This window comes from Lynx canadensis, chromosome D4, assembly GCF_007474595.2.
Source record: "Lynx canadensis isolate LIC74 chromosome D4, mLynCan4.pri.v2, whole genome shotgun sequence".
Lineage (NCBI taxonomy): Eukaryota > Metazoa > Chordata > Mammalia > Carnivora > Felidae > Lynx > Lynx canadensis.
In genome coordinates, this window is record NC_044315.2 from 14100362 (window position 1) to 14377892 (window position 277531).

The 277531-nt window shown below is 39.4% G+C and overlaps 2 protein-coding genes and 1 pseudogene across 4 annotated transcripts; 2 read left to right on the plus strand and 1 right to left on the minus strand.

The window, feature by feature from the left end:
• Positions 1 to 7295: 7295 nt before the first annotated feature.
• Positions 7296 to 60258, minus strand: ABHD17B (abhydrolase domain containing 17B, depalmitoylase). Of its 2 annotated transcripts, XM_030293217.1 has the most exons (5): positions 59662 to 60258; positions 58541 to 58615; positions 15508 to 15977; positions 11484 to 11663; positions 7296 to 8845 (listed from the first exon to the last, which is right to left on the minus strand). In XM_030293217.1, exons 3-5 carry the CDS (start codon positions 15972 to 15974, stop codon positions 8626 to 8628), a joined length of 867 nt encoding a protein of 288 aa, XP_030149077.1. In that variant the 5' UTR covers positions 15975 to 15977; positions 58541 to 58615; positions 59662 to 60258; the 3' UTR covers positions 7296 to 8625. The 2 variants fall into 2 exon arrangements, with proteins under 2 accessions (XP_030149077.1, XP_030149078.1); XM_030293218.1 differs by lacking the exon at positions 58541 to 58615.
• On the plus strand, positions 38123 to 42344 carry LOC116738441 (annotated as a pseudogene).
• A 189-nt stretch (positions 60259 to 60447) lies between the features above and the next one.
• On the plus strand, positions 60448 to 186518 carry CD4H9orf85 (chromosome D4 C9orf85 homolog). Of its 2 annotated transcripts, none has more exons than XR_003964239.1 (4): positions 60448 to 60847; positions 97431 to 97537; positions 167332 to 167427; positions 186374 to 186518. XR_003964239.1 is itself a non-coding variant. In XM_030293830.2 (4 exons), the coding sequence occupies exons 1-4, from the start codon at positions 60746 to 60748 to the stop codon at positions 125523 to 125525; spliced, it is 471 nt and encodes a 156-aa protein (XP_030149690.1). In that variant the 5' UTR covers positions 60465 to 60745; the 3' UTR covers positions 125526 to 126992. The 2 variants fall into 2 exon arrangements, 1 of the variants encoding a protein (XP_030149690.1); XM_030293830.2 differs by lacking the exons at positions 167332 to 167427; positions 186374 to 186518 and adding exons at positions 124746 to 124859; positions 125378 to 126992 and having other exon boundaries at positions 60465 to 60847.
• The last annotated feature ends 91013 nt before the right edge of the window (positions 186519 to 277531 follow it).

The window sequence follows — 277531 nt, forward strand, 5'->3', positions numbered from 1 at the left end:
TTGATTAGTAGGTCTAAGATTTCAAAAGCTGCCCATCCTTCAACCCCACTTATACTGTTAATTTGCTGGTTTTTCCTCTAATAATTAAAAAAAATTTTTTTTCAACGTTTATTTATTTTTTTTGGGACAGAGAGAGACAGAGCATGAACGGGGGAGGGGCAGAGAGAGAGGGAGACACGAATCGGAAACAGGCTCCAGGCTCTGAGCCATCAGCCCAGAGCCTGACGTGGGGCTCGAACTCACGGACCGCGAGATCGTGACCTGGCTGAAGTCGGACGCTTAACCGACTGCGCCACCCAGGCGCCCCTTCCTCTAATAATTTAAAGATACAAAAGGAAAATATAAAGTCACAGTTCTGACTTATGAGGGAAAGTCCTACCTCATAATGAAAGAAAGAAAATACAACATTTTCTGATATTAATTCAAGTGTCAGGAAGGTTTCAGTTACCAAGAAAGATAAGGGTAAAGATGTATAAATAGGGAAAGACACATTCTCTGCTCTTCAGAGTTTCTCAATCTAAGATAAAATAGCATATAATGTCTTGAAGGGCAAATCTGTAAAGTGAAAGGCTTCTGTCTCTGAGGTTCTTCTTTCTTTATAATGCTCTGTAGGACACTCTTTATAGAACTACCTAGAACTGGCAGCATTAAGAACATACATAGTCCAATATCTCGTGTTTCATTCCACCTTGGAATGGGGCTTCATGTAGATATTTTCTGTGAAGCAATGGGAAGGACCTGAAATACTGGTGGTGCCACTGGCTACTGTTAGGCTTTATTACGACATGTCTTTTTGTATTATTTAATCATTATTTGTTGCTTATTTCTCTTCAGTTTTGAAGCACAAAAATGCAGAGACCAAATGCAATGTAAATAAAAGCTTAGTAAGTGCTGAAGAGTCAAGACTGACCCCTGGTCAGACTGCCACCATTATAGCCTGTTTCTACCATTTAAAAGACATTTCCATACTATTTACTCATATTCAAATTAATTATTAACCCAGGCTTTTTTTTTTTCTTTCTTTTTAACATTGTGTTCTAGGTATCTCATGAATTGTAAAATATTTCTGAATTGACAGGATGTTTGGGCTGTATTTGCATCTATCTATCTGCCTTTCTCCTGATTGTAGGTATTTGGAAGGATTCGTTGGTCTTAAAGCACACTGCATTATCTCCTCCTATTCTGCTTCTAGTATGGATTAGCCTTTTCCTTCATTTTCAGGGTCACTCTAAATTCTATTTCCTATTCCGATATTGCCAATTGCATACCTTTCTATGTTCACGATTCTCAAGAGGAGTACTTTCAAATCCATCATCTTGGTCAATGATGGTTATTAATGCTAAGCTGAAGGCTGATTATGCATAGTACCACTTCATATGTCCCCTCTTAAGTAACTCAGATTGGTGCTGTCATTTAGAAGCCACGGTTTCAATGGCAACATTGGAAATGGTATGTTGTTTTTGTTTCTTGGAACTTCATGACTTTTTGAAATAAGAATCATAGAAGACAATGGCTGTAGATCTGGTAGGTGAAGCAGGCTCCTGGCAGCTTTCTAGGGAAATGCAGATCTTCTGGACAGAACCCGATCTCGTGAGCAGGTAGCAACTAATTCTTACCTCAGGGTGGGGGTAGCCTTGGTTCTTGGTTCAGGCAGTAGCTCATAGCATGGTCTTCCAGGGCTTCAAAAACACAGTCACGTTGCTCTTAACTGAGACACACTTTAAGTAGTTCAGTTATCTGGTTTCCTAGATAATCTGAGTAGAAACACAGGAATAATCAAGTTAGAGCAGAGGAAATAAGCTCACAGAAGCAAGTGGTGGCAGTTCACAGTGTGAAAGGACAACAGAGGAAACTGGAAAGCAAACATTGGAACCCAAAAAGTAGAGCAGGCTGCGGCCTACTAACGTAAGAGCAGATGACTAATTTCGTAATCCTTGCTGCCCTTGAACTGAGGATACCAGGAGAAAAAGATGAAAATGTTTGAAATATGGCAAGAAACTTCCCAAATTTATTGAAAAACAATAACCTACACACCCACGAAGCCCAAGGAAGAGACCCACAGATAGACCTTTCAGAATAAAAAGGCTGATAGTCCAAGACGAGGAAAATATCTCGGAAAAAGCTGGAGAAAAACAAAGCATCACTTACAAGGGAATCCAGTTTTCGGCTGACCTGTCAGCAGGCACAGTGGAAGCCAGAAGGCAGTGGGAAAACATTCAAAGTGCTCAAAGAAAATACTGTTAACCAAGAATCCAATATCCAACAAACCTATCTTAAAATGAATGTTAAATACGGACTTTCCCAGATAACCAGAAATTGAAAGAATTCATCGCTAGCCCACTCATCTTACAAGAAATATTGTAGGAAATTCCTCAGACTATAAGAAAGTAATCTCAGACAGTAACACAAATTCACAAGACCAGAGAACACTGGTTAACTATAAATGCATATTCTTCTCATTTATTTTCTTAAATAAGTTAAACAGCAATTTCATAAAATATGTATATATAGCTGACCCATATACCACACCAGGCACTATCTCCCTACACAGTAAAAAATCCACGTAGAACTTTTGATTCTCTAAAAACTGAACTGACAGCCTGAGAAGACTTACAAATAAAATAGGTGATTAACATATATTTTGTATATGTACTGTATATTTGCAATAAAGTAAGCTGGAAATGAAAAGGTTAAGAAAATCATAAGGAAAATAGGGGCTCCTGTGTGGCTCAGTTGGTTAAGCACCTGACTTTGGCTCAGGTCATATCTCGTGGTTCATGAGTTCTAGCCCTATGTGGGTGGGGCTCCTCTGCTGTCACCATAGTGCCCACTTTGGATCCTCTGTCCCTTTCTCTCTGCCCCTCACCTGCCTGTGCTTTCTCTTAAAAATAAACTAAACACTAAAAAAAAAAAAAATTATTTTTTTTTTTTAATTTTTTTTTTCAACGTTTATTTTATTTTTGGGACAGAGAGAGACAGAGCATGAATGGGGGAGGGGCAGAGAGAGAGGGAGACACAGAATCGGAAACAGGCTCCAGGCTCTGAGCCATCAGCCCAGAGCCCGACGCGGGGCTGGAACTCACAGACCGCGAGATCGTGACCTGGCTGAAGTCGGACGCTTAACCGACTGAGCCACCCAGGCGCCCCCCAAAAAATTATTTTTTAAATCATAAGGAAAATAAGGTACTATTCATTGAAACAAATCTACAAAAAATGGACTTGTGCAGTTCATGGTTGTCTTGTTCAAGGGTCAACTGTAACCTATTACTGGGCCTATAACATTTGGAAGTGTAATATATGTTTAAGTGCCAACAACAGCACAAATGAGGTGAATGCCAGCAAAGCTGTAATGAGCTGAGGAAATGACCACAGATGGTAAAGTAACAATTGTTAACAATGCATTGTGTAACATTAACTGATGTAAAATGAAGACATTGCTTAGAAAATACTTGTTACTAGACTTGGTACTCATGGAGATGTTTCAGATACTATTCAGTTTGTTATATTCCCTGCAAACCACCATCTCCCACCCCCCAGAAAACATCATCCAAATGCAAGGAATCCTTTTATTTGCTGCTCTGACAGCCAGCCCAAAACCTTATTTGGAGTTACTTCTCTTTGGTTTATCATGGGATCCTGATTTCAGAAGCCCAGACTTAAAAACAAAACAAAACAAAATCTTTAACTTCGGTGAAGCAATCTATATGACCTCTGACTTTGCAGTTTTAAATTTGAATGTATTTACAAACCCACATTTCATCTAAGATTTATAATGTAAAATGGTAATTGAATGTCTTGGTTTATAGTCCATGAATCCACCATACTTTGGATAATTTGGAATAGAGCAGGTACATTTAAAAATTTAAAATTCAGATACTCCTATATCCATAAACCTACCGGCTACCCTTACCTCCTCATTTCAATATACTGCTGTAGGTAGCAATTTTGAGGGGGGGGGGGATAAAATCCCCAAACCCTCAATCCTGAATTAATCTAGGACAATGAGACATTTGCATTTTATCAGTAAATACAAACACCATCAATAATTTAAAAACAGCATTTCCCCATGATTTTATTTTTTCTAATATAAGGGTTTCATTTAAGGCACACACACTATTGAAACATTTTTCTAGAAGCGCTATAATTGTGTTATGCAAATTTAGTACATGGCCTACAAGATAAAGAGGAGTAAAATTATTTCAAGTCCATCTGGTTTCTAATGAAAGAACCAGTTTAACAGCTTTTAGTTCACGGACATTTATAAAGACTCTAGGCTTTACTTCCTGTTTTTTTTTTTTTTTTTTAAACTCAGGTCTAGTGGGTCATTCCCAGGCTTCCTTCCTTAGCATTACTCAACTATTGAGTCAGATGCACAATCTATTAGCAATGTAGTAGACAAATGTCTTCTCTCTCCTTTCTGCATATTGTAACTCACAACACCATTTCAAGTATCAAATGCATAGTTTTTTGGTTACTGGGCATTTGGCATGTTTACCATCATTAGAATGCAGCATGCTACCACAGTATTTGAACATGCCTGTTTTTTTTTTTTTAATTTTTTTTTTTCAACGTTTATTTTTGGGACAGAGAGAGACAGAGCATGAATGGGGGAGGGGCAGAGAGAGAAGGAGACACAGAATCGGAAACAGGCTCCAGGCTCTGAGCCATCAGCCCAGAGCCTGACGCGGGGCTCGAACTCACAGACCGCGAGATCGTGACCTGGCTGAAGTCGGACGCTTAACCGACTGCACCACCCAGGTGCCCCTGAACATGCCTGTTTTAAAATTAAAGCAAAAAATAAAAGCCCACCCACCACCGATCTGTAATAACTGCTTTGATGCTTTTTTCAATGTAACTGCTTCTCCTCAATGCTATACTTTGTAGTAAATGTGCTGCTTAAATACCTGTTTATTCCTGTGACCAAAGTTACCATCTTCATTAGGTTGTAACACAACCAAATAGCTGTTACTGAGCCTAGTGAAATGAATTAGTGTTAAAATACTTAAGATATACAAATCATTAATTTGACAAATGTGAAAGGCACAAGCTACCAACTTAAATATATAATTCAAAAGGTTCACTGGTACATTAGTGCAGATAAATTTGATGAAGAGAAGATAAGAGTACAACTAATGACAATTACATTGTAGATTTTGGCAAAGTTACTTCTGTTCTTTGGGTTTGCTTCTTTGTCTGTTAAATGAAGGGATTAAGCTACTTCACATCTAGTTTTTAGGAGTTCATCTGGCTTTCCATAATTTGTTCTTGAAAAGTTGTTTTTGTCATATAGAGTATCTAAATGCACCAAGAACATTGTTTATAGGACAATAGATGTCAGTTTACAATTTAAAACATTTTCTTTGTTCAAGCGTTTGTAAAGTGAGCAATACCTATATATTTATAGATATCACCAAGAAAAACTGCAATATATTCTCAGGTAGGATATAGAACTGGTAAATTTAAGTTAGAAGTCTGGAAAAGTGTATAGATGATAAACCAACTTATTAAAGTTCTTGATCTGCTTTATGTACTCAAGTACATATTACCTGGCAGGATTTAGGTACACTGCTGACCATTTCCCAGGATTAGTGTTATCATCCAGATTGTACCACATTGGTATGCACCAAGCCAAACATCAAACTGAATTATCTGAGGCTACAGGTTAAAATTTTTTAGAGGGGTCATTACAGATGAACGGGGTTGAAGTTTTCATTGTATCAGAAATCTTAAGGGATTACATCAATCAATCAGTTCCATCTCTTCATTTCTAGTGAGGAAACTTCTAGTGGTTCAAAGAAGTAACTTGGCAAGGGCACAGATCCAATTGGTATCAGTTGAGAAGAGAACCCAGATCTGATTGTCAATTCTTCCACAGGATACTGTCTTCTGGATATCACAGAGTGGGCAATACTGAGAAGGCAGGAGAAACAGAAATGGAATATAAACTCTTTAATTAAAGGGGACATTCCACGGTCCATCTAGTTCAGCTTCACATGTAAATCTGGAATTTCTTCTGCAGCACTCTGACAGACGTCATTCGGCTTCTGCTCTGTTCCTTTGGGAAGATCCTCATTGACCTTAGGAGGCAATCCCTTTCCCTCATGGACAAATAACGATACAGTTCTTTCTTATATTGGCTCTAACCTGCCATTTTGCAATTTTTACCTAGTTCTACTCTTGAGTCAAAAAGAATCAATTATACATGTCTCTCAAATACTTGAACATAGCTATCATTCCTTAGTTACATGGTTTGTGCTTTAGTTTGTGGGACTCTTTCCAACTTGGTAAAACATTCCAGAATTTGCACTAGTTTGTGAATATCCTTTCACTGGATCCTGAAATGAAATTAATATTTACAGATGTGGCCTGACTGGCATTTTGTATGAGATTATCTTCCCATGATGGATTTTTCAGCATCCTGAGATTATAGCCAATTATAACCGGCTCACATGCTATTTCTGGCAAACTAAAAATATCCAGGTTTTTTTTTTTTTCATCTATAAACTCCTGACAAATCCAATTTCATAATCCTATCAATGGCTTTCTATTGTGTCTAGGGTAATGATCAGGGCCCATGATACCATGTATGATTGTGCCTCTAACTAATTTGCCAGCCTCATCTTTATGCCATCCATTCCCCTTGACCTCTGGGCAGTCTTTTTACATTTTAAATGCACTATCTTTTCTTTAGGCTTCCATATACTGTTCCCTTCAGGCAGCAAGGATTTCCCTTGGCCACCAAGTTTAGTCATTTCTTAGTCATCCTTAAAGCTCAGATCAAAGATCACTTCTTTGTCAAATTCTTCCTTGCCCTTCCCACCATGTTCCCCTCCCAAGAGTACCTTTTACCTATTATATATAAGCTACAAATATCCTTCAGCCCTTATCCAAATAGCAATACTTGTGCAATAAGGTGTCTGTGTCCTTGGTTACATACACCATGAAGTCTATGAGGACATGGTTGACTTCCATCTTTATCTGGCACAGGGTTCTACATGACTGAATAAACAGTTGTTGAATGAATGAATGAATACTGAATTGATATGATCAATATTTTAAATTTAACAGGTAATCAAAGAAAACACTTAGCTACACTCTGGTGTCTATGTTGTACAAAAATAGGAATTGTACAGGCTCCATAACAATCTTGAGAAGCAAAAAATTCTCTCCAAAAAAAGAAGTGATGATAAAATTTAGAAAACTACAGAACTATGTTCTATTAAGATGAATGGTAATTTTTTCCCGACTTGATGGTAAGGGGATGGGAAACATGGAAGAAGGCAAACAGGCACAGCTGGGTGGTATTATATTTGTTGTTTTACTGTTAATTTGACACATCTGAACCAAAGCATTCACAATACTTGATATACTTTGAAGAGAATCATATACTATAGTCTTAGACATAACCACAGAACAAGCAGAACAATTAAAACTACATAAGGCCTTAAAATATATCCACAGTGTGTATTATTTCAATATTCATTCATTTACAAATTAGACTACATACCATTAATTTTATTTTTATTTTTCTTTCATTGTTTTATTCAGGCAGGATTCATTCAAGGAAAGGCAACTTAGTTTTTGTGTGTGAGCTTTGTTTTTTACTACATTGGTTAATATAAAAGTTATGAATTAAATGTTCTCTTATCTCCTGTATCAGGAGTGAATCCATGAAATTCTCAGATAGTAATCTAAAACAACAGGTCCTATTAAAAATAGCCAAAGTGAAAAATGACCAAATAGCCAGCCTGTTTGTGGTCTTGAAGAACATCTAACGAACGGGACTCTCAGGTTTTCTTATAATGGAGAGTACAGCAATTCTATGAGATTAGTCAAAATTTAAAACAACATTGCATACAAAATCATTCTTGAAGCTCTAAATGCCTTTTAAAAAACAAAAATGAGAATTTTAAGTAGTTGCCTCATAGTACCAAACCTATAAATCAGAACTAGTTAAAATTCAGTGCTATCATGACTTCTCATTTACAAGGTAACTAGTTGGTAAATTAAGATGGCATAAAAATTAAGACTTACATCATTTGTTTTTTAAGGAGAAAATGTATGATAACCAGAGAATACAGAAAATTCAATGTATTTTACAATAAAATAAGTGTTTAAACCTTTATCCCTGTACAACAGGGCTTAGGTCATCTCTAGTGAACTTGCACATTTTCATACAGTTTATTCTATTATGAGTACTTGAATTGTTTTAGATATACAGCTTTTTATTGAAAGAATATTACATTTGTATACCTGGATAAGATTTAGTACATTGAGATGTTTTAAAAATATTTATAAATCTGTTTCTGATATGCAAAAGCATTTGGCAATACTTTTACAGCATTTGATTTATAGAATTAAAATTTCATACAGTATCATTTTGATGTTTAAAAAAAATTCACAGAAAAAATATAAATTACACAGCTTGACTGCATGATACTGTTATTTCCAGTTTCTAGTTCTGGTAATTAAAACCTTCATTAAGTCTGTTAACAAATCATTACCTGTACAATTATGAAGGCAACTGACATGATTTGCAAACAAAACCTTCAGGTTTTATGTTATTTACCAAAGAGTGCAGTTCAGCAAGGAAAGAAAACCCAGTATGCAAATTTACAGAATATTTTACAAATTTACCAGTTCCTGTGACACAAACTGTTTCAACCTTTCGAGGTACTGTCCATAAAGTTCCACATCATTGTGACCTGCCCCTTCAACCCACAGAGGCTCCACAGGTCTTTGGCAACGCTCGAACAATGCGAGGCCATGTGAAAAGTCAATGACTTCATCTTCAGTCCCATGAATTATTAATACTGGGGAGGTTATCTTAGAGATTTTGTCAATGCTGTAAGAGAAGAGAAGGCAGAAGGAAGTCAACGAATTATCTATGAAAAGAAACATAAAACAAATTCTCTTGTGCCATACCGAATACCAGAATAGCCTTTGAATCAAACCAGAAGAAACAGATGCCTCTTGGATTTCAAATAAGATTTAAAAGTCACTTTACATACTCCTTTTCTTAAGATTATCTGAGGAAGCTAACTTTAGGCACTTCTGTTTCAGGGGAATCATTCAATAGTTACTGTTAGCCTCCTGTACCTTTCTACAATATTAAGCACAAAGAAAACTTAGTTTGGAAGAAGAGGAAACTAAGGACCATTCAAACATATGCTAACTTTATACTTCTCTGCACTCGTATTTTTTTCTGCCTCTTAATCTACTAAAATGACAACAAAATGTTTTTTTGTCTTGTGGCATCAACTCCCTGAAATAGGGAGAATATAAAAAAATACATAATTTTGGAGCTGGGTAACAAATTAAAAGTATAAGAGAAAACCAATTTTAACAGGATAGAAGATAAAGTGAAGACACAACCCAATTTATACCACCGCATACACCCGAAGGTCAGGAATTGATATGGGGATGAAAGCAGGTGATGGGAGTCTACAGAATCTGTTCAAAGTTTGTTTAGCTCAGAGGCTGACTCGGGGCTCGATCCTTTGAACTGAGAGATCCTGACCTCAGCCGAAATTAAGAGTCGGACGCTTCACCGACTTGAGCCACTGAGGTGTACCCAGAGGGGACTTTTAGAATCTTTGTTGAAGACGACATCCACTTTAAGAGGAAAGATACAGAAAATAGTGACATGGGGTGGGATCCCCAACTAACTGATATGAACAGATCCCTGTATAGTTAAGCTCAGTCAACAAGCCTTTGTCACCTGCTTCAGGTCCGCTCTTTAGTTCCTCTCTTACACATGAACAGACAACTAAGAATTATCAGATATCAGAGAACATTTTAAATATCAGAGATCAAAGCAATTTTAAAAAGGCAACATTGAGACATAAGCTACACAAAGAACTCTTACAAACAAATTTTAAAACTTAACAAAATTATGACGTTTTTCAGACAGTTTGCAGTTAAGTGCTGCTTTCTTTGTTGGTGTAGCAGAAATTCAAGAGGGAGCTGGACAGAGAATATAAGTTGGCAACAGCATTACCCCAAATACTCCCTACCATTCCTACTGTTCAGTTAGACAGAAGCAATATAATGCACATACCTTCCAATATACTATTCTCTAAAACAAAAACCCTGAATTAATGTAAAAACAAAACCCTCTCACAGCTTGCTCTGGTGATAAGATCTTATGCTCCCATCATTAGCTTCCCTACAAAAATGACCCCTTACTGGCTAATGATGAAAAAATTTGCTTTTGAAATGACCTTCGTTGTTTTTATGAAGAAGCAAGTGAGGACGCTGGCCTTGGGCCCATCTAACATTCACAAAAAAATTCTTTGTATAGCTGCCAGTTGGGGAAAAGAAGCGAGACTGAAATTTGCCAGCTTCTCACTTCTTGCCTTTGCCCTCTGAGAAAAAAGGGCCATCCATTTTTTCCCAATTATGAAAGGAGCTGGAGGAATTTCCATTTCTTTGCTTGCGTGAGAAGCAGAAGTAGTTCTTCTTTAGTTGTATAATACTGTGTGTTTGCAGACTATGCAGTGGCAACACGTTTTTAAAAAAATTGTTTTAGTGTTTATTTTTGAGAAAGACAGAACGTGAGCAGGGGAGGGGCAGAGTGAGAGGCTGACACAGAATCCGAAGCAGGCTCCAGGCTCCGAGCTGGCAGCACAGAGCCCGACGCGGGGCTCGACTCACAAACTGTGAGATCATGACCTGAGTTGTAGTCAGATGCTTAACTGACTGAGCCACCCAGGTGCCCCAATACTTTTTTTTTCTCATGTTTTTATTTTATTTTTGAGAGAGTGAGAGAAAGACAAACAGCAAGCTGGGGAGGGGCAGAGAGAGAGGGAGACAAGAGGATCTGAAGCAGGATCCGTGCTGTCAATGCAGAGCCCAATGTGGGACTCGAACTCACGGTGAGATCATGACCTGAGCCAACTGGACGCTTAACTGACAGAGCCACCCAGGTGCCTCTAGGATGGCAATACTTTATTCTTGATAATAAAGACTCAACTTGTTTGCAATTCACTTCTTTTGTAAATCAGCTATCCTTAATTAGACATCATTCACTAATTTTTATGCACACGTGTCTCATTTCTCCTCTACACTTCCACTCTTCCAGTATTCATGTCTCACTGAATTGTATCATTATCCACTAGCAGCTCAAGTCAGAACCTTAGGAATCAAATTCAAGTTCTCTTGTTTTGCATCCTACATTCACTGTGACATGCAGTTCTGTCAATTTTATTTCTCAAATTCATCCCTTATCTCTAATACTATTGGTGCCACTCTCTGGGGTGTAAGGCCCTTAGCACTTTTCACCCGGATTACAACTGCTCAAACATTACACCCTCCTGACTGGTCTCCTGCCACCATCCTCTTCAAAAACTAGTTTTTCACAATTTCTATAATATGTGTAAAATAGAAGCTCATGGCTGAATGAATCATATTATGGATTCCTTAAGTGATGAAAAAAATTCCCGCAAGATTTCTTTGAATTAATTTGGAATATCGATACTTACTTTGGGAATGCATCAAAACAGTAGGTCTTCTTGGTATCAGGAAAAGCAACTCGCATTCCCGAGGTCAAAGGAGAATGAAGAATAACAGCAGCACTCTCATACCGAGCAGCAAGATCCACAGATGGTACTGTCCCTATACTTTGGCCATATATAATCACATTTTCAGGGCGAATGCCATATCTACAAAGTTCAGGAGTTAAAAAAAAAAATAAAGTGGAGAGTTGGACTGGTATGAAATATTCAATCATTTTCTAGGGACTTAATCTTATAATAGAATGACTCAGAATGAGACCATGTCAACAAATTTATATTTAAAATATACATTTTCTTAGCCATCATTATATTTAATGCTATAATAATATCTGTATTCTTAGCATTTTTCATCGTTTCATCTTTTAGAAAAATAATGGCTGAGGTCTTTTTAAAATTTTAAACTTAAAGGAATTCATTATATCATTTATGCAATTCAACGTGGGATATTTTTACTAAATGCTGAACATATTGTATCATTGATATTTAATGGGTTGACACTTCATAGACATTTACCATCTATCTTCCATTCAAGTAACAAAAAGTTCTTTCTTTGTCTAGATATTAAAAGTGGCTCATTTTATTTTCTGAAGCCAGTCACAGTGATGAAAATCTTAACATAAAGTTACTGTGTGTTATGAATAAAAATATGTATCATTTTAGCCAAAAGCAAATTACTATTTTTCCTGAAATTTGCTTTTATTTGCTCATAGAAATGGACTAATGATTGGAAAGATTAAACAGATGAATGAGAATTCCAATGCCTTATGATTCAGTTAATTATGAATAGACTTCATGCTAAAACCTAAAGAGAACTGCCTTACCCCCTTTAAAAATGCTGCAGACTTAAATGTATCAACTCACTGATCAATATCAGGTATATACTATGTTTCAAGCACTGTTTACTACCTATAGTATAATTGTCCCAACTGTAAAGTACTCCAAGCAGAAAGGAGGTGCTACAGGAGCTAATAAATACAGAATTATGGGTTAGAGGGAGATCAAACATGCCCTTCCACTCTAGAAATCTGAAAGAAGTCACTTCTGGATGGGAAGGGCCACTTGCACAACAGCCTCTGGTCTTCTGAAAAGGTAATGGAGCTTTTCAAGTATCTGAACACAAAAAAAAATAGCAAGACAAACCCTACGTGCTTCCTCTGGCCCTTTCCAGGGGCGCAAGACTCTGAACCATCCAGGTAATAATGACCATCCATAATTTCTTCCAATCAGTCCTATGTAAGCATTTGGATATGTCCCAGAGGTTGGACGTATCTACTCCAGACTGACTCCAAATGTAAATAAACTCAGAAAACCCTTTTCTTTAAAAAGACCTAGCTGCACATATTTCAAAGAGTAAAGAAATTTTATGAAAATGAACATTTGCAGCACAGCATTAACTCTTGAGGCTGTAAGGCTGCTGTTAGCTGAATTGCAGCACTGTTGGTGGCAACTATGGGTTTTAGGCTAATGCTAGCAATGGCAAGGCTCCAGAGTAGAAGCAGCTGCCAGTTTAGCAGAGAATTCAAAGCAATAACAGAATTTCAGAACAGTACAAGTTAGAAAGGACTTCAGAGACCATTTAATCTAGTTCAGCTGCTTCCTGAGCAGATGTTCAAAGTCAGAGTAAGTCAGAGGCAGGTCTATAATTAGAACCCAGGTACCCTGACTCCCAGTCCAGCGCCTTTTCCATTATAGCACGCAGATAATGAATTCAAAGACTATTGGACTATTTAGAAATGTATCTATTCTGCTCTTGTTCCTCATTCATCAAGTATGCATGATCATTAAGTATGTTTAAAATTGTTTTTTAACATTTACTCATTTCTGAGATGGAGAGTGAGCGGGGGAGGGGCAGAGAGGAAGATACACAATCTGAAGCAGGCTCTAGGCTTGGCCGTTAGTACAGAGCCCGACGCGGGGGCTCGAACCCACAAGCTGTGAGACCATGACCTGAGCTGAAGCCGGATGCTCTGCCAACTGAACCACCCAGGCGCTTCAATCATTAAGTATGTTTAAAAAGACTAATTAATCAAGACTAGAAATAATTTCATAAATATTTCTTCAAATTGATATCAGACAAGATGAAAAATAAAAGTTAACCACTCACAAGAGTGGATTTTTTTTTTAACATAGGCAGAGAACACTCTATTGGATTCTAGTGTGTTTTGGTTGAATAAGTTATCTTTTCATGTTTTTGAGAAGCACTAACAATAAAGGCTATCTGCTTTAACTTAGCATCCTTAAAAATTGTACTAATCCACTGAAGTTGTACTTTAAAAGAGTTATATCTCAATAAATCTGTTATTAAAAATATCTACTATCATACTTTCCTGACAGGTATTATACTCCATTCAATTGGCTGGGTGTGGAAAGTGCGCACTCATTTATTTTGGTTTGTAGGACTGAGACGATTTTGACTTTGGTCATTTAAGGCAGTTTTTAAGTTTATAAATTTTTATCATTCCCTGCCCCCTCCCCAACTATTTATTTCTTATACTACTTATCAACTTTTTCCTACTTATCAGGTATGTTTTCATATAATTGGAAATGATTTAAGAATCCCCTTTATACGGACCTCAGAGACTATAGTTTTATTATATCTTAGAGTAAATGTTTCTTTTTTTTAAAAAAATGAAATATTTTGCAAGAGCGAGCGAGCATGAGCGAGTAATGGAGGGGCAGAGAAAGAGGGAGAGAGAGAATCCTCAAACAAACTCTGTGCTATCAGGACAGAGCCTGATATGGGGCTCGAACTCACAAACCATGAGATCTTGACCTGAGCCAAAACCAAGAGTTGGATGCTTAACCCACTGAGACCCCCAGGTGTCCCAAGGAATAAATGTTTCTAAAGGTATTTTCTAACAAAGGTTATGCCTGCTAACAAAATTGAGGTTCTAATCGAAACCATTAATATTTAAACATTAAATTAGAAATGGTAAATTTTCTTTAAGTCCTTTAGCTTTAGTCTAAAATACTTTGGAAGTCAGGCAGCTTTTCAGGAGATAATATGAAGAATAACTTGAGCTAAGGTATCTTTATTTATTGTACGGGAACCATTTGATTAAAAAAAACACCTGAAGTCTACAAAACTGCAATGTATTTCATGAAAAATTTCTAAGTATCTTGGTGATTAGGAAAGATTAAAGCAATTTCTAGTTCCCAAAAATGTATTGTTATAACCAAGGAATAACTGACATGATGAGAGAATCTGCTTAAATGATTTATCATAACATTACCTTTTTTTTTTTTTTTAGCTTAAGATCATCTCTCCAAATTTTATTAGTCCAGAATGCAAAGTAAAAAATCTCACTTTTACAGAATGAATACTTTAAAAATAGTTCCAATAAGATATCTTTAAGTCAAATTGTCTAAGAGATTGTTATAGAAAATAACGCAAACTCAGGACTCAGGCTTACAATTCACCAAAACAATCCAGTCTCTTATACTCTTAAGTAAATGATTAGCTAATCACTGTTAATTCAAATCAACATTTTTAATTTATTTTAGAGAGAGAAAGTGCAAGCAGGGAAGAAGGGCAGAGGGAGAGAGAGAATCTTAAGTAGGCTCTACATTCAGCACATAGCCTGATGTGAGGCTTGACCCACAACCCTGGGATTGTGACTTCAGTTGAAATCCAGAGTCAGATGCTCAACTGACTGAGCCACCCAGGTTACTCTGAATAAAGATTTTTATATCACACTCTAGTAAGTTTATAAAACCAAAACTTGTCATTGGCTTAAATTTTAAAGAAAATCACCCAAGTGCACTAACAGACACAAATTAGATCTGTGTAAAAACTTTACGCGGTTTGTAAAAATTTTTAATTACATTCTAAGAGCTTAACTCTCCACAGGTATATTTTGGTACATATAATCTCTATTTACTACTTCAAAACATGTTATGTTATAAAAACTACTTTTATTCTTTTTTTATATAAAGCAATTTCAATTAAACATCATAATAACTGTGGAAAATACTCCCAATCACCATTTACCTTGTCCTAAGAGCAAGCCAAGCAGCTTCTATATCTGCATAGAGGTTCTTCTCCGTTGGTTTCCCAGAACTTGCGCCATATCCAGAATAATCATATGAGAATATATTACAATTAATCCGTGATCCCAGTCCTATGTAAAAGCTGCTCATCTGACCAAGATCAACAGCATTTCCATGTGAGAAGAGTAAAGTGTACTTGGCATTGGGTGAACAGCGCACAAACATGCAGGCAATTCTGTTGCCTTTACTGGTTCTAGTCATGAAACACTCAATCGCATCTTTTTCCCTAGAAGAGTACTGCCAGTCTGCTCGTTCTGATAGGTGTAAAGTCCAGCGGCTTCCACTTTCATCACACATCAGTGTATATGTTGGATCAGGTGGCAAAAATGCTAATTTTGAAGCAATTTTCCCAGGGCAAGGTGGACAGCAGAAGAGGCAACATAACTCACTGAATGAAAGATTATTCATCTTCTGAAAAAGAAAAGGAGACCGTAAATGTTTTAATTACTAAATATGGATTCTGCATTTTCATACAATAGAAGGTTAAAACAGAGACACCAGTAAATTCTACTGGTGGTGTTCAGTGTCTACTATTATTTCAAGAATCCTCTGCCCAAACACATTTTTTGGCATCTTTCTAGAAATAATTTAAATCCTGTGGTGAGGCAAATTTTCCTGACCAGGAGACACTCAAACAGTATAGGATGTTTCAAATAGTAGTTATTATATATTATAATATTTAACCAAAACATGAAAATATGAAGAATTTGTTACTTCTCCACCGATAACAATATAGGAGGTGTGATATATCATTAGAGTAGCGCACAATTTCTGGGTTAACTTAGTGAAAATTCTCAGAATCTCAGGGAGAAGCTAGATATTTAACATGATAGAGTGAAGATATAACAATATTGCATATATTATTCCTTTTTAGTGCTTACAATTTGTCAGGCATGGTGCTAAATATTCTATGTGTTTTAATTCTATGTGTTTTAATTCTCAAAACAACTCTGTATGTTGATCTAAGAAACCTATACAAGATTCATGCAGCCCGGATTTGACACCAGACTCAACCACTGTCTTTCATCCCTGGGCTACACTGCCTCAGAGGCTCAGAAAACTATTTGTCTCAGAAGCCTATCGTTTTAGTCATGGTGCCAGTGGCGCAAATCATGTATAAGACTTTGAAATATGTCTATATGTAATTACTGCCCAAATTTAAAAGGCTACAATATAAAGTCCATTATGGAAAAAAGGTAAAAAATCCGCTAAAATTTTCTCCTCTTCTATGGTTAGATTGGAAGGAGTATAAGATTTGAAGTCAGAGAGAGCTGGGGTGGAATCCCAACTCTACCACTTACTAGCTGTTTGCCCTTGGGTAAATTATTTATTTTACAAGCTTCACTGTCTTCATAAGTAGACGAAGCTAATACCTTCACTGAACAGAGTGATTGTGAAGAACAAATACAATGCTTATAGTTTTTTTAGTACGGATATAGGTGGCACACTTAAGGATGGTCCACTTTCTCCTGTCTTTTTAAAATATTAATATTTTTGAACTTTCTAGTTGATATTAAGCCAGGAACAAAACTAGAGTAATTAATACTTGTTTCCCTGCCAGCATTTCTATCTTGTCCTTTCTCAAATTCCTATCCTTTTTAGCAACAGGTGACCATTGTTTAGTTCCAGGAAGAAGGCATTCAAAACACCTTCCAGAGATTTGGTGACACGTAATTTTTTACAAAAAAAATCTAATATAAGGACAGAAAAAAATGTCTACCATACCATTATGCCAAATGTAATTACATAAGAGAAGAAATTACATCAAGAGACTGACTGAAGTAGTGAGACTATTCAGAAAGAAAGAAATGACCTTTATATCCACTACTCAATCAAAATTCAAAATCTAGTTTATATGCTCAATACGAATATACTGATTTCCCAAAATCTAATCCATATGCTCAACATACATGTGTTAATTTCCCAGTGTAAACTAATTAGGTAGAGAGAATAAGAAACAGCACAGATAGAGAAACAAGGATAGGAGATAAAAAAAGCTCTCTAAAAGAGGAGTAAGAGAAGGGCAGAAGAGTGTCCGTTGGATATTAGAAAACTTTTACTTGCTATTCTACCTTTATTTCCTTTTCAACCTTCAAAACAAATAAAGCCTGAAGGGAAAATAGTCTGATAGAACAGAAATGACAGTGAGGTATCATCTTTAGTGGTAGCTCTAATTGGCTCCCTGAAATATTGTACTCAGAAGCATTTTGAGGGCATGCCCAAGGCTTGGTAGGCAAAGAACGTGTAATAAACTAGTTATGTCTACTATAGAATTTGGCTATGAATTAACATGGTCATGAGGATACAGGACCTGGTGAAGAGAATGGCAAGAAAGAAAGCTCAAAGGGTCAGTTCGAGAGGAGACAACCTAGGGAAAAAAACAAATAGATGAGGTTGGGGGCACCTTGGAGTCGGTGAGGTGTCCAACCTCAGCTCAGGTCATGATCTCACAGTTCAAGCCTGCTTCAGATTCTGTGTCTCCCTCTCTGTCTTCCCCTCCCCTCCTCATGCTCTGTCTCTCTCTGTCTCAAAAATAAATAAAAACATTAAAAAAAAGTTTTTTAATTTCTATCAAGAATAAAATGTTTTTCCTCAGTAATTTGTTTAGTTCTGATTATATTAAGGTTATTGGTTTTATTTATACATTTTTTAAAGGAAGTCTATGTTGCTCTCTCAGTCCTGTTATTAGAAAAGTGGTAATTTGCAAGTTATTTGGTGGATACCAGTTATCTGGTTTAGGGCAGTGGAGGAAGGAATAGTTTCTGCCACCACCATTAAGGTCAGGTTGTCCTTTCATTAGACTAGACCCTGGCACTGCACCTTTTCTCCTGCTTCTCTCCTTTGGTGTTCATCCCCAGATTTATTTCAAAATTACTTTTTCTTAACTTATTTTCAAGAGAGAGAATGAGAGCACAAGCGTGGAGGGGCAGAGGGAGGAGAGAGAGAATCCCAAGTAGGCTCTGGTCTGCCAGCACAGAGCCCCACACGGTGCTCAAACTCACAAACTGTGATCATGACCTGAGCCAAAATCAAGAGTCACGGACGCTTAACCAACTGAGCCACCCAGATGCCCCTCTTGATAGGAATTTTAAAAATCATTGAAATATCTTGCTAAATTTAGATAATTTTAAGTCCAGTGTGTTTTATGTAAAAATCACCTGAGTAAAAAATGTATCATTTGCCAGTTATTTCTTGGCAACAAAATCTTGAGGAGACAAAGCAGTGAATAATGATAAACATCTGAGAGTACACAACAGCCATAAAAGACAAACAACAAATTAAGTAATTTAGAGCAGAACTTTTAGACCAGACACAACAAAGATTTAAAATAGGGTACCTGGCTGGCTCAGTCAATGGAGCATGCAACTCTTGATCTTACAGTTTTAAGTTCAAGTCCCACGTTGGGTACAGAGACTACTTAAAAATATTTTTAAAATTTAAAATAAATTAAAATAAACCTGTTAAAAAAAAAAAAAAAGAATACTTGGGGCACCTGGGCAGCTCAGTCGGTTATGTGTCTGTGTCTCTTGATTTCAGCTCAGGTCATGATCTCACAGTCCTGAGACTGAGCCCTGCATTGGGCTCCAAGTTGGGTGGGTAGCCTGCTTAAGATTCTCTCTCTCCCTCTTCCTCTGCCTCTGCCCCTCCTCCTGGCATGTGCTCTTTCTCTCTCTCAAAAAGAGAGAGAGAGAGAGAGAGAAAGAGAGACAGTACTTAAAGATGAAATGCAAAAGTGTCCTAAAGAAAAATCCAACTGGAATCCCGGATATAAAGAAATCAGTATCTAAAATAAAGAACCTGATGGATTGGATACAAGAATCAATAACTTACGAACATGTTAGTGAGATGGACAATCCAATTGAGGAATTCCCAAATGGAATTTTTTAAGATGAAAGGGATGAAGAGACAGAAAATATGAAAGAAACTTTAAGAAGGACAAAAGTAGAAATACCAGTATCAATACTTTGGGGGTACCAGAGGGAAGAAAAAGAGGAGAAAACAAAGATAAGAATCTAAGAATTTCTCAGAATTAAAGAAAAAATCCAGACTGAAATAGCTCAGAGTGCCAAACAGGTATTTAAGGAAATTTTCATAGACAAATTATAGTAAATATTAAGACTGCCAGAAACAAAAATATGAAAGCTTCCAGAAAAGAACAGATTGCCTACAAAGGAACAAGAATCAGATGAACATCTGACTTTGCAAAACTGACACTAGAAACCAGAAGACACTGGAGAGATAGTTTTAAAGAAAGAAAGAATAAAAACGCACAAAACTTTGAACCTAGAATTTTACATAGAGATAAAATACCATTTTAATAAAACAATAAAATAAATTTAGCTATAAGCATACTAAAACTCAGAAGGCTTACCAAACTGAGACCCTCTTTGAGACACTCCAGCAAGAACAAAATAAATCCAAGGGAATTCTATGAAGTATCTCAGATATGATAAAGAACAGTTAATATAATGTGTGTGTGTGTCTGTGTTTAAAGCAAGCAATGGAGGAAAAAAGCAGCAAAGTATACCCCTAAACAATCCAGAGTCATAACTTTGGGGAATACCAATATAGAGAGAATTGGAAAGAGTTAGGGATTTAAAAGTGAAAAATGTGCTGAGGTACTTGTCACTTGACTTGTTCAGAATGGTATAAATGTTAATAAACTTCAGACATGGAAGAACATACCTATGACTATTAAGAAGTCAGATATACCACCATAAAATTACAGGTTGTAGGATACATCTGAAGTAGTTATAGTTATTCATTACAAATGTCCAGCTTTGAATATTTGTCCGTGTGTTAAACTCAAGGAGTGTAAACACAAAGAAATAAGAATTAAAGGACAGATATCAACAAAATAGAGAATAAAAAACAATAGATATTAACAGAACCAAAAGCTGACTCTTAAAAAAACCTTCCACTATCAATAGCAACTCGCATTAACTGAGCAGTTATATCATGCACTATTCTAAACAGTTTTCATTTATTAACTCATTTAACCCTTTCACGACCTTCTGACGTAGAGACTATCAATTCACCCATTTTCCATTTCAGGAAACCAAGGCACAGAGTAGTTAGCTAACCTACCAAAGGTCACAGCTAGAAAGTGACAGAATTGATATGTGGCAGAATGATTCTGGAGCCTGAACTCATAACCACTGCTTTGTAAAAAGAGTACCCACACAAGACTGATGAAGAGAAAGAGATAAGCAAAAAACCCACATACTAAATGAAAAGACATACATAATTTCTAAATTAAAAAATACTGTGTCAATAAACACAGTAAGTTTGATGAAATGCATTAAATTCTTGAGTAACATAAAAGAAAAAAAAAAAACCCAATTAAAAAATGAACAAAAGATCTGACTAGACATTTCTCCAAAGAGATACAAATGGCTAACATGAAAAGATGCTCAACATCATTAGTCATTAGGGAAATGCAAATGAAAGCCATGATACCACGTCATATCCACTAGGATGGCTATAATACAGACAAGACCAAAGTTGACAAGGATATGGAGAAATTAGACCTTTATACACTGTTAGTGGGAAGCAATTAATTTGGAAAACAGTTTGGCAATTCCTTAAAAAGTTTAAACACAGAGTTAACGTTTGACCAAGCAATTCCAATCCTAGGTCAATAACCAAATACCCAAGAGAAGTAAAAAACCTATGCTGACACAAAAACTTATACATGAATGTTCACAGTGGTGTAGTTTGTAACAGTCGGAGGTAGAAACCACCCCAAACATCCATCAACTGACGAAAGGCTAAACAAAATGTGGTATACCCACATAATGGGATATTATTCAGTCATAAAAAGGAACAAAGTATTGACGCATGCTATACAGTGGATACATCTTGAAAAAATTATACCAAGTGAAAGCCAGTCACAAAAGATCATTTATTATATGAGTCCATTTATATGAAGTATCTAGAACAGGCAATCAAAAGAGACAGAAAGAGATCAGTGGCTGTCTAGGGCTAGGGAGGATGGGAGGGTTGGGAAGCAACGGCCAAAGAGTATAAAGTTTCTTTGGAGGTAATAAAAATGCTCTAAAATTTATTTGGGTAATACTTGCAGAAACTTATTAATATATTAAAAACCACTGATGTGCATATTTTAAATGAGTAGATTGTATAGTATGTGAATTATATCTTAATAAAGCTATTTACTGGAGTACCTGGCTGCTTTAGCTGGGAGAGCATGTGACTCTTGAGTTTGGGGTTGTTAAGTCTGAGCCCCATTATGGGTGTAAAGATTACTTAAAAATAAAATCTTCAGGAGTGGCTGGGTGGCTCAGTTGGTTAAGTGTCCAATTTCAGCTCAGGTCATGATCTCATAGCTTGTATGTTTGAGCCCTGAGCCCCATGTTGGGCTCTGTGGTGATAGCTCAGAGCCTGGGGTCTGCTTCAGATTCTGTGTCTCCCTCTCTCTCTGCTCCCTCCCCCTCTCTCTCCCTCCCTCTCTCTCTCTCACTCACAAAAATAAATTAAAAACTTAAAAAAAATATGTTAAAAAAAAAAAAAAAGAAAAGAAAGCTGTTTGCCATCCCATCTAAGTCAATGGGAAGCTAAGGTAATTTTGCCAAGAGCTCAAGTATGTATGTATTTGTGGGGATAGGTGGGAATTTTCCCTCCCAGGTATTGAGACAGTCAACACAAAGCCAGGCAAAGTCATAAAGACAAACTAGTGCTGACACAAACAAACAGACCTAGTAGTAATAGAATACAGAGCTTATAAAGAGACCAAAATCCACAAGAGATAAAATATTGGTCGATTTATCTTCATTCAAACAGAGATTTTTATTCAGTGAAAAATGCTTCGGGAATAATGATTTCTTCATCCAAAACTGACAGAATTGATATCTTAAGTACAAGGAACTTCTACAAAAACAAACAAAAACTCAGGAGAAAAAATGAGCAGAAGATACTAACAGGCAACTTACAGAGGGTTAAAAGGCTATCAAATATATGAAGGACTCTCACCAACCATCAGAGAAATGCAAGAAATATCATTTCAAAAGTGTAAGAAAAATAAAAAGTAGAAAATTGAGTAATATGAAGTACTGGTGTGAATAGGGGAAAGTAGGAACCTTTTTGTGAACTTTTTGATAAGCCATTCTGTTAACCAATGACCCAGAATTCTACTCTTAGGTAAGTACTCCAAAGAAACACTTGCAGAGGTCCTTGAGGTAATATGTACGGGGTGCTTGCTCACTGCAGCATTATTTGTATCAGGGTACAGGAAGGAACATAGATCCCATCATCAGGAAAATGAATACATAAATGTGTCGGATGCAGACAATGGAATATTATGCAGTTTGAAGTAGTGACTTTGATGGTTACAGCTTAAAAATATAGTACTGGGTGAAGAAGTAAGGAATAAACTGAGATCTATAGTACCATTAATGTAAATTAAACACATGCATTAAATGTTATATATCTAAGGACATGTGTATTTGAGTGGATGCTTGTGGAGGGGGAATGGGTAAAGAGGTTGAAGGCAAAGAAGAAAAAAAGTTAATAAAACAAGAGTAGGTTTTATGTTCACAGATCAATGATGATAACATGCCATGAACTAGACTACAAGTTCCAGAGGCAAGAATCCCATCTGGTTGCTTATCACTGGACCTTTAGAGCCAAGGCAGGACACCTGACACATAATAGGGTTTCTAATATTTTTTGGATGAATGAGTTAGTAAATTAATAAGATTAACTCAATTCTCTGCACCTAAGAAACTCCCACAAAAGGAAAAAAGGTTTACTAAATCATATGTTAAAAAAGAAAGCAAATGTTTTGTGATAATTAGGTTTTTTTGTATAGGTGCAAAATAGAACCAGTGTAATAAGAACCTAGGAACCTGAGCTAGGGTGGGGAGTGCAGGAGGGAACAGCACAGCTAGTTAACCAAATCAGTCACCGCACTATGAAGCATAGATTAGGGCACTCTGCTGGGGAGGAGGCAGTCTGGCCCCTCTCAAAATAAAAGGTCAACCGAATGTTAAACAGATGGTCCATTGTGAAAATTAAGGTTTTCCTTTTGGCAGGAGACTTAAAGTTATTTCACTTATAGCCGGAGGGATTTCCTAAAATTGTATGAATTAATAATTTCAGAACCTGCTTCTCCTGATAAGTTTTTCCTGCTCGATGACAAAGGATAAAAGATGAACATCTGAGTCCCTTCTCAGCAAAACAGGAAGACTAATGTTAAAAAATGTCTTTAAATAGAATGACCTACTATATCTCCTTCCTCTCTTTTCACAGAAGAAATTATTGAAGTGACTCCTGTCAATTCCTGATGTAATAAGTTGACTGAAAAAAAATTCACTTTGATTGAGCTCCTTTTTTAAAACATTTTTTTAACATTTATCCATTTTTGAGAGTGAGAGAGACAGAGCATGAGTGGGGGAGGGGCAGAGAGCGAGGGAGACATAGATTCCAGCAGGAGCAGGTTCCAGGCTCCAGCTGCCAACACAGGGCCCGATGAGGGCTCGAACTCAGGGATTGTGAGATCATGACCTGAGCTGAAGTTGGACGCTTAACCGACTGAGCCACTCAGGCACCCCTGATCTCCTTTGTAACAGTTTCTTGGTAACACACATCAATTCACATTACTACTATCTACAAACTACAAATGATTCTTTTTTTTGACAGAGAGAGAGAGAGAGAGAGAGACAGACAGACAGACAGACAGACAGAATCGGAAGAAGGCCCCAGGCCCCCAAGCTGTCAACACAGAGCCCCACTCAGGGCTGGAACTCACAGACTGCGAGATGACGACCTGAGCCAAAGTCGGATGCTCAACTGACTGAGCCACCCAGGCACCCCCAACTGATTCTTTTTGGGTTTGAGATGTTGTGATGAACTGAACTAGTACTTAAGTGTTTTTAGAGAAAACATTTTTTATTTATTTATTTTTTTTTTTTTAAGGTTTATTTTTGAGAGAGCGCAAGCAAGGGAGGGGTAGAAGCGGGCTTCTGTGCTGACCACACAGAGCCAGCCCCATGTGGGGCTCGAACTCAGGACCTGTGAAATCATGACCTGAGCTGAAGTTGGAAGCTTAACCCAGGCGCCCCGGAAGACACTTTTAATTTTTTTTTTTTTTTTTGGAGAGAGAGAGCGAGCATGAGCAGGGGAGGGGCAGAGAGAGGAGACCCAGAATCTGAAGCAGGCTCCAGGCTCTGAGCTGTCAGCACAGAACGCAACGTTGGGCTCCAAACCCATGAACAAACCATGAGATCATGACCTGAGCTGAAGTCAGACAGTGAACTGAATGAGCCACCCAGGCACACACACGAAAACTTTTAAAACATTTTAAAACCTTTAAAAACATTTAAAAATGCTTATCTCTTCTTCATTTTGAGAGATATTTTGACAACTATGCTCTAAATAGGATATATGCTGATTTAAAGTCTCATCCAATTTAGAGTGTAGGTAGGTATATAATAAGCCACTTAAACAGCAGCACTTCTTAGAGCTTATAATTTTTTAAATAAATCCGTGAGCATTCAAAAGTAAAAAATATTTGAAAATGAGAAGTCTGCACAAAATGTAAAGACTGGTCCATTTGCCACCATAAAAACAAAAAACAAAAAACAACCACCAATCCATTTTTGATGCTTATCCTTGGGTATAGAAATTAAAGCCTGATGTTTTCTTAGATACACTGAAAGAAAAAAACAAAATAATGAGATTTATAGCAGACCCTGACTAACATGAGAAATTGACACATGAAGTGGATGCTTAATTATTAACAGCAAGAGGCAGCAAAGATCAGAATGGATTAAAGTCAGAAGTGATGAAAGAAAAGATATTTAACTATGAAAAAGCTGAGGGAAAAATCAGATTTTAGGTCAATTCTGTTCAATGGGGCCATGAGTCCAATATATCCCAACAGACTGATCCAAAGGAAATCACAACGATACCAAGCAAAGGTGGTTAATTATGTAACAGTCAGTAGCCTTATGGGTGTTATCACTAACAAAGTAAGGAAAATCAAACTGAACTTCAACTTCAAGGATACCAAGTGAGTAATCTGTAGCAGCATTTACAAAAAGTACAGCAAGTGAAACTACGAATGTTATAATGTATACATTACAGACTTTAGTGCATACAAAGATGTGGAATATTCATTCACCTTTATTTTTTTGAAGTTTAAAAAAACTTATTTATATTTGGGGGGGCGGGGAGAGGATGTGAAGCAGGCTCTGCTCGGACAGAAGACAGCCCAACACGGGGCTTGAACTCACAAACCATGAGATCATGACTTGAGCCAAAGGCAGACGCTTAACCAAGTGAGCCATGCAGGTGCCCCATATTCGTTCACCTTTAAATGAGTCTGGCAAGGGGCGCCTGGGTGGCTCAGTAGGTTAAGCGTCCGACTTCAGCTCAGGTCATGATCTCGCGGTCCATGAGTTTGAGCCCCACGTCAGGCTCTGGGCTGATGGCTCAGAGCCTGGAGCATGCTTCTGATTCTGTGTCTCCCTCTCTCTCTGCCCCTCCCCCGTTCATGCTCTGTCTCAAAAATAAATGTTTAAAAAAATAAATAAATGACTCTGGCAACATGCTCCTTTTTCAGTCAAGATAGCATCCAAAATACTTATGATGATCAAAATAAGTGTAATTTAGAAACTAGGTGTTTAGGATATTTCTTTAAACACATTTTCTATCTTATTTGTATAAGTCTTATGTGGAAATACAGCTTGTAAAACATTTTTGGGGGTGTAGGTTGCATTTCCTTCTTTTTTTGGACCATTTTATATAGCATTCAGCAGCAAAGGCACTCCCCTGTCTGAGATCACAGGACTCGATGAGGTGACTTTGGTAGGAAAACTCAACTCTGACTAAAGACACCTTACAAGGGCTGTACTAACATGGGAATAGAAACTTGAAACCTTAAGGAAAAAAATTTTTTGAAGTACTATATTTACTTAAAATCGAAAGGAGAAATTTTAGTAAAACGATTTTCTTTTAAAAGGAATCATGTCAGTTACTTTTTAAGGTAGAATTATACTTTTTATTTATTTTATTTTTTTTTAATTTACATCCAAATTAGCATACAGTACAACAATGATTTCAGGAGAGTTATCCTTTTTAAATACTAGTAAGATTCTAGAAATACTTGGAGAACAACTGGGTCAATGAGTCACTTGAAAACACCCTAGGAAATGTAATTTTAGTGGTAAATGGAATAGATGCCTAATTAACTGTGAGTTTAGAAAAGTTTATAGGAAAAACTTACCAGGTCGTGACAAAATAAGATTCCTTTCCCACTGGTGAGAAGAGTTGGGGTTAGACACACAAAAAAAGTTGAGGTGAAGGTGACAACAATCTACCAGAGTTACCAAAAGTCTCAATCCTAGCATTTCATTATGAACCTATTTTTTTTTTTTTTAGTTAAAAAACAAAACAAAACAGGCAGTAAGGATTGGAAGATCAGAAGTGAGGAAGTAGGAGAGCCTATAAACTATTCCAAACAAACTTATCTGGACCAGAAGTCCTAACGTACGTCAATGTGACCACTTCTATACTTATGTTCTCCCTCAGTTTCTTAATATTTACTGTAATATAGGAGCCATTAACTATATATAGCTATTTAAATTAAATAGCTGAATTAAATTAAATTCAGTCCCTCAGTCATACTAGCCACATATGACTAGTGCCTACCAAAATGCATAGTGAAGAATGAACATTTCCAACACTGCAAGAAAGCCCTACTGGGCACTGCTGAACTAGAATCTTTCAAACTCAGGCAATCAAGAATGAGAGTTTACATGCTTCCTATCCATACTAGCTTGAAATGCTGGAGCGCTTTCCTTCCTGGCCTGTCCATCAAAGTATATATGGGCAATTTTTGTAGATCCTACTGAATACTGCAAATGTCACACAACAAAATGAGATTACCTACAAAATACTGTTTTAGAAGAATGTATTTTGGGAAAAATATTACAACATCCAACCCAATTCTTTTTTAAGTTTTTATTTTATTTTTTTCAACGTTTTTTATTTATATTTGGGACAGAGAGAGACAGAGCATGAACGGGGGAGGGGCAGAGAGAGAGGGAGACACAGAATCGGAAACAGGCTCCAGGCTCTGAGCCATCAGCCGAGAGCCCGACGCGGGGCTCGAACTCACAGACCGCGAGATTGTGACCTGGCTGAAGTCGGACGCTTAACCGACTGCGCCACCCAGGCGCCCCTCTTTTTTAAGTTTTTAAATTCCAGTTAACATACAGTGTAATAGGGGTTTTCAAGTGTGCAATATAGTGAATCAACATCTCCATACAACATCCAGTGCTAATCACAGCAAATGCACTCCTTAATCCCCATCACCTATTTCACCCCTCCCCCCACCCACCTGCCCTCTGGTAACCATCAGTTTGTTCTCTGGTAGTCTTTTCTTGGTTTGCCCCTCCTTTTTTTTCCCCCTTTGCTCATTTGTTTTGCTTCTTAACTTCTACATATGAGTGAAATTATGTATTGGGTCTTTCTCTAACTTATTTTGCTTAGTATTATACTCTCTAGCTCCATCCATGTAAATGACAAGATTTCATTATTTTTCATGGCTGAGTAATTGTGTCTGTGTATGTGTACACGAACACATACATACACACCTTTATCCATTCATCAGTAGATGGACACTTGGGCTATTTCCATAATTTGGCTACTGTAGATAATGCTGCTATACACGTCAGGGTACATGGATCCCTTTGAATTAGTATTTTTGTATTCTCTGCATCAAACCCAATTTTAACGTAAAGGCCATTTTATTAAAAATGAGCAATGAGGGGCGCCTGGGTGGATTCAGTTGGTTAAGTGTCCGATTCTTGATTTCAGTCCTAGTCATGATCTCATGGTTTGTGGGATCAAGCCCCACCCACATCATGGTCCACGTTGACAGAGTCTTGCTTGGGATTCTCTCTCTTCTCTCTACCCCTACCCCTGCTTGCACGCACTCTCTCAAAATAAACGTTTGGGAAAAAAATGTGTTAGAAAAAAAAGATCAATACAAATCAATTAAGACATTTATACATTTCAATGCATCTTTTTGATGTATCAAAGGGATTCACATTCTTGAAAGGTTCTCCATGGGCTGGAACTGCCTGCAAACCATAAGAAACTATAAAAACATTTGTGATTAGGGGCGCCTGGGTGGCTCAGTCGGTTAAGCGGCCGACTTCAGCTCAGGTCATGATCTCGTGGTCCGTGAGTTTGAGCCCCGTGTCAGGCTCTGTGCTGACAGCTCAGAGCCTGGAGCCTGTTTCAGATTCTGTGTCTCCCTCTCTCTGACCCTCCCCCATTCATGCTGTGTCTCTGTCTCAAAAATAAATAAACATTAAAAAAAAAATTAAAAAAAAAAACATTTGTGATTATATGCCAAGTAAATTTTTTTTAATGTTTATTTCTGAATGTAGTCCATCCAATATTCTAAACACTTACAATCCTGATGATGCACTTAAGTAAAGCCCTAACAAGCAAATCAAGCCTTCCTAATAATTAAGTAGAAAGATAGTTTGTTGACTTTTATATATGTTATTATCACAGATTCCTATAAAGCTTTTGGTGACTGGAAAATGAATTATAGCTTAGCTTTCAAAGTCACACCTGTACATGTTGCTGAGCATAAACTAAAACATGAACAGGCACATGTTTTCCCCCCTTAATCATCAGTTTTTGGCACCACTCCTGAAAGACTTTCCAAAACATGATTATCCTCAAAGTTCATAGAAAAGCTTCATAATACATTGGTACTATATACCAATACATATTCCACAAATACATATTATTCTCTTCATTTTTTAAAGAGTTTATTTATTTATTCTGAGAGTGAGAGAGTGAGAGAGAGCACGTATACACGAGTAGAACAAGGGCTGAGAGAATCCCAAGCAGCCTCCACAATGTCAGCACGGAGACTGATGCAGGGCTAGACCTCACCAACTGTGAGATAATGACCTGAGCTGAAATCAAGAGTCAGATGCTTAACTGACTAAGCCACAGGCGCCCCTCTCTCCTCCATTTATAAGCAGTAAGATCTTTTTCTGGGAAACTTCTCAGGTGAACACTTACTCAATGTGTTCCACAGTATATAATACCCATCTATAGTAGGATAAAATCTAAATGACTACTTCATTTAGTAATCAAAATTAATGACTACTTCATCGCTGACTATAAATGATAAACACAATCTTTTCACAAAGAAGATTCATATTACTGGTATCTCAACTGAATTCCTAAGAGTTAAAAAAAAAAAAATCAAACCACACAGGAGGTTAAAAAATAAAAAAAATAAGGCTCACTGCCAGGCTAAAATAGGGACTGGTTAAAAGTCAATTGAAAAATTCAGTTTCCTAGATATCCTCCCCAACTAAGAAGACCAGAAGTTACACTGGAGGAACTATTAGGCTAATCTGAAGGAAAGATCCAGAAATATGGGAGGTTCCATGGATCATTGGGAGAATGGGAAGCATGAGTGTTGTCATGGTGACGGAGAGCTAGATCCTCTTCTGTAAGCGGATGTCAATATGTGAGAAATAGTGATATAATACCGTTATCTAAAGATACAGAGGTAAACATACAAAGAATCCTTCAAAAATAAGTACATGCCCTGGGAAAGGATATATCAAAGAGATAGAACGGGGGCCTGGGCTTGCCAAGTTTCATAACAAACAAATCATTCGGCTTCTTAACCATGTGCTTATATGAATTCAATAAAAAAAATAACTTAAGACGAGAAATCTCCTAATTCCAGTTCAAACCCAAACTGGGTTCAAATCAAATCCAGAAATTTGTTTTTAGTTTTGGTGTTTCCTACTGTACTCATTTAACCTTTATTATGATGTATCCTCATTCTAAAAGATTCAGAAAATTTACCCTATTTTCTTTCATCTCTGCTTATTCTGTATATTTATAGTTTTCATTGGTTATTTTAATAACTTTAATTATTATAAATAATTATATTTATATAATTGAACCTTTACTTCTTGTTCCATCAAATTTAGGAAGTTTCCACTGGCTCCTCATGTACTCACATACCTAAGTTTTATCTCATTTGCAGCTTGTTTTACAACTATTATGTTTTCCTATGTTTTTTCTTTAGGTTGATTTTTAAAAATTGAGTAACAACAAAAACTATTTATAATATTATTCACTGCCATCAAAGCAGTGCGATAAAACCCAGAGAATGAATAGTTATTTTAGATCACTTAATTCCAAGTGTTGAGGTGTTTACACTCAGGTAATTGCTCAAAAATAAGGCACATGTCAATTTGCTTCATATTTGGACTTTCTGAAGAGACTAATTTTACCCCAGAAGCTTTTTAGCATATTTAACACATTCTAACTTCTTACTCTTGGAATCTGTGCCAACAGAATCCATGTTGTTTTTGAAGACATTCTCAGACCCCAGTGAGTTCTGTTTTAACCTGAAACAATTATGATCTGGGCCAGTACATAGCACAGTTGTTGGTCTACCCAGAATTTCATTTTTCATTACGTATTTGTGTTGTTTCTTAATCTCACATTTTAACCTTTTGGTGAGATTCTTTGGTTTTGTTGTAATATATTTCCAAGCCTTTTGCCCTGCCTTCTTCCCAAGGACCTGGGGAAGAAAACCAGATTTTTACACACATACTTTCAAAAAGCTCTTATTTTGGTTTCATACCTAGGAGAAACTAAGTAGGCATGCTTCACAATTATAGATTGTTTTTAAAACTTTCCCTCAAAATTTAAATTATTGGCTCACATCTTCTAGCATCCTATGGTGATGTGTAACACCAATCTAATTTTTGTTTTTTGAAGTGATGCCCATCTCTATCTCACAAAAAATTGACAAGATTCTCCTTTATCTTTCTTTAGCTCTGAAATCAACGTGTGTGTTATTTTTCATCCATTCTATTTGCATTTAGCAGGTCCTTTTGATCAAAAACCCCAGGACTTGATTTAGCAAAGACTTTTCCTTCTATTATTTTCAAAAAATTATTTCCTCTACTGTCTCTGTTCCATTAGGAATTCCAATTTAAAACTCCTAGGATCATCTATTATACCTACTTTTCTTTCCTTTTCCCATCTCTTTCAGCTCTGTGCTCTAGGGAATTTCTTGTAAGTTCATCTTACAGATCATTACTTTAATATTCTAGAGTGTAGAATCAATTCTAACATTAGGATTCTGTTTTAGTTTTATGGGTGCAATATCATCCTCTCAAATCTGTCTTAGAATATTAATGTAGACAGATTTTTGTTGTTCTGTCCATCTGTGTTTTTTGGATAATGTTTGTTGCCCTGTTCATCTTGGATTTTCATGCTGTGGGATTGGTTCTTCACTGTTCATTCTAATAAAATAAGGAAGATTACTGGGGATACACTACCTTATGTGAGAATAGGACTCAAGTCTCAAATCTCTCTCTCACATACACCTTGTACACACACACACACACCCACCATCCATCTCTCTCTGCCTATGGCACAAACAAGTGTCTTCTGTTTATCATGCTTAATGGGAATAGAAGATACTTTACAAATACTCAAGGACACAAAATAGTTTAGCTCAAACTATTTGATCTAGTAATGCAATTAGGGCTTCTAACAGGTACAGGGTGGGCCAGAAACCACTAAGCTAACAATTAAGAGACCTGGCTTTGGCTTTCAGTTCTAATTTTACTACTAAAAAGTTGGGAGTTTAGGAAAGTCAAGCTCTTTACATACAATTTTCTTTTTCTATAAAATGAGAAGTTTGGACTAGATATTAAGGATTCTTCCTTATGCAACTTTATGACTAAGATGCTTTTAAATTCTCACTTCTGATTCAATATTCTGTAGCATGTAAAAGAATAAAGAAATTTATAATTTGACAAACTTCAGATATGCTCAAAGCTTCCCCCCAACAACTAAAAACAAAGCACCTCAAGGACATTAATTTGTATTAGGCAAGTTATAGTTAATGACTTATAATTTGGGAGAGGGGGAGGTAATAAAGGTAGAGGAGGAATGTGCAGGTGTTTGTGAGGGGGTGAGAGAGATTTCTGAATCTTATAACTATTTTCCAAAATTAGTGATTTCTTTATCTCCTGGCCACTGTGGGGAAACAATGCTTAGTTTTAAAAATTGTGGTAAAATATACATAACATTTATCATTTTAAGCATTTTTAAGTGTACAATTCTGTGGCATTAGTACATTTACATTATGTTGCACTCATCACCATCAGCTGGATCATATGATATTTGTCATATAAAATATCCTCTTTGTCCTTTTGAGACTGGCTTATTCCACTTAGCATAGTATCTTTACGTTTATCACATTGTAGCATGTGTTAGAATCTCTTTCCCTTTAAAAGCTGAATAATATCCCACTTTATGTATATACCACATTTTCCTTATTTATTAATCTGTCGGACACTTGTTGGCTGAGAGCAATGCTATTATGAACATGGGTGAATAAACATCTGTTACAGTCTCTGATTTCATTTCTTTTGGTAGGGAATAATGTTTCGAAAAGCATAAAAATATTTTTAGTTTTACTCTAATGTAGATTTATTGTTTGAATTCTTACTTTCCATCAATCAAAAAAAAAGAGATGTCATATCCAGCAACTTGTACAGTTAAATAAAACTGGCTAATATTTCAAAGTAAATTTTAAAGTTGGAGGTAAATATACTTAAAAATTTAACATATGATACATGAAAATTATGTGAGCTCTCAAGTATTCAAAAAAAGAAAAAAAAGTTCCTGGGGCTCCTGGCTGGCTCAGTCGGGAGTGAATGCAACTCTTGATCTTGGGATTTTGAGTTCAAGCTGCATGTTGGGGGTGGAGTTTACTTAACAACAACAACAACAACAACAACAACAACAACAACAACACTTAAGGTCCTAAAATAAAACTTTATGTATTTCAATTTAAAAAATTTTTCTTTAATATTTATTTTTATCTTTGGGAGACAGAGTGCAAATGGGAGGGGCAGAGAGAGAGGGAGACACAGAATCTGAAGTAGGCTCCAGGCTCTGAGGTGTCAGCACAGAGGCGGACATGGAGTTTAAACCAATGAAGCACGGGATCATGACCTGGACCTAAGTTGGACACCTAACCAACTGACCCACCCAGTTTAAATTTATATTTAAACATTTACCCTGCAAATTCTCTAAGTTTAAAAAGTTTTTAACATTTTATATCTACAGTACACTGAATTATCACTAAAAAATTAAATTCCACTCCATACATCTTTTTATTTAAAAAAAAATTTTTTTTAATGTTTATTTATTTTTGAGAGAGAGAGAGACAGAATGCGAGTGGGTTGGGGCAAAGAGAGAGGGAGGCACAGAATCTGAAGGCGGCTCCAGGCTCCGAGCTGTCAGCACAGAGTCCCAACGCAGGGCTCGAACTCAGGAGCCGGGACATCATGCATGACATGAGCTGAAGTCGGACGCTCAACCGACTGAGCCACCTTTCAGAAAAGTATCTTCTAAAAGTATGGAAACGTATGGCGCACCTGGGTGGCCAGTCGGTTGAGCGTCCGACTTCGACTCAGGTCATGATCTCGCGGCTCGTGAGTTTGAGCCTTCCGTTCGGCTCTGTGCTGACAGCTCACAAAGCCTGAAGCCGGCTACTGATTCTGTGTCTCCCTCTCTCTCTCTGCCCCTCCCCCGCTTCCACTCTGTCTCTGTCTCTCAAAAATGAATAAATGCTAAAAAAATTTTTTTAAAGTATGGAAATGTATATGAAGGGCCCAGGAAGTCCGGTTTCAAGGAGCTAGACTTCCTAGGCTTAAAAATGTTTCTTTTTTGTATAATTAGCCAACTGACTACTTTGTAAATTACCAACGTTTTGAACCTTATTACATACATATTTCATTTCATATACTTAACATTCAAGTATATCTACTTCTCGCAATGGCTGTCACACAGAAGTCACTCAAAAGCCCATGTTAGCTGAGCTTAAGGTCATAAAACAAGACAAATCAAATAGTATTATCACTAACTTTCACACTGAAGAATCTAAATTTGCAGGTTTGAAATTGTGGTAGGTTATGAAAGCCAAGCTACTGTTCATTTATAAAAATACAATTATATGTAGCTAGATCCTATAAAACCTTCCTAAGTATTAACCTTATTTAATCCTCAGAACAACCCTATAAGACAGATGCCATTATCTTCCCCCTGGCCCAATTTAGAGAAGAAGAAACAGAGAAGTTTAAATCTTCTAAGATCACATTGCTAGTAAATAGTAAAACCAGTTTTCATATTCAGCAGTTTGGGTCCAGGGGACATGCTCTTTAATCACAGAGTTAAATTAGTGTGTAAGAATGAAATGTTTTGCTATGGTGTGAACATGGAGAAAGAATAATAAATCCAGCAGCAGAAGAAAAATAAGGATGAAAGACCTTCCCATTTCATATCCAAAAACCTCAACAAATATTAAGTTAAAAAAAAATCCAGGGGCACCTGGGTGGCTCAGTTGGTTAAGTGCCCGATTTGGGCTCAGGTCTTGATCTCAGGGTTCATTAAGTCTGAGCCCCGCGCGTTGGGCTCTGTGCTGACACCTCAGAGCCTGGAATGTGCTTCAGATTTTGTCTCAAAAATAAACATTTAAAAAAAACTAAGACTGGATGAAGAAAATAAGTGGTTCAGAATGTGAGAGAATGTATCTGGGGAAAGAGGAAGTGGTTTTGGTTACCAGACGGCAAAAAATAAGTAAAATCTGAACTGGTATCTATATATTCACAGCTTTGCTTGCTCTTTCCTGAAGATTGAGGTCGCTCTTTTAAAAAGGCAAATTTTGGAGCGTTTTGGGGCTGGCTTAATCAGAAGAGCATGTGGCTCTTAAACCAAGGATTGTGAGTTCCAATTCTACGTTGGGTATAGAGATTACTTAAATAAAACTAAAAACTAACTAAATAAAATAAAAAGGGCAAATTTTACTTATTATGTGAAAATAATATTATTTCAGTGAGCTTCAAATGTGTAAGGATTTCACAAGTCTTTGGATCTACCCTTCAATATTATTAAATGGACCACCAAACTGTTCTCAAAGGTGGCATCAGTTTGTAGTAACATCTGTACTACCAACCCATGGGGATTTGTCATTTGGATTAACTCTGATACGTTAATGAATGTAAGTGATACTCTGTTAAAATGTCAACGAATGGTACTGCATCTAGAAATTAATTTGGGAAGAACTGAAATCTTTCAGTGTACAATTTATATTCTTGAACAAGATATCCCTATTTACATCTTTTTAAAAATTCTATTTGCAACTACGTGGATGGAACTAGAGGGTATTATGCTAAGCGAAATTAGTCAGTTGGAAAAAGACAAATATCATATGACTTCACTCATATGATTCTAAGACACAGAAAAGATGAACACAAAGGAAGGGAAGCAAAAATAGTATAAAAACAGGGAGGGGGACAAAACATAAGAGACTCTTAAATATGGAGAACAGAGGGTTACTGGAGGGGTTGTGTGTGTTGGGGGGGGGGGCCTAATGGGTAAGGGGCATTGAGGAATCTACCCCTGAAATCATTGTTGCACTACATGCTAACTTGTATGTAAATTAAAAAAAAAAAATTCTACTTTCTTATCTTTGTTGATGTATAGAAATGCAATGTTTTTGTGCACTGACAGTACACATGTGAGTTTTTGTAAATTCTTATTCTCTAATTGTTTTTTCTTCTTTTACGGCACTTTACTACCAGAATTCCAGCACACTTTCTTAATGTTGAAACACTGATGGTATTCTTTTTCTAAAGATAACTTTTCCTACAGAATTTTTATGGATGTCCTTTAGAGATTAAGGAAGTTTTCCTTCTTTCCTAGTTTTTCAGAGCTTTAACAGGATAAATTCCAAAAAGCCAACTTGACATTCGTGGAATAATCCTAATTTGGTGATAATGTAAATCTTTTTAATGTATTACCAGACTCACTTTGCTAATAGAATTTTTTCATTTATATTTAATGATTGAGAATGGCCTTTCATGGTCTATTTTCATACACTCGTCAGGTTTTTGTAGATTATATGTTAACCTCATATAATTTAGTTGGGGAGTGTTCTCTCTGTGCTAAAGAAAAATTAGTTGTATTTTCTTATAGCCAATAATTAGATTTACTAACATGTTTTCTGTTTTAAAGTTTTTTGATCTGTTGTCTCTTACTATCTTTTCCCTCTATTTTTAACTCTTTTTAAAAATACTTATGGTCAACTATACTTCAACTGAAAAAAAATCAAATTGTGTACTTTTAATATGTGCAGCTTATGGTTAATTACACCTTAATAAAGTATTTAAAAAACAAACACTTCTGTAGTAGCTGTCTACCCCAATGAAGTCAGAGAAATGGATGATACCTCACAAAACAATGCTGCCTACCGCACAGAAACTGCTAATATAATGAGTCTATTGAACAATGTCTGATAGTTAGACTTTTAGAATTAATAGATTCACCATTCAGTGTCAATTACTTGAGGACAGATGAAGAGGTCTGTCCTTGCAATGATGTATAATGGGAATACTACCTATCTCACAGGGTTGCTTTGAGAATTAAGTAAAATAAGCAAGACCTAACACAAATCTGAAATTCAAACTGAGAGGTTTTCTGTTCCAAGAAACACTAAGAGCTGAGATCCAATCAGTCACTGGTACCAGAATTCTATCTCCAAGCCTTAAATGTGCTGTTGAATGATTTGTTTCTATGAAAGCTTGGCAACTCCCTGGGCTATGCGTTAGCATGGAAACAGAGACGGAATTGGTATTGGTGATACATAAACCAACTTGGAATGTGAGCCACTTTGGAGCCCTTGAATAATTCCTTTCCCACTAAGGTACTTGTGGCCATTGTTGTTGTATTACATTTTGTAATACATTTTGTATTACATGTTTGTAATACACGTTGTATTACATTTTACTTTTTTTTCTTTAATGTTTATTTTTGAAAGAGAGAGACACACACACAGTGTGAATGGGGGAGGCAGAGAGAGGGAGACACAGAATCCGAAGCAGGTTCCAGGCTCTGAGCTGTCAGCACAGACAGCTATCAGCACAGCCCCCCTGATGCGGGGCTCAAACCCACAAACCATGAGATCATGACCTGAGGGAAGTCGGATGCTTAACCGACTGAGCCACCCAGGCGCCCCTATATTTTACTTTCTTTTTGAGCCCTCTTTCTCTAGTCTGATATTTCTGAGTTTTATTCTGTTACCTTCTATCTGAAGTTTGAGTTTCTGTCCAGTTTCCTTATGCCTGAATTCTCCCTTCAATTTTTAAGACTTGGTTATGTGCTTTATTTCACTTTCAAATCACTCTTAGCTCCGTGCTTACAAGCACATAAATCATCCACCCAACCCCTATACTAAATCCAAGCTTCTACTTGGGTAGAGGGGGCTAAAGATAATGTGCAGAAGGCACTCACTGTAAAGGGAGGCAAACTGGCTGCCCAGTGTACCTCGTGAGAGGGCAGACTAATCCCCAGTCTGAGAGCCACTGGGTCCACTGGGGACCCTGGGTGGCTTGCAACTGAAAAAGATCTGAAGGCAACGTATATGATAACTGAGTTTACTGGCAGGAAGCCTGATGACAATTCTGCTTGTGCTTCAGGGTGAGAGACCATTTTTTTTTTTTTTAATTTTTTTTTTCAACGTTTATTTATTTTTGGGACAGAGAGAGACAGAGCATGAACGGGGGAGGGGCAGAGAGAGAGGGAGACACAGAATCGGAAACAGGCTCCAGGCTCTGAGCCATCAGCCCAGAGCCTGACGCGGGGCTCGAACTCCCGGACCGCGAGATCGTGACCTGGCTGAAGTCGGACGCCCAACCGACTGCGCCACCCAGGCGCCCCGAGAGACCATTTTAACAAAGGTAGGCCACCTAAAATGTCTCAGTTCTAAACAGGAAAAAAACCTAGGGTGGCTGGATCCAAATCCATCCCTCTTTTTTTATGTTTCATTTCAGAATTTTCATCTCCCTGAGAAGAACGTCTCTTGGAATTATTAGGAGGCATGGATATGGTAGACTCCTGAGCAATGGAAAGCTTGGTAGACCTTGTACTAACCCAATGGACACATTCACAGTGAGACCAAAAGTCATCCCTATCCAATGAAGTACCATTATCAAGGGAAAGTAGGTGGATAAATGCACAAGGATGTTACACAGGAACTTTGACCTAGACGTCTGACAGGGGCTTTGAAGAGCACCATGTGTTTTTTTTTTTTTTTTAATTTTTTTTTCAACGTTTATTTATTTTTGGGACAGAGAGAGACAGAGCATGAACGGGCGAGGGGCAGAGAGAGAGGGAGACACAGAATCGGAAACAGGCTCCAGGCTCTGAGCCATCAGCCCAGAGCCCGACGCGGGGCTCGAACTCACAGACCGCGAGATCGTGACCTGGCTGAAGTCGGACGCTTAACCGACTGCGCCACCCAGGCGCCCCGAGGAGCAGCATGTGTTTATGTTGCTCCTTTACTCTCTGTCAGTTGTGGGGCCAAGTACAAATCACCAACCCCATGATTACACATTGCTTAGAAGTCCTATCCTCTGTCTCCCCCACCATGTCAACAACAATTTGAGTTTCAGTGGTTGCCATCAGGAAGGTGTTCTTAGATATGGAAGCCAAGATACTATAACCCTTCAAGGACTGACTAGACCTAATTACATGCCTAAGGCCTATGTCCTGGTCAAATGGGCATATTGTCTCTCAGGGCTGAATTAACTATTTTTTGCATCTTACTCAAGATTTTCCTGCTTTTTGCAGAAGAGCAGTGTGGAAAATTTCAGCTCTGCCAACTTTAAGTGACATTTCAGGAACCGTTCTCACTGCTGCTTGTTCTGCCCTCTTAGACCAGCTTTGACTGAACTAGGGGTGCATTAAGAAGGCTATAAGCCAGGGGCACCTGGGTGGCACAGTTGGTTAAGTGACCAGCTCTTGGTTTTGGCTCAGGTCATGATCTCATGGTTCATGACTTCGAGCCCCGTGTTGGGCTCTGCACTGACAAGGCAGAGCTTGCTCGGGATTCTCTGTCTCTCTCTCAAAGTAAATAAATACACTTAAAAACAAAAAAGAAGGCTATAAGCCAATGTTGATCTGTCAAGTAGGAAAGTGCTACATTATCTTTCTTTGAAAAGTCTGGGTAATCTGAAGAATGTATCAAGCCTTTATCCTCTACCATGCCATCTAGTCAATACTCTAATGCTTAATAAATTGTTTCTTATTAACATCCTCTACCCTAAATGGCAATACAGTGATATACTGCTCTCAGACTTGACGTTGGACAAACCCTTATGTGGATGGTTCTGAGCTAGGTACTCTTTATAATCAATCCCATGCAAAATTGAAATCAGTAGGTTATCAGCTTGGGGTCAAACCTGAAAAATCACCCGAGCTAGCATCACTATTAAGAATATCCGGGGATGCCTCAGTTGCTCAGTCAGCTAAGCATCCAACTATTGATTTTGGCTCAGGTCATGAGTTCAAGCCCCACTTCAGGCTCTGTGATGACAGAGCAGAGCCTGCTTGGGATTCTCTATCTCTCCCACTCTCTGTCCCTCCCCCACTAGCTCTCTCTCTCAAAATAAATAAACATTAAAAAAAAAAAAAAGAGGGCCTCCTGTGTGGCTCTGTTGATTAACCATCTGACTTTGGCTTAGGTCATCATCTCACAGTTTTTGAGTTTGAGCCCCACGTCAGGCTCTGTGCTGACAGCTCAGAGCCTGGAGTCTGCTTCAGATTCTGTGTCTCCCTCTCTCTGCCCCTCCCCTGCTCATGCTCTGTCTGTCTCTCAAAAATAAACATTAAAAAAAGAAAAAGAACATCTGTGGTTCTAGAACTGCCAAAACTGTATGCAAAGTTTGTAGAAGAAGCATCCAAAACATTTAATAACAGAGTGCCCTGAAAACAATCTTCTCAAAAGTCTGGAAGTTCTTCAGTTAAGATTTCTGTTACATATTCATTTTATCCTCAAGTCTTACCATGCACCCAATCTAGAATGACTATGGCATCTTACTTTTTATAGAGGTATCTGAAAAGCTATAAAAACTCATCCCTTTTGCATGTATGTGACGGAGATCTCCAAAGTTGCACGGAGGCTTTTCCGTCACAAAAGAAACCAACCTGGATGTTAACCTACCTATACCTTGATTCTGTAAATACTCATTCTGTCCCAAACTTTACTTCTCATATGATTAATAGTCTCAGTTCTAGGCAGGAATTTCTACTTTGTACTCCTGACTTCAATTTCTTTTTTCTCTTTTGGCACTGCACACAAACTAAATTACAATTCTGGTAGCAGACTTCTTATTCTTGGTCTGGGGATATGCCTTCACCTGGCCATTAAGGAATACCCCTAGTTCTTTCACCTTCCCAGTGGAGGTTCCAGAGGACTTGGTCAAGATATTATACTTCTAAAAAAATACCTTGAGCCCTTATTGGAGGTAGATTTACAGATAACTGGGGAGGGGAGAGGATTAGAATTCTGGTCTGTGAATATAACGAGATGCCAGAGTTTTAGAGTAAGGCTGCCAGCTTTTCACAGAAGATCTGTAAAAAGGTACTAAAATTATCACGCTAATATCAACTGAAGAAACAGGGATATACACATTTCTCTTCTCCTAAAAGACATACACAAACTCCTTCCTGAGGACAAAGGACTATCACTTTCTCCCCACCTTTTATTTAAATGTTTGTGTGTTTGTTTCTTTGTTTATTTATTGAGAGAGTGTGAGCCGGGGAGGGGCAGAGAGAGAGGGAGACAGAATCTGAAGCAGGCTCCAGGCTCTGAGCTGTCAGCAGAGCCCAACATAAGGCTTGGGCTCTAACTCGTGAACACTGAGTATGACCTCAGCAGAAGTCAGAGGCTTTAATGGACTGAGCCACCCAGACACCCCCTATCCCCACCTTTTAAAAGGCAAATGTGCTTCCCTGAGAAAAGAGAAAACACCAAATGGTGGAAGACACCAGTGCTGTGGAAGGGTCCTGTGATGGGAGGCCAGAGCGGTAGCTTCTGGTGGCTTTTACAGCAGCATCCAGGGGTCAGGGTCGTGGTGGGAGTCAAAGCCGCCAAGACCACAGAGCTCACAGAGTCAAGGCCGAGGAAAAGGAGTGGATCCCCATGACCAAGCTGTGCCGCCTGGTCAAAGACATGAAGATCACTTCCTGGAGGAGATCTATCTCTTCTCCCTGCCCACCAAGGAATATGAGATTACTGACTTTTTCCTGGGGGCATCCCTCAAGGATAAGGTTTTGAAGACTATGTTGGCACAAAAGCAGGTTGTGGACCAGGTTCTAGGTATTTGTTGTCATCGGAGAGGACAATGGACATGTCCATTGTGGACTTAACTGGGTGTTAAGTGCTCCAGGGAGGTAGCCACTGCTATCCGTGAGGCCATAATCTCCGCCAAGCTTTCCAGTGACCTGTGTGGCGAGGTGACTCGGGGAACAAGATCATCAGGCCCCACACTGTCCCATGCAGGGTGAGCAGCCGCTGTCGCTCTGTGCTGGTCGGTCTCATCCTCAGCCCCAGGGGCACTGGCACTGTCTCCGTCCCTGAGCCCAAGAAGATACGGACGATGACAGTACTGACACGCCTGCTACACGCCAGCCAGGGTCTGCCCTGCCCCCCCGGGGGAACTTCACCAAGGCCACTTTTGATTCCCAAGACCTACACCTGTCTCCCCTCCCTGACCTCTGGAAAGAGAATGTTCATCAAGTCTCCCTATCAGGAATTCACTGACCATCTTGTAAAGACACACACCAGAGTCTCTGTGCAGAGGGCACAGGCTCCAGTTGTGTTTACCACATAGTCTTAAACAAGAAAGAAGATAATTAAAGCCTGTTAAAGAAAAAAAAGGCAAATGTCATGATTAAAAAGAAAACTAGAAAAGAGAAAATTCATCAAGTCTATGTATACATTTTCATGTTGATACATAAAGGGTTCTTTTTGGGTTAGGAATATTGTGTGTGTGTGTGTGTATATATACACACACACACATATACACACACACTTCCAGAAGCTTTGGGGCTGTTATATGGAAAACTTCTTAGAATAAAATAAGGCTTGGGATATCTACTTGTAGACTCCACAAAGTAGGGAATAAGAAAATTTTTACGGAAGACACATAAATTTATAACTAGAAATAATTTTAAATGCCAATTAATGCTAATAGATTGATTTACCCTTCTTACCTAAAGATTAATCCAAGAAAAGTTACAGCTCTCTTTCTCCCTATAAAGAGGAGCTCCAATAAGTTATAAAATTAATAACAGTTGGCTTAGAGGGCTTTAACAGATCCATATTATTAACTTCTTGTAACCTTGTTATATAGGATATGAAATCATCTAGCAAAGAAACTACTTCCTAAGACATAAAACTTCTAACAATGTCAAGGGCTGGAAAAAATCATGAGCTTCTCCTTACGGTGAGGAAGAAATGTCAACTATCATTTATTTTAAAAATCAGAAGAACATATAAAAGTATACACAGTGACTACTGTCAATTTAACTACGTATCAGGTTTCATCCTCCCGCCTTTAAATTTTTATTTTTTCCATAACTGGTCTGTGGTATAGTATAAAGAACCCTGGCCTATGAATGAGAAAGGCTGGATTCTATTCCCTACTCTCACACTAACTAGCTCTGAGACATTAAGGAAGTCACTTTTCCCTGGATCTCAGCCTCCTTATCTCTAACATCAAAGGCTTGAATTCAATGGCACTTAAATTACATTCTAGGATCCAGGCCTCTTAATCTTGAATGTAAGTACAAAGTAGCTAAGAACGACTAATGGAGTAAGTGTCTGAATATAATGGGAACAAAGTAATAATTTATTCATTCCAAAAGGTTTTTTGGACTCTTGGACTTTCCTCTTATTAAATGTACCTAGGGTCTTATCTTTTTTTCTCTGACAGTTACCTTTTCCCTTAGTTTCTTTAGCTTTTATCTTCTACTTTAACATTTTGTCCCAAAACTCCTTTTTTTAAGAAAAAACATTTTTTAATGTTTTTATTCAGTTTTTGGGAGAGACGGGGGTGGGGGGGAGACATGGAGGGAGAGAGAGACAGAGTGTGAGCAGGGAAGGGGCAAAGAGAGACACAGATTCTGAGGCAGACCCCAGGTTCTGAGTTGCCAGAACAGGCTGGAACTGTCCACGGGACTGGAACTCACGAACCACAAGATCATGACCTGAGCCCAAGTCGGATGCTCCACCACTCACTCAACCAACTGAGCCACCCAGGCGGCCCCCCAAAGACTCCTTTTTGAAAGGAAAGGAATTTCTAATGCCTTGTTTTGATGACATTCTTCTCTATTATTGACAGACTGAAAATGGAAGTGGTCCAAATCAGCATTTATGCATTAAACATTAATTCTCAAAAGAATAGGCTCTTTCACTAGGCCAGTTCTGAGATAACCTCTTAAAAATGTTTATTTGGTGAAGGAGTGAAACTTCAGTTATTTAAATTAAGTCAGTGTTACCCTACCACTTATTTAATAAAGCAGCAGAGCAGATATAAATCTGTTTCAGCAAATAAGAAGCAAAACCAAACCAAATGACATGGTGGTTTTGATCCACAGAGTGGATGAGAGTAGAATTTCAACTGTCCCTCCAAATACTCATTTTGAAAAAGGTATTTTTATCAACCATGTGGAGAAAAGAACAACAGAACTGCATGATAAGCAGCATATAAGTATATTCCTCCTATTAGTCAATCAGTCCTTCTCCATCTATATAATTTCTATGTTTAGTGGGGATACAGGGAGGGATTATGGCACTTATGAGGTCAAGAGTAGTATTCCTGAACAACATCATTGCCTCTCTTTACACAGACTGTAACAAGTCGGTCAGTCCTCACTAATATGGCCTTCAGTCGGTCTACCAACAGTCTGGCCATCTATACACGCTGCCATCTCCACCACTTCCTTTTCCTCTTCCTGCCAGCTGCGTTTCCTTAGCTATACTCATCAGTAAGTACAGATTTGAAGAAACACCACTACTCCTAGAAAATGTGTAATCACCACTTGTCACCCTCACTTGTGCTTAATACCTTTCCTATCTCAACAAATCAACATTTTGTCAATGTTTCTTCAAACATGAAAATTTTACCTTTTGTGTATGTTTTCTTAAGGAGTACATAACAAGAACTAGAATAATTACTTCAAAAAAAAAAAGTTTACATGCCTAATTAAAGAAAACAACAGCACACCTGATCAATTGAGAGTCAATTTAAATTCTTTCAGACTTTTGGTAAATCATTTAATGGCTCTGAGGTTTTTTCTTCAGTTGAAAACATATGGCAACTAGTTTCATGTTCATTCAAGTCTCTTTTTATCCTAAATTCATGTGTTCTTTTGTAAATTGGTAGTCAATATATTAAATGTATTATAATGAATAATACGTATAATTTATTATTAATAAATCAACGCTCTTTTCATCTTATAAAAAATTAAGTACTTATAGAACATGGGGTAGATTTTAAGCTTCAGAAATCAAACGTAGATATCAATAATTAGGAGAAACTTTGTGAAGTTAGAACTGAGACTAGGATGTGATTTCCAAAAGCAGAGAAAAAACTCTCCAGGGTGAGAGAATAATACAGGTAAGAGTATGATCATAAGAAAGAACTAAAGCAAAGGGTGCATAGTAGAAAGGAGGGGGAAAAAACTGGAAAAGGGAAGAATTAGATAAATGAAAACATTTTAAAAACTTAAAATTTAGAAACAAATCTCTGTTCAACAATGTATAGAAACGACTGTAGTTCTTTACACATGCATTAGACAGAATGATACAGTCATTTAGGCAACTGCATAAAAGCCTACATACCAATGACTTAAGCGGAGCACAGTGACTTGGTAACTATGGTACTGCTGAAGAATTACTTTTTTTTATAATGTTTATTTTTGAACTAGAGAGAGTGTGAGCGGGGAAGGGACAGAGAGGAGAGAGACAGAAGATCCAAAGTTCTGTACTGACAGCAGAGAGCCCGATGTGGGGCTCAAAAATCACGAACCGTGAGGTCATGACCTGAGCCAAAGTCAGATGCTTAACTGACTGAGCCACCCAGGCACCCCAAGAATTTATTTAAATTTTAAGATTTCAAATTTAAGATTTTCAAAAAGAAGCCTCAAAAAGGCACATATTTCAACCTACTACATGGAGGCATGTGAAACATACTATTAGGAAGGTAGAAAATCAACAAATGGTTATCATATTGCAAAATGTATAAACCACATCCTTCAGTTAAATATCAACACTTGAGTACATTTAAAAATTTTTTTAATGTTTATTTGAGACACACACACACACACACACACAGAATGTGAAGCAGGCTCCAGGTTCTGAGCTGTCAGCACAAAGCTCAAAGCAGAGCTCGAACCCACAAACTGTGAGATCATGCCCTGAGCTGAAGTCGGACACTCATCCGACTGAGCCACCCAGGTGCCCCAACACTTGACTACATTTAAAAGTAATGTTTCTTCACATTAGTAGTACATATATCTACTCTGCAAAATAAAGATAATCTTGATTTACTGGATGTTTCTGTTAATAAAAATTTCATCTTGTGTTTTTTTTTAAAGAGGCAAGTAGCAAAGAAACAAGTGAATATTCCAGACTTGTTTCCTTTTAGAGACAATTTCTACACGACATCTACAAAGTCTTAGTCAAAGCTGACAGAGAACAACATTTCTGATGCTTAATGCCAAGTAATGCAACTACAGAAGAGGAACAGAGGCTTGCAAAAAAACCGCTGGAGCAAATCTTTGATATCTGATTTGAGAAGTATCCGATAGCTAGTTTTTTGGTGATCTACATGTGTAGTGTACCTCTGACGTAAATACTTGTTAGGATGAAAGAGAAAGCAAGCATTAAAGATGGGTAGTCCATTCATCCTTCATTAATTGGGTTACATACCAATCAGGTTGTAGTTATAATTTTATTTAAAATGAATTCTTATATCCTGAAGTGTGTCAATTTTAATGAGAGAGCTGGAGCTTTCCAGCAAGAATATTTTATTTTATTAAATCTCTATTTATTTATTTACTTATTTATTTATTTAGAGAAACAGAGAGAGTGAGCGAGCATGAACAGGGAAGGGGCAGAGGGGAAGGGGGAACAGAGGATTTGAAGTCGGCTCCTCGCTGACAGCAGACAGCCTGATGAGGCGCTTGAACTCACGAACCACAAGATAGGACCCAAGTCAGATGCTTAACTGAGTGAGTCACCCAGGCGCCCCAAGAATATTTTATTATATTGAATCCCAAAGGAAAAGGAAGCTTTTCCTTTGTAATCTGCCTGGATTTTTTTGGCATCATGTCCTATGTTCACATATCTTTCTTTATACAACTAAATACAGTACTCTTCCTCTCACTGCCCCCACAGAAAGAGAAATCTGATTGTACATTCTATTAATATTACCAAGAATACAAAAATAGTCTCTAAATATGACTTTCCAAAAAAAGGAAACCTATGGAGCATTACTAAATACAAGTCAAAACAGCATCAAATAGCAAGAAGTTTACACTGGCCTCCATAGCTTAAAGTAAAAATACAAAAAAGAGAGTTCAATGGAGAAGTCATTCAATTTCTATTATCCTTAACTGTGGATAAGACACACAATTCTCTTGATTAAGTTACTTTTCTATGCTTTACTACAGTTCCCAGCTTTCGCAAATGAAAGGACTGACCAGGGTTATGTAGAATAAGACAACAGAAGGAATTCAAAATGTGTGAGTAAACAAACAAATGGAAAGTATTTGAGAGTAAGTGTGAATTTCTCCCATATGTTCTCCAAATCTACAATTTCTTTTCTATACAGCCTACAAGGTGATAACCTGCTTAGGAACTCTTCTATGGCTTCCTTCAGTACTTCCAAGAAAATCTTACTTCTCCACAGGTTCTTCTTTTTTTTTTTTTAATTTTTTAATGTCTATTTATTTTTAATCTTTATTTATTTTTGAGAGAGAGAGTGTGAGCAGGGGAGGAGCAGAGAGAGAGAGAGAGAGAGAGACAGACAGACAGACAGACAGACACAGAATCCGAAGCAGGCTCCAGGCCCCGAGCTTGAACTCACGAACCATGAGATCATGACCTGAGCCGAAAAGTCGGACGCTCAACCGACTGAGCCACCCAGACGACCCTCCACAGGTTCTTAAAGACCTTACGGGATCAGGCCTTTGTTAGCTTTTCCAAATTTATTTTGATACCGCTTTCATCACTTATGGTTGTGGATGCTCTCCTCACCTTCCATTTCTTTAAAAGCATGAAAGTTGTTTCCGCTTCAGGATTTGCACACTCTCTACCTGATTTCTCATTATTCCAATCTCAAATGCCCCCTTTTCAGAGAGATCTTGTCAACCCCAAATGTAAATTAGGTTATTCTTTTTCATAGCACCCAGTTCTTTTCCATTTCAGTTGAAAATTGTGATCCCTGTCGTGTATTCACCTGTGGGCTTACTCGATAAATGCCTATGGTCTTTACTATGAGGTCAGTGACCATGTGTTTTCTCTAGCACTACATAGGAAGTACCTGATCAATAACAATCTAAATGAAAAAGAGTAAAGAAAATAAGAACTTACAGTTATACCTAAAGACCTGATAGAATATAAACTGAGTTCATGCTAAATATAATCAAAATAGACTTTATTTTGTTGTTTTGAACCAGGATTCACAACACTAATGTAACTTATGGCTTGAATCTTTCTGGAAATCATGATGGTTAGCAAACTGTATTTCTATTTACACTGCACTCTATGCATTAAAACACCTTTTGATATATTTAAAATCCTTAAGAGAGGCAGTTAAATAAACAGACCATTAAGTTGAGGACAATTACTGCACATACAAATTACTAATTTGCCAGCTAAAGATGTTTTATCTGGCCAATTCCCATTAAATGCAACACAGCAAATCAATTTCCTGATTATAAAACTGTAATATTTTTATATATCAAGTTATATCATGAGTGTCTTTTGAAAATGTTGGGAAATACTTTATCTAAAGGATTATTTGATGGCTGGCCAAAAAGAAAAAAAGTTGAAATGCTTCCCAATTGATTAATATGGGAGGCCACTGTAAAGAGGCTAGTACTCATGAATTATTTTGAAGAGATAATTTAAGTTTCCTTTTGGCAAAAATGGAACAACATTCTGTTACGTTTGAGGGTTTCTTTTGATATAAAATGTGTGCTAACAAGAAGGATTTACATCTTGAAGCATTCATTTTTTTAAAACCATTTATTTATTGAGAGAGAGAGAGAGGCAGAGAGAGAGAGAAGACAGAGAATCCCAAGCAGGTTTTGCAGTCAGCACAGAGCCCAATGTGGGGCACGATTCCATGAAGTGAACTGTGAGATCATGATGTGAACTGTACTCAAGAGTTGGACACTGAAGTATTCATTTTTAAATTGTTCAGGCATTTAAAATAAATGATTTGTGCCTGTAGCCCCCAGGTGCAGCATATTGTCTTTAAGTGCTAAGGTACCAATCAATGCCCTAACACACCCATAAAAACAGCAAGTTTATCTTTAAAGGCGACTTGCCTTGCATCTACTTAGGGTAGTCAACTGACAGCTGCTGAAGGCCTCAGGTGGCAGAGACTACCCTCACTCAAATTTGAAAGTAGACTATCCAGTGACCAGGATACCCAGACGGTAAGAAGCCGAGTCCTTCCCTTTTCCTTTTTTAGCATCAACATCAGGGAATATCAGCAAATGTCTTGCTAACCATGTCCATACCCTTCAGGACCTAGGGGAGGAGAATGCTGGCAAGAATGGCGGCTATAAGCCTCTGAACCTTGATTTTTTTCTGTATTACTCTAATTGCTTTCCAGTATTATTAAAGGCAGAAGCAGAACTTCAGATTTAAAGAACATGGAGCCTACTTAGCTCTGTTCTTCACTTTGGTAGGAACCCCCAAAAATGTGTTCGTTAAAGATGTGCTGTTACAGCTGACTAGGCAATAGCTACATTTCTGTAAGCAAATAAGTTTATGCATACAGGAGAATATTCCCAAACCGGGACAAGGTAAGAGAGTAGTGGTGGTATGTTAGAGCAATTTGATGCCCTATTTCTAAAAACAGTTGGGGACACCTGGCTGGCCTGGTCCGTGTAACATTCAACTCTTGATCTCAGGGTTGAAAGTTCAAGCCCCATCCCATGTTGGGTGTACAGATTACATAAAAATAAAACCTTAAAAAGAATAATAAAAACATTTGGATTTACAATGACTTTTGGCAATTTTAAAAATAAGTCATAATAAACAAAACCCAGAAGTATCTAGTAAGTTAACAAAAGGAAATAGTTCATGAATTAATGCTGTGTATTTGAGTTGCTTCAGTTTAAAATTTTGTTAATTTCTTAGAAATGTGGTAATGACAAATCACTTTACTGCGAAACAAAATATGAAAGAGTTTCTAACAAGGGAAAAATACAATATTTAGTTTTTCTTTTTTAACCTAAGTGTTTGGCTATAACAATTGAAGTTTGTTATACAACAGTAACAATGTACTATATTTTTGTGTATAAAATTGTCATCTCAGAAGTCTTTCAGGAAGGGTTGTTTGAGGACTGGTACTGGTCTATGATGAAGTTATCATTCTTTGGCAAAATGAGAAAAACTAAGGACAAGAGTAGTGGGCTTAATGATTTTAAAGGTTTCCCTTCCATTTGGACATTATGTCCTTTCTATTTTTGTTAAAATACACATTGTCGTGAAAAAGAAAACTTACGTAAAAAATTGTAACAGGCACTAATGTCAAAAAATTTTTTTGAAGTAATTTCAAAACTTAAATTGGTAGCCTCTTCTTGTTCTTTCCTTTTTGGGGAAATTTGACCCTAAAAAAATAAAGTTTTAGTACTAAGCTTTAGAATTAGACATAAATGCAATCAACCCACACCTTAGTTACCTTAAGTTTAATTCACCCGAACCCATGGGTTTAACTAGTATTTTGGTCTTTTGTCTTCCAGTCTTTTTTTTTTTTAAGTTTATTTATTTTTGACAGGCAGAGGGAGAGTGAGTGTGAGCCTGGGAGGGGCAGAGAGAGAGGGAGACACAGAATCAGAAGTGGACTCCAGGCTCTGAGCTGTCAGCACAGAGCCCGACGCAAGGCTTGAACTCACAAACCACAAGATCATGACCTGAGCCGAAGTCGGACACTCAACTGAGCCACCCAGGCGCCCCTGTCTTCCAGTCTTTTTATCTCAATCATACCCGTGGCTTTAACTACTTCTTACACAGTAACAAGGCCTAAATCTAAAAACTTAAATCTTTAGCACAGACGTCTCCCCTAAGCTACAGACCCTGAATATTTCCATCTGTATAGCCCTCTCCTCCCTTTCCCTTTCTTCATTCCTCTCGTTCAATCAAGGCCCATCATCTCCTATGTATCTCTCTCCACTCCCTCAGCCACATCTTCGCTCAATCACTTTAAAAAATTTTTTTTAATGTTTATTTTTTTAATGTTTATTTACTGGGAGAGGAGAGAGAGAGAGAGAGAGAGAGAGAGAGAGAGGCGGGGAGGGACAGAGAGGGAGACACAGAATCCAAAGCAAGCTCCAGGTTCTGAGCTGTCAGCACAGAGCCTGATGTGCGTGCGGCTCGAACTCACAAAGGGTGAGATCATGACCTGAGCTGATGTCAGACGCCAACAGACTGAGCCACCTAGGTGCCCCTTTGCTCAATCACTTTTTATTTAACATTAGAAAATCACTCACTAAAATCTATCTCCTATCCCTCTAATCCACACTCTATACTGATGCCAGGTGATGTCACTTTTTTGTTTAACATCTTTCAATGGGCCCTACAAGCCCTTTTGAATAAATTCTTTAGTATATCATACAGCATTTCCTCATCCTCTGTTTCCCAGTCTCTAGCCTTATTTCTGAGCATTTCCCTATTCATCCGTTCTACTGAACATCATACTATTCCTTAATGACAGACCTGTTCTTTCTTCCCTCTATGCCTTTGTGCATACTGTTTCTTTTCTGTTGGCTGATTCCACCCCCCCACCCCACCAACTCAATCACTTCCCCTACAAATAAATGAAACAACTTTTACTGTTTTAAAGCCCCTGTTTAAGTTTCACTCCTTTCCCTAGGGGGAAAAAATCTCCCTTGAACAATGTTCATGCTGACAGATAGATTCTCTTCGGTGAAACTTTCTGAGTGTGCATATGCATGTATCAAGTCATGAAGCAAAATGTCTTTCTTATGTATTCTAACAAAAAAATTGAAAACCATTACCCTAGAGAATTATACCTGAATGTCCTTAATGTATAATTTTAAAAAGTTATTCTCACTCTTAATAACTTTACTGCCCTAAATCTTTATTAATAAAAAGCAACATTCAAGTCTGGTAAAAAGCTCTGAACAAAATGTAACTTGTAGTACATTTCATTTCTGCTATAAGCTTGCCCAACCCAGTTACCAAATAACTGATATGCAGAGAATATATACCTTTGGGGTTGGAGATGGCTAAGCTACAGAGTAAAAAATTAAACAAAGTATCTAGGTCACAGTCAGTGGACAGTATTTTTGGGAAAGGTTTATTAGAGGAATTATTTCCATTAACTTAAAAACACATTTAAGAACAATCTAAATTCAGAAGCATAACAAGTTTAGTGCAAGTGATAAAATGATAATGTCTTCTATTTTTGTTCCTAGAGGCATTCTTGTTTCACTCTGGGTTTGTTGAGATGAGAACATATACTTGCTTACTACACCAAGTTAATGAGGTTATTTTTAACCCCCTTTCTTCCTCACCCTGACCTATACCAAGCATATACTTATTACCCTAATCCTATTCTTTTTTTTATTTTTTTTTATTATAAATTTTTTTTTCAACGTTTATTTATTTTTGGGACAGAGAGAGACAGAGCATGAACGGGGGAGGGGCAGAGAGAGAGGGAGACACAGAATCGGAAACAGGCTCCAGGCTCTGAGCCATCAGCCCAGAGCCCGACGCGGGGCTCGCACCGCGAGATCGTGACCTGGCTGAAGTCGGACGCTTAACTGACTGCGCCACCCAGGCGCCCCCTAATCCTATTCTTTTAATGTGACTACCTCTTAAAAATAAATGTTTAATAATCTAAGACAACCATAATGTTTGAATTTCTTTAGCAGTATGTATTTTTAAGAGTAAAGACCTCTATTGCCAGTTCTTTTTGTTGTCGTTATTTATTTTGAGAGAGTGAAAGCACAAGCAGGGCAGAGGGACAGAGAGAGGACAGAGAATCCCCAAGTAGGCTCTGCACTGCCAGCACGGAGCCCTAAGCAGGGCTTGATCCCACAAACAGTGAGATCATGATCCGAGCTGAAATCAAGAGTTGGATGCCTAACCTACCGAGCCACCCAGGTGCCAATTCTAATAACGCATCCTTAGATACTACGAGAAGCTTCATGGAAGAAAACTGAAAATAAAGTCATAGCTAGAATATTGTTTGTGTCCTAATGATTTTCCAAAGGCCATGGTTTAACAATGTAACATAAGCTACATATTTTTGCTTTTATACAGTTTTAGCAATGTTGTAGAAAGAAAAAAAAAGGAGCACAGGGAAAATGTAACCAAATGCAATCAGATTTCATCCAAATTCTCCTTGAATTTCTGTGTCACTTTATACCATTTAGCAGCTTCAATTCTTTCCAAGTGCAAGAGGATACATACCCACTGCCTCCATCACAAAGATGGTACGTGGTGATCAATGAGCTAATGCCTGTAACACGATTTGAAGCTCTAGCACAAAGACAATATAAATACAAAACACTTTCTCAACCAAGCTGAGAGGATTTTCACATATAAAAAGGGTTACAGGTAGTTTACAAATGAATGTATGTTAATAAAATATATTATGACACCGACTTGTTCTTCCCATTTGTATTTCAGAATAGGTGGGATAAAATTTATCAGCTGGTGAGACAGATAATTACATGGTGATAAATGCTATGAAACTAGAGTACAGAGTGCCATATGAGAACCAGGTGGGGGCAAGAGGTAGGTGTTTTCACTTGTTATCTTCTCTCATCTTAATAATACTTTTCTCAGGTTATCATCCTTTGATACAGGAGGGAATCAAGGCTTCAGTTAATTTGTCCAAGTTCACACAACTTATTAAGTGGCAGAACCAGGGATACATGTTTAACCTAAAGACTATATTCTGTCCATTCTTCCAAGATTTTGCTAGTATCTGCATGGCTATTGCCCTGGCTGCACATTTCTGCTCTCGCTCCCCTTCTCAGTGAAGCTTACCCTAACCACCTTATTTAATGTGTCAAACTGCCTCCTTTTGATTTCTCCTTACCTTTCACTACTTTTTCTTTAGAAGTACTTATCACTTTCTAAATATTAGATATTTAAAAAATTTTGTATATTCTCTATGGTCCTCTGCTAGGTGGCAAGCCCTAGGAAGCTAGGGATCTTTGCTTGTTTACAGATGTACCCCCAAAATCTGTAATAGAAACCAATACACAACAGACACTGACCTAATTTCCCTTTACCACTTTTCACCTTTCACTGTATCCAAGAACTTGTGTAACCATTCTCACTTCCAATTCTAGGGAAAACAAAATAGTTAAGAGCTATATCTGAGCCAAATTAACATTAAAATAATATTTAAATTTAGTCTAAAATTGTTTAAAAATTAGAGTCATAAATAACCATTAAAAAAATTCTAGCCCAAATACAAAGTGATGAAAACACATGTAAAACAAACCGAAGTGTGTAGGGTGTAAATGATGATGAAAGATCAGTATTTAATGAGTGCCTGCTCACTTTCTATGATGCTTCAGAAGCTTAATGTAAGACATAATGGAACATGGGAATTAGAATACTCTACAGCAGTGGTTCCCAAAACTTAAGAATTTCAAAAACCAGTTAAATTTTTATTTTTTATTTAAAAAAAATTTTTAATGTTTAATTTATTCTTGAGAGAGAGAGAGAGAGAGAGAGAGAGAGACAGACAGACAGACAGACAGAGCATGAGCAGGAAAGGGGCAGAGAGAGAGGGAGACACAGAATCCGAAGCTGACTCCAGGCTGTGAACTGTCAGCACAGAGCCCAACGCAAGGCTTGAACCCACGGAACTGTGAGATCGTGACCTGAGCCAAAGTTGGATGTCAACCGACTGAGCCACCCAGGCACCCCTAAATTTTTTAAAAGTTGGAATGGTAGAGTTCCCAAATTTTAATTTTGTCACAAAGGTTATTAAAAACTAAATACAATCTACTATCACTCATTTCATCAGAACACATTAGCATAAGCAATGACATAATTTCACTATGGAGAGTAGTGATTTTATTGAGTAAATTTAGGTTCACAAACACCTCATATAAAAATAGTCCCATGTGAATTTAAGATCTAAATATGGAGATGTAAAACTTTAAAAAGGTGTATTAGAATATTTATAACCTCAGGATAGAAAATAATTCCTTTTAAGAGAAAAGGCACAATCATAAAAGAAAATATTTGGGGGCTCCTCCTGGCTGGCTCAGTTGGTAGACCATGGGGTCGCTGAGTTGAGTTCCAGCCCAACGTCAGGTGTAGAGATTACTTAAATAAATAAATCTTTTTTAAAAAATAATATATTTGACTAGAATTAAGAATGTTTAGTCACAGGGGCGCCTCGGTGACTGTCGGTTAAGCGTCCGACCCCCGGTTTCAGTTCAGGTCATGATCTCACGGCTTTCGTGGGTTCCAGTCCCGCATCAGGCTCTGTGCTGACAGTAGGAGCCTACTGGGGATTTTCTCTCTCCCTCTAAGTAAATAAATAAAACTTAAAAAACCCAAGTAAACAATTCACAGAAAAGGAACATGAATGGAAAAAAAATGGCCAAAAAATAAATGAAAGTGTTCTTAACTACAGGGCTAACTGGTGACATGCAAATGAAAACTGCAGTGGGGTACCTCTTCATATACTCCTCAGAATGGCAAACCATAAGGAGTCTAATAAAGTTATTTGGAAGGTGAGAATATAGACCCTCTCATCCATTACTGATAGAAACACTTGAAAGAAAACTGGTAGTTATCCAATAATGTTGAAGCTACTCCTACCCTTTGTTCTAGCACTCTACCATTAGATTTACATCTCAGGGCAATCTTCCTCAATGAGGGCTTTTTAGTTGTTTAACAAATGGGGGCACTACTGAACAGCTGCCAGGGACAGCAGGCACTCTTGGTGCATACAGATAATAATGCTGCCCCATGTCTTGTGACTTTTGAATATTCTGCTTGACACTCATTTAAGGGGATGAGGAGGGGGTGGGGGAAATAAGGTCAGATATTTATAAACAGGACTTAACACAAAGTATATTTGTATTGCTTTAATATAGATGAAGATTTTAAAGAATGTGACCAGTATATAAAGAGAGAAGACCGCACTTTTATTTTTGTCCAAAGTTTACCGAAAATAGTTACTTCAGAAACTCATTTATCAATGATAGTGCCACCATCGGTACTTAAACCCATTCAACACACCTATCTTAATTTGCATCAGCAGCTTACTCTATTCATGGTGATACTAACATGGATGCAAAGTATCTGGGTACTACTGTTTCTTCTAGCAGTGCTTCTTGGACTTTAATGTGCACACAAATCACCTGGGAATCTTGTTAAAATTCAGCATCAGTCAGTAGGGTAGGGCCTGAAATTCTGATTTCTAACAAGCTCCCAGAAATCTGATTTGCTAGTCTACTATCACCCTCAGTAGCAAGATTAGAGTGTGGTTTGGTCTGAGCATTTACACAGTGGAATATACTACTTTGTTATAAATTCTCATATTTTAGTAACAGCATTACTTTAAAATATAATGTAAATTTACTACAAGTTTTAATGTTACTAATAAGTTTGCAAGGTCATTTAAATTTTAAATGAGTGCATTATTTTGAATTTCATTTTAGGGCAGTATTGGGAAAGCTATAAAATTTTTTTTAATTTCTTTATTTATTATTTTTGAAAAAGAGAGCGAGCAGGTGTGCAAGTGTGGGGGAGGGGCACAGCAGAAGGGGACCGAGGATCTGAAGCAGGCTCTGCACTGACAGCAGAGAGTCTGATGCAGGGCTTGACCTCAGGAACCTTGAGATCATGACCTGAGCTGACGTCAGGTGCTTAACTGACTGAGCCACCTAGGCACCTCAAGCTATGATATACTTTTATAAAAATGGGATACAGGCTCAAGAACCACTGCCCTAGAGGAAGTCTTGCACGTGAACCCAAGTAAACATATACAAGAATATTCCCTACGTCAGTGTTTAATAAGCAGTTGGGAAAAACTAAAATGACCAAAGGAATGTGACAGCCACATAATGGAACACATACCATTACCGCAGTAAAAATAAACTAGAGTAACCTGAATAAACATAGATAAATCTTGGAAAATTGAGTTTAGAAAACAAACTACAAATACAAATATATTTAAATAGTCTTAATCAAAGAAATATTATATATGTTCATGGACATAAAGGCATGTAGTGAAGTATAAACATAGGAAGGATATATCTTAATTTCCGGTCAGTGGCTGGGAGTGGGGGAAAGAGGAAGGAGGATTTAAGAGGGGTGTACAGAGTACAAAGAAAGCTTCGTTTCATTTTGTATTTGTTTCTTCAACTGAGTAATGAGTGCATGAATATTCATGATATCATATGTTGCCAATACTTAAAACTGCTGTGCTATTTCTCATTTCATCCGAATTGGCAAAAACTGTTGGGTCCAGACAGCTGTTTGGAAAACACTACTCCAAAGCAAAGAATTCAGGGCTGGAAGTCAGAAAACCCAGGTTCAAGTCTCAGTTCTGCTTCTTAAAAATTATGTAGCTTTAGGCAATTCAAAGAATTAACTTCTCTGGGCTTTATCTGTAAAAATGTCATAAAACATCACTTGTCCTCCCCAACTCACAAGGCTGAGCTTGAGAGGTATAAACACAGAGCAATGTATACGAGAATTTTTTAACAAGGTAGGAAAAGGAGTAATTTTTGAGAATGAAGAACAAAACCTTGGATATATTAGAAATAAAATCTACCAGTAAATAAACCAACAAAGCAACAAATTTGTCACTATGTTCTTGTCATTACTGATTCTAAAGATATTAACACCAATCTTAACAAGGAAGCAATTGAGTTATCAATTCTTAGATGATGGCACAAGGGTAGACAGTCTCCCTATTACAATTCTATTTCTTTAGGCTAATTCTTCAAGGATACCGAAATAAGAGAACTGCATTAAAAAGTACTCTTCTTAAACTAAAACAATTAATGCCATATAACCAAAGTAACTTGGTTCTCGTTGCCCTTTCTACAAAGGGAGCAGGTGGCACATTGATTAGCCTTATATCACAGATGGAGAAACTGATTCAGATGTGGGATAGCTTGCTTGTCCTAAACCAATTCAGTGACAGAACTTAGAACAGACACTAATTGCCCAGTACTTGTGTTCATTAAGTTACTAAAAACATTATTTTGCCATGATGACTTATGATAATTTTGTTTGTCACAGGATACAGAAAATTCTTTGTCAGATATCACTGCATCCATATTTCAAAACAGGCAAAGATATTCAAGGAAACAAGCCACTTACCCAGTACAGTCCTGCACAGCAAGGGACAAAATTAAAACTGCCTAGCCTGCTAAAAATCTAATCCTATCCTTCCCAATTAACCTTATTAATACTAGAGTAGGAGAAAAGAGAGGTCAAAATATGGGTGAGGGTGCTATTCATTACCTCATGGACCTCCAATAATACAGCAACTATTTTACAACAGGGATTTTATTTCCTTTGTAAATAGGAACATGGCTATCTCCACTGTTCTTTAAGCCCCCACCTCTATTCTCACAATAAAAATTAACCAACAAGCAAAGACTTAGGCATAATTATGATTATTAAAATACTGATTACGATTAGATACTAGATATGTTACACAAATGAGTTTATGCTATCAACGTATAAAAGAGACAAACTATGGAGAAAAGTTCATTTTTTGTTAAGTTTTCCTGTTAACGTAAGGAGATACTATTACAACATGTACCTGATTTTTTTACTCAGACACATTAGGCAGTTCCAAATGCTGACACAAGCTCTCCAAAATTCTTTTTATTGGAGCCTTAGGAAAAAAAAAATCAATGAATCATCTTGCGCATCAAGTATTATATACACATATACTACGAAACATATTAAAACAGAAAAATACCTTTTCATAAGCAGCCAAATTTAAAGGTCACCCTCTCTGTATTCCGTTATTCCTCTTTTTTGCTTATCAAACCCACCTCACGCAGACTGAAATCAAAGCACCGTGAAAAAAAAAATCCAACCGTGTTCTGGCATTGGCAGAAATCTCCCCAAGGATCAGAGCTCTTAACTTCTTTTTTTTTTTTTTTTAACAAGAAGCGAGGGTTAAACTCACACTTCTTTAAAAAAAAAAAAAAAAAAAAAAAAAAAAAGCCTTCACAACCGTACACTGTAACTCGACAGAACTTTCGTTTCAGGGTTAAAAAAAAAAAAAAAATCCAAACAAAACCTCTCATTTTCCAACTCAAAGCAATTACTGATGAGCCTACCCTAGGGCTCGAAAACAGAATTCGAAACAGTTCAAGCTGAGCCACCTAGAGAAAAAGAACCCTGCGACAGCCCGCCGGGAACACACAAATCTTCGAGAACGGGGCCGATTCGATCTCAGATCGAGGCTGGCACACACGAGGACATTCAGGAGAAAGCTTACAGGCATCGCCAACCTCACAGGGAGACGGGGAGGAGAACGTGAACCTGACCCTATCTTGCGGTCCACAGGGAGACCAGCAAAACAAGTGAAACGAGACCCTTTTCTGCGAGGAGGACCCAAGACCTTTCCCGGTCTGTCTGTCCGTGTCTCTCCCGCCCCCAGACCCCCGCAGCCTCTCCGATCGCAGGGACTCTCCTACCGCTCTCGCTCCCGGAACCACCGGAGAAGCCTCTCAAAACCAGAGCCGATCCGAAGTGGCTTCCCCGCCTTTCGCCGGCGCCGAGAGAGATCCCGGTCGCCAACAACAAAGACGCCTCCCGCTCCCCTCCCCCCTCCCGGCCCGGGCTCGGCCCTCCCGCGCTGCGGCTCCGGGCCTAGCGCCCCCTCCCCGAGCCCGGCCGCAGCGCCCGGCCCGCCGCGGCCCCACGCACCTGCACCTGAGGGGCCGCGGCCAAGGTGTCGGGAAGAAAGGGCCGGCAGAGAGCCTGTGCGGACGCGCTGTCCTCCACAAGGTGCGACCCACGCTGCTGCCGCCGCCACCGCCGGACTCTCCCGGCCTGCGGGCGGGCGCGGCCGAGGAGGGGGGGACGAGGGCTGCAGCCCCCGGCGCCGGGACGAGGAGGGACGGCGGCGCCCGAGGGGGCCGGCTCGCGCTCTGGAGTCTCGCCTCGCGCCGGCCCAGCTCCCGCACACGGGCTCGCGTTCTGCTGACTAACGGCCCCGGCGCGAGGCTCTGGAGCGGCCGCCGCCGTCGGCTGCTCTCGGGCCTCACGTCCCGCGCGGCCGTGGTCGCAGCCGCCGCCGCCACCTCCCTTTCTGGCACTGCAGACACCACCCAGACCCAGCGAGGTCTTTCTTCTCTTTAATCCTCCTTTCTTCGCTCCTCCTCAGCCTGCCACCGCGGGGCTAGGTCTGGTGGCGGGAGGAAGGCTGGAAGGGAACCGAGGGGGGCGAGCAGAAGCCTCGCTAAGGCAGGAGTTGGTCACTGACTGGAGGGAGATGCCAAGCTGACCCGGGCTCCAGCCTCCAAGCGGGCTGGGGGAGGGACGCAGCCTAGCTTAGCCGGCCTTCCGCCAATCACAAGCCGCACAGCGGAGTCGGGCTCCGGGAGAGGCTGAGCTTAGTCGGCAGGAGGCGGGGATTGCGGAAAAGAAGAGCCAATAGAAGCAAATACTCTCCGCCTCTCCTCCCTGATGGACTGCCATGTTCGGACCAATGGGGGAATAGTCGCTTCGAAGGAAGCGGGATTCAGATGCCAGGTTTGAGAGAGAGGTTGCGCGGAGGGGGATGGGTCGAGACTGGTTAGCATGGAAGAACCTTGAGGGTTCTGAGGCACCAGAGGATGTCCTTTGACCGCCTTGATGAGTCACGTGGACTGACGGGGGCGGGGCGGAAAGGCTGGATAAGTTCCTTCCGGGTCAGTGACAGAAGCGTGGACTCCGCTGAGTAGTTGCTGGCGTCTTGGTCCGCTCCGCGTCTTCCTCGTATCAACGCGAGGTGATTGTGGTTTCCACGATGAGCTCCCAGAAAGGGAACGTGGCTCGTTCCAGGCCTCAGAGGCACCAGAATACGTTTAGCTTCAAAAATGACAAGTTTGATAAGAGTATTCAGACCAAGGTAGGAACCTGCCTGTTGCACCAAATCTGACTCTAGAAAGGAATGGTTCAGTGGAGGGGAAAGAGGAAATGCGAGGAGTTGGCGCGAGCGATTGTGGACCGCCGCCCAGAGTTAGTTTTGGCTGCAATACAACCTTTTCTAAAATGATTTTCCCACGCCCTTTCTTTGACCAGGACGTGTTATCTCCTCCTAAATATATTTGGCGGTCAACAATTAACCAGTTGCACAGTGAACCTAAAATGCAAGTGGAGAATTGAGTTGTTGAAGGGTTCCCATATCGATCACATATTTGCAGTGGGAAATGAGGATAATGTCACGAGTGTCTCTCAAAGTTTGCACCAAGTTTATACAACCGCTATTTTTTTTTTTAATGTTTATTTTTGAGAGAGAGAGAGAGAGCAAGCGAGTGGAGGAGCAGCAGAGAGGGGAGACATAATTCGAAGCAGGCTCCAGGCTCCAACCTGTCAGCACAGAACCAGATGTAGGGCTTGAACTCAAGAACTGTGAAGTCATGACCAGAGCCAAAGTCGGACTCCCAACCGACTGAGCCATCCAAACGCCCGCCACTATTTCTTTGTGTAAGCTCCAAGCCCATAGGTTTGTAGGAAGAATGTGAAGGCTTAAGTGCTCTTAGCCCCAAGGGTCCTCACCAACATAATTGGAGCATCTGTTTCTTTTGCAAGATTGTTTTGAGGATCAAAGTATTTGGCTAATGTAAAAACAATTATTTTGTTGGTTATAAGTCTTTTACTTCGTAAAAAATTTTTTTTAATACTAATTTATTTTTGAGACAGATAATGCGTGGGGGAGGGGCAGAGAAAGAGAGAGAGAGAGAGAGAGAGAGAGAGAGAGACGTAGACACAATCCCAAGCAGGCTCCAGGCTCCTAGCTGTTAGCACAGAGCCTGACAGGAGGTTGGGGGGTTGGGGGGGGGGGGACGGGGCTCGAACTCATGGACCCTGAGGTCATGACCTGAGCAGAAGTCAGAGGCTTAACTGACTGAACAACCCAGCTGCCCCAGTCTTTTACTTATTTAGGAGGATTTTTTGTGACCTGGGAGAAAATTCAGACTTTTTATAGATGCCCAGAGGCATTGGATTGTACACAACTAATTTGCTGTAGGTATCTTCCTCTTCTCCCATAGCTTTATGGAAAGGAGATAATTGAAGTCATGGGCATCTTGGGTGCGGCCATCATATTAGAGAAAACTGATTTCACATAAATGAGAGTTTGGATTTACTAAGTGTGTGGCTTGCGTCATTTAATATTTAATTCTCTGAGCTTTATTTTGTCTCAAATGGAAACTTCCTAGGCTTCTTGTGAGGCTAAACTAAATGATGTAGGTAATTGGTCTGGATCATAGTAAGTGTCTCAACCTTAATTAAGAAAGCAAAGTAAACTGTTCGTGGTCACCTGTGATCTCCTTTCCTTTTTCTCTTTCTGTCTTCACTTACTTACCTTGCAGATATTTAATGAGCACCCTCCATGTACAAAGCCGTATGTGCATATATTTGCAGTGTTATAAAGAGTTGACTCTGCCTTCAGGGATCATATAGTTTTCTGCATCATTGGACAGCAAGCAAGCACAATAATGTATATGGTATATATCATTATGATAAATTCTGATGAAATGAAAGATCAGTAAGAAGAGTAAAGAGGGGTATTTTTTTTTCATTATTATTTTTTATTAGAGAGAGAGAGAGAGTGTGTGTGTGCGGGAGTAGGGGAGAGGGGTAGAGGGAAGAGAGAGTCCCAAGCAGGCTCTACACTCAGCGGAGCCCGATGCAGGGCTCAATCCTATGACCCTCGGATCAGGACCTGTGCCGAAATCAAGAGCTGGTCACTCAACGGACTGAGCCATGCAGGCCTCCCAGGAGAGATAGTTTCAATTGGGTGCTCAATGGACATCTTTCCCTTACTTAAGTTCAAATTCAGAAAGAAAACCTGAAGCAGCATTTGAGAAGACTTTTGCAAGTTTTTGCTCATTGTTAATAGGTAAACCAGGATAAAAAGCTATGCTATTCCAAGTAGAGGTCTGCCTTGTCCTGTATTTTTGCTGTAAGGTTTTGTGCAAGCATTTAATTCTGATTATTTTTCATGAGATGATAAAAAGCAATTTTAGTAAGTATTTACCTACAGTGTAGCTTACTATACCTCTTGTAAGTGTGAGACTTCTTGGACTTGTACTTCTTGTGCTAGCCTTTCTCCCTAGACTCCTTGTACTTTTCTTTGTTCATTTTCCTGATGTTCTCTAACAACCATGTCATTAGATCTTTCCATGAGTCTCAAATTCAGTCACTAAGTTTCATTTTATAATTTTTATCATTAATTTCTTTGCCTCTTTTAAATCATGAGGAAGTCTCACTTGTCTGTTGATAGAATGAACAGGTGTTTTGTTATTGGAGAATCTGACAAAAACAGAAGAAATATTTTACTGATGAAAGGCCATTAGGTTGATTGTTCATCTAATGGAGGAGTAATAATTGGCTGTGTTCGTAGCAAATTCTCTTGATCCAGCTATGTGCATCTATCTAAAGCCAAGATTTTGTCAGAAACATCTGACCCTGTCTTCATTCCTATGCTTCATACCAAAAAGCTGCTTGATTCAGTGCCATCCAACAAAAGGGTGGTGAGAGTGCATGGTTGTCTGTAACTCTCCTTAAGGGACTGTAGTGACAATTGCTTATTTGTACCTCATTTGTAAGAGTCCTGCACGATAGCTTCCCTTTTCTGCCAACCGGTTCGTCAAGACTCGACTGGGATTAGAAGTTGAATAATGACAGATGTTTTATTGGGAAGTTTGTCTAAGCAAAGGACTCATTCTCGAAAGGACCCAGGTGATAGCTGTCTTCATGTGCTTGAGCATATTCCAGAACAAGAGAGAAGCTCATTCTGTGGTTTTCTAAATGGCCAAACTTGGACCAAAAGGTCAATGTCACAGAGAGAGATTTCAGCTTAATATAAGAGAGTTGTCTGATAGGAACATGCACTAGGATTTTGTAACCTACCCTTCCCTGGGATTATTTAAGAGAGACCTCTATGGCCATTGGTCTGCAGTGTCCTCTCATGACTTGCTGAGATGGAAATAGGTTTAAATCTCTTCTAGTCATTTCATACTAAAATGTTGATTGTATCAGGACTGCCTTGTGTCCCTGGAAAGGCAGTGATGTGTAATGAAAAGAACATTGATGAAGAAAAAGGATCTACATTTTAGCCTCTGTTGTTTATTTTGCTTTGTGATGTTAGGCAGTTTACCTAGATTTTAATTTGCAAAATGGAGTTAATACTATCTCTTGTCTTATTTGCCTCTCAAGATTGCCATAGGGATCATTACAAAAATGTCTTTACGAAATAGTATACAAATACAAACAGCATAAAGCAGATGAGAATTTATGTAGACATATTCAAAGCAAATTAATTAGAAAGAAATACACTTATTGGAGAATACTGAAAATGGAGAAATGTGGATAGTATAAAAGTAAAATTACCTTTTCCCAATCCTATTCCTCTTTAAGTGTAGTCACTGTTAATTTTTTTTTGTTAACAGTTTATATATGTTTTTAGACATCTATGCACAATATGGTATATATGTAATAAAAGAACATTTTTTCTTCCTCATTCAATTAAGGTAGGTATGTCAGAACACAAAAATTAAACTTACTCTTTTTAATGGCTGTATAATATAAATGTAGACTACCTTACTTTCCTGTTAGTAAACGCTTGACTTATTTTCAGTTTTTCCCTATGACAAAGCTGCAGTGAAATTCTTAGATTCACATATGTGTTTCACATTTATTATCTAGCACCAAACACTGTGCTAGATGCTAGAGATATAGGGTTGAACGTAATATAGTTTGGTGGGCGAGATGAAAGCAGTAATCAATCTTTCAAGTATGTTAATACAAATCACAGTAAGGATGATGAAGGAAAAGTCTCAGGGAACCTGAGTATCAAGCAGGAAGTCTTGATTAAGTTTGGAGGCTTAAAGAAGGCTTCCTTGAGATCTGACAGATGGATAGCATTTAACTAAATGAAATAGGAAGAGCGTATATCTTTTTGATAAGAATACTATTTGTTTTATATGTGTTGTTAGTGTTGTTTCTACTAGCATTTCCCAAAGTGCCCCAGGATCCTATCTTCTCGATAGGGCAGGAGTTAGTTTCGTGGTCAAATTACTTTGGAAATAAGTATATACCGGATCTCACTGTTAGGGGTCATAGTGTGCATTGGCATACAACACTAAGATGTTTCGCTCTCTAAAAGTTGTTTAGGGGGGCGCCTGGGTGGCTCAGTCGGTTAAGCGTCTGACTTCGGCTCAGGTCATGATCTCACAGTCTGTGGGTTCGAGCCCCGCGTCGGGCTTTGTGCTGACAGCTCAGAGCCTGGAGCCTGTTTCGGATTCTGTGTCTCCCTCGTTCTCTGACCCTCCCTGTTCATGCTCTCTCTCTCTCGGTCTCAAAAATAAATAAATGTTAAAAAAAAAAAATTAAAAAAAAATGAAAGTTGTTTAGGGGCACCAGGCTGGCTCAGTGGGTAGAGTGTGCATCTCTTGATCTCAGGGTTGTGAGTTTGAGCCCAACACTGGTGTAGAGATGACTTAAAAATACAATCTTAAAATAAAGTTATTTAACCAAAACTTGCTTGGTTATGGAACCCTTTGGTTTCCATAATACCTACTGACCTTGAACTTATTTCGGGAGCAAGAAACTCATTTGGGAAACTCTGGTCTTTATCTTGAAGTGGAAAAGGAAAATGAAAATTGGAGGCTATACTCTCTAAATCATTTTGGAAAAAAAGTTTTATTAGTAATAGCTAATATTTGTGTGCTTAAATGTGTTAGCCACTATGCATACTTAATATACATCATCTAATTTTGCTCTTCAAAATGACCCTAAGATAGATGCTATAATTATCCCATTCTGTGTATTGGGAAGTTAGGACTTAGTGATAGTTACATAATTAGCACATGGCTGTCCGCTGATTAGGTGATGTCTCTGTCAGGAGACCTCAAAGGACAAGTAAATCAAAGCCCCTTTTTTGTGTATGTGTGTTGCAGTTGTTGTTTTTAAGTGATCTACACCCAATGTGGGGCTCCAGCGCACTACTCTGAGATCAAGAGTCCGGTGCTCTATAGACTGAGCCAGCCAGGCACCCCGATGTTGTTTTTTAGTACTGTATTTTTGCGGGTAATAGAAACACTGTGACACCACATTAGGGTCAGAATAGAGATGCGCTTTATTGCTACTGCCCCTAACTACTACCTATTTGAAATGTTCCAGGGGAAGGTCTCTCCTCACAAGGTTTATTTAGCTGACTGTAGTGTGACCTAGCACAGGTATGGGCTGCTTGGAGTGGGTCTCATCTTTTCAGCCAGGGCTCTGGCAGAGGTAAGGGTTCTTTCCCTCACTGTAATGCCAATAGAGTCAGATCCTTCAGCTTCTGGTTGGGTGGAAGGCTATCTTAAGTTTAAGATGGTATGATTACATTTACAGCAGAACAGGATTCTGTGTTTACAAGCACCTTTATTCACAATAGGCAAAGATTGGAAAAAAAAAACAAAACACCCAAATATTTATCAGCAGGAGAGTAGATAAATGGATTGTGTCAGTCATCGATTGGGATACTACTTTGTTATTAAAAAAGCGCCATCCCTGGGTGGCTCAGTGAGGTAAGCACCTGGCTGTTGATTTCAGGTCAGGTCATGATCTCAGGGTTCGTGGGGTTCAAGACCCTCATCAGCCCCTTGCTGATGGCATGGAGCCTGCTTGGAATTTTCTCTCTCTCTCTCTCTCTCTCTCTGCCCCTCCCTTGTCCCATGCGTGCTCTCTCTCAAAATTTATAAACTTAAAAAAATTTTTTTTAAGTGGAGCACCTGGGTGGCTCACTCAGTTGAATGTCCAACTCTTGATTTCAGCTCAGGTCATGATGGCAGGGTTGGGGATTGAGCCCTGCATATGGAGCCTGCTTAAGAGTCACTGTCTCCTTAGGGGCACCTGGGTGGCTCAGTTGGTTAAGCCTTCAACTCTCAGTTTTGGCTCAGGTCATACTCTCAAGGTTCGTGAGTTCAAGCCCTATATTGAGCTCTGTGCTGACAGTGTGGAGCCTGCTTGCCATCCTCTCTCTCTCTCTCTCTCTCTCTCTCTCTCTCTCTCTGTCTCTCTGTCTCTGTCTCGCACTCTCACACTCTCTCTCTCTGCCCCTCCCACCCCCCAAATAAATAAATAAACCTAAAAAAAAAAAAGATTCTCTCTTTTTCCTCTGCCCCTCTTCCCCACTCTCTCTATCAAATAAAAAAACAATGAACTACTGATACATGCATCGTTTGCATATATTGCATGCATTGTGGACAAATCTCAGAAATGCGTGGAGGGAAATGAACCGGGTGTTTCTTCCATCTACAGAAATCAGAGCAGCAGTTGCCTTCACTGGTGGGGGGATTGACTGGAAGGGGCTCAGGAGACTGTCTGGAATGATGGAAACGTGAGGGTCACAAGAGTGAAAACGTTTATCAGAGCACATTGGATTGGGCATTAAAATCTGTGCATGACATAAACATAAATTTTACCTTAATTAAAAATAGATACTACAAGGACTCCTGGGTGGCTCAATCAGTTAAGCATCTGACTTTTTTTTTTTTTTAAGTCTTTTTTTTTTTTTTTTTAACAGTTTGGCTGCTTTTTTTTTTTTTAATTTTTTTTTTTAACGTTTATTTATTTTTGAGACAGAGAGAGACAGAGCATGAACAGGGGAGGGGCAGAGAGAGAGGGAGACACAGAATCTGAAACAGACTCCAGGCTCTGAGCGGTCAGCACAGAGCCCAACGCGGGGCTCGAACTCACGGACTGTGAGATCATGACCTGAGCCGAAGTCGGACGCTTAACTGACTGAGCCACCCAGGCGCCCCAAGCATCTGACTCTTGATCTCAGCTCAGGTCATGATCTCATGGTTTCAGGGATCAGACCCCTTGTTCGACTCTGTGCTGGCAGTGTGGAGCCTGCTTGTGATTCTCTCTCTCTCTGTCTCTGCCCCTATCCTGCATACCTGCATGTGCTTTCTCTGTCTCTCAAGATAAATAAACTTAAGAAAAAATAAAAATTAAGAAAAAATAATAAATTTTTTCTTTAAAAAATTGATATCATGAGGTTGTATTCTTGTTTACTTTTTGTTTGGGGAAGGTATAGAAACACTACTTATACCAGTCTTTTAAAAAAAAGAAAATGATTAACTTTTCCAGAAAGAAAACAAAAAAGTTGACATTCTTGTATATTGAATATCTTAGCTGACCACAGGTTAAAATAATTCTAATAATTACATTTTAATATTTTCCCTTTATGTATGAGTGCTAGTCATGACCCTTGAGTTTACTTTTTTCTGTCAGCAAAGTACAGATGATCTTTACAAAGTGGACCTTGTGTATAAGATTACTGAGCCTGGGTATCATTTTTTTGTTAGTTTTACTCTTGGATAGAATCATGATTACTTAGTGTATGAGTACATATTAATAAATCACTAAATAATGAATAAAACCTTGCTGTGGAAAAGGATGTCCTATTGTTTGTAAGTCTCATTTTGTCCAGATAGCTTACAATCAAGTAGTATGGGATCTTTGTTCTATTTCCCCTAGCCCAGAGCTATTGCACTGTAGTGCAATATTGCACAGTCCCAGATTGGTTCAGATAATCCCTGGTGTGAGTAATTTCCTTGTGAGTGATCTGGCGCCAGTCACGGGAACAGATGTTATTTCTCAGTCAATAGGTATCAACAATGAAGGGTTAAACAAGTGGTAGCCATTGAACAAATCTGCAGTTGGGCAGATAACACAATCTATGATCCACTGTAGTTTCTAGCTAACCATCTCTGGGACTCTTCGAGATCCCTTTGATCTTTTTCCAAATTAGGAAATGTTCTTTGATAGGTTTCACCAATGCTGTCTATCAGATGGATTTATGTTAAATCTGTCCTCCCCCCAATTGATTTGTTAAATTCAACATGATTTTTCAGTTGACCAGGTGACAATTGACAATCTATGGTATATTGGGCATTGCGACGTACGTGAGAATCTTATTGCTCAATAAAAGTCATAGTGCTAATGACAGTCTTTAGTTTTCCTTTGTGGTATTTTCAGTATTTAGAAGTGTTGTATTTTTGTTATTTATGTTTTATTTTCTCTTTTCCGTTTCATACGGGGATATTCCGAATGTCTGTATTCCCATGGTGCTTCCACTTGAAGCCAATAGGGTGATTCTGCATGTTTCTTAAAATGAGGGCTGTAACAATATAATTGTTTTTTTTCTACGTCAGTCATATATTTTAGACATTTCATTTATGTACGGTGACGACCAGAATTGATTTGTCTTGATTTGATCCATTGTATTAGGGGATAGTACTATGCTCACCACTGGATTATGAAGCTTTGTAATTATGTGGACAGCCCTTGCTTCTTCAGAAAGTTGAATACACACTGTTAGAAAAAGTAGTCTCAGAATTCCTCATCCGGGTAAATTAGTTCATCTGAGGGTGAGAAAGTCGTAATTTATATGAACTCTCTCCGAAGTGGGACATTCTTCTGTTTAGAGAAGGACTGTCTAGGGAGTGGCGTGCAGTTGGACAAAGAACCTCAGGGCTGACAGTTACAGGCTGTTGCGGTATTTGTTATTTTAAGCTGCCGGAGTCTTTCCACACCTGCACAAGTGTTACTGTGAGGTCACAGGCAGGTAGGTGTGCGGAGAGTCCTGCTAATCCTCGGAACAACCCTGCTCCTGGCTCATGCCATCCTCAACTGTGGTTGCTCTTTTTCTCTCCGCTGACTTTTGTGAAAGGAAGAAATGAAATGAGAAGGGGATAAAGGAAAAGCTGACATGCCTGAGATTCCTTTCTGGGATTTTCCCCTCCAGGCCAACTAGCCCTTGAACGTATTGAACAAATTAAATAAACATTTCTTTTTCTGAACTTCTCAGAGGGGTGCGAGGCCTGCTACATGTAGGTGATTATCATCAGGATTCTTCAGTTGCTAATTTAAACAGAAAGAAAATGTATTGGAAAGATACTGAGCTACTCTCATTAAACTTAGAAAAGGTGTTTATTTTGGTTGATTTTTCGGTGTCCATGATTCCCAGGTTAGCTGTTATTACTGGGAAATTTATCCTCAATCGGCTCTACACATATCCTAAGCTGACACAGTCTTCCGGTCTTTCAGTGCCCCCTCCCCTCACCCTTCCTTCCAGTTGGCCTCCTGGAATCAATAGTTTATTATCATCAAATAGAGACATAGTCTTGAATAAAACTGTTTACTTTCTTGTCCTACCTGACTATTTCCAGGAACTCTGTTTCCTTATAGTCCTTAAGTTATGATGTTTGTTCACCCCACATCTTCAGCCTCACCTCTGCCCCCCGTTTCTCCCGTTTGCTGCTTCAGTTTTTTGTTTTGTTTTGTTTTTTTGCTCGAAACCCCGCCTCTTCTGAAATACACACCGTCAGACTGTTATCCCTTCTGGGTCTGTCATTGCCTCCTAGTTACACCTCCTCATCAGTCCCTGGCTCATGGCCTTTCCACAGTTCCTGTCATCAGACTTAGTGATCACCACATCCACGTGGATCGTCCAACATCTGATCTCTCAGCTTATAGACCACCCTCCACCCACATCAGAAATCTGCTTCCATGGTCCAACCTTAAACTTTCTCAGTGCTGGGAACTGCTCCACTTATAAACTTTTTAGAAAAATGAATCACCATCTACTTACCTGGTTTCCTTATGTCTCAAATAGTTTTTTAACTCTTTTGGATGCTCCTGTTCACCAGCCTTTCTACTTTTTACTGTACCTCATTCATGTGCTTCCTTCCTTATCTAGCTAGGAGTTCATGTTCTATCAGTATACCTTTTCTTTTTCTTTTTCTTTTTTTTTTGTCCATATACCTCAGCTCCCTTATCCTTCTTCCTTCTGTGGTACTTGCCTGATGGGATCCCTGCTTAGAGCCAGTTTTCTATTATTCCACCATCACATCTACCAAACCACCTGCATCAGTACCCGTATACTCTGCCTTCCTATGACAGTGGATAAAATGCCTGCCCTTCCCAAAGACTAGGCTCTCCCCTTGTATTTCGTCCCTATTGCCTTCCTTCCTAAGGGCTTAAAGGCTTAGGGTGCCTCTGTTGTCCACTTTGTCTTGCATCATCAGTCTTTCCATCTCCAACGGGTTACTTAAATTTCTTAAGAAGAAAAAAAAAACCCTCCTTAGGTAAAACCCATATTCTTTCTTAGCTTTGCCCTCTTTCTTTCTTCCTCTTTATGGAAGAGCTCTTCAACTTCTTACATCCCATTGCTTCCTTCCCTATCCAAATAGCTTTTGTATTCCTCATTCCACTCAAACCACTCATGTCAAGTTGTTGATGTCTGTGTTGCCAAATCCTTGGTTAATAATCCTCTGTCCTCATCTTTCTCAATCACTCAGTATCACTGCCTCTTGAACACTCTTCTGAATTCTGAAATAATTTCTTCATTCAGCTCAATCCATGGCCTTAAATACCGTCTTTATGCTGATACCTTCCATATCTGGAGCTCTAGGCCAACCTCTCTGCTGAGCCGTGGAGTTGTTGCATATTTAACCGTCTACTTCTATTCTTGAATATCAACAAGGCATCTCAAGCTTAACATGGCAAACAGAACTCTTAATCTTTCTCCCTCAAACCTTTTCCTCCAGTGTTCCCCCAATCTGTAAACAGTGCCATCATTCATCCAGTTCTCACACCAAAAATATAAGAATCATCCTTGATTCTTGGCCTTTTCTCACATTCTGTGTTTCAATTTATCAACAAAACTATGAACCGTTTAATTTTAATTTTTATAATCTCATTACATTCTGGCATAATATTTTTTTACTTGTTTTTCTTGCTTATAGTCCACTCTGCAATATGATTTTCACCCGGGCAAATGTATATTTTTTATGTCCTCAATACCTAGACCAGGGGTTGGTACATAGGAATTACTCAGTAAGTAATTGGTGCTTGAATGAAGTAAAGAAATAATTTTAACAACGTATTAAATGTTGTAACAAGGGTAGTACAGGGGAGTTCTATAGTAATTCTGAAATAAAGGGACGGAAAGAGAATAATTAATACAGTGTGACCCTCAAAGAGATAGTACAGCTTGGGGATGGAGGGTGAAGGAGAAGTTGAATGGAAAGAGATAGAAGAATGGAATAAGGTGGAAAGGAAAAATGAGTACTGATGACTTTGTTGTGGGTCAAGGAATTGAGGGAGTTTAATCTGGAAACAGAACAAAGTTAAATAGGATCAGTAAAAATCGTTGTGACATTAAGAAATCTTTTAAAAATAAGGCTTCTCTTTTATTCATTTAAAAAAATTTTTTTGTAATGTTTATTTATTTCTGAGACAGAGAGAGACAGAGCATGAGTGGGGGAGGGGCAGAGAGCGAGGGAGACAAGAATCCGAAGCAGGCTCCAGGCTCCCAGCTGTCAGCACAAGCACAGAGCCTGACGTGGGGCTCGAACTCACAAACCGTGAGATCATGACCTGAGCTGAAGTCGGTCGCTCAACCGACTGAGCCACCCAGGGGCCCCTCTTTTATTCATTTTTGAGGGAAGAGTTCCTGACACATTGAAGACTCCTCAGTAATGTTGGAGTGAATATGTACAGATCATCTTAAAATGAAGAGAGAAGGGCAAGAAGAGGCTGTGAGTCTGTGAGTCTTTTTGTAAAGTAAGATAAATAGGTATTTATACTTACCATGTGGTGGCAAAAACCTAAGAATGAAAGTGACTCTTGGGTAATAAACTCTCTGGCTAGAAAACTGGTTGGCTAAAATCTTTTTACCAAAGAGAAGAGCTGAATGGATTGATCTCAGGCTGTGAATTAAAATTTCAGTGCTGTCAATTTAGACCATCATTCTTATAAGTGAATGTGGTCTGTTTTGATTTGGTGTTGGTCAGGTAACTTCGAAGAGTAAAAATATTTGGGGGGCCTGGATAGCTCAGTCAGTTAAGCATCCGACTGTTGATTTTGACTCAGGTTGTGATCTCGTGCTTTGTGAGGTCAAGCCCCATGTCTGGCTCTGTGCTGACAGTGCAGAGCCTGCTTGGGATTCTCTCCCTACCCCTCCCATGCTGTCTGTAAACAAACAAACAAACAAACAAACATGAAAACATTTTTTGAAGTGAATACATTGGGTAGGAAAAAAAAATTCCTTGTCAGTTTTTGTCAGATTTCATGTGTGACCTTTTGGATTTTTAGCCAAAGGTATCAAGCTCTTGTTCAGGACAGCGGCAGCATGGTATAGAAGAAAGACACTGATCTTGGAGTCACAAGTTTAAGTCAAATTCTCTGCCGTTTACTGACGGTGTGGCCTTGGACAAAGTTTTCAGTGTATCAGGCTGTTAGTGGGCTTAGCCGTACTGTGAGGGTTGAGTAAGGTTTGTGGGAACACTCACATGGTGCCCGGCACGCAGCGTTAAGCATTCTGTAAACGCTCGTCCAGTCCTTCATCTTACTAAGCGATGTTTATCGTGCTCACATGCTGCTCCTTCAGTTATTCCTTTCCTGGTTAGTCCCACTGGAATGTCTCCCTCCTTCCCTAGGCATTTATGGCCCTCACCACACATAGGGTGCGTGTCATACTGGTTATTAGCATACATGCTTGGCTTCTTTCCCTTTCTGTCACACGTGTGTACAAAATACTATCTCTGTCTCAGAGGACAGGGACTTCAGCATTTTGAACTACTCATGGTCCTGTAGCAGCCATTCTGTGATGTGGGTTGAGAGAATGGAAATCAAGTTATTCTTGTTGACGTTGTACAATTGATTACTGATCCGTGTTGTCACCTGTCTTTATTAAACCCCTAATATGTACCAAACACCAACAAAAAGGTGAGTGGGATATGAATCCTTCATTCAGGAATTCTACACTAGTAACTACTTTAAAAAGTGGAAAAAGGCTAATATGGAGCATTTTCACTTAATAAACTTGGTAAAGTATAACATACAAATGTACAGAAAAGGGCAAAAATTATAACAGAGAGTTCAGTGAAGTTTCACAAAGTGAACACAGTCATGTAACCAATACACAGATCAAGAGAATGCTATTCACCTCTCTTAGTCACTACCACTCTCCTCCTGAATTTTTTTTTAATGTTTATTTATTTTTGAGAGAGAGACAGAGCATGAGCAGGGGAGGGGCAGAGAGAGGGAGACACAGAATCCAAAGGAGGCTCCAGGCTCCGAGCTGTCGGCACACAGCCCGATGTGGAGCTGAAATGCATGAGCTGTGAAGTCATGAAAGTTGGATGCTTAACTGACTGAGCCACCCAGGCTCTCCTATTTCTCAAATTTAACCATTGTCTTGATGCATATGAAATATTTTAAAACAACCTTGACGTCCCAGCTTTTGGAAGCAAGAGAGAGAAAGCTGGAGGTACCTGATGACCATCCTCTCTTTTCAGAGATAGTAGTAGTGGATGTAGAAGAACATCCTGATGGAGCACCTCAGCTCTTTAAATATGCAATACAACCTCACGTAATACTTTTTTGGGCTGAAAGAAATTGGTGTGATTTGATTTTCCAACAGTGATTAATTTGGCCCCTGTTGGATATTTGACTTTTAAAAATATCAGTAGTAAATTTGAACTTTCCCGTAGCTTTGGGGCTGATTATTTCAGCCTCAGTCCTAAGTCTCTTCCAATTTATCTGTTTATTCATGAGGTTGAATGACATTTTTAGAACTTCGTGGTAGTCATTTTCTTGGGTATTTTGTCAAGTTCATTTCTAGTTGGAATAGTTGGGTTTACATTCTAAAGTTAATTATTCACATTGTCTTTTGAAACTAAATTGTACGATAGACTTTCTTTTTTGTTTTTGTTTTGTCTGAGTTGTATGTTGTTAACAAGGAAGTATTTTTTTTTTTAATTTTTAAAAATTTTTTAATGTTTATTTATATTTGAAAGGGGGGGAGGGGTAGTGAGAGAGGGAGACACAGAATCAGAAGCAGGCTCCAGAGCTGTCAGCACAGAGCCTGACGCGGGGCTCGAACTCATGAACCGCGAGTTCATGACCTGAGCCAAAGTCGGACGCTCAACCGACTGAGCCACCCAGGCACCTCTACAAGGAAGTATCGCTTATAAGTGATGGAACTATAAATGTGTAATAATTTTCAGTGATGGTGTATCAGCAGTAGAATTCTCTTGCACCTTTATATTAATCAGGTCTGGTTTTGCAGGTCATTTGGTGGTGTTCGCTATTTACAACATCATGGGTATGAAATACCAAGCTAAGCTGGTGATTATTTTAAATGCTTTGTTATTCTGTGAAGATTTATATATTATTAAATGCTCAGCCCTCTCTTACCTGGTGGCTGATTTGTTTGTTTTGAAATTACTCATGTCACTGAAGTCATCAATTTGAGTAATATATTTGACATCATGGTTTATACTTGTATATCTGAATGTTCTGTGTACCATCATTAACCTTTATCACAAGACATTATAGTAGTATGATATCATATTTCTCATAAATTTGAATGCTTATAAGGTGTAATGCTAGATCTAGTTTTTTTTTTTTTTTTTTTTTTTAGTGTGTGTTCATTTTTGAGAGATGGAGAGAGACAGAGCATGAGTCGGGAAGGGGCAGAGAGAGAGAGGGAGACACAGAATTAGAAGCAGGCTCCAGGCTCTGAGCTGTCAGCACAGAGCCTGATGTGGGGCTCGAACCCACAGACCGTGAGATCATGACCTGAACTGAAGTTGGTTGCTTAACCAACTGAGCCACCCAGGTATCCCTAGATTTAGTTTTTAATAGAGTTAGAATAGTCCTGTGGGATAAGTTGTCATCTATTTTCTATACATGTAAAAGAATATTATGGTCACTTTTACCATATGTGATGCTGTTGCTTTCATTTAAACTCTATCTTTGAACCATGGGCTGTCCTTTGACCCTCCCTCATATGATATTTCTAAAGTCAGCTGCTTCCTAGTGTACTTAAATAAAAAACTCTCTGGTTTATTGTGGTGGTTTATTCTAATCTTAGTGATTCTCTGGGCCACCTTTATTAAGTAAGGTCTTTTTGTTACCCAGTAAGAAAAATCAGTTACATTTTACTAAGGCCCTAATTCAGAATGACTCAAACATGCATTTATCTTCCCAATTTGCTAAATTTCAGTGGAATGACAGAAGACAATAAAACTACAATATTAGAAAACGGAAAAAACAGAAAAGAACGCTAAGGAAAATTAAAATGTAAAGTAGATAGGGTTAGACTGATGCAGGCACACAATTTATTAATCTGTAACACAATACAGATAGAAGTCAGCATTTTTTTCAGTAAAACTCTAGAATAATGCCATCATCAGAATTAATAAGATCTGTGCCAATCCTTTGTATCAAGTGGCTTTCTCTAACAGTTGCTCTCCAGATAAAGTCAGAAGAACAACTCTCTGAAATGAGGGGATGCCATGAAAGACCAAGCAGAGCAATATTCCTCATCATTTTTGGTCCCAGAGTGTAACAAGGAACCCCTGTACTTGGAAGCAGTAAACTTCTTGTGCTTACTAGAGCAAAAGCTATCAAGATGTTCATTTTCACTCTATTACCCAGAGCCAGGGATTATATAGTGGACATCTGAATTCACTTCCAGAGCAACAGCGATTCTGAATTCTGCTTTAGTAACCCATCCCATATTCTATATGAGCACTGTCCGAAAGAACTTTCTATGGTGGTGGGAGTGTGCTATATTAGTGCCATCCAGTATGGTAGCCACTAGCCACATGTACCTATTGACTATTTAAAATGCGGACAGTACAAATAAGGAACCAAATTTTATTTTTAATTCAACCGAAATAGCCAAGTTTGGTTAGGGGCTATCATATTATACAGTACAGATCTATGTCTGCATTTATTCATATGAGCAGACTACTACTAAGAAGCACAAAATCTGTTAGGAAAACCAAAACTATGTGATGCATAACTAGAAACCCTACTTTCTGTACCTAGTTAACAGAGGTAATATATGACACAGAAGAGAACTTTTAAAAGTGCAATTGTTCTGACTTTGGCTCAGGTCATGATCTCACGGTCTGTGAGTTCAAGACCCACATTGGGCTCTGTGCTGACAGCTCAGAGCCTGGGGCCTGCTTCTGATTCTGTGTCTCCCCTCTCTCTCTGCCCCTCCCCCACTTGCAATCTCTTTCAAAAGTAAAGATTAAAAAAAAACTAAAAAGTATATTTGTTACCCATCGTTAATCATTCAAAAAGCTTTCAAAACCCATAAAACAAAGACTGCTGTTAAAAAAAGGTAGAAGATTCTTGCCTGTAACATTTCTTAAAAACTGCAACTGTGGTTTCAGACATACAAACTTCTTAAGGGGATGGCTAAACAGCGGTGTGGCAGGAATAAAGACTAAGTTGTGATTTGGGAGATCAAACCAGTGCTTGATCAGCCTCATCTGAAAGACCAAAGTGATAAAAATTATGAAATGAAATTTAAGATATGGAGGATGGAGGTAGGAAAGCCTCTGTGTTTCCAAAGGAAATCCAGAAGACAATGAGGGTGAGGAAGCAATGATAAAAAGTAAAGGAAAACCCCCCCACAAATTTTCCAAACTTGAAGAAAATCATAAGCCTTCAGATAGAAGGGTTCTACACATATCTTGGTGAAAGTTTTGAACTCCACAACATAAAGAAATGCCTACCAGCTTCTAGAGAGGGGGAAAAAAGAGGTTACCCATAAAACAACTATAATTTTGTAGGCATCAACTTCTTATCTGCTACTTGTAAAAAAATAGGACAAGATCTACAAAGGGTTGTAAGGGAAGTATATTAAATTTAGAGTTCTTTATAGAGTTAAGCTGTGACTCAGTTGCCAGGATCAAAGAATCATCCAAACCAAAAGCTTGTCAAAAACATATGTATAGGGGCGCCTGGGTGGCTCAGTCGGTTAAGCGGCCGACTTCGGCTCAGGTCATGATCTCACGGTCCGTGAGTTCAAGCCCCGCGTCGGGCTCTGTGCTGACAGCTCAGAGCCTGGAGCCTGTTTCAGATTCTGTGTCTCCCTCTCTCTGACCCTCCCCCGTTCATGCTCTGTCTCTCTCTGTCTCAAAAATAAATAAACGTTAAAAAAAAAATTAAACAAAACAAAACAAAAAAACAAAAAAAACCACATATGTATATACCTAAGGATGTACTCCAGAATACAAGAAGATATGTAGTAGAAGAAATAGTAGTGAACTAAGAACCTAATAAAACTGAGTTAACCTTAAATAACCATTGATGGGATGGTGGTAAAAGTTAATGCTGTTGTTATATTTGTGAATCACGTAATAAGGGAGGTAATTTTTCTGGAAGACAAAATCCATACCATCGTTGCCGATTTCAACCAAACCTGGGAATTAAGAATAAAAGCAAGCTGAAGATCTTGTCTTATTTGAGGTGGTAGAAAAGCCAGAGAAGGAAAATCAGTGTCAACATCCAAGTTGTAAACTCTAAGTGCCTGTTATTTGTTCATACAATCTAGTATTAAAAATGTGGGATTTGGGGGCACCTGGCTGGTTCAGTTGGTGGAGCATGCAGCTCTTGATGTTTAGGGGTTGTGAATTTGAGCCCCACGTAGGGTGTAGAGATTACCTTAAAAATAAAATCTCAAAAAACGTGGGGTTTCTCCTCTCCATAGAAGCAGTTATTTGAACACCTTATTCTCTAGGTGATTTAATGTTCCATTATCAAGTCACATTTCAGGAAAGGCTGAAACACAGTGTGCATACCTGCACATATTCTCTCCTGCTTCTGCTAGTGACTGAAGCCCACTTCTGTTTTTGTTTTTTTTAAGTTTATTTACTTATTTTTGAGAGAGAGAGGAGGGGAGGGGCAGAGAAAGAGGGAGAGAGAAAGAATCCTAAGCAGGCTTCACACTGTCCGCTCAGAGCCTGATGTGGGGCTCAAACTCATGAACCATGAGATAATGACCTGGCCCAAAACCAAGAGTCAGATGTTTAACCGACTGAGCCACCCAGGTGTCCCCCCACTTGTGGTTTTAATACATGAGTGATGGAAGTACAAGGAAGGAAGATGAGTTGCTGTTGCTTTAAGTTAGCCTGTGTATCACTTTAGACTTTGATATAGACACATCGGTGTTGTTTTTTTTTTTTTTTTTTTTTTGATCTGATACCTCTTGAGGACTTGCTTAAGATAAACAACGGCCTTTGAAAACATAAAATGCAATACCCGTTCTGTGACACCTTTGCATATTTGTCATAAGTAGTAGAAATAGTAGAGTATTAGAAATGACTCCCCACTTTGTCTCATTGGGTTGGGGCTAAATGAAAGGATAGTGTTTTGAAATCTGCAAGTCTACCAGTGAGCACTGGATCTGTAGTGACTCCCCCTCAATCCAAGTCTTTCGAAACTCAGTTGGAAGATGCCAGCCAGTTAATCTCTTATTTTAAACACCATTTTAACTCTCACAAATACTGCTTACTCTCCATCTTTACTTCATGCCCATTATTTTCGTCTCTTCAACTACATTGTAAGCACTGTGTAGAAGGGACTGTACATCATAAATCTCCTGAATCCTTGAGATGCCTGGCATAGTGCCGAGTACATACTAGCACATACTTTTTTGGATTGTTTCTACAGACAGTGGAGAGATAATCAGAATGCATGCTGTATTTAATTCTAATCCATGACACATTTTATACTTTGACATGTTGGAAGAAGTCCTAAGCTTGGAGTCAGGACAACACGAGTATTCTTCAGACTTTACTGAGTCACTCTGTCTGTGATCATAGGTAAGTGATATCAATGCTACAAATTAGGATAACAATACCACCTTCCTGCTTACACACAGGGATGATAGGAGACTAAAATGAGAAGGATTATAGGACAGATTGAGATTTTTAAAAATCTGTAGAAATAAAATGTAGTAGTATTTTGTTATGGGTGATTTGCATCCTTCATTCAGAATATATCTTAATTTTATCCCTTAGTTTTCTATATTCTTGTCATCAAAAATATCTTTGTTTTCCTTTTAAGAATGAGAAAATGTTCCCAACTCAAGTTAGGTAAGTCACATGTGACTATTGAGCTCTAAACAGAATGAATCACGGCACAAACCTGATATTTTCCGTAAGTGACTTGGCTCCTGAATCAGTTATCAGCATATATATAGGTTATTCTTACGACATGTTAGTATGACCAGGACAAGGGGGCTATCTTTGAAGAAGTGAACTAACCCGCTTCAATATAGTAATTGTCCTTGTAGATCTGCCCCCAAGTAAGTGACTTTACAATGTTGATTTATTTTAAAAGATAAAATCGTTTGGTTTGTGGACATTACCAATTATTATGCTTCAAAGAGTTAAATCCATAAAATCTCAAAATATGCTATGAAGAGGAAATGAATACTATCCTTCTTTTTTGTTTAATACACATTAAACAATGATCAGTCATTTTTGTCTCATTTAAGATCACTAACTTGGGGCATACCATACTGGTTGGACAAGATCTTAAATTGTGACTAACTTTTAATGAGTGCTTATAAAAACGTGTGTTGCCACATGACACTGCGCAATTGCTGCTTGAATAGGCTTTTTGCATTCCAGTCGTACATAGTTAGTCCGTGTGGCTCACCACTTAGTTACCCTTATTGTTTAGGTCTCAGTGCCTCGAAAATCTCCGAGGAACAGGGTAGAAAAGTAAATCCTCCTCTTTTAGAACATTGCTTAGCAAAGATAATATTTTTTTTCCTAAACGAGTTTTTTTTTTTTTTTTTTTAACTTCGGAATTTCATTTTGTTTGTTTTAAACAAGTGATTTATAATACTGCAAGGTTACCTTACAAATAAGCTAGCAGGTTTGGCCATATTTGCAAAACAATGTACCAATGTTAGAATTTGAGTCAAAACAAGAGTACAAATTGAAATGTATACTCTGCAAATTTGTTTTTCTTTTAATATGTAGAATACTTTGAAAGTTGTAGGAGAACACTTTCTACTTGTAACTTTAGTAGAATGCTCTAAACTAAAAGGCATCTTTTTATGGGTTCTGTCTCTGCTGCTTCTGATTAATTGTGTGACCTCAAGCAAATCTTTTAATTCTCTGAGCCTCAGGTTTCTCATCTGCAAAATGAAGATAATTATGCCTGCCCTAGCCACAGGAATGTTCTAAGAATAGCAGCAGAGAGAATCTTTATAAAGGATTAGACATGCGATTTATAGATTTATGATAGCAGTCTTCTGTGTAAAACTTAGTTTGGCCTTATTTTTATAGTGAACACCAAAAATACTTGTTTTATGATAAACCACATAAACAAATAACTTCCCTAAGTATGCTTTTGTCCAGACACCTGAACAAAGTACAGACATGTCCCTTGCATGTGAAATCATTCAAAGACTTGAGTAAGTGAAAGAATAGTGACTAGGAACTGTAAACAGCTAAGCATAGAGTTAAGTGAGAAGTGTAGAAGAAGATCTCCTGAGAAGATAGAAACACACTTTACCTCCTTTAATTCTGATAGAGACATCTTGTGTTGGGAGGGAATGTATCGGGATCTTTCTTCCCTGTCCTTCCCCCCAATACTCTTAACTCTTGTTAATTAATATTTTTCCTGTATTTGATGATGCAGGTAACCGGGGGATGTGAACAGTAGAGGCAGAAAGGAAGGTTGAGAATCACTGATCCACAAATTACACGATTTCCTAGATGTCTCTAATTCTAGATTCCCTCGTTAATTGAGATTTGTTCTGCCATTTGATTCTATGACTAAGACAGGGTTAAAACAGGGGTGATTCCCCCCTCTTTCTTCTGTTTATTGTATCTAAGTGAGAAGATGGATGGTAACAGAGCCTATTGTAATTACTTCAGAATATATATATATACATATATATATGTATGTGTGTATATATATATATATATATATATATATATATATATAAAACCACCATGCCCTATGCCTTACACTCACACACTGGTGTATGTCAATTATTTCTCAATAAAACTGGAAAAAAATAGGGAAGAATAAAGAAATAATTTCCCAGTTTTCATCATGTTTAGATTTGGCTTAAATTCCTGGAATAGGAATAAAGGTCAGAAACTACTGATATAAATTCTATTTATTTGTATAGACCATGAGGAAATCAGGGTGGAAAACAGATGGTTTCTGCATAGTGCTGTATCAGTGTGACCATGTCTGAATTAAGGAACTTTACACAGATGAGTGAGAATTGAGGATAAAATATGTTTTGAAGTGATGTCTTTTGATATAAAATTTTGGAAATGCTTCTTAAATAATAGCTTTTCTGGATTCCTTTTTTTTGAAAATGTTAATTTTTTTCAGAGAGAGCAAGGAGAGAGAGCGAGAGAGGGACAGAGAGAGAGAAACCCAAGCAGGCTCCACGCTGTTAGCACAGAGCCCAAAGCAGGGCTTGATCCCACGAACCATGAGATCACGACCTGAGCCGAAATCAAGAGTGGGACAGTCAACTGACTGAGCCACCAAAGTGTCCTGGAGCTTTTCTGGATTCCTGATTTATGTCTCCAACATAGCTTTTTCTGTCAGTTTTGAGGTCATTCTGGAGACTCTTTCAGATATTTGCTGCATTATTCTGAAATACAAGTAGTCTAGTTGTAACACTGTATGTTTCAAGTATTTCTTTCATTCACTTGGTTGGAAATCAAAGTGTAAATTCTCAAAGAAGTGATGCTCTCAACAGTGAAACTAGGAGTCAAACTAAGATTTAGTTTCTAAAAGAGAGGCAATATGGAATAATAGGGCAGAACATGGTATTTGGAGTCAGAGGACTTGGTCTTGAGGCCCCATGGTATTATTTTGTAGATGTGCAATTGTAGGTAGATGATTAAACCTGCCTGGACTTGTTTCTTCGTCTGTAAAGTAGGAATAATACTATTTATCCCCCAACATAGTTGTGAGGAAATGATATACTTAGCTGTAAATACTGAGTTTTAAGCTGAAGACACTGCATAAGTGTCATTTCTCATGATCATCATCATGTCTCAACCATAACAATTACAACTTTCTAAGGAAAAGTATATCACCTCCCTTGGAGTAGCACTTTCAGTAGCAGAGGTGAGGTAGGGAATATACTTTTTTTCCCTAGAAATGTCTACTTGCTTCAGCTGCCTCCGGCAATGCTTCTTAAACTTTGGCATGCTTAAGGATCATCTGGAAAGCTTATGTAAAATGCAGAATCCCATTTGCCAGAAATTCTCAATCAGTAGTTCTTGGGTTGAGTCCAGGTTCATTCTTATTTTTTTTTTAAGTTTATTTCTTTTGAGAGAGAGAGTGAGCAAGAGTGAGCATGAGCAGGGGAAGGGGAAGGAGACAGAGAATTCCAAGCAGGCTCCATTCTGTCAGCGTGGGCCTTGAACTCATGAACCGTGGGATAATGATCTGAACCGAGTTCAAGAGTCGTATGCTTAACTGACTGAGCCACCCAGGCACCCCCATGAGTCATCATTCTTTAGGCCTCAAACCACACCTGAGACTATTCTGCTAATTACCTTCCCCCATACTTTATACTCTAGTCCGTGTGACTAGCTTTCCAAGGATCAGACTCTCTCTGTTTATACATTTAAGTCTACACTGGGAATGTGGGAGGGGTTTTATTTCAGAAGCCCACTCTGTCTGGGCTCTTTCTTATACCAGAGCATTCACCCATCCTTCCATCATGGGTTCTCAAAGCATGATCTGTGCCACAGAAGCTCCCAAGTTAAAAAAATCCGTCTCAGAGAGTGGGGCCTGGAGATCTGATTTTTATTTTATTTGTTTGTTTATATCTATTTATTTTTGTAATCTCTACACCCAGCATGGGACTCGAACTCACAACCTTGAGATCTAGAGACAAATACTCTTCCTGCTGAGCCAGCCAGGCGTCCCTAGAAGTCTGATTTTTAATATGCTTTCTAGTTGAGTCTTATGTACCCAAGAGTTTGAGAACTGATTTAAAAGTCCCTCTTCCCTGGAGTCTTGCCTTTGCTCTAACTCTGTTGTAGTCATTTGTTCTCTGCACTGAATCCAGATCATTTCTATGTCTTTATTACCTCCCACGCCTGTGCCCATCTCTCTCATCCCCGCTACCACAACCAAATTTATTGTTTTATTATATAATTCTGGATGACTGTAGCAACTTCCATACTAATCTCCCTATTTCCCTCTAGTCTTGTGTTTAAGTTATACCTTAGGATCTTATCCAATCGGGTCCCTTCCCCGCAGAAGAGTCAAAATTCTTTAGCTTGGTAAATAATTTCTCTGATAGTTTAGCTCATTCCTCTCATTCTCTTCACACCTTCCTGTTCAGCTGTTCTGACCGCTTGCCATTTTCCAGAAGGGGCATAAGCTTTCTCATGCTTTCACGAGGTCTTCCTCGTATACTGGACGTTGTTAGGCATAGGATGATCCCAGAACACTTTTGGTCTATCTGTCTATCTGTTGTCATAATTTTCACAGTGCTAAAGCTGTCTTTCCATTTGCCTGCTTACTTGCTCCAGGGCAAGGTCCTTAACTCGCTCTTTTTTAAACCTGTATCGCATTAGATACCATCTAGTATCTAATATTGCCTGGCCATTGTAGGTGTTGTGTACGTCTTCAGAATTGAATGAGGTGGGAGATACTACAGTGGATCTCGGATGACTGCTTGGAAAGCAGAACGGGAATTTGAATGAAGAATGAAACTTCAGCCCACCAGTACTGAGGAAAAGGAGGTAGAGTGCAGGCAGAGCAAAGACAGGAGGAGGCACAGTGCAGTTTCTGTCCTGCCAGATTTGTTTACTGGAGAGTGCTTAGGTAGACAGGGAGGAAAATGAGGAGGTAGGACCAGAAAGGAAAGTAGGGATCAAATTGTGGAGAGTTCCGAGTATCAGCCTTAGGAATGCCTTTAAAGAGTGTAGGTTTCTGACTAGCAGAGAGTTATGGAGGGATGTCCATTAAAATGTAACTGTTGGTGGCTTGGTCTCCCATTCTCTATCTTCTCCCTAATCCATCTTCCTTTTGGGATGCTACTTCAGATCAGAAATGAGGACCTGATATGAGGAAGTAGGGGGATGTAGAGTAGAAGACACAGTTGGGGACATGGTGGGAAAACTGATTTTGTCAGTATTGGCATTTTGGTAAAAGGAGAGGGAGAAATCAAAGGTCAAAGGTGACCTGAGATTTTTTTTTTTAATCTGAGCCTACAAGAAGACTTTCTAATGATAATGTTTGGGACAAAGGAGAAACAGATTTTATTGCTAAGATAGGGATTGCTATTTATTTAGTCCATGAATTTGAGATATTTCAAAGATTTCCACGAGGAGGAAAGTGAATATTGTGCGTGCAGTCAGAGAGAGGGAGACCTCTGGAGAGACAGTAAGGACTGGGTATTGGTTTTGCATATAATCTTCATTGAGTTCATGGTTGAGGCTGGGGTTACAGGTTCTGTTGACCAAGAGTAAATACATAATGTGAAAAGAAAGGAATGCTCAACAGGCACTTAGGTTCAAGAGACAGAGACAGAGAATGAGTAAGTGAGTGAGTGAATGGATGACTAAATAAATATTAGGGAATGGATACTTTTAAGGGGTAAGCAGAGGAACAAGCTTTAGCAAAGGATCTTGAGAAGGAGCAAATGGAGTTGGGGCTTCAATTCTACTTTGTGAGGTCTTTTTTCAGGAAATACAAAAATTATTCTTAGATAAAACCATTGACATTTTGATCATTTACGGCAAAAGTTTGAGGAAGAAAAGGCTACTTCCCACAGAACTGCTCCAATAGTAAAGCTATTTGTTTTCTATTTAGAGAAGGTGTTCTTGGGTTATTTATTTACTAAAAATGCCCCATACTTAATAATGAAAATGGCTCAAAGATAATTGGCGGCCCATTATCTTAAAATACTAAATGCCCATGTTTTAATTGTAAGGCAAAATTTCTCTTGTCGGGAGTTTATTCCTTCTAATGTTCTGCTCATCGTTTGTTTTTAGCATTGCATTGTGGGTCCTTCCATAAAAATCTTTTTTTTTTTTTAACATTCATAACATATCCTCCTAAATTGTGCCATTTAGAACAAAATGGAGAGAATTAAAAATCTTCATACCAGAGTGCTCTTTGATCCAACTGACCACACCTTTTAAAGATGTGATCAGTCTAGGGGCACCTGGGTGTCTCAGTCAGTTAAGCGTCCGACTTTGGCTCAGGTCATGATCTCACAGCTCTTGAGTTCGAGCCCTGTGTCAGGCTCTGTGCTGACAGTTCAGAACCTGGAGCCTGCTTCGGATTCTGTATCTCCCTCTCTCTCTGTCCCTCCCCTGCTCACGCTCTGTCTCTCTCTCTCTCTCTCAAAAATAAATAAACATTAAAAAAAATTTTTTAGGGGCGCCTGGGTGGCGCAGTCGGTTAAGCGTCCGACTTCAGCCAGGTCACGATCTCGCGGTCCGTGAGTTCGAGCCCCGCGTCAGGCTCTGGGCTGATGGCTCAGAGCCTGGAGCCTGTTTCCGATTCTGTGTCTCCCTCTCTCTCTCTGCCCCTCCCCCGTTCATGCTCTGTCTCTCTCTGTCCCAAAAATAAATAAACGTTGAAAAAAAAAATTAAAAAAAAAATTTTTTTTAAAGATGTGATCAGTTTATCAATGCATTGTTTTGGTTGTTAGTACCTTTTAGAAATATTTGCTTGTAAAAATGCATAGCACTACCTTATTTTAATTTTTTCTTAGAGTAAATGAATAAATATACTTTGGGAATAAATGTGTTTTTTAATAGGTTTCTCTGCTGCCACAAGATACTGCACCAGCACGTTTCTGCGTGTAGGCAGGTGTGATTCCACTTAAGTGTTAGGATTAAGTTTGTGGGTGAAAATCTGGGTAGTTTGCTTGGCTGCTGAAAGAAATCAGTAGGTAGTTTGTACATAGGCCCTCTGTATAATTGTAACCTACAATAGCTCTACCCACTTACTGAGATAATAGTCCTCTGTTTGGGATGATCAGGACTCATTTTATATTCAGTCTTTGGATGAAAATGCGATTGTTTATTTTCACAGATGTCATTTGTTAAAGATTCCAGCAGTAACAAAAAAAGTGGGAGAGGGAATCAGATATTATTTCTTCACTATAAACACTTACGTTGTAAGTATATTGAGTAAGAGGAACAGTTTGAATATTTCTTGTGTATATTTTCACTTCTTTCAGTTTGGTATTGGTGCTTTAAGGATTTAGGATTAACACAGAGTGAATGGAAGATGGAGTAGACTTTGGGGAAGAAAATTATTTTAGCTTGTAGTAGAAATAGACCTCATTTCATGCCTTAGGTATTTTTTGTTTTGTTTTGGTTTGGTTTCCTTTTTTTTAGTAATCTCTACACCCAGTGTAAGGCTCGAACTCACGACCCCAAGATCAAGAGCCAGACACTCTTCTGGCTGAGCCAGAAGTCTATGCTTTAGGCACCCTATGCTTTTGGTATCTTTTAATTAGAGTTTTATATGGTAAAAAACTAATCATTGGTAGCTCAAATATTCATGTGTTTGATATATGTGCGTATACCAAGTATTTATTTATTTATTTATTTATTTATTTATTTATTTATATTTTAGAGAGAGCGAGAGAGAGAGAGAGGAAGAGAGAGAGCACGAGCGGGGAAGAGGGGCAGAGGGAGAGAGAATCCCAAGTGGTCTCCACACTCAGCGTGGAGCCTGCCACCAGGCATGATCCCATGATCCTGGGATCACAACCTGAGCCAAAATCAAGATTCAGACAGTCAACTGACTGAGCCACGAAGGCACCCGCCTAAGTATTTTAGAACTCTAGGGTACTATTTTGCTTAAAGGAGACGTGGCCTGATTTTTTTGTGACAGATTGTTGTAAATGTTGGTAGCTAATCTGTAATGAGCTATATTGAGCCAATGATTTCCTAAAAAGAAGTAAGCCTATAGTAACTTTGGTTTTACAGTTTTCCTTAAATGACAATAAAACCAATTTCACCATCAGAACTCACTTCAAAAGTATTTCTAGGCTATTTACATGACCAGCTCATTTTGTGAAATAATACATAAAAATAGTAAGACTCAGTAACTTAATCCAAATAAGGTATTTCTGAGACTAACGGACATTCAGACTGTTCTTTATCACGTTAAAAAGAGATTTTGTAGGTTTGAAAGTGTGAAGTGAGTAGAACTCAGTATTGATATCCTGGATGATACAGTAGTGATGGTCTCAATGTGATATTAAGTTGATTGTAGCAAGAGTGTTTTTTAATTACCTTTTGAAAAAGGAAAATGGCAATGTTTGCTTTTAAAAATCTTTACCTGGATTTAAAAAAAAAGCAAATTTTTGTAGACAATTTTACAGACATTTGCTTCCTAATAGTATCCATGTAATTATATACTTGATTCAAGAAAGGGATAATTAGGGGCACTTCTCTGGCTCAGTCAGTGGATCATGTGACTCTTGATCTCGCGGTTGTGAGTTCAAGCCCCACTTGGGTGTGGAGACTACCTAAAATAAAAATTTAAAACTATATTTTAATATGTTATTACATTAATGTAATAAGCCGACTCTTATTTCGCCTCAGGTCATGATCTCACAGTCATGAGATTGAGCACCACGTTGGGCTCTACACTGGGGGTGGAGCCTGCTTAAGATTCTCTCTCACTCTCTCTCTCTCTCTCTGCCACTACCTGCTTGTATTCCCTCTCTTAAACAGTTAAATAAAAGATAAAAAATATATAAAGAAAAAAAGGGATAATTCTTCTTTACTGCAGGTTTTTTTTAAAAATTTTTTTTTAACGTTTATTTATTTTTGAGACAGAGAGAGAGCATGAACGGGGGAGGGGCAGAGAGAGAGGGAAACACAGAATCGGAAGTAGGCTCCAGGCTCTGAGCCATCAGCCCAGAGCCCGCCGCGGGGCTCGAACTCATGGACCGCGAGATCGTGACCTGAGCTGAAGTCGGACGCTTAACCTACTGAGCCACCCAGGCACCCCTGCAGGTTTTTACCTCTGAGAAAATTCCTGTTAGTTTTACCCTCTTATTAAAATGGGACTAGAACTTGTTATGTGTAAATATAATGTGATGAGAATTTGCAAGTTCATTAGAAGTTTCCTGACATTTATAATGTAATACATTAATATATATACGAATATATATACGTATATACATATACACACACACACACACACATATGTGTGTGTGTGTGTGTGTGTGTGCGTTTATTCATTCATTCAGGGATACCTGGTTGGCTCAGTCAGTAGAACATGCGACTTTTGAACTTGGGGTCATGAGTTTGAGCCCCAAGTTGGGTTTAGAGCTTACTTAAAAAATATATATATATAAGGGCACCTGGTGGCTCAGTCGGTTAAGCATCTGAGGCAGTTAACATAGCACATTGGGCTATATGCTGACAGTGTAGAGCCTGCTTGGGATTCCTTCTCTCCCTCATTCTCTGTGACTGCCCTGTTCATGCGAGTGTGCGCACGGTCTCTCTCTTGCTTTCTCTCTCTCTCAAAACAAATAAATAAAAATAAACATTAAATATATATTCAGTCAGGAATTGGAAACAACCAAATTGTCAAATAATAGGAAATAGGGTAAGTTAAGTGATACTTAACTCCAAGAGAATGTGATGCAGCCAATAAAAACAAGCTTCCAAAGTCTATATTAATATGAAAAAAAATAATGACAAGTTATAAAACAACATGGACAGAAAAAAACACAAATTTTTGTAAATATACTTGAAATGCTGGAAAGTATAGAATCTCTGAATGTTGAGACTTGTCTTTTTCTCTTTATCCGTATTATAATGTTTTCTAATATGAATGTTTAGATGTAAATGCACATTGTCTTGGGACTTGATCAGTAAAGTTATTTTTCATCTACAAAAGTAATTCTTATCATAAGAAAATGGTATAGTATAGTGTACCATTGTTAATACATAGTGCGGAAAAGTATTGAGGGGAAATAATCACTGTAGTTGCAAAACTAAGCAGTAAGGAGATGAACAAAGTTTACAGACTACTGGACAGAATACAAAGGGATTTCTATCTTAAGTTTGAGCTCTTGGGGTCCTGGGTGGCTCAGTCGGTTGGGCATACGACCTTGGCTCAGGTCATGATCTCATGGTTCGTGGGCTTGAGCCCCGTGTCGGGCTCTGTGCTGACACAGCTACAGCCTGGAGCCTGTTTTGGACTCTGTGTCTCCCTCTCTCTGCCCCTTCCCCACTCATGCTCTGTCTCTCTCTCAAATATAAATAAAACATTAAAAACCAATTAAAAAAAATAAAGTTTGAGCTCTGTCCTCTTCCCTCCCTGCCCCATTTCATATTTATCCACTTAAAAAGTTTATTCCTAAAAGTGTTCTGGTAAATATGATCAAACCAATGGCTAGTTACAACTGTAAGAAATTTGAGTTCCATTATAGTTAGGATAATTCTCTTTCCTAGGTTTGTGACAAAAACACTTTTAAATATGTAAGTGTGCTTTTAAACATTTAAAAATATGGCTTTGCACTGACTCCACAAGATTTTTAATATTCTAGTATTCTTCCAAGATATAAAATTTTTACTACCATTTTAACTTTTTATACTCTGCACATGAATTCTCAACAAAATATTAGCATATTGTATTCCCCAATAAATAAAAATACAACATGTCACAGATAAGTGGGGTTTATCTCAGGAACACAGTATTCATGGATTGGAAGATTCAATGTTGTAAAAATGTCAATTCTCCCCCAATGTATTCATAGTTTCAGTGTAATCCTAATCCTTTTTTGTTTAAATCAACAAACTGATTCCAAAATGTATATGGAAAAGCAAATGGACTAGAATAGCCAAAACAGTTTTGAAAAAGAACAAAGTTGGAGGATGCACAGTATTGATTTCAAGACCCTAAAGCAATCAAGACATGGTGGTACTGGGGAAAGAGGAGAAACATAGATTACTGTGATAGAATATTGAGTCCAGAAATGGATGCACACATACTTAATTTTTGACAAAGGTACAAATGCAAATCAGTGGTGCTGGAACTTGGACATACATGTTTAATTTAAAATGAAACTCTACCAATGCTTTGCATCACATACAAAAATTAATTCAAAATGGATCATAGACTTAATTTAAAAGCTAAAATTATTGAACTTCTGGTAGAAAATACAGGTGAAAAACTTCATGATTCTTCAATGACTTCTTAGATTTGACACAAAAAGTAAGATTTGTAAAAGAAAAAAATGAAGAATTGACCTAGGTTAGGTGAGTTAGGTTAGCTGACTTCTGCTGCTAACCTTTTGATTTTTATTTTTTAAATTATTTTTTAAAGTTTATTTATGTTTGTATTCCCTACACCCAAAGTGGAGCTCAAATTCATGACCCTGAAATCTAGAGTCACATTTTCTTCCAACTGAGCCAGCCAGGTGCCCAGCTGGCAATCTTTTTAACAAACTTAATGAAGGGGCACTCTGGCTAAGCCTCTGACTTCAGCTCAGGTCATGATCTCATGGTTTATGGGTTCGAGCCCCACGTTGGGCTCTACACTGATGACACAGAGCCTGCTTGGGATTCTCTGTCTCCTCTCTCTCTGCCCCTCCTCGATTTGTGCTTTCTCGCTCTAAAAAATAAATAAACTTAAAAAAAAAAAAAACTTTTAAAAATAAAAAATTAAAAAAAAATTTTAATGAGTATACAAAGAATGATAGAATTAGCATTTACAGTGACTGATTCAGTGGCACCTGTCTGGCTCAGTCAGTAGAGCATGTGACCCCTGATCTTAGGGTTGTGAGTTCAAGCCCCACATTAGACATACAGCTTACTTGTTTGCTTACTTTCTCACTAAATAAGTAAATTAATTAATTGATTGATTGATTAAATAACTTACTAAATAAACAAGTAAGTATGGAGGTTACTAAATAAACAAAATTATTGATTCAGGCAAAAGGTCTTTTTAAATTTTTTTTAAAGTTTATTTATTTTGAGAGAGAGAGAACGTGAGCTTTAGCAGTGAAGGGTAGAGAAAGGGGAAGAAGAAGAACTCTAAGCAGGCTCCATGCTGGCAGTGTGGACTGAGTCACCCAGGTGTCCCAAGGCAAAGGGTCTTGAGTGGGTGCTAAAACCATGAAATGAAATGTTATTGTGGAACAGTATATTGATATGACCACGTAGATTGTTACTAATCTTTATAATTTGAAGTGCTCAGGACAGTCACCATTTTATCCAAGTCCAATTTCATATCCCTGACTCCATGAGAACTGGATATTTTGTGTCTCCTGGTGGGAGTAATATGAATTATGCAGAAGCAGCATTATCAAAAAATTGTTAAACCTGGATCTAACCAGGCCTTTAAACCTAACTTACATTTTGTGGAAATATGGTAGAAAGAACAATGAGTTAAATTACGTCAGGAATAAAGAATCAGATAAATCCAGAATCAGACAAATTTGCTTGCCTGGAATTTTGAAAAACATCAGTGCAAAAGAGGATAAAAGACGGACATCCTTCTAGAACAAAAGAGAGAGAACAGCCAAACAGTACTTGAATACTGATTTAGGTAGCAGGGGACAGGTGAGGAAATTTCAAGGTAGACTGGCTATACTCAATGACATTGGAGAGTTTTTTTTCATTTCTTCTGAAGTGTAACAGCAGTGTGGTTAATTAGGAGAAAGTATTCTAGGATATATTATGGTCAAGAGGTAAAGGGTCATGATGTCTGCAACTTAGATTAAGAGTATACACACAAAAACAGGTTAAAAACGTTAATAATTGTCTCCAGATAATGTGTATGTGGCTATGCATTACTATTGCTTTAAATTTTCTGCATGTTTGAAATTTTTCATAATAAAGGTGAATGTTTTTAGAACTCATTTAAGAGAAATACTATTTATGATGGCCTTATTATATGCAGTGCATTCCTATATATCCTATTAAATTTTTTTTTCAACGTTTTTTATTTATTTTTGGGACAGAGAGAGACAGAGCATGAACAGGGGAGGGGCAGAGAGAGAGGGAGACACAGAATCGGAAACAGGCTCCAGGCTCTGAGCCATCAGCCCAGAGCCCGACGCGGGGCTCGAACTCACGGACCGCGAGGTTGTGACCTGGCTGAAGTCGGACGCTTAACCGACTGCGCCACCCAGGCGCCCCTAGATCCTATTGATATCAGGCGTCTGTACTCCTGAGAATAACTTTTACCTCACTGTGTTTGACATTACGTAACACCAGACTACTTTGAGAACCCTGGTAGAAAACAGCTCTGTGAACCGCTTTATCTTGTAAGGGTGTTTTTGAGACCGTGGCTTATTCCTATGAGTTCCTTTTTGGGAAAGATCAGACTTTGGGTTTCAGTAGCAAGAATAGTTGTGCTACCTCCGAGAAATTGGATTTTGGGCATGTTACAGACATTGAAGCAGGTAGGGGAGTGGAGCTCATGTTTTACTGGCTGCTAGAAAGCTCTGGCTAAGAAACCTTGGAGCTCACTTGTGGTCCATCACTCATGGTGCGTTTCCTAGCTTTGCTCTTGACCGGCTTCGTCATCTTCCCTGTCTACCCTCACTTTCCCTGTAATTTGATTCCCTCACCTACTTTTGGTTGTGTTTATTTTGAAGATACTGTATGACCAACAATGTCCTGGCCATATTTATTAAAAGGATTTAAAACAGTTTTTGATTTGAAAGTCTAAAAGACACATTTTTATGTTAGTATTATTAGTCATATAAGTTCTTGCTCCCAAATCTAGAGATTATTAATCCTGTCTAAGGGGTATTAATACAAAATTTTAAAAATATATACTTTTAAATATAAATAGGATATAAAAATCCTGTTTTCTGAAGTAATACTGTTGTAACTATATTAGCACCACAACCTTATTTTGGAGGACGGGGTAATGCCGGGGAGGAACAAGGCCATTTCATGGAAATGGATTTTCAGCACCAGTTAGAATTGTTATTCTTTTTAATAATTTAGATTTTGGGGTGTCTGGGTGGCTCAGTCGGTTGAGCGTCTGACTTCAGCTCAGGTCATGATCTCGCGGTCGGTGGGTTCACGCCCCGGGTCGGGCTCTGTGCTGACAGCTCAGAGCCTGGAGACTGTTTCAGATTCTGTGTCTCCCTCTCTCTCTGACCCTCCCCCATTCATGCTCTGTCTCTCTCTGTCTCAAAAATAAATAAATGTTAAAAAAAAGAGAGATTGCTAATTTTTTTATCAATGGAAAGATGCTTAAATGCAAAAAAAAAAAATGATCTTTAAAGGATTTTATACTTACAAAACTAAGTTTTGATTTTATATTTGGGCATGCATAAATCTGAACCTTAATAAGCTATTATTTCTACCAGGAGGGATATGCTAAAATTAATTGCCAAAACAGGGTTAGTTGTAAACATAGGTGTGAGTAAGGTAAGATTGCCATCTTTGCTCCAGGCAGAATGGTTCCTAGAACTAGGATTAGCTTTCATTGCTCAGATCTCTGGATTTAACTTTTTCTGGTTTGCCAAAATATGGTAAAACAGAAGTACGTAATTTTCTCTCTTTTTGCAACTATTTTTAAGTGAAAGTACCATGCATTTGTATTCTTACTCTCATTCATTTCTTAACACGTGAAAATCAAGTTTAATTTTGTAGTAGTGCCTGTTAGTCATGTGAACTCTCTACCACATCTCCATTTACACTGCTTCACACATCCCTCACAGGACAAGTTTCCACAAAGACCTGTTTTGTTCTACTGTCCGATCCACCCTGAAGAAACCAGTTGCCCAGCTATGTGCAGCTTTGTAAATCAAGATGAACTGGTCAGAAATTGGATACAGAAACAAACAAGAAACTAAATAATGCTCCCTGATTAACAAGCAGAGTGTGTTATATATAATAAAATTGCAATAACAAAATGTTTTGCATTCTAAGAATATTCTAGTTAGAAAGCTCCTATCACATTCATATTGTAGTCATAATTCAAGTCATTACCTTGTTCCCATGACTCTTAGAGTTGGGCAAATACAAGTAATGCTTTAAAAAAATTTTTTTAGTGTTTATTTTTGAGAGAGAGAGAGAACGAGAAAGAGAGAGAGCGAGCAGGGGATGGTCAGAGAGGGAGACACAAGAATCAGAAGCAGGCTCCAGGCTCCAAGCTGTCAGCACAGAGCCTGATGCGGGGCTTGAACTCACAAACCATGAGATCATGACCTGAGCCGAAGTTGGTTGCTTACCAACTGAGCCACTCAGGCGTCATCCCGCCCCCCCCCCCCACCATAAATAATGCTTTTAGTAAGAAATTCCAGGCACCAGAGGGCAGTGAGAGCAAATGATGAGATGTAAACTTTAGTTCTGGGTATTCCTTAGCAAGCCTTATGTGGGACAGCTAAGTATCGAGTTTGATAAGAAGAGCTTAGTATTGGACACAGATTTTCTTCTTTTTGGCAACAGGTAACAGACCACAATAAGTGAAGAATACAGCCTCATGCAGAATTTGTTTTTTTTTTTCTTTTAAAATTTTTTTTTAATGTTTACTTATTTTTGAGAGAGACAGAATGCGAGTGTGTTAGAGGCAGAGAGAGAGGGAGACACAGAATCCGAAGCAGGCTCCAGGCTCCGAGCTGTCAGCACAGAGCCCGACGCAGGGCTCGAACCCACGAGCTGAGAGATCATGACCTGAGCCGAAGTCAGACGCTCAACTGACTGAGCCACCCAGGTGCCACCAGAATTTGTTTTTCCAGGGACTCTACATCTAGGTTGGGGAGAAAGGAATACCCAACACACAATTCATAAGTAACAGAATATGTTTTTTACCACAGAAGTAAAATCAAACAAAACGTATTCACAGCTTAATTTATGATTTTTGAACATACCCTTGAAATATTTTCTCTTTGAGTAAATGTTGTGTCAAATTATTTTACCTTCTTATGTAGAACTTTAAAGACTCAGCATCAGATAACCTCCCAAAGACTCTGCATCTTTTGTGATGCTTTTCTGTCTCCTCTTGAGAAATTAAAAAAGGAAACAAAGGAAGCAAAGAAAAGGTAAAATGACATCTTCTCATTGTTTCAACAATAGGCAGAGACCAGGCCTGCAGAGCCAAAGTAAGATAGAGAATTCTCAGAGGACTTAGTGAGAATATAGAGTCTAGGTCCTGAATCACACGAATATATTATAAAATATAAAACTAGTGGGGAGAACACATGACACATTAAAATTTTTTTCATCCTCCTAATTTCCCAACACATTTTGAGAAGAAAACCCTAATAAAAATGGGGTTTTCCCCCTCATAAAGCCCTTTTCCCACCACAGATATTCCCAGCACACATTTATTTTCTATTCTGAAGGAATCAGATTAGAAATCAGTTTTCTAAAACATTTTTTCTTTCTGTGAGAATACAGAATTACAGTTGAAGACTAAGTACCCTTTTGCTTCAAGCTGCTTCTCCCTGACACTCCTTTCTCAGGTATCCTGGTCTCTGCTCACACGCCTCCAGGTTGACAATTTGGGACTATAATTTCTCAGCGTATTTTCTTGTTTCTCAGTGGTAAAGTTCGAAATGTTGGAAACAGTAGGCTTAAAATATGAATTAGGTTTTTATTATTATATTTTTATTGAATATAACCTACACGCAGTAAAATGCACATATCCTGTCTGTACAAATTTGAGTTTTAACATTTGTACACATCAGGGGGAGCCTGGGTAGCTCCATTGGTTCAGCATCTGGCTACAACTCAGGTCATGGTCTCACGGTTTGTGAGTTTGAGCCCCGCCATCAGCACAGAACCTGCTTCAGATTCTAGGTCTCCCTCTCTTTCTGCCCCTTGCTTGCATTCTTTCTGTCTCTCTCTGAAAAGTAAATAAATAAACATTCAACACACACACACACACACACACACACACACACACACACTTGCACACATCAGAATCAATGGGGAGGACTTTGTAAAATAGTCCTGCCGGGGTGCCTGGGTGGCTTAGTCAGTTAAGCTGCCAAGTCTTGATTTTGGCTCAGGTCATTGATCTCGCAGTTCATGGGTTCAAACCCTGCATCAGACTCTGTCCTGACATTGCAGAGTCTGCTTGGTATTCTCTCTCTCTCTCCTTCTCTCTCAGCCCCTCCCCTGCACTCTCTCTCTCTCTCAAAATAAATAAATCTAAAAACATATACTCCTGCCAAAAGGTTAATTCTGAGCTCCACCTCATTAAGAATCTTTGCCTTTGTAAAAGAACCAACTTGAGTAATGCATGTAAAAATACATAGTAAAAAAAACACACATATTGTATCTTAAAATATTACACCGATTAAATTTAGGTTACTATTTTATTAGTAATTAATTGATTCATTTATTAATGTATATTTATTTTTGAGAGAGAAGCAGAGAGTGAGCAGGGGAGAGGCACAGAGGGAGGGAGACACAGAATCCCAAGCAGGCTCCAGGCTCTGAGCTGTCAACACAGAGCCCAAGTTAGGGCTCGAACTCATGGACTGCGAGATCATGACCTGAGCTGAAGTTGGAGGCTTACCTGACTGAGCCACCCAGGCGCTCCATAGGTTACTATTTAAAAAAAAACTTAAATTTCTCATGTGCCTTTTTCATGGGTTTGCAATGCTGGCTCACAAGTGAAATTTTTAATTTGTTTTTCTGTTTGTTTTTAAGAAAATTAATGCAAAGCTTCATGATGGAGTTTGTCAGCGCTGTAAAGAAGTTCTTGAATGGCGTGTAAAATACAGCAAATACAAACCATTGTCAAAGCCTAAAAAATGGTGAGTTATGTTTCTTAATTACTTTACCAATAATATATGTATCATAGTTTATTCCTGCTTTATAAAGTGGATTCATCCTTGTCCACCCCATTCTCCTGTAAATAATGTATCATTTTTATGGGTTCTTGTTCATAAAAGATGGGTTAGGGAAGAGAGGAGAGAGTTTGTTTTGCAAAATTCTGTCTCCCATTAACCAGGTAATAATATTTATTGTGGATCATCTTTACCAAAGTTGACCAAAGTCTTGAAAGGAGTCTGATGTTTTTATTTTTATTTTTACATTTTGAGTATAGCTGACTCACAATGTTACATTAGTTTCAGGTGTACAACACAGTGATTCCTCAAGTTTATACATTATGCTGTGATCACAAGTGTAGCTTCCATCTGTCACCCGGGCGGGGGTGGGGGGTGTCCTTTTTTTCTTTAAATTTTTTTTATGTTTATTTATTTTGGATAGACAGAGATAGAGCACAAGTGGGGGAGCGTGGGCTCAAACTCACAAACCGCAAGATCATGACCTGAGCCAAAGTCAGATGCTTAACTGACTGAGCCACCCAGGCGCCCCAGGGGTGTGACCTTTTAATTCTATCCATGAAGATTACTGAAATGGTTTAGATCGAGTATCAAATAAATTGCTAGACTGATAACCTATGGTTTCATTTCTTTGAAGATTTGGGTGCAAATGAAAAGGTACTGGACTTTGTTTCTCATCCCTCAGTACCTTACCCTTTTTCTATAATTCTGGGATTCTCTTTTATCAGCCTATGTACATCCTGGTGCTGCTCCCTTATATCCTTTAGCTCAACTGAGTAAGAATCATACTGGGGGATAATTGCTGCTTAAAAGAGAAAAGTGATTATTTTAAATATAAAAATTAACATTAGTATGTGCAGTAGTTTTTTTACACATATACTATGAATTTTAATTTAGTAGTCTATATAGTAGATCTTTGAAACACATTTGGTCCTTGTTGCTTTATTTTTCTTTTAGCTATTCAGTAGTTGTATGTTCCTTCAATGTATTCATTTCTTTTTCCTTTATGGGAAGAAGTGTTACCTGAAGTATGGAGGGCTCAAGCTATTGTTTTCTTGAGAATATTTAACATTTTTGAATGTTTTAGTTTGGGCAATTTATTTTGCATAAAATACTCCTTTTAATACTGAGAGGTAAAAGCCTTTAGGTAGGATAGTCTGACTTCAGCTATTTAGATTTTTTTTCCTGTTTACTCGTTGAGAGCAGAACACCCAAGTCGTTCACGGGTGTAATTGACCCCCTTTTCTTTTTTTTTAAATTTTTTTTTTTTTTTCAACGTTTATTTATTTTTGGGACAGAGAGAGACAGAGCATGAACGGGCGAGGGGCAGAGAGAGAGGGAGACACAGAATTGGAAGCAGGCTCAGGCTCTGAGCCATCAGCCCAGAGCCCGACGCGGGGCTCGAACTCACGGACCGCGAGATCGTGACCTGGCTGAAGTCGGACGCCCAACCGACTGCGCCACCCAGGCGCCCCTGACCCCCTTTTCAATAGATACATGAGTTTCTCTCTCCTCTTCTTCAGTCTTTTCCTCATGTTCTTTAGCATTTCCTTCCAAAAGAAGATACTTTTAAACAAATCCGATGAGTTTTATGCTAACTGGCCCAAATTAGCAGTAGAGAATTTGGCAACTGTTTGTACTATCCAATGCTAAATTTCCATGAATGAATTAGCTGTGTTTTCTACTGTGTTCTCTATATCTGGTTGTGCTATAAACCATGTAGTTTTAGCTTATAGGCTTACTATAAGATTTGTAGCTTTCTAGAAGCACCTGGCTGGCTCAGTCGATGGAGCATGCAACTCTTTATCTTAGGCTTGTGAGTTTGAGCCGCACATTGGGTTGTAGAGGTTACTTAAAAAAAAAAAAAAAAAATCTTAAAAAAAAGTGATTTCTAAGTGTTGGTGTAACTTTGAGCGTCTGGTTGGCTCATTCAGAAGAGCATGTGACTCTTGATCTTGGGGTCATGAGTTTGAGCCCCAAGTTGGGTATAGGAATTACTTAAGTAAATTTAAATTAAAAAAAAAAAAATCTTAAAAAAAAAAAAGGAAAAGAAAAAAAAAAGAATGGTTGGATTTGGACACCTAGACCCAAAGGTTAGCAATTCTGGCCTGTCTTGGAGTCATTGAAGTGAAGGAAACTCATGATAATGTTGTCATTACCTAGGTAGTAAGTACAGTGACCCAGAGCCCTTTGAGAAACTTCAGGTGGGTCAGGAGATGAAGGCTAAGAGGACCTCAGGAGTTGCTGTTCCACATCACCCTAAGGCAGATGGGGTTAGCCACAGAATAGCTAACGATGAGTGCAAAATAAAGGAAACATATTACTGTGTAAATACCTGATTACAGATAACAAGACATTCAAGCCTAATGGAAGATCTTTAGGAATAAAGAAGCCCAAGCTAATGTAGAACAAATGATTACTTATAAGAGACTAAGAAACTGCTAGTTAAAACAAGGTCTGAACATGTTCCTTAGGAAGTCACCAGCCTGGCCCAGAAAATCTTGAATTTCAGATTACACCAAACACATGACACATTAGGCATTTTGGAAAGCCTAGCCTTCTGACTCCAACCCAGGATTGGGAGTGTCGTAGAAAGTATAACTCACCTATATCCACGTGGCTTTCTCTGCATATTAACGCTTCACCAACATTGTAAGTGACTTAAGTCCACTGATGAAAGGTACTCAGGGTAACATAACTTGTTTAGAAATTTTGAATGTTTTGTTCAAGTTGATCTCACTTAGACGTTAAATTTGTCCTTTGTCAGGATCTATATAAGAGGTTTTCTTTGACACTGGATGTGTCTTTTGTGGAAAGATTCATTTTCCAGCACCCTGAACATTGTCATTGGTTAAAGTGTTGAATATTCCTTGTCTAGCTGTCTCTTGCCACAGATTATGTAACCAAATGATGTACAAAGGGAAAAGTTCAACCAAACATAAAATTTAAGAAGAGGGAGGCTATTTATAGGTGACATCTCTTTTGGAATGAAGTAGTGTTCTGAATTTTGGGAAAATCGAAGCCGTTTTATCTCATTCATTATACTTGTAAATTACCAAAACACACAGTTAGCAAATTTCCATTGCCCATGGTATCTAACCCCAAATTTTAGACCCCAAAAAGAGTTAGACATCTAAACTCCTCCAGGTTATCTATTTTGACGATGGAAACAAAAATTGTATTATATTTGTACTTGGCAGAAAATGTTTCATGTTTCCTTTTCCTTTTCAGTGAGGTGATATGTTATGGGACTTTCATAAGCATGTTCTTTATGACAGTTTCTCCTAATTACTGAAAACGACCCTGGGCTGTTCCTCGAGACTTTTCAGAAAAGACTAGATGTCCTCACCAGAGCTAGAAGAGGGAAGAGTTGAAACTGTGTATTTGCTGGAGGGGAATGGGATGAGGGGATAAAAATGCAGGTTGCCCGTTAGTGTGATGTTAACATACTGGTACTACCCTTTGATGTAAGGTAATTTTAACTATCATTGAATGCTCAGATCTCAGGTCTTTATAGAAATAAAGTGAAAGGCTCATAAAGAGAATGCTCAGCTTTTCACAGCTTTTCTTCTCTGTAAAAGAGCTAAGATTAACCACCACCCTGTTTTATGCCAATCAGAGGTTAAGGCGATTCTGTGGAAGGATCCCCCACTCCTTTTGGCTTGTATTTTGATCTTAAGGCCAGTACCTGCTCCTCTCTGGTGGAGGGCTTCTATGGTGCTATAACCAACATCTCCCGTGATACCCAAATGGTAGAATTCTTATTAGGCTTAAAGATTACTTACAAATGTAAGAATTGTGGATGAGGACGAGTCTAAATCTTTTTATATAAAACCTCATTGTTCAAGGGCCCTGTTTTTGACTTTTGAAAAAGAAACCTATTCGTTACCATGCCTGGTCAGTCCCAAGTCATTCATGAATCCTTTAAATAACCTTGGTGTGGAGCTGACTTATTGGAAGGGCAAGAGGTCTTACAAATATTAAATGATTTCTTAAAGAAGAAAGGAGTCTTGACGTTTTTTACTTAAAATTCATTTCTTGACATTATTTTCCAGGTATAGTGGAAATACAGATAGGTAAAAGACTATCCCCTTCCTCAAGATAAGAAACAAAAGAGGCTTTTTTTTTTTTCCCTCCTATTTTCTGGGCTCAGAGGGATTAAACGTTTTACCCAAGATCAGAAAGTTCAGATTCAAATGCAAATTGATTCCATTCCAAAGCCATGTTGTCCTGTTCTACAGTGATTTCTCATTCTTGTATCATTCATTCAAAAAGTCCTCTTTCCTTCATCTGAGCCCAAAGCTGTATTAATTTTTATAGTTACCTATCTTGTTTATGGATGTTATCCACTGCTGAATACAACATATAAAACTTTATTTACTCATTCATTCATTCATTCATTTATTTTTAAGTAAGCTCTATATCCAACGTGGGGCTTGAACTCAGGACGCTGAGATCAGAAATTGCATGCTCTATTAAGTGGGCCAGCCAAGCATCTAGACAAATAGATTTTATGTTCAGGCACTGAAAAGCCTATGTTAGTATCTAGAAACTTCTTTTTTTTTTTTTTTAATTTTTTTTTTTTAATGTTTATTTATTTTTGAGAGAGAGACAGAGTGTGAGCGGGGGAGGAACAGACAGAGAGGGAGACACAGAATCCAAAGCAGGCTCCAGGCTCCGAGCTGTCAGCACAGAGCCCGACATGGGGCTTGAACTCACCAACCATGAGATCATGACCTGAGCTGAAGTCGGACGCTCACCGACTGAGCCACCCAGGCGCCCCAGTATCTAGAAACTTCTTAACACCTTGTGTTTCAAGTAACCAAGAAGCCTTTTTCAGCTATTAATTTAGAAGCGTTATAGGTAAATACCTATATTTCTGTTAGAATCTGTAGCCTGCCTCTTTTCTCTTCATAACAGAAAAGTTTACCAAGAATATAGTGTGAGCTTATGTTTAACGTTACCATAGTAACCGAAGAGACGGGAGAAGCTGGTATAAAACAGCAACAGGCCACAACAAATTGGGGCCTGACTTTAGAAGTGGACTGACTTATGGGGCACCTGGGTGGCTCAGTCAGTCAAGCATCTGACTTTGGCTCGGGTTGTGATCTCACGGTTCATGAGTTCAAGCCCCACGTCAGGCTCTGTGCTGCCAGCTCAGAGTCTGGAGCCTGCTTCACATTCTGTGTCTCCCCCTCTCTCTCTGCCTCTCCCCCGCTCATGCTCTGTCTCTCTCTGTCAAAAATAAAGATAAACATTAAAAAAAAAAGAAGTGGGCTAAGTCCTCTGTATTAGCAGTTCTCAACCGGGAGGGGAGGATTTTACCCCCCAGGGGATATTTGGCAATGTATGGAGTCGTTTTTGATTGTCTGACTAGAAGATTTGGATGTAGCGATTCCTTAAAAATCAAATATTTTAAAAGTGTATTTCATCCTAAAAAATATTTTAAGTGAGGGGAAGAATGGGTGTAACATGCCTTGCACCCAGCATTGCTCTAGGGATGTCTTGGTCTAAAAGTTTCAGGACACGTGGGTGCTTAAAACGCTGTTTGCTTTTAAATGGAAGTCACTACCCCTGGTTCTCACATCTAGGTTTTTAGCAGAAATTATCTAATTGATAACTTTTAAGATTTATTGTCTCACTGCAGCCCTTAACTCTTCATATTTCATTGCATTAAATAAGTGAATTCTCCTCTATGTCACCTCTACTCAAATGTGTTCCTTGGCCCAGAGTTTGGATAAACTAGTATCTTAAAAAAGGCTTATTTCACATAAATGTTTCAAGGGCTCCTGCCAGGAGGAGTTGAGTCTCCAGCAGCAGGAGGCTAAGTGGAGTTTTGTCCCCAGGAAGTTCTGCTTTTGTATGGCTCCTGTAGTGGGTGAGGGAGTGGGGGTGGGGATGAGGTTCTCTAAACTGTGGGAGAAAACGAAAAGTAACCCTGTTTGGGGGAAAGGGGGGAGGAGGAGAGGCTCCTAGGCGGGTCAAGCCACCCTGTTGGCTTGCTCCTCTCACCATATGCTTGCTTCCTCTTTGCCACCAAGCTTTTTTTCTGACCAAATTAGCCAAACTAAGACCTTCAAGATAATCTTGTACAGCAGGGCTGTTCTTTTTAAAGTTATCTATCTATCTGTCTGTCTATTTTTGTGGTGGTGTAAAAAACAAATAACGTAAAATTTACTGTTTTAACCATTTGTGAGCACACAGCTCAGTGGCGTGAAGCGTGTTCCCACTGCTGTGCAGCAGATATCCAAAACATTTCGTCTTGCAAGTTTGAACTCTACACCTATTAAACAATGATCCTCTTTCCCCCCCCTCCGGCCCCCGCTCCTTCGGCTCTTGGTAGCCATCCTTCTAGTTTCTGTCGCTGTGAATTTGACTACTTGAAATACTTCGTATACATGGAATCATAACAGTGTTTGTCCTTTTGTGACTGGCTTATCTCTGCGTAATGTTCTCCAGGCTCCTTGTTATAACATGAGACAGAATTCCCTTCTTTTTTAAGGCTGGGTAATATTCCATTGAATGTTGGTGTATGTGTGTATATCACTGCATTTTGTTTTTCATTCACCTGTTGACGGACACTTAAGTTGCTTCTACCTCTTGGCTGTTGTGAATACTGCTATGAGCCTTATCATGCAAATACCTCTTCCAGACGCTGCTTTCAAGTGGGATTGCTGGATCATTTGGTAGTTCTATTTTTAATGGTCTAATTTAATTATTTTAATCTTCATACTTTTTTTTTAATAGTGATTGCACCATTTTACAGTCTTACCAACAGTGCCCAAGGATTCCATTTTCTCTGTATCTTTGCCAACATTTGTTTGCAGTTTTTTTTAAATAGCACCTTTTACATGTAAGGCACTGGGCTATATACTCTAGAAGATACCGAAATGAATCTCCAACACCAGGGAGTTTTTGATCTATTAGGACAGACAGGCCCACAAATCATTCTTGGGCAGATTGTGAGAAGGCTAGTTATAAGTAAAAGGTGAGAGATACACGGTGAGACTGCAGAGGAATAATAAAATGAAAACAGGAGAGATAGATCTAGAAAAGATAGGAATTAAAGGTAAAAGAGTGCTGTAAACCATGCTTATAGGAAGCCCTGTGAGGAAGTCACCAGAGAATGGAGGGAAAATGAACAAGAATCCCATGTTCCCTTTGACAGATAATGTGGATAATGTCAAGCTATCTCTATATGTAGTATTGTCTTTGGGTTCCACATAGATTGTCATTTGTTCAGGGACAGCTGGCTGGTTCACACTCAGTCAGAGGAGTGTGAGACTCAGGCTTGGGATTGTGAGTTCCAGCCCCACATTGGGCATAGAGATTACTTAAAGAAAAACAAAACCAAAACAAAACAAAACAAAACATAGGGGTGGCTGACTGGCTCAGTGGGTAGAGCCATTCAACTCTGATCTCAGGGTTCAAGCCCCACCTTGGGAGTGAAGTTTACTTAAAAAAAAAATAAATAAATAAAATTTAAAAAGGACTAAACATTGTTACATACTACAGTATTATCAGTCCCTTCATGTTATCAATGTGTGACAATTAGCTATATAGTTAGGGTTCTTTGCTTCTATTCTTCAGCTCCAGCATTTCTTATAATAGGTTGAGGCTCTGATGGTTAATCAGTGATATGAGAGTTGTGGAACCACATTCCTGGAGTATTAAAATGTCCTAGAGTAGAGTTTTGGTCACAGGTTGCTTTTCATGGGATATCGAAGTGTATGGTGACTATAAACCCTGGCTTTATTCTTGCCCAGAACCTCGGTCCTTAATATTTAAATGTCAAGTGGAGAGTTTTCATGACTGTCATCAGTTGTTCACCTGTTCATGAAACCTACTTTTTGACATTAATATTGATTGATACAGCAAACTTTGATGGAAAAGTGCCTGCTCTAAAGTGTAATAATGTCCATTTTCTCTTTTTTTCTAAATTTACTCTTGGTCAGAGGGTGAATGCTTTGTACTCTTCTAAGAATTGTTTGAAGCAAATTTAGGGGCCCCTGGGTGGCTCAGTCAATTGAACCTCCTCCTCATGGTTTTGGCTCAGGTCAGTGGAGCTTCTGACTGTGGAGCCTGCTTAAGATTCTCTCTCTCTCTCTCTCTCTCTCTCTCTCTCTCTCTTTCTCTCTCTCTCTCTTTGTCTCTCTGTCTCTGTCTCTCTCTCTGTCCCCCCACTCCCTCCCTCTGCCCCTCTCCCCTGTTGACGTGCTCTCTCTCAAATTAAAAAAAAAAGCATTGTTCTAATCAAATCTACGTTGGTGGGAAGAGGTAGTAGAATCTCTCCACTTATTTTTTATTTTTAGTTTTTAAATTTTTTTTATTTTTGAGAGAGAGAGAGTGCAAGTTGGGGAGGGACAGAGAGAGAGAGGGAGACCAACCAAGGATCTGAAGGAGGCCCTGCACTGACAGCAGAGAGCCTGATGCCAGGGTTCGAACTCATTAACTGTTGACATCATGACCTTAGCCGAAGTTGGGTGCTTAACCAACTTAGCCACTCAGGCTTCCCCGCACTTATTTTCAAACACATCATTTAGGGACACAAGGAAGTGAATTGTAACTTTTTCTACTCGAAATTCTTAGAATTTGGAGATACTGTTTCCTTAAAAGCATTTTCTAATTATATCATATGACGTAATTCCTTTATATAGTTTCAGAAACTTTCTACGTAGCAGATAGATTACTTAGAGTCACAGCAGGAAGTGTGGCTTTATGGAATTCTGTCAATGTAAGTTTCTATGATTGGTACACTAAGGGTGGAGTACCATAGCTCATTGTTTATGAAAGCACCTATGCATCACATGTCAGGGTATTACAAGTGGAGCTGAATTATGATAAAGGTTAATGTGTAATAATATAACCAGGAAATGAAAGCAATCCTAGAGAAGTTGTGGCAAGGTAAAATAAGCCTTTTACTTCTAGCAAGTACTAGAAATATAAGCTCAATTCTTTTTCCCTTGGTATTTATTGTCTAGATCAGTGGTTCTGAAACCTTTTGTTTCAGGACCCCTCTGTAACTCTTAAAAATTACTCAGGACCTGAGAAAGCTTGGTTTATATGGGTTGTATTTATTAAGATTTATTGTGTTAGCTATGAGAACTCGAATTTTTAAAATAATTATTTAATAAATAATATGAATATAAACAACATGTGCCCGTTAAGGATTAATAATTTTTATGAAAAATAACTTTTGAAACAAAAATATTAGTGAGACAAGTGGCATTGTTATACATTTTTACAAATTTCTTCTGGCTAGTAGAAGAAAAAGGAAAGAGTACATCTTAAAAGGATTAAAAGTACATTTTAATAGCTTTTTCAAGATAATTGTAGAAATCCTATCAAGAGTCACATGTTCTGCCCACTGAGCCAGCCAGGTGCCCCCATCCCTACGTGTGATTTTGTAACATAATGAACTTGGAAAATATTATTCCACTCAGTTATACCGATCTTCTGAACGTTGGTATGTTTTATTATACAATATAAAAAATCGTGTGAATATCACAACAATGTCACTAAAAAAGACTGAGTTTTTATTTTTGTTTTTTTAACTGAGTTTTAGGAGTTTACAAATAGAGTGATTACTAGTACAATTTGGTGCCCCTCTCTTTGTTCATGCTAAGGTGTCAGTAGTTTTAGTATCCATTATGAAGAATGAGACTCAAAGTGACTTTCAAAGATTATATGACAAGGGCATGTCAGAGCTGGGCTAGAGTCTAGGTCTCCTGCTTCCCAAGTCAGCGCTATTTTCAAAATAGTATTTGTAGCAGTTCTTCGAAAACTTCAAATTTTGTCCTGATTTTCACCCTTAAATATGTACTATATATTTTAGCTTTTAATTATTTATTCTTTCCTTTTGTGTCTTTCATTGTAAAAAAGTAAGTATGGCAACTTTTTTTTTTTTTTAAGTATACTACTGTCTCCTTTGTCAGTAAACATGGTTTATAGAGTGACCTGTGTTTTTGACCGTGGTTTCCACTGAAATGCTTAATTGTGATATATGCATGGTCAAGATTGTTTGAATGTTTCTGGGAATTATATTCCATGGAGAAGTAAAAAGAAGGCAAAACCCTTATTTTAACATCTCTGAAGTTCTTTTAGTGTTGGGCTCACAAAATATTTAAAATAGAGCCATTTTCAAGGGAAAATAGGTAAAATTTGTATTTAGGTTAAATTTAAAGTTTTTCTTTACTGTGTATTTTATAAGAAAATACACTCAGAAGTGATTAAATCATTTTCAGCCATTTTAAAAGATGTTTCAAAATACTTCACAAATTTTATAGCAGCTTGGCATGTGTGTCTCTTATCATTAAAATAATATCAAAACCCTTCATTCTTAAAATCAACATTCTTTGGTTACACAAATGCAGTCTTGAGGTGAAAAAAAAATGCAGAAACTCAATTACTTTCAGACCATCTTTTATTCTACTCCTACAGCCTGGATTAAGAGATTTGAAAGAGAAGGCACACAAAGGTACTCACGTGCAAGGGAAACTGGAAGGTTGTAAGTGTAAGTGTATAAATTTATATTACATTTGCACAAACATTTCACATTTATAGAAAGGAAACATTTTAAACTTGTGTGTCTCCTTAAAAGATGGGTCTATTTATAGTCACAGAGTTATTAGCCTAATAAAACCTGACTGTTTTTCAGAATGGATTTAAATTTGAAAAGAGCATAATTGCTTTCAGCAATAGAATTCCTTCTTTTCTTTGTCGGCCATTAGGGTCTCAGCCATCAGTAGGAACCCTGGCAAAGCCCCACGTCTAGGCCATATTACTTTTATCTGGTCAAGAGTTCTCAAGTGGTAATGTGCAAAAGAATTTCTTGAAGAGCTTAACAGATTCTTGGGACCCATTCCCAAGATTCTGAGTATGTAAATAATGGCTGTAACCCATACATCTGCATTTTAATAAGCTATGCAGGTGTTCGAGTCAGTGTTAAGAGTCACTGTTTTGGGGACTCAGTGGGTTAGAGAATGTAGATTCTGGGATCTTTTGACTCCAGCTTCCAAAACAGGATATCCTATTGTCAAGCCTATTTTACATGTAAATTTTAACATTTAACAGTTCTGTAAATACAGTTTTATCCCTGAATTAGCAATTTGAATACTTAAGGATTGGCTCACCCCAGGACTCCTCCGTATGAAACAACACATCCATAGAAATGAAAACATTCTAATTTCCTTGAAGCTTCTGATGAACCTAACCAAGAAGGACTTTCTTTAAATTATTTTAAACCTTAAAAATAAAATTGAAGCCAAAAGAAAACCTGAAACTTTTTCCTAATCCATTTGGATTGTTAGAACTTTATCCATGTGTGTTCTAATGGTCCACATTTTAAAAATCTGTTTTTTTATTACAGAATAATTAAGTAAAGCTTTTTGGAAAACCAAAATACAAACATACAAATAATTTAACAAGAAAATTGTAATAATTATTTTCACTTAGATTGTATATCAAAGAGGGTTTTTTTTTTTTTAGTTTTTTTTTTAATTCTAAATTATTTTTCTCAGTCAAATCCCTGAAGGTATGATGTGTATGCAGTACAGTATTAAAGAACAAAATTCAACTGAGTGAATTTTAATGATCTTACTGGCTTTGGTCATTGATTCATGAATTGGGCAGCATACAGTCTAGCAGATAGAAAGCGGCTCCAAGGAGATACACAAATTGATAGGCATTTATAGGCAGAAGGGAGTGGGAACAAGGAGATTCTACTAAAGAAAAAAGCCAGTTGGTTACTGCAGGCACCTCTCCTGGAGGCTGGCTGGGGGCTGTCGGGCAGATGACCTAACTGGTGCTGATTGGGAGATGCCTGATGGGTGTGGGATTCCCTTTCTGGCAGAGCTGAAAGTGAACTAAGTCTTGGTTTGGTGACTTGGGGCTTAGCATAAACTGGCCCAATTTGGGCCTGCTTTTATGTTTTTAACAACAGTTTGATAATTTTGAGAAATGAATACAGTTGTGAGACTAGTACCACAATTAAGATATAGGACAGTTCCATCACCCCCCAAAACTGGGTAGTCACTCCCATCTGTTCCGGGGTCATTGAACACAATGGCCAAGAAAGAATTCTTGACACATTGTATGCTGCAACTTAACAGGTTTATTTAAGTAGCACGGGGTCAGCGGCCAGGACCCGTAGGCACAAAGAACTGCACTTTTGTTGTATGAAGCTGGTGGTTACACGCTTAGTACTCAAGGGGGGTGGAACGTGCAGGGAGTATTAGATCATAAATATCTTCTTTGAATTTGTACTCGTAAAAGTACGTTTGCAAGATTTCTCTGGTATTTATCATTCAGTTCAATATCAACTATTGGTGAGATATAAGATACACAGGCAGTTATGAGACCCTTTAAGAATGTAGCAACCAGCACTTATTTGATCCTTATCAAAACTATGCAGGCTAGAAGTCAGCCTTTGGGGCTAACAGTGAACATTTTTCTGCTTCTATCCCTCATCATTTCCTCCCTGACCAATTTTCAGTCCTAAAATCTTTAAGGCTGTTGAAGGCCGAACGGCCCATGTGCTGTAACTTCTTCAAGCCGACAGGGGCCGTAGAGATGTCCCTACTAATGGACTGAACTGGTTGCTCTCTGTCCCTACAAGTAACTATTATGGAAGCCCATTGCTGTAGAGTCCAGAGCGGATATTGAGGAAGGACTGTTTTGTGTAGTAAGGATCATCTGTCAGCTGGGTGAAGGAGTTAGGAAGTTTTACCTGTACCTCGACAATAGGAGAGAATAAAGCAAAAGAGACAACACACTAGGATTAATATTACAATAAAAATAAGAAGTGTGGGGTGCCTGGCTGGCTCAGTAGGTAGAGCATGTGGCTTTAACTCTGGGTTGTGAATTCAAGCCCCACAACTGGTATAGAGATTACTTAAGAATAAAACCTTAAAGAAAAAAGTGTGATAAGAAGACCCTTTAAGATAGACTGTAGTCCCATTCCCAACCAAGAATTTAACCAAACATTGATAGGGCTAGGAGTGAGACATTACCTTAATTTGTATGTGTATATCTGCTAAAACTTGGGATACATTAGCAGGGTCATCTGGGATATATATATATATATACACACACACACACACACACACACACACACACACAACATTTAATCTCAATATTAGCATAATAACTTCCCCTTTATCTTGCAGTCAGGATGTCAAGGGACATTAAGTTTTGGAGGCCACTTTTTGAATTTATGGGTGACTTGTGTGTTGAGTTGGGTTAAAGGTGGCTGCTATATGCTTGGCTAAAGCCTCTATTTCTCACTTTTACATCAATAGTGGTGGCTTCCAGCACAAGTATGGCTAAGGGATAAAACCATTAAGAAGCCTTCTTTGCCTGATGTCTAGTCTTAACAATATTCTAATTATGAGGATTCATTGGCAAGTGGGAGAGCACGTGTCCCGGGAGATAAGGGCATTCCCCAGTGCATTCTCCAATCCAGTTAAAAGCAAGGTGAGGCCATCCATTATTTGTACAAGTTCATAGTTAATTAACCCCATGGAGTGGGGTGTGCTCTGACTTTTAAAGAGCAGTTTTGTTATCCTAGCCCCAAGGAACTGATCAAGGTGACAACTGACTTACACAGTTATTGGGGAGTCCATCCCATTGTCCAGCTGTGTAATCATATGTTTGTCGTATGAACAACACGGGGTCCCTTTTATTATCCCCTCAGAGTAACAAGCAGGAAGATTATCTGTATATGAGCTATTATGGCAGTCTCTTCGAAGTTTACCTCAAGTTGTCTAGCTTAGGCAAACAACAAACATTTAAAGAAATTGATCAAAACTAGAATCTGTGGGGCACCTGGGGACTTAGTCCATTAAGTGTCCCAGTCTTGATCTCAGGGTCGTAAGTTCAAGGCCTACATTGGGCTCCACACTGGATGTGAAGCCTATTTTAAAAAAAACAAACAAACAACCAAATAAACAAAAACAACTAGAATCTATGGATATCATCAGGATGCATTTTTTAAAGTTTATTTATTTGGGGGCGGGGAGCATGAACAGGAGAGGTGCAGAGACAGAGAAAGAGAATTCCAAGAATTCTGTCCTGAAACACAGAGCCCAACGTGTGGATCCATCCCACGAACCATGAGATCGTGACGTGAGCTGAAACCAACAGTCGGATGCTTAACTGACTGAGCTACCCAGATGCCTCTAAGGATGCGTTATTGAAACTTGTAGGAGCCTCTTGAGGCCAGAGCCAAGCCAAGTGTTTGTCATCAGACTGCTGCAATACCTGTAGATTAGGGTATATTCCTTGAGGTCCCCCAAATATCCTGAAGTTCCTACAACTGCCAGGAATTGACCTTCTTTATTCACCTGGTAAGGCTGCTGGGAACTCTGTAAGCAGGGTATCAAACCAACATTTCCAAGGTTCCATTGGCTCCATAAAGTCAGCCTTAATTCCTTAAAGCTGTCTCATCATATCTGAGTCTATGCATGTCTCTCTCAAATATGACGTTCTGGTTAAAGCTTTGGTGGTAAAATAACCAATGTTTTCAGTGGTGTCCCATTACAAGAACAGATTCTCATTGAACTTATGCAAATAACTATAGGCTATGGAAGAAAGAGAACTCAACTGAGTTTCTGAATTTCAGAGGGTTCAGGTAAAGAGAAAAGTTGAATGCTTCAATTTGTTCACAGGGGAATACTTTATCATATTTCTGTAAACCATGGATATTTTAAGAGAAAGTTTCCTTAAATCTAGGAGAGCAAACATTAGAGAACAAGCAATATTTCAAACAAAAGTCATAAAAACGATAATCATCTTCCTTAGTTCATTCAGCCCCATGTTATTTTTGTTCTGTTTGAATGCAGGTTTCCTATTAGTTCTGGAAATTCTTACACAGTTTAGTTTTATCCTAAAGATATCAAATACCTGTATTTGTCATATTCCTTTTCATAAGTCTCTTTGAAGATGAAACACATTTTGCAAGAGCATCAGAACAATAACTATAAATAACCAAAAAAGCTCAGAAATGGATGTGGTTAAAGATCTGATATGAGGGGCGCCTGTGTGGCTCAGTCATTTGGGCATCCTACTCTTGATTTGAGTGCAGGTCATGATCTCAAGAGTTTGTGGGATCGAGCCCCAGGTTGGGCTGTGAGCTGACAGCATGGAGCCTGCTTGCGATTCTCTCTCTTCCTCTCTCTGTCTCTCTGCCCCTCCCCTTTCTGGTACCCTCTCTCTCTCTCTCAAAATAAATGAAAAAATAAAATTCACTCATAAAAAAAATGAAGATCTGATGTGAGAGTTCATTGTAATGTAGCTGACTAGGAAATCCAGTTACTTCTGTGACACATAACACTTCAAAAATCAGAATATCAAGCAATGACCTTGTGCTAAACATATTAAAACTTAAGGAATTTTATATATTTTCTAGAATAGTTTTAGCATTTACCCATATAACATAACCTAAGAAAGTTTATCATTATAAGCTTGACAGTGCTTTCCAAGCAACATACCAAATAAATAAGTCTAATTAGTCAAAAAGACTTCATTTACCATTTAAATCTCAGGAAGTTTGTTAACGTTAGAAAGCTTTTATTTATTTATTTATTTTTAATTTTTAATTAATTTATTTTTTCAATTTACATCCAGCTTAGTTAGCATATAGTGCAACAGTAATTTCAGGGGTAGATTCCTTAATGCCCCTTACCCATTTAGCCCATCCCCCCTCCCACACCCCCTCCAGTAACCCTCTGTTTGTTCTCCATATTTTTTTTTCAACGTTTATTTATTTTTGGGACAGAGAGAGACAGAGCATGAACGGGGGAGGGGCAGAGAGAGAGGGAGACACAGAATCGGAAACAGGCTCCAGGCTCTGAGCCATCAGCCCAGAGCCCGACGCGGGGCTCGAACTCCCAGACCGCGAGATCGTGACCTGGCTGAAGTCGGACGCTTAACTGACTGTGCCACCCAGGCGCTCCTGTTCTCCATATTTAAGAGTCTCTTATGTTTTGTACCCCTCCCTGTTTTTATATTATTTTGCTTCTCTTCCCTTATGTTCATCTATTTTCTCTTAAAGTCCTCATATTAGTGAAGTCATTATGGTATTTGTCTTTCTCTGATTGACTAATTTTGCGTAGCATAAATCCCTCTAGTTTCATCCACGTAGTTGCAAATGGCAAGATTTCATTCTGTTTGATTGCTGAGTAATACTCCATTGTATAGATATACCACATCTTCTTTATCCATTCATCCACTGATGGACATTTGGGCTCTTTCCATACTTTGGCTATTGTTGATGGTGTTGCTATAAACGTGGAGGTGCCTGTGCCCCTTCAAAACAGCACACCTGTATCCCTTGGATAAATACCTAATAGTGCAATTGCTGTAACCTCACAAAGTTTTAAAGCACGTGCCTAAATAGGATTACAGGTCATTATAAAACTTAATATTTAATGATATATTTACCAAAGCTGGCAATAGGAGATTCTATAGAAGGTTACACAATTGTTAGCAAAACTTAGCTCCCTTAATATTTAGAAGTTTCAATTCTCCTAAGTAATCAAAGACCTGAAAAAGACAAAACATAGCTTTGTTTTCTGGACAGATAAAGAAAAAGAAACTGTTTACAATTTCTTATCAAGAGCAGACCAACAATCTGAAAATTTTTTGTCTTTTTAACAGAGAGAGAAGCAGAATTTCAGTCTTATACCAGTGTACTTTTAAAATCCATTCACTTCAACCTTAGTCCTGACCACGTAATGAAGTTCTTTTCCAAAGATTTCTCTTCACAAACCTTCTACAACTTTCCTTTTCATTCAGATTTTATCATAAGCCATTTCTCTCCAAATAACCAGCCTCATTTTAGGACAAAATTACTTTCATTTTCCCTCAACAAAATGTATTTCCATTCCTTCTATCTTTCCCATGTATCTCCTACAGAATTACTTTCCTTATTCCATTATCCTTAATTATATTTAACAGAATTTTAACTGTTAGAAACCTTAGTTTCCAATGAAATGAAAGAGTAACTGATTGTGAACTGTTACACCAGCATTCTTTAGATAGGCAAATTTATAAATACATTTCATAATTTCTACAAACATATTTTTCCATAGTACAGTCTTTCAGTACAGCATAAAGCATGTTTCCCGACAGGCCCAAGTGTCTTCAGTTTCTCTGCAACAAGAAGGCAAAGCAGATAAACCTGTGTTTGGTAAACAAAGCTTTAGCAGTCCATATCTTTTGGAAAGGTTTAGACATCCAGTCGATTCAATCCTATTTATCATCTCACTTAGCAAACCTTCAAAGTTTTAGGTTACCAAATATTTTGAAAGCAATAAACCTTTTTTATGTATTTAACCTACCTGTTTTTATTATTTTAAAGTTTATTTATTTTGAGAGAGAGGGAGAGAGAGCGAGCAGGCGCTTGGGGCAGAGAGTAGCAGAGAGAGAATCCCAAGCAGGCTCTGCGATAGGAGTGTGGAGTCTGACATGGGGCTCGAGCTCACGAACCGTGAGATCATGACCTGAGCCCAAATCAAGAGTTGGACGCTTAGCTGACAGAGCCACCCCAGGCGCCCCTCGAAAATTTCGAGACAGCCAGATTTTAAGTCCTCTTTTTGCTGACAGATTGCAACAGTGATAACAGGAGCTTATTTGACCTTCGGTAAACCTTGATAGAATTAAAGTATTATATTTAAAGCTGATAACTTTAAAGATATGTCTGTCTTAATTAAAGTAACAAATTTAGTCTAAATACTGAACATGTTGCACCTGGGCCCACTGAAAAGTCAGTCTATTTGTTCCCCACGGCCCCTCTTTACCTAGGGAGCCTGTGTAAAGTCGGTGGTTTCAGCCCAGGGAGGGGTCGCTGGACCTCTTCATGTTGACTGGGAAGGCGCTCCCGTTTGAACTTCGTGCAGAGGTGGCCCAGCAGGTTGGAGTGCCTTTCACTCCTTGATAGCGAGGGCAGGAGAAGTGGGAGCCAGTGACACCAGGGACAGTGAAAATGGTGTAGGAGCCCCTTGTATAAGCTGGTGGTGCAGAAACAGGTGGAGGGGGAGGGGGAGGCAGAAGAGACGGGGTGCCGCCAGCAAGGCTGGACGTGTCTAAAAGCCCAGATGGCACGGAAAGAGGACTCCTGGTCCTGAAGCTCATCAGCTCAGACAGGTGAACAGATGCGGTTTTTCTTTCTCACAACAAAACGTGAAAATAGGCAGTCCCTGAAGGGCTGGAGAAGACAGGGAACCTCCTGAAACAAAAGGAATGTCAGCAGCTGCTTGGGAATATTCCTTTAAAGCCCCTGTCTGGAGGTAGACTAACCAGACGGTTGGCTCCAGTTATCGCTGCCGTTAACCAGGGAGATGAACGAGGGGAAAGAAAAAAAACCTCACATACAACAAGAGTCAGGCAACATTTATCTGGTCCTCTCAAAGTATATTCCAGATCTGACACATGGAAGAGGAAGCAAAGAGGAGGCGAGTAACTCAGGAAAAACAGAGGGAGGCATGTACAGGCTCTTGGCAGCAACCTGTTTACAGGAAAGAAGTGGGAGCTCGTAGGGAACAGGACAGAACACAGGTGATGTGGCAGATTAACAGAAGTAGAAGGGCCTGAGGCAGGTGAGCCGATGGTGGATTGAAGAGAAGAGGGTGAGAAGATGGGTGTTCTCATGCCCTCTAAAGGAATCAGGACAGACCAGATACAGGGCCATGAAGAGCTGACCATATGGGGTTTTGGTCTATTTTTCCAGTCAGATTTCCCCATCCTCTAGTTTATATTGAGGCCAACTATGTTCAAAAGTAAGCAGACTTGGGAAGGAAGCATCCAAGGTGTCAGGGTCAAATTGGTTCCAGTTTCTCAAGATGTATCCCAAGGGAGTGTTGGATGGGATCGAGGATGGGAAAGATAGTGACAGCCTCCTGGGCTAGAGGCATCCCTGCTGATCCCCAAGAGCATTGCTTTGGATAGTCTGGGCCCTGGGGACATTTCCCTGGAACCATCAAATTATTGTCCCTGGTGTAGGTGGGCATCTCCGACCTGCTGACCTCTTTGACCTAGCATGCCTTCCAAAGAAGGAACCCCTGCCTATCCTTCCTTTCCATCAACATGGGTTTCCTTGGAAGACAGGAGAAGTCTCCCCAATACTGAGGTTGCATTTAGTCTGGCAATCAGCAGTTTTTGCTTCCTTTTTAGGCCTTTTCCCAGGTAGATTAGAAATCCTGTTGTCCAAATTGACTCTAATGTGTTAGGAGACAGCTCAAGGGAGAGTCCTCTGGGACTGAGGAAAGTTGATTCCATATTTAATTCCTACAAAAATGGGGAGAGTACATTAACTGAGTAGGAGTCCATTACCAAAATCCCCCTTTGCTTCTGAATGACAGAATATTCTCATCAGGAATATTGCCTGGGATTATTGCCCAGAATATTGTTCTGGGATTCAGAGTGGCAGCCAGCGTCCCTCTTCTTGACCGCTCTGACACCTTTGTACTTCTTGAGAAGGGATGTCGACCTTCCTTTGCTTCTGTATTGCATTCTAGACTGCAATAGGTTCTGGTGAATGGACTGCATCGCCACAGAGGTTGGGGCTGCCTCTTTCCGTTTTGGGGGAGTCGATGTATTTGGCGACCAATAATAATCCCTTTTCTAAGACTCTAGATCTAAAAATTTTTTTTTTTTTTTTTTTTCAACGTTTTATTTTTGGGACAGAGAGAGACAGAGCTTGAACGGGGGAGGGGCAGAGAGAGAGGGAGACACAGAATCGGAAACAGGCTCCAGGCTCTGAGCCATCAGCCCAGAGCCCGACGCGGGGCTCGAACTCGCGGACCGCGAGATCGTGACCTGGCTGAAGTCGGACGCTTAACCGACTGCGCCACCCAGGCGCCCCTAAGACTCTAGATCTAATATAAATGGATGAAGTGAAGGTCCTGGCTTTTGTTAAGAAGAGGCAGTTATTTTATATCATACTGAGTGTCATATAGCTAGACGCCCTTGAGAGTAGGACAAAGAACACCGAACAGCCCATGGGTAAGGACAAATCTGAGACGTGAAGAAAACGAAAGTATGGAATTTCTATCTAATCTGGGCAACTTTCTCATGAGCTTTGTCCATGACCCAGTCCCAAGGGAGTGGTCCGCTGTTGTGTGAGTGCCCTAACTAGGTCATAGTTTTGACTGGTCCCTTTTGGAAAGCACATGGTCAGATGTATCTTGGATTTTATGCTCACTGAGGGATCATGCTTGGTTATTTAGGAAGAAACCTTATACAGGAGTCTTAAGATCGGCAGCCATCCTAATGACATGTACAGCCATCCTGTGCCCGAGAAGAATACAGGTATTGAAAGAATAGGTAAGAGGTGCCTGGGTGGCTCAGTTGGTTAAGCATCCAGCTTCAGCTCAGGTTGTGGTCTTGTGGTTCGTGAGTTCGAGTCCCGTGTCGGTCTCTGAGCCTGGAGCCTGCTTTGGATTCTGTGTCTCCCTCTCTCTCTGCCCCTCCCCTGCTCATGCTCTGTCTCTTTCTCTTTCTCTCTCAAAAATAAATAAACATTAAAAAAAAAATAGGTAAAATAGAGAGGGCCTGATTTCTGAACCCAGTGCCATTACAGTCAGTTATTTATTTTGAGAGAGAGAGTGAGAGCAAGCTCAAGCAGGGGAAAGGCAGAGAGAAAGGGAGAGAGAGAATCCCAAGCAGGTTCCACACTCAGTGTGGAGCCCGATGCAGGCTCCATCTCACGCCTCTTGGATCGTGACCTAACCAAAAATCAAGAGTGGGACACTCAACTGACTGAGCCACCCAGGTGCCCCTTAGGAATTTTTGATCATGATTTTGTTGTAGTTAACAAATCTTTGCCTGGCTTAGGCTCACAAATATTTTCTCCTGTGTTTTCTTTTAGAAGTTGTATGATTCTTGGTTTTATATTTGGACTTATGAACCATTTCCTATTAATTTTATGAATATCCAGTTGTTATAGCATCATTTGTTGAAAGGACTGTTTTTTCTCCATTGAATTCCCTTTGTACTGTGCTGAAAATCAATTGATTGTATACGTATGGATCTATTTCTAGATTCTGTTTTGTCCCATTGATCCATGTGTCTATCCTTTCACCAATACCACACTAACTTGATTACTGCAGTGTTTCGGTAAGTCTTGAAATCCAATCATGAGTCTTCCCACTGGGTTTTCTTTTTCAAAATTATTTTGTCAGTTATAGTTTTTTTTTGCCATTTTCTTATAACTCTTAGTATCAGTCTGTCAATTTCTACAGAAAGACATTGGTCATTGCTAGAACACAGAGTTTATTTTTGTTTACTGACCATATATACTATGACTTTAATAAACTCATGTTTTATTTATTTACTTTTTAAAAATATTTTATTTTTAAGTAATCTTTACACCCAGTGTGGGACTCAAACTCAAAACCCAGAGATCAAGAGTCTCATTCTATACCGACTGAGCCAGCCAGGCGCTCCCTCACTTTTTATTTCTAATACTTCTTTAGTTAATTCATTGGGATTTTCTATATAGACAATGATTTAAAAAAATAAAGACAGTTTTATTTCTTGCTTTCCAATCTGTATGCTACTGTATTTCTTTTTTGCCTTCATTGCACTGCTTAGGACCCCCAGTATATTTTTGAAAAGGAATGATGAGGGCCTGTATTCTTTCCCTGTTCCTGATCTTATAAGGAAGATACTCATTCTTTCATCATTAAATATGATGTTAGCTGTAATTTCTTTGTAGATGCTTTTTATCAGTTTGAAGAAGTTTCCTTTATAGTTTGCCGAGAGTTTTTATCATGCATTGATGTTACTTTAATGCTTTTTCTGCGTCTATGGAGATCAATAAATGGGTTTTCTTCCTTAGAACATCAAGTCAGTGAATTATATGAATTGATTTTAATATATTTTTTTACTGTTTATTTTTATTTTTGAGAGAGAGTGTGAGCGGGGCAGGAGCAGGGGCAGAGAGAGAGGGAGACAGAATCAGAAGCAGGCACCAGGCTCCATCTGTCAGCATAGTGCCAGATGCGGGGCTTGAACTCACTAACCACAAGGTCATGACCTGGGCTGAAGTCGATACTGAGCCACCCAGGCGCCCCTTCATTGATTTTAATATTGAATCAACCTTGCATGCCCTTGGATAAAGCCTACTTGGTCATGATGTATACCCTTTCCGAAATTTGATAAATTTCATTTGCTAACATTTTGTTACAGATTTTTACATCTATGTTCATTAGAAATACCAGTCTGTAATTTTGTCTTTGTGTTATCACAATATTAGGGCCTCATCACATGTGTTGAGAACTTTTCCTTCCTATTTTGTTTTCTGAAAGGACTTGTGTAATTAGTTTTTTTTTTTAATTAGTGCTATTTCTTGTTTTGATAGTATGCCTTTTCAGAAATGTGTCTGTATCAGTAGAGGTTGTTGGATTTATGTGCATCAAGTTGTTCGCCAAATTCTCTTACTGTTCTTTTAATATCTGTTAGATTTACCTAGTGCTGTCCCTTCTTTCATTCCTGATATTGGTAATTTGTCTCCTTTCTTTTATCATCGTCAGTCTGGCCATGTGTTTATGAATTATATGAATTTTTTAAAAGCATCTCCTTTTGGTTTTATCGATTTTCTCTATCTTTCTGTTTTCAATTTTATTGATTTTTTTAAAAAAGTAAACTCTACTTCCAGTGTGGGGCCTGAAGTCAGGACCCCAAGGTCAAGAGTTACATGGTCTACTGACTGAGCCAGGCAGGCACCCCTCAATTTCATTGATTTTGGTTTGTATTGACATTGCTTCCTTCCATTTGTTTGAGTTTACACTTTTTCCCAGGTGCCCCCCTCCCTGCTTTCTTAAAGTAGAAGTTCAGATAGTTCTTCTTGTTTAATATAAACATTTAATTATATAAATTTGTGAAGAATATTTTAGCTTTGTTCTATAAATTTCAATGCTGTGTTTTCATTGTCATTCAGTCAAAATATTTTCTAATTTCCCTCGTGACTTCCTCTTTGACCTGCATGTTATTTAGGAATGTTTTGTTTAATTTCTGGATATAAGGGCATTTTGCAGATGTTTTGCTGTGTACTGATTAATTTCATTATGGTAAAAGAACAAATTTCAGGTTAAAAATTTTTTTAATTTGTTTTAATTTTTTTTAATTTATGGCTGAGAATATGGTCTGTCTTGGAACATGCTCCACGTGTATTTAAAGAGAATATATTGCTCTTGTTGGGTGGAGTGTTCTATAAATGTTAATTTGGTTGATATAGGCTTCTATCAACCAGGTGTTCTATAACTTCATTGATTTTTTTTGCATACTTGTTCCATCAATTACAGAAAGAGAAGTGTTGAAGTCCCTAATTATACTTGTGGATTTTTCTATTTCTCTTTTTATCAATAGTTTGCCTCTTTTAACACCCTGTTGTTAGGTGCCTAAACATTTAAGATTATTATGTGTGTGTGTGTTTTTATTAAATTTTGTTTAGTGTTTATTTTTTTTTGAGAGACAGAGAACGAACAGGGGAGGGACAGAGAGAGAGGGAGACACAGAATCCGAAGCAGGCTCCATGCTCCGGGCTGTCAGCACAGATTGAGCTCGAACTCAGGAACTGTGAGAAACTGACCTGAGCCAACGTCAGTTGCTTAACCGACTGAGCCACCCAGGCGCCCCGATTATTGGGTGTTTTTAAAAAATTGATCCCTTTATTGTCATGTAATAACCATTTTTATACCTGGCAATTTTCTTTGAAGTATATTTTGATAATAATATATTGACTACGGCTTTCTGTTTTTTTTTTTTTTTATATGTTTATTTATTTTGAGAGGGAAGAGAGAGAATGCAAGCAGGGGAGAGGCAGAGAGAGAGGAGCAAGAATCCCAAGCAGGCCCTGCTCTGTCGCACAGAGCCCGATGCAAAGCTCAGTCTCACAAACCTCGAGATCATGACGTGAGCCAAAATCAAGAGTCAGAGGCTTAACTGACTGAGCCACCCAGGTGCCCCTCCAGTTTTCTGTTGATTAGTAGTTGCATGGTTTTTTTCCTTGTCCTACTTTTTACTGTCTATATGTTTCTGTTTAAAGTGGATTTCTGCTATCTTTTGTCTTTCATTCCAAGATTTTATTTCTAACACTTCCGTTTGACTTTTAAAAATACCTTTATGAAGGTTTAACTCACACACCATCCACTTCATCCATTTGAAGTGTACAATTCAGTTGCTTTTAGGATATGATAGAGTTGTGCAATCATCACCACACCCAATTTTGAACATTTTCATCATCTCAGAAAGAAACCCCATGCCCATTGGTAGTCAATCTGCATTTTCCCCCCAAACACCCCTACTCTTGCTTTCTGGCTCGATCACTTTGCCTATTTTGAACATTTCATATAAACAGAATCATATAGCATGCAGTGTTTTGTGGCTGGCTTCCTAGCATAATTTTTTCAAGCGTGTGGTAACATTTATCAGTACTTAATTGTTTTTTATTACTAAGTACTCCACTGTAAAGCTATGCATCTTATTTAGCCTTTCATTACTTGATGGACATTTAGATTGTTTCCATTCTTTTGGCTATTAACAAATAATGTTGCTGTCAACATTCATGTACAAGTTTTTGTATGCATGTATATTTTCATTTTTTATGTATGTATGTATGTGTGTAGAGTATTGTTTGTTCTTGGCTCCTTTGTTGTAAATTAAAAAAAAATTTTTTAATATTTATTTATTTATGAGAGAAAGAGACAGAGTGTGAATGGGGGAAGGGCAGAGAGAGAGAGGGAGACACTGAATCCGAAACAGGCTCCAGGCTCTGAGCCATCAGCACAGAGCCTGATGTGGGGCTCAAATCCATGAATCATGAGGTCATGACCTGAGCTGAAGTCTGACGCTTAACAAACTGAGCCACCCAGGTGCACCTCCTTTGTTGTAAATTAATTGACCATATATATGTGCTTTTATTTCTGGGCTGTCAACTCTGTTCTACTGATTTATGCATTTGTTTTTATGTCCACACCATACTGTTTTGATTGTTGTAGCTTTGTAATATAGTTTGAAGTCAAGAAGTGTGATGCCTTTAGCTTTGTTCTTTCTCAGGATTGCTTTGACTCTTTGAGGTCTTTTGTGGCTCCATTTACATTTTAGGATTATTTTATTTTTGTGAGAAATGTCTTTGGAACTTTAGTAGGCATTGCATTGAATCTGTAGATTGCTTTGGGTAGTGTGGACATTTTAACAATATTATACAGATATGTACAGAACATTCCACCTAAAAACAACAGAATACACTTTTCTTCTCAAGTACATGTGGAACACTCTTCAGGATAGATCCTATGTTAGGCCACCAAACAAATCTTAAAAATTTAAGAAGAGTGAAATCATATCAAGTACCTTTTTCAACCACAGCAGTATAAAAGTAGAAATAAATGACAAGAACAAAAGTGTAAACCTCAGTAATTTGTGGAAAGTAAACAACTACTGAACAACCAATGGGTCAAAGAAGAAATAGAAAGAGAAAACAAAACAAAACACCTTGAGACAAATGAAAATGGAAAGAGAACACACCATAACATATGAGATATAGCAGTAGTTATAAGAGGGACGTTCATAGCAATAAATGTTTACATCAAGAAATAAGAAAACTTAACCTAATTTTACATCTCAAGGAACTAGAAAAAGAAGAACAAATGAGCCAAACTTAGTAGAAGGAAGGAGATAACAAAGAACAGAGCAGAAAAAAAGTGAAATAGAAAGTAAAAAGACAATAGGAAAGATCAATAAAACTAAGAACTGTTTCTTTGAAAAGATAAACAAAATTGACAAATCTTGAGCTCAACTCACCCACTAGAAAAGAGAAAGGACTCAAATAAAATCTGAAGTAAAACAGAAGTTACAATTGATACCACAGAAATACAAACGATCCTCAGAGACTACATGAACAAATATATGCCAACAAGTTGGAAAACCTATAAGAAATGGATAAATTCCTAGAAACATACAACCTTTCAAGACTGAATCTTAAAGAAATAGAAAATCTTAACAGACTGATTACTAGTAAGGAGATTGAATTAATAATCAAAAGTCTCTCCCAAAACAAAAGTCCAAGACCAGACAGTTTTACTGGTGAATTCTGCCAACATTTAAAGAATTAACACCAATTCTTCTCAAACTATTCCAAAATATAGAAAAGAAGAGAACACTTCCAAACTCATTTTATGAGGCCAATATCACTCTGATAACAAAACCAGACAGGGATGTCAGAAGAAAAGAAAATTGCTGGCCTGTATCCCTGATGCACACAGATGCAAAAATTCTCAACAAAATATTAGCAGACCAAATTCAATGATACATGAAAAGGATCATACAACATGATCAAGTGGAACTTATTCTAGGGATGCAGGGGTAGTTTGACATCTGTGAATCAATGTGATATACTACATTAATAAAATGAAAGGTAAAAATATTATGTTCATCTCAGTAAATACAGAAAAAGCATTTGACAAAATTCAACATCTGTTTATGATAAAAACTCTCAACAAACTGGGTAGAGGAAACATACCTCAATGTAATAAAGGTTGTATATGATAAACCCATAACTAACATTAGACTCAATAGAGAAAAGCTGGAAGCTTTTCTTCTAAGATCAGGAACAAGATGAAGATACCTTTTGCCACTTTTATTCAACATAGTACTAGAAGTCATAGCCAGAGTAATTAGGCAAGAAAAAGAAATAAAAGGCATCCAAATAAGAAAGGAAGAAGTAAAACTGTCACTATTTGCAGATGACATTTTTAAAAATTTATTTAAGTATCTCTACACCCAATGTGGGCCTCAGACTTACAACCCTGAGATCAAGAGTCTCAGGCTCTTAGACTGAGCCATCCAGGTGCCCGTGCAGATGACATTTTTAAAAGCTTTAAGAAAGAAGATAAATTTAGGGTGCCTAGCTGGCTCGGTAGGTGGAGTTTGTGATTTTGATCTCGAGGACATGAATTCAAGCCTCACTTTGAGCCTAGAGCTTACTTAAAAAATAACAAACTGTTGTTTAGAAATGCTATATAATTAATCTAAATTGACATAAGATAAGTGAGATTGAAATATAGGAGTTTTGATTTTTAGGCTTTTCACTTATACATTTAGCTACACCCCCTCATTTCAGCAGATAAATCTTAGGAAATTAGTAAAAAATAATACTTGATTTTTTTCCCACTTGTAGTGTTAAATGTTTACAAAAAGCAGTGAAAGATTCTTATCACATAATGTGTAGACCATGTGCCTGTGAACTTGAAGTTTGTGCAAAATGTGGAAAGAAAGAAGACATTGTTATTCCGTGAGTATTTTTTTTTTTCATGTCTGGGATTTACTCTTTTAGTAATTGATAAGTGGATTTTCTTTCAAGGAAACATTCAGTAGCTCTAAGAGTCTTAAGGTGCAGTCTATCACACCAGTTTAGATTCTTTCCTTCTACCTAACAGGAAAAAAGTCTTAATTATTCATTAAAATTTTCTATCATTACAGTAAAAATAAAACTTTATATTTTTAGGAAATGGAAATATTTATCCATAAGGCTTACATTCATCACTCATCACAGAAGAATTCATTCATTATATAACTGCTTTTCTTTAGTGGACATCATATATTAATTTCTTTGAGGCTATTTTGTTGACAACAATATTATAATTGGTTGGATCTTGACTGATATTAGTCTTCAAGGATCTTTTACTCTATACTTATTTTTTTAGGCTCCTCCTAATCAGGAAATGTAGTATAAAGTTCTTGTCACTCTATAGTTAAATAATGAAAGCCTGAGAAATAAATAGAAGTTTTAATTTTTTTTTTCAATTTTAGGTTTAATAAAGAACCAGAAAAGACAGAAAATCCTGAAAGTAATCTACATTCCAACCCTAGAAGTTGCAGAAGAAATGAAGAAGAAAGTGATGATGATTTAGATTTTGATATTGATTTAGATGACACAAAAGACAATCAAGGGGATTAATATATTCAAAGTCAGTTTGAAAACATGAAATTCCGAACAACTTTTGACTTTTGAGGGTTTTACACAAAAATACTGTGAAATCCTAATGAGAAAAATAGCAAAAACCTATATAGAAAACAGGCAAAATTCACACATGGACTATATAACTTATGCATGATACTTGGATAATTATGAAACTTTCATTTAGTGTTTTCTTACAATACATTTTTTTAAAAAAGTTTTTTAATGTTTATTTTTGAGACAGGGAGAGACAGAGCACAAATTGGGGAGGGCAAAGAGAGAGGGACACACAGAATCTGAAGCAGACTCCAGGCTCTGAGCTGTCAGAATAGAGCCCGACACGGGGCTCGAACTCACAAACTATGAGATCATGACCTGAGCTGAAATCAGACACCACACCAACTGACTCAGCCACCCAGGCGCCCCTCTTACAATACACTTTTAAGTAGCATATGCCAGAGTACCTGCCAAAGTGAATATTAGGTTATCATATTGCAGTTCAAGGGAATTATTTAGAAGAATGTGCTACCTAATATCAAACTAAACAAGATTCAGAATTGTTACTTGTGTAAGAACTATCCCATGGAAAGATCAGATGATATAACTACAGTGCAAGCTTCAAAAATTGGTCCTCAGCACCTTTTGATAGATTGATCCCAAGTAAATGGCCCACATAACAAAGTCCCTTTACTTAAAGTTTGCTTATAAAAGACTTGTTATTTATTTTTTGTAATAATGTTTAATAAGTGTATTTAAGCAGTTTTTCTTGAAAGTATTTTTACATACTGGATCACATTTTTTAACCTTTCTTCTGTTGTGAAATATACATACGGAAAAAAATATATAAAATACGTATGTGTAATTTAATAAATAATTATAAGAAAAGTCATACATCTGTCATCCAGATGAAGAAACTACTTTTAAACAATATAAATTAGTTTTGTCTGATTTTTAGTCTTTTTTATCTTTTTTTTTTTTTTAATTTTTTTTTTCAACGTTTATTTATTTTTGGGACAGAGAGAGACAGAGCATGAATGGGGGAGGAGCAGAGAGAGAGGGAGACACAGAATCGGAAACAGGCTCCAGGCTCTGAGCCATCAGCCCAGATCCTGATGCGGGGCTCGAACTCACGGACCGCGAGATCGTGACCTGGCTGAAGTCGGATGCTTAACCGACTGCGCCACCCAGGCGCCCCTTTTTTATCTTTTTATTTTGAAAAATCTCAAACCCAAGGAAAACAGCAAACTAGTAAAATGAAACCTTGTGTATTCTTCCCGTAGATTCACAGTTGATCGGTTACATTTTCATTATATCTCATTAGGTATTAGATACATATTTTATTTCCTGAACCATTCGAAAATAAGTGGCAGACATTGGATTTGAACTTTATATGAACAGACTTATACATGCATGTTATTTTGTATCTCTTTATAATGAAATAAAGAACATGGATGTGAAATTGATCCATATTGTTGTAAGAGCTTTAATTTGTTCATTTTGCAATACTGTGTTTTATTCCATCGTCTTAACATACTACAATTTATTTATCCTCTCTAATGCTGAGGGACATTTGAGTTTTTTTAAAATTTTCCTAGTACAAATAATACTGTTGTGACCATTGTTACACGTGTTTCTTGGTATAAATTTCCATTAGATGTATATTTAACGTTTATTTATTTTTGGGACAGAGAGAGACAGAGCATGAACGGGGGAGGGGCAGAGAGAGAGGGAGACACAAAATCGGAAACAGGCTCCAGGCTCTGAGCCATCAGCCCAGAGCCCGACGCGGGGCTCGAACTCACGGACCGCGAGATCGTGACCTGGCTGAAGTCGGACGCTCAACCGACTGCGCCACCCAGGCGCCCCTAGATGTATATTTAGTAGCGGTACAGGCCATCCAGCTATGTACGTCTTCAGGATTACTGTATAATGCCAAGCTATTTTTCCAGAAGAATTGTTACCTCCTTTCCCCACAGCAATCTATTAGAGTTCCAGTGCTCTGTATCCTTTTTTTTTTTTTTAAATTTTTTTTTTTTCAACGTTTATTTATTTTTGGGACAGAGAGAGACAGAGCATGAACGGGGGAGGGGCAGAGAGAGAGGGAGACACAGAATCGGAAACAGGCTCCAGGCTCTGAGCCATCAGCCCAGAGCCTGACGCGGGGCTCGAACTCACGGACCGCGAGATCGTGACCTGGCTGAAGTCGGACGCTTAACCGACTGCGCCACCCAGGCGCCCCTATATCCTTTTTAACTAACACTCGATCTTTACATTTCTGTCAGTTTGATAAGTGTGTAATATGTCTTTGTCTTATTAATTTTATAAATTATATGTATATGTATGCATGTATATGTTACACACACACACACACACACACACACACCCCACATCTTTTTGTCCATTCATCTATGGATGATCATTTAGGTTGCTTCCACATCTTGGCTATTGTCAATAATACTGCAATAAACATAGGGGAGCATATATCTTTTCAAATTAGTGTTTTGGGTAAATACCCAGTAGTGGAATTACTGGATCATACGGTGTTTCTATTTTTTTAGTTTTTGAGGAAACTTCATACGATTGCATAGTGGTTGCACCAACTGATGTTCCCATGAACAGTACACAAGAGTTCCCTTTTCTCCACATCCTCACCTTGCTGTTTGTCTTTTTGAGGGTAGTCCTTCTGACAGGGTATGAGATGATGTCTCATTGTGGCTTTGATTTGCATCAAAGTCATGGTGCATGGTTAGTGATGTCGAGCATCTTTTCATGCATCTCTTGGCCATCTGTGTGTCTTCTTTGGAAAAATGTCTATTCAAACCCTCTTCCCATTTTTAATGGATTTTTTTGTTTAAAAATATAAAATCTTATTAAAACGTTGAGGAAAATGGAGACATAAATGGAGGAAGAGAAAAAATAAGTGGAAAGAGATACCATATTCATGCTGCAGAAAGAGATACCGTATTCATGGTGAGGAAGTCTCAGTATTCTAAGGTTACAATTTTGCAGAAAGTTTCCCATAATTTTGTGGGGCTTATCTTTTTGCATACAAAATTATTTTCTGGCTGAGGTAACTTTTGTGGTTAAAGAGCCAACTAAATTAATTATTAGACCTAGCATAAATTCTTTCCCATCTGAATAAGTTATAAATCCTCAGATTACCTTCTTAGGAGAGAAATTTAACAAAGAGCATCACCTAGTGACATATCCTAATATCTGCATTTCTGTCTTTAGTGGTAAGAAAGGTTTTGCCTTGCTTTTTTTAAGCAAATATAAATTTAATTGTTACATTTAGTTCATTTATATTTTTTAGGAAGTATTTTGTACAATCTAAAAATTTCTTTTCATTGGAACTCAGCATGGGTCTAAATCCTGCTGTATCATTTACTAAGCTGTATGTCATGGTACAAACTAGTTAATCTTTCTGTGCCTTGGTTTTCATGAGGTTGATAGAAGGATTAAATGTATTAATATGTGAAATGCCTAGAACCTATAAGAACACTATGCAATTGATGCTATTATTGCTACTGTTTGATTATATGTATAAATAAATTGGTAATGGATTAGTAATTATTAATAATGGAGAAAGCAATTTAGTTGTTTGCCTACATTCTGCAAGTTGCATATATATAAATATCTATAATGTAATATATATAAAAATTCCATATGTATGTGTGTGTGTGTGTGCATATATATATATATATATATATATATATATAGACAGAGAGAAAGAGAGAGAGAGAATGCAGAATGTATATATATGGAATCCTGTTAGTTGCAAATCCATGTTACCTGGCTTCAGGGTCTGTTTTTTAACTACTGAGCTACTGTACCAGTCTTAATCACATTTCAAAAGCAGTTCCAAAGGTAAATAGAGAAAATTGTATTAGATGGAGGACATGGCATGAACTTACTTGGTGACTAAAAAGGCTTAGAATAATGACAATATAATAATGGCATTCATTCGTTCAACAAATAATTGTTGAGCACCTATGTGTGCAGGGCCCTGTTCAAGATACGTGGGGTACAACAATGAACAAAACAAAGATCCTTATCATTTCAGAGACGACTTTTTAGTGGGTAGAGACAGACAATTAGCAATAAACGTAGGAAGTAAATTGTATTAGAAGGTGAAAAGCGCTGTGGGAAAAAATAAGGAATGCTTGAGTGATTGGGACTCTAAGAGCTTGGATAGCCTAGGGATGGGTGTACAAGTGGGTGGGAAGTGGGCTGTGATTTTTAAGTGAGGTGCCCAGAGTGACACATTGGGGAAAAATGTCCCAGGCAGAGGAGACAGCCACAATCTGGCAAGATTTTGCCAGATTTGTTCAAGGGACAGCAAGGAAGGAAAGCAAGAATTAAGTTGGAGACTCATAAGCCATCAGGGAGATAATGGATGGCCCGGTCATGTGAAACCTGCTTTTGAGAGGTTTCTTTTTTATCTTTGGTTTTCAGCCATTTGACTATGAAATTTGGTTCGTGCCTTAACATTTTCTTAGTTCTTCAAATCTGTTGGTCACTGTCCTTAAATTTGGAAAAAAATCAATTTGTAGGTTTTCCTTTCTAAATTTTTCTTAATTATTTTTTTTAAGTAAGCTCTACACCCAATGTGGGGCTTGAACTCAAGACCCCAAGATTAAGAGTCACGTACTCTACTGACTGAGCCAGCTGAGTGCCCCCAGTTTGTATGTTTTCTATTAGCCTTTCTTGTCATTCATTCATTCATTCTCTTCTAAATAAATAGGATTAAGGTGTTGAGTGTGCTTTTAAACCCAGCTAGTAAATTGTTAATTTCAAGATACTGGATTTTGTAGTTCTAAAATGTCCATTCAATTCTTTTTTTACTGATTGTAACTGTTGAAATGTTCCATGTTACCTATCTTGCATATCTTTTCCTCTTTTTTTCTTTGACATATTCATCACAGTTATTTAGAAACCCTTTTTTACTTTCATTTCTTTTATCTTGATTATTGGACACTTTCTCCTGCTTTGCACATCTAGTAATTTTTATTGTATGCTAGAAATTGTGGATGGTATGTTATAGAGGCTTCCTCTAAAAAACAAATTACTGGTCACATCAACCTAGTCCTATCAGAACTTGGGTGTAGGCTTTACTGGGGTGGTCTGTTTCCGTTCGCACTTATTTCTAGAATTCCTTATTCCTATCTTCTTATTCCTCAAGTATGGCCTTTATTTTTGGAAATGTATTTCCTGCGATCTTAATGTGGGTAAGCTCAGACTCCAGTACTGTGTGACCTCTGTCATCTCTGCCTGGCTCTAAGCCTCTCAGCAGCTGTTCTCTGCTAGGACTCCTTCGCTTGTGCCCTGGCTGTGGCCAGCTTCGGAGACTAAGGAATGACCAGAGAAGCAGAAGGAGAACCAAGAAAGGGTATCCTCCTGGAAGGCAAGAGGCATGTGGATTAAGTGTGGAATGTATCCTGGTATCGTTCAAAACTAAACCCTCTCCATGATAAGCTCATCAAATGTTCATCATGGCTCTGTGTAGTGCTAACAATCACTGTCCACATTTTACAGATGAGAAATCGAGGCAAAGTAATTTGGCACACAACCAAAAAGCATCAGGCCTTGGTTTTGAACCTATACAATCATCTGATCCCAGAAACCCTTCTGGATATTAGGGTTAGTATGCATACGGATAGTATGTGAGTTGCTGACTGGATAATTCCACTGTTTTCCATACTATTACTATTCCAGGGCTGTGCTGACAGTCCTCTGCTATGCTTTCGTATTCCATTATTTCAGACAATCCTGAGCTTTTTTTCTAGAGAACCATTGGGTCCCAGGCATCACTGGAGAGTGCTCATTGCTGATGCCCTTGAGTTCAAATCACTTTTTTATACTACTCCTTTCTGTGACATTTCCACATCTGAGTCATAATACCTGTAATCTTTCTAAGTAGGTGATGTCACTTTATTGTGAGACCTACTTGCGTTATGGAAAGAATATAGGTGTTTGCAAGCAATTCTGAATATATCCGGTAGGTTGTATTGGGATTATCTTGCATTAGAATTATCCAGTAGGTTGCAGTGATTATCTTTTAGTACAGTAATAATTATGAGGAGAAGAAAAAGAAAGTTTTTATATGTACTTGGTACATGTGTACGTATTTTATCATGTAAGATAAACAACAGTGTTCTGAGTTAGGTGTTCTCAGCTTCTCAGGTGGCAAAACTAAGTTCAGAGGTTAACTTGCCACAGTCAAAAAGATAATAAGTAATAAACTTAAGATTCAAACCAAGTCTATATGGCTCCAAAGCCTGTATTATTTCAACCACATTTATCCAAAATTACCCATACTCCATGTCCCTAAACATTTTTTTTCCTTAAGTGAAGTTTGTAACATCACTAAATTGAACACACCTCTGTCCCTTACTATCTCCCTCTTTCTAGTCTTTTCCTTCCCCTGTAACATTAGTTGTATACTGAATGATCACCCTGTTCAAAAGCTGCATTATTTTTTAATACGAAGGTGTAGATATCTTCCATATAGCTGTGGCTTAGAATTTTGTCACTCACGCTGTTCAGATTTGCGTGGAATAGTGATGTTGGAAGACCATCTTTCATGGTTTTTATTGACAACCCTTTTGGAGTCAGGGATGTGTATTGAGATTACATACTCCGCTCTCTACTAATGAGTCCTACACTTTGTTAGTAATTATACAGATGGAAATGATTATGCTATCCCAAACCTCTTACATAAGACTTTTTAAGGAATTAAAGCACCAAGCTTTCAAGAGAGGTCACTACAGGGGCCCTGGGTGGCTTAGTTGGTTAAGCTTTGGCTCAGGTCATGATCTCACAGTTCGTGGGTTCGAGCCGAGCATCTGTGCTCACAGCTCAGAGCCTGGAGCCTGCTTCAGATTCTGTGTCTCCCTCTCTCTCTGCCCATTCCTGGCTCATGCTCTGTCTCTCTCTGTCTCAAAAATAAATAAACATTGAAAAAAAAAGATATCACTACATAATAATTATATATGAGGTTGTACCTTTTATGTCTATATAGTCCTAAAAGTTAAAAATTTTTATACTCTTAAAATTGGTTTCTTCCAAAGGCAAAATGTGCATTATCATAAAATGTATAGTTAGTACTTGTACTAATATGGAGGATTTTAAGATATATATTCAATGTAAAAATATAAATAGTACCTAGGTGTTCAGAGTTGATTAAGTGATACAATATTTCATCAAAATTTGGTTTAGAAGTTTCTGTAACCTCTAGAAATATTAATATGAAGTATATAAATTAAATTTTATTATTAAATATTTAAATTCTTAAATACTACTTAGATTTTTTCAGTATGTTTTTTGAAGACTTTTTTTTAAGTAATCTCTACACCCAACATGGGGCTTGAACTTACACCCCCAAGATCAAGAGTCACATGCTCCTACCGACTGAGCCAGCCAGGCACCCCAAGTTTTTTCATTATTTTAAAGGGAATCAAATGTCTTTGAACTCAAAATTAACATTAAGTTGTAATTAACATTTTAAAAGGTAGACGTTGTCCATTGATGAACCTCACAGATATGATGAGCAGAAGAGTCCAAACACAATGAGATTATATATTCTGTAATTCTATTTATACCTAAGTTCAAAAATAGTCAAATATAATTCTATTTATACATAAGTTCCCGAATAGAAATGTAAAATTCAACACTTATTGTATGTAAACATTACCTGAATTTGAATACAATTATAACACTAAATTAAAAGCACTTAATAGTATAATGTTGTCAAAACCATGTCTTGAAGTAAAGCAACATAAATCTTAACTTCAGGGGAGTAGGAAGCAGAGTGACTTGGAGGCAGAAGGATGTTTGAATCCCAACCTCGCCTGTTACTAGTTGTATGACCCTGGACCAACTGCCTTACTTTTGTGACATTACCTTATGTGTACGTTACCTATTTGTAAAATAAGGATAGTGACTTCTACAGTATAAAATTTCCAGAAGTGTTAAATATAGTATCCATGAAGCTCCTGGGTAGAGTAGGTGCTCATTCATGATGTTTATAAATATTATAAATTTTGGTTTTGAGATTTTCTTTTAAATTATCCTAAGAGGCTGTGTTGGGGTGAGAAGTAGGTAAGCTGGAAATTCTTGGATTAGGAAAAAGAAAAAAAAAAAAAGCTTGATTCAGAATTCTATTACACTGAAAGAGAAGAAGCAACCCCCCCCCCCCCGAAAGCATTTGTACAAGAAGCGTCAGAACTGCTATTGGCTGTTTTTAATGCTTGCAAAGGGTAGACCCTTCAGTGACAACATAACACAAACATGTGCAATGACAGGCTTTAGAAATAATATTTCTGACAGTAACAAGTTTACAAACGGCCTTTCATTTCTTTGTTAAAACTGAGTAGGGGACGCTGGGTGGCTCAGTTGATTAAGCACCTGCCTCTTGACTTCGGCTCTGGTCATGATGTCATGGTTCGTGAGTTGGAGCCCCCCTATAGGGCTCTGCACTGACAGCACTGTACCTGCTCGGGATTCTCTCTCCCTCTCTGCCCTCCCCGGCATATGCTAAGTCTCTCTCACTGTCTCTCTCTCTCTCTCTCAAAATAAATAAACATAAAACAAAATAAATAAAACTCAGTAATGGCATAATGCTAACTATAATATCACACACAGAGAAACTTTCTGAGCAACTTCGATAATCAAATGATCAAAAATTTTATATTTTAAAATTACATAATGAATTAAAAGTAGAAAGTTAGGGGCACCTGGGTGGCTCAGTTGGTTGAGCATCTGACTGTTGATTTTGGCTCAAGTCACGATGTCACAGTCTGGGGGATTGACTGAGCCCCCAGTCGGGCTCTGTGCTGACAGCACAGAGTTTGCTTGGGATTCTCTCTCTCCCTCTCTCTCTGCCCCTCCCCAGCTGTGCTCTCTCTCTCTCTCTCTCAATGATAAATTAAAAAAAGAAAAAGAATGTTAATTGGAAAGGCATATTCCATTACACTGAAGTTTTATTTAAATTATAAATTTGCATGTTTAAATTACAAATAAGTTTTGTGTAATTATGACCTTATTTATTCTACTTTTGTTAAAATGTTTATTTTATTTATCATGACCTGAGCCAAAGTCAAGAGTCGGACGCTCAACCAACTGAGCCACCCAGGTGACCTTGTTATTTTTATTTTTATCTACTTTTTATTTTAATCTAGTCCCAGATTTATTTGTGGAAAATATTTTCTTTAATCTCTAAGAGAGTTTTTTTCTTTTAACACGATAAAGAAAAATCATGGTAACATGGGGAACAACGACCTAAATGACCAATATAGGAAATGAATTGGCCCTGAGGAAATTGCCAGGACCAGGTGAGGTTAGGAAGATGTTTTCCTATGGGACGAAACTGATGTCTCTCAGCAGCGGACATTACAACATGTCCGCCAACTCAGGAAACAGACGATAAGCTGACTTTTAAACCCTGTTATTTACACTTTCAGATAGTATACTCAGTATGTTTTCTGGGGAAGTACTCTAAAGCAATAGATCCAATTGTTATTCTGGGGGGAAAAAACATAATTAATACAACTACAGAGTGTCCAGAACATCTGGTAACACAGGAAGAAGAGTGTATTTATTATGCGTCACCCCAAAGCATACTGAACATAGTATTTGGAAGTGCAACTGAACAGTTAGTTACACACTGTTTAAAAATAAGTTTCTCCTATGTTTCTCGCCTTTGCAACACTCGTGACTGCCAGCTGAACAAGGCAGGTGCAGCGTGAGTGGCCTGCCAGTGGACGGTGACAAAAACAAGACTTACTGAAACAAACAAGTGTTTCTTATAAATAATTTGGAAACGATTTTGGAATCCATTTCTTGGCATTGAAAACAGTACATTTCAGGTCCTGTTAAGTGATTTATTTAAACATGGGAAGTCCTCAGTCGGTGGTTCCAGAAATACCGAATGATGCTGTGCTACGGTCAGGAAAGTTGAGAGGATATCCTCCAGCAAATGAAAATCCCAGAGGAAAGAAGCTGCATGGGGGCATGCTGTCTCTGCATGGTCACGGTCATGAATACGGGGTTAGCACTGTAGAACTGTGGTGACATATCGTTTGCAACGAAACAGACCCTGGGGGCTAGACTGGAGACAAAACAGGAATCCCAAAGCAGCTCCATTATTTGTTTGGACAAAGCATCTGACCAGTCAACTCTTCTGTATTTTTCCATTCATATGACTTCCTCTCTTTCTGGGACCCACTTGTCAAGTGCATTTTGCCCACACATGGGACAAGCCTACGGTCCAGAAGTCAATCCTGTTCTTCCCAGCTGTAAACTGACTGCAGAGGGGACCACACACGCCATGGAATTGAACTTAAAGTAGTATTTTTGCTTTTTTTGTTCAGTGCTGCATCGGGTGGCAAAAAATTTTTGAGGGAGTTTCAACTATGGGGTCGCTGACTCCGCCATTATGCACGAAGCCCATGAATTCCAACATGTACAATCAGCATTGTTAGTAGACTGAATAATAATATGTCTTGCATATCTGTCTCCTGTTTTTATATGCAGTAGACGTGATTAGTTAATGCAAATTCAAATTATTACTGAGTTCACAGTATTCTTGAAACTATGTATTTCCTCGATTTATACTAAAGGTTCAATTAGAATACATAAGGCTGTCACTGTTTTTCATTTTATTTATTTATTTAAAAAAATTTTTTTAACATTTATTTTTCAACGTTTTTATTTTTTTTTATTTTTTATTTTTGGGACAGAGAGAGACAGAGCATGAACCGGGGAGGGGCAGAGAGAGAGGGAGACACAGAATCAGAAACAGGCTCCAGGCTCCGAGCCATCAGCCCAGAGCCTGACGCGGGGCTCGAACTCACGGAGTGCGAGATCGTGACCTGGCAGAAGTCGGACGCTCAACCGACTGCGCCACCCAGGCGCCCCTTTAACATTTATTTTTGAGACAGAGAGAGACAGAGCATGAACGGGGGAGGGTCAGAGAGAGAGGGAGACACAGAATCCAAAACGGGCTCGAACCCATGGGCCACGAGATCATGACCTGAGCTGAAGTCTGACGCTTAACCGACTGAGCCCCCCAGGCGCCCCTGTTTTTCATTTTAAAAAGGGATTCTCGGCCTGGGAATGGTTGGGAACCACTAATAAAACTGTCAGCCTCATTGTGCTGTAAATCCTATAACACTCTATGAAATCTTCTTCCATAACATAGTGATAATTTCGTCTATGTAATTTTTAAATGTTTTTTTTTTTTGAGGTATAATTTACATACCATAAAATTCACCCATTTTAAGTGTAAAATTCATGATTTGGTAAATTGACAGTGTTGTGCAGTTATCACCACAATCCAGTTTTAGTACATTCCCATCACCTCAAAAAGATCTATCGTGCCCAGTTTTAGTCATTCCCCATTCCCACCCCCAGCTTCAGGCAACTAATCTCCTGAGTCTATAAAATTGCATGTTATGAACCTTCCATATAAATGAAATCATAAAATATGTAGTTGTTAAGTCTGGCTTTTTTTTTTTTTTAAGTTTATTTATTTATTTTGAAAGACAGAAAGCATGAGGGGGGAACGGACAGAGGGAGAGCAAGAGAAAGAGCCAGAGCAAGAGAGAGAGTCCCGTGCAAGCTCCACACTGTCAACGCAGAGCCTGACATGGGGCTCAAACTCACGAGCCACGAGATCATGACCTAAGCTGAAGTCAGACACTTAACTTATTGAGCCACTCAGGCGCCCCAAGTCTGACTTCTTTCATATAACATAACATTTTTGACATATATATGTGTTGTAACATGTATCAGGAGTTCATCATTATTTTTCTTTCTCTCTCTCTCTCTCTTTTTTTTTTTACTAAATAGTACCCCTCTCTATGGACATACTAATTTTGTTTACTCATTCAATTTCACTTTATAGCTATTGTGAATAATTCTGTTGTGAACATTTGTGCGTCCTTGTGTGAACCTATGTTTTTATTTTTCTTGGGTATATATACCTAGGAGTGAGCTCTCTTGATCATGTGGTAAATTTACGTTTAACTTTTGAGAAACTACCAAATTGTTTTCCAAAGTAGCCACACCATTATACCACCTACCATCGATGTTGAGGGTTCCCCACTGAGAAGGTTCCACATTTGTAATTATTAATCCATTTTGATTATTGCCATTCTAATGGGTCTAGAGTCTCAATGTGGTTTTTGTGTGTTCCTAATGACTACTGATATTGTTGACTCTGCATCCTTTTATATGCTTGTCTACCAGTTGTATGTCATCTTTGGTGAAATGTTTATTCAACACTTTGCCTATTTTTTTAACTTTTAATTTTTTTTAAAGTAATCTCTAAGCCCAACATGAGGCTTTTCAGCTCAATGAACCCAAGGTCAAGGGTTGCATGGGGTGGGTTGGGGGAAAGGGTAGCTTCTGGCTGGCTCATTTGGAAGACCATGTGACTCCATCTTGGGGTTGTGAGTTCAAGCCCCATGTTGGGTGTAGAGATTACTTAAAAATAAAATCTTTTAAAGAAGTTCTTTAAAGACAAACAAACAAACAAACCATGAGAGACTCTTAATGAGAGACACCTGAGTATCGCATTTCGTTTAGTGTAGGACTCTGCTGGGTGTGGAGCCTGCTTGAGATTCTCTTTGAGAGAGAGAGTGAGAGAGAGAGAGAGAGAGAGAGAGAGAGAGAGAGAGAGAAACTCTTAACAACAGAGAACAAATTGAGGGTTGATGGAATGAGGCGCGAGGGTGGGCTAAATGGTTGAAGGGTGTTAAGGAGGGCACTTATGATGAACACTGGCTGTTATATATGTGATGAATCATTGAGTTCTACTCCTGAAATCAATACTACACTATATGTTAACTAACTAGAATTAAAAAAAAAAAATTGAGAATAAAACCATTGCATACTCTACCTACTGAGCCAGCCCAGCACCCTTATTTTGCCTACTTTAAACATTGGGTTGAGGCGCCTGGCTGGCTTAGTTGGTAGAGCATGCAACTCGTGAGCATGTGACTTGTGATCTCAGGGTCATGAGTTCAAGCCCCACATTGGGTGTGGAGCCTACTTTTAAAAAAATTGTCTTGTTTTCTTGTTAGTGAGTTGTAAGATTTCTTTGTATATATTTTATATACAAATCCTTTACTAGCTATAACTTGGAAATATTTTTCTGCCAGTCTGTGACTTGTTTTATATATATATTAAATATTATATATACATATATAATATATTTTTAAAATATATATTATATGTATGAAATAGGATAAATATATCTCAATTTAAAAATATTCTTCACATTACATAATTAATAGTGTGCAGGCACAATAATCCATCTGGTAGCCGTGGAGATTTGGAGTCCTGAGGCCTAACAAACTACTACACCTCCAGCTACATGCTGCATCATTTGTGAAAGTTTTGGAGCAACCATTTGTGTGCACAGTTTTGTTGGAGTAAATTTTTAGAATTGGAAGACATGTAGAGAGCATGTAGTCCAGCACGTTGCCTCAGTAGGTAAGACAGGATGAAGTTTTATGTTAGGAATTTCTGTTTTTCTTCTGTGGTGGGTATACTATGTGCGTGTCTCAAATGACTGGGGAGGGTGGGGTGCGGCACCCCTGGCAACGTGGGGAGATGGCCTTCATTTATCGTTAAGTTGAAGTGGGATTTCAATGAGTAAATGCATTAGCGCACGCGCGTGTGAAGGGGGTGGTTCAACTAGGGTCTTCATGAAGGAAAGAAAAAATAACTGGATCTACCTTCAATAATGAAAACTTGTAGATTCAGCAAACCAAAAAAGTCAAATGTGGATTCTCATATCAGCTCTGATTTTTCTGGACTGGCTGCTTGTTTGCTCGCCATCAGAGAATACTTAATATCTTTGCTTGTTTTTATTCAAAAATGAGTCTGCATCAGTCATTTTTTATAGAAAATACCTTTTTGTATCTTATATGCAAATGCCCTATACCTGCAGTCTCTGGCTGATGCAGTTTCTTTTGTCGCTTCCGTTTGGTAGAATGAATTTGTTCCTGCTTGAATCTTTTTTTTTTTTTTTTAAAGATTTTATTAGTTATTTATTTGTTATTTTTTTTAACGTTTATTTTTGAGAGAGAGAGAGACAGAGAGACAGAGCACAAGTTGGGGAAGGGCAGAGAGAGAGAGGGAGACACAGAATCTGAAGCAGGTTCCAGGCTCTGAACTGTCAGCATGGAGCCCAGCGCGGAGTTCAAACTCATGAACCGCGAGATCATGACCCGAGCTGAAGTCGGACACTTAACTGACTGAGCCACCTAGGCGCCCCTATTTATTTATTTATTTATTTATTTATTTATTTATTTATTAAACTCTACACCCAATTTGGGGCTCGAACTCACCATCCTGAGAGTCCCATGCTCTACCAACTGACCCAGCCAGGTGCTCTCATTCCTGCTTGAATCTTGAGCTGAAAATATTTTGTCCAGTACCCAAAAGTATAGATGCTATGAAGATCACTGTATAATGCTATTAACCCGCCCCCACCCCCACAAGAACATCAACTGAGATTAATGCTTCCTCAATAATATGATATTGGACAGTGGTCCCCAGACCTGGGTTACATTAGAATCACCTGTGGTGTGTATTTAAAATACTAATCATCTAGCCCCTTGGACAAAGCTCTCCTGATGTATTGATAACGATCATTGTAGTTCGGGGAGCCAGTAAGGCAGGCCAAAATGGCTTGGCAGACCAGCATCCAGGCTGTGGGTGCATTTGTCATTACAGCGTGTTTAGCACGGCTGGAATGATGGGCTCACCCCTCTCGACAACATGGTACTATGGGCCCTTAGGCACAGAGCTATCTAAACCTCAGGTGGGGGCCGTAAATGTCAGGGAGAAGCCTGCCATATTTGGAAGCATTGTTTTGTAATGGACAAATGTGGGTGACATTTAAGAGCCATAGGGAAATACAGCAATACAGATTACTCCTGTACTACGAGAGAGATGTGGGAGAAACAAATTATTGGCTGAGAGGTCTCCTGACTCCTGATCGGGTGACTTGTGACCACATGGCTCTTCTGGGTTGCAGCAACTTAACCTCTGAGGGGTGGTGGAAGGAGGGAGGTGCATCCTTTCCTGAGAAAGGATCAGAATTCAAGCTGACTTTGTTTCCCATCCCTGCTGGCCTTCTCAGTCCTGGTTCTTTAGTGTGTGATCTCCTCACTTCTTTGGAGTGATTAAGTCTTACAAAGAGGTTTATAGAAAAGAGTTACTCCCACCCACCCCTTAAACATCTCCTTATTTTGTGTTTTTGTTGGAGGGAAGTAGTCTGTCTCTTAACGTAGACTCAGATGATGTAACTTTCAGAGATACCTAATTATACTCCTATCAGATGAGAGGAAAAGTGACAGTGAGGCTCCATTCTAATTATAACTTTGTCACTAACTGGCACTTTGACTCCAGCAAATTACTTTAAATGCCCGCCCTGAAGTTTCTGCTCGTGTAAAATAACAGAGTTGGTCTAGATTATTGGTTCTCATCATGTGGTCCCAGGACCAGTGGCATCAGCACCACCTGGGAACTTGTTAGAGACATAGCACCCACATTTTGGAGCACCACCCACACATACTGAAATATACTCAGGGCGGGGTCTAGCAATCTGTGGTTGGACAAGCCCTCCAGGGAATTATGATGTTTAGCGAAAACTGTTCTAGATTGGTAGTTTTCAGCCCTGGCTATGCATTAAAATCACCTAGGCAGCTTTTATAACCTACCAATCCTGGACTCTCCCCGCCAAAGGTTCTGATTTAAATGATTTCTAGTGGGGCCCAGACGTTGTTACGTGGTTCTAATGGACATCTAGATGCTATCCGAGGTCTATTACAACTAAAAGTCACTGTTTCCAAATGTAAATGCGCACATCCAGACCTATAGCCTTCTTAAGCCACTAGGTGTTGCTATGATAAAGAAAGGCACTTTCAAAACTGCCAATGGAAATGCATAAGAGGAGGAAAGCGTATCTCTTAATTTCTGGTAAGAGGTTATTCTGTGATTTGTATCTGAATACAATTTGTTAAATATTTATTTGCAATTTGTGCAATTTTACTGAGGGGAATTAAATGGCCACCAATGATAAAATGAATAAATAAATGGTGGTATATACATACAATAGAATATTCCAGACCAGTGAACGTAAATAAACTAGTGATAACACACAACAATACTGCTGAATCTCACAATTCAATGAGGAACAAAAACTAAACTGGACACAAAATAGAAATAATGTATGATTCCACTTAAATGAAAAAAAAAAAAGCAAGCAAAATTAATTTGTGTTGATAGAGGTCAGAATAGTGGATACCCTTGGAGGTAGGACTAAAAGTGAGGACAAGGGAAACTTCTAGAATTCTGGAAATGTTCTTCTTGATCTGGTGATAGTTAGGTACATAAATACACATAGATGTATACTGAGCTATACTCTTAAGATTGCACTTTTCCTGTATGTATGTTATTCCTCAATCGTAAAGACTTACAAAAATTGAAATGTAATCCTCAAGGGGAAAAATTGGCACACTAGCCCAATATCACTCACTAAGCTATTAATTTATTGTGCCATCTGTGGTCATGAGAGATGAACATAGCACTTTGATTTCATGTTGATATTAAGTTAAAATGTCAATCTATATGGCCCCAAGTTGAGAAGGTAATGGCGTGATCACTGTATTTAAAGCCCTTCTTTGTTTTGACTCTTGTATGTGTCCAGGGCACACATTCTGCAGGAATACATTTGGGTGATTGATTTTCTTACAGCAAGCCACTGCTCTCTGTTCCTTACTCTTCAAATTCTGTAATAGAATCTAATAAAATTATCTCTTCTTTATTATCTGCAGAAAAAGACCAACACTTCTCCTATCACTGATAGGAGGTCAAATGCTTCCTTAACAAATCAAAGTGAGATAAGAAGAATCAATCTGTAGCAGAGAAAAACAAATCCTTGCAAATTGTACTAAGCCATTGACTGTCAAAACAAGGCTTGTAGGAAGGGCATTCAGGGGGAAAAAAATGAAAATCAGAGTCACTTAGCAGAATGCACAAAAACCTATTGGAAAGGGAGACTTAGCCTAATAGATGGGAAATTACCATCCATTACTCAGCTATTACTTAAAAGCCACAAGCTGGGTGATCTGATTTCATCTGAAGCCCTGCTAATCAAAAGCAGGGGCTGGACTGGCTGTCGCCTACCTATGAAATAACTCAAGGACAGCTGAAATCTTTGTTCAGCTGGGAATATATTAAATGCTGTCAGAGTTTCATCTGATCCAGTCATTTTGTAATATTATGTTCTGTTCCACTATGTACCAATCTCTTGGGAATTGGGTAGGCTACAGAGGGCAGATTTTTCCTTCAGATAATTTTTTTTATTATGCTCTGTAACTTGGTTTATGGACATGTTATAGCATGGCTATGAACGTTGAAGTATTTTCATTCATTCACTCATGCCATACTGTCCCAGGTGCTTTGGGAGGATCCACGGAAGGGTAAGGCTGTCTCTGCCCCAAGGGGTTTACAATCTACTTGGGGGAACTGAACATAAATATACACAAGTTAATTTTTTTTTTTTAATTTTTTTTTCAACATTTATTTATTTTTGGGACAGAGAAACAGAGCATGAACGGGGGAGGGGCAGAGAGAGAGGGAGACACAGAATCAGAAACAGGCTCCAGGCTCCGAGCCATCAGCCCAGAGCCCGACGCGGGGCTCGAACTCCCGGACCGCGAGATCGTGACCTGGCTGAAGTCGGACGCTTAACCGACTGCGCCACCCAGGCGCCCCCACAAGTTAATTTTTTAAAACCATAGACCATCTTCCATTTGTCCTAGATTTACTCTCCATCCTGCTGTACCCTATTCTGTGACCTGGCAGGCTGATTGTATGGGTTATATCCATGGGTGTCCTTACTTTTTGGCTTCCAATTGGAATCATGTAATGGGGATCCCTGAAAGACAAGTCCATATTCTTCCTCTGGCTCACTTCCTGTGTGGTCCCCATGGGCAGGCTGAGGATAAGTAGAGACATAGTCTGATGATTCTGCACATACAAACCTTTCTCTCTTCCTGTTTCAGAAGGGCATTCTCATTGCTCCCTGACATCTAGAGGTGGTAATGATGTCATGTTCTTTCTAGCCTCAGGGTACTCTACTATGCTTTTGTGGATTTCCTCTACCCTACTCAGTTCCTGGTAAATAGTCTCTTTTTAAAATATTCCTTAAACTATCCAATTTCTTTATTTTTTCTTTATTTTCTTAAGTAAACTCTATACCTAATGTGGGGCTTGAATTCTCAACCCCCAAATCAAGAGCCACATGCTGTACAGACTCAGCTAGCCAGGTGCCCCTAAACTATCCAATTTTAGTGTGTTATCTTTTTCTTTCTGAGATCTTGATTGACATAAAAAATTGTTCTCACAAGTGGCCCCAGAAAATAGACACTTAGAATGGGATTCTGAGTTTGGGTTGCCCATCTATTTGAAGAGCACTGCGATGACTTATTTGCCAATGGGAAATGGGACCCATAATCCCTGGTATACAGCAGCATTATGCTTATTCAGATTATCACTGCGTGGGTATGAGATAAGGCACAGGAGGAGGGCAAGGCATTGGGAGATCAGGTAGCCGTGGCACTCACTCATTATGGTGGTAATGTGAGAAATAAGCTCACTGACCCAAACAAAGGAGGGACTCAGAGACTTAGAGCACAGTGAAGCTGATCAAGGATCTTGCAAGAGTGGGTGTCTGAGGGACAGGCACACTCTGGTTGGTTACAGCAGGCCATTTATCTCCTAGCTTGAAGTTCCTCCTCTGATTCCTCATTGGCTGAGTACTTCAGAGGTACAGCCTTACCCAGAAGTCGCCTATGCCCATTCCATGTAAGGCCAAAAAGCAATCTGACCGGAACAAACGTACATTCCCTGAGGTGTCACAGAGACTTCAGTTCTTTGGCGCATGCTCATCGCAAAGCCCGTGAAAAATAAACCCGTAAATTGGAGAGGGGAAGAAGAACCAGGAAGTGAAGTGTCTAAGGGCTTGGCACTCCATTGTGGTTAGGGGGTTCGCACATATTTCCAATAGGTTGTAAACCTATTGTTAAGTAGACAGCACTGCTTTTATTTGGTATTTCTGAAAAGGAATCATCTCACTTCTCACAGTAATAATGATTATATAGATCATGGAGCCATCTGGCTTCCTTTAATAGTCCTAGAGACTGTACAGAGGATAAAGGAGATATGTAACTGTGAGTTTCCAACTTAAGTGGATAATCAGAAAGCCTGGGTGGAAGCTTTCGAAGGAAGAGAGCACATCTCCTATAGTCGCTGAGCAGATGACATTGTGGTTACTGGTATAGAAAAGGTCAAGCGAAAATTCTGCAATTACACAACTCATCCCTTCAAGACAGTAAGCCGAAAGCCGTTCCCTGTCGCTGGAGGAATTCTAGAGGTTGGTGCAAGCACCAAACACTTGAAAGATGCAGTGATACGATTCTATCACATCCCCATTCCACTGTGTGTGTGGCTAGTGTAAAAGTCAGATGGGTTATGGAGATGATTATATATCACTGCAAACTTAAACAAATGGTAATGCCCATCAGAACCATGGCCTGGCTGCAGTATCATTACTAAAACAAATCAATGTAGTCCCATGTATCCATTTATAGCTACTGACTTAACAAATGCTTTTTTCCCATCTTTACCATTAATAACAATGAGAAGCATTTTGAAGCAGTTTGCCTTTGCAAGGCAGGGCAACAATATACCTGTACTGATTTGCCTCGAGGCCATGTGAACTCTCCTGCTTTCTGTTGTAAAACAGTCCAAAGGGACTTTGGTCATCTTGATAGTCTACTTCACATCAGTCTGACCCAAGGCAATGATGACATAATGTTAATTGGACCTGGGGAGAGTGAAGTAGCAAGTATCCTACACGTCTTAGTAAATCCCATTTATGCCAGAAGGTAGGAGATAAAGTCTGTGGAAGTTCAGGGGCCTGCCACATGTGTGATATCTTGAAGGGGTGCAACAGTCTGGGGCACATCTCTTTAAAGTGAGAGACAAGTTGCTGTATCTTGCTTTTACCACCATGAAAGGCGCAACGTACGTTGGTTCTCTGGATTTTGGAAGCAATGTATGCCACATTGGAGCATGGTGTTCCAACTCATCTACCTAGCAAGCTGTGAGGCTAGTAGTTTGAGTAAGATCCAGAGCAAGAAAGCATTCTGAAGCAGGTACAGACTATGGTGCAAGCTTCCGTGCCACCTGAGCCTCATGGCCTAGCAGACCCAATGATATTCAAAATGTCTGTGACTGATAGACTGCCTTATGGAACCTCTGGCAATCCCTAGTAGGGAACTCATAGCCTGCTGGCAACTATCACCCTTTGAAAGCAGCTCTGGCTTGCACCTGTGGCTTGGTAGAGACTGAAAGCCTCGCCATGGGCCATCATGTATGTGTGTGACCCAGACTACCCAACACGAATGGGAACCTCCACTGAACCATCAAACTCTGTATGTGCAGCAGCAATCCATTTTAAATGGAAGTGAGATACATGCAGTCAGTCCCATGCAGATCCAAGGGTCAAGTGAACTGCCAAGCAGATGATTCGGCCTCCTACCCTGCCTGGTCCCCTGTTTCACTGCATGTGCATGGTCTCCTGGGAAGGTTTCTATGACCACTTGATGAAGCAGTATGGGTCTGGTATACTGTAGGATCTTCTGATATGCATCTGTAGCATCCGGTGTACAGCTTCATTTGATGGTGGCCCTGAAAGATCATGGGGAAGGGAAATCCTCCCAGTGGGCAGAACTTTGAACAGTACACCCGGTTGTCACTTTGTGTGAAAGAAGAGACTGTTCAGATCTCAGCTGATTCAAAAACCGTAGTAAACAGATTGTCCAGCTTGTTAGGGGCTTGGGGAAAACAATATAGGAAAAAGAGTATCATGAAGGCATGAGGGGCGGGAGAAGTATGTTAAGGTATGTTTCAGAACAGAGACAGAGTATATACTACAGAAGATGCTCGTAATAGGTGGCTTGACCAGATAACTTGTCATGTGGATACCAGTTGATTTTTTTTCTAATTTTTTTAATGTTTATTTATTTTTGAGAGAGAGAGAGAGAGAGACAGAGCACAAGCAGGGAAGAGGCAGAGAGAGGGAGACACAGAACCCCAAGCAGGCTCCAGGCTCTGAGCTGTCAGCACAGAGCCCGATGCGGGGCTTGAACCCATGAACTGTGAGATCGTGACCTGAGCCAAAGTCAGATGCTCAACTGACTGAGCCTCCAGGTGCCTCATGGATACCAGTTGATTTCTTTCTCCAGCTACTTTGATGCTTTCTCAATGAGCCTACCTATGCACAGAGTGGCCATAAATGGCAGGGACAGAACTAGGCCTAAGTTGAACAATATGGTCTTCCCCTTATTTGGCTGCCATCATTGCCAACTGCCCCACCTGCCCACAACAAAGGCCAGCCTTTAGCTCTGATATAGACATTTGTGTAAAACAAGAAACAAATTAAAACATGAGCACAGGGCAATATATGAAAGTGTTGAATTACTATATTGTACACCTGAAACTAATAGAACACTGTATGTTAACTAACTGGAATTAAAATAAAAACTAAAAAAAAGTAAATAAACATTAGGAACTTGATAAAAACATTAAATAAGTAATCAAATAGCTTAGCCTTCTCTCATTTTCTCTTTCACTTCCATTGATCAGACAAGGGCTTAGAGGAAATCTAGAAGGTTCAATATTTAGTTTCAGAAGTCCAGATGTTGACACTTGGGACTTAGGAGTCTCAGGCTTAGGATTTCTATTTAAAAAAAAAAAAAAAAAGGAAAGAAAATAAGGGCTTAGAGCTAATTTGAACACTAATTCAGCTATGAGTATCCTTTGTGTTATAAATGACTGACCCATAAACTTTTAAAATAATATATTTATTAAATATCCACTAGAATGGCTCAAATTAAAAAGACTAACCATACCAAATATTGGCAACAGTGAGGAAGTACTGGAATGCTCACACATGCTGGTGGGAATGTAAAATGAGACAACCACTTTGGAAAACACTTTGGCAATCTCTTGAAAAGTTAAACATGCACTTAGGCTATGTCTCAGTGTTTTCAATCCTAGTCCTTATCCAAGGGAAATGAAAGCCTGTACGTACACCAAATTGTTCATGGCGGCTTTATTTACAAGAGCCCAACATTCCCCAATGTTTTGGGGAAAAACCCAAAATGTCCATCACAAGGTGAAAAGAGAAACTTTGCAATTCATGCAATTGAATACGACTCAGCAATAAAAAGGAGTGAATTATTGACACGTGTAACGATATAAATGAATCTCAAAATGATTGTGCCAAATGAAAGGAGTGACATAAAAAAGTACATGCTGTATGATTTCGTTTATATACAATTTTTAGAAAATGCAAACTAATCTACAGTGACAGAAAACAGATCAGTGGTTGTGTGGCATAGGAGGGAAGTTGGGAGGATTGGGAGGAGGAATCACAAAGGAGCACATGGAAGTTTTGGTGGTGATGGGTATGTCTATTACTTTGATCATGGTGAGCGTTTCATGGATTTATATATAGATCTAAACTCACCAAATTGTACGTTTTAAATATATGCTAGCTGTAGTATATCCATTACTTCTCAGTAAAGTTGTTTATTGGTATTTATATATTTTTACTTATAATCCAATCCAGTAAAAAAGATTGTCTGGGTTTGATTAAGCATGTAGTACAGGGGTTTCAACTGAGAAACAGATCACTGAAACCTTGCACAGTTAGCAAGAAGTGGGAAGGAAAAGGAAGAAAGGATGCTGTGTGCCAGGTACTTTTTAGGGTTTTCTGGGTGTTTTTGTTTTGTATTTACTTTTATGTACTCCTCATGTCACTCCTAAAAGACAGGTAACATTATCCTTTTTTGAAAGTAATCTCTACACCCAACATAGGGCTTGAACTCATGACCCCCCAGATCAAGAGTCACGTGCTCTCTACCAGTGGAGCCAGCCAGGCACCCTTAGAAGTAAGGAAACTTTAGCTCTGAGAGGAAAAGCAACCTAAGTCCATCTATATCTACTTCGTGTTCTTTTGCCCATACCATGCTGTCTGTCTCTGTCTCTGAAGCCAGATTTAAGTGGGCTTCATATGACAAATATAAATCAAGGTAAAGCTTTGGGAAAGGAGAAAGCAAATGGAGGGAAGCAACTCCAAAATGGCGACAGGGACAGCTGTATTCAGGAAACAGTGGCCAAGCCAGCTCGACCAAGGAAAAGCATTCCTGTGGGGAAGCAGAGTCAAAAAGACTTCTAATGGTGAGCAGTCAGATTTTTGAAGGCCATGAACATCAGAACAGAAAGTTAGGACTTTGTCCATAGGCTGTGGATCTTAATGAATAGCAGGACCGACTTGCCAATTAAGCAGGAGGCACAGTGTCTAGGACCCATGGTACATTCAGGAGTCTAAAAAGATATTTTAATTTTAATTTATCTCAACATGAAAGAAAAGAATATATAAAGTGAATGCAGTTTGGATTATATACATCCGTCTTTGTAATCATGCAGTTGTAAAATATATGTATATATTTAATATAATTACATATAGTTTTTTTCTGATGGAGAAAGAGACCCACGAAGGCAAAGTGCCTAGGGCCCATGGCGTCACAACGTGGCCCTGGATATGAGTAGGAGGATTCAGGAATGACTTCAGACTTTGGAAACTGCAAAGTTCACACCAAATGGCTACCTGTGTTATTGACCGAGATGGTGAAATCAGGAAAAGCAGTTTAGGGGAAATACTGCTCTGCTGAGTTGGAGGCTGATGCAGAAATTCCGGACTTTGATCAGGGTGGTGGCTTTGGGGAAGAGGAGTTCTTTGAACTGGGATCTAACTGGGATTGAGAAGAGAAAGTTGAATATGAGAAACCACCTCAGGAATTTCCCACCCCAACTGCTGGATGATCCCAGGCTTCCTCTCATTGCCGTGACAGGAAGAAAAGGGTTGAGTGATGGCTCTCACCTCTGAAGGCGGTGCTGGTTCATGACCTCCTGTGTCATTAACTTGAGCCTCTCTTGTCTCCTTCACGTCACCTCATTCTCTGTGGTCCTACACACTTATGTAGGTTACATTTTCATATATAGGGTATTTGAACTTAACTGTAATGTCATAATAATATTAGCAATCACAGTTTTTATTTGTAAGAACTTTCAAGTGCAAAAGTATTTTCTAGTAAGTGTTTTATAGGATATAATGTGCACAAGAGATAGGAGAGGCAGATGACTCGATTTCCCACTCCACAGATGAAAGAGCTTGACAGAGCTCCCCGTCTTTGGTAGAACTGGGATAAAGATCATACCCCTTGACTCCCAATTCTCTTTGACCCTTACCACCAGCAGCAGTAAGCTTAGATTTAAAGGAAGTCGAAGTCGTCATCACTTTGCAGGTTACAATTCAATTTTACAATACCAAAAACTTCTTTATTTTTTTAAAGTTTTATTTATTTATTTATTTATTCATTCATTCATTCATTCATTCATTTTAAGTTTCCTCTCTTCCTTTCCTCCTTTATCCACTGTCTCTCACTCCCCTCCTCCTTTTCCCTCTACCTTCCTCCCTTTTGTGTTCACATCTTGACATTACTTCCCCAGTATTTGTCTTCCATTCATCATCATTCTGTCTCCTGCATCTGCATTTAAACAGCTGCAATGTCATCAAATAGCCCTATCACACTTCCCTCCTGCTTGCTCGATAAACTTGCATTTCCGGAGTAAATCCATAAACTTTTTACCAGTATATGTTCAAACAATCCAGTTAGAAAATGGGCAAAGAATATGAAGAGACATTTCACTGAAGAGGATGTTTGGGTGGCAAATGAACACACAAAAAGATGTCCAACATCATTAGCCCTTAAGGAAATGCAAATGAAAACCACAGTATGATATCACTATGCTTCTGTTATAACTGCTAAAATAAAACATAGTGACAAGACCAAATGCTGGCAATAGTGAGGAGAAATTAGATCTCTCACGCATTGCTGTTGGGCAGGTAACATGATACCCACTCTGGAAAATAGTTTCTTAAAGTACTGGGGCGCCTGGGTGGCTCTGTCAGTTGAGCATGTGACTCTTGATTTCAGTTCTGGTCATGATACCAGGGCCATGGGATCGAGCCCTGTGTTGGGCTCTGCGCTGAGCATGGATCCTGCTTGAGGTTCTCTCTCTCTCTCTCTCTCTCTCTCACTCTCTCTCTTCCTCTCTCCCTCTCTCCCCCTCTGTCCCTCTTCCCCACTTGTGTTTTCTCTCTCTCTAAAATAAAAACAATTAAGAAAAATACTAAACACACACTTAGTGTATGAGTTATAATCGTACAACCTGAGCATTTATCCCAGAGAAATGAAAACTCATGTTTGCACAAAACCTGCACACAAATGTTCATAGAAGGTTTACTTGTAATAGCCTCAAACTGCAAACAATCAAAATGCCCTTGATAAGGGAATGATTCAACAAACCATGGTACAATGATACCATCAAATACTATTCAGCAACAAAAGGAACAAACTATTGGTACAACAACTTCATGGATCTCAAGGGCATTGTGCTAAATGGAAATAAGTGAATCTTAAGAGGCCGCATGTTATATCATTCCATTGATGTGAGATTCTCAAAATGATGAAATTATAGAGATGGAAAACAGATTAGCAACAGCCTGGAGTTAGGGATGTTACTGGGGGAGAAGGTGGGGTAGCACAAGGGAGATCTTTGTGGGGTGGGATAGTTTTATATCCTGATTACAGTAGGGTTGCATGAATCCACATGTGATTAAATGGCATAGAACTATGCCATTGCATAGCATCAATGTCAGTTTCCTGATTTTGTTATTGTCTCCTATTACACTATAGTTACATAAGAGGTAATCATTGGGGAAGACTGGATGAAGTCTACAGGAGAACTTGACTCCATTGTGTCTACTATTTTTGCAAGTTTCTGTGACCCTGTAATTATTCTAAAATAAAAGTTTAGGGACGCCTGGGTGACTCAGTCTGACTCTTGATTGTGCTCAGGTCATGATCTCACAGTTCATGAGTTTGAGCCCCATGTGGCAGAAGCTTTTCTTTGCTTTTTTTAAATGTAGTAAAATGTAGCAATTAGCCAATTTTTAATGACTACTAAAAATATCTAGTAATGTCTTCATTATTTCAAAGATATGAAAAAATTCCCATATGTTTTCATTAATTTTTTTTTTTTTAGCATTTATTGGTTTTCAGAAACCAAGACAGAGTGTGAGTGGGGGAGGTGCAGAGACAGAGGGAGACACAGAATCCCAAGCAGGCTCCAGGCTCTGAGCTGTCAGCACAGAGCCCGATGCAGGGCTCAAACCCACAAACCGTGAGATCATGACCTGAGCCAAAGTTGGACACTTACCTGACTGAACCCAGGCACCCCCCATATATTTTCTTTCTAGAACTCCACATTTTACACTTAAGTCTTTGATCCACTTGGAATTTTCTTAGAGTAAGGTGTAAGATATGGTTCCAACTTAATTTCCAGATTTCAGTCTTTCCTGCCTTCTCCATACTTGGGGACTTTTGGACTTCTCTCTGATCATCAGTGGGGAGCTGTTTTTAGCTTTAGCCAGAAATATTTCTCAGGTGGTCAAGTTCAGTCCTCCTGGATTAAGGCTGGCTCTTCTTTTGGACCTAATATCTCATCGCTTAACCTTATGGAGAATTTATTCCTGGATAATCTGAATCAGTTTGTGATTTCTTGTTTTGTTTTGACCAGAAGCAGTGCATAAAAAAATTACAATGCCCAGGGATCAGCACTTGCTTCCAGAGCTCTCCTGAGCATGCAACCAGCATCAGGTATCATCACTGGTCATGTTGCATTTCTAGGATTTGTAGATTCAGAGTGGATAGAGAGTAATAGTTGGATTTAGGGGTGTGGCAGTGGCCCTAACTGCATCAGAAGAGAGCCTATAGTTTTGGGGTGACCTCCTGGTTTGTCCCCGACTCTCCCTGTGGTGGATGGGAAAGTAAGAATAGAGGAAGCTATGGGAATGCAAGCTGGTGCAGCTGCTCTGGAAAACAGTATGGAGGTTCCTCAAAAAACTAAAAATAGACTACCCTACGACCCAGCAATTGCACTACTAGGCATTTATCCAAGGGATACATGTGTGCTGTTTTGAAGGGACACATGCAGCCCCATGTTTATAGCAGCACTATCAACAATAGCCAAAGTATGGAAAGAGCCCAAATGTCCATCGATGGATGAATGGATAAAGAAGAAGTGGTATATATATACAATGGAGTATTACTCAGCAATCAAAAAGAATGAAATCTTGCCACTTGCCACTACGTGGATGGAACTGGAGGGTATTATGCTAAGTGAAATTAGTCAGTCAGAGAAAGACAAAAATCATATGACTTCACTCATCTGAAGACTTTAAGAGACAAAACAGATGAACATAAGGGAAGGGAAACAAAAATAATATAAACACAGGGAGGGGGACAAAACAGGGAGACTCATAAATATGGAGAACAAACAGAGGGTTACTAGAGGGGTTGTGGGAGTGGGGGGATGGGCCAAATGGGTAAAGGGCACTAAGGAATCTACTCCTGAAATCATTGTTGCACTATATGCTAACTAATTTGGATGTAAATTAAAAAAAAAAAAAAAAAGAATAGAGGAAGCTGGTCCAACATTCACCTCCTTCTTGCTCATATGCCTGAACACAAGCAGGGGTTTGCATCTGGCCCCTGTGCTGATTGATCTGTGACCATTTGCTACCGGTTGTTAAATATTTTTAATATCCGTACCCTACCCCCCACCTCCAGTAGAGGCTTTGTTCTACTTTCTCTTGGCTACAGAGTTTAGTTTCAGAGGTCATAACTTGACCCTGTTGGTTTCTCAATCACATGATATTTACTGAAAATTAGGATCTGCCCTACCTGATGATGGATGTTTTTATTTTGAAGTCCTGTTGGGACTTTCTTTTTGTAACTATGTCTCCATGAGCATTTTAAAGGGGAGCCAGATGGATGACTCAGCCAGGGTTCTTTAGCTGCCCACATAACCAGGAAGAGCTTAGAAGCAGGCTTTAGAGCCAACCCCTGGAAGTTGTATCCATTTTTTGATTTAACCTGTCTAGAAGTTGGTGTGCTAATAATTGTAAATAATATAATGGTTTACTGGATTGTTCTTTTTCGAGTTAAGAAACAATGGCTATAGGAGAACCAAATACTAGAAAGCGTCGTCTCCCTGAACTTGTGATTTCCTAGGGCCGTGGGTTGTAACTGGGGGTGTGTCAGGATCACCAGAAGCTTAAAGACCCAGATGCCTCGCTCTTACAGCTCCCATCCGGCCCTCCTGGCAGGTGGGTACTTGAGAACATGGGGGTAGATGTTTGACAAGGGACAAAGGAAGACTCGTCTGCTTAACCTACTTACTGATGTTCACCCAACCTCATCTGATAGGGTTAACTCTTTACTCCTAGTGTTTCATCCACTTGGAGTCTCCATCAAACATGTGGAAAAGAATAACTCATTGTGAGCTTCCACCTAGTAGCCTCACCTCACCAGGGCTCCCTTTTTCATGCTATAATGTTGCTCTACTCATGATCTTTGAAATAGATTTAAGTGAATGGCTAATGCTTTCCTGCCTTAAAAAGAAAAAAAGAGAGGGGTGCCTGGTTGGCTCAGTCAGAAAAGCATGCAACTCTAGATTTTTGGGTCATGAGTTTGAGCCACATATCAGGTGTAGAGATTACTAAAACAAAACAAAACAAAACAAAAAAATAAATAAAGTGATCCGCTATATTAAATTATCTGCTAATGGTTACACAGGCTCCTGACAGTCTATGCATCAGTGTCTCTTTTCACTCTACTATGTAGTCTCCCAATGAAACAGAGTTGAACCAATTGATCTCTGAGAATGCAAAAATTTAAAAAAATCTTGAAGATTCTTGACTGTTTTACTAATAACTCTGTCAACAGCACCTGCAAGCTCCAGAGCCTTCTATCTCTAACTATAAATTAGTGAATAAATTGAATTCTTTTTTTAATTTTATTTTTTAATTTTAATTTTTCAAGTAATCCCTATGCCCAATGTGGCTCCCAAACTCATCATACTGAGATCAAGAGTTGCATGCTCTACTGACTGAGCCAGCCAGGCGCCTCTCTATTTGTTTATATTTACCAGTGTGTTAGCCAATTTTGTTTACCTCCTCCCCCTATTTCCTTCTGTCTCCTGTGATCATTTTCAATTTTTTTTAATGTTTTATTTATTTTTTGAGAGACAGCACGTGCAAATGGGGGAGGGACAGAGAGAGGGGGACAGAAGATGTGAAGCAGGCTCTACTCTGATAGCCTGACAGCAGCCTGAGGTGGGGCTCAGACTCAGGAGCCCTGAGATTATAGCCTGAGCCAAGTCGGAGGCCCAACCAACTGAGCCACCCAGGCAGCCCTCATTTTCCATCTTTAAGAATGTCTTAACATTTCCCTAGTGAGGGAGTCATTTGGTGATAAGCAATCTTAGTCTTTGTTTTTCTAAGGAAAAGTTGTAGGGAGTATATGGTTGTGGTTGAGCGTCTCCAGCCTGGCACTCATTCTGTGATTTCCTTTCCTTTTGTAGGGTCCATCTTTTGTGTATCCCATGCTGCTCCCTGTGTTGTTCTTGTTGTTGTTGTAAATCCTTTATTTTGTGAAGCCCGCTTTACAGTGGCATCTTAAACAGGGGCATGTCAGATATAGTTTTGGAGCCTTTGCATATCTATAAATGTCTTTGTTTTACCTTCATACAAGATTTGTAATTTGATATAGAGTTTGGCAGGCATGCCTCCTTGAACATTGTAAATAAACGTCCTAACACCTTTCAGTATTGCCCTTGAGAATTAAATGTCCTTTTGATTCCGCATTGTCTGTGACTGTTTTTCCTCTCTGAAAGTGGTGAGAATCCTTAATTTATGTTGTTTCTCCAAAATTTTATGATTGTATGCTGGGAGTCTTTTTCATTTATTTAAATCAGGCAATTGGTGAGCAGTTTCAACCTGAAGACTATGTTCTTCTAGTCTGGACTTTTTTCTTTAATCTCAGTTCTTTGATAATTGTATTCCTTCCATTTTATCTGTTCACTTTTTCTGGAACTGCTATGAGTTACCTGATAGGTATTTATGATTTCTTCTCTCAGTCTATTGTCTTTTCTCCCTTATTTCCATATCTTTTTCTTTTATAGTTCTACTATCTGGGAGATTTGCTGAATTTTTGTAGTCTGGCCTTTCTACTGAATTTTTTAAGAACTCTGATTTTTCCAGAACTTTTTAAAATTTTTATTCTTTTTTCATAGCACCCTGTTTGGTTTTTATGGGTGAAATATATTCTCTCATCTTGCTGAAAATAATGATAATATCTAAAAAGAGTATATTCTGCTTCATATGTTATACCTGTTTTCTTTGGATTCTTCTTCTGTACATGTTTTCTGTATTTTTCCTACTTGCTTTCAGCAAATGATAGCTATCCTTTGATTCTTTTTAAAAAAATTTTTTTTAACATTTATTTATGATTGAGAGACACAGAGCATAAGCAGGGGAGGGGCTGAGAGATGGAGAGACACAATCTGAAGCAGGCTCCAGGCTCTGAGCTGTCAGCACAGAGCTCGACGCGGGGCTCAAACCCACAAACCGTGAGATCATGACCTGGGCAGAAGTTGGACGCTTAACTGACTGAGCCATTCAGGCGTCCCTAGCTGTCCTTGATTCTTAACAAACAGCACATTCTATGAAGGGAGATTAAGAGAAAAGGGATAATAAAGACTTGCTTTTACTGCTATTGTTTTGAACTAAGCACCTAATTCTTTTTTTTTTTTTTTTTTTTTTATTTATTTTTGAGAGACAGAGAGAGAGAGAGCAAGTTGGGGAGGGACAGAGAGAGCGAGACAGAATCCCAAGCAGGCTTTGTGCCATAAGCACAGAGTCCAATGTGGGGCTTGAACTCGTAAATCAGGAGATCATGACCTGAGCTGAAGTCGGTCGCTCAACCAACTGAGCCACCCAGGCGCCCCTGGGGGACTTTTAATAGTGTTGACTACGATAGTAAGGACATATTTCTTTGTCTTGAGTTTTGAGGTCCCATACATACTTATTAGAGCCCTAGTTAGGAGGACTGGGTTCTACTTCCTGGTTGTTACTGTGTGATCATTGGTGTATCTGAACCTCGGTTTCCTCATGTGTAAAATGGAATCCATTTCCCTCACTGGGCCATTAATGGGGATCAAATGTGGTAAACCAGTTGTCTTCAGCCATGAACCATCAGTCCAAATGCTCTTAAATCCCGCCATTCCACAAAGATATACAAGTGTAACACTCGCTCTCCAGGAGGCCATTCTTTCAGGAAAGATTACTTTTTGGCTGAGAGTTGGCAAACAGCTGCCACATTTTAATTTACTGTGATTTTTTTGTTTGTTTGTTTTCTTGTTTTGGTTTTGTTTCCTAACCTGGTCTAGTTCCAGTTTGTTGGCATCTGGATGAGAATCCTGAGGCCATATTCTGTTTTATTCAGCCTCTGATTGGTCTTTTAAAAACAAACATGGTTGCATGAAGTTGATGTCAGGAAAATGACTTTAATCCATTAGTCACCTTGGGTAGATAAGACAGGTGGCCACTGCACGTACAAAGGAATAATCCACAGTGACTAAGGCAAAAAGTAATCCCTTTCAGAACCAGGTCAAGCAGTTTATTTAGAGCTAGGGTGGTGACTCAGCCTGTTGAGGCTTGTACTTCCAGGTTGGGGGACCTGTGAGGTGTTTTGGGAGTGTGTGTGTAGCTTGGTGGGAAGAGTGATTTATCCTTCTGGAAGAGTCGCTTTGCATCTCTGTCTGTCTCTGTCTCTCTGTCTCTGTCTTTCTCTCTTGGTCTCTCCATCTTCCTCTCTCTCATTTGCTCTGACTCTCACACTCTTTATAACTCTCTTTTGTTCTTTCTCTTCAGACTTGCTTTGACTCCTCTTTCTCCCCGGCACATTCTTTTAAGGTCTCCTGCAAGGCTTTTGCCTGAGGCCTGACAGGGCAGGGGAGGGAAGAAGACTGGTAGGTCTGTGGCTGCGCCTGGTGGAGCCTGTTCTGCACCCTTTCTATTACTCTTTTGTCCATTCCATTCTCTATCCTGTCCTCCATTTTGAACCCAGTGATGTCCAAAGAGATGCTTTAATGGGAGTCTAGATGCTATGATCATCTTTCTTGTGATTTCTCATTGCCCCCACTCTTGATGTAGTCTGTGTTTTTGTGGTTGTTCTTGTTGTTTGAGAGAGAGAGAGAGAGAGAGAGAGAGAGAGAGAGAGAATCTTAAGCAGGCTCCACACTCAGCATGGAGATCATGACCTGAGCCACAATCAAGAGTCAGACACTCAACCGACTGAGCCACCAAGGTGCCCCTAGTCTATGTTTTAAAGACCCCCTAAGTCTTTGGAAATATTTCTGTGGAAGAAAACATGAGAGAGCTTTACCAGCCCTTTATCTGCAAGAGGCACACAACTGCAAATGAACAGATAAAAAGGGAAACATAATTGGGGGCGGTTAATTTTAGTTCCCAAGAGGATCATAGAGGACATCAAAGAGTAGCTAGGGATTGATTATCTGTAAGGAAAAAAATGTGATGCATATTTTTCTTCAAAAACAACCCAAAGTCATGACAAGCCATGACACAAATAAATACAAGACTAGTAATTAAGCACAGGTTTCTAAGATAATGATCCAAGAAAGACATAGTACAGAGATAAAGAGGAATACACCCGTATTTATTGAGCCTTTGTGCTATCTGGAAAGCTGTTGCAATAAATGATAAAAATAATAAATGATTCAAAGTTCTTGGGCTAAATATAGCTGGGTAAGAACAAACCAGTAACACTAGCAAAGTAGACTGTATTTCTGTGCACGAAGAGATGTTGTGAGCCATAATTCCATTCACTTCAGACATTTGTTAGGCACACACCAGGGACAAAGCTTTGTTCTAGAAATTGGAAGGAGCTCTACAATAAATAAGCCACTGTTATTAAGGAAATAAAGATTTTCTATTTCATATGTATTTCAGTTAATCAGATTAATGTGTTTCTTGTGTTGTACTCTGTGTTATTGCTCATTGGTCTTATTCCTACTAAGGCCGGGGGAGGATAAAACTTGTTACTCTCTCTATAGGGGATGTTCATTTGCCCTAAAGGAAGGAGCTGGGTAAGAGAGGCCACTCTCAACCAGAAAGCTAGAACTCAGAGGGTTCTCAAAACTCAGAGCTACAAAGTATAAGCCACATATACGGCTGGGAGGAGCTCTGTGGTTTGTTGTTGTTGTTATTGTTGTTGTTGTTGTTTGATTGTTTTCCTCCAGAGCCTTAAGCAAGGCCTCCTTGCAATGTTCCGGCTTTGTTTTCTCTGTACTTCTGATCATACAAAGAAGGGTCTCAGATGCTTTGTGCACAGTGGTTCTGACAAAGTTGGTCTCTACCAGCAACATTAGCCTCCGCCTGGGAAATCATCAGTAATGCACATTCTTAGATCCCACCCAGACAAACTGAATCCGGAATTCAGGGTGGGGCCCCGTGATGTGTCCAGCCTCCCAGGGCGTTCTGACGCTGGCTCCTGTGGAGACCCACTACTGCGCCTAAGAACTGAGGGAGAACAGCGCCCTCTGGAGGCCCTGTGGTCACAGCAGCCTTGGAAAAGGATCCCTCTCCAGGGGAAAGGGGGACAAAGTCAGGGTTTCCAAGCCCATCTGTCCCTTCCCGCCCAGAGACTTCTACCATGGTCAGTTTTGGAGGCTCCGGATTGATTTAATTAATGGATATTGCTCTTCTCTTCATAGAAGTCCAGAATCTCAAGAATTTTAATTTGAGGGGCGCCTGGGTGGCGCAGTCGGTTGGGTGTCCAACTTCAGCCAGGTCACAATCTCGCGGTCCGGGAGTTCGAGCCCCGCGTCGGGCTCTGGGCTGATGGCTCAGAGCCTGGAGCCTGTTTCCGATTCTGTGTCTCCCCCTCTCTCTGCCCCTCCCCCGTTCATGCTCTGTCTCTCTCTGTCCCAAAAATAAATAAACATTGAAAAAAAAAATTAAAAAAAAAAGAATTTTAATTTGAGTATTTACTGTTCCGTGTACTTTTTCCAGTTCTGGCGTTCCTATCACTCCTTTACCTTCCGTGCTTGTGCTTAAACAGCCCTCTCAGCTGGTCTGCGGTGCCTCTGCCACGGGTCCCTTTCCGTTCTCAGCTTTTCCCTCTCTTCCTCACGCAGAAAAGTGTTGTTTCCTTTCCTCTGTGCTCGCGTAGCTCTTGCTACAGCAACACCTCTCACTGTGTGTCAGTTAGCAACTGAGTCCCCTCTCTAGACTGGAGGGCAGGGAAGACATTCTGATCCTTTTTATCCGCCAGCATTTAGCACAGTGCCTGGTTAACAACGGGTGATTGGAAAATGGTTTCCAAATGAATAAATGGATGAATGTAACCCATAGTCTAGTTATGTAGAACTAGTTTCTGTTCCTAGAATGTCCCACCTGTCTTCCTCCATGCAGTCCCTTTCAATGTGAAATGCCCTCCCTTGTGCATCTGTGGCCTCTCCGGGTCTTACTTATACCTGTTATTTTGACTGTTCAATAAACACGTTGGGAGTGAACTGTAGAGTATAGACTATGCACTTGATCAGGCAGGGCCACCAGCGGGCAAGTTTGCTAAGTCACACTGTTCCCAAAGGGCATACATGGTAAAAATAGCACAAATAACAATAATAACATTAATCTATAATATTAATGCGTTACATTGATTGAGTTCTTAGCGTGTGCTAAGCCTTGTGCTAAGCCTTTTACATACATTATTTAATTCTTAAATTAGCCGATGAGAAAAGTGTCGGTATCTGTAAAATAATAGAGGCATTAGAGGGGTTAAATAATTTGCCCAAGATCATATAGCTAGAAGTGTCAAAGTAAAGATTAAAATCCAGATCTGGCTGACTCCAAAGTCAACTTAAAGCTAAATTGATCACTGACAAAATATATAAGTAGTAGAGACTTTGGTAGGGCAGAATTGTGAATCTAAACATAGTAGCAAAAAACCTGAACTCATATGCCACTCCATGAGCAAACTGATATTTATTGAGCACCTCATATGGGGCAGGTAACTTTCTAGGAGCGAGAGGATATAGGGGGTGAATAAGACAGACAAGATCCCTGCTCTCAGGGAAGTTACTTTCGTTCTTTTTTCCTTCTTCTTTAAAAAAATGTTTATTTGTTTATTTATTTTGAGAGAGAGAGAGAATCCCAAGTAGGCTCTGGGCTATCAGCACGGAGCCCGATGCAGGGCTTGAACTCAGGAACCGTGAGATCATGACCTGAGTTGAAATCAAGAGTCGGATGCTCAACCCAGGCACCCCATCAAGGAAAGTATTTTCTAGTAGGACAGTCTCTTTGAGGAGATGACATTTGAGCGAGCCATGGATAAGTAGAAGCCATGGGAAGCTTGGGGAAGAGTCTGTTTCAGGTCAAAAGAAGGAAGGGAAAAGGCCCCGAGGCTAGGAAAACTGGTGGAGGGACCAGCAGCCACAAACCACAAGTGGAATTGACTCTGGATCAAGCTTCTGGCTCACAGGTACTGTAAGAGTGGGAGCCAAACCCAGGTTGTGAGTGGCCCAGAAGTTGAAGGTAAGCACAGTGAGTTCTACGCCATCTAGGAGACTGGGTTCTACATTCTGCTGGATATTTCCTACTTTGTTGCCTTTTTAGAGTACTTTTGCAACAACCGAGCTACTTTCTCTCTGATGCTCCATTTACAGTGGCAAGATCCAATTCCCACAGTCTGTAGGGATAACATGGAGAGTCAGGAGGGAGGCCCAAGTGAGAGCGGGTCTTTTGGTAAGGACACATAATTGAGAAACAGAGCTAGAGCAGACCCAAAGTCAGTCTGCTTTTTATGATCACAATGCCCTAACAGTTGCATACAAGGTCCTGTTTTGCTGGGACAGACCATTCCCCACAGCAGCCCCGCTGGCGTGTTGCCGCTTCGGCTCCAAATCCGGTTCACGAGGCCCTTTTGCTCCTTCTTCTTTGACTCCGTATTTGACATCTTCCACGTGGTGTCTCCTGGGTCTGGCTTCCCTCTCAGTGATGGCTGCCTTCTTATGGGTGCTGTGAGGCTCTCTCTCCTTTGTCTGGGGGCTCACAGCCCTCCTCTTCACAAAAGGACTTCCCCACACCGTGCCACATGGTGTGGTCTAAAGTGATACTTCCTTCAGAATGTCCCTAAGAAAGAAGGACTCTGGGATGTGTGGAGCTCCTCTGCTCTCTTGGCCATGGCCAGTCACTGCAGTACCTCCGCCAGGACACCTGCATCCCTACACCTTTGTGGAGCATGTCGATATGTATTCATGCAGAAATATTTAAGGAGCATCTCTCTTAGGCCAGGTGCCATCTGTAGACGCTGGGTGGGGAGAGCTGTCAACCAAACAGACATGGCCCCTGCTGTCAGAGAAAACTGTTAAGTGAATAAAGCAAGATGATTTCAGACGATGATAAGTACCATGAGGAAAATAACAGGGAGTGATGTGGTAGCAATTGGGGGCAGGGAACCCAGACTAGGCCAGCTGTGTGAGCCTCCAAGAGGGATATTTGACAGACGCACACAACAGAGCACACAGTCTGGGAAGGTCTGGAGGAAGAACGTTACAAGCAGGGGAAAACAGGGCAAAGTTGCAGAACTATGAGTAAACGTGGTGTTTCACGAATAGAAAGAGGCCAATGTACATGGAGCAGAGGGAGGGGAAGGGAGGTGTGGGGGTGAGATCTGAAGGCAAAGCCCATGCTAAGGAGTTTAAATTTTGTTCTAAAGACAAAGGGGAGCCACTAAGCAGGTGAGTGACCCCATATTATTTACATATACACAAATTATATTATATTACTTATCTCATTTAATCGTCTCAAGAGATCACCAGGTAATTGGTACTTGAAAACAAAGAAGGAAAAACACTAAAAAGTTATAGGTTGGATCCAGAGGTCACTGACCAAAACACTACGCAGAGCCTGAAACCTGAATCTTCAAACTCCCAAGTCCAGTGTCATGCTCCAGCCGCAGCTGAGCACAAAGTAGAAACAATGGCCAGGATGAGAATAGGGGTGTGATGTGGTGTTTCTTTGTGCACATTCTGGGTACATGACAGAGGAATTGGGAATGAATGTCATAGAGGGATGTATATCTTTCTTTCTTTTAAAAAAATGTTTAATTCCAGGAGAGTTAACACACAGCGTTATATTAGTTTCAGGTATACAACATAGCGATTCAACAATTCTGTATATTACTCAATGCTCATCAGGATAAATGTGCTCTTTAACCCCCATCACCTATTCACCCATCCCCCCACCCACCTCCCCTCTGAGAAGCACCAGTTTGTCCTCTGTATTTAAGGGTCTGGTTTTTTGTTTCCTTTTTTTTTTTCCTTTCTTTGTTTTTTTTTTTTGTTTTTTTTGTTATATTTTTTTTATTGTTTATTTATTTTTGAGAGAGACAGACAGAGACAGAGCACAAGCGGGAGAGGAGCAGAGAGAGAGGGAAACACAGAATCCGAAGCAGGCTCCAGGCTCTGAGCTGTCAGCACAGAGCCTGACGCAGGGCTTGAACTCCCAGATTGTGAGATCATGACCTGAGCCGAAGCTGGAGGCTCAACCGGCTGAGCCATCCAGGCGCCCCACTTTATTTTGTTTTTAAATTCCACATATGAGTGAAATCATATGGTATTTGTTTTCCTTTGATTTATTTCACCTAGCATTATACCAGATCCATCCATGTTGTTGCAAATGGTATGATTCCATTCTTTATTATGACTAATATTCCATTGTGTGTGTGTGTGTGTGTATCACATCTTCTTTATCCACATCCTTTATATTGATGGGCACTTTGGTTATTGTAAATAATGTTGCAGTAAACTTAGGCGTGCATACATCTTTTCAAATTAGTGTTTCATTTGTTTTTTTTAAGTTAATTAATTTTTTATTTTTAAAATTTTCTAAATGAAATTAATTGTCAAATTGGTTTCCATACAACACCCAGTGCTCATCCCAACAGGTGCCCTCCTCAATGCCCATCAACCACTTCCCCCTCCCCCCTCCACCACCCATCAACCCTCACTTTATTCTCAGTATTTAAGAGTCTCTTATGGTTTGCCTCCTTCCCTCTCTGTAACTTTTTTCTTTCCCCCTTCTCCTCCCCCCTGGTCTTCTGTTGAGTTTCTCAGGATCCACATATGAGTGTAAACATATGGTATCTGTCTTTCTCTACCTGACTTATTTTATTTAGCATAATACTCTCCAGTTCCATTCACGTTGCTACAAGTGGCCAGATTTCATTCTTTCTCATTGCCAAGTAGTATTCCATTGTGTATGTAAACCACATCTTCTTTATCCGTTCATCAGTTGATGGACATTTAGGCTCTTTCCATCATTTGGCTATTATTGAAAGTGCTGCTATAAACATTGGGGTACAAGTGCCCCTATGCATCAGCACTCCTGTATCCCTTGGGTAAATTCCTAGCAGTGCTATTGCTGGGTCATAGGGTAGATCTATTTTTAATTTTTTGAGGAACCTCCACACTGTTTTCCAGAGTGGCTGCACCAGTTTGCATTCCCACCAACAGTGCAAGAGGGTTCCCATTTTTCCACATCCTCGCCAGCATCTATAGTCTCCTGATCTGTTCATTTTAGCCACTCTGACTGGTGCGAGGTGATATCTCAGTGTGGTTTTGATTTCTGTTTCCCTGATGAGGAGCGACGCTGAACATCTTTTCATGTGCCTGTTGGCCATCTGGATGTCTTCTTTAGAGAAGTGTCTATTCATGTCTTCTGCCCATTTCTTCACTGGATTATTTGTTTTTTTGGGTGTGGAGTTTGGTGAGTTCTTTACAGATTTTGGATACTAGCCCTTTACCTGATATGTCATTTGCAAATATCTTTTCCCATTCCATCGGTTGCCTTTTAGTTTTGTTGATTGTTTCCTTTGCAGTGCAGAAGCTTTTTATCTTGATGAGGTCCCAATAGTTCATTTTTGCTTTTAATTCCCTAACCTTTGGAAATGTGTCAAGTAAGAAATTGCTGCAGCTGAGGTCAGAGAGGTTTTTTCCTGCTTTCTCTTCTAGGGTTTTGATGGGTTTTCAGCAATTTTGAGTTTATTTTTTGTGAATGGTGTAAGAAAGTGGTTTAGTTTCATTCTTCTGCATGTTGCTGTCTAGTTATCCCAGCACCATTTGTTAAAGAGACTGTCTTTTTTCCATTGGATGTTCTTTCCTGCTTTGTCAAAGATGAGTTGGCCATACATTTGTGGGTCCAATTCTGGAGTCTTTATTCTATTCCATTGGTTTATGTGTCTGTTTTTGTGCCAATACCATGATGTCTTGATTACAGCTTTGTAGTAGAGGCTAAAGTCCGGGATTGTGATGCCTCCCGCTTTGGTCTTCTTCTTCAAAATTACTTTGGCTATTCGGGGCCTTTTGTGGTTCCATATGAATTTTAGGATTGCTTGTTCTAGTTTTGAGAAGAATGCTGGTGCAATTTTGATTGGGATTGCATTGAATGTGTAGATAGCTTTGGGTAGTATTGACATTTTAACAATATTTATTCTTCCAATCCATGAGTATGGAATGTTTTTCCATTTCTTTGTATCTTCTTCCATTTCCTTCATAAGGTTTCTATAGTTTTCAGCATACGGATCTTTTACATCTTTGGTTAGGTTTATTCCTAGGTATTTTATGATTCTTGGTGAGATTGTGAATGAAATCAGTTTCTTTTTCTTTCTGTTGCTTCATTCTTAGTGTATAAGAATGCAACTGATTCCTGTACGTTCATTTTGCATCCTGTGACTTTGCTGAATTCATGTATCAGTTCTAGCAGATTTTGGTGGAGTCTTTTGGGTTTTCCATGTATAATATCATGTCATCTGCAAAAAGTGAGAGCTTGACTTCATCTTTGCCAATTTTGATGCCTTTGATTTCTTTTTGTTGTCTGATTGCTGATGCTAGAACTTCCAACACTATATTAAACAACAGCGGTGAGAGTGGACATCCCTGTCGTGTTCCTGGTCTCAGGGGGAAAGCTCTCAGTTTTTCCCCATTGAGGATGATATTAGCTGTGGGCTTTTCATAAACGGTTTTTATGATGTTTAAGTATGTTCCTTTCTATCCCGACATTCTTGAGGGTTTTTATTAAGAAACGATGCTGAATTTTGTCAGATGCTTTTTCTGCATCGATTGACAGGATCATATGGTTCTTATCTTTTCTTTTATTAATGTGATGTATCACACTGATAGATTTGCAAATATTGAACCAGCCCTGCAGCCCAGGAATGAATCCCACTGGATCATGGTGAATAATTCTTTTTATATGCTGTTGAATTCGATTTGCTAGTATCTTGTTGAGAATTTTTGCATTCATATTCATCAGGGATATTGGCCTCTAGTTCTCTTTTTTGCTGGGTCTCTGTCTGGTTTGGGAACCAAAGTAATGCTGGTTTCATAGAATGAGTCTGGAAGCTTTCCTTCCCTTTCTGTTTTTTGGAACAGCGTGAGAAGGGTAGGTATTATCTCTGCTTTAAATGTCTGGTAGAATTCCCCAGGGAAGCCATCTGGTCCTGGACTCTTATTTGTTGGGAGATTTTTGATAACTGATTCAATTTCTTCGCTGGTTATGGGTCTGTTCAAATTTTCTCTTTCTTCCTGTTTGAGTTTTGGGAGTGTGTGGGTGCTTAGGAATTTGTCCATTTCTTCGAGGTTGTCCAGTTTGTTGGCATATAATTTTTCATAGTATTCCCTGATAATTGCTTGTATTTCTGAGGGATTGGCTGTAATAATTCCATTTGCATTCATGATTTTGTCTATTTGGCTCCTCTCCCTTTTCTTTTTGAGAAGCCTGGCTAGAGGTTTATCAATTTGGTTTATTTTTTTCAAAATACCCAGTAGTGGGATTACTGGATCATATGGTAATTCTATTTTTAATTTTTTGAGGAGGAATGTATTTCTTTTTTTTTTTTTTAAGTGTATTTATTTTTTTTAGTAAACTCTATACCCAAAGTGTGATTCGAACCCGTGAGTCACACACTCTTCTGACTGAGCCAGCCAGGCACACCTGGGAATGTTTCTTTTTCTTTTTTAAATAAATTTTTCTTTTATTTTTTTAGGTTTATTATTATTATTATTATATTATTATTATTATTATTATTATTATTATTATTTTGAGAGAGAAAGATAGAGCATGAGAAGTTGAAGGGCAGAGAGAAAGGGAGAGAGAATCCCAAGCAGGTTCTGCACCTTCAGTGCAGAGCCCGATGCAGGGCTCAAACTCACAAACCATGAAATCATGACCTCAACTGATATCAAGAGCTGAGAGGGGAGTTGGGCCCGACTGACTGAGCCACCCAGGCACCCCGGGAATGTGTTTTTCTTAGTGGGCTAGTATATGAAGCAGAAGTGCACCTTGCTTTGGAAGAGGTTAACAATTTCTGGGAGATAGAGGAAGTAGTTCCAGAGAGGCTGACCTCAGGATTTTCAGAGTTCCGTAGAATTAAAGAGTAATAGTGACATTGCAGTAGCTCAATTTTATGGAACACTTACTAGGTGCCAGGCACTGCTCTAAATGCTTACACACACACACACACACACACACACACACACACACACACCAATTACAGGCAGGGGAAAGGGCAGGAACAGAGTTCCTGAGATACTAATAAGCCTGGCATGTTTGATGAATAGGAAGAGGTCAGTGTACTAAGAGCAGTAATGTTTTTTCTCTTCACAGCAAGCCAGCGAAGAAGGTATCGTCATTATCCAAATGTTGCAGATGATGAAACTGAGGCATGGAGAGGTTAATAATTTGCCCAAGATCACTCAACAAGTAAGTGGCAAGAACTCAAGAGCCCACACTTTTTAACCATGACATGCTGCTATTTATTGAGCGGACAATATGTATGGAAACTCTACACAAATTATTTATGACATGACCCTGAAAGATGGCCATTATTAGCCTCCTCCTTTGATAGATAAGAGAAGTGCGGAGACTGAGTAATTTCCCCGATGTTGTTCAGTGAGCTGGGACTCAAATCCAGATGTGCCTGATGCCTAAATCCATGCTTTTTGCTTTACATTCTACTACCTCTTAGTATCCCCAAGGAGGAGCCCTCTCAGACTGGACTGAGTAGCTGCTCTTTCCAATCCGAAGAAGTGCGGTGCTCAGAACTGAGCGTTTCAGGTGTTCTTGTTATTAATCCACTGAGACGCTTGGATTGAAAGAAAGTAGCTCTGGAGTCTTGCTGAGAGGGGAGTTGGGTCGTAAGGCCTAAGGGGCAGGACCCTCCCAGAAGTGATGACTGAGAATGTGATTTTAAAGCCCAAAGCCACAACTTCTCCTACAAGGCAGAGGTAGATAAAGTAACAACCACCAGGGAACTAGACAGGTGCATGAAATGACTTCGGGGGAAGCTCATTCTGTGCGCATTGCACCAGACCTGCTAGTCAGTCTTCTTTTTTTCATGTTTCCTCAATGATCTGACCCATTCGATACTCATTATCTTTCATATCTCCCAAGAGGAGACTTATGGGGACTTTGGTTTTTGGCCAAGAGAAGTCCAGGGTCATGCACGTACACAAGTTCTTCAGGTCTTATTTCTCTGAATATTTTTCCATATTCCTCATTAATCTTAAATATCTCTTATGATTATTTCCTAACAGTCAAATTCTTCCAAATGTGTTACCAAATGTAATTGTGCATATGTATGTGTTTGTGTGTGTTTGATGTTGAAGGGACTATTTATAATGACTATTATGTTCTCACGTTGGAGTTTTATAGCATTTAATCACCATGAAATTTGTACAAGGAACAACCTTTTGAAATCTAAAGGTCAGTGCCAAGATAATTAACATTTTAGACAATAAGTTTACGGTATAATAGACCTACTAAAATCTTAGTCAAATTGGTTATCTATATTTAATCTTGTTAAGAATTCCTTCAAAGTTTCCACTGCTTATTTTCTTAGGGCTTTCCAGTCTTATGAAAAGAACTGAAATAGAGCTTTAAAACAATCTATTTCAATGAATCCATGTAGTAAATAGGTAGTGTTGCCATGAGTCAGTTATAACAAAAACCAAAACTGTATGAACATTATCAGCCTGTGATTATAAGGGTCTTTTCTGTTAAAGAAAGGATTTATGTCCACAGGGCTCAGAATTCATGAGGTTATACTATTCTATAGATTATTACTTTAATTAACATCCAAGGGTAACCCTGCCAAGTGCAGCCTGGAAGTGAGGGGAGTTAATGGCTTCAGGAACAGCCCTCAACCAATGGGAATAAATGTTCCAGGCCTCCATCCTTCAGATGGACAACTCTGCTTTTCAGGAGGTAGCAGGGGTCAAGTTAGGAGTGACCTTGACAACACACTCTTAATATTGGCTTTTCTTCCTTCCCTGATTCACTTTCCCCCACTCCTGTTTCCCAGAATCATCTCACAAATAAACAACCTGTCCTCAGTCCAAGTGCTAGTGTCCAGTTCTGCTTTAGGGAAAATCTGAATGAAGACATTTGGTACCAGATCTGGCTCTAGAAAGCAGACCATTGTAATGGGCCTCTTGAAATGTCTTACCTACTGATGTCATGGCTAGTGGTAAGTGGGGTGGTGTTAATCCTTTGCAATGCTATAGCGTCACAATTGCTAAGGTTCTTGGTGTATGCGTTGGGATGAGGTATAAACGAAAGGGAAAGCACTGAGTTGGTCAGAGGCCCAGAACTTGAGTGGTATGGGGCAGTGGTGATTCTAAAGATGGTGGAGTTGGCTGGATGTCTGCCTTGGAATCCCTGAAGGAAAAGAAGAGATGCAAGTCAGCCAACTATTAACTCAAGGGAGGCTGTAAATGCCAGAAGGCTTGCTTGGCAGCATATGTGGAGATCCTTGTTTCTTGTAGCTATAGGGCGGCCTGTGCTAACAAGCAGGCTCTCAATTTAATAATAAGGTGGCAGGTCTGCAAAGAATACTAGAATGCACAGCTTCCACCAGTGTCCCATGCTAAAGTCAGGGTTCCAGGGTAAATAAATTTGCAAGGATGTGTCTGAGAACCTTGGAGCCCTCCCCGTATTCCTCTGAACCCACCTAGCTGGCAGAAGCAGTGGTCCTCCTTGCTAGAGGAGAGAGAACAGCCTCCCTTCCCTGGAGACCATGCAAAGCCTTATCTAAGATGGCTGTGTTGCAAGATGATGTTTATTCTCAAGATCTGACACTCTCTGACACTCTCATCCGCACCTTCCAGCTCATTGCTTCCAGACCAATAACTAGGGTCAAGTCTCAGCATAACCCAAGAGGGGAGGTTTAATACCTGCTGTGATAGAAATAGATGTCCACCAAAATAATCTCAGGGCATGGCTAGTCTGTACTGTGTAGAACCAAGGAAGCATGTGCAGGAATGGATTTTGACTGTGTTGAGGTGGATGAGGAGGTGGAGGAACAGAATATAGAGCTCGTTAGGGACAGTGAAATGATTCTGGAACACTCTCCCATGACTCAGGATGAAATGTCCTGGCAAAGAAACATGCAGCTGGTTCCAATATCCTTCTGGGTGGCTGCGTGAAGCTTAAACATGATGTAGAAGCATATGGAGGACGGGGTCCCTATGCTCAGAGAGGTGGGCATGCTAGAATAGATTTATTAGATAAGATTGGGGAAGCTGCCTGCTGACTAGATTCTCAAAGAGGGCTCAGAAGGTACCCCTTTTATAAAGGAGATGAGGAATGCACTAGCAAGAGGCACCAGAATCATTGAAAGTGTCAGTGGTGGCTGCCTTTGTAGGCTGGGACTGACGGTAGTAGGTGCCGTTGCAGAAATGATCCTCCTGGTGTCGATGGGAGCAGTAAGATTTCAGAATAACAGAGACCAGTGGCAGCATGTAAGCATCAGGCGCAAGGGAGACATACCTATTATAATGACCAGCAAGAGGAGTGTCAGGCAGAGCGCCTTGACCTGCAAGGATCTGCAGTGATGGTTAATAGACTGTGGTGTTCTCGAGGCTGAGACAAACGGGTCACCAACTGGGGAATGCTTGATTACTATAACCAGAAAGAAAATAAGACTTGATGAGCCAAAGAGTGATGTCAGTTTCCACTATAAATGACTTCTCTTCCGGTTTTCATATTTCAGTAGTTCTGACACACAAAGCCTTCTGAAAGGGGGGGTGGGTCCCTGAAGGTAGGCTTCTGCAACCCTCCAGCAAGTAAATACAGTACATATTCCTGTAGTTCTTCCCCCCAGTAGAAGTCCACACGGGGGAAGTTTCATATGAGCCCTGTCCATATAGGCGTAGGGTCTGAGCTCAAAATGTTAAAGGCTCCCCATTGTATTCCTATTCAATTCAGTTGCATAACCTTTGCAAAAACCAGATGGATGGTTGCAATGAAGGTCGGCTATATAAACTTAAACAAAGGTAGCCCCAATGATAGCTGCTGTAATATATGTGGCATCTATTTGTTACAGATCTGCTACTCCATATATGGCTATTGGAGTATGCCATAAGTGGCTGCTCCCCATATGGGGAATGCAGTTTCTTTTTTCCCCCCAATTCTGTCAGTAACAGATGTCCAAGGTGTTCACAACATGGAGCAGACAGTGATGTACTCACTGGCTTGGACTAAGGTTATATTAACTCTCCTGATAGCTGACACAAAATAATTTCCATGGACCTTGACCCTCTTGATGTTTTGCAGCATAACATGTTGATCCGTTATAGCATTGATATATGAATTTGACCTGGTGAACAGAAAGTAGCATATACTGTGTATGCTTTAGTTAGAGTTATGTTCTCCAAAGGATGAAAGATAAAATGAAAAATACTCAGAGGATTGCCATATTGGGACAGTTATTAGAGGTCCAATTGCCTGGGGTTTGCTGGGATATCTTCTTTCAGTAGAAAACCAAATTCTAGCACATTGTGCCCTCAGCCACTAAGAGGGAGGCTTACTGCTTATTGGGTCTCTTTGGGTTTAGGACATAACCAGTTTTGAGTAGAGAGCAGAACAAGGGAGGACTTTACCGTAGGCTAAGGTTATACAGCAGTCTGCCCCAAACTTGTGCTAAATGATCCAGCAGATGCAGTCATGCTAGGATGTATCTGTGCTATATGTATCTATGTGTGTATCTAGTGTTTAGTCTCTGACCTCCTCCACTAGGAGAATTGCAGCGCAGATTTACAGGGTTCTGGACATAATCATGCCTTCTGTAGCAGAGAACCACTCACCATAGGAAAAGAGGTTCTGTAGAGACTGAGTAACTGATCACAGTGATGAGAATAGTGTTGCTCACCATGGGCTGGACATCATCATGACCACTGAGTCACAGGAGCTGCCACAATCCATCGTATGATGAAATGGTTCATAAAGGTCACGTCCAAGCAGGTCTAGAGAGTGTCACCTTTGTGACGCTAGTGCCTTTTCCTCAGTTCATGCACATGATCTCACAGTAGCCTCTAGATGATCCAGTGGTAGGAGAGGAAAATTCTTGTGTCTGGTTCATCAGTGTATTGGAGGAAGAAGAAGATGGACAGTTGTCACACTATAGTCATTCAATATTGACTTTCAAGGACAGGCTGAAGGGAATTCTCCCAGTGGACAGAGATACAACTGGTACACTTGGTTGTTTGCTTTGTAGGGGAGGAGAAGTGGGCAGGGATATGGATACACATAGGTTTCCAGGCAGGGGCAGATGGCTTGGTTAGTTAGTCAGGGACATGAAACTAGCAAGATTGGAAGGTTGGAGACATGAAGGTGGACCTGTAGGAGTGGGCACAAGGGCATCTGCTCCAGGGGGATGCTCAATAACCAGGTGGACAGGATGACCTACTCAGTGAATAGCAGCCAATATCTCTCCTTGGCCACCCATTGCTTGAGCAAGGAGTTGGCCACACTGGTAGGAATGGAGGCTCTGCCTTTTCCCAAAAGAATGGGCTGCCTCTCACAAGGCAACCTGTTGGCTACTGGCTACTGCCAATGCTGAATTTCCAGCATGTTAGCGTCAGAGAAGGAAATCGCACCCTCAGTAGGGTATGCTGTCTGAAGGACATCAGCCAGCTGCTTGGTGGCAGGTTGATTACATTAGGCCTCTTCCACTTTGGAGGTGACACTTCAGACCGTATTCTGCCAGTCTATAGCTGGGACTTGATTCTATTTAAGGAGAAATACAATTCTTTTGAGAGTAGAATCATAAAAAGGATCCATAAAATTCTTTGAGGTATTTCTGGTTTCAGCATAATCACTAACAAACCATTTGGCCTCATTCCCTCCAGTTCTTCCTTTAGTGGACACGAGGTGGGACAGTGACCCATTACCATTTTTCATGAGAGAGCCTTTATTTAAAAAAAAAAAAAAAGGTTGTAAATGGCTTCTCCATGAGTAAAAAGTCCTAGTCCCAACTTCTCAGGTTTTCCTGCATATCTAACCCCCCTCTAAATTTCTAGCATCGCTTTTTTACCAGAAGCACATGAGTGTTTGCCTAGTCTTAACAACAAAGATTCTGACATTTTGAACCATCTTTATGGTAACATTAATTAAAGCAGTGACAGGGCACTTTCTCCCTGCTAGTCGCTAGACTAGGTGTTTTTAATAAGGTATTTCATTTACTTTCCAGAATAACAGTACCGGGTAAATGTTATAATCACATTGTCGACGAGGACACCAAGGATCAGAGAAGTTAGATAACTTGCCCACAGCTGGCCAGTTGGGCAGCTAGGATGGAATCCACCTGTGGTCTTCAGCAATGTGTAGAAGATTCTCACTTGTTTTTTGAACTTCAGAGTTACATAACCCACTGGACCGATTGATTCGTTATGCTCCAAGCATTGCCTTTCCTCTTCTGTTTTTCATCCCCAAGTATTTATTGGACGTCACATCACCTGCACAGGCACTGTTCCAGGTTTTGGCGCATTTACTAGCCACAAAGATCACATGTGTTTTGGTAACGCAAGGCTCTTGCCTCTGCATTCGTTGGTGCAGGACACTGGAAACTAGAGATTACAGCTAGGGCATTTTGGCTTGATGGACGAGGAGAAAGGAGTGCAGGAGGCTGGTTGGCTGGACTAGCAGGGCGCGGTTATACCACTGTTGGCCACCAGATGGCAGAGGCGTCCAGGGCAGCGCAGCCGCAGGGAGGCTCTGGTGCGCTGAGGCCTGGCTACAGGCTTGAGAGGCAAGGGCCGAAGGGTTTGTTTACACTGTTTTCACCGGGGACGTTCAGTTGCTTAGACAAATATAATTCAGAAAGATAGAGAATAGGATTCTCTGGTGACTTTCTTTTCTTTTCTTTTTTTAAGCTTTATTTATTTTGAGAGAGAGAGTATGCATGCACAAGCGGGGCAGGGGCAGAGAGAGAGAGAGAGAGAGAGAGAGAGAGAGAGAGGGAGGGAGAATCCCAAGCAGGCTCTGCCACAGAGCCTGATGCAGGGCTGAAACTCACAAACTGGGAGATCATGACCTGAGCCGAAATCAAGAGCCAGACACTTAACTGACTGAGCCACCCAGTTGTCCCTCTGATGACTTTCAAACAGGCTCATTGGGGTTCTGATGGAGGATTTATGCCCAGAAAATGAAATCTAGAAGAGTATGTGTCTGAGTGTGTGTGTGTGTGTGTGTTTGTGTGTTCGCGCGTACGCTTGTGTTATGTTTTGGAGGTGGGGGTCATTGGAAGAGATAGTTTCAAAGAAACGATCAACACAGAAAATGAACAAATGAACCAGACAGTAGACTAGATGTGATCAGCAGACAGGATCCAGAAGAAATGATTTGTATCTTAAGGTGAGTTATGTAACGTGAGTGAACTTCGGTTGTGATGAGGTTCTAGAAGGGGATTCTTAGCACTTCTTTTTGTTCCCCCAGTGCAACGAACCCATTTGATAGGCTGGTGAAATTTATGGGTCCTGTAGTAGACTATGTTTTACAAAAATGGTCTCAACCATATCTTGGGTCTCATTTTTTCCCAAAAGCTTATTTCTTTCCCACCAAGTGGTGGAGTCTGTGGACTCTCCCCATGAACCTGCGTGGGTCTTCGTGGCTGCCTCAACTCATAGAGGAGGGTGAAGTGCCACAGGACTTTGCAGATAAGCAATAAAAGGTGGTACAGCTTCTGTCTGGCTTTGTCTCTCGACACTCTGAGCTGCCATTGTAAGAAGTTGGGCAACCCTGAAGCTGCCGTGTTCAACCACGTGGAAATTCTCTGGAAGAGATTGGGGGCAGGGGTGGCGCGGGGAATTAAAGAGTACATTTATCGTGATGAAAAAAATAAACAAAAATTCAAAAAGTTAATAAAAAAATTAGAGATTCTGAATGAGCTCTGCCCTGTCCTAGCCCCTGGCTGTTCAGGTCCTCCCAGCCTAGGTGCTAAACACGTAAATGGATCATTCCAGTCCCAGCTACTCTGTATTTCCATGAGACCGCAAGCAGGAATTCCTCAGTGGAGCTGTCAGCCCCAGAACCATGAGAGATAATAATAATCATCAGAGGATCGTTGTTTTAAGCCGTGAAGTTTTGTGATTTGTTACATAGGAACAGATAACACAAATAGACCCTTTTTCAGAATACTATTTCCAAATGCTTCAAATAAAATATGTAGGATTACAAAGGAATATTGAAATATGAAATACCCCAATAAATGATAATACATGTGCTTCTTTATTAAGATATTAGTGCTGGATATGATGACTACTCTAATTTCTAAGCATTGATGAGCATAAGTGATATCTGGAGATAGTCTGCATAACAAAAGTTTTTGTCTGTAAAACAAAAATATGATATAAAAATATCTTACTTTTTTGATAACAAAGTCACAGTTACCTCTATTACTATCGTGACATGCTGGTTTTATTCATTATAGAAGGAAGTGCTCAATTTCAGTTACAGATGAGTGAAAATAAAGGAATCAAGGTATAATTTTTTTTCTCCAAGTTCTTGGATTGCTTTCCTCCACCCCCACACCCATTGGGAACCATCAGCAGTGGGTGCTTGTGAGACTCTCAGGGACTATAAAACAGTCCTGTCTTTTCTGGATGGTGGAAGGGAGGGTGTGACATCAAGTCCTTGCCAGAGATCATGTGACTCTTTGGTACCAGTGTGTTTTCCCAAGCCACTGCTCTGCTCCTTTTCTCTACAGCTGTTTTGTCTTGCATTCCCCTTTCATGGATCTGTTTCTCTCTTTGTACCGTGGCCCTTTCTTCTTCCGTGATCCCTCCTCATCATGGAATTAAATGGCGATCTTTAGTTCTAAATTTTTTTAAATGTTTATTCATTTTTGAGAGTGGGTGGGTGGGGAATACAGGATCTAAAGCAGGCTCAGTCCTGACAGCATAGAACTCGATGCAGGGCTCAAACTCAGGAACTGTGAGATCATGCCCTGAGCCAAAGTCGGACACTTAACCGACTGAGCCATCAGCTGCCCCTCCAGACACTCCCATTTTTAGTATTGCTACTTATCCTGCCCTGCCCTTCTTGATGAAAACTTTCAGGGCAGAGAGAACGGAGTAGGTAGTGAGCATCGATCATGTACCAGATCCTCTGTAAGATCCAGTAAAGTAGATGCCATTGACTTTGTTTTACAAAGAAGGGAATTGAAGTTCAGAAAGTTGGGTAAACGGTTCAGGGTCACGCGGTTAGTAAATGGTAGAACTGAAACTTAGAGCCTTGGTATTTTTTAGCTTCAGAGACTCTGCTCTTCTTGTGACATAGACCTTATTCCACTTCACCCCAGGGTTGAAGCTTAGCCACTTTTCATATGCTAAGTCCTAACATGTGTTCCTTTTCTGCAATAACCTGAACATAGCCTTGAGCCTTTATACATTGCTTTCTCATTTCCTGCTGAACCACATTTGATGAATGTCTTTCTAAAAGTTCTCTTCTCTTTTCTCATTCTTTATACTGACCTTATTTTTTTGACCTAGATGCTAGGTGCACGAATCTATCCCCAGCTATTATTTCCCCCTTGAGCTTCAAATCCATATGCCCAAATGCCTAGTGCCATTTTCATAGGTGAATGCAACTGAAAATTCAATAAGCTGGACTCTCTCTTGGCCTTCCTTCCCACTGTCTTTTTCTACAGACCACCTCCGTCACTGTGGCAGATTCTGTGGAAGGGCTCTTTTGGAACATCTCTTCCAGCCTCTATTAAGTGGACTTCTCCAATGCAGAAGTTGGGCCATTCTTTCTCTTCTCTTCTACCACGAAATTTCCCAGGGTCCCAGGGTTCAGACCTACACTCATTCCTCAAGTGGTCTCGTCCAGGTCAAAGGTATTTAATAACGTATTTTTGCTGATGAACCTCAAATTTCTGTCTCTCCAGCCAGACCTCTCTCTTGAGTTCAGACTTGCATATTTGACCGCATGTGAGCATCTCCATAGGGGTGTCTAATCAGCATCTCAAGCTTAATATATCCAGAGGAGAACATTGAGGTTCCTGCTGCCTATAAATGCTCACCTTCCACGTCGTAGATGACTTACCTTCTATCTCTTTCAGGTCTCCGCTTAGAGATGGCTTGCTCTACCCATCCTGTATAAAATAGAGCATGTAGGGGCACCTGGGTGGCTCAGTCGGTTGAGCGGTCGAACTTCGGCTCAGGTCATGATCTCGCGGTCCATGAGTTCGAGCCCCGCATCGGGCTCTGTGCTGACAGCTCAGAGCCTGGAGCCTGTTTCAGATTCTGTGTCTCCCTCTCTCTGCCCCTCCCCCGTTCATGCTCTGTCTCTCTCTGTCTCAAAAATAAACGTTAAAAAAAATTTAAAAAAATAAAATAAAATAAAATAAAATAGACCATGTATCATCACCTTAATCCATCTAACTTTATTTCCATGGTATTTGCTTGACATCAAGTTATGAGACATTAGGTTATTTATTGCTTGTTCCACTACAACGTAAGATCCACTACAAGGTAAGCTGTCTAAAAGCAGGAACTTGTCCACTGGTGTATCCCTGGAACGTGGAAGGCTTCCTGCACTTAGTAAGTGCAAGAAATACTTCTTCTTAGATGCCCGCTGCCACTTACCTATTGTAGGCACACCATCATCTCTCACCTGGCTTGCAGCAAAAGCCTAAATGCTCTCTTAGCCTCTAGTTCCACTTATTTTCCAAACTGAAGCCACTTTGACTTTCCTAAAATGAAAAGCTGTTCATCCACTGCCCTTAGGCTTTTCTGGGGGAGATTCTGTGTTCTTCAGGACTCTGGATCTCAAGCAACAGAAACCTCCAATCTCCCAGCTGTTCTGGTTGATTCCCCACTGTTCAGATTTTGGCTTAGTCATACTTGCTTTGACAGCCTTTTGTGACCATCATTGGGGTGGGTACCTTCCTTTTGAACTCCATATATCATCCTGTAATTATTAATATTTCAGACCTACTATATTATATGACAAATGCCTATTTTTGTGATTTCTTCCCGCATACTGGAAGTAACTGCGTGAACATCTAAATTACTCACTGATGTATCCTCATCACCTCCACTGTACCTGACATGTAGGAATTGCTCGGTAAATATTTATCAAATTAAAGAGTCCTCTGTGCTTCCCATTCCTACCGTCACTGACTACTACTTCTTGCTGTCTCTTCTCTCTGCATAATCAGAGCTGTAACTCTACCTGGCCACTATGCTATTGCCCCAGGGCTCTGAAATCTACAGTGTGTCAATTTTTTTTTAAATTTTTTAAAAATGTTTTTATTTATTTTTGAGACAGAGAGAGACAGAGCATGAGCAGAGAAGGGGCAGAGAGAGGGAGACACAGAATCTGAAGCAGGCTCCAGGCTCTGAGCTGTCAGCACAGAGCCCGACATGGGGCTCGAACTCACACACTGCGAGAACATGACATGAGCTGAAGTCGGACGCTCAACTGACTGAGCCACCCAGGCGCCCGGCAGTGTGTCGATTTAAAAAAAATTTTTTTTTCAACGTTTATTTATTTTTGGGACAGAGAGAGACAGAGCATGAACGGGGGAGGGGCAGAGAGAGAGGGAGACACAGAATCGGAAACAGGCTCCAGGCTCTGAGCCATCCGCCCAGAGCCTGACGCGGGGCTCGAACTCACGGACCGCGAGATCGTGACCTGGCTGAAGTCGGACGCTTAACCGACTGCGCCACCCAGGCGCCCCAATGTGTCGATTTTAAAAATGATTGTGCAATTAATCCAACAGCACATGCATGTAGGATCACTGAGCTTAATACCTAGTTAGCAAGAATAATTAGTTGAAACAGGAAACCAGCAGATGGTAAGTATTATCAATAACACCAATATAGGAGCCAAGACATGAATTCCAAACTTAATTTGAGGGCATATTTTGTGCTTGCCCTGGCACCAAAATTGCTAGTTATGACTCTGTTTGGAAGTTCCTTTCTACACAATAATTTCTGATGGCAGATCTCTTGACTTTATTCACTGTCTGTGGGCACGAGAAGGTAGAAAATACACTCACACCACCAAGTTATGGGAAGGATAGATTATGGGGCTGCCTTTCTGGGTCTGTCCTGTTAATTGGAGTGTTAGGATTTGAGGTGCCACCAGAAGAGGTTACAGCATGACTTACCAGTGGTGGTCTGCAAAGATCAATGAAATATGCAAGATAGAAACGTGTCCACCAGCGAGTACAGCCACCTCTAGTGCCTTTAGTTCTAGGACCTTCAGAAATATGAGTTGGTGCCTTAGAGAGAGAATGTTTACTCTTCTGGACAATCAGTCAGTGCTGCAATGGCCCCCGATCTCCCCAAGGATGTGGGTGTTTCCCATGTCTCCAGCATTCAGTGTTAGCCGGAAAAGTATCAGCACATGGAGTCCTCTACTGAAGAAAATTACAACAAACAAAAAAAGATGACTGCCTGTGGACATAGCGTGCAACATTCAGGGCTCCGGACTTTTCCCATTGTTATCTAACAAAATTTTTCTTTCTGTCCAAAGTCCTGAGTCAGACTCAGAGTTGCTTTGGAAACTCAAGAGGTCAGTCGTCAACCATCCCATTTCCTTCTATTCCTTCACTCTTATGCTTCTTTCAGAGACTCCCAGGTCTTGTGTCTCATACAGCTGTGCCAAGGAGTCCGTTGTATCATCACGCTGGCCCAGCTTCTTGTCTGCTTCTATGGCTCCCCCAGGGCCTGGCATTTGTGATGGAGAGAAGATCACATAGTACATCACACCACAAGCCTCCCCCTCGCCACCTATGAGCTATGGGGCCTCAGACTCCTCATCAGTATACTGGGGAAGACAGCAGTGGCCATCTCACTTATAAAATGTTCTCACAGGAACTTCTGAAAATCTTGTAACTGAGTGCCAGCAGGACAAAACATCCTATCCCCCCTCTGCTAATGGAATAAATTCCGTCTCTTCCCTGCCACATCTTCCATATGCCCCCAGTTGATTGACTGCAAAGGCTTTCTCATAAGTAAATTATGGGGCATTCACCACTGAAGCTTCTATTCCAGTTGCAGGAAAGAATGTTATTAACAAGGAAGCCAACCTCGTATTCAGAGGATCAAGCGAGGTCCTCAGATCCATTGACCCCTCAGTCTGATGTCTTATAAACTGATAAAAATCAGGCTATCACTTTGTCTTTAGGTGTGAGGGATAAGCAAAGAATAAACTTTTATCTTGAATGGATAGAGGCTTGAGTGGGCGGTGTAGGCTGGAAAGATGTGATCACATGTCTATAGGCCATCTGTGTGTTTCAAGGGAAATCATGACTGAGAAATTGTTAGGATGAAAGGGACATAATAGGACACTGAGATACCTCTCTTGAAATCAGATTCATGTAAACCAAGTGTTGGCTGTGTAAACCTTGGGTGGAGGGGAGACACCATATCATCCTGTGCGTGATCAAATGTATTTGTTTCCCATGACAAATACTATAACAAATCATGTAAAAAGAAAGCAGATGTTCTGTAACTGTGTATAGTGTTGGATGTTAAGGTACATGTATGGTGGTGATCGTTTTGTAATACACACAAATATCAGATAATTATGTTTCACACCTAAAATGAATACGTTACATGTCACTTATCTCTAAAATTTTTTTTTAACATTTATTTATTATTGAGAGACCGAGAGACACAGAGTGTGAGCAGGGGAGGGGTAGGGAGAGGGGGAGACACAGAATCCGAAGCAGGCTCCAGGCTCTGAGCTGTCAGCACATAGCCCGACGCGGAGCTCGAACTCACCAACCGTGAGGTCATGACCTGAGCCGAAGTCGGTCACTTAACCAACTAAGCCACCCAGGCACCCCTCTAAAAAATTTTTAAGCAAATTTATCTTACCATTATGGGTGTTAGAGGTCGAAAATGTGTCTGCAGGACTTTGTTTCTTCTGGAAACTCTAGAGGAGAATCTGTTGTCTTGACTTTTCCAGTTTCTAGCGGTTGCCCACATTCCTTGGCTTGTGACCCCTTTCTCCATGTTCAAAGCCAGCATGGAGTGTCTGCAAATCCCTCTCTGACCATCTTACTTCCCTGTTATAAAGACCCTTGTGATTGCATTGGGCCCACCCAGATAAATCCAGGAGAATCTAATCTCAAAATCTCTAAGCTCATCTACAAAGTCCCCTTTGCCACCATAACATAACATATTCCCAGCTTCCAGGGATTAGAATGTGGGCATCTCTGGAGAGGCATCATTCAGCATACCACATCAAGGATGTGAAAATTATTTTTGTTCTGGGTGACTTTTGGGTCACGTTGGCATGCAGGTAGTCAAGTGCTCCAGTGATGGGCACTGCTTGTCATGACTTCCATTTCTCCTTTAGGTTTCCTGGACTCCACTGTGCTACAGGAGTGCTGACCATGTAACCAGGGTCTGTCTCCTAGACCTTCAGCACCAGAGGAGTCAATGTCAAAGTCATAAAGTATGGGGACTTGAAGGGATCTGAGAGATTATGTGATCCAATCCTTTTCATTTTGTATGTGAGGAGGATGAAGTACAGAGACTCCAAGGTGACCTGCCAAGGTCAATGCCCAGTTAGTGGCACAAAAAAGGGGTACCTGCTTCCTTCTTTTCTTCTCGTTACATCACTGGGATTTCAAGTTAAGTTTGGGAAGCTTTATGGAGCTAGTCACCGATTGTCTGAGCTTGTCATTTTTTTCCTCCTGTGACATTGGGTAAATAACATTATGTATAAAAAGACAACTAAAAGTCGTGTCTCCATGAAGTTCACCAATCTGTTTAACAATGTGGCTAATGTGTAAAGTGACAGAATAATGGCAAATGAACTTAAATCTTAGGATGAAGAAACTTTTTCCTTAGTTCATAAATATGGTCTAAGTCCTTGGGCTTTTTTTTTTTTTATAAATTTTTAAAAAATGTTTATTTATTTTTGGGAGACAGAGAGACAGAGTGCGGGAGGGGCAGAGCATGAGGGAGACACAGAATCCGAAGCAGGCTCCAGGCTCTGAGCCGTCGGCACAGAGCCCGACGTGGGGCTGGAACCCACAAAACGCGGGATCAGGACCTGGGCTGAAGTTGGACGCTCAACCGACTGAGCCACCCAGGCGCCCCCGCTTTTTTTTTTTACACTTCTTTTTCTTTAAAGGGTATAGAAGAGCATTTATTGATGGCCAGCTGTATGTGAGATACTGCTTTAGGTTCTGAGGAAAAGACAACAAAGAAGGTTTTGTGGCGATGTATTATTTACCATTTGGGTTTCTCAAACTCCTGAAAACAGAGAAAAACAACTTTAACATTTTAAATGCAGTAACTTGGAGGCAGCTTAAGTAGAGCACTGAATGAGAGTAATTGAGTATGTGGTACAATATGGAGGCCAAAGTATATTCACAACCCTTTAAAATTCCTTGTGGATGGGCACCTGTTCTTTGCTCAAAATGAATTGCTTCGTCTGCCAATGTTAGAAGAGCCAAAGCACGGAGGCGTGGCTATGGTGTGGAAATCCAGCATTTGGACAGATCCAAATACGGACGGGAAAAATAAGTGCCGGCGCCCGGGTGGTTCAGTTGGTTAGGCGTGGGATGTTGGCTCAGGTCATAATCTCACAGTTCTTGAGTTCGAGCCCCGCATCTGGCTCCCTACTGACAGCTCAGAGCCGGGAGCCTGCTTTGGATTCTGTGTTTCCCTCTCTCTCTGCCCCTCCCCTGCTTGCACTCTGTCTCTCTCAGAAATAAACATTAAAAAAAAAAAAAAAAAAGAAAGAAAGAAAGAACGGAAAAGTAAGTGTCAGCTCTCACACCTGCCAGAGCTCTTTGCATTTGGGTTCATAGATCTCACAGGACTGGTTTGCTTATTTGTGACTTATTTTTCCTATGGAATTTGTTAAATCAGTTCCTCCTATGCCATAAATTACTCCCCAAAAACAAGGCAGTTTGCTTTGGAAGCCAAATGAACATTCTGAGGTCCCTTGGTATCTTGTGATACAATCCATTTGTAACTGTATTTCGGAATGCGGAAATATTTAAGGAAACCAGTAAACTAGAGACGATATGCATTATTTGCCTCAGGGAAATACGTTTTTACTTATTTGTAGCTTTGAAGTCACCAGAAAGGGAACTGAGCAGAAAGAGGAGAGGATAGTCATAGTGTTGAAAAAGGATGTTTCTGGGAGAAGTTGGAGGTGGTGGGGAAGAAGGGGGGCACCTTGAAAACCAGAACTGGTTTTAGACCACAACTCGTATGACCTGCAGAGATAGGAGGTGTTTTGCAGAGGGTGGATTAATGGCAGCCTGTTGTCTTGTGATGACCAGATCAGACTCTGAGGCAGTTGATCAGTCAAACAACTTGGAAATGGGCCACTGGCTCAAAGATTGCACAAGGAATAAAGGCAACAGTGAGTAGAGAGAATTCCAGAAGGCTTTGTTATTCTCTTGAAGCACTCATCTTGGGTCTCTGTGCAACCTTGAATGGCATACCACTGAATTCCACCTGAGGGAAACAAAAGAGGTAGGGTTGGGGTGCCCGGCTGGCCCAGTCAGTACAGCATGCAAATCTATCTTGGGGTTGTAAATCTATCATGGGGTTCAAGCCCCATGTGTGTGTGGGGGGGGTAGGGTAAGGAAATTCCTTGTGAAGTGCAACCTACCTGGCTTAGATGCTTCAGACTAACAGGTTAAAAAAAAAAAAGTAACAGGGTTCCTGGGTGGCTCAGTCGGTTAAGCATCTGACTTCGGATCAGGTCATGATCTCAGGGTTTGTCGGTCTGAGCCCTGCTTTGGGCTCTCTGCTGTCAGCACAGGGTGCACTTCAGATCCTCTGTTCCCCTCTCTGCCCCTCCCGTGGGCTCTCTTTCTCTCTCTCAAAAACAAACAAACAAACAAAAGAAACAAAGACAAAGCAAAACTTCTAGGTTTATGAAGATACATTTTGTCTTTAAGAACTCCCACCTAAATGTATTCTAGTTGGCTACATTGCAATACAGTAGCTTTCAAATTTGAAAGCAAAATAGCTTTCAATTTCAGATGATAAAACCCATGCAATTGCCACTGACTTGTAAAACTTTCTGAAGTGTTAGCTTCCATTATCATTCCCCAGCTTAACCCAGGTCATGAGTTATTCAAAGGGCTTAATCCACAGAAGGATCATTTGGATATGTAAGTGCTTCTCAGAAAGGGAAGTGTGTCCTTGACTTCGTTTAATTTTCACCCTGATTTTGGAAGTAATGCATGTTCACTGCACAAAATGTGAAAAATAAACACAAGTGCAAAATAAGGGATAGTGTTGTCCTGTAATCCTGCCCAGCCCCCCCCCCCCCCCCCCCCCGCCCCCCACCGCCTTCCACGTGTATGAAGGGAGAACACGAAGGAGCAGTTCCCCAAAGGCAGCCAAACGTGTAATGGTTGGAAACTTCTCAAAACAGTAGTCACTCAACCAGGGGCAATTTTGCCTCCCACCTCCAGGACAGTAGATAATGCCCAGAAACATTTTTGTTGTTACAACTTGGAAGATCTTACTTGCATGGAGTGACATGCTAAACCTCCTACGGTCCATAATATAGTCCTGCATAACAATGAACTATCCTGCCAAAGTGTTAATAGTGTCAAGGGTGAGAAACCCTGTTAATAAAGCTCTCAAAGTGTTCCAGTTCTATTTGTTTCACGACAAAATTTGCGAGTTAGGAAACTGCTGTGCCCACGACACTGGAGTCAGACTGGGTCCTTGACGGGTCAAGAGCCATTGTCAATATTTTGACACATCAGCCTCCAGACTCATGTGCAGAGACCTTTGGCACTTGTTCTGAAGTTCAGCTGCCTTGATGAGTGAGTATGTGTCCACATTTTGAAAGACAAGAGCAATCACCGGGAGCCAGCATCTCATGGCTTCAGGGGTCCCTGGCACCTCTCCCCTTCTAGAAGGAAGGGGCTCTGACCGGCAGAGGCATGAGCCAGAGGGAACACGGGGCTTAGAGAGTGGACTGAATAAGCACAAATAACCCTCTTAATACCAAAACCCATCACGTGGGACCCCCAAGTTCTCTTCCTCTCTCCCAACTAACTTTGATCTCTAACTTTTTCTTTTCTCCTTCCAACTCCATAGAGGAATTTAGAGTTTTGCCTTGTGGAGATGTTTATTCACGGTATTCCATGCCTACTGTTCTGCAACTGCCTTTCTTCTGCTCAAGAATGTCTTAGAGATTGTTCCCATGTTAACAAAGGGATCTAGTTCATGTAAGTGTTGCATAGCATTCCATAGCCTGAATATACATCTCAGTTTGTTTGTTTGTTTGTTTGTTTATTGAGAGAGACAGTACCCAATCTGGGGAGAGGAGCAGAGGGAAAGGGAGAGCGAATCCTAAGCAGGTTCCACACCCAAGGCAGAGCTCGACACAGGGCTTGATTCCACAACCCTGAGATCATGGCCTGAGCTGAAATCAAGAGTCTGATGTTCAACCAACTGAACCACCCAGGCATCCTTGCATCATAGTTTGAAGAACACTTCGTCCATAGATAAACATTTAGGTCATTTCCATTACTTTACAATTAAATATAATATTGAGGGATAACCTTGATAATCATTCTTTTTTGTATTACATGTGAATATTTTGCTGCAGTAGATATCAAGAAATACAATTGCTTTGTAGAAGGCTGTGTTCATTTAAAATTTCAATGGAAATTCCCAAACTGTCTAAAAAATTGCTAACCTAATCTAAATTATCACTGGAATCTTTTTTTCTGTTATTTATATTCCAACTATTTTCATCCAGTTTATTCTTTATCTTTAAATTTCGGGGGTTGTCGTTCATTTTATAGGTCTTAAAATATTGAAGTATTCAAATTTATCTTTCATTTCCTTTACAACGTAGGTCTTTTGGATGTTCAAGAGGCCTCCTCTCTTTCAGTCTTCTTCAGTATTTTCTTCTAATGTTGTCATCGTTTGGACGTTTGCACTTACCCTTTAACCTCTGCAGACAAGGCTGGCTTCCTAGGCACGTCACCTGTGCACTTGTACAGGCTCTGTGCTTAGGAGGGCCCTGCAGACTATTACTAATTTTTTGTGAGGATGTGAGTGGTGTGAATGAGGCAGTATAGACATTCACTTGAATTTGAATCTTGCCTCCAATACTCATCAGCTGTGTGACACCATGCACATGTCTTAATCTTCCAATGCCTCAGATTTCTCACCTTTAAAATGGGGGTAGTGACAAGATCAAGCCCATGTCATTGTTTTGTTGGTATAATGTCATCCAGGTTGAGGCCCTTAGGACAGCATCTGGCACATAGTAAATGTTTACTGATGTTTGCTTTTATATAAGGATTTTTTTCCTGTCGTCATTTTCATATATATATATTTTTAAGTGTCAAGACTTACCTTTCACGTGAATCTCTTTTATGCAGTACTGACCAGGTTTCGTTTTGCAGGTTCCAAGATCCAAAAGACATCCATGGAAGGGGATTGAGAGGTTGCATAATCTACAAATCACACCTCCAGCACCTCCAAGTACAGAAGATAAATAACTAACTAACTAAATAAATAAATAAAGACAAAACAGAAGTGACGACCAGAAAGGAAAAAAAAAAGAAGAGACAAAGGGAGAGGGAAAAAAAAAATGTGATTTTCAACTGGAAAAGGTAAGCAACAATTAAAAAAAGAATTCTAAAAACTCATATAAATTAAAATTATTTTTATTTCGAGAGTGGGAGAAATTTCAAAGCATATGCTACATTCGTGCAATTGGAAGCACCCAGAACGGATACTAATTAGAAATGAGGCCAGGTTGTCTAAACAATTTAGTTGGGAAAAATTTACTCGACTCCTCGGCACCTAATTAAATCAAACCAGTTATTTAGCCAGAAAATTGAATTTCAGCCATATAGTCACTATTAGGCGCCCCCCACTTCAATGTCTATGTATTGTAGGTTCTCTGTGACTGTGTATTGCTTGATTAATGTTTACATATAGGTTATCTCCAGCATTCAAATCCAGCGGCTTAAAATGTTATTTATTTTGATTACATAGAAATGGCCCAGAGATTCTCAAACTTAGTCAGCATAAGCAAGATTGGAAGCTAGCTATTATCTAGAGGACTGGCTTCCAAATTTGACTGTGCATCTCATTTACATAAACAGTTAAAATACAATAAACACAAACTCCCAGAGCCCCTATAGACCTGTATTAGAATATATAGGAAGTGAGGCTCAGAAATCTGTATTGTAGATATGCAGAAACAGTGGAGGGCATGTGATTTGAACATAGATGTCCAGACCAGTGTTTCAGGACCACTAGTTTCACTGAATTCAGGCAGCGCCTTTATAATAATTTCTACAGGGAGCCTTGGCTACTGATGGAGAGCTCATCACCATTAAAAACACCTCAGCCTGTTAAAAGATTCTTCTAAAATTGAGTCCAAATCTGCCTCAGTGTGCATAGTTTTCATCTTTTAACATAGGAAGACCATTGCCACGTCACTCTTATTCACTGATGACCCGAAGGAAGAGTTTATTAGGCAGTTTGCACTTTGTATTTTTTCCATCTCCCTCTGCCATTTTCAGGGTTAGAAAAGATCACTTTTAAGAGAAAATAGTCGGCTGATGAGGCTAATTAACCTCTGTTGACTATTCTCATCTCAAGACACTTTGGAAATTTCACAGTTGGTTCTCTCTCTGAGCGAGGCAGACTTTCAATCCATAATCAACAATCCATCAACAAATATTTTCTGAAGAACTAAGCTTATGCCAAGGACCCTGCTAGGCAATTTACATGCATTAGCTCCATCATTGTTCACAGTAGGCCTTCGAAGCCAGTACTAAACTGCTCAAGCCTCACATGAAAGAAGACTAAATCTCAAGATTTTAAGTAGCTCGTACAAGTGGCAGAGACAGGAGTTTAAAAAAGGCTGTTGGAGGGTGCCTGGGGGGCTCAGTCAGTTATGCGTCTGACTTCGGCTCAGGTCATGATCTCACAGTTCGTGGGTTTGATCCCTGCATTGGGCTCTGTGCTGAGGGCCCAGAGCCTGAAGCCTGCTTCGGATTCTGTGTCTCCCTCTCTCTCTGCCCCTTCCCCACTCACGCTCCGTCTCTCAAAAATAAACATTGAAAAAAATGTAAAAAATAAAAAAATAAAAAGGTCTGTTGGAATCTCAAGCCCTTGTTCTAAGCAAGCACCCCATGTCCCTAGAGCTGCCTGCCTTTTTTGTATCCCAAACGTCCTGATCTTGCCCTCTTCTTTCTGGATGTTTTGATTCTTAGTAGATTCTGAGTCAGTTGCCTGCCCAGAATACTAGGGCTGCGTGGATCTTTAAGTCATGCCTGAGATAACTTTCCTCCCGCACTTGTGACCTCTGAGTCTCACCCCTTGCTCTTAGAGATCACTGCATGGCTCAGAACTGTGGTGCCAGGGGCTCCTCCGTGGTGGACAGCTCTTACTCTGCCTTGCCAGAGACCCATGGACTGTTTTCCTGGGGGAGTTCTGCTCTGGCTTCTTTCCCTCCCTTTCACATAGTCCCTCCTCCTCCTGATCCCCCCACCCAGCATCCATATCTTCTTCCTAAAACCTTGGCTCTGACGTTATTTACAGCTGACGATGAAACCTTAGCTTTTAGGCTTTTTTGTTGACTGTATCTGTTCATTTGCTTGAGTAATTATAAATATGTTCTCAGATCCCATGTCCTTTATTCCAGTGTCTTTTTTATTTGAAAATTTATTGTTGGTTTTATTAACATTAGCACATAAATATATGTCTTTGACAACTAAATTTACAGCTTTGGGTTAAATGTAAAATGAATAGTTTCCTTAATGATTAATTCTGAAGTATGCTATACTATTTTATGACTTTATTTATTAACAGGAAACATCCAATAGATTACATTATTTATATAAATTATATAAATACAATCACATAATATATGACATATATAAATAGTATATAAATATATATTATATAAATAAATAAAATAAATTTATTTAAATTTATTTAAAATATATAAATATATATTATATATAAATTTTTATAATGTAAATTTATATCTAAATTATATATAAATTTAAGTTATATATATAAAATATAAATGTATATATTTATACTTTATATAATATATAAAGTTCTAGAGTATATATGCTTTATATATATTTATATATTATATATACTTTATATATTTTTATATATTATACATATACTTTATATATTTTTATATATTATACATATACTTTATATATTTATATAAATAAATAAATTATATAACTTAAAAATATAAGTGTATATTACATAAATATATATTATATATTAAATTACATACATAAATATATATATTCATATTTATACTTTATATAGTATGTAAAGTTCTAGAGTCTATATACTTTATATATGTTTATATGTATTATATATACTTTATATATTATATGTATTTTATACTTTATATGTATTTATATATTATACATATACTTTATATATATTTATATAAATAAGTAAATTACAAAATTTAAAAATGTAAGTATATTATATAAATATAAATATATATTAAATTACATACATATATAAATGTAAATATATATTTATATTTATATAATATATAAAGTTCTAGAGTATATATACTTTATATATTTGTATGTATTATATATACTTTATATTTATATTTTTTTATAATATATATTTTATATAATATATTATTTATATTTATATATATATTTATATATAAATTTATATTTAAATTATATAATTTAAAAATATGAATATAGATTATATAAATATAAATATATTATATTATACATAAATAATATATAATACAAATTATATAAATTACATAATATGTAATATATTATATGTAATTATTTTTATAATTATATTATTGCTTATATTATTATAGCATCCATATGATTATTTAAAGGTATATTCTAAATAATATCTAGTTATTTAAATATATATTATAATCATGATGATAGTGATATTTTTTATTTTAATTTTTTTAATGTTTATTTTTGAGAGTTAGGGAGAGAGAAAGAGAATGCGAGCTGGGGAGGGGCAGAGAGAGAGGCAGACACAGAATCAGAAGCAGGCTCCAAGCTGTCAGCCAGAGCCCGATGCTGGGCTTGAACTCATGAATGGTGAGATCATGACCTGGGCCGAAGTCGGACCCTTAACCTACTGAGCCACCCGAGTGCCCCAACAATGATCCTTTTAAATAACCACTCCTTACCTCCTGGCACCCATTACTTCAAGGTTTCTATTTATGCAGAATTTTCTTCTTTTACCCTCACAACTTCCCTGTGTATCTGGCAAAATTAACATGGTCCCCTCCCTAAATCATTTTTCATGGTATGCAAGACACTGGGTATGTTCTCATGTGGTCTTTCCCCTATTCATATGCTCCTGTCCACATTTTTTACAAGAGACTAGTATAAGGACGTAAAATGCAAGAGAGATATTAGCTGACCAAGCACTTTAGGCATTTCAGTTGGTGACCCCAGTATTTGCTACTCATGGTCTCCAAGTCTCAATCTTAGAATTTTATCTCTGGGATGTGTTCTAGAGTCTCCTTACTGACATGTGGTCTCCAGACCAACAGCACCAGCATCACTTAGAAGCTTGTTGGTAGTGCAAACTCAGGCCCCACCCCAACCTGCATTTTGGCGAGATTCCCAGGTGACTCATTCATCCATTAAATCTTGTTGACTTTAAAAGAACCCTGGGTGCAGCATAGAGCAATTGTCTTCGTTATCATCTTACCGCTTTACTAGAGGGAGAATCCCCATGATGGTGCTTGAACATACCTGTTGGGAGGTATTACCTTCATACATATCTAAATAATTTGAGGAGACCTAGGAATTCTGTAAAAGGAATTGGAAGTGCCCTATTATCTCCTTTATTGGTTCTTTTATAAATGAAGGAAGATGGTGAAGAGCACATTTAACAGGCAAAGTGCTAGAAGGCCCGTGTCTATGCTTATTCGATTTAATTAATTTTCTTTGCCTTTTTTATAACAGCTTCCAGCCTCCTTTGGTTAGCTCCAGCCTAGTGATAACAATAGTAACATGGGGCCGGCATCTAGCAGCGCAGTTTTCTCATCTATAAAATGGGAAATAACAGGACTTAACTCATAGGTTGTCATGAGGGTTCAATGAATTAATATAAATGAGATGTTTAGACCAGTTCCTGGCATATCGTAAATGCTCAATAAGTGTTAGCTCTAGCTGTTTAAAAGTGCTTCCTCAGGCCTTGCTATAAGCACCTTAATTACCTTATTTAAGGTCATCTTCCACTGATATTGTAATTCTGCAGTCTCTTAGATAATTTTCCCTCTTTTTGATTTATGCTTTCTTAATGACTTACCACCCAAGAGGCAGAGTAAGGTAAAAACATCACTGAAGACAATCCTCATTCTTTGATTTCTAGCCAAAAAAAGAAAATGGAAGGAAAGATACATCCCACAATTAAATCTTTCCTGGGGAGGAAGTAATAAAGTTACACATTTATGTTAGCTATTATAAAAAGGGAAATAACTAGCTGAGTTTTATTTTCTTAATTAAGACATGAAAGAGGGAAACTAAGGTAACTGTCTTTATCAAAAACTCATCATAAAACTTCTAGTTCCAGAATATTTTAAGTTTAGCTGTCTTTTTTATTACCAAATACCATTCCCTCCCTTACTTTCTTTCCTGAAATATAATTGCTTACAACAAAAACAAAAAAATGAAATGAGATTGATAATGTATAGAGAATAATACCCTGTTAAAAATCCTTCTAACTATTAGCCTAAAGGAAAATATTTATGTATGCGTTCTCATAAACTAATGCTTTCACTGCACATGATCATATTTATAAGGTAAAACATTACATGATAGTTAACAGTAGTTAATACTTCTTAAAATTATGGGAAAGAAATAGATTGGCTAAAAAATAGCATTTTTTGACCTTTTCATTTATGACCTACCTGCCTTCTTGAAGGTTTTTGGGGAATTTTCCTAGGTTTGAATTTTTTTAGAGGTTAATGACGAGTAAAATTTCTGATGTAATGATGTCCGTTGTAACTGAAACCAACAAGGCAAGTTCCTGATCTACTACATTCCAAACAGTTTAAACAGTAAAAATCATCCAAGGAAATAGACAGGAACTTTTTCACTTGAGCACGCCTATGTCTACAGAACTTAAGTTCCTTACTCATAAAATCAATACAAGACTAAGTCAACACTTAAACTGATTAACTTTAAATTTGGCTAAAGATTTTTATGTTTACTATGCTATATATTAGTTCAGATGTACAGAGCCTTCTGGGCATATATTTCTTCATTATATAAATTAGTTGGTTTTGATTTAAAAAAATACCATATAATCTTTATAGCAGAACTTAGTTGGTGTATTCAGAAAGCCATTTGATTTTAAAAAATAATGTTTATTTCTAAATGAATATTTAGTTCCAAATTAATGCATTCTTTTTGAAACAAAGTACCAAGAATAGTAAAATCTCCCTTGACCACGTTCCCACCAAACCCCGCGGCTTCCCCAAATGTAACCACATTATCAATATGTTGGATATCTTTTTTTTAAGGCTTTTTATTTAAATTCACGTTCGTTAACACACAGTGTTATATTCGTTTCTGACGTACAATACAGTGCTTCAACACTCCCACACGTCACCTGGTGCTCCTCGCAAGTGCACTCCTTAATCCCTATCATGTATTTCACCTATCCCTCTCCCTTCTGGTAACCATCAGTTTGTACTCTATATTTAAGAGTCTATTTTCTTGGGGCACTTGGGTGGCTCAGTCGGTTGAGCATCCAACTTGGGCTCGGGTCATGATCTCCTGGTTTGTGAGTTCAAACCCCCATTGGGCTCACTACTGTCAGTGCAGAGCCCGCTTCAGGTACTCTGTCTCTCTTTCTCTCAAAAACTAAATAAACATAAAAAAATAAATAAAAATTCTTGAACCTTGTCTTTAAAAAAGAAGAGTCTATTTTCTTGGTCTGCCTCTCCTTTTTTCCCGTTTGTTCATTTGTTTTGTTTCTTAAATTCTACATATGAGTGAAATCCTGTGATATTTTATTTTTTTAAGTAATCTCTATACCCAACATGGGGCTCAAAATTACAATCTGGAGATCAAGAGTCCTACACTCTACCGAATGAGCCAGCCAGATGCGATATATATTTTTAAAGGTTCTAGGGGGTGCGTGGGTTATTTCAGCATCTGACTCTTGGTTTTGGCTGAGGTCAAGATCTCAGGGTTGTGGTATTGAGCCCCATGTTGGGCTCTATGCTGAGTGTGGAGCCTGCTTAAGATCCTCTCTTTCCCTCTGCCTCTTCTCCACTTGCACTCTCTCTCCCTCTAAAAAACAAAACAAAACAAAGCAAAACCAAAACGAAAACAAAAACAAAAAAATGTTCTGTAATGTTTAACCATATGGATTTACTATAATTTATTTAATAATTTTCACAGATTGGATATTTCTCATATTTTTGTTCATGTTTGAATATCTCTCTAGGATAAATTTATAGAAATGGAACTACTAGGACCAAGACATAAACCTTATTTAAAGCTTTTGACACACATTAGCAAATTTTTTTTTAAAAAAATACCAATTTAGACCAATGTGTGGCATATTCATTTTCAAATCCCCAGTGCTTAGCTAACACTTTGCCTACAGTATAATAAGCTCTCAGTGGATGCTGCTTATTTTTTTCTATTCCTCCTGGACATTTTCCTTTTGCTTACGTATCTTTATTATGAGCTCGTCTTTGGCTCTGATGGCGCATTGTCAGAGAATTATTTCCTTGAATCAAGATGACATTATCTGATTAGTCAGTCCTCAAAGCTATGTTTATATAGGTATAACCTCTTAGGTAGTAATCATGAGAATATTTTCCTTGATATACAGTATCTATACCTTCTTTCCTTTAATGAGAATTTGTTTTTCATATTCTTTCTAATTGATATCTATAGGAAATAGGTTTTGGTGAAAGCAAAGAGTTCAGTATGGATTGTGGGGTCCTGAAAGTGGCCCCTGGGTGTCTTGGAGCTCAGGGATGGAAATTTCTATCTGAGATGCTCAAGGAAAGGTGACTGGATATAAAATAATGATACTCAAGTAAATCGCAGTAGATAACTATATGATTAAATTGAGCATATGAAGTTCAAGAAGGGGCAACACAAATGTATAGCGACTGAAGATAAAATAGTGGTTAACTCTGGGAAGGCAGGCTGAACTGAGAAGGAGCACGAGAACACTTCTTTGGGTGAAATGAAAATGTTCTATATTCAATCGGAATGGTGGACATATGTTTACACAAATGTAAAATGTTATCGAGCCGTACATCTTGCATTTGTGCATTTTAATGAAAAATACCTTCGGGGGTTTATGTGTTTTCACTTCCCTTCTTATAGGGACAAGTCGGTGGGAAAGTTTGCAAGTACCCCCATGTGAATTAGGAATTTACTAAATTGTAAATTAGCGGAGTGATGTTATTTATTCAAAAGGTATTTATTCATGTCTACTATATTCCAGATGTATTGGTTTCCGTTAATAAGATCATTCTGGTAGAAGAGTGAAAGTTAGGTTGGCAAAAGTGATTCTGGAAGCAGGGAGAAAGTTAGGAAGATGTTACACTAGTTCAGTTAAGAGACGATAAAACCCGGAACTAGAGCAGAAGCAGAAGGGATGGGAAAGAGGAAATGAATGAGAGGCATGCTAAGGGCTGTGTGTACAATCTCTTAACCTACTGGTCTGTGTGTGAGGGAACAGCTTAGTTCTAACCTTTCTGCTTTAGCATGTCACTCAACACCGTGTTAAACAATGATCTCTTTATATTCTTCCTCACCACGTTGCGAGCCCTTGAGCAGAGAAATGCCGTCTTGGTATCTCCAGCTTGTGGCAGATGCCTGGCACGTAGCAGGTGCTTGGTAAATGTGTGCCAATTAATGGAATATTTTTACTTTTCAATTTTTTTATTATTGAAGTGTAGTGGACATGCAATGTTATATTAGTTTCAGGCATATAACATAGTGATTTGGCAGTTCTATATATTACTCAGTCCTCACCACAATAAGTGTAGTTGCCATTTGTCACATACACAGTTATTATAGCATTAGTGACACTGTACTTTACATCTCTGTGATCCATTTATTTTCTAAGTGGAAGTTTGTACCTCTTAATCTCCTTCACTACCCATTCCCCCACCTACCTCCTCTCTGGCAACGACTAGTTTGTCCTGTATATTTAAGTGTCTGTTTGGTTTTCTTTTGTTTGTTTGCTCAGTTATTTTACTTTTTTAGATTCCACATACAAGTGAAATCATATGGTATTTGTTTTTGCTGGTCTGACTTATTTCACTTAGCATAATGCCTTCTAGGTTCATCCATATTGTCACAAATAGCAATGTCTCATTCTTTTTTTTTAGGGCTGGGTAATATTCCTTTGTGTGTGTGTGTGTGTGTGTACACATACACACACACACACACACACACACACACACACACACACCACATTTTCTTTACCCATTTATCTATCAGTGGACATTTGGGTTACTTTTACATCTTGTCTATCATAAATAATCCTTCAAGAAACATAGGGGTACTGTGGCCCTTGGTGGCTCAGTCAGTTGAGTGTCTGAATTGTGATTTCAGCTCAGGTCATGATCTCATCATTTGTAAGATTGAGCCCCACATTGGGCTCTGTGCTGACAGCAGGAGCCTGCTTGGGATTGTCTCTCCCCCACTCTCTCTGCCCCTCCACCACTCTCTCTCAAAATAAATAAACATTAACAAAATAAACATAGGGGTGCATATATCTTTTTCAGATTAATGTATTCATTTTCTTTGGGTAAATGCCCAACAGTAGAATTACTGGATCATATGGTATTTCTGTTTTTAATTTTGTGAGGTACCTCCATACTGTTTTCCTTAGCGGTTGTACCAATGTATAGTCCCACTACCAATGCACAGGAGTTCTATTTTCTACATATGCTCACCAACACTTGTTATTTCTTGTATTTTTGGTACTAGCCATTCTGACTGGTATGAGACAATATCTCATTGTGGTTTTGATTTGCATTTCCCCAACAGTTAGTGATGCTGAGAATCTTTCCATGTGTCTGTTGGCCATCTGGATGTCTTCTTTGGAAAAATGTCTATACTCATCCTCTGCCCATGTTTGAAGTGGATTGTTTGGTCTTTTGGGATTCAGTTGTATAAGTTCTTTATATATTTTGGAGATTAACCTTGTCTCAGGCATATACTTTGCAAAAATCTTCTCCCATTCAGTGTGTTTCTTTTTGTTTTGTTGATGGTTTTCTTTGCTAGGTAAAATCTTTTCATTTGGGAAATGAGATATCTTTGGCAGCAGGAAGATCAGGGGAAAGAATGCAGGAGTAGTATAAGGTCAAAAGGCTGTGAGAGGGGTAAGTGGCAAAGATGAGCAATGAGATTGGATATTCTTGGGCTGGTATGGGCTGAAGTTCCATGTGGTGTTTAAGGTCTAAGGGCACGAGCAAACCCTAGTTTTTTCTAAGGGTTGTTTTGCTATCTTTTTAGATAGTTCTCCCCTGATACTTAGAAGGAAGAATTTGCTGGCCTCTAGGATGTCACCTTCTGAATGAAATCCTAGAATTTAAGCTAGCTAGGAGTCCAGGGTCTTTAAAGTTGGATAGGCTGAAACACCGCGGGAGAGCTCTCTCTAAGCAAATTAGGACAGGATTGTCTGCCTCCCTGGATGGTCACCTCTGTGATAATACAAAGACTTCTCATGATCTTAAGTAATTCACTTCATCCTGGGCCTTAATTTTCTCCACTCTGTTATGAAGGGGCTTGATTGTAATATTCTGTAGTTCTCTCAGCTCATAAACTTGGTAGCTTTATTTCAGTCCTCCAGTTGTTTGTGAGCAGAAGGAGGAACTCTAAGCCTGCAGCTTAGACAAAACATCCTTAGTAGCAGCAAATGATATTTTATACTCTACAAACCTTGATTTCTTACCTACAGTAAGAGGAGTGTGTATGACGTAAATGGGCTGGTGCCTGTCCTGTGGACACAGGACCACTAGTGAGTCACATTTTGGATGCTTCCCTCTGTTTTCTGGTATATACTGTGATGAGGAAAAAATGTGAAAGGGCATCATTTTAACTTTATGCTGAGGAGGATAAGAGCAGGACTCAAAAGTGCTCTAATACTTACGGTAAGAGGAGTGATTTAATTGTGGAGCCCATGTAATCCCATTCTCTGCTGAGGACTAATGCTGAATTATATTGCAATGGAGCTGGAAAACACTGCCAGCCACCTGCAGCATCCAGAGCTGGAATATTCTTTCCTCTTTCTTGTTTTGGTTTAAAAGTCAACTACTCTTGGGGCGCCTGGGTGGCTCAGTGAGTTAAACATCTGACTTTAGCTCAGGTCATGATCTCACGGCTTGTGAGTTTGAGCCCCACATCAGGCTCTGTGCTGACAGCTCAGAGCCTGGAGCCTGCTTTGGATTCTGCGTCTCTCTCTCTCGCTCTGCCCCTCCCCTGCTCATGCTCTCTCTCTCTCTCTCTCTCTCTCTCAAGAATAAATAAACATTAAAAGAATTTTTTAAAAAGTCTACTGTACTTTTTTAAGTGACTTTGACTTATTTAGCTTAGACAGAAGTCGCTAATTTATCATTTCTCCACCCTTAGTCCTATAAATGATGTTTTGAATAAAAAGTGTTGCATGGTCAGATAAGTTTGGAAAAAAATGTATATGATGCTGTATTATAGAAAACTTAAATATACTTTGCACTGTCAGAACTTCTGAGAATTACTGAGTTGTTTTAACCTGATCTTGCCTGAATTTATTTGACCAGTCAGCTATTTTTTCTTTCAGTGTTTCTTTTTTTTTTTTTTTTTTAATTTTTTTTTTCAACGTTTATTTATTTTTGGGACAGAGAGAGACAGAGCATGAACGGGGGAGGGTCAGAGAGAGAGGGAGACACAGAACCGGAAGCAGGCTGCAGGCTCTGAGCCATCAGCCCAGAGCCCGACGCGGGGCTCGAACTCACGGACCGCGAGATCGTGACCTGGCTGAAGTCGGACGCTCAACCGACTGCGCCACCCAGGCGCCCCTCTTTCAGTGTTTCTTAACATCTTTGACAGGAGGTTGGGATCTGAAGAGTGTCTCACTAGTAACCATAATCACCATAAACACAATAATTGCTTGCAATTCTTTCTCACCCCACATTCCAAAAAGCATGGGACCATAATTAACCTTTAAAAAGCCTTCTGATATTAGGGATAGGAAATATTTTTATTCTCATTTGGGGAGATTCAGGGTCAGAGAGGTTATAAGAGTTCCTTAACATGACACAATGAATAGATGGAGATCTGGGACAAAAGACACCCAAGTGTCCTCATTATTCATGAGGCTGCTAGTCTGAACTTCTTTGAAGGGTTACAGCGATGTCACAGTAGAATGTGAATATTATAGTTTATTATAGTTAATAACTAGAGTCTATAGCAGTTCAAGATCCTAACCAAACTTTAGATATTGCCATCTATTCATTTGTTCAGTAATTATTTATTGGTCTCCTACTCTGTATCTGGTGCTATACAGTTACAGCAAAAGACAAGGTAAACAGGAGCTTGCCCCCATATTCTACTGAGAGAGAAAGAAAACCAGAAAGTAAATATATACACATATAAAAATAAATAAAATGACATCAAAAGATAAGAAAATAAATGTGTGACAGAAAGTGATGGTGGATAGTGAATCTCTATTAGAATTCCAGCAGGTGTTATGGGTTGAATCGTGCCCCTCCAAAGTTCATATGAAGTCCTAACCCCTATACATCAGAATGGAAATAGGGTCATCGCAGATGTAGTTTACGACGTTTAGGTCATTGGAGTAATCCCTAGTCCAAGAAGACTGGTGTCTTTATAAAAAGGAGAAAGTTGTACACAGAGACACATACACAGGGAGAACATCACGTAAAGATGAGGGCAGAGATTGGGATGATGCACTCACAAGCCAAGGAATGTCAAAGATTGCCAGCAATCCACCAATCCCTAGGGGACAGACATCGAACAGATAGATTCTTCCTCGCAGCCCTGTTGACAACTCGAACTTGGGTATCCAGCCTCCAGAACTGTGAGACAATAAGTTTTTATTGTTCAGGCCACCCAGTTTGTGGTACTTTGTTGTGGCAGCCCTAGGAAACCGATGTAACAGGAAACAGATGGCATGCTGGAGGAAAAAGAATGTAATGAAGGGAAACTAACAGTGGATGCTGAAACATTCCAGGCCGCCAAATAGGAAGAAACTGTTACACCTGGGCCTGGAGGGATGAGGGAAAGGAGCCATTAGTGGAGCCCTATGGGAAGCTATGCCTATAAAAGTTGCCAACTGTTAGAAACTTTGGTACAGGAACATGGCCACCACCAACCCGCAACCTAGTGTTGGGGGAGCCAGGGAAATGAATACCCAGATCTTTCTTTCCGCCTGTCCTTCTATTTTGTCATGGCTTCCCATTGGCAAAACTCAATGGAAAGAGAGATCAAGGAGGCCTGATTGATTTATCCCACGAAGGTCAGCTTTCTAGTGAACAGAGTAGGTATAGGTGGATGGTGGATCCAGAGGAACAAATAGAAAATAGTTAGCAGTGGTTAGAGATGATCTTTTTGAGGAGATAACATTTGAGCTGAAACTTCAGTGAAGCAGATATCGTAGGGAAGTGTGCTCCTGCAGAGAAAACAGCAAGAATGAAAGACTTGAGGTGGGCCTGGACTAGTATATTTGAGAAACAGGAAGACAGCCAGAGGGTCCATAGTGTGAGGAGCTCAGGGGAGCATGTACATGATCAGCTCAGAGAGGTGGACAGTCATTGGAGCGTTTAAAGCCTTGTGAAATGAGGGTACGACTTTTATTGTAAGTGTAATGGAAAGCAAACAGAGAATTTTAAGTTATTGAGATGTGATGTGAGGATCACTTTAGCTGCTCTGTGTTGCCTCATTGTAGGAGGGTTAGTATAGAAGCAGGTCCCTGCTTAGGAGGCAGTAGAGGTGGCCAGATGAGCTACACGAAGGTGGTAAAAAAGGAGGTGGAGAGAAGTGGACAGATTGAGGGCCTGTGTTTAAAATAGGGAAGATGGGACTTGTTCTTGTATTGCATGTGGGAAGAAAGGGAAAATGAGGAATCAAGGTTGATGTCTAGGTTCTTTGGCTTGAGGGATTCAATGGTTATCATGATATTTACTGAGATAGGGAAATGAGGGGAAGAGAAAATTTGAGAGGAAGACCTTGAATTCTGATTGGGATACATTAGGTTTTAAATATTCTGTAAACTTCCAAGTAAAGATGTCAAGTAGCAGCTGGCTGTGAGTCTTAATCTCAGGAGAGAAGTCAGGGCTGGAAATATAAATTTGATGTGTTATTTGAAGCATGTATACGAGATTGGATAGAATTGCCTACTGCAAGATTATACATAGAGAAGAGATGTCTTTTTCTGGCAATACGAAAAGCTAGAGATTTTGAAACTCATGTCTGCTACGTGACATCTAAAAATATTCAACAACAACAATTAAAAAAAAGAAAACCCTTTTGAGATAATCTGATGAGCCCTTTAAGAAACTAATGGAAATCCTCTGAGGTTAGGAATAAAGAGGTATAGGAAAACCTGGAGGTAAATGACATGGACAGAATATTTGTGTTCCCTGCCCCCAAATTCATATGTTGAAGCCCTAACCCCACCCCTCACCCCCAGTGTGACTGTATTTAGAGATGGGACCTTTAAGGAACTAAGTAAAGTAAAATGAGGCTATAAGAGTGGCACCCTGATCTGATAGGATTAGTGTCTTTATAAGAAGACACCAGACCTCATACTTCCCCCTAGTTCCCCCAGCATGCAATTGTTGAAGGAAGGTCCACATGAAGACAAGACACAGGGAGAAGGCGGCCATCTATAATCCAGGCAGAGGATTTTCACCACAAACCAAATTTACTAAAATATTGATCTTGAACTTCCAGCCTTCAGAGCTGTGAGAAAATAAATTGTTTAAGCGCCTGATCTGTGATATGTTGTCCTGGCAGCCTGAGCAGACTAAGACAGTAAGTGAACCCTGAATCCTTTGCATATATTAAAGCCACTGGATGTGGGTGACTTACAGCTTTGGAGCATTAGGGATATTGGAGGCAAATTCTTGGGTCAGTGCAGGACATAGATTTACCACCTTACATAGTAACCACCTTATACAAATCCGGGACATAGGAAAAGCTGTGTCCTTGGGTAAAGGGTGAATTAGAAAAAGAAGACTCACCCCTCAGAAGCAGACTGCAATGTTGGCTGTGGTATTATTAGGAGGAGGTAAAAGAAAAGAAATGCCTCCTCTTAAGAATCCCTTTCATAGATTTGGCTGAATTTGTATTATCTCTGTGGTCTTAAGAGCTACAGGTTAAGTATTGAAGTTTCTTTTTTTTTTTTAATTTTAAAGATTTTATTTTTAAGTAATCTCCATACCCAATGTAGGGGTCAAACTCACAATCCCAAGATCAAGAGTCACACATCTCCAACAATTGAGCCAGCCAGGTGCCTGTGGGAATTAGAGTTTAAAGTAGGCTCTAGGGGCGCCTGGGTGGCGCAGTCGGTTAAGCGTCCGACTTCAGCCAGGTCACGATCTCGCGGTCCGTGAGTTCGAGCCCCGCGTCGGGCTCTGGGCGGATGGCTCAGAGCCTGGAGCCTGTTTCCGATTCTGTGTCTCCCTCTCTCTCTGCCCCTCCCCCGTTCATGCTCTGTCTCTCTCTGTCCCAAAAATAAATGAACGTTGAAAAAAAAATTTTTTTAAAGTAGGCTCTAGTGTCCTCAGGTAGAGTAAAACCAGCACAAATCCTCCTTGGAGGACTCTTCCTTCATCTTGGGCCTCAAAGAATCCCACAAAGTTAAAGCAAGCTTAAAACATATAAGGAAATAAGTTACTTTGAACAAGTGTTAGCAGAAACAATACGCAGAACTAGAATTGCAAGATATTTAAATTTGGAATTATTAGATACAGGATACAAAAGAGGTTTTTTAGTACTTACCAAAATAAAAGGAAGAAACAAAACCTAACAAAGGAAATAAAAGAGTACCAAATTGAGCAAATAGATGGGGGAAAAAAAGCAAATTCAATTTACAAGAATACAACATTTAATAGTTTATCAACAAATGTTTGTTGAGCACCTGTTATGAAACAGGCACTCCTCTAGTGGTTGGGTTTACTGCAGTGAACAAAATAAGCAAAAGTATTTGACCTTATAGAGCTCAGTGTCTAGATGGGGCAATAACTAAAATTTAAATATAGTGTAAGGGTTGGAGGGCAGGCAAGCTTAAGTAAGAATTGGTGAGGTAGAAAAGAAATCTAAAGAAGCAACACAGAAATCAACAAAGAAATAAAACCACCACCACAAAATAAAGAACAGAATTCTGCATAGAAATACAAAGACATGAAAAAAATGTGACAGATTAAGTGATAGCAAGGGTGTAAAAGATGAAGTTACAAAAGGAGATATAAGAAAGTAGGAAGAGCAACTTGCAAAAGTTAATGGTTGATAACTTCATGAGAATCATGGTTTTTCAGATTCCTATTATAGAAGTAAGATGTTAAAAGTAGCCCGAGAGAAACGACACTTCATAAACAAAGCCTGGCAATGACACTGACACTTGACTTCTGAAGAGTAGAACCCAGAAGATGCGGAGGAGTGTCTTCAGTGTGCTGAGATAAAATAACCAGTAACCTGGAACGTGTATGCAGAAAAACTGTACTTGAAGAATGAAGATTAATTAAAGAACTTTCAATACAAGAAAAAAAATGGAGTCTACTTACCCCAAAACCCAAATATGCCCAAATAAGTTTCTCACAGGTATACTTCAAGGAAAAGGAAAATGGTCCCCAAAATAGTTTGAGACACAAGACAAAATAGTGAGTAAAGATTATGGTAAACTCTCTAGGACTATATAAACAAATATTGATATTCTAAAATGCTAATAATGCTTAAATTATGGCATTAAAATTAAGATAGAGCTAAAATGTAGGGTCATAATTGCATTTGAAAGAGAAAGGTAATTACATCTAAAACATTTCAAAATCTTTATATTGTATGTGAGGCAAGTAAAGACTAACTTTATATTTTGTTAAGCTGAGTGTCCGTTTAGTGACTAAGAGAATAGAAATAAGGTGTATATCTTCCAAACCAATTAAGGGATAAAATGGAAGGAGAAAACATATCTACAGTCAGTGTAAATGTAAGGAGAAAGGGGGAAGGAGAGAGAGCGAGAGAGGGAGGAAGAGAGAGAGAGGTGGAGGAAGGGAGAAACAAGGGGCAGGAAAAAACAAAAGCTTGAAATATGATGGAAAAATAAACCCAAATATATCAGTAATCACAATAAACTTAAATGGACTTAATTCTACAGTTAAAGATCATAGATTCTCAGAATAGCTTTTAAAAAACACATGCATATATTGTTTATAAGATATACACTTACAAGGACAAAATGAAGATAGGAAAAAGAGAATGGAAAAAGATATCCAAAGTAGACATAACCAAAAGAAATCTGGTGCATCTATATGTATGACTAAGAATTTAAAGAAAGAAATATAATACTAGAGATAAAAAGGATTATATATAATGATACAGAACTGAACTTTTCAGACAAATAGTGCTAAATTTGTAGATTTTGAATCACTTAGCTTCCAAATATATAAAGCATATAGATAATAGATACGTGATAGATAAACTGATCAAACTAAAGCAGCAATAGACAAATATACTATTGTAGGACATTTTAATACCTATGTCTCAGTGTTTGACAGATTAAAAAGAAATCACTCTAGGTAAAGAAAATTTGAGGAACACACAATCTTGATCTAAAGAACAAAGAGCTCTGTACTTAATAATTGGAGAATATACCTCTTTTCAAGAATACCCAGATCATTAAAAAAATTTTTTTTAATGTTTATTTTTTGAGACAGAGAGAGAGAGAGAGAGAGAGAGATAATCTGAAACAGTCTCCAGGCTCTGAGCTGTCAGCACAGAGCCTGACATGGGACTCGAACCCACAAACCGTGAAATCATGATCTGAGCCAAAGTCCGACGCTTAACTGAATGAGCCACCCAGGTTGCCCCCAGATTGTTTTTAAAGCGGACTACTTCTTAGGCCTGAAGTAAATCTTGACACACTTCAGAGAATCAGTATCATATAGAATTTTTTTTTTTTTTTACCAATGCGTTTAAGGAAAAAGTCAGAAACAAACAGCTAACTTAAAAACATGTATTAGAACATTAAGAATTAGACTTCTAAATTGATATATCAAGTATCAAGTATCAGAAATTAAAGCTGACTGGTAATGAGAATGCTACATAACTACAGATTTACCTTTAAAGCTTTTACTCAGAGGAAATGTATAGCCTCAGCTGTTTATTTTAGAAAAGGGTAAAGACTGGAAATGAGATAAGCATTCAACTTTAGAAATGGGGAAGAGAGGGGTGCCTGGGTGGCTCGGTCGGTTAAGTGTCCGACTCTTGGTTTCTGCTCAGGTCATGATCTTGCAGTTCATGAGTTTGGGCTCTGTGCTGACAGTGTGGAGCCTGCTTGGGATCTCTCTCTCCCTCTCTCTCTCTGCCCCTCCCTCACTTGCTCTCTCTATCTCTCTCAAAATGAATGTACTTAAAAAGAAAAAGAAAGAAAGGAAGAAGAGAAAAACAGAATAAATCCAAAGGAAGTGGAAGGAAGAAACTGTAAAGATGGGAACAGAAGTTAAATGAAATAGAAAAGAAAGATACAATGATCCTTTCTTCAAAAATACCAGTACAATAGGGGCGCCCAGGTGGCTCAGTCGGTTGGGCGTCCAACCTCAGCTCAGGTTATGATTTCATGGTTCACAGTTCAAGCCCCACATCAGGCTCTGTGCTGACAGCTCAGAGCCTGGAGCCTGCTTTGTGGATTCTGTCTCCCTCTCTCTCTGCTCCTTCCCAGCTTATACTCTGTCTTTCTCTCTCTCTCTCTCTCTCTCTCTCTCTCAAAAATAAATAAAACGTTAAAAAATTTAAAAAAATTAAAATACTAATACAATTGACAAATGTATAATAAAATTATTTAAGCAAAAACAAAATGCAAAAAACAGTGATTTGAATACTGTGGATTTCTTATCAAAAAACCATAAATGGCCAGAAGACAGTAGAACAATGTAAAGTATTAAGAGAAAAGAATTGTCAACCCTGAATTCTGCATCCAGAAAAAGGAAATATCCTTCAGGAACACAAGGAAAATGATGACATTCTCAGGTGAAGGAAAAGTAAGAAAACTGTCAACCATCAGAGCTATTCTAGAAGAAATGCTGACGTTCTAAGCTCTTCATGGAAATTATATCTGGGAGAACCTTGGTGCTTCGTGAACAAAGGAAGACTAACAGAAATGGTAAATAGGATAGACTGTTTTTTCCTTTCTTATGCCATTTAAAATACATGTGACAGTTGAAAGCAGAAAGGATAATATTACTGGTGGGGTTTTCAATGTAGTACAAATGATGACTATAAAATCAAAAAGGAAGCGTGAGGGAACCAAACGTGGTTGTAAGGCTTTTATGTTTTATTTGAGGTGGCAAAATATTAGCTCTAAGCAGATTGAGAGAGAAGGTTTGTGTGTTATAATCACTATAGTAACTACTACAACAATTGCCCCAAGAGATGTATTCTCTTGGCAATAAATAGAATAAGTAAACAGAAAATCAGCAAGGACATAGAAGACCTCGAATTCTTTCAAGTGCATATGGAATATTCACTAAGACAGACCACATAATGATTCATAAAATGCATCTTAAAATTTTGAAAGAGTACAATTCAGACAAAGTAGGTTCTCTGACCATAATGAGAGTAAATAAACCCATGTGTGTGGTCTATAGATTTCTGGTAAAGGCTGAGAAAGGATAGTTTTTTTCAACAAATGGCAATGAAATAATTATGTATCCATGCCAAAAATAATTTGCCTGAACCCAACCTTCATACTTTGTACAAAAATTAACTGAAAATTTATCATACAGCTAAATATAAAACATAAAACTATACATCTTCCAGAAAAAAAACAGGAGAAAATTTTTGTGATTGTAAATTAAGAGTTCTTAGACACCAAAAACATGATTCACAAAAGAAAAAAAAATAACCCCAAACACTGATAAATTGAACTTCATCAAAACTAAAACCTTTAAGGGTGCCTGGGTGGCTCAGTCGGTTGAGTGGCTTCGGCTCAGGTCATGATCTCACAGTTTGTGAGTTCGAGCCCCACGTTGGGCTGTGTGCCTACAGCTCAGAGCCTGGAGCCTGCTTCGGATTCTGTGTCTCCCTCTCTCTCTGCTTCTCCCCCGCTCATGCTCTCTCTGTCTCTCTCTCTCTCAAAAATAAATAAACATTAAAAAAAAACAACCTAGAAACCTTTGTTCTCCAATGGATGTGTGATTTTTCATTTTATTCTTGTAAAATCACAGACGAGGAGAAAATATTTGTAAGTCGTATGTCTGAAAAAAGGACTTGTATTCAGAAAATATAAAGAACCCTCAAAATTCAATGATAAAAAACAAACAGCCTGATGTAAAAAAAAAAAAGTAGGCGAAGGATTCGAACAGACATTTCCCCACAGAAAATATACAGACGGCAGATAAACCATGAAAAGGTGTTCAGCATCATTAGTCATTAGGAAAATGCAAACTGTAGTCATAATTGGATGTCAGTACACACTGTTAAAATGGATAAAATAAGGTGAAAAGAAACCTGATAATACCAAGTAATGACAAGGATACAGAACCCCTGGAATTCTCTCATTCATTGCTGTGGGAATGCAAAGTGGCAGTGTGTTGGGAAAATGGTTTGACAGTTTCTTATAAAGGTAAACATACACTTGCCATATGACACAGCCATCTCACTCCTACGTATTTACCCAAGAGAGATGAAAATGTATGTTTACACAAAAATCTGCACATGAATGTTTATAGCAACTTTATGCTTAATTGCCTCACACTGGAAACAATCCAGATGTCCTTCAACTGGGGAATGGAATTAACAAACTGCAGTACCTCCATACAATAGAATCCTACTCAACAATAAAGAGGAATGTACTCTTGATGCACAAACAGCATGAATGGATTTCAGTTGCATAATGCTGAATGATAGAAATCATATCCATAATGATACCTATGCTTTGGTACCATGTACATGACCTTCTGGAAAAGGCAAAACTGGGTGGTTGGCAGGCTGAGGGGGAGGGGAAGGACCGACTACAAAAAAAATAGCACGAGGAAATTTTCCTCCCCTAGGTGATGGTTGCAGTGGTGCCCACTTTATTCATAAAATGGTATATATGTGTGTTTTCTTAAAAAATATTCACTTTACTGAAACTTGAAAAAAAAAACCTGTTCACTTATTTTCAAGAACCAATCTCTTGGCAGCCACCAATCTCTTCTCTGTGTTGATAAGCTTGGTTATTTATTGATTTGTTTATTTTTAGATTCCACATATGAGAGTGATCATATGGTATTTGTCTTCCTCTAACTTATTTTACTTATTAACATAATGCTCTCGAGGTACATCCATGTTGTTGCAAATGGCAAGATTTCATTCTTTTTGATAAATATAATTTCTTTCTTTCTTTTTTTTTTTTTCAACGTTTATTTATTTTTGGGACAGAGAGAGACAGAGCATGAACGGGGGAGGGGCAGAGAGAGAAGGAGACACAGAATCGGAAACAGGCTCCAGGCTCTGAGCCATCAGCCCAGAGCCTGACGCGGGGCTCGAACTCACAGACCGCGAGATCGTCACCTGGCTGAAGTCGGACGCTTAACCGACTGCGCCACCCAGGCGCCCCATAATTTCTTTAACTATGCATCTATCGATGAGCACATAGGTGTTTCCATATCTTGGCTGTTGTAAATAATGCCGTAATGATCACGGTGGTGCGTATATCTTTTCTGGTTAGTATTTTCATTTTCTTCGGATAAATACCCAGCCGTGGAATTACTGGGTCATATGGTAGTTCTATTTTTAATGTTTTTGAGAAATTTACATCGTGTTTCCCATAGTGGCTGCACAATTTACATTCTCACTAACAGTACACAAGGGTTCCTTTTTTTAAAAAAATTTTTTGTTTAATTTTTTAAATGTTTATTCAGTTTTGAGAGATGGAGAGCAAGCAGGGGTGGAACAGAGGGAGAGGGAGACACAGAATCTGAAGCAGGCTCCAGGCTCTGAACTGTCAGCACAGAGCTGGATGTGGGGCTCGAACTCATGAACTGCGAGATCATGACCTGAGCTGAAGTCAGACACCTAACTGACTGAGCCACCCAGGTGCCCCATGGGGTTCCTTTTTTCCCACATCCTTGCCAACACTTATTTCTTGTCTTTTTGATTCTAGCCATTCTGACAGGGGCAAAGTGATATCTCATCGTGGTTTTGATTTGCATTTTCCTGGTGATTGGTGATGCACTGCATCTTTTCTTACACCTGTTGGCCATGAAAATGTCTCCTTTGGACAAATGTCTATTCAGATCCTCTGCCCATTTTTTAAAAATTGTATTGTTGGTGTTTTACTATTGAGTTGTATGAGTTGTATGAGTTCTTTATATGTTTTGGCTATTAACTCTAACACATAAATCATTTGCAAATATTTTATCTATTCAGTAGGTTGTCTTTTTATTTTGTTGGTTGTTTCCTTTGCTGAGCCAAAGATTTTTAGTTTGATTTAGTCCCACTTGTTTATTTTGGGGGTGGTTGCTTTTGCTTTTAGTGTCAGATTTTAAAAATCATCCAAAAAATAAATAAATAAAAATTTTAAAAATAAAAAATATCACTCATCAAGACCTATGTTAAGGAAGTTTACCATCTATGTTTTTTTTTTCCCCTAGGAGTTTTATGGTTTCAAGCCTTACATTCAAGTCTTTAGCTCAATTTGAATTAATTTTTGTATGTAGTGTAAGATAGTGGTCCAGTTTCATTTGTGTGTGTGTGTGTGTGTGTGTGTGTGTGTGTGACTATCTAATTTTGAAGAGATTGTTCTTTCTCCATTGTATACTCTTGGCTCCTTTGTTGTAAATTAATGGGCCATATATGCATGGGTTTATTTCTGGGCTCTCTATTCTGTTCCATTGATCTATGTGTCTGTTTTTATGCCAGTACCATACTGTTTTTAAATGACATTTAAATGACATTCTGGAAAAGGCAAAGCTGCAGTGATTGCCAGGTTGTGGGGGGACTAAAGACACAAAAAGATACAACGAGGAATTTTTGTGGTGATCAAACTGTTCTGTATCTTATTTGTGGTAGTGGTTATAAGACTATGCATTTGTGAATTTCAGTGACTATAAATTTTTAAAATAAATTTTACCTTTTTAAAGTTTATTTATTTTGAGTGAGTGAGAGAGAGATAGAGGGTGCAAGCAGGGAAGGGGCAGAGAGAGAGAGAAGGAGAGAGAGAATCCCAAGCAGTCTTTATGCTATCAGCCTGAAGGCCAATGAGGGGCTTGAACCCACAAACCATGAGATCATGACCTGAGCCAAAAACAAGAGCCAGGCACTCAACTGGCTGAGCCATCCAGGCACCCCTCAGTGACTATACATTTAAAAGTAAGTTAAAAATATTAGTAGAAAAAAAATCCATGGGTGCTGGCCGGGAGAGATGCTGAGAGTTAAAAGAAATAATAGGGAAGGGGTGTGTGTGTGTGGGGGGGATTCTAATTTATTATTCAAATGGAAGGATCTGGGAAGACTCAGGAAGTGACTCTAAGCTGAGCTATGAGGGATGTGAGGAGTCGGCCAGCAGAGAGGTGGGGGAAAAGAGGATTTTAGGTAGAGAAATAGTTTATACAACTACTTGACAGGCCAGGAAGCACTTTGATTCTCAAATGCTAAGAGAGAGCTAGTGTGTTTGCAACCCGAGGGCAAGGGTGATAAGAGGTGAGACTTCCCGGGAGGGACCAAACCCTACAGTACCTTATGGGCCACTTAAGGACTTAGGCTTCTTTCCAAGAACACTGAGTTCTTTACTAGCACTTAGGAATAGCATGATTAGATTTATAATTGTGCTTTAAAATTAAGGCTACAGGGGAGCCTGGGTGGCTCAGTTAGTTAAGCAGCCAACTCCTGATTTCTGCCTAGGTCACGATCTCTCGGTTGGTGAGTTCAAGCCCTGCGTCAGGCTCTGTGCTCACAGTGCAGAACCTGCTTTGGACCCTCTGCCAATTTTTAATAAATTTTGATGGAATGAAGACTTGCTCTGGGTAACTAGTGACTCCCACAGTTGACTATCAAGCTGTCAGCTAAGAATCTGGTGACCTTCAACCAGAGTGTTCTTTCTTTCTCTATCTAATCCATTTTTTTTTCCCTAGAAAGTTTCCCTACCAGGAATAAATGTTTTATTTGACATACAAAGAGCCATATTTTTTCTTGCTTGCATACAAGATTATAGCAAAATGTTGACACATGTTGATTAAAAAGAAAGATTTTAACAAAGTTTCTGGAAATAAGGTCAACATCCAAAAATGAATTGCCTTTGTATATATCAATAACACACCAACAAACATAGGTTCTAAGAGATGCCATTTATAATAGCATTAAAAAAATAAGAAATTTGGGGATAAATGCAACAAGATATGCATGATCATTGTGAAGAAATTTTAACTTTGTTAAAAGCACAGGAGTTTCCTATGACTGCTGTAATAAATTCCCACAAACTTGGTGGCGTAAAACAACAGAAATGTATTCTTCCCTGTTCTGTAGGGCGGAGATGCAAAACCAAGATGTCGGCAGGGCCTCACTCCCTCTGGAGTTTCTAAGGGGTAATCCTTCCTTATCTCTTCAAGCTTCTGGCAGTTTCAGGTGTTCCTTGGCTTGTGGCTGTATAACAGCAATTTCTGCCTCCCCCTTCACATGCCCTTCTCTTCTGTGTCTTATGACACTTGCCATTAAATTTAAGGCCCGGGGTGAAAGCATCTTAATTCCATCTGCAAAAAATCCTTTTTCAAATGAGGTCACCTTCATAGGTTCCAGGAGTTATGAGCATATCTTTTTGAGGCCATCATTCATCCCACTACAGTAAAGAACCAAATAAATGGAGGGGCGTACTGTGTACGAAAGAAAACAAATATTATAATGTCTTATATTATAATATTATAATGCCAAATTGATTCGATGTATACTTATATCCCCAAAGAATTATTTCAGTTGAACCTGACAAATTGGTCCTAAAAGGGACAAATAGTCAAGATACTCTTGACAAGAAGTAGGTAAGGCGGGGGGAGTGCCTTTGTTGCTCAGTTGGTTAAGCATCTGGCTCTTGATTTCGGCTCAGGTTATGGTTTCACAGTTTGTGAGACTGAGCCCTGCTTTGGGCTCTTTCCTGACAGTGCAGAGCCTGCTTGGGATTCTCTCTCCCTCTGTATGCACCCCCCCATAAATAAATAAACTTAAAAAAAAAAGAAGTAGGTAAGGAGATGATGGAGCGCCTGGGTGGCTCAGTTGGTTAAGCATCTGACTCTTAATTTCTCTTGATTTCAGCTCAGCATGGATCCTGCTTAGGCTTCTCTCTCTCTCTCTCTCTCTCTCTCTCTCAAAAAAAAAAAATTAATTAATTAAAAAAAAAGTAAGGACATGAGATACCACCAGCTAGATATCAAGATTTATTTGAAAACTCTCCTACATACAACTATGTGGCATTGGTGCAAAGATTTAAAAACTGACCAGTGAAACAGAAACTAGCCTACACACATATCAAAACATGATATATGGAAGAGGTTGCATTGCAGATCAGTGGGGAAAGAATGTCTCTTTAAGAAATGCTCCCAGAGCAATAGGTTATCCACATTGAAAAAACTGAAATCAGATCCCTACCTCACATCATATCCAAAACATCAATTCCAGATGAGCGAAAGGCCTACATGCAAAAGCCAAAACTTTAACACTATTTGAAGAAAACATAAAAAAATTATCTTTATGACAGCAGAGCACTAAATGATTTCTTAAGCAAGAAACAAAATATACTACTAATAAAAGATAAGAATGATATATTTGACTATGTTAAAATTAAGAATTTTTGAATGAAAAGGTATTATAAAGAGTAAAAAGACAAGGTGAAAACTTAGAGAAGACATTGGAACACACACAGCAAAAGATTGATGGCTGGAGTATATAAAGAGTTTCTAAAAAAAATAAACGACCAACAAAACATACATACATATTCTATTATATCCCTATATGTTATTATATCTATATCTATTAAATTCTGTTCTAATATAGAATTGGGCAAAATAGGTGAGCAGTTATTCTGAAAGAGGAACTGAATAATTAACGAGAATATGAAAACATGCTCAATCTCATTATTGATCATGGAAATACAAGTTAAAACACCAATGAGATCCCATGTCACACCTTCTAGCTTAGCAAAAATTAAAAAGTTGTAAAAAGTTGGTCTATTCTGTTGGGCAGAAACTCTCGTTGGTAGTAGTGGAATTTGGTGCCAGCATTGGATCATAATATGCCATTATCTAGTAAATATCAACTTGCACACACCCTGTGACTTAGCAACTCTCTTCCCAGGAGTAGACTTGGGGGTCCAGAGAATGTGTCAGACTGTGGATAGCAGACATGTACAGGAATGTTCACAGAAGCAAGGTTTGTGATGACAAGTAACTAGAAACAAACCACACATGTCATTAGGAACATACACAAATAAAAGATGTAGCTATGGGATCGAATGCTGGAAAACCATAAATATCAATGATTTATAGCTGCTCACATAAGCATGGAGAACTCTCTAAGACTTAACATTAAGGGAAGAAAAAACTGTGGCTTCAGTTAATGCATTCAAGTTCTTTAAAATTTACATTTTAGTTTTATAAAGTTTACAAACAAGCTAAAGGACATTTTCCATTTCATAAATTGGGCAATGGGCAGGACCGTGACTTGTCTCAGCTGCAAATCTAAGGGGTCCCCTAATCAGGACAAATCCTATTTTAATGCTATATTTAAAAAAATCAAATTGGCAAACCACAGTCCTCAGGCTAGATGCCTGTTTTTTAAAATATAAGTATATTGGAACCAAGTCTGGGATTACAATGAGCCAACTGAGGCAGTGTTATAAAACTACAGGATCAGATCCTGCTATTTATTTATTTATTTAAGAGACAGAGAGAGAGACAGAGAGGAGAAGGGAGTGGCCGAGGGAGAGAGAGAGAGAGAGCACATTCTAAGCAGTTTCCATGCTCAGCATGGAGCCCAACTTGGGGCTCAATCCCACAACCCTAGGATCACAACCTGAGTGGAAATCAAGAGTCAGACGCTCAACTAACTGAGTCACCAAGGAGCCCTGGTCAGATCCTGTCTTTATTTAAAATTTTCATGTTTGGTTTGCTATGGATATTTTCACATTAATTTTGATTTTTATCTAAGATTTTTTAAAAAGGTTCTTTATTTATCTATTTTGAGAGATAGAGAGAGTGCAAGTGGGGGAGGTGCAGAGAGAGAGAAAATCTCAAGCAGGCTCCATGCTGTAGGTGCAGAGCCCAACACGGGGCTTAAACTCACGGACTGTGAGATCATGCACTGAGTCGAAATCAAGAGTCGGATGCTTAACCGCCTGAGCCACCCAGGTGCCCCTTAATTTTGATTTTTAAATATTGTATTAAAATATTATTTATCCTAAGTATTCGTGTTTTTGTTGGTGCCCCTTAAATTTTGCACCCACAGCAAATGCCTCACTTGCCCCACCGTAGTCCTGGTCCTTGTTGGTTTTACTCTTATGCTTCATAACCTGCAAAAATGTTATATGCATTCTTTTGAATTTATCTAGTATTTCAAAATTTTTAAATTAAGTAAAACATGAGACATAAAGAAGAAAAGAGAGCTAGGGAAAGGATTGAGTGGTTTCTTCAAATTTCAGTAATCTGGAAGAGGAGCTGTTGCAAGTTAAAGGGAGCAAGAAGGAGAAGCAAGCAAAGTAGGAGGAAAAACAGACTGGCAATTTCCAGGAGTGGAAATAATTTGGAACTCTATCGGTCAAGGCAACTGCTGCTATAAATAACTAGAAAATCACCTGTTAAATATGCACCTTTCAATCATCTAGACCTTGATTTTGAAAATCTTGCTTAATTATAACCAACTGCAAGAAGAAAATAGAGTGTGCATTCATGCACATGAAACATAAATTATAATGTAAAATTACGAAAAGCTAGCTTTTGAACAATCAAAGGTTTTTTAGCATTTTGCGTGTTTGAGATAGCATGCTAGAGTTCATGGGAAAGGCTGCTGTACCTGCCCCCCCACCCCCCACCGGCTTACTGCTGGCCGGTGTGTTCTTACTACCCTCAAGTTTCAGCTCAAGTACTGGTTATTCCTAGACAACTTCCTTGAGGTCAGTTTCTCTTCTGTTTTTCACAAATTCAGAAATTCTTCTGTTTCCATAATTGGCCTCTAGAACAGTGTAGACAAAAATATTTTGAGGCATGCTTTGGACAGGAGAATGGGCCAAATTAGAAGTAAGGAGAATAGATACAGGATCTCAGATGACTTAAGACAATGGGGTAAGCTGAGATCCTCTGGAGAAAGAACTTGTGTTATTTCTAAGCTTGTTAGAGCAGAAGGGTTTGAGAATATGAACCAATACTTGGAATTTGAAAGTATGAGAGGGAAGCTGGTTATGTATAGTTCTGAGGACTGTATTCAGATGCTGGACAAATCAAGTCCTCCTCCCTACCTGCCTTCCTCCCTTCCTTCCTCCCTTCCTCCCTTCCTTCCTTCCTCCTTTCCTTTCTCCCTTCCTCCTTCCCTCCCTCCCTTCCTTCCTTCCTCCCTCCCTCCCTCCCTTCCTTCTTTCCTTCCTTCCTTCCTTCCTTCCTTCCTTCCTTCCTTCCTTCCTTCCTTCTTTCCTTCCTTCCTTCCTCTGCCTCTCCCTTTTGCCCTTTCTCCATCCCTCCCTCCCTCCCTCCCTCCCCTTATCTTCAACACTTATTAAATATCTGCTATATGCCAAGTGTTGATTTAGACACAGAGGCTTCTGAGATTAAGATGCCAGACATGACAGCTTAGGGGTACTCTCATATTTTGTTGATTCCAGTTTGTGCATTATTTTTTTCACATTGCATCATCTATGAAATTGGACTATATCTTATAAGCATGTTCTAGTTTGATAGCATCTTACTTTATTACATCTTTCAGTTTGAAAGTGACTTCGATTTGATAAAATACTGTTGAAGCTCTATCTGTGTCAATTTTACCTGACAGCTAGATGTGGGTATACAGCCTCCTACAGGGCTTCTTCTTAGAATCCCAAATAGGGTGATAGGAAACAAGCTTCCCGCTCTGCATGACTGCCTCAGTTCACATCCCTCCATCCCTTTAAATGAACAAATTTTGGAGAGGTGAACTTCTGACCATGTCTTTCTCTTTTCTCTTTCTTGTCCTGCATCTTCCAACCTAAACCAAGGAAGAAAAAAATATATGTGGACTTTTTCTTCTTTTATGTCATATTATCCTTAACCAAATATAAGATCCATTGTTAAACTCTAATGGTATGATGAGTATCTTCTGTGGGAGGGACTCTATACTCTGACTCATAGGAATTGATTCTTGACGTGTTTAGTGTGAACCACAGGAATTTAGCAAAACTCATTTAACAGCTGTCTTCTGTCCTGAGTTTGTAAGTCTCACAAGGGTGAAAGATTGTAAGAAACATGAGCTAAGGTGGGAAGGAGGGAGGATTAAAATGTGCCAGTTTAATGGATATGGTCCCTTTTGAAATGATTTTCTTTCTCTTTCTTTTTTGGTCTTTTTGCTTGCTGAGAACAATATTAACTACTGCAAACTTCAACAGACATCCATACAGATTTTGCCTAACTGTGGTCCTGACTGCTTTTTTGAGGAAAAAAAAAGTCTTAATTGTATTAAGAAAATGTCTTAGTCTTAGTTTAGAGTTTTTATCAGAAAATGATGTTGATTTATACACACGCCTTTGATTGATATATCAAATCTATCAAAATTATCATGGGATTTTTTTCTTTGATATATTAATACAATACTATATATTTTCTAAGAGTGAATAATCCTTGCATTACTGAAATAAACATTGCTGTATTGTATTATTTTATTTTAGTATGCATTCAATTTTCTGGTATTTTATTTTTGCTTTTTTCCATCTATGTTTAGAGAAATAACCTACATGGTGTGTGTGTGTGTGTGTGTGTGTGTGTGTGTGTGTGTGTGTGTGTGTTTGCTATTTTAGTCAGGTTTGCTATCAACATTATGGGAGTTCTTAATATAAATTGGGAAGCTTTACATGTTTTTTTTTAAGATGCTGTGAAATTTGAAATTCATGCTCTGCCTCTTACAAGATGTATAACTTTGGGCAAGTTGCTTTACTTGTTTTTAAGTTTCTTTTGTAAAAATTAAATACTCAAGTTTTTCCCATGTTCAAAGTAATTTTTATAATTTATAATTATTTATTTTATATGTATATTTATACTTTATATCTTCCTCTATGAATTTCAAATGTATCACCAAATATATACAAAGGATTTTGAAGTTATAATGTATGTCATATCTGTGGTAAAGTTTGCATATATATTTTGCAAATCTGATTGCTAATTTTGTACCTTGTACTTTTAAAAAATATTTTGTTTTTTAGTCTTTGTAGTAGTTTGTAGTAGTTGTCTGTCTTTTTATAACCTAGACCCTAGGTTAATTTATCAAATATTTCCAGATTCTCCAGTGTTACTGTTACATTTTTATCTCTTTAAAATTTTTTTTTTAAGTTTTTTTTCATTTTTGAGAGAGAGAGTGGGGGAGGGGCAGAGAGAGGAAGACACATAATCCGAAACAGGCTCCAGGCTCTGAGCTGTCAGCACAGAGCCCGACGAGAGGCTCAAACTCATCAACCACGAGATCATGACCTGAGCCAAAGTTGGATGCCACCAAGGTGCCCCTACATTTTTATCTCTTAAACTGACAAAGTCAGTTAAATTTAATGTATTAAATGCATATTCGATCTCCTGGATTTATTCTCCACAGCTCTTAGCCTTTCTTTTACCCTTTTTATTTATTTATCATTTTTCTCCAAGTTCTGGGAGGATTGTTTAGGGCCTGGGTTCTAATTCACTGATTTGTCACTTGACGACCAGGTTTTCTATTTTTTCAATGTCAGCTCTTCTCCTGTTTCATTACTGCTTATTCTGCGTCCAATATACAAAATCCTCTTCAACTAATCAGAGAATTTCCAAAGTTTCATATAAGAACATCCAATCTCATTACTCAGATCATCATTCAGATTGGTGCCTTTTTTTTTGACTTGTACTCTTTTCCTATTTTTCCTTATTTGCTAAATGAGAGAAGGAGGACTGAGTTGATCCAGTGTTGGTTGTTTAAGTTCTTTTAGAGATCATGGGGATTTGAAGTTTCAGATCAAGTGAGCCTGAGCTTAGCTGGGACAGTAGCATATTCTTCTGCCGGAAGAGTTGTCTTTATGCAGAGAAAATAGCGGTAGCCTCTTTCTGCTTTTTCTAGCATGGCCATCCACGTTCAGTGCAAGATACTTGGAAGTATCCCAAGATTCCTGCTCTTTGTGGCTCTGGCGTACCATGCATTCCTTTGAGGTGGGGGCTGACTTATATGTGCCTCTGACAAAGTCACCAGTGACTTATCACTACCTCTAGCCCTTGCCACTGCAATGAAGGTTATGGTCAGATTTTGCAGAGGTGTCTTTTCATTTAATTTCCAGACTTCAAAGTAACCTAGAGTGATAGGCCTCTTCTTCATGGTCTCATCTTTATGATATTTAACAAAGATACCTTCATTTCTTAATTACCAACATCGCTATGTTTCCTGTTTATGATATCTAAAGGCTATTTCAATAGAAAACTTGGGTGGAAAAAAGGGGTGTTAAATGTATCCTCAAGTCACCATTTTTAGCTGGAAGCCATCTCTGCCTTTCTGAAATCTGGGACAGCTACCAAATTAACACCTACGTGTACTAGTAATGGCTGGCAGAGTAGGGAATTGGGGGCAGAGATTTATGCTATATATTTATTCCATTTCTCAGTCATCACCTACAAGCAGATGTCTTCCACAAGAACATCAATTCAGTGGCCAAGAGTATCTTGGAAAGAGGAAGCCAAGATATTTTTCATAATGGCTGGCCTTCCGATGTTTTTGATATCTCGAAGTCACCAGATCGATTACATGTCCAATTATGACCTGCTGTTTTTTGCATTCTGTGGTCCCATCTGTTGCTGCTGTGAAGGCGTTTCAGGAACAGAGGTGGCTGCCTTTATAATGTCTCTGTTTCACCCCCTGCAAACCGTTTCTTGTTCATGAGATTCACCTTCAGGTGGGTATAAATTCAAATCATTCCTCCCATATGTAAGTTTTCTTCTTCTAAATTTAGATTGTCACCATCCCAGCGCACATACATCTTACTGGAATAAGGAATTTTGACAAATGTGCCCAAATTTAATAGTGATATCAAAGCATCCTTTTAAAATTCTAGAAACACATACATAGCTTATCATTTGACATTTAGGTTCTGTTTTTTTGTATTTTTTTTTCTTCGGTTCTGGACAGATTTCCTCTTACCTGCCCCTAACCACAGTATACTACACAGTGCTCAAATTCAGTGAGTCAGGAACAAAACTTTCAGAAGCTCAGCATTTGGCCAAAGCCTCTAAGCTTCAGCAAAGAGAAGAATGCCAAGACTTCAGTTATTTCTGGGAGGTAATGCACGATAGGATACTTGAGCAGAAAAGCCTGTAAATGGCTGAGGTTTGATACAAAGGCTACCATGGGGACTCAGTACAGGAATACCTCCGTGGTGTGACATTTAACGTGGCGTATGCCCAGTCTTCCTCACAGGAAGATTGGCAGGAGCTGTTTGATTGCTAACACTTATGAACGAAATCAGCAGCCTACTAAACTTACAGGTGATTAGACAAATTTCACCAGAGTAATAGTGTTTACTGCTGATGCTAGAAGTGATTGTCATGGGGCTGCCTGGTTCCTCAGTTGGGTTGAGCTAATCATTAGGGACAAGATTATAGTAAAAAGAGGGACTTAAGAGAATTCCGTCATTCTACCAATTGGGCTTCATCTAATTCTTTAATAAATATTGATGTTTAATATTTTTTTTTTTACTTTAGAGAATTTCAAACATATATAAAAGTAGAGCAAATAGTATAATGAATCTAATGCGTTCATTACTTAGCTTCAGAAATTAGTAATACATGGTCAAGCTCTTTTTTGTCCATATTTCTTCAACTCTCCCCTCATCGAGATTACTTTAAAGTCCTGAATATCATATGATTTCCTCTGTAAATATTTCAGTATGTATCTCTACAAATAATGACTCTTTTTTTTAACATACAGATATACATTATCATTATATGGAAACAAATTTACAATAGTTCATCAATATCATTACATTGAACTGATTGCTCTATTTAAAAAAAAACCTTTTTAGGGGCGCCTGGGTGGCGCAGTCGGTTAAGTGTCCGACTTCAGCCAGGTCACGATCTCGCGGTCCATGAGTTCGAGCCCCGCGTCGGGCTCTGGGCTGATGGCTCAGAGCCTGGAGCCTGTTTCCGATTCTGTGTCTCCCTCTCTCTCTGCCCCTCCCCCGTTCATGCTCTGTCTCTCTCTGTCCCAAAAATAAATAAACGTTGAAAAACAAATTTTTTTTAAAAAACCTTTTTAGGGCACCTGGGTGGGTCAGTCGGTTAATCATCCAACTTCAGCTCAGGTCATGATCTCACAGTCTGTGAGTTTGAGCCCCACGTCGGGCTCTGTGTTGACAGCTCAGAGCCTGGAGCCTGCTTCAGATTTTTGTGTCTCCCTCTCTCTCTGCCCCTTCTCTGCTCATGCTCTGTCTCTCTCTGTCTCAAAAATAAATAAAAATATTTAAAAAATTGTTTTTAAACTTTTTTGTATAGTTTTTTTTGAAGTGCAATCCAAGTAAGGTCCATAGTTTGCTATTGTTGATAGCTTTTCAAAGTCTCTTTTAAACTATAGGATCCTCCTACATCTCTTTTCTTTTTCTTGAATTTTTGGTTGTAGTTTATTTCATAGCTTCCATAGTTTGGATTTTGTGGATTGCATCCCTATATTAAGTTTAAAATATTCCTTTATTTGCTGTATTTTCTATAAATTGACAGACTTAGAAGCCTATTTAACATTAACATTTTTTTCAACACTACTTTGTAGGTGTGTTTTTCCGTCATGAGGAAAATAATGTCTTCGTGTCTCTTGTCTTGTGACACTCATTGGGGGTTACAAAATAGTGATATTCTATCGTTACTTTTTCATTTACTTTTTAGAATACTTCTATAAGAGAAACGTGGCCTCAAGGGCAGGAGTGGCTTGATTATTTCTCTTCACTTATCAGATTTCAAGATGATGAGATGTTTTCCTGGCATTTCCAAAGGTGACCAATGCGTTTAGTTTTAGTATAATGACAAACTCATCGTTTTAAACATATGAAAGTATTTCAGGCCATTGAATTATTATGTTCATTGATGCTCAGATCTATTTCAGCCCAGCAGAGTTCATGTAGGTTGATGTCTGACTACTTCTGACACAATCCTGGTGGTGTTCAGTAGCTTCCTTCTTATTTTGAATAACACTATGTTCCAGTATTTTTTTTTTTTTTTACAGTTCTTGTTCTAGACCCAGAATTAATCATTTTTCCAAACAGGTTCTGTTTGCTTAAAGAGAGAAATGATAGTTAGAGATCATAATCTGGACCCTTGAGTGCTCATTGCTACCAAGTTAGTCATTGGTTCTTTGCCTTGTCAGTGGTTAGAGTTAGTGAACGTGTCTGGATTCTGTTGTTGTTAAGATGAAGTACATCATGAATTTATACTTATACTATCAACTCCAAGTTATAACTAGATTTTTATTCAACTTCATCAGTTGTACTTCTGTATCTCCGGGTAATGGCACACACACAGATTTCAGTTCTCTATGGCACCAGCCTAATTAGACATTTTATTTTTACCATACAATGCACATAATCATCTCAGAAAGCAATTCTAACACTTACCACCTCCAACAAGATTACTGAAAATGGTTGGTTTCTTTTTTTTCTCCCCAGCTCTTCTTGTCTTTAGAATATGTCTCTAATGTACACTCTTAGGAATATACAGTTATTGTGTTCTAAAATCCTTTGTGGTATCTTCTCTCTCTCTCTCTCTCTCTCTCTCTCTCTGATTATTCTACCAACTATAATACCTACAATATAGTTAGGTTCATTTGTTTACTATTGCTTTTAAATTCAGAGACTGCTTTTATTATTTACTTTTGTTTTAGTTTTCATGTTAAATATTTAGATCGTTCTAAAGTCAAACACACCAAAGAAGGTATATTTATAGAAGTCTTCTGTTGCTGTCCTTTTTACCCTGTTTCCTCCTTCTTCTTATAACTAGCCATTTAAAAAGCATTTTATCTCATCACTTAAAAATATATAATTATATATTATATAATAATCATTTATTGACCTTTGGACCCAGCTCAACTACGGATGAATATAGTTGAGTCAACAACCCACATGGAACTGTTAAAAACAAGACAATAGTTCACAAATCAAGTTGCTTATGCTAGGCCTCATGTTACCAGATGAAGACTTAACCTTTGGCTCTCTCAGAAATGGAATCTTAAACCAGACATACAAGAATCATCTGCAGCACTAATTAGGTAATCTGCCTGATAGACCCCTGCTCTCCCCTAAAGGAAAATAGCCTTCCAATAACCAATCTGCTTTATTGCCTAGTATGATTTCCTTGTTCCTGCTCTCATCTGCATATAAAAGTCTTTCTTTTGTATATTTCCTTGGAGCTCCTGTCTATTCACTAGATTGGATGATGCCCAAATTGAATCAATTTATGCTCAAATTTTTTAAAGCTTTAATATGCCTCAGTTTATCTTTTAACAGAATAAAAGAACTACACAGCTGAGCCCTGACCAAATCCTCATCCCACAGAATCATGAGAAATAGTAAATAATTGTTTTAAGTAACTGTGTTTTGGGTTGGTTTGTTACATAGCAATAAATAGATTAAACAACATGTATCCTGGCCTTACTGCTATAATAGTGCATAAAGATAATGAGTATTTATTTTTTATTGTGCATCATAAAATAGGTTTGTCACTGCATGCAAAGGGCTCACTGCTTGGGGTGCCTCAGCCGATAAATCAGCCCGAGTCCATTTAGCTTGAGCAAACAGCGTTTATGACGTGCAGCAAGTAGGGAAACGGGGAGATAGTCTCAAAGCACTGTCTTCCCATAGGGTTAGTACAGGAAGGTTTTATTAAGTGTCTTAGCTTTTATTCAGGGTATTTATTCAGAGGCAGGGAGCTTGCCTATATATTAAGGGACTTAAACATATTCTATTACTTAGGCATCTTGGTTTAATTGCGCATGCTCAGCATGCCAACATTCTAATACATACATTGTATGTTCAGGAAAATGGTGGAAAATCCCACCTGTATCATTATAGTATAGATAAGATCTATAGTATAGATCTTAGTATTATAATAAACTAAAGGTGACTTCAGGACAGCTCAGCTTCAGTCTGGCTCAAACTGGCTCATGGAAAGGGGCTATTAGGTGAAACACTTAACTGCGCATCGCCTTGGCTGGACCTGCAAAAAAGCCCCATGTTCCTTGTCTTCTTTTGTCCCTTCCTCCTCCTCCCTTCCACAGTTAACTTTCAGCCCTCTGATCTGAGTAACTTCCTGTTGCATCCTAGTCAATGAATTTCCAAAATTTTTCATTTGAGAGTAACAGCTAGGCTGCAAATCATCATTATTAGGTTGATGTGGGAGGGATTAGCCCCACAATCAACTTCATCACAAAGATACACTCTTTGGAGAAGTGGCATGAAAATATACCATTTGCTGGTGTAGGGGAGGAAAAATAATTTTCCCTGTACCATTCTGAGTCCTTGGCTGAGACCCCCTATAAGAAAACACAGATTCGGGGCGCCTGGGTGGCGCAGTCGGTTAAGCGTCCGACTTCCGCTCAGGTCACGCTCTCGCGGTCCGTGAGTTCGAGCCCCGCGTCGGGCTCTGGGCTGATGGCTCAGAGCCTGGAGCCTGCTTCCAATTCTGTGTCTCCCTCTCTCTCTGCCCCTCCCCCGTTCATGCTCTGTCTCTCTCTGTCTCAAAAATAAATTAAAAAAAAAAAAGTTAAAAAAATTAAAAAAAGAAAACACAGATTAACAAGAGAAAACAAACACATTTATGAACATATATAGATCATGTGTGCAGTGGAAATACCAGGGAACAGTGTCTCCTGAAGACGGCCTAAGCTATCACCTTAAATACTTTATTCAGCTAAAGACAAAAGAATGATGTGTGTGGGAAGTGGGGAGGCCAGCGATAGGAGGTTACCAGGAAAAGCATAGTATACAAGGATAAGGTTTGTTCTGCAACTTAAGTACCTTCTGCATTGATGAGTTTCTTATGATTTAGTCATTTTTCTCTTTCTGGTACAGGGAAGGAGACACTCTTGGAGACACAAATGGAGATTTCTTTTATAAATATAAATTCCCTTACAAAAGGGTAACTTCTCTGTTTTCAGAGCTTCTGTGCCTGCAATTTCTCAAAATAATCAGCTCAAAATAATCCCTGTGCCAAGGAGGCATATTTTGGGGTGGTACATTTCGCTACTTTTTACTAGATTTGTTCTGTGGCCTAATAGAGATGTTGCCAGAGTCTTTGGTTTACAGGTAAATTTGAACATATGATCTCAGCAACATTATTAGACATCCTCCAAGGTATCATAACACAGTAGTGTTCTTATCATTCGTTTAGTACAGATTATTTATTGCTGGCTTTTGAAGGTTCTTATTGAACATGTGCATTCATTTTCTAGGCCTGCTGTAATGAATCACCACAAACTGGGTGGTTTAATACATCAAGAATGTATTCTTTTCCCACTCTGGAAGTTTGAAGTCTGAATTCAAGGTGCTGGCAGGGCCATCCTCTCCCTGAAGGCTTTAGAGGAGGATCCTTCCTTGCCTTTCTTTTTGCTTCTAATTGTTGTTGGCAATCCTTGGCAATTTTTTGGCTTGCAACTGTGTCACCTTAAACTCTGTTTCCATCTTCACATGACCCTTGTTGGGGAGGAAAAATAATTTTCCCTCTACCCTTGCAGGTTCTTGGCTGAAACACCTCTGTTATTTAAGACAGATTAACAGAAGAAAAACAAACAGAAGTTTAGTATCATGTATACATGGGGGAGACTCAGAAAAACTGAGTAAATCCCAGAAATAGTCCAGGCCACCTCCTTAAATACCATACTAACTAGAGACAAAAGATGTTTGGGGTTGGGGTGAGGCCAGTTAGAGGAAGTTACCAGGAAAAACATAGCAAACAAGAGTATGATTTTGATGCTGGCAGGCCAGGTCTGAGGACCCAGAGGGGATTCCTCAGGGTCAGCCAAGAGGGTCCTTGGCTTCATTCAGGATGGAAATCAAACATGAGCCAGCAGGAGGTGAAAACAGAGTTTACTGAAGATATAGAGAGAGAGCAGACACAGACAGAGTTGTCTGGGAAATTCAGAAAGGAAAGGACCATGACTCTTATCTTTGTTTGGGGCCTGGGAGTTTTTATTAGAGGATGGTGGCCTAATGTATTTGTCCCCTCAGGCATTCAGGAACCCATTAGAACAAAGATGAGGGTCCGGATGTTATTTCTTGGAGCCAGGGGTCCTTGGTGTGGAGAAGTCTAGTGCCGGGTGAAAGTGAAAGTGATATGAGCACAGTGTTCCTGAGTTTGTGGAAAAGGCAACAGTAGTGACATATACAGTACCCTAGCCTGTAGCCACAAGACCATTAGCATACCTCCGTGTGTCTGATGAGACAACACATAGCGAGCATCTAAAAATATCACATTGATCTATGGCAGGTCTTTGTAAATATAGAACCAGGTTGCTGCCAGAGCAACTTTTTAAAAACGTTGAGATTTAGGCTTAACCAGATCTACTGCACCAGAATTTTGGACATGCGGAGTCTGAGATTCTGTGTTTTAATAAAGTCCCTCAGGATGATTCCCATGCTCAGCCAGGATTGGACACTAGTAGTATATAATCAGAAATAGGAAGAGAATTCGTTCTAACCACAGGAAAAGGGGAAGTCATCCTGTTCCTCAACATCCTTGTTGGCATTCCCAAATTTACCTTCCTTCCTTTGACTCTCCTAAAACAATATCCATAAATCAAAATTGAAAGCAACGATATTGACATCGTTGCTAGGTATCATTCCTTCTGCCTGAGAGTGTTTCTGGGTTCTTATTGATGTTTGGCAGTCTTGCCAGCACATCCTAAATTAAATAAAATAGCTCTTCTTCTAGCACAGCATTGGAATGACTCCAGCTAAGAATTGATCTAGTAACAAACAGCTTAATTTATGATGCTATAAAAAGCCTCAGCCTCAGAAAGTCTATAATGAGGAAGTACCCAGCTGAGATGGAGGTGTGCTAAAAGGATTATTCTCCTCGGTTTTCTTTGCACACTGCACACACACACACACACACACACACACACACCTCTTATTTTCATAGATTCTCACATTCAGAATACTTGGGAAGAAATTGTTTGGTCTATCATGTGGGCTTTTAGGCTTTTTGAAAAAATAAAATAGCCTGAAACTGTGATAATCTTAAGGAATGAAGATGCTCCCACCAGCCATTCAAAGTGGAGAGGAGATGAAGAAAAGAGAAAATAAGAGTCCTTTATAAAGACCATCCATACTCTGGTATGTTTCTAAACTGTAAAATGGACTCAATAATAGAAATCTACTCCCATTTCTACTCCCGAGTCACCCACCCGACCATATCCCAAATCAGTTGTGGTTAGCTTCAACTATGAGTGACACAAACTTTCACAGACCAATGTTTCAACATGATAAAAACTTATTTCTGTCCCGCAAAAACAAAAGCTCAAAGGCAAGCACTTCCAGGCTGGTGTAATGAGGCCACTGTTCTCATGGACCCAGACTCTTTTCTGTTGCTTTGCTATTGTCAAAATGGGGCTTTTCTCTCATACTGCAGGTAGGTGGCTTAAGTTCCAGGAAGCAGTTCCATAGTTTGGCAGGAAGAAGTGAGAGAGGAGAGGAGAGCAACCCCCTTTATGGCCAAAATGTTGCCCATAATTAAGCCACATCTGTTTGCAAAGAAAGCTAGGAAAATATCATCTTTATTGTCATGTAGTTGGCCTTGAAGTTAGCTAAAATCCAAGGTTCTTTTACTAAGGAATAACTGGAGAATAGATAATGGGAAAACAAATCATTGTTTTGAGCCCATCTCTTTACAGGCAACCGTTGTTAGTAGTTTCTTGTGTAACCTTTAAGAGATATTCTTTTTTTTTTTTTTTTTAATTTTTTTTTTCAACGTTTATTTATTTTTGGGACAGAGAGAGAGACAGAGCATGAACGGGCAAGGGGCAGAGAGAGAGAGGGAGACACAGAATCGGAAACAGGCTCCAGGCTCTGAGCCATCAGCCCAGAGCCCGACGCGGGGCTCGAACTCACGGACCGCGAGATCGTGACCTGGCTGAAGTCGGACGCTTAACCGACTGCGCCACCCAGGCGCCCCTAGAGATATTCTATATAAATAAATAAGCATATATGGACGCATATACACACCCGTTTCTTTTCTTTCTTTTCTTTTCTTTTCCTTTCCTTTCCTTTCCTTTCCTTTCCTTTCCTTTCCTTTCCTTTCCTTTCCTTTCTTTTCTTTTCTTTTCTTTTCTTTTCTTTTCTTAACAACTAGACCTGTACAAAGTATACTTCATTGTTTTTGATTGGTTTGTTTCATGATTTTTTTTTTCTGTATAAAATAGTTTTAGGAGATCATTCCATACCTGTCATTATAGGTTTGTCTTGTCCCTTTTTAATGTCTGCAGGGTTTCCCATTAAAGTGATACACTAAGTAAAATCCTACTAGTGGCATTTAATTATGTTTTGGGCTGTCCTACCATAAATAATGCTACAATGGCGATCATTCTAAATTTGCTCACATGTGTGAAGAAACCTGTAGGATATCTTTCTAGAACTGTGGGTCTAAATTTGATATTTGGATATCAAATTGCCTCTGAAGAGTTTGTTCTATATTACACTTCCTCAACAAAAGGTGTGATGATGCCTATTCCCGAACAATTTCCTGTACTGTGTTCTATACACCTGCCCCCCATCACCACCCATAAGTGAAACATATTGCCATGTCATTTTGTGTACAATTTTCATCTTTTCATTGGTTTTAAAAGCCATTTGTGGTTTTTGCTCTGTGAACTGTCTTCATGTTATCCGATCATTTTTCCATCGGAAAGTGAATTTTTCTCTTACTGATTTGATCTCTTTTGGTATTAAGGAAATTAGTCTCTTTCCTGTCTAATGTGCTACAAGTATTTTTCCCTGGTCTGTTACTTTCAACTGTCTTTAAGTATTTTTTTTTCCATGCTGAAATGTTTCATTTATATGTTTTAAATATATCAGGAGGCTTATTAATATCCTCTAGATTTTGCTTCTTGCTTAGTAAGGTCACGTCTGCTCTACTCTTATAAAAATGTTCTCCCATATTTTCTTCTAGTACATTTATAATTTCATTTTTCAGGCTAAATTCTTTTCTGTCTGGAATTTATTTTCTTATAAGAAATGAGGAAGGAATCCAATTTTACTTTTGCCAGATGGTTAACCAGTTGTATTATACTATTGTTATTTATTGAATAACCCATCTTTTCTGCACTGAATTTAACTGCCACCTTTATCATATTCTAAATTCCCATATGTATCTCAGCCTATTTCTGGGTTCTTCATTCTGTTCCATTTATCTGTCTATTCAGGCACTGTTACCAAACTGTTTCAAGTACTTGTAGATTTATACTGTCTTTTCACATACAATATAAGCATTAATTTGCCTTTATCATTTGTCTTTTTAGAATTTTCCTAGCTATCTTACCTGTTTGTTCCCCCCATCCTCCCATCCCCCCGAAATTCTGGAATCTGCTTGTGTAGTGCAAAAAACCAAAAAGTCTTTAGAGTTGGTGATGTTGTAAGGATTACAGCCAAAATTTTGGAGGACGTAAGGGAAGAAGTAGAGATTAAGGGTATGCGCTCTGGAGTTGGACTGATCGTTTTACTTTCTGACACCATATTTATAAACATCTGTATTTGGACCTGTCATTATGTAGCCAACATTTACTGAGTGCTTAGTAGGTGCCAGTTACTGTGCAACATAATCATAATAAACGCTCAGTAAATGTTAGCTGTCATATTATTTAGTGCAGTACCTGGCACTTGGTGAGCACATTGTACATTTTAGCTCTCCAAAGACATGTTTGGATATGGATGATTTTAAATAAAAAAAAAACAGGTTGAACATGGAATAATTCCCATGGTCTTTGTGAAACACGGATCAAAGAAATCTGGTGAAAGTGTGGGTGTGGGTGTCAGGGAGAGCAACGGGGAGTGGGGAAAAAGCTTAGGTCGAGACAGTATAGCGTTGTTAAATAGTGGTGAGGGTCTGCCGAGACCGGGTGCCATAACCAGTGGCTGCTCCACTCCTACATCGTTCAGAAAATGAAGTCCTTTTCTCCAGCAGTCCTCGGCAGCCTGGAGGCAAGTGTTCGGACTAATCCGGGTTAGAAATTGGAGAGTGAATGGAACACAGAAACAAGGGAATAAAAAAGGATGGCATAATAATTGTTGTAACACAAAGTCCCATGGAGTCTTACTAAATAGGAAAGGAAATGAGGCCAGGAGAGCATAACACACGGGTCAAGATGGACAAGAGGGAAAACTGTAGGCTTGGTAGAAGTATGGAGGTGAGAACATTGATACCGAAAATCTTTTTAAAAGATGTTTATTTATTTTGAGAGAGAGAGAGAGAGAGATGGAGTGTGAGTGGAAGAGGCACAGAGAGAGAGGGAGAGAGAATCCCAGCAGGCTCTGCCCCAGTGCAGAGCCCAATGCAGGGCTTGAACTCATGAACCATGAGATCATGACCTGAGCCAAAATGAAGAGTCAGACGCTTAACCGACTGAGCCATCCAGGTGCGCCAATACCTAATATCTCGATAAGAGTGCAGGCAGAGTCCTCAGGGATCCAGCCTTAAGCACAAAATCATCATCTCAGATCAAGAACTTAAAAGCTTTATAAAAAATTAATTAAAAACCCTATCACTTGCCCCGCAGGCACAAAGCTGTAAGAATGATCAGCCTGGCTTATTTTGTTTTGGAGGAGTCATTTATACATGTCTCAGAAGAACACAAGAACTCTGTACTCTGGATTCTTATTTATGATATTAAACACTCAAAAAGAAGGGGCACCTGGGGGGCTCAGTCTGTTAAGCGTCCTACTTGGGCTCAGGTCATGATTTCATGGCTCGGCATCGGGCTCTGCGCTGATAGCTCAGAGCGTGGAGCCTGCTTTGGATTCTGTTTCTCCCTCTCTCTCTGCCCCTCCCCTGCTCACGCTTTGTTTCTTTCTCCTTCAAAAGTAAATAAACATTAAAAAAATTTTTTTTAATAATAAACATTCAAAAAGACAAAAGTGACACAGGAACAAAAGCTCAAAACGGCAACGTCTCCCCTTTTCCACTCCTGATTCCCAGGTGTAACCACTCTTAGATAAGGTGCTATCCTAGTTTTGGTTCCCTTGAAAGCAGAGCCTGAGTCAAGGACTTGCAGGACCTTGCTGGAGGTGTTCCACGTGGAAGGTCATGGGAGCAGGAGAGAGAGGCAGGAAAGAAGGAGGAGCCAGTATCCAGGCACATTATCAAGATCGTGAGGTTCAATTCCACCAGGACCTAAAAGCAGTGAACAGTTTGGACACTCCTCAAAAAGTTAAACTTAGAATTCCCACATGATTAGCATTTTCACTTATAGGTATATACCCCAAAGAATTGAAAGCAAGGACTCAAACAGATACTTGTACAGTAGTGTTATTCATGATAAGTAGCTAAAAGGTGGAAACAGCACAAATGTACACATATGAATGGATGGATGAAATGCAGCTTATACATACAATTGAATATTATACTTGAAATGGTTGAAGACTAGATCATAAATGCTCTCACCACAAAAGAGAAATTATGACAATTATGTGATGTAATGGAGATGCTTGCTAATGCTATGGTAGTAATCACATCGCAATATATAAATATATCAATTCAACACATTGCGCACCTTAAACTTATACAATATTATATGTCAATCATATATCAAAAAAGAGGCAAAATTACTCACATTTAAAATTTAAAAAAAAAGGAATGAAATTCTTCTACTACATAGATGACCTTTGAAGACATTCTGCTAAATGGAATAAGCCAGACAGAAAAGAACAAATATTAAATGATTCTACTTATACAAGGTACCTAGAGTGGACTAATTCACAGAGAAAGAAAGAATAGAGCTTCTCAGGGGCTGAGGGGAGGGGAGAAGGGGGATTTGGGAGGGGTATGAATACAAAGTTTATATCAGGGATGATGAAAACATTCTGGAAATGGTTAGTGGTGATGGCTCCATGACAGGTTGAATGTACTTAATGTCACAGAATTGTACACTGAAAATAGTTACAATGGTAACTTTATGTTATGTATATTTTACCACACACATAATATGCAGAAGGACTCCCAACCTTGTCTTTTTAAAGGGTTGGGTAGTCTGGGGCATTCATCCATTAGCTCTTATTCCCCATTGGTTGAGTATTGCTTCTAGGGGTGTTCACTCACCTGCCCCTCTGGGGTGACTCTTGTTTGCAAGGCCCAGTAGGTTCCTTTGAGCAGTCCCCAACACAGAGTATGGAAAGACCACAGGCGTGCTCTTCTGGTGGGACATTAAATCAGCATGCATCTGAGCCTGTGTGGCATCATCTACCACAGCTGTGGCTGAAACAGGTCTCTGGCACAATAATGTGCCATTTCAGACAATTCTCTCATGTATTTACAAATATACAAATAAGGCTATCCATATCCATACCTACATACATTTTTTAAATGTTTATAAATATATTTTTGGAGAGAGAACAAGTGAGCACACATATGAGTGGGGGAGGAACAGAGAGAGAGGGAGAGATAGAATCCCAAGCAAGCTCTGGGCTGTCAGTTCAGAGCCTGATGCAGGGATTGATCTCACGAACTGTGAGATCATGACCTGAGCCAAAATCAAGAGTCGGATGGATGCTTAACCAACTAAGCCACCCCTACATACATTTCTATAACTGATAGTTTTACTGTCACAAGTATGAAATCACACTATTATTGTTTGGTGACTTGGTTTTCTCATAGATGTGTTGCTAATTTAGCCCTGTGATCGTGTGACCACTGCAGAGCAGACCATTGAAGAGATGTGCCATAATTGTTTGAAGCCACTGCAGTTGTGTTCCCACATTCATCAATAACAAAATGACTCTTGCCAAGGTCACCAGTATCTTAAATAAGATACCTTTAAATCCAATTTAAAAATTCATTTTTAGTTCTCTTCTTATATGGCCCTTCCTTGCTGTCATCTTCTTTGATGTGTTTTCTTTGATGTTCATATTACGATGGGTGTATTCTTTGCTTCAAGTCACACCGATTTCAGACATGATTTAAAAAGAGCAAATGTGATGATAGATTCAACATCAAATCGTGATAGAAGAGAGAACAGGGTTTGTTTTTCTTGCCCTTCTTTTTTGAACAAAAAATGTTTTTCCAGGCTGTTTGCAACTGAATTTTCTATAAGCAAGAAAAAACTCTCAGAAATGTTTGACTTGACGTTTGAAGAAGATATCGGCTAATTATAGTTTGCAGGCATGTACAACAAAATAACACACATGTGGATTACAGCATTTTGTATTCTTTGCTGACACTGAGTGAAATAGGCTATTATTAGTTGAGAATTATGTGGGCAGGATATAGATGGGGGATTTTTAACAATTAAGTGAAAAGACTTTTTTTTTTTATTTTTTTCAATGCCTGTACATGTTATTGTCTCTCAAAAGTCAATCTTCTTCCATTGAAATTATTTCAGGAGATTTAGGAGTATTTATGTTGAGCTTTTATTAACTCATTTAATTTGGGGTTGACACTTGGGACTAAAATTATTACAAAGTATAATGTTCATATTAGTTGGAATGCAAAAAGCAGAGGTGCAAAGCACAGGCTCAGACATCCTGGGTGTCTTAGCTCAGGCGGCTGTAACAAAATACCATATACTGGGAGGCTTTAAACAACAAACATTTATTTCTCATGGTTCTGGAGGCCAGGAAGTCCAAGATCAGGATGCCAGCAAGGGGTGAGTTTTGGTGAGGGCTCTCTTTTTGGCTTGCAGACAGCCACTTTCTTGCTACATGCTTGCTTGGTGGAGAGAAGAAACTCTGGTGTCTCCTCTTCCTCTTATAAGGGCACTAATCCCATCATGGGGGGACTATACCCTCATGACTTCATCCAACCTAACTACCCCCTCAAAGGCCCACCTCCTAATACCATCACATGGGGAATTAGAACTTCAATATATGAGCTTGAGGAGGACACAAACGTGTAGATAAAACTGGGATATATATGTGTTTTACTACTTATTACCTGTGTGACTTTGGTCATGACATTTAACATTAGTTTTCTTACCTGTAAAATGGGAGTAATAGTTCATAGTCTCATCCTCCCAGAAGGATGGAAAGGGATACTGTTTCTAAAGTGTACGATGAAGTGCCTTTAATTTAGATCATTGTTATGAGGACTGTTTTATGAGTACAGAGTGTCAGTGTTTGCAACCGTCAGTACAGTGGTGATCAGTTGTGTTGGAAGAGGAAGCTCTCAGTTGGACACAGTGGAACATCAAATTATTACCTGTACCAGGAAGAACACCTACTTGGAAAGATGATTCATCAGCACTGAATCATCTACACTTGATGGATTTTGATAAGGTTCAGGGATGTACTGGGGCTTCCAATAATGCTAACTGGCTAGCAGGTGGGTCAAATTCATGGGCTTTGTTTTAGCAGCATTACACTCTTAACTCCCACAGGGAACCACAGAAGTGCTAGAAGCTGAGACCTGATATAAGCTTTTAACTTAGGATCCTGTGGCATCCGAGATTGGAGGGAACGGACAGGCTTCAAGTAAGTGTGCACATGCCAGTGGGCTTTATCTGCAGAGAAGTTTAGAGTGTCCTCAGATTTTCAAAGGGGTGTCCAATTCAACGAATTTAGAAGTCTTTGACCACAAAAAATACTGTGTTTCAGAGCGTCCTCCTTGAATAAATTTGCTGTGTCCCATACTTTCAAGTGAAAAACTTGTATTTCTGTTCTCTAAGAAAAAGATTAAATTCTGTTGAGATTCTCAAGATCTAAAATTTGATAAATTTTTATTTTTGGGGGGGTGGAAAGGGAGTTTTATATTAAGGAACAGAAAAAAAGCTATCTGTAAATTGGAAAATAATGAAGGAAAGAGAGCTGCAGTCATTTTTCTTAATTTTAATGTTGCAAAGGAACCTGGGTGGCTCAGTGGGTTGAACGTCTGACTCTTGATTTCAGCTCAGGGCGTGATCTCCCAGTTTGTGAGCTCTGCACTGACAGAGTGGAGCCTTCTTGGGGTTCCCTCTTTCCCTCTCTCTCTACCCCTCCCCTGCTCGCACGCGTGCACGCGTGTGCACGCTCACTCTCAAAATAAATAAATAAACTTTTGATTTCAATATTGCAATGTAACCTGAATGCTCCTAGCTTACCAACCCAACCAGTGGGCATAGATGAAGAATAAGGTCTGAATTTAGCTTCCTCACAGCCCTCTCTGCCATATGTCAGGACCTCAGCTCATCTCCAGTTTTTTGGCAATTTCGCGAGTATCTCACTTGGACTCAGGAATAAGTCCACACATGTCCTGATTTTGTATCATTACTCAAGTCCATTGCTAGTAGCCACTGTATTGCAGTTCTGCAGCACAGTCATCTCGGTGAGGATCTTCAGTGGGAATGTTTCCTGGCATTCCCACTCCACAGCTGCCCTTAGATTCCTGACAGATGTCCCCCTGTGGTGTGTGTGCAGGGATTGGGGTCATGCCCTTCTCCTCTCTAAGTAGCAATATGGCACCTAGTGCTATTGCGTAGGCAGAGTTTCTTAAGAGTCTTTAATCATAATGCTTTTTCTTTCACTTATAACCCCTGCTTCTCTATAGGAGGCCCTGAGAGCTGGGGTGGATAGCAGATTCTCTTCGTCCTTTTGTTCCACATCACTCTTTTCTCTATCCCAGATACGCATGAAAACCCTCCCTGCCTTCTTTGTATGTGTTTGAGGGTGGGATAGGGTATAAGTCCTGCATACTGAGTGACAAATGCAAATAAATATCTGGGGTTGGGGATTTGAGGAAGTTATGTTCAGCTTATATATTTCATTCACTTTTTTAATATTAGTAATAATGAACCTTTTGTATCACTTAGAATACTTTGGGCTGCAAGTAACACAGTATTTAATTCATAGTGTCTTAGTAGTGATGCTAATATTTTCGGCTTCATAATATGCTCTGGATAAACATCCAATGTAAGACTGTTCTATTTACTAGGTTATCCCCAAATCTTAGAACGGCCAGCAATAGTAAGTGTTCATAAATATTCACTGAATGAGCAAATGAATATCTGTGCAATTTTCCTGGCTTTTCCTTCACAAGCACAAGGTGGTTGCCATTGCTCTAAGCATCACGTTGTCATATAGCAAGGACCAAAGCAAGAATAAAGGATGTTGGAAGATGAATGATTGTATCCACATATACTTTTCCTAGCAGGAGGAAAATCTCTAAGAAGACCTCAGCCAACTTCATGTGTTTCAATGCCTAGAAATAGATTACTAGCATGCCCCTGAACCAGTCACTGTAAGAGAGATATGGGATTTTCATAATTTTTTTGCATTATTTTTTTAAAAATATTTATTTGTGTGTGTGAGAGAGAGAGAGACAATGTGTAAGCGGGGGAGGGGCAGAGAGAGAGGGAGACACAGAATTCGAAGCAGGCTCCAGGCTACGAGCTGCCAACATAGAGCCCGGTGTGGGGCTTGAACCAACGAACTGTGAGATCATGACCTGAGCCGAAGTCAGACTCTCAACCAATTGAGCCACCCAGGCGCCCCTGGGATTGTCATAATTGACTTAAGCCAGTCTTGAGTCCTTAGATGAGGTGGAGCACTTTGAGACCTAAGCAAAATTGGTAGCCAGGAAGGAGAGAATGTCTGTTGGGTTGTTAACTAACACTGTCTGCCATACTCTTTCCAACATTCCTAAACCCAGTTTTTGTATTTGTTCCATTCCCTCCCTTGCAGCAACACATTCGTCACTGGAATAAAGCCATTAATCATGTCCTCATTTTTAAGAGTCTTCCACTGGATAGAAGTGGGCAGAATATCTGGTCTGTGTATTATTTATTAAAAAAAATTTTTTTAATGTTTATTTATTTTTGAGACAGAGAGAGACAGAGCATGAATGGGGGAGGGTCAGAGAGAGAGGGAGACACAGAATCTGAAACAGGCTCCAGGCTCTGAGCTGTCAGCACAGAGCCCGACATGGGGCTCGAACCCACGGACCGTGAGATCATGACCTAAGCCGAAGTTGGACACTTAACCGACTGAGCCACCCAGGCGCCCCAGGTCTGTGTATTATTTAAATGAAGAAAGAGGCCAGCAGTCCATGTCCTTAGCATCCTTAGAACTAGAATTTGGCAGCGGTCTTCAGGTTGGCCTCCCTGCCTCCAGCCTCTTCTTGCTCTAATTCATCTGCCTCAGAGCCAACTGAGTGATTAATTCAGATTCCATATACATGACAGTTTAATTTTTCTGCCTAAGAATTTCTGCTGGTTCCCATCACGTTTCATATGTAAACTTCTTAGTATCACAAACAATGCTCTTCAGTCTTGACTCATCCTGTCTCTCCAGCATCATCTATAGGTGCCATTTCTGTTTTTGTTTGTTTGTTTGTTTTGTTTTCAGAGAGAAACAGAGAGGGCACAAGTGAGTGAGGGGCAGAGAGAGAGAAGTGGGCTCATCCACAGCAGGGCTCATGCTTACCCACAGCAGGGCTTGAGCTCACCTGCAGTGGGACTTGAGCTCATGAACTGTGAGATCATGACCTGAGGCTAAGTCAGATGCTTAATGACTGAGCCACCCTGGTGTGCCGCTGGTCCCATTTCTTACCCATCCCAGCTTCACTTTGCCATGACAGACGTTCTCACGCATTTGTGGCTTTTACAATGCCATTCCCTCTTTCTGGGGTATCTTTCCCACTTGGTCTACCCGATTGTCTCCGTTTTATGAGCTTTCCTTGTTGTCTCCAGGAGTTGCAGGTGCAAGTATCTGTGGTTGTCAGGTGAATGAATGAGGTGGGGTAGGTGTAAGGGAAAAAAGTGCTATTGATCATTGACCTCAGTATCTTAGAGAGAATAGGGGGTTGTGGAGACTGGCAGACTGGAGAACGTGTGCTAAAGAAGGTCACTCAGTATTCAGCTTCGGCAAATTGTTGCCATGATGGAACATGGGCCCTTCATTTCCAAATATTCTGACTATTCCAGAGAAGCCAGGGATCAGTATTAGAAGTGAAGTCTCCCAATTTTATGTATTTAGAGTTTTGATATTTCAAAATATTGTAGGCCCAAACCAAACACAAGCCAGATGGAGTGGGGCACCAGTTTTCCATCTCTGCTTTGGTCGTGTCCTTCTCTGAACAACCATGGTATTAGATTGAACCACAGGAAATTACTGAATGGCAGTTTCATAGGTTTCAATTTGATACTTTGAACCTCCTACTGGTATAGCATGCAATACATTGGAGAATGATTTTTTGAGAATGGCTTGAGTGGTTTCATAAACCTTGGATGCAGGATGTTAGACTTCTTCTTATTTACTTATTTATTTTTTTTAGAGAATGGGAGGGGAGGAGAGAGAAGGAGAGAGAGAATCTTAAATAGGTTCCACACCCAGCGTGGAGCCCAACGCAGGGCCCCATCCCATGACTGTGAGATCATGGCCTGAGCCAAAATTAAGAGTTGGACACTTAATCAACTGAGCCATCCAGGCACCCCAAGTCTTCTTCATTTTTTGAAATAAAGTTAATTTTGGCTTTCCCTTCCCAGAGTCTGCCCCAGTCAGCATTGGTAGGTATGACATACAATATCATTTAGCTTTTCATCGTTCATTCTCTTCTCTTCCCTGTGGAGAACACCTCTAACTTGCCCAATCTACACTGTGGGACAAGGCCATGGTGTCGGTTCCTGTGATGCTCTGGTCCACTCAGAAGCAGGCAGCTTTTTTGCTGTAGGCACACTCTTTCTCTGTCCTATGCAGTCCTGGGACATGGCTGTGGCTTTCAAGGACATAATACTCAGTAAGGAGACATTCACCTTTGGGTGCTGTATGAGAGTAGAAAGCAGGTCCTCACCACTGGTAGAACCACACCCTCTCTCTTACAGGCTTGGGGAGTCCAGCTTTTCCCAAAGTTGGGCCACTCTCCTCTCCTTCCAACTTTGGAGCACATTCCTTCTCAGACAATCTAGATTTTTGCATCACTGGGCCGGGATTTTGAAGAGCGAAGAAGGAAGAGGAGGATTAGTTTTTAAGGGTAGAAATTCACATCCAACTCTTGAGCCTTTAGTCAAGAAGACATTATGTAGTTTAAATTTGCCTATTAAGCTATAACACAACACTAGAATATCAATAAATCATGATGCTACATTCGTTCACATAAAACCCTCCCTGACTACACCTTACTAGCAGGGTGCCTGGCACGTAATAGGTACCCCAAAACTAGTGAATTAGCCTAAATATACCAGTTTTATTCTGAAAAAGAAAGGGGTGGGGAATGGGAGGGAGAGAGAAGCAGGGTGGGGAAAGGAGGAAGAGCAGGGGGGAGAGAAGCATGAGGGAGAGAAATGAATAATTACCAAGTACCCACCATCATCTGGCTCTTTATTGTTATTAAAATTAACCCCCCCCCCAAATTACCACATAGATATTTTCATCTGCATTTTATTGGAAAGGAAACTGAAGCTGAGTGAAAGGTTAAGTAAGTTACCCAACATCACAGAGTTTCTCAGTTGCTGAGTTGGGATGAGACCAATACATCTCTCACGCCAAAGCAGTTACACACCTGTGCTAAATATTCCCAATGAGTCAGGTGATCCTTGAGACCCTAGTTGAAGCTGCCTGTGTTTGACAAATACAAAATAATATAAAAAAATCCTCCTGTAGTTTGGCCTGGCGTCACCACGGAGTAAGCTGCAGGGAGCTGGAGGCCAACCCTGAGGGGTGGTTTCCATAGTGGACAAATGTGTCGTGGCACGGTGTGACTTCCACTATGTTGTCTCTGTAGGAAGTCCAGTGCCCTCAGTTAACCAGTTCTGTGCATTCTAATGGCTCTGAACACCCTTTTTCAAAGGAAAGGACCCCCCTGCTACTTCTTAATAACCTTTTTCTGGTATGAAGCCTTTTACTGATGCCAGTGGTTTTTCATCATGAGCTCCTAAAAGGACTAAGCATCAGGATGCTCATGCTGTCCGTGAGAAATTATATGTGATTATTCCTCTAGCTGAGAAAGAGTGCCTTGTGTCCCTAGAGTGTAAAGCTGAAAGTTCCAGATGGACAAGAGCTCATGGGGTTCCACACCACTGTAGGGGACAGTTTGTTCCTTTCTTTTGCACCTTCTTTATTTTCAATGCCTCCTGATGTCTACGTGTCTACAGAAACTCCTTTAAAGGATTGCCTGTTCCAGCGAAGACAGCTCTCTATGTCTAGAAGTCTCTAATTAGTTTCAGTCCAGTGTTGACAAGATTTATTTTCTGTAGAAATCAGATTAAGAGAGAATGAATTTGCCCATTACAGGTGTATTAACAGAATATCAATTCAACAGAACTTACCCAAGCACCCCACAAAACAAAGGACATTTTAAATGCAGACTTCTCAATGTGCATGATTTACAAACTTGGGCTGGTTACGAGGGAGGTCAGCCAGAGTTAACAAAAACTCAGATATATAGTTTAATGTACTAGAAAGAACACTTTCAAAATATGCATCTAGGGGCACTTGGGTTACTCAATAGGTTAAGCATCTGACTTCAGCTCAGGTCATGATCTTGCAGTTTGCAAGTTCAAGCCCCACATTGGGCTCACTGCTGCCAGCACAGAGCCTGCTTCAGATTCTCTGTCCTCCTCTCTCTGGCCCTTCCCCGCTTGCGCTTTCCCAAAACTAAGTAAACCTTTTAAAAACAATTTTGCATCTAAGAAATAGAATTAATTCGGTCTAATGTATTTCCAAGTGGAGATTCACCTAAGTCCACTTTTATATGTAGAGGCTATGTGTTAGGAACACTAATTTATACTTAAAAAAAAATATGACAGGTTTTTAAAATACAGGCAATCCTCCTGAGTCATTGATCTTGAATATGATACAAATTTGACAAAATCAGAAATCTGTACAAATGCAAATCACAACTCCACCAGGCTGAACTGCTTGAAAATGAGTAAACCTTCAAAGGATGACAGCCATAGCTACTCTTCATCGTGTGCCAATACGTTACCAGCAGCGTAATCTTACGAGGCAATAATTATTGTCCTAACTTTTCTGTTAAGTTACAGTGTTTGAGGAGGTTAAACAACTGGCCCAAAGCCATGTAGCTGGTAAGTAACAGACCTCTGGGCTCAAGCTGAGATGCCCTCAGTTTGCAGACCCTTTGTCCCTAGTGCCCAGTTTACACTGCTAAGAGACAATGAAGGCTCGATCTAGTCCAGTGTTTCTCAAACTTGAGTGATGAGCCTATCTCTTTTAAGAAAAAACAGCTTACGTGGATTCACAATGTTGACATAAATGATTTGTTTTACCAGAAGCTTCAATAGGTATAGTTGTAATAGTTGTTAGGTAAGCATAAAGTCAAACTCCATTACAAATGAAACACCAAGAAAATTTAAAAACCAACAGAATTTTAATTAGTGGCAGTAACGTGACAGAAGATGCTGTTTTGCTAAAACAAAATTGCCCAGATTAGCTTTAAAAATACCAAAAAATTCTACTAGGCACCACTATAGGTAATAAGTCTGCAGTTATGGGACAGTCACATAAATGTAATGTTCAGAATGTTACTAATAATTACAAGGCATGAGAAATGTTCAGATGCCAAATTTTTTTAAACATTAAAAAAAAGTTTATGTATTTATTTGAGAGAGACAGAGACAGTGCGAGCTGGGAAGGGGCAGAGAGAGGGGGGGAGAGAATCCTAAGCAGGCTCCACGCTGCCAGCACAGAGCCTGAAGTGGGGCTCGAACTCACGAAACCATGAGATCATAACCTGAGCCAAAACCAAGAGTCAGATGCTTAACTGACTGAGCCACCCAGGAGCCCCCAGATGCCAATTTTAATGGAGTCATTGATAACTCTATAAATTATCTTATTTTCTTGAGGAAAATTCTGCCTTTTTGGAAATCTACATTAAAGAGTACTTAATTGAATTATCACAGGAATGTGAAACTAAAATTTTCTCATTATGTGTTAAATTGCTTTACAACCCTGTTCTTGAACTGTTGCTAACCAGTACCCCAGAAAGCAGGTTTCACTAGGATTCAGCAAGTCTAAACTATTGCCATATGCCATGTGATGGTTCAATTTTCCACCTACATTTCTCTTTTCAAGGAGAATGTTTATGTACTAGTTAAAGATGGTATTGGCTCTGATAACATGTAAGCCTTTCAGTGACTGCACCCAATAAAGGTTCACTTCTCACTCATGTCAAAGTCTCGTCATGCAGCCTTCCATATTTCAGGATTCCTTCCATTTTGTGGCTCTCCCCGCCTTTAGTCCTTAGTGGCCCTTCTGTTCAGCTGATAGATGGGAAAAAGAGCAAAGGCTCTATGTGCCGGAGGGGACGTGGGGTGGGTGTTTACATGGGTCTGACTTGGAAATTGCACATATAACTTGTGACCACATTCTATTGGCCAGAATCATCACCTGGCCACATCCAAATGCAAGAGAGGCTAGTAAATGTAATCCAGCTGTGTGTTAAAAAAAGCAAAAGGAAACAAGAAATACATAGCTGAATAGTCCTCATTATGAAAAAAATGTCACTTCTTTTTAGCAAACCGGGAGTTCTCACATGAACCAGATCATACATATGAATACCAAAATTGGTCTGTAATGATGTAGAAGTGACTAGGTTTAAGTGGCCATCCTTATGATCTATGAACACTTACACTAATGTTTTAGAATATCCCTAAAAAAAACCATTAAATATAAAAATTGTCTTTGAAAACTCAGACATCTGAGAAGACATATACCAACCTGAAAGACATCTGAGAAGACCTACACAATCCTGAAGGTCCCTAAGTCCTGATTTTAGGATCCATCACCCTGAATGAAACGTCCATCCTAGTCAGGCGGGAGTGCTCCCCCACGCCTGTTCATTCGCCATAACTGTTCCTGGCCTCGAGCTTTTGTTCATGCAGTTTACTGCCTAGAATGCTCTACTCCTTTCTTTTCAGAAACTGATCTAACTTGTACTAACCACATGGCTCATGGCCTCACACCTCTATTAAGGTTCCCCAGGCTTCCTGTTCTCCAGAATCTCTGATTTTTCAGTAATCTTATCTTAAATAGAACTAAAAATTTATTCATACCGTTATTTACTTTATGAATATATGACTTTTCTTATCAAATGGTTTCTCAGTCAGAATCTAGAGGAATTTTCACTCCACAAAGAAATGAGAAAGATAAAGATAGAATACTGTTTTTTTTTAAGGTTTAGTTAATTTAACTTCCAAAATTTTTCCCCAAGATCACATCTTTTCTATTTTTTATATTAAAATGACTTTTGCTTTTATAAAATAATGGTTTGAGATGTACAGAACAACTCTTTCTCCCTCTCTCCCCACCCTTCTCTCTCTCCCCCTCTGTCTCTCTCTCTCTCTGTCCCAATGAAGAAACTGAACTCAGAGAGGCGAATTAACAATCTTAAAGTTTACATTGTAAATTCAAACCAAAGTATGTCAGTTAGGATATTGTGGGCAAAAAGAACCAGGAAACTCAAATGAAATGTCTTAACCAATAAAGACAACTATGAGGAAGTCATGAAGAAAGGCCCCCATGCAGGGTTGATATTTTTCAGTGACTCAGTGATGTCATTGAGGATTCAGATTCTTTCTGTATTTCCTGCTTAGCCATTCTCATCTGGGTAGCTTTGGTTTCAGGGTGGCAGCCATGGTCATAAGCAGACATGACAGTGTTTGACAATATGAGATGGTCTCTCTGTGTTTACCTTTTGTAAAAGTGAGGAAATCTTTCTCAGAGGTTACTAGCAGATTTCTCCTTCAGCTCATTGGCTGAAAGTGTATCATGTGCTGAGACCCAAGCCAGTCACCGCAGCAAAAGGAATGGAATAATCATGGTTGGTTAGGATGTACCATTGAGCGGGGTTAAGGGTTATCTTCACTTAGGAGTGGAAAACAGAACAAAATTGGGTTCTGCAAACACAAAAGACGGGGGGCAGTGGTAGTTGTCAATAAACAATCATTAAGGTCCACTATGTCAGACTGCTCTTAGGGGTCTTTCTGCTGAACAAAATGCTGGTTCCATAAATAGAAGTAAAAATATACATGTAGGAGAAAGATATTAAGAATGTAAATTCAGGCATAGAGAGGGAAATTGGTTCCTAATTCCTTTCTTTAGAACCATCAAATACCTTTATAATTTATGATAATGTGCATTTATATGTGCAATATAAAAATTCCTCCTTCTGGGGAACCTGGGTGGCTCAGTTGGTTAAGCATCTGACTTTGGCTCAGGTCATGATCTCGCAGTTTGTGAGTTCCAGCCCTGCATCGGGCTCTGTGCTGACAGCTCAGAGCCTGGTGCTGCTTCGGATTCTGGGTCTCTCTCTCTCTCTGCCTCTCTTCCTCTCACATTCTGTCTCTCTCTCTCAAAAATAAATAAACATTAAAAAATTTTTAAAAATTCCTCCTGCATTCTTCCTTATGGTGTTATAAAGGTAAATAAGCTCTATAAAGTCATATGCCATAAGTACAAGTTTTTATCACAATATTGATTTCAACTCTATTTCTAAAGAGCTGTAGAAATTTTATAAAAAGGAAAAATGAGACTTTAGGAGCAGCAAAGAAAAGCCATACAATTGCACAGATTTTTAAAGTAGGATTTTCCACAAAATAAGTCAGAGCAGTATAAATATATTAAAAAATATTCAGCTTCACTAGTAATCAAAGAAATGTAAATTAGCATGAGAAACGTTGTCATTCATCAAACTGACTTTTTTTTTTCCTTAGGCTTAGTATTAAAAGTCTGTGTATGTATAAGGAAATAGGATTGTAACTTGCTGCATTTTTTCTAGTTGTCATTTTAGCAATATGTTACAAATGATAGTTTATTTTCTGTCTTCGCTAGACTTTAGGGTCATTGGGCATAGAAACTGTATCTGCTCTGCTGAGTATTCCTGTTGTCTACACTTCTACCTAATAATTCAGTAAATATGTATCTAATCTATTGATGATCACTAAACATCTTTCGAAGTAATAAACAGGTGTTTTAAAAAGTAGGCATAGCTTTTTTACCTGACTTTGAAGTCTCTAGGAATATATATGAAAGAAATAACAGTTATTTACCAAGAATTATCTATAAAGATGTTTATTCTATTGTAGTTTATAGCATCAACAACAACAAAAAATGTCAGTGGAGAAATAATGTTTAGCGATAAGGGACTAGTATTCTAAATGTTAGCACATTCAGATGACAATCGCTAATAAAAAAAAAACACTGCTGAAGATTATTTAATAACATTGCATACATTCATAAATGTATATTATTAAACCAAGAAAATTTTCAAAATAGCATGATATCTTTTGTTAACCCCATGGATACATGCAAATGCTTAGAAAAATGCTGAAAATACATACAAGAAAATGCGAACAGTGATTACTTCATTATGATGGTTCTATAGCTGGTTCTTGTTAAATTTTTTTTATACGTGACATGTATTATTTTTGTAATAAGGAAGAGAAGAATAAATGTTCTTTTAAGTGAGTGATTCAAAAAAAATATCCATTTGATTACTCCCAATCACATGTCATTATTTTATTTTCATAATGGTGGCTTGATAAATATATACTCTTTATCAACCAAACTAAAGCATAAAGAACCCATTACCTGGTATTTTTGTGACAGATTGTAGGATATTTTCCCATTGTGATTCCTCCAGCAAAGATACATGTTTTTAAATGATATTTTAAAGATTACCAAAAAGAGTCACAAATTTCTGTGTAAATTGTAGAATCACATCCTCTAGTTCTGACCCTCAAAATTTACTCTATTATATTTGAAGTTAAGCTTCAACCTCATATGCTTCTTATGCAAGAACAGCAACTTAACGTTTTCAAAAGCTGCTTGCCTGCTTCTCTCTCTTTGCCAGTGCCATATAAAGAGCAGTGCAAGCATACTTATCAATAGGATGTGTGAGTCATGTCAATAATTATGAGCAACAGCAATACTTTTCTCAGAGATGTGTGTTTTTTTTTTTAAAAAAAAAACTAAGCAAAATGGCATCTTTATGCAACTGAATGAGATTAGAGGCTGTTTAGAAGCAGTGGCGTCTTGTCTTGTTTTCCATCAGTCCATATCATTGTTGGTGAGAAAGCAAATGATTCAGAAAACACAAAGCATGGCATTTTTAATGTGACACATTTGATACACATAGTCTCGGGCGTAAACCCATTGTCCCTAAGACGTGATTCAAATTCCGTAACAGGGTTTTATAAGGTCCACCATGTTTATCAGCAACCTCGAAGTAGCTCCCTGGGTTCTCCAGGGTGGATATTTAAAGTTTTTTTTTTTCTCCTTTTATCAAACCTATGCTTCTGGCACCTGTCCCTTGATGGGATGATGACCTCAACACGTGCATTATTCAGAAAAATAGGAAACACAGACAGAAAATGACTCTACTTGGCACCACTTAGCCTGCAAACTTACCTACCCTACCACCTGCCAATCCACTCTCCTTTCTGTGGTCTGTGCTTTGGATTTCATCTTCCCTCGGCATTCCCATAAATGGTACTCCATACATCAGACCCCTTTCCTGTGTCTTCAGCTTCTGACTTCAGCCGTGGGCATTTCAATATCCTCTTGGACGGTACGTGAAGAGCATCAATTAAATGGCGATTCCCATCTACTAAGCATTTAGTCTGTACGGGAGTGGAGGCAGAGGCTGTTAAATCTATGAACTTACTTCTTTCCACCTCTCTTCAAGTTCAGTGCTGTTTTCCATATTATGCAGATGAAGGGACTGAAGCTTAGGAAGGTTGAGCAGCAGCTAAGGTCATACGACAAGGATGTGGCAGATAAGGGAGTCAAACTGAATTCTGTCTGATTACAGGATTGTATCTTGACCACTTTGTTACTCTGTGCTTGTTCATCTCTGAAAACCCTTCTTTGGGACCTAATTTCTATTTCATCATAAACAAACTTCCTGAAAGACTTGTATTCACTCTCCATCTCCACTTCTCACCCCTCAACCCACTGCAGCTCGGCGTGTGCCTAACATCACTGACACCACTCCAGCCAACGTTGTCCATTACCTTCTTGTTTCTAGAGCCCAAGAATCTTCTGAGTCACCTCCAGAACTTAACTTGCAGCAGCTTTTGACTCCATTGGCAGCTCTCTCCTTGCAACATTCTCTTCCATATGGACTTTCATAAAACATCCATTTGGTGAGTTTTTCTCCCATTTAATCCGTCTTTGGGGTTGTGAGTTTCTTCTTTTTTCTCTGTCCCTTATGTGTTGAAATTCCTCCAATCTGTCTTCTTTTTATTACAAATACAAATACTTTCATCACGAATACTATCTTGGGGATTTCATCCACTCCCATGGCTTTATGTCTAAGTGCTGATAAAGCTCACATTTCTATCTGGAGCCCAGGTCTCTATCCTGACCTTCAGACCTGAATATCTGCTGTCTATTCACATCTGACTTAACATGTCCCACAGGTCCAGAAGTAGAGTAGTGATGTATTGAGTGCATCCTATCTAGACTCAGATCCCTAGACTTGAATCCTGGTACCACCGCCTAGAACCATGTACCTCTGGGTTTTCATCTCTCTGGGCCTCCATTTCCTTACCTGTGCTTACTGACCACACACAAAAACATACACATGCATAGTTTTTCTCTTTTTAAGCGAAATTACACAAATAAAGATATATAGAATTAAGGATACTATTATATTATTGCAGATTATTTTTCATAAGTATTATACAAGCCACCTGTCACCTCATCAAATGAGAAAATGATGTTATGTTCTTTATTTTAATATTCCAATATTGTATTTGTTATGGAGCAAAAACTATAAAGGGGAGAGAGAGAGAGAGAAAGAGAGAGAGGGAGACAGAGAGAGGGAGAGAAATAAAACAGAGGAAGGGAGAGACGAAAAGTGATTGAAACTTGAAAAACAGAAAAGAAAACTTGAATTTTCACAAAATTTTATACATATTACTATTTTTTTTATTTTTTCCATTTATTTTCTTCTTTCTTTCTTTCTTTCTTTCTTTCTTTCTTTCTTTCTTTCTTTCTTTTCAATATATGAAGTTTATTGTCAAATTGGTTTCCATACAACACCCAGTGCTCATCCCAAAAGGTGCCCTCCTCAATACCCATCACCCACCCTCCCCTCCCTCCCACCCCCCATCAACCCTCAGTTTGTTCTCAGTTTTTAAAAGTCTCTTATGCTTTTACTATTTATTAATGGTATCACTCAGAGTAATTAGTATAAATTATTCACTAAGAAGGACTAGTTGCTTTAGGAAGATTAGTACTCAGTAAACAATAATTGAGTAGTGTTTCTCAAATCTGATGATCATCAGAATCACTGCAGAAAATTTAAAATGTATGTATGTGGATTTCTCCCCAGACTTACTGAAACAGAATCTCTGAGGATGGAAGCCAGGAATATGTATATGTTAAAGTGGTCAACTGATTCTGGTAATGAGCCTTTTTTGGAAACCACTGACAAGCAGGGTTTTAGTCATTTGATATACCAATGTACTAAAACCAATATAATAAATAGTCATGACCTTTTTTAGAACAAATGAAAACTATTTTCAGTGCTATCTGATATTTTATGTTTCAATCCTGGATAATTTGAGAGAGAGGACTCAAAGCACTCATCATTAATGGTTACATCTATCGATCTCCTTTGCAGGGAGGTGTGACCATGTGACTAAGTTCTGCCACTTGGGTGAGAACGGAAATGAGGTGTACAGATTAGGGACTTGCCTTTTGAGCAGTGTTTTTTTTTTTTTATGTTTGTTTATTTTTGAGAGAGAGAGAGAAAGACAGAGTGTGAGTAGGGGAGGGTCAGAGAGAGAGGGAGACACAGAATCTGAAGCAGGCTCCAGGCTCTGAGCTGTCAGTATAGAGCCCTACTCGGGTGCTGGAACCCACCAGATCATGACCTGAGCCAAAGTTTGATGCTCAGTGGACTGAGCCACCCAGGCGCCCCTCAAGCAGTGGTTTCTAATGGTTTTTGTTCCGTACACTCTTGGTGGCCTACTAGAAGTCTAAGGACTCTTTCTTAAAATAATATTTTTATATGTATAGGATAACATATTTAGAGTTGCAAAGGAGACCAATTATATGGCATACTGTTATCAGAATAGTAAAAGAAAATCAGTGATACAGTGATATAGATGTTTATCAACACATTCAACAACATGATTCAGCAGCAGGTTATGGCAGAATTATGAACGTTAGAGTTGCTCAGGGTGAAAGTGGGAGAGATATTTCAAGGTAGGGTAATGTCTTGGATTCAGAGCACATAGGTTTATCTGGCTTCTAAGAATGAATGGACTCTATTCTCATGTTTCCTAGACCCTAGAAACTTCTAATATGTCCCTGTCCTACTTCAACAGTTACATAGAGGAAAATTGTATATATAAGTTTATAATTTAATATAAATATTTAACTTATTTTTCAACCTTGGTACCTAGTTTGTTTATCTATTAATCAGTCCATCCATCCATCCATCCATCCATCCATCCATCCATCTATTCATCTATCCATCCTTCCATCCATCTGCCAAACAAACATTTTTGAGCACCTGCTATACTCTAGTCACTATGCTGGGGTGTCTAATAAATGTTGCTGACTCACAAACTTGCCAGATGTTGAGTAATGGTTATGCCCGTAGTGACAGGCAAATGTCATCTCACCTTCGAGGCTGACCACATCTGCTTGCCCAGTTAGAACAAGACAAGAATTGGGTGTACAAGGAACTGAAAAGAGATATTGCAGAACTGGGTAGTTTTTCTATCCCTATTTCAAGTTTATCCTAACTATCTGAGCTTTTCTGAGGGTATTTGTCTCTCTTTGAGCAAACTGTCAGTCTGCAATACTCAGATCTGTTCAAGGAGAGCATACAAAGTCAATCCTAGGAAATTGACAAGAAGAAAATTCCCTGTGACCCTAATGATTCAAACTGGCCATCTGCATGGTTCAAAATGAGGAAATCCGTAGCATTCCAAATGTCCATTCTTTATGGTTGACTTAGCCTGGTCTTTTTAAAACTGCATGACACTTGTTATAGTTAATGGCACTGCTTCACTTAGAGTGGAATATAATTATATCCTTAAACAAAAAACAGCATTTGAACCAAATTGAATCAAAACTAATTTTTAAGTTTAAATTAATTGATGGGAAAAGAAATCTCTTCTAAAATGAAAAGCAGAAAAAAGATATGAAAGAAAGTCTTTCCTGGGAGAACCTACCAGAGACCTGTAGATTGACTTATTCTTTTCTTCCAGGCTAGGGCTTGGAAATTTGGACATTCTCTCAGGTTATCTGCCTACATTTTCCTTGTGGAGATCGAGTGAAATGATGTATGAGACTGTGCCTTGTACGCTGTACTGTTCTATGCCAAAATAAGAAACTCATCATGACCTACAAAGTCATTTCCTCCAAAAGAGGTTAGATGGTTTTCCCCATTCAATTGTTATGTACCTGTTTATCTTCTGCTTTTGGCTTGTTTGCTCTTTTTCTTATCTTTGTGTGACCATAAGCCATTTATTAGAGAGGACTTTGAATTCTAGCTCAATTCCATCAACTCTTTTGTTTGGTGGTTTCATTTGAGCCATATACTTCCAGATTTTCCTGTTTAGTGGTTTACTGGATTTTTTTTAAGTTTATTTATTTTTGAGAGAGAGAAAGAGAGAGAGTGCAACTGGGTGAGGGGCAGAGAGAGGGGAAAAGAGGGTTCAAAAGAGGCTCTGTGCTGACAGCAGTGAGCCTGGTGTGAGGCTCGAACCCACAAACCGTGAGATCATGACCTGAGCTGAATTTGGCTGCTCAACCAACTGAGCCACCCAGGCACCCCATGGTTTACTGGATTTTTGTCATTAGTTATCCAGATCCCCACAGAAAAGGGACTTATGATAAATGGAAAATCAATTCATATCAGGAGATGAATGTAATTGGCATGGAAAGGAAAAGGTACAATAAACAAGGGTTTATGACTACTTCTCTACCTGCCTGTTACCACCGTATTATTTTTGAAGTATTTACAAAGCTATCTCCATAACTAAGTGAATGTCAAATGTCAAATATATTCATTCACCATTTTATGTTCTCTTAAATAAGGGCTTCAAACACTGGAGTGGTGGTGTGGTAGGGTAGAAGTGTGTTTAGATGACTTTCTTACCATTCTTCTGAAAAAATCTGCTTTCCATGGGCAATCTCTTTTCTAACTGTAGTCGTAATAGTGAAAATAATGTAAAAACTATTACTGTCATTTTTGAGTACTTGCTATGTACTAGGCATTTTATATCCATTTTCTCATAACAGTGGAAGATTGATACACACACACACACACACACACACACACACGACGTTGATGTGATTACAGTGGATTGGTTATTTGCATTAGCATTTTGACAACCTTCCGTAGGAGTTCTTTACCAGCTCAAAACCCTCCTAGGATTCCTGTGAGACAGGCTGGCAGCCAGCATCTTTATTTAGGCAGGGCCTGAGCCTGATTCAGTTTTTTGCCTAGCACCTAACTTATTTTTAGAATGCAATACATGGTAAAAATAAATAAATAAATAAAATAGTGAACAACAATACAATCAAAGCAATACAGTTTCACTCCTCAGATTGGGTGAGATCTCATTGGAGTTTCTTTTAGGGTGTCTGATGTATGTCCTTGCCTGGCGGTGAGAGATGAAATAAAATTACACCAATTTAGCTTTCTTTTGATTAAGAAATTAGTCAAGCTTTTGAAAGAATAGGCCAGCAGCCTCTCTCCCTGAGAAAGCCAGAGAATAAGCCAGGCAGGGTCGGAGTCTCCACTGGCTGCTTCGTCCCTGGCATTTTGGCCATGGCGTACTGAGTGTATTTTCCTCACTTTACCTCCAGACCTTTGGGTATTCTCCAGCTGTGTCCACAGTCCTCAGACAGCGTTAACCAAAACCCCCTTGTTTTTAGACCAAGTTAGGACTTAGTAGCACATAGGATGAGGTTAGGGAATCACTGAGGAAAATGTACTGGTGGGACACACTCAGGGCTCAATGCATCCACTGTAGTATATTTTTCACATCTCATATTCTGGACTTCAATCTTACAGCTCCAATCACTGCTAGAGTCCCAGAACTTTCCAGATACAGGGAGACAGATTAATGCTCACTTAGCTCACAACAGACTCCATGTAAAACCTAAAATGCTAGAGTTAAACAGTGACAATGAGAAATGTTAACTGCTGAAAAGAATCCCTGCTCAGTGGAATCTATATGAGAGGCTAAGTGTTCATCAGAGGGTTACTTGGTTACATGAAGGCAGGGCAGGAGAGCTAGCAGAACGAGCTGACCATTAAAAAGTCCCAGGTTATATCTGCCTGGGAGGACTTTTGCTACCAAGATGGGAAAAGGCAAATTCCTGAGCCAGAGCATTTCCTCCCTCTGGAAATTTCCTGCCTTGGAGATCACTTGTGCCTGGTGGAAAACATTGGATGACACTAGAAATATTTCCCCTGGTCTCTGACACCTTCCCCAGTGCACTTCACTGAACAGGCACTAAGAGAAAGATAGTTAAACACCAATCCCTATAGCACATACACGTAGAATGCTCTACATTCACATTACAAACCCATCATTTTTCTGAAATAAAATGTCAAGTAATTTTCTTTTATTCATCTAGTGAGAGAATAAAGGTGACATGTTAAAGTAAGCCAAAATAAATGGAGGAAGTGGGTGGGTTCAGTGCCATTTAATGGCTTCTTTATATAGGTAAGAGCTGTTTTAAAAAACAGATACTCCCAGGAGGTTTAAATCTACCTAATATTCATAGCTTGGTGCACTTGAATGAGTAATTTTTTGGTGAGGTCTAACGCTTGATTTATAGAAAATGATGATTAAGAACTTTACATAGGAAGAAGCTGAGGCCTACAGCTCTGAACACAAGTAATTGGGTAGAGGCCAAGGGCAAAGTGCACACTTGCTTTCTCAACCCTTGTCCAAGGCTTTTTAAACAATTAAGTACAGCTTATTTTTCTCCCATTACCCAAATAAGGGTAAGCGAATTCTGGCTTGAGAGAGAGGCAGAATGGAAAGGAGTGCTTGTTTGAGAATGAGCCATGAGTGGACTTAAGAGGAATCCCAGTGGAGGGTCATAAGGTGCAGGGAGGACCATGATGAACATCTCCATTTCTGCAATTCTTCTAGAATTGGTTGGCAGCTCTCATGCCAGGCTTTTTAAAAATTTTTTTTTAATATTTGTTTATTTTTGAGAGAGAGAGAGAGAGCGCACATGCGCGAGTGGGGGAGGGGCAGACACACACACACACACACACACACACACACACACAGAATCCAAAGCAGGCTCCAGCCTCTGAGCTGTCAGCACAGAGCCCAACAAGGGACTCAAACTCATGAACCATGATATCATGACCTGAGCTGAAGTAGGATGCTTAACCAACTGAGCCACCCAGGTGTTCCTCTCATGCCAGGCTTTTTTGTAGATTTTGCTCTACTACTTAAATGACATCAGCTTTTTGCTTATTTGCTATTTCTTAAATTAATTAATTAATTAAGTTTTTTTTTTTTTTTTTTTTTTTTTTTAAAGCACAATACCTCCACATCAAGTACATGAGGGGAAAAACAGAGCTATGAGAAGATAATGATACTAAGACCTGGAGATTTTGGTTAATGGATAACTTATAAGAATGGGACAATCTCATTTTGTTTCGTTCTACATTTATTGAGCACCTGTGCTGAGATAAGCATGGGGCCCAACCCAGAGGATAGAACATGAAAAGCACACGGTCCCTGCCCTCAAGAAGCCACAGTCCAATAGAGGAGACCTTCTCTGAAGCAATTATAGTGTTGTACATTCTACCCATTGATCCAAAGAAATAGAATATACTTCTGTTGAGAGTGGTCAAGGGAGGCTGAAAATGGCCTCCACACATTGAGTCTGAACTCCTTATTATGGCATTCTTGAGCTTCCATTTATTCCCTAATTCATCACCATTATCGAGCATCTCTATTATGTGCTAGTTGCTAGAGATAAAAGACAAGTTAGAGGAGGTATTTGCTCTGGAGGAACTCACAGTATATAGTGCAGTTATTCTCAATCCTGGCTGCAGTTTAGAATCATGGGAGAGCTTTTAAAACTCTCTCCCACTGTCTCTGCCCCTCCCCTGCTCACATGCATACACGCACTCTGTCTCTCAAAAATAAATAAACTTAAAAATATATATATACACATATTTTTTTGGGGGGGGGGAGTGTGTGTGTGTGTGTGTGTGTGTGTGTGTGTGTGTATCTCCAAGCTCTAATTCCAAATGTACAGCTGGCCTAGAAAGTCACTGGTGTAATGAGACAGACATATGTGAGCAGATGATTATGTGTGGATTTATATGATGGAAGGTCCTAAAGGGTTATAGTAATAACAAAGCAAGCATTCAATTCAGCCTCAGGTCCTTGAAGGCTTTACTGTGGAAATGATTCTTGCTTGAGTTGAGTTGTGAAGGGTCAGTAGAATTTAATTAGTCAAAGGACGTGGGGCAATGTTCCAGGCAGTTTAAAAAGCACCTTAGTGTTAAAAAGAAACCACAGGGGGCGCCTGGGTGGCTCAGTCGGTTAAGCGTCCGACTTCAGCTCAGGTCACGATCTCGCGGTCCGCGAGTTCGAGCCCCGCGTCGGGCTCTGGGCTGATGGCTCAGAGCCTGGAGCCTGCTTCCGATTCTGTGTCTCCCTCTCTCTCTGCCCCTCCCCCGTTCATGCTCTGTCTCTCTCTGTCTCAAAAATAAATAAACATTAAAAAAAAAAAAAAAAAAAAAGAAACCACGGGCCCAAAATGGAACCACTTATGTTAAGCACTACCAAGACTTAATACCTAACCTAAGTGCAGTCAACCTCTTCCATGAGTGGACTTTTAAGCCATTCAGCTGGAGTTTTCCTGATCAGTTTTAGAGAGGTAACCTGCCTGATAAGACTCTCTAGGAAGTGACCTTGCCTGAAACAATCTTTTCCTTTACCAGTAACTTCCTTGTCCCACCCAGTTTCTGCCTTTAAAATTCTTCCCTTTGTACAACTCCTTTTTGTGCAAATCCTTGAACCCTTTTTTTGTTAGAAGAGATGCTGCCCGATTCATAAATTGTTGAATAAAGTCAATTAGATGTTTAAATTTACTCGGTTGAATTTTTGTTCTTTAATATGGGTAAACACCCCGAGGTTCTCCAATGTTTTCATCTGCCATCCTCACCTCTCATCCCCACTCATAACCAGGGTCCTAATGTTGTAACCCCGCCCACCACACCCCTGCCTCACGAGCTCTGTGCTGTGGTTTTGCTACCTACTTACCATTCCTAACCACGCATTGCAATTTCCCTTCGCTGCAGTGTGCTTTGTCTATTACTCTAAAACAACCTTACTCGCTCTTCAAGGCCTTGCTCTAGTGGTACCCACTAAACCAGGGGTCAGAACGCTATGGTCTGTGAGCCAAATCCAGCACCCCCCCCCCCGTTTTTGTGGATAAAGTTTTATTGGAACATAGCCACATCCATTTGTTCAAGTATCACCTGTGGCTGCTTTTGTGTTACGATAGCAGAATCAAGTAGTTTTTCAAAGATAGTATGGCCTCCAAAACTTTGTCTTTGAGATAATAGCTATTTAACCTTTCTGTGCTTCAGTTTCCTTATGAGTAACATGGCAGTAATTATAAAAGCTGCGGCATGTTTTTATAGTGATTAGATCAGGCGCTGTGTATTTGGTGTATGCTGTGATGTGCCACCCTGATCCCTCTTCAGAATGAGGATTTATTCTCCCGGTGGTCAAAAGATAGCACTTAGCTGGTAGCCTCCTACTGTGTTGGAAGAAAACTGCGCCTCACGTCATGACTTTTCTGGGACAAACTTCATCTAATGACTTACTATTCCAGGAGGTATAAAGATCTGGTCCTTTAACCTCTGACTTGAACCTGAGGAGCCATCTCAACACAAGAACTTCATGGAAAGTCAGCCTATTCCTATGCCTGAGCCCGCTTTCTTCCACAGGTGTTGATCCCAAGAGCATAAGGGATCCCAACCCGTGACAGTAGGTACAAAGACCGGTCCACAAGCACAGCACTGAGATGGGATTTTGGAGCTGACCACCATCTCCTGGCTGCCAGTGAGGATGCTGTCCCTGGTAGGTGGACATAAGAGGGAAACAGTAATCATAAGGACAGTGAATTACCTGGCTGTTAAGCTTTACAGATGCCCTGGCAAAGGGTAGCAAAAAGCTGAGATAAATTAGCAGTTAAATGCTGAGTGAGAAGGCCAGAGGGCCTCCCTAGAAATGCACCATGAGGCTCTCATCTCTTAAAATTGGAAGGGCTCAAAAAGGGGACCAAGGACAGGGTTTAATTGTAAGAGTAGTTGAGGCAGGTCTGCTATGCTAAGATTGGGCAGTTGGGCCCCTGACACAAGGGATAGGTACATCTGTGTCGACGTCCCTCTAAGGATTTTATATCTCCAGATTACCCTGAGTCCTCTGCACAAATGGTCCACTCCTCTGCTCTGTTAAGGGCTAGACACACACACACACACACACACACACACACACACACACACTGAATTTAGTACAGAGACCTCTTCTCTGCAAGATGCTATGCACTTTATTCAGGACGTCTCTTGTATCCCCTCCTGACCACCAAATCAGTTACGGGGGTTAAGTCACAGAATAGCTCTGCCAAGGACCTGCTGGGACTACTGAGGGAGGAGATGAACTATCTTCCTTGAGTCCAATTTCAACACCAGCCACTGGGACAGTATGCCTGGGACTGGATTCTGAGGGTGCCTGACAAAGGTGAGTGGAAGATAAATTTGGATACAACAGAATTTACCAACATGAGAGCATGCTCCCATGATACAGGTTGTGATAATACCTTCCAAGGACCTGAGAGAGGGTGTGAGCATGTTGCAGGATGGCTCCTACAAGCAGGGAAGAAGCAATGACCCATATTAAGTGAGGTAGAAATGATGGAATCGCCATGACAGTGTTATACAATGAAGAAAGGAAAGAAGGCATTTGGCACCCCTGTCTTCCTTGCGATTTGATAGTAAATGACATGTGCAGCAATCTCAGTCTATTTTTACTATTGCTACATCACTCTGGAGGTCTCCAAATCAATCAAGACAATGCAAATTAGTGCCAGGAATAATACTCCAAGAGAGTCCAACAGGGACCCGGCAGTGCAGACACACCAAGAGACTTTCGGGCCATTGATGGTTCTGCTGGACCCAAGTAGTTAGAGTTCCTGGAGTGCCCTCCCCTCCCACCACCTCATCCCCAACCAGAACAATATCCCTGTACTTGACCTCATGGTCCAGATTTGTGGCTCTGACTTATGAGAGCCCATTATGCAGGGCAGTCCCTGGATATTTGCACCTGTGAGATGGGACCTTTATAATTTCCAAGGACAAAGTGGAGCAAGAGGAACAAAAGGAGACAGCTCTCTGTACCTTGTGTGATAATCAATTCCAGGAGAACTATTCTCTGATAACAGGAAGTAATTTTTGCTTAGGAAGCAATCTCTGAGCTTTCATTTTTCTGGCCTCAATCTATATTACCTATTGATTTACAGGCTCCAGCATATCAGCTATTTTATGTGAATTCTGTTCTATTTTAAAAAGCAGCAATATAGTTTGGATACTGGTTGGGCATCGCTTGTGTATATGAGCATTGTATCTGGGAATGCAGAGCTGAGAATGCTTGCTTTTAGATTAGCCAAGTGACCTCAACCCACATGGAAATTATTCCCTGGTCATTTATTCTTAAACTCCATGGCCTTCTATCATTCTGATTTCCCATAGGTATGATAGACATTGATTTTGGTTACAATTTGAGGAGAATTGGGAAAGCTCCCTCATTTCTTCTTATACTTGCTGACTTCCTGGAAATATTCTTCCAAACAATGCTAGAAATACCACTCCAATCAATCTATCAATCAATCACTGCCATAGTTTTTGAATGGGGCCCAAAATAGTCCCTCTATATTAATGCAGTGCCACCTTAGCACAAGGTCCAAGATGTAAGGCTAGGGAGCCTGCTGTGAGGACTCAAACCAATCTCCAATACCGTCGTACAGGAATCTGAACTATCACAGGAGTGTGTTACCAGGTTTCGTTGGCCATTTAACAATCTGGTCCTTCGGGTCACACATCGAACTCTTCTCTGTGTTTCTCATTTATTACATAGGAACCTATCAGATTCTCTCTTTACTCCTTGTCAAGAGTGGATACCATTGCTATAACAGGGAGCAGGAAGACCATGAAAAAGAAAACAAGTGGAGAGGAAAGGGAATGGCCTCCACAAATGGGGATTCACACCAGTTGTGGGCTGAAACAGTTTGCTAAAATAAAAGACCAATAGGGTGATAGAAAGAGCCTTGAACTAATTGCCAAACTCTGAGGAACTTAGAGAACCAGTGTTGTGATTTTGGACATGGCATTTAATGTTTGTTTATCTCCATGCATCCAAAAACTGCAAAGTAGTGTGAAACTGAGTTAAGGAAGCCTCATCTAAAATGGAGTTGGGAGGTGGGCAGAGAGAGCTCTCGCACCCTACCATGCCTGGAAGCCCTTTGCCAACCCCACCAGGAAAAGACACACCTTGTACGTTCTCAACAGGAAGAAGTCTACACTTGGCAAACCCAGCTGGAGGAACAAAGATTTCTCCTCTCCCTGCAGCAGCCCAGCCAACGAGAGACTGTCACAACTCAGCCAATAAAAAGTCACTATTATTCCAGGTCCCAGTTTACTCCAATGGACCTTTTGTTTGTAACAGCCCCATCCCACTTTCCTCCATAAAAAAGCTTTCCTCTCCTTTGTCCTCCAGACTCACCCATGGTTTTGTCGTACCCTGCATGCCTGAGTTGTTATTCTCTGTTATTCCAGAATAAACTCATTAAAGTAACTGACAGTTTTATTTTTGAGGTTAACAGCACTATGCTTGCCCTGCCTACCTCCCTTACTGATTGTGAGACCCCCATTTATGTTTTTGAAGACTCTCAATGAGCAGACGATACTCCAGGAAGGCGTTTGACCTTTGTCATGGATTTATAAGCGTGCATAAATTGTGCCTCCAAACCTATTGGGAAAGAAGTTGGGTACAAAAAAGTACATAGAGGGGTGCCTGGGTGGCGCAGTCGGTTAAGCGTCCGACTTCAGCCAGGTCACCATCTTGCGGTGCGTGAGTCCGAGCCCCGCGTCAGGCTCTGGGCTGATGGCTCAGAGCCTGGAGCCTGTTTCCGATTCTGTGTCTCCCTCTCTCTCTGCCCCTCCCCCGTTCATGCTCTGTCTCTCTCTGTCCCAAAAATAAATAAACGTTGAAAAAAAAAAAAAGTACATAGAACTGAATTAATATTTGTGAGACGTATCAAGTAGAGGAACTTCTGCTCGACAATTCTGCCCGATAGCAATCCTGACACTGCTCTAACAGAAATGAGGATATCCCAGTCGGCTTACTTACTGGCAAAAGAAGGTGGTCGGTCCAGATGACATCAGTCTATGATTTGCAACAGTTTGGGTTTCTTGCTGGTTACTTCCCTGCTGAGCAACACTTCTCTGGAAACACAAGATTCTACAATTCAGGCAAGACAAGGTCAGCTGAATTCAGAGCTCCTACTCGATTCCTTTTGTTTTCTTCCACATCAACGTCCACAATTAGCTGTTCATTAGCAAGATTGGCACATTTTTACATCGTCTTTTGAATAAATATATATTTACCCAAGAAAGAATTAAGGTATAGTCCTGGACATTATGACTAACGCTTTTTGCTATGTGTTTTCAATTTTAATCAACGCAAGTAATCGCATGATCAAATAATAAAAAAAATAGCGGTAATATTTGAGCACCTTCTTTATTCCAACTACTATGCTAAGAATTATATGTCTACTATTTCACTAAATTTTAATAGTGAAACTGAGAGTGTTTGCATCTCTACCTTAAGAAAGTGAAATTTAAGGGGCGCCTGGGTGGCGCAGTCGGTTAAGCGTCCGACTTCAGCCAGGTCACGATCTCGCGGTCCGGGAGTTCGAGCCCCGCGTCGGGCTCTGGGCTGACGGCTCGGAGCCTGGAGCCTGTTTCCGATTCTGTGTCTCCCTCTCTCTCTCTGCCCCTCCCCCGTTCATGCTCTGTCTCTCTCTGTCCCAAAAATAAATAAAAAACGTTGAAAAAAAATTAAAAAAAAAAAAAAAAAAAGAAAGTGAAATTTAAGATGAAACCACGTGCACAAGATTGCATCACCAGAGTGGCACATCCAGGATTCTGATCCATCTTTGATTCCAAATTCAGGAACTTGATCCCTTTGCTCTCCTATCTGCACCTAAGGGCACCTACAGTGAGGAAGGTGTGCTGTGTACTGGGGATGGCAAGATGAATGGAGTAGTATCTGTCCTCATCAAGCCCCATATAATGTTTGGATGAATATTATAAAAGCTATTACTGAGAGGCCCACATGACTGAAACGAATGATTACCATAATAGTTTTTCATAGAAATAAAACGTTTTTACAAATTGAGGGGGAAATATTCCCTTTAGTTTTTTACATTGGGAAATCTAAATCATTCCTTTTTGATGTTTTTAATTTTAATTCCAGTAGAGCTAGCATGCAGTGTTATATTAATTTCAGGTGTACAATATGGTGATTCAGCAATTCGATACATTACTCAGTGCCCATCGTGATAAGTGTGCTCTTAATTACCTTTACCTATTTTACCCATCCCCCACCCAAACTATCAGTTTGTTCTCTAGGGTTAAGAGTCTGTTTCTTGGTTTGTCTCTCTCTCTCTTTTTCCCCCCCTTTGGTCATTTGATTTATTTCTTAAATTCCACATATGACTGAAATCACACGGCATTTGTCTTTTTCTCTGAGTGACTTATTTCACTTAGTACTACATCCATTTTTAAGCAATAAAAGTGATAACAGAATATGCGGTATATCTCAGCTTCAGTAAGGTATCAAGCAATGTTTCATAAAATCTTTGAAGGAGAGTTGTAGAAATATAATGTAAATGGCAGTATAGTATGGAGAATTCAGAATGCATTGAGCCCCCATATTAAAATGTATTTACTAATGGTCAAGGTCAAGGTGGAGTGGGGTTGTAGGGATAAGCTGCTGGGCTCTGTCATTGCCCTGACCTATTCATCTCTCTTAACAATGCCTTGGATCATTGATTTGTTTAGCACATAACAAATCTGTGAATGGCATAAGATAGTGGCAAATTACTGATGCATTGTATTAAAACTAAACAAGGTGATCATCATTAAAGATAATGTAAAGCCTTGGATTTAGGTTCAGGAAGTCAATTACAATTCATACTAATCACAGCCCAGAAAAGATTTTAAAAAATCTTTATTTATTTTTGAGAGAGATAGACAGAATGTGAACAAGGGAGGGGCAGAGACAGGGAGACACAGAATCTGAAGCAAGCTCCAGGCTCTGAGCTGTCAGCACAGAGCCTGAAACGGGGCTCGAACTCACAAACTGTGAGGTCATGACCTGAGCGGAAGTTGGACACTTAACTGACTGAGCCACCCAGGTGCCCCCAGCACAGAAAGGATTTGAATGTATGGTCTACCCCAATAAAAGAATATGGCTCGAGTAGTGCAGATGTAACCTTAGACTGTATTAATAGAAGTGTCCTGTTCAGATCAAGGAAGATAAGTTTCAGGGTATTCAGCATCAGTTGTACTTTAAAAAAATATTACAACAGTTCCAGGGGTTTTCTTTTAAATGAGATATTGACCAGGCTGTAAGAGGCAACAGAGACAACATTTGTTGAGGACCTAGTATGTACCAGATTGTTATAGACTCTAAGTCTAAACTTCTCTTTTGGCCAGCAAAAAGAGCAGACGCAGGATTAAAGCCAGAGATGGCTGATGTCCGGGAAAGGACAAGAGCCCCAAATAAGGGTCCTTGCTCCATATTTATTCAGATCAGAAGGCTTACAAACATGATGGGAGTGTACAAGGAGACAAAGAAACTGCTAACAGTAACTTGGGGACGTGAGTGAAAAAGGGGGTTTTGAAGATATACAGTGTTTGGGGTTTGGGTCAACATAAAACAAAATCCTGGCGCTGGGCAGATGGGCAGATGGTGGTTAATGGCAGAAGTGAGGCAGCACCTCTGTCTATCTTAGCTAGCCTAGGGGATGAGACAGGTAGGGGAGTAACCTCAGGGTTGACAAGGCATCTTTTCTTTTGTTAACCATCTCCCCTCTGGGCTGCTTTCCCTGCAGCCCAGTGGTCCATAGTCCAATTCACCAATTTACCTAACCTGGCCCTATCCTCCTGTGAAAGCAGATTTTCTGCTAAACTGTACTAAATTGGGGGTGCTTCCACCCTGAATATCTAATCTTGTTTATTTCATACACCTGTGTATTGGGCACCTTTGCGCCATTCCTATTTTAGGCCTTGGCCTCTCTCTCTCTATTTGGGGGGGCTCTGCACCCCCTGTCTATTTTGGGGTGCCCTTGCACCTCCCTATCCCTGGCACCTTCACGCCTTCCTATTCTTGGAGTGCCAATCTGGTTTACCCAAACTTGGGTGTGAGCATTTTATGACTTTGTATTTCTGTATGCCTTGTTAACCCATTGGTGCAAGCCCAGGGGATTCCTAAGCTTATTCACCCTGGTTCCCCTTTTTCGTTTTCTTGGTTCTTTTAGCTTCGTGTTCGAGGACCGTCATGACGAGCTCCTGGTCCTTCTTTTGCTTTTGGATGGCTTGGAGGGTGATTCTACAAAGACATAAAAAGAGGCACAGTAGGAGGATTCTGCTCCCCAGAGTTATCCAGAATTTGAATGGGTGCTAGCCGTAAGTGAGAAAGGATTTAGGTCGTGCCACATTTCCCAGGAATCAGCTCATTCGTTTTTAAGCTGATCCTCTGCATATTGTAGCTGTTGGCACAATGTCATATCTAAATCTTCTATATTGTCAGAGAGGTGGGAAGAAAAGACACTGCGAAGGTGTGTCTGGACACCATCCCAAACTTGGGAGTGGTTATAAGGAATGCTAGTCATGCAGATATGCTGGTAGTTAGGGTCCCAGGGCAGTTTAGAGTGGAGGAACAAGGCCTCTTGTCTCTTTCCAGTAAATTCCACTGCAGCCTCAAGAGCTTCAAGGTGGGCCAAAACTTGTCTACCGATGGAAGTTTGGCTTACAAATTCTTTGGTTGCGTTGGCCATAAATTTATTAAGGACATGGGCTTCTGGATAGTATGATGCAGGCTGATTCCAGCTACAGTGGCAGAGGCGATAATGCCTACTGCTGCTAGGATGCCGCTGATTAACAGGCCAACAAATCTTTTCCACCTTGCAGCAGAGTGCCAGTGTCACACAAGCTTGGAAGGCGCACCTAGTCCTGATCGATGCATATAGGGTTCAGAGCTATTAACAGGAACCCAGGCTAAGACGCGCTAAGTACTAATAAAGAGGAGATGTTTAATTGGGTGATGTTGTTATGACTTACACAGGACATAAACCAGCCCTGAGAGATAGAGATATGATGATTATTTCCTAGTTGTTGGATCTGTAAGGTGGAGGTAGCAAAGAGAACGTAGGGAGAATGGGTGCAAATAGTGGTCCGTGTAAATTGTCTATTGTGCAGGGAGGCCCCAATTAGGAGGTTAATATGTCGTTTTACGGAAATTTCACCGTGGCTAATAATACGAGTGAAGAAGGGAAGACCCAGCTTCCAAATATTAACAAGCCAAGGTCCTTTTACTTTCCCTTTATGTGCAGAAATTATAGAAATTATTTCCCTATATGTGCAGCCTACTAGGCTGGCCAAAGGGTATGGTCTTATTAGAGTATTTGTTTCACCATGTCCTCTAGGACCGCTGTCAATAATAGTCCAATTACCCCAGTGAAGATTATGCTCCATCTCTCCATAACAGGTTGTCCAGGGAATGATGTTCCAGGGGTGGTCTGAATATTTGAGACTGGAGCAAGCCACAACATTACGAGTGTGAGATATACTTGTTTTTTGAGGTATATCAAAGCTTGTAGCTGAGAAAAAGGTAAGATTGTCTGGCCTTGGAGAGGTTTTGGGCTGTATATGTAAAAACCAGTTGATTTTTATTTTAAGGCAAGCATATAAGTTGTTGAGTTTAGTAACACACACAGGAGGTGCTGGAGGAAGCCACCATTGAGGTCTTGGCACATAAAGCCAATGCTCTTGTTCCATTTGGAAGGGCGGGTTAAGATTGGCTCCTTCCATGAACTCTGTCATTATTGCTAATAGGAATATCCCAGGCTTGAGTGTGAAGCTATCAAATAGAGGTGGGTTAAGGAGATGAGCCCAATATGAATACTGAGCTTGGCCTGGACAAATGAGGGCAAGGAGTAGAATTAGGCTTACACATATTGAATTTTTGTTAATGGCAGAAACTATAGCCATCAGATGTGAATTAGGGGTATACGCAATATCATTGTGTTTTAAGAGGATGCTGACCTGGTTAGACGGGCATTTAAGGCTTCCCCATATTCTATCAGGGACAAGGACTTGTGTTTGTAGAGTGGCTTCAGGATGAGGAGTCCACGAAGAGGCTTCTTCCATGTTGAAGAGAGGGGCCAGTAGCCGCTCACTCAGAGTCATGGTTCATGGTCTGGCAGTCTTGGTTCACTGTAAGATATTCTGGGGGTCTCCATGTTGCCATGGTAAGGCTTTACGAAAAGTGAGGGAATCCACAGAAGTCCAGAATCTGAAAGAACACAAGCATATCCTCAACCCCAGGTGAGAAGTTGAGGAGTGGGTGCAGTCGGTGTGGGCCCCCCTTCACAGGTTTTGCATAGCACCATGGGGTGAGAGGGTTTATCTGACTTGGAAGAATGTAACTTAGCTGCAGTTAGTCCTTGGGTGTTGGGATTTAAAAAGTTAAGAGTAATCCTAGCACGATCAAGAAGGAGCTGAGGTTGCAATGCAGACAACCAGGGGTATCTCCCCCTTTTTGTTTTTTCACATGTTTTTAAGAGTAATATATGCTCATTATACAATTGTTTGGCCTTGTGGATTATAAAGAATGGGTAATTCCAGGGGCGCCTGGGTGGCGCAGTCGGTTAAGCATCCGACTTCAGCCAGGTCACGATCTCGCGGTCTGTGAGTTCGAGCCCCGCGTCAGGCTCTGGGCTGATGGCTCGGAGCCTGGAGCCTGTTTCTGATTCTGTGTCTCCCTCTCTCTCTGCCCCTCCCCCGTTCATGCTCTGTCTCTCTCTGTCCCAAAAATAAATAAACGTTGAAAAAAAAAATTAAAAAAAAAAAAAAAAAGAATGGGTAATTCCAACCAAGGCTTACGTAAAACAATTTAAAAGGGCATGTTGTCCTGTTGTTTTACCCGTTTTGTTAAAATTCCATTTATTTATTTATTTATTTATTTATTTATTTATTTATTACCATTAACAAAAATGTATTTTTTCTGTGGTTGTTGTAGGATGCACTCATTTTATTTTTGCTCATCAGTAACATACATATTGATCATTGGCCGTTGAGGGAGGGAGCTAAAGGGCCAAACTCAAGGTCTATCTATTCCCCTTTTTCAGTAATGTTCATATAAATATGTTTTAGTCATGTGTATATCCATTTGAGATACAATGGGCTAAGTTTAGTAAAATGGCTTCCATGTATCTTAGTAAAAGCCCTTTATATATTATCCATCCCTCATATGGCAGAGGCATCCATTCTTTTGCCAAACAGAACAACACAAACGTGGAGGATTTGGAGGCTGGCACCAAGAGTATTGCCATCATTTTCCCAGCCTCTGGACCAAAGGAGGAAGAATTTTAATCTTAACCCTGTGTACTTTTAAAATCCATTTATTTTAAACTTGGTCCATTTGACCACACATAAAATTCCTTTTTAAAGATTTTCCTTCACGAACCTTCTACAACTTTTCTTTGCATTTAGATTTTGTCCCAAGCCATTTTTCTCCAAATAAGCAGTCTCGTTTAGGACAAAATTACTTTCTTTTACCTTCAACAAAAATATCTTACCATTTCTTATATTTTTCTTTTATATCTCCTACTTTCCTACATACAGAGTTTCTTTTGTTATTTTATGTTTTAACTACATGTAGTGTTATGCCCAGAATTCGTGATCCCCAAAGACCACCAGGGAGCCGAGTCCGATGCAAAAGCAAAAGAGCCTTTATTCGAGCTAGCTAGCTCGAGCTTAATCCCCTACCTGCACCGACACAGCGGTGAGATACCGGGGAGAGAGAGCGAGTTTCAAAAGGACAAAGGTTTTATTGGGGCCTAGGGGCAGTTGGTGAGGTAATGGCTGTGGCCTCAGCCGATTGGCTGGGGAAGGGTCCGAGTCCTGTAAGGCAGGTGAGGGGGGGTGGTTACCCAAGGGGAGGAGGTGTGGTCAAGGTGAAGGACACAGAACAAGATGGAGTCGGCCGGCGTAGGCCCGCCCTTTCAGTAGCAGAACTTTAACTCTTAGAAACCTTAGTCTCCAGTGAAAAAAGTAGGTAGTAACCAATTGTGAATTGTCTGTTATATTAGAAAATTTTTTTAGGTGGTACACTTATGAATCCATTAAGCATAAAGTATGGATTTAACAGTTCCAAAAATCCTTAGTTGTTTTTGTTTTTGTTTTGCAGCAAGTCAAAAGCACAGACCCATATCTAGTAATTAGCGTTTTAGCTTTTCACCGTGTTAGATATCCAACGAATTTATTTCAATTTATCATGCAAGCAAAACTTTAACATCTTAGGTTACCAAAAACCCTGAAAGCTATCTTAACAATTACTCGAGAAAACTATGAGGCAAACAAAGTTAACCATTACTTTAAGGCAACCTTTTGTTAACAGATTGGAACAGAGATAACATGAACTTATTTGACCGTTAGTAAACCTTAGTAGAATAAAGTTTTATATTTAATGCTGATAACTTTAAAGACAGACCCAACAAACTTAAATTAGTTAACGCCAAGTATGTTTCACTTATCATTTAAATCCTGGGAAGTTTGTTAAAACCTTAGGAAGTTATTATAAAGCACATCCTAAATGGGATTACAAATCATTACAAATCTTAAAAATTTATTTAACCAACATGGCAATAAAAGATCCTAAAGGCAAATGTATAGCGTTATATAGTTGTTAGCGAAACTTAGCACCTTTAACATTGAGAAGTTTTAACTAAGCAATTAAAGACCTGATAAAGATGAAACCTAAAGCTTTGGCTTTTCCGCAGACAAGAGAGACAAAACCCTTTGTTTACATTGTCTGATCAAAAGCAGAACAGTCCAAGAAAACTTTGCTTTTTGAACAGAGAGAAATGCTTTTAAAAGCAGAATTTTAACCTTATACCAGTGTACATTTAGAATTTTATTCATCTCCACTTTAGTAGAATAAAGTTTTATAATTTAAAAGACATGCCTATCTTAATAATGTTCTACCTGTGTCCCCTTAAAAATCTACCACTGTTTAATTTTTCCCGTGGCACCAGTGAGGAAATTTAAAGTTTAAGGAGTTTCAGGTTGTTGTTGTTTGTTTGTTTGTTTGTTTGTTTGTTTGTTTTTTGCCTTTTGACTGGGTGGGGAGGAGGAGTGCTGTCTTAGGCTTTGAAGAGTCAGATGCAGAAGCGCAAGGAGGGGGAGAGAAGGCAGCTGAGGTGAGGTGGCCCCACAGCCTAGAGGCCTGGAGGCAGACAGAGGCCCAGAGAGCAGAGAAAAGAGTTCACGTGGTCCTAAAGTCTGTCAGCTCAGGTAGATGAGCAGATCCCGATTTTTGTTTTGTTTTGTATTATTTGTTTTGTTTTGTTTTGGTTTGGTTTTCCACTAGTGAATTAGGCGGTCCATGTTGGGCCTGAGAAGACAGGGAAGTTCCCCCAAACAAAAGGAGTTTCGGCAGCTGCTTGGGAATATTCCTTAAAATCTCTATCCCGAGGTAGACTCTAAGCATCATAGTACTTAATCCAGGGAATAAATGAGGGAGAAGCCCTCATGTATAGTTAGAGTAACCAGAGTGTATAGGAAGAAACAGTGAGAGAGAGAGAGTTAGAGTCCCCAATATTAGGGATGCCCTCTGTAAAATCCACCGCACTATTTCATGGTGTTGCTTTGCTGACAATGATTGGAACCTGGGCTCACTGCCTTGGTTGGGAATCCTGCCCTGTGTCAGACAGTTGTTTAAAAGACACCGGAATAGCAGCGGCAAAGTTCTGCATAGCACTAGTCATGCAAACATCATGAAACTCTTGGGCACAGACAGCATACTGGGCTGGGCTCCGAATGATGTTCATAAGAGACCCCCAGTCCCAGGCACACATAGAATGAGTGCCATGAATATTTTCTAAAATACCGATTGTAAAAGGGCTATGAAGGCCATATAGCTGAGCTGCTTTTTGTAATTCCTTTACCATTTGGAAGGGCAGGCCTTCATGGACATATTGTCCATTTTGCTTGACAACAGGAAACAGCTGTAATTTACCGGCCTTATGGGCTTTTTATTTTATTCCATTATTTTTTTTTAAATATGAAATTTATTGTCAAATTGGTTTCCATACAACACCCAGTGCTCAAGCCAACAGGTGCCCTCCTCAATGCCCATCACCCACTTTCCCCTCCCTCCCACCCCCCATCAACCCTCAGTTTATTCTCTGTTTTTAAGTCTCTTATGGTTTGGCTCCCTCCCTCTTTTTTTTTTATCCCCTTCCCCTCCCCCATGGTCTTCTGTTAAGTTTCTCAGGATCCACATAAGAGTGAAAACATATGGTATCTGTCTTTCTCTGTGTGACTTATTTCACTTAGCATAACACTCTCTAGCTCCATCCACGTTGCTACAAAAGGCCATATTTCATTCTTTCTCATTGCTTATGGGCTTTTTAAAGGCACTTTTGTATTGGGGTAAGGACCTTATCAGAGCCTGTTGATGAGGTTGTCAGAGGCTCGATATCAATATCGTCCCACCCTTTTGGGAGAGGGGGAGTATCTTCTCGTTGTAAAGGAGCCAGAGGCACAATCTGAGTATAGGGGAGTGAGGTTTTTCCTCCTTTTTAGATAACTCTGCATCTTTGTATGCACTGTCCAAGCTCAAGAGGGGAAGGGCAGTGCAGACAATGGACCAGGTGAGGATTACTTTAGGGGGGACATTAGCCCCTTTAGAATACCTGGCCTTCATTGTTTTTTCTACTCGTTCTCACACTTCAAGATCATAAGTTCCTTGTTCTGGCAACCAAGGGCAATTTTGTTGGACAGCCAATAATCTAAGGAGAGCCTTATAATTTAGAATGGCCCCTGCTGTCTTTCCTAGGGACTGAAGAATTAGAATATAGCACTTTTGTAGGGAGTCAGGGGCTGGGGAGGGAGCCAGGGAGTTTCCCATGGGAGATCTCTCAAAAAGTTCCGCGGTAGCGCATCCTAATATAATTTCCCTTTATCCCTTACCTCGTCAGGTAGAGACTGTACCCAGTGCGTTTTTCTTTCTTTTTTTTTTTCTTGGAGCTCCTTTACTGTTCCGCGGTGTCCTGCAGTCGAGGTGTCGCACCTCCTAGCAACGTCGGCTCTCTGCCCACATTGGCCTATAGTCCCCTTCCCTTCAGTCACGTTGGGATCACCATCTGTCGTAGACCCTAAGTCTAAAGTTCTCTTTTGGCCAGCAAAAGAGCAGATGCAGGATTAGAGCAAGAGATGACTGGTGTCCAGGAAAAGACAAGAGCCCCAAATAAGGGTCCTTGCCCCATATTTATTCAGATCAGAAGGCTTACAAACATGATGGGCATGTACAAGGAGACAAAGAAACTGCTAACAGTAACTTGGGGACGTGAGTGAAAAAGGGGGTTTTGAAGATATACAGTGTTTGGGGTTTGGGTCAACATAAAACAAAATCCTGGCGCTGGGCAGATGGGCAGATGGTTGTTAATGGCAGAAGTGAGGCAGCACCTCTGTCTATCTTAGCTAGCCTAGGGGATGAGACAGGTAGGGGAGTAACCTCAGGGTTGACAAGGCACCTCTTCTTTTGTTAACCATCTCCCCTCTGGGCTGCTTTGCCTGCAGCCCAGTGGTCCATAGTCCAATTCACCAATTTACCTAACCTGGCCCTATCCTCCTGTGAAAGCAGCTTTTCTGCTAAACTATACTAAATTGGGGGTGCTTCCACCCTGAATATCTAATCTTGTTTATTTCATACACCTGTGTATTGGGCACCTTTGCACCATTCCTATTTTAGGCCTTGGCCTCTCTCTATTCTGGGGGGCTCTGTACCTCCTCTCTGTTTTGGGGTGCCTTTGCACCTCCCTATTCCTGGCACCTTCTCACCTCCCTATTCTTGAGGTGCCTTTGGACACCCCTATTCTTGGAGTGCCAATCTGGTTTACCCAAACTCGGGTGTTAGCATTTTATGACTTTGTATTTTTTTATGCCTTGTTAACCCATTGGTGCAAGCCCGGGGGATTCCTAAGCTTATCCCCCACACGAGATAAGGTGCTAGGTGTCATCCAAAGTGAATGACAATATCCCAGTGAAGCCCTTTTAAAGAAAACGTCAGCAAATGAACGTCAGAGAGATTCATAAGTTGTTTGCAGTAAAGCTGAGATTTGATCTCAGATTGATGTAATTCCAAAGCTCATATCCACACTACTACATCAGGCTCTTAGAGGGCACTACTCACAGAAGGGAACAATGTGTGGGTGGGAATGAGCTGATATGGGTAAGAGTAGAGAAATAAATTAACATTTATTAGGCATCTACTATTATCTAGACATTTTACATCCATTGCCTCAATTAATACAATAACTCAATGAACTAGGGATTATCACATCTCCATTTCAATGTGAGAAAACTGAGGTTCAGAGGGCTAAATATCTCACTCAAGAGCATCTAATGCAGAAGTAGTAGAGTCAAGATCAGGCTACTCATTTGTTTGATTCGAGGACTGTAGTTTGCCATAATTTCCCCAACTTTAGATACTACACATGGCGTCTATATTGATTTTGCCCAATTTGTGTATCTGTTTTGTAATTTACTTAAATTTTCAGGAAGTCTCACTTTTTAAAACTTTAACTAGAGAACTGTGTACAAAACCATAAGTGAGAAACCAGCCAAATCTATAAAAGAAAAGCCAGCACCCCTTGCCATAAACAAGAAGAAACCATAAACATAAATACATTATAAACAAAATAATGTTGGATTCTACCTAGATACTGTTGCCTTTAGAAGGTTCTAACTCTGCAGTCTCTCTCTTTGTTAAAAAGGGGAAACCTGGGGGGTTACCAAGCCTTTTAGTACCATCCTGAGAAGGTCTTCTTGACTTAGGAAGGATTGAAAAATTCAAATAGAAGTAATTTTCTCACTATAATTATATATAATTTAATGCTGTTTATGCAGTGTCTGTGAGATAGCTAAAATCATCTCATGACCCATCATCTAAACACATCTTATGTTCCACCCATTGCTAATATCCTGTATTTTTTAATATACTCTTTATTTACAATTCTTAATTGCCTTGAGGAATAGTGGAATGATGAACATGGTAGGGAAAAAAGGCTAGGACAATCACCACCATTTTCAAATCCTGGAGGGCTGACATGTGGGATAGAAGTGATTTCTTTTTTCTTAATCAAGAAAGTCTAACTACGACAAATTATGTGACATTTTGAAATGCAGCCTCCAGCTCGAAGTTTACTTTGAGATGTAACTTCCAGTAGCTTAAAGATCACTAGACATTTAAGATCCTATGGCTGAAGATTTTATTCTAGACAAAGATTTCCAACCTCAGACCTAGTGACACTTTGGATGGATAACTCTTTGTGGTGGGGGCTGTCCTGTGCATTGTAGGGTGTTTAGCAGCCTCCCAGGTCTCTACCCACTAGATGTTTGCAGAACCTCTCACTGTGACAGCCAAAAATGTCATGAGACACTGCCAAATGCCCCCTAGGGAGCAGACTACTCTTGGTTGAGGATCACTGAGCCAGACCCACTTCTCTCCATGTATATCTACTCTTCTGAGACAGGAATCAATATGAAGTTTTGAAAATATTTATATCTCATGTGTATTTTTACCAGTGTACTGGATGCATCTAATAAACATCTATTGAGTATCTACAATATGCCAGATGCTGTGTTAAGCCCTGTGGCCACAGTGGTAAAGGAGACAGACCCAGTCCTCAGAGCTCTGTGGTGGGTGGATGGGGTTGCAGGGGTTGAGGGGAGAAGAGGCAGCCCTATGTATGGTTTAGCAGTGCTAACACATCTGCCTATTTACACCACTATCTTGTGAACTTCTTAAGGGTGAGAACCATGTCTTTTTACTCTTTTGATTCGCAGGGCCCAACTGAAGGCCTAGAATATAGTAGGGGCTCAACAAATGTTTGCTAACTAAATGAATGAGAGTGTAGGGCATTGGCTAAGGGTGGGAAGTGGCAACTTACCCAGCTCATTGAACAACAACAACAGCAAAATCAACCATATTTAATTACTGAGGAAGGAGGATAATTTATAGAGTTAAGTCTTTTTAGGTCTTATGAAACACTGATATCACGGCACCTTTCCATGAGTTTCATCATATGTTGTTTTTATGAGCATAGCCCCCTATCCTAATACCCCGAGGTATATGAAAAAAAAAATGCAAACCACGCATAGCCTGCCATTCCTCTTCCTAGCACTTTGTCTTAAGATTAATAAGTAAAGGATTGCCTGGGAGGCTCAATCGGATAAGCATCTGACTCATGATTTCAGCTCAGATCGTGATCTCACGGTTTGTGGGACTGAGCCCTGCATCAGAGCCTGCTTGGGATTCTCTCCCTCCCTCTCCCTCTGCTCCTCCCCAGCTAGCGCATGTGTGTGCGCCCTGTCTCTCAAAGTAAATAAATAAATAAATAAATAAATAAAGCATTAAAAAAATTTTTTTAATTAGAAAAAGATTAAGAAGTAAAAATTTGACCCTCAGAAATGATCAAAGCAGGGCTTCTTGTGGTGGCTCATTTGAACCAAAATTTTGCAGCTTTACTAGATTTTATTACCAACTTCAGGTTGGCGTGAAGGATAGGTAAAGACAGTGAAGATTAATGATCAGATTGACATTGTCATGCTATGTATTTTAGGCCACTGAAATAACTATATCAATATATTCCATATCTAGAAATGACTATAATTTCCATAATGTAAAGTACATGGCAAATGGAGAAATTCCTATTGGTATCACAAATCATAAATGGCTTTTTTTCTAAGTCATGGGAGCTGAACTGTGACTCAGATCTGTGTCTTCATGTCCTTCTAAGGTAAGGGCAGTCCGTAAATAAAAATTAAGAGTAGTTCTACTATGTACTTGAATTTAATTTAAATTTTTTTTTGAGATTTTATTTTTATGTAATCTCCACACCCAGCATGGGGCTTGAACTTACAACTCCAAGATCAAGAGTTGCGTGCTTTTCCAACGGAGTCAGCCAGGTGCCTGCCTATGCACTTTACTTTTAAAAGGTCCCTTACACTTGTCGTTCTTAGTGTGAGGACAGGGACCATACCATACTTATTTTTATATCCTGTACAACACATGGCACATTATCTTCCCTGTGGTAAGCACAAAGTTTGTTCAGGGAAGATAAAACATGTTATAATTATTTCAAGTGCATCATGTATTCCATTATGCTTTTGCAATATTTATGCCTCTTATATTTCTTTTTTTCTTTTTTTAGTGTTTTTATTTATTTTTGAGAGAGAGAGAAGGGAGGGGGCAGAGAGAGGGAGACACAGAATCTGAAGCAGGCTCCAGGCTCTGAGCTGTCGGCACAGAGCCTGATGCAAGACTTGAAATCATGAACCCTGAGATCATGACCTGAGTTGAAGTCGGATGCTTAACCAACTGAGCCACCCAGATGCACCATATGCCTGTTATATTGCTAATTATGTCCGCACTTATCATTTCACTGAGTTAAATTAATAACTTTGAGTAGAGAAACTAGTAGTCATCACACCTTAATAAAATCTGCTGCTTTTGCCACCCAGAATCCATTTGCCTTCTTTAGGACACTTTATCTCAATTTGTCTAAATAACTACCCTCTTCCCCACATTCAGCTCCTGTGCTTGATGGAGCTTGTGACTCAGGTCATGACATCGCATTTTATGTTGGTCTGTTCCACTGATGGTTTGAGGAAAAGACATTGGCTTAATTGGGGTAAATAAGGAAAAATATGAGTTTTTGTGTTGGGTTTTTCTGGAATTTGGGAAACATGTTGCTTGGTTTTGCCCTTACTTGAATTTGAGAGAGTATAAAGTCTACAGTGGTTGCTGCCATCTTGAAGCCACGAGGAGAAAGATGCCAGCGAATGGAAGGAGGGAGAATGAGCAAAAGAGAGATGGAGACACATACAGAGAGAGAGAGAGAGAGAGACAGGAGGGGAGCACCACTGGGTGCTTTGGCATTGATTAACCTGCAACCAAGCTGTGCCACAAGGTAGTGTGACCATGGATTTTTTTGATTGTGTGAGGCTGTATATTCTCTCTTGGCTTAATCCATTTGACCTCATCTTCTACCACTTTCAGCCCATAGTCTCATACATTTTTTCATTTTCTTCATTTCATGGAATATTCTAGTATTATGTACACTACAGCAATTTTAATGCTCCAGAGGGAAAACTGAATGGGTCTGCATTGGGGGGGGGGGTTAATGTATATAGTGTAACATTAATTCCTTTAATATTTACTGAGTCATTATGTTCCATTGCACAAAGGATTCTGAAAACACAAACCAAACTTATAAAAGCAACAGCAAAAATTGCTTCTCCCCCTCCCATGAGGGCCAGCTTTTTGTCACAAATATAATTAGTGGCTTTTGCATGTCATATGGAAGAATATTCCATAAATGACAAATTCTTTCATTTATGCGTGATATTAAAAATCATCCCTTTAGAAATAAGCATAGAGAAAGGAATTTTTGGCTGTTATAGTTTCTGAAATATGTTTAATTTTACGTATTTAAATAACACCATAAGAATTCCTCAGGGGTGCCTGGGTGGCTCAGTCAGTTGAGCGTCCAGCTTCGGCTAGGTCATGACCTCACGGTTCGTGAGTTTGAGCCCCGCGTCGGGCTCTGTGCTGACAGCTTGGAGCCTGGAGCCTGCTTCGGATTCTGTGTGTGTGTGTCTCTCTCTCTGCCCCTCCCCTGCTCTCTCTCTCTCTCTCTCTCTCTCAAAAATACATAAACATTAAAAATTTTTTAAATAAAAAAAAAGAATACCTCAGAACTTATTTTTTTTCTTTAAAAACACCATTTCTTTGTCATTTAAGTTGGGTTTCAGTTAGTCTTTCATTTCCAGATGAGATTGAGGGCACTAATTGTGTAGCTCCTCTAAGGATGATAATATTTGGCTTTCTGCTAGAGTAGAGCTCACATTTGGCATGGCTCCCATGGCCTCCCCATGCATTCAACAGTGCTCAGTACATCCACTATCATGTTACTAGTGGCAGCCAGTGTCTTCCCAACCCTGGAACCCATGCCAGCTTGGACCACTTGAGCTGCTCATCGATATCTTTGAGGAGAACCAACCCTCCTCTTTGGTCTCAAGAATTAACACCTAAATAGGATTCATTTCATCCTCTGGGTCTTAGCTGTTCGTGCGGCACATTAGATGTGTGTAAACTCCTCTAGTTTAAGGCAGAAAAATGGACGACTAGTTCCCAAAATACATGTGAAATCATGTCAATGAGTCTCTGCCATACTTGGGTTTTTATCAACCTGCAGGACCAGGATACTCAGGTGGATTATTCTACAAATTCAAAACTGTGTTCCTTAAGCTATTGTTAACAATTCACAAAGCCTAACAGAATTCGTCCAACTTGAGATAGGTTGCATGGGCTAAATACCATGTTACATCTGCATTGGGTTTAAATTAATTATCAACGTGATGATACTAGACAGTTCATATTGATGACAAGTTCTGATTGGTAATCAATTTGGTCTTTAATTCATGAAAAATGGGGAAATAATTCATTCAATAGTTACTTGTATCAAGTGTCTATCTCGTCTTGATGAAAGTTTTAAAACTTAAGGTTTGAGTAGGAGAAATAAAAAAAAAAATGAGTCCTTGAGAATAAAGAAATATGGAACCAGTGGTATGATGTGACCTTCTATCTTTATTGCACAAGAAGAAACCAAGGCCAGAAGAGGTGGAATGACTTTCCAAGACATCATTGGCTAGTGGCTGTGCTGGATAGGAACCTAGAGATAGTGATTCTATCTAGCGCTTATCCCTTGATATTAAATGTTGGATAATATAATCCATGTTGGGGCAGAAATGTAGACAGAGTAACAGCAGGTCATTAGTATGTGCTTTGAGCTTGCTGTCATGGAGGGAAAGTGCATAAACTAAACTCTGCTAAGGTACTACCTGATTTTGAGGATCAATGAACAGTATGAGTAGGTGATGGAGATAACCACTTACATGATACTGAAAGCCTTCTATCCAGGAAAAAAAAAATCTTCCTGCATGAGCCTGGCCTAAAACCTTATTCAAGAAAGAATTGTGTAAGTTGCATATAGGCAGGACAAATCTGTTTCACATATTGTCCTATCAACGGTGCTTAGCATAGCATCTGTCCTAATACAGATTTCCAAAAAATGCTGAATGGACAAACGGGACAAATATATGGGGACTACCGCAATATTCTCCTAAAAATCAGTGAAATGAGGACTGAACCACCTCTCTGTTGCCAGGAAATGCAGAAGTGAGACAGTCACAGACATAACTACTGCTACACAGATAAAATAGTTGGGGGGCCAAGGATGCTCCTTTGATGGGAATGCAAACCTGCCTTCTGACTTAAGAACTGGAAAATCGAGATCATTATGATTTGCTATCTTTCAAGTCTTCCTACTCAGAAGAACACAATTTTAAAAGGACTGCATTTATCCCATCTCGGATTTTTGGTGTGCTTTTTTTTTTTTTTTCTTCTCTGAAGCATAACAAGCTTGTCAGAGTTTCCATGGTGAACATGGGGCACCATGGAAACTGATAGATTTAGCTACAAAAGAAGAATAAATAAAATAGGCAGGCATCTATTTCACTGTGCAATGACAACTTCTCTCCTGCCTGGAAGAGGAAAGTGACTTCTCATTTAACCCGCCTGTCCTTCACTGTGCCTCATGAAAACATGAGTTATTCGCACTGCATCGTTTTTACTGACCTGTGATGATTGGACTGTTCTTCTCAAGGTCCATTGGCTTCACTTCAGGGTAGATCTGTGTGTCACTGGCAACTGTTGGGAAATCATGTACAATGTGACAGTTGTAAATGACAACCCACAATGCAGTGACGTCGTCACGACAAAATTGAATGGAAAATTCTTTGCAGTTTACTGTATGGAGGCAATGTATGAGAACAACTGGTGTGGAGACCCACGTCCATCCTATACTAACTAGACAGGCACACCAACCTCGGTTTCTCCATACCTAAATGCTTAGACTTCCTACTCTATAGATTTGTTGTGAGGCTCAGAATAAGCAAGTAGAAGAGAAAGCCTTTTTCAGCAGTCAAGTTCTATCTAGCAGGAGAGATTGAGTAGCTGCGGGTATGATGATACTAATAAAGTGACCAATAGTGATTGTGCTATGGTCCCATCCTTTGCCTCAGGCAGTTAGAGGTTTAGAATATACTGGTCCCTCTCAGTGATTGTGGAGTTTTGAGACCACTTGGCTCCATCTGAGATAGAAGAAGTGTGATCTTAAGAAAGGAAGCTGTTCAACTTTTCTGTGTGTTTGAAAATTTTCATATGAAATGTTGGAAAACTAAAGAAGTAAAATAAAGCTCTTTCTTAACCTTTACTCCCAATGAACTGATTGCCATTAGCACACGCCCTCTATAGATTTTTTTTTAATCACTAAAATGTAAGCAATAGAGCCATCACTTGAAATTCAACATTTATATAAGGCTATTGAGTACTTCCTACTGGCCACACACTGTGTTAAGGGGATACAGAGAAAGAAAGGAAGAAGATACGGTCCTTAAGGAGAACACAATCTTCTACTGAAGATAGACTGATAAAAGAATAACGATAACACCCTGCGAACTCAGAGAAGGAGCACTTAGTACTTGAGACAGAGAGGAGGTGTAAAGGCTTTCTAGAGGGAGTTGGGAAGGGGCGATTAAGCTGAAGGATTTAGCCAGGGGTGAGTGGGCAGTGGAATAAGGCAAGTGCGGTGTAATGTGGCATTAAGGGCACTTCAGGCAGAGATAGTGAGCACAGTAGACGCAGAGTATGTGGGATACGGAAGGAGAAGAGCCCAAAGAAGCAGCGAGGGCTTCAGGAAGCCTCCATACCAAGGAGCATCTCCTTTCTTTGGGAAGAAATATGTGAGGGTAGGACTCTGAAAGTGCACACCATTGTTGGATTTCTTTTTGAGGAACTGAATAGTGATACTAGAAAATAGCAGTGAAATGTACATGAATAATAACTTCAGTTCTAATACTGCATGAATATGAATGTGGGCTATCGAAAGAACTGAAGAAAAAACCTGCTATTTCCTTGAGTCTTTGGAAGCACAATAAATACCATTGGTCACATGCTTTGCCTGGCCAGGCAATAGTCATATTAACCAGAAGCTGTCTTGTGATGGGCTTAGTCTACGTTTCAAAGGTGAATATGAAAGTTCTGTGCTCCTTTCTTCCTTCAAACTTCAGTGGCCTTGAGAACATTTTCATGGGGACGCCGAGATGAGAGTCAAAACTGCAGGGGGACCAGCAGCGTAAAAGATGAGGATGGAGAACAGATGAGATTAGTTGGGAAGCCAAAACTTCCCAAACCTGGCTGAGCTGAGGGTACTGGATCCCAAGCACAGGGCCTACAGCTTGGCTGGGAATTGGAGGAGAAGTCGGTACTGCTTGGAAGACCTAATCCCTGAGGAGTGCTGGTCCACTCCTTCTATTTAAAAAAATGTTCTTAAATGTGTATTTATTTTTTAGAGAGAGACAGAGAGACAGAGTGCGAGCAGGGGAGGCACAGAGAGAGAGGGAGACAAAGAATCCGAAGCAGGATCCAGGCTCTGAGCTGTGAGCACAGAGCTCGACGCGGGGCTCGAACTCACAAACCATGAGATCATGACTTAGCCAAAGTCAGCAGTTTAACTCACTGAGCCACCCAGGTGCCCCCCCCCCACCCCATTCCTTCTAT

What these genes read in the sequence shown, in the direction of transcription:
- ABHD17B (XM_030293218.1), bottom strand. Translation starts at nt 15,974, where the DNA reads ATGAATAATCTTTCATTCAGTGAGTTATGTTGCCTCTTCTGCTGTCCA. An exon ending in TGGCTTGCTCTTAGGACAAG is followed by an intron (nt 11,664 to 15,507) that starts GTAAATGGTGAT and finishes TGAACTTTGTAG; the next exon opens with ATATGGCATTCGCCCTGAAA. An exon ending in TGTTTTGATGCATTCCCAAA is followed by an intron (nt 8,846 to 11,483) that starts GTAAGTATCGAT and finishes CTTCTCTTACAG; the next exon opens with CATTGACAAAATCTCTAAGA.
- CD4H9orf85 (XM_030293830.2), top strand. Translation starts at nt 60,746, where the DNA reads ATGAGCTCCCAGAAAGGGAACGTGGCTCGTTCCAGGCCTCAGAGGCAC. An exon ending in ATAAGAGTATTCAGACCAAG is followed by an intron (nt 60,848 to 97,430) that starts GTAGGAACCTGC and finishes TTTGTTTTTAAG; the next exon opens with AAAATTAATGCAAAGCTTCA. An exon ending in AAAGAAGACATTGTTATTCC is followed by an intron (nt 124,860 to 125,377) that starts GTGAGTATTTTT and finishes TTTCAATTTTAG; the next exon opens with GTTTAATAAAGAACCAGAAA.